This window comes from Meles meles, chromosome 14, assembly GCF_922984935.1.
Source record: "Meles meles chromosome 14, mMelMel3.1 paternal haplotype, whole genome shotgun sequence".
Classification (NCBI taxonomy): Eukaryota; Metazoa; Chordata; class Mammalia; order Carnivora; family Mustelidae; genus Meles; species Meles meles.
Window position 1 is genome coordinate 2,083,416 of NC_060079.1, and position 243,793 is coordinate 2,327,208.

The 243,793-nt window shown below is 44.0% G+C and overlaps 1 protein-coding gene and 2 non-coding genes across 3 annotated transcripts; all 3 read left to right on the plus strand.

Moving 5' to 3' along the window:
- Positions 1-91,176: 91,176 nt before the first annotated feature.
- Positions 91,177-243,373, plus strand: ATP12A (ATPase H+/K+ transporting non-gastric alpha2 subunit). Its single transcript, XM_045978493.1, has 32 exons — positions 91,177-91,279; positions 96,334-96,449; positions 97,181-97,353; positions 99,019-99,148; positions 104,662-104,799; positions 106,533-106,724; positions 215,216-215,299; positions 216,096-216,235; positions 216,552-216,734; positions 216,789-217,311; positions 217,589-217,744; positions 221,208-221,267; positions 223,909-224,112; positions 224,917-225,030; positions 225,987-226,121; positions 226,253-226,370; positions 226,599-226,867; positions 227,515-227,713; positions 227,876-227,985; positions 229,572-229,706; positions 232,808-233,000; positions 235,122-235,297; positions 235,970-236,106; positions 238,610-238,760; positions 239,300-239,468; positions 239,557-239,711; positions 241,030-241,153; positions 241,343-241,488; positions 241,964-242,097; positions 242,254-242,355; positions 242,774-242,865; positions 242,951-243,373. Exons 1-32 carry the CDS (start codon positions 91,177-91,179, stop codon positions 242,977-242,979), a joined length of 4,890 nt encoding a protein of 1,629 aa, XP_045834449.1. The 3' UTR covers positions 242,980-243,373.
- LOC123925402 lies at positions 136,018-136,141 on the plus strand. The gene has a single exon (XR_006814997.1). It is a non-coding gene; the product is annotated as a small nucleolar RNA SNORA40 (small nucleolar RNA).
- Positions 146,407-146,512, plus strand: LOC123925382. The gene has a single exon (XR_006814980.1). It is a non-coding gene; the product is annotated as a U6 spliceosomal RNA (small nuclear RNA).
- Positions 243,374-243,793: the final 420 nt, after the last annotated feature.

The window sequence follows — 243,793 nt, forward strand, 5'->3', positions numbered from 1 at the left end:
GTCCTGTTTGCATAGTAGGAAAAGGATGCATTCACCTGTAATGTTACCCTGGGCATGGGAACCTCCTGGGAGTCCACACAGAATGTTAGAGCAGAGCAAGATGAAGCTCCAGACATCTTGGTGTGAGAAGACTTACTTACAACTTCCCAAAGACTATTTTGAAGAGATTTTTAACTTAGCTTAGAGCTTGTTGGGGATGAAATTCCAAGCATTTTTTTTGTTCTTTAGATGTCTATTTTTTCTATTCCATCCATCTCCTTTGACTCTCATCTGCATAAGTGGAAACTAGCTTCTGCCCTGTGAATTTCAAGCCAAAAGGAGCAGAGGTCTTCATCACCTAGCCCTAATCCCATATATGTCCCAGGTTGGAACACAGAGTGAGTGAAATGACTTTTTCATAATAGCCCTTTATAGCCAGATGAGTTTTCTTTCTCCAAATATAAGATTTTTCCTTATCCACCCCTTATATAGAATTGTTATGAAATTACATGGGCTTTTTGACAAAATTTGCAGAATCGAGTTTAGTCAAATCTTGTTTTGAAAGAGTGCTTGCCTTTCCCCAAAAAACAATACTTTAAGTCAGTTCAATAATGCAGTACACAATTCCAAAACAGCTGAGTTCAAGGCTTACAACGTGGCATTGCAGAATGATTTGGATGGCATTTGTGATCTTCAATTTGAGCCATGTTTCAGGGTGAACTGTAGAACTTTAGAGCTCAGGTTCTAGAATTCTGACTCAAAAGGTCTGGGTATACCATGCAAATATCTATTTATCTATCCATTGATCCATTATCTATCTATGTATCTACCTATCTATCATCTATTTATCTATATGCTTAAGTGATTCTGTTGCACCATCAATATTGAAAAACACCGGACTAGAACTTTGGAAAAATTTATTGACCTGAAGAAGTGAATCAAAGTGAAACTGGATTACCATAAGTTACCATCAAAGAGAAAGCAAAGTAAATCTGAATAAAATTAATTAAAATAAGCCAACAACTAAATCATTCATTTCCCATTAAATTTCTTCTCCTGCTTCAGGAGTACTTGGCTGAGATGTGGACAGCAGGTATTCATTTATCTTTTCTACTTCCAAGGAAATTGCTTTCTCCCTCTTACAAATACACAAGAAAGGAGACTCCACAAGCTCCTGCATCAGTTCTCCTAAGATTCCCACCTTTATTGACAATGCCGCATTGTAATGGTATATGAGAATGACACTCCTTGGGGTTGGACACCAAAAACCTGCACACAAGAGCACAACAACACTGGAGCTCTATCTCACAGGATTGGTTTAGGAAAGCCACACAATGTCAGCTTTGAAGAATTTGTAAACAGCCCTCTGCATATATGTGTAGCACAAACTCTCAGCACAATTTTTACTTTTTATGTAGGAAAATTTTTTCTTAAAAAAGTCATTTCATAAGTCATTTGGAGAAAGACAACTATCATATGATCTCCCTGATATAAGGACGTGGAGATGCAACATGGGGGAGTTAAGGGGGTAGGAGAAGAATAAATGAAACAAGATGGGATTGGGAGGGAGACAAACCATAAGTGACTCTTAATCTCACAAAACAAACTGAGGGTTTACTCTACATATGCTGTCATTTCAATCTGCTTCTTCCAGTTCTATTCTCACTGGAATCTAGAGGTAGACACTGAGCATTGTCCTACATGCAGGACGCGATGTATCAACTGAAATGTGCCAAAACCTCCCCAGCCACCCTTAGCCTCTTGCTCCCAGACTCATTATGCCAGTTTTCAGAAATGTTTTCTTTGGTTCAGACCGTCTAAAAGAAATTTTAAATCTTGAGTTTCGGGGGCTGGGACTTGAAAAATAATGAGAATGTTTTAGAATATTTTATTTTTTTTTAAATATTTTATTTATTTATTTGACAGACAGAGATCACAAGTAGGCAGAGAGGCAGGCAGAGAGAGAGAGGAGGAAGCAGGCTCCCCGCTGAGCAGAGAGCCCGATGTGGGGCTCGATCCCAGGACCCTGAGATCATGACCTGAGTCGAAGGCAGAGGCTCAACCCACTGAGCCACCCAGGCGCCCCTAGAATATTTTAGCTCTTTAAAGTATCTAAGCACATTAATTCCTGGCTGGTGTTACTATTTCATTTTATTGTTGAGAAATCCAGGACTCAGAGAGGCTAGGCCATTTGCCTAGTGTCACACAGCTGGTGACCAACAATCCCAAGGCCTCAGCCCAGGCATTCCACCTCTAAAGTCAGCCTGCTTCCTCCACCCTACAAAGTCTGTCCCAGGCCAAGGATTTATGATTCCAAGCTTGTCATCAGCTGCCACAACTCTGGACCTCTGCAGAATTCAGCCAAGGTCTTTAGTCTCACATTGTGGAAACCAAAGGGCACTCCAATTCTCCTCTTCCAGAACTGAAGTCCTAGATGGGAGGCATGGAGGAAATCAAAAGGAATTACCTTGTAATTCTCTCACCAAATTAGTTCATCTTGGGTCTCAGCTTCAGGGACTATAAGGCCCTATGCCATCTGGCCTGAGTTCCCGCTATGATTTCAATTTATTTCTGCTCCTCCTTCCCTTTCTCTGTGCCAGCCACCCTGGATTCCTTGTGCCTAGAATACACCAGGCACATTCACACCCCATGGATTTTGCACTTGTTCTTCTCTCAGTCAGTGTACAGTTATTGTCAATACAGTGTTGATGACAAATCATTACAGAATTTAGCAGCTTAGAGTAATACACATTTATTATCTCACAGTTTCTTTGGGTGTAGAGCACAGCTTAATTTGGTCCTCTACTTCAGGATATCTCACAGCCTGCAATCAAGCTGTCAGCCAGGGCAAGACCCTATATGAAGGCCTGACTGGGAAAGGACCCACTTCCAAGTCACCTGGTTGTCAGTGAAACTCAGTTCCCTGTGGGTTGTTGGACTGAGGACCTTAGCTCCTAATTTCTTCAAAGCTTAAAAAAGAGTCTGCTAGGAAAACAAAGTTGAAATCTACTGTAATATTATCATAGAAAAAATATAATATCATGTTGATTAGAAGCAAATCACTCTATGCAGCCCCACACAGAAGGAGGAAACTACATAGGCCATGAATACCAGGTGGAGATCATTGGGGGCATTTCAGAGCCTGCTTGACATAGCCTAGAATGCTCTTTCCCCAGTTATCCTCAGGGCTCACTCCTTTGCTTCCTGCAGGTATTGGCTCTCTCTATGGAGTTGTCTTCCCTAAACACCCAATTTAACATTGCAGTCCTAGCTCACCACTCACTGTCTCCCAACCCTAGTCAATGTCCATCCATGCAGTTGTGTGCTGGGGCCTGAGTTTATCAGCACACAAGAAAGCTAATTGTTAAATCTTCAAGACAGTTGTGAACCTGTTTATGTCATATTAACGGCATGACATTGGCCACTATAGGAATATTTACACCACAGAAATTGTCAGACACTACAAATCTAGGCTTTTAAAAATGGGGAGTCAGGGGGCACCTGAGTGGCTCAGTGGGTTAAGCCTCTGCCTTCGGCTCAGGTCAATATCTCAGGATCCTGGGATCGAGCCCCACATCAGGCTCTCTGCTTAGCAGAGAGCCTGCTTCCCCCTCTCTCTGCCTGCTTCTCTGCCTACTTGTTAACTCTCTCTCTCTCTCTGTCAAATAAATAAATAAAAAATATTCAAAAAAAATGGGGAGTCAGTAATGTTAACCTTTACCAACCAATATACCACTGCTTCCATAGCACTCATCATCTTCTATCATGTAATAGTTTACATTTCATTTGGTCCATTGTCTGTCTCTCCTCACTGAAATGCAAGCTTTATGAAGACTCACAATTTTCTATGTCTTGTTCACCCTTAATACCAAGAGTAGTAGATGCCCAATAAATACTTGTTGAATGTCAATTAAATATTACCTCTCCAAATAGTACTTCTGCAGAAAAGGCTTTCCCTGACCAACTACCTATCTTGTAATCCAAATTAGATCTGTCCTATGATTCTCTCAGAACTCAGTTCTTTCCTTCTAAGCAGGCATCACAATTTCTGATTACAGAATTTTTTTTAACCTTTGTCGTCCATGTGTATCTCCCCAACTAGACTGTAAAAACATTTTGAGGGCAGATGCTGTGTCTGAGCTATATATGGTCATTGAAAGTAAAACCTTGAGCCTCTTTGGCAAAGTAAATGCTGTGCCCCTATTAGTGCCTTTAGGATTAATTTTCATGTGTCAAATCTCTTAAGATAATGCAGTGTATATTGCATTAAAAAGAGCCTGCATAAATTAGCACATTCTGTGGCATCTCTCAGAGTTAAGGGGTAACATCTACCTTTTCTATTTCCAAATTTAAAGGAAATGTATTTATTTTGGGGAGTTAATTTTTTTGTCCTTGAGCAGACCTGGGATGGAAGATATGGCCCCATGAAGTCTTTGTTTAAGACTGGGCCATCCTGCTACCCTAAACCTGAATGTCCTCTCTTTGCTCAGCGTACACCATGCACAGAGCACAGGATCATCCAGCAAGGCAGTGAGGTGTAGTGTTTATCAAACCCCATAGTCTACCTCTTCTGGGATGGACAGCTCCACAGTGAAGAGGAAAATGTCAACCTCTAACAGCATTGCTAAGAGATGGGCTACTACCCCAAGGGAGACATCTCAGTGTTACAAATTGAAAATGCACATAAAACATAAATGACAGTACCCTGCAAGAGTTCCAAGATGATATCAATGGTTGGAACATAAGCAATCTCTTCTCATCTGCCGATGATGCCTGTTAAGCTCTTGCATAAGGAAGTTGAAGGTCAAAGAGCTCTTCCATTTTGTTACCAGATCCCAACATTCACCCCACCTGGCTGAGGCACTGAGGATTGGCAAAGGCTCCTGTGCTTTCCTGCACAGCTGCTTTCTGGGGATAGAGCAGTAAGAGGGCTGTTGCTTCACTCTCCACAGCTCTTCATCCAGTTTTAGGCAGAAGTGGGTCGCCAGCTGGTGCTCATCTTATAGGAAACAGCCTTGCCAACTCTACCAGAAGCTCCCTTCCCAGGCAGATGGGCTGTGAATCTAGGTCACTTTAGAGTAAGATTTTTTATGAGAGGCTTTCTCTCACTAGACAAGTTCTCACATGATCTATGGCAGTTCTGAGAAGCTCTTGCAGCCCCCCAACTCTAGAGCAATTCATAAATTTTAATAACCTTGCCTTATTTCAGCTGAAAATTAGGTGTAAAGAAAGTGGCTTGGGATCAAGTTGTCATCCCCAGAAAAGACACAGAACTCAAGTGTGGATCAAGGCACGCACTTCTCTCTCCCCAGAGTTGCCCTGGCCAGGAATCCCTTTGGCAATCTCTGCTGAAACATCAGGGTTTAAAGGACTACACCCTAGAAAAGAACTTCACGGGTTCACAGTTGTTGGGTAGTGCTGTGTTCCTTTCATTACGCAAAATGCTTACTCTCCAGATCCTCATCATCCAGCACAGGTTGGGTCTCATCCGATCCAGCTCCTCCCTCCCCACTTTCAGAAGCACCCACAGCAGGCTTTTAAGCCCTCATCCCTCCTAATTCCCACTGAGTCCAAGGTAAGGATGAACTCTAAGTCATGGGGAAGACTATGGTCTCCTGAGAAATGCAAGAAACGTGACCTCTGACATCAGACTGATGCTGGGCCAACTTGGCAGGCCCAGCAATTCTGGCAGCTATTGTGTTTAATATAAAACAGGGCCCTATTTCCAGAAGCCTTCTCTGTCTCAGGAGAAAAGCAGAAGGAAACCCATTCCTATAAGCTGAAGTGAAATAAATATGTTGGAGGGCAGAGTATTTTAATAAAATCATGTTTACCATGTAACATATTCTGGAACTCAAATATTAGAAGCACTTCAGGGCAGCTGTCAGCCAACAGTGTACAGACTTCCTAGTGTCCGCCGTGTGCACAGGGCTTCTAGGAAATGAGGGTACAAGGAGGGGAGACAGGACAAAAGGATGTAGCCTGTAACTACCCCACCCCAAATCCTCTGCCAATGGCCTGGCCTTCCTGGATCCTACCTGGCCTTGTCAGGATAGGGAGAATCCTTGGGGGATATGGCCCATCCTCAATACCGCAAAGTGGTATCCTGATCAGAGCAAGGTACCCCTTTGCAGGAGAAGTATTCTCCAAATTGTTTCCAATCAACACATCTATCTGCATGATCTCTACCCCCAGCTGCCTCTGGTTGTGGTTCTTTGAAGCAGATTTGCCCCTTGGCAAATTCAAGTCAAGTTTGTTTTTACTGGGTGGGTGAGCACACTTGATTTTGTCTCTTCGATGCTGGAAGTAGCAAGACAGATGGGAATTACGAGTATGCCTATGATCAGGAATGTAACTGGACATGTGACTGCTGCCTGCATTGTCCCCCAAATTGGATATACAACGTTGGCTTCATGTGTATATGCTTTCGTGTCATTGCTGCTGTTTTCAAGAAAAAAAAATGGCCCATATTTCACTAAGGCTTAAGGTTAGCAGGTAACTCCAAAATTATTTCAAGTTACTGCATAAAAACAATGGAAAGAGGTCCACCTGGATACATATTCTTGTACCAGTCCACCACCCAGATGGGTTTCTGAGACAAAGACAAGGCAGAGATGTGGGATAGATCAAATACAATCCAGGAAGCCCACGTGAGTTGTTCTGGCCAGTAGGATATTAGCAAACATGAAATAAGCAGGAGCTTGAAAAATGCTTGTGAATTTGGCTTGCCTTCTTGTGTGCCGCTTGTCATGAGGTGAAGAGAGCCTAGTAGGCCCACTGTTCATGACAATGAGAAACACATGTGGAGCTGACTAGACCCAACTCAGCTGAGACGCAGATGTCCAGCCAAACCCAACTTATCAACAAAACCTTAGCTGCTCCACAAATATGTGAGAGAAATTAATGTGTATTACTATAGGCACTGAAATGTTATGATTATTATGGGGCAATGACTGACTGATATAGAGGGCCTGGTCATTTCCCCCAAAGTGTAAAAATGTTAAGTCCCTCCCAGGATATCTGTGCTTTTCCTTTCTCATAGCAGTTTCTCACCATGAATTGTGACTATGTGTTCATTTGGCTTTGTTTTTACCTAGATGCATATTCCTGAAGCATAAATGTGGTTTATTAAACATTTTTAGGACACAGCATCTACTCAGATAATAGCTGTGGGATGAAAGAAGAAATAAATAAACAAGCCACTGCAATATGGAGAGAAAAGGGCATCCAGGGTTCTCCATTTCCATCAAGGGCAAGAGAGAAAAAACATGGTTTAGACCCAAGATTTTTGGCAACACATTAAGGCTGGGTCTGGGCCCATAAAGTGGATGGTGATGAACAAGAAAAGGAGGGACACCTGCCCATCCTGTGCCAGTCACTGGTGAAATCAGTGCCTCTGTTGTTTTCTTACCATCAGTATCCAGGCTGAGACCCACAGGGTCCCTTGACACCCCAGAGCAGCCGTTCTTTAGAAAAGGAACCCTAGTGGTGGCCTCTGCTCCTGGTGTCTCTGTGAGTGCTTAGGTCAGGTGATGACTCATAAGCATGCACAAGAATTTACTGAGATTCTGCAGCATGGTGAGCTCTGGCTTGGGCCCAGTACTCAGAGTCACTAAAGAACACTGGTCAGTGGAGGGCAGCCCTGCACAAAACCGGGGCCAGTGGGGGGCATGGTGTAGGGACAGAGGATCTTCTGAAAGCCTACCTACTCCAAAATATCTCACACTCAACTTCCACCTACCTCATCTTCTGTCATGTGGCCTTCAGCCCTAGTGTGGCCACACATGTTTACTGCCTGATAGATACCTTGGCAGATATTGTATGCTGAATGCCATGGCAAGGGAGTGAAGAAGTAGTTTGGGAGATAGGAAAAGAGGCCCATGATGTTTCAGAGAATCTGGTAATCACTCTGGAAGAAACAGGAATTCAAGCCTGAGGTGGTGAGAAGACAGGAGATCCAGCCTCTCATGTTGAGAGCCAACTTCTCCAGGGAGTGGGGCTGGATTTAGGGCTCATGGAGCACAAGAAGGACATGGGTCCTTACTGGCTTAGAACCCAGGGCACAGGGCTGAGAGAATGGGATGACCTCAACTCTGGCCTCTTAGAGGAACTGGTGTGGTCAACATGGCAGCCTTCTGCTGCCACAGAAGCCAGTTAGCTGCCCCATTGCAGCATTCCTGCCAAAGGCCATACCCGTCCCAGGCCGCTCCCAGGCCACACCCAGCCCTTTCTAACTGAGTACTCAAGGGTACTAGACCAGGCTGATTTTTTTTTAATTTAAATTGAATTAGCCACCATATAACGCATCATTAGTTTCAGAGTAGTGTTCAATAATTCATTGGTTGCATATGACACTCAGTGCTCATCCCATCACGTGCCCTCCTTAATGCCCATCATCCAATTACCCCACCCCCTTACCCACTTCTCCTCCACTAACCCTAAGTTTGTTTCCTATAATTAAGGGTCTCTTATGGTTTTTCCTCCCTCTCTGATAACTTGTCATTCAGTTTTCCCTCCCTTACCCTACAGTCCTCTGCCCTGTTTCTTATATTCCACATATGAGTGAAACCATATGATAATTGTCTTTCTCTGATTGACTTATTTCTCTCAGCAGAATACCTTCCAGTCCATCCCCATTGATGTAAATGGTAAGTATTCTTTCTGACAGCTGAGTAATATTCCAGTGTGTGTGTGTGTGTGTGTGTGTGTGTGTGTGTGTGTGTGTGTGTGTGTTTGTGTGTGTTTTCATAGTTTGGCTGTTGTGGACATTGCTGCTATGAACATTGGGGTGCATGTGCCCCTCTGGATCACTGTATTTTTATCTTTGGGGTAAATATCCAGTAGTGCATTTGATAGACCATAAGGTAGCTCTTTTTAAAAATTTTTGAGGAACATCCATACTGTTTTCCAGAGTGGCTGTACCAGCTAGTATTCCCACCAACAGTGTAAGAGGGCTCCCCTTTCTCTACACCCTTGCCAACATTTGTTGTTTCCTGTATTGTTAATTTCAGTCATTCTGACTGGTGTGATGTGTTATCCCATTGTGGTTTTGATTTGTATTTCTCTGATGACTAGTGATGCTGAGCACTTTTTCATGTGTCTGTTGGCCATTTGGATGTCTTCTTTGCAGAAATTTCTGTTCATGTCTTCCTCGCATTTCTCGACCAATTGTTTTTTGAGTGTTGAGTTTGAGAAGTTCTTTTTCGATCTTGGATATTAGCCCTTTATCTGATATGTCATTTGCAAATACCTTCTCTCATTCTGTGGATAGCCTTTTAGTTTTGTTTGTTGTTTCATTTCAAGTGCAAAGGCTTTTATCTTGAATAAATCTCAACAATTCATTTTTGCTTTTGTTTCCCTTTCCTTTGGAAATGTGTCTAGTGAGAAGTTGCTGTGGCTGAGGTGAAAGAAGTTACTGCCTGTGTTCTCCTCTAGGATTTTGATGGATTCCTATAACACAGTTAGATCTTTCATCCATTTTGAGTTTATTTTGGGGTATGGTGTAAGAAAATGGTCTGGTTTCATTCTTTTACATGTGGCTGTCCAATTTTCCCAATACAATTTATTGAAGAGATTGTCCTTTTTTCATTGTACATTCTTTGTTGTTTTGGCAGAGTAATCTCTTGACAATAGAGCTGAGGGTCCATTTCTGGGCTCTCTATTCTGTTCCACTGATCTATGTGTCCGTTTTTGTGCTACTGTGATACTGTCTTGATGATCATGGCTTTTAATACAGCTTGAAGTCAGGTATTGTGATGCCCCCAGCTTTGGTTTCCTTTTTCAACATTTCCCTGGCTATTCAGGGTCTTTTCTTGTGCCATACAAATTTTGGTATTATTTGTTCCAGCTCTGTGAAAAACGTTAATGATATTTTGATAAGGTTTACATTGAATGTGTAGATTGCTCTGGCAGCATAGACATTTTAACAGCATTTAACAATGTTTATTCGTCCAATCCATGAACATGGAATATTTTTCCATTTCTTTACGTCTTCTTCAGTTTCTTTCATAAGTGTTCAGTAGTTTTCTGAGTACAGATTTATTGCCTCTTTGATTAGATTTATTCCTAGGTATCTTGTGGTTTTTTGGTGCAAGTGTAAATGGGATCAATTCCCTAATTTCCCTTTCTTCTGTCTCATTGTCAGTGTATAGAAATGCAACTGATTTCTGTGCATTGATTTTATAACCTGCCACATTGCTGAATTGCTGTATGAGTTCAAGCAATTTTGAGGTGGAGCCTTTTGGGTTTTCCATACAAAGTATCATGTCATCTATGAAGAGTGAGAGTTTGACTACTTCTTTTAAGCTAGGTTGATTCTTGCCTGATGGGACTCTCTAACTGGTAGTCTGTGCCCCAGGGCTTCCCATCTAGAAAAGCTCCACAGTAAAAAGTTCTTCTAATCCATCCCCACTCTGGGTTTCTTTTCTTTATCAGCACTTTCTGTCCCCCATATTCTTTAGGCCCTGCCATTTCAGTGCATATCTTCCAGCTGCCAATGTCAGTCCCAAAGGCAGTATCAATGAGTTGGAATTAGCACCCTTGGACCATCTCTTCACTAATGACTAGTTGGATCTAGTGTATTAATACTCAGCTCCCTGTCCACTCAGTGGAGCATTCTGAAGCATGTATTTTATGCTCTTTCTCAGAATAAAAATATTTGTCTTGTTATTTATTTTCTTGCACTAATGAATTATAGTATTTTAAAGTCTTTGTCTCTTATATCAATATTTAGATATCCCACTGGCCTATTTGTAACTTTCCCTTCTTTCCCTCAACCCAACCATTTGTTTTTGTTCTCTGGCATGTGTACTGGTTTTGACTAAATTTGTGATGTAACTGATAATGGAGTGTAATTACATAATTACCTCAACAAGTGCCTCTTAGAATCTGCTCAGCACAAAGAGGCTTGAAACTGCGTTACCCCTTTAGTATCATATAAGCTATGGGAATTTTGTCATAAGAATGAATTGAGTCCCAAGGATGTTGAATATTGAATATTTTGAAGTTGAGTTGAATATTTTTTTTTTCATTTTGAATGGGAAATAGTGGTTTATGTGTTTCCCCTCCAAGGTAAGATTTGCCTGTTTTTTTTTCTTGTTTGTTCCAGGAGTAGAATTTAGTGATTCATATAATTTAGTGATTTAGTGTAACATGTAACACCCACTGCTCATCATTCAAGTACCCCCCTTAATGCCCATCACCCATTTAGCTCATCCCCCATTCATCATCCATCCAGCGACCCTGTTTGCTCTCTATAGTTAAAAGTCACTTATGGTTTGCCTCCCTGTTTTGATATTATTTTATTTTTTTTCATCCCTTCCCCTGTGTTCATCTATTTTTTCCTTAAATTCCACAGATAGTGAAATCATATATTTGTCTTTCTCTAATTGACTTATTCCAATTCACACAATACACTCTAGTTCCATCCATGTTGTTACAAATGGCAAGATTTCATTTTTGATGACTGAGTAATATTCCTGTGTGTGTGTGTGTGTGTGTGTGTGTGTGTGTGTGTGTGTGTGTGTATAGCACATCTTCTTTACCCATTTATCAGTCAATGTACATTTGGGCTCTTTCCAAATTTTGGCTATTGTGGACATTGCTGCTATAAATGTTGGGGTGTTTTCCCCTTCAAATTGACATTTTTGTATCCTTTGGATAAATACCAAGTAGTGCAATTGCTGGGTCATAGGTTAGCTCTATAAAACTTTTGAGGAAAACAATACTGTTTTCCAGAGTGGTTGCACTAGTTTGCATTCCTACCAACGGAGCAAAAGGTTTCCTCTTCTCCCCATCTTCACTATATCTGTTGTTTCCTGAGTTGTTAATTTTAGACATTCTGACTGGTGTGAGGTGGTATCTCATTGTGGTTTTGATTTGTATTTCCTTAATAAAAAGTGAGATTGAGCATTTTTTTCATGTATCTATTAGCCATTTGTATTTCTTCTTTGGAGAAATGTCTGTTCATGATTTCTGTCCATTTCTGAACTGGATTATTAATTTTGGGGGTATTAATTTTGATGAGTTATTTATAGATTCTTGATACTAACCCTTTATCTAATATGTCATTAGAAATATCTTCTCCCATTCTGTAGGCTGCTTTTTAGTCTTTTATTTCCTTCACTGTGCAGAAGGTTTTTATCTTGATAATGTCCCAATAGTACAGTTTTCTTTTGTTTGCCTTGCCTCCATAAATGTGTCCAGTAAGAAGTTTCTGTGGCCAAGGTCAAAAGGTTGCTGCCTGTATTATCCTCTAAGATTTTGATGGTTTCCTGCCTCATATTTACATCTTTCATCCATTTTGAGCTTATCTTTTGGTATGTGTAAGAGAGTGGTCTAGTTTAATTTGTATGTTGTCCGGTTTTTCCAATACTATTTGTTGAAGAGACTGTCTTTTTCCATTGGATGTTCTTTCCTGCTTTGTCAGAGATTAATTGATCATAGAGTTGAGGGTCCATTTCTGGGCTCTCTATTCTATTCCATTGATCTATGTGTCTGTTTTCATGCCAGTACCATACTGTCTTGATGATCACAACTTTGTAATACAGGTTGAAGTCTGGCGTTGTGATGCCTCCCATTTTGCTTTTCTTTTTCAACATTATTTTGGCTATTGGGGGTCTTTTCTGGTTCTATACAGATTTTAGAATTGTTTGATATAGTTGTGCAAAAAATATCAATGGTGTTTTGATAGAGATTGCATTGAATGTGTAGATTACTTTGGATAGTATAGACATTTTAACAATGTTTCTTCTTCCATCCATGAACAAGGAATATTTTTTCATTTCTTTGTGTCTTCTTCAATTTCTTTCATAAGTATTCTATAGTTTTCAGAGTACAGCTCTTTGATTAGGTTTATTCCTAGGTATCTTATGGTTTTGGGTGCTACTATAAATGGGATCAATTCCTTGATTTCTTTTTCTACTGCTTCATTATTGGTGTATAGAAATGCAACAGATTTCTGTACATCGATTTTATATCCTATAACTTCACTGAATTCATGTATTAGTTCTAACGAATTTTTGGTGGAGACAAAGTTTTTGAAAAAGAATATCATGTCATCTGTGAAGAATGAAAGTTTGACCTCTTCTTTGACAATTTAGATGTCTTTCATTTCTTTTTGTTGTCTGATTGCTGAGGCTAGGACTCCAGGACTATATTGAACAATGGTGGTGAGAGTAGACATCTCTGTCATGTTCCTGACCTTAGGGGAAAATCTGTTTTTCTCTATTGAGGATGATATTAGCTGTGATTCTTTTGTATGTGGCCTTTATGATGTTGAAATATGTTCCTTCTATCTCTACTTTTTGAGGATTTTTTTTATCAAGAAAGGATGCTATATTCTGTCCAATGTTTTTTTCTGCATCTATTGAGAGGATAATATGGTTCTTACCCTTTCTTTTATTAATTTGGTGTATCATCCTAACTAATTAGTGGATATTGAACCACCTCTGCAGCCTAGGAATAAATCCCACTTGATTATGGTGAATAATTCTTTTAATGTACTATTGGAATTTGATTAACTAGTGTCTTGTTGAGAATTTCTACATCCATGTTCATCAGGGTTATTGAGCTATAATTCTCCTTTTTAGGAGGGTCTTTCTCTGGTTTTGGAATCAAGGTAATGCTGGCCTCATAGAATGAGTTTAGAAGTTTTCCTTCCATTTCTATTTTTTGGAACAGCTTCAGAAAAATAGGTATTGATTCTTCTTTAAATGTTCGGTAGAATTACCCTGGAAAACCATCTGGCTTTGGATCCTTATTTACTGGGAGATTTTTGATTACTGATTCAGTTTCTTTGCTGGTTATGGGTCTGTGCAGGTTTTCTATGTCTTCCTGTTTCAGTTTTGGTAGTTTATATGTTTCTGGGAATTTATCCATTTCTTCTAGATTGCCCAATTTATTGGTATATAATTGTTCATAATATGTTCTTATAATTGTATTTCTGTGGTGTTTGTTGGGATCTGTTTTCTTTCATTGTGATTTTATTTATTTTGGTCCTTTCTCTTTTCATTTTGGTAAGTCTGGCTAGGGGTTATCAATTTTTTAAGTTCTTTCAAAGAACCAGCTCCTAGTTTAATTCATCTGTTCTACTGGGTTGTTTGTTTGTTTGTTTGTTTGAAAACATTTATTTCTGTTCTGATCTTAACTATTTCCTTTCTTCTGCTGGTTTAAAGTTTTATATGCTGTTCTTTCTCCAGCTCCTTTTGTTGTGAGGTTAGGTTGTATATTTGAGCCTTTTTTTGTTTCTTGAGTAAGTCCTGTATTGCTATATACTTTCTTCTTATGACTGCCTTTCTGCATCCCAAAGGTGTTGGACTGTCATGTTTTCATATTCATTTTCTTCCATGTACTTTTTAATTTCTTCTTTAACTTCCTGGTTAACCCATGCCTTCTTTAGTAGCATGCTCTTTAACTTCAATGTACTTGTGGTCCTTCCAAATTTTTTCTTGTGTTTGACTTCAAGTTCCATAGTGGTGTTGTCTGAAAATATGCATGGTATGATCTCAATCTTTCTGTACTTGTTGAGGACTGATTTGTGATGTAATCTAGTCTGGAGAATGTTCCATGTGCACTCTAAAAGAATGTGTATTCTGCTGTGTTAGGATGAAATGTTCTGAATATATCTGTTAAGTCTCTCTGGTCTGGTGTATCCTTCAAAGCCCTTGTTTCCTTGTTGATCTTCTGCTTAGATGATTTGTTCATTGCTGTGAATGGGGTGTTAATGTCCTCTACTATTATTGTATTATTACCAATGAATTTCTTTAAGTTTGTTATAACTGTTTTATATATCTGGCTGCTCCCAAGTTAGGGGCATAAATATTTACAATTGTTAGGTCTTCTTGTCGGATAGAACCTTTTATTCTGATATAATGTCCTTCATCTCTTATTACAGTCTTTGGTTTAAATTCCTGTTTGTATGATATAAGGATGCCTACTCCACCCTTCTTTTGATATCCATTAGCACAACAGATTGTTCTTCACCCTCTCATTTTCAATCTGGAGGTATCTTTGGGACTAAAATGAGTCTCTTGTAAACACCACATTGATGAGTTCTTTTTTTTTAAGATTTTATTCATTTATTTAACACAGAGAGAGAGAGAGAGAGCACAAGCAGGCAGAGTGGCAGAGAGAAGGAGGGAGAGAAGCAGACTCCCCACTGAGCAAGGAGCCCAATGAGGGACGCGATCCCAGGATGCTGGGATCATGACCTGAGTCAAAGGCAGCTGCTTAACTGATTGAGCACCCAGGCTCCTGATGAGTCTTTTTTAATCTCTTCTGATACCCTATGTTTTTTGATTGGGACATTTAATTGATTTACATTCAGAGTCAGTATTGATAGATATTAATTTAGTGCCATTTTATTACCTGTAAATTCATTGTTTCTTTTCCTTTCTAGTCAATGTTTGCTTTGGTCTTTCTTTCCCCTCAAAGTGTTCCCTTTAATATTTCTTGCAGGGCTGGTTTAGTGGTCATGAATTCCTTCAGGTTTTCTTGTCTTGGAAACTCTTTATGTCTCCTTCTATTCTGAATGACACCCTTGCTGGATGTAGTATATTTGGCTTCATATTTTCCCATTTAGCATGTTGAATATATCCTGCCACTTTCTTCTGGCCTGCCAAGTTTCTGCGGACAGATCTGCTGCTTGCCTTAAGTGTCTACCCTCATTGGTTAAGGACTTTTGTCCCTAGCTGCTTTCAGAATTCTCTTTATCTTTGTATTTTGCAAGTTTCAATAAGATATGCCTTCGTGTTGATCTGTTTTTGCTGATTTTGAGGGGAGTTCTCTGTGACTCTTGGACTTGAATGCCTGTTTCCTTGCCCAGATTAGGGGAGTTCTCAGCTATAATTTGTTCAAATAAATCCTCTGCTCCTTTTTTCTGTTTTCTTTCTGGGACAACTGTGATATGGATATTATTGCTCTTTGTGGAATTGCTGAGTTTCCTAAGGCTATATATTCCTGATATAATAGTTTTCTTTCCCTCTTCTTTTCAGTTTCATTATTTTCCATAATTTTATCTTCTCTATCACCTATTTGTTACTCTGCTTCTTCCATTCTCATTGTGATTACGTATGGTCATTACATCTGACATTTTCCATGTCAGTTATACTATTTTTTTTATTTCAGCCTGATTAGTTTTTAGGTCTTTCATCTCTGCAGCAAGGGTTTCTCTGGTGTCTTCTATGCTTCTTTCAAGCCTAAGACTGTTGTTCTAAACTCTTGTTCAGATATATTTCTTATACCTGTTTTGGGCAAATCCCTGGATGTGATTTCTTCTTGATATTTCTTTTGGGGAGAATTCCTCCATCTTGTCATTATGTCTAGATTGCTGTCTTTTGTATATTATGAAAGTTTGTTATATTTCCTGCTCCTGAGATTAATACTATTTTCTGAAGGGGGTCATACACTGTTCAGAGTCTGGTACTTCAGGAAGTGTTTTTGGTGTGTGCTGTGCATTACTCTGCTCTTGTGTTTTGGCTGCTCTTTCCCAGAAAACAGACCTCTGCAGAGTTCCTCCTTGCTTGAGGTAGAGAGTGTTTAACTTTTAACTAGGTGTGGTTTGATTTGTTTGTTAAGATAAGCCTGATTAAAAATAATAATTAAAAAAACCTGATCCAAGAAAAGAGAAACAGAAAAGGAACAAAAAAGCCAACAAACAAACAAAAAACTATAAGCCTGATTCCAAAAACTAAGAAAGAAAGAAGGAAAAAGAAAAGAAAAGAGAGAGAGAACCCTAATCCATAAAGCAATAAAAGGAAATAAACAAACCAATCAACAAATGAACCAAAAACTATAAGCCTCGTTGCAAAGAAAAAAAGAAAAAATTAATTTAAACTAATTTAATTTAAAAAGTAAAAAATAATAATAATTTTTTTTTAAAAAAGGAAGCCTGGTCCTATTTCTACAAAACTGAAGCTAACACTTTGGAGCACTCTGTGATCTATAGACTTGGTACATGCAAGGGGCTCATGTTCATCTTCTAGGAAGAAGTCTGCTGCACTGACTCACAGTCAAACTTGCCCTAGTAAAGACGTCCCTGCCAGGTGCATGAGGGACAGGGTTTGCTGTAAGTGACTCTAGTCTCCACTGGAGGTAGAGTCTTCCTCTGAAGTCTGACCTTCATGGTAGATTGGGAAGGATGGTGGTGGATGATGGCCTTACCCCACCCTCCCATTACCAGGGAAGGGAACTTGCAACTGCCACTGTTCAGGGGGACCTCACAGGAGATCCTGTGTCCCCTCCTGTGTCCCAGGCCCTCATCAGATCCCTGCCCTCAACCTGTCTGTGCCTGGGGACCCTGGGCCAACCCAATGCCACAGTTTTCCTGTGTTTTATCTCTTGTCAGTGGCTGTGATTCAAAATTCCAAATATTAAAGGACCCAACAAGGCATGGACCTGTTCTCCAGCCCTGGAAGAGAGTCTTGCAGCACTACACCTAACACTGTTCTGTTCCAGGAAAGCAGTCACATGGCCACAGAGATGCCTGAAGTCTATCATGAAGCACAGCAAAAAGCTGTAGCCAAGTTATATGCCCCTGCTGTTGAATGGCCACTCAGTGGTACCTGGTAGGTCCTTTCTCTTTGGAAAGGAAATACACCCTCTTCCAAGTATACTCCAGGAAGGGGAACATTCATTTTTTCCTAGTACAACCAAGGGATCTTCATACCACAGTAGCTTGCAAGAGCCCTACATATTGCTCTCTCTCCTGCTTTCTCCCTGACTTCTCTCTGCAGAAAGGGCTCCCTCCCCTCTGCCACACCTGGCTTTTCTCTTCTCCATTTTACATTCCCAAATGTTACATCTGCCACATTCTCTCCCATCAATTGTGCAGATTATTTTCTTAATCCTCAGATGGATTTCCTAGTTATTCGAAATGACTTGATATTGATCTAGCTGTGTTTGAGGCACGAGGCAAGCCAGCACCCTCCTACTGCTCCACCATCTTAACTCTTCCCTCTCCTAAGGTGGGACATCTTACCAGCCCAGTGGGATGAGGCTGAACCAAAAATTAGGGTGATTTAATGAAGTAAAATATGCCAAATTTTTCTTACCTGAGTACATGGTTCATACCTGTTAACTTATTTTAGTGGCAGCACCTTATATGTGCTGGCTCAACACCACCCTTTTTTCATAGAACACCTTGAAATTATCTCAGCTGATTTGTCATTGATTGCAAAGATACAGGCCTGAATCTTTGCCTGAAGCTTACTTGAGGTTCACAGGGTAGTGTGCTGGTAAAAAAAAAAAAATGCTCTCCAACACACACACACACACACACACACACATTCATTATAAACTTTACTGCCACATAATTTACTAATAATAAGCTATACAGTACTAAATTCCATATAGCCAATTGATTTTCAAAGAATGTTTTTGTTAGTTTTTGACCAACTCTTGTTTCTGTAGCCAAACTGTAGTTATAATCGATGAATGAATATAGTTCCTATATAAATGTCTGTTGATATTTTCTTTCACATTAAAGAATAGACAAAAGAAAAACAATAAAAGACTGAGGCACTCCACATTTTGGTCTCTTAATAGAAGAATAATTTTGGGAAATAACTTAGTCTGTTATAACTTCAATTTCCTTATCTATTAAATGAAGTTATTAATAACAGATACTTCACAAATATTGGTGAAGCAGATGAAATGGTGTTCATACAATGTATGCAAAAATATCAAGTCCCCAAGAAATAGTTAGCAGCCACATCACCACTACTACCACCACCATCATCATCATCATCACCACCTTCACCATCACCATTACCACCATTATCAGCACCATAACCATTACCACCACATTGCCACCCTCAACACCATTCCCACCACCACCACCATCATCATCACCATCACTACCATCACCATCACCACCACCACCACCATCACCATAACCACCACACTGTCACCCTCATCACCATTCCGACCACCACAATCATCATCACCGTGACCATCACCATCATCATTCTCATCACTATCACCACCATCACCAGCACCATCACCATTACTATCAGGTAATTATCACTGTCATCATCATGACACTGTGACCTGAAACAGTCAAGGTCCTTTTCTTATCTTCACTGTCCCTTCTGGCATCAGGGCCCACCCATCAGGAGTGCAGAAAGAAGCTGGCCTGCTGCTTCCTAGGTCCACCAAGTTTAGAAGTTCTTCAGTCAATAAAGTAGTTACCATAACAAAAAGTCATCCATCCTAGAAAATCTGCCTGAAGTTCACTACTTTTCTCCCTATGTGAGGAGTGGGAGCCAGATAGATTTCTTTAGATGAAGCCAGCAACTAAGAAAGACTAAAAGGGAATTTGAAGATGTAGTTATCTGGCTGCCCCAGCCCCAGCTACCTTTCTCTGGAATCTGAGAGAGGCCTGAGTGAAAGGCCAAGTCTAAGTTTCAGAAACAGGAGCCTGGAAAGCTCCCTAGCTTGGAGGTTTTGATGGGAAAGCTGGTTGGGTTTTCTTGTTCTCTTGGAGCCTTGCTCTTTGGTGAGCTACCCCTGAACACCCCCCCACACACACACACACGCCCCCCAGGTGTTCACACCTTGGCAGATGTGACTTGGCTTCCTTTTGCACTATGCTGACTTTTAAGTGGCAATTCTTCTCTTTAATAAAAGAAGAATACACAAGTTCCCAGGAATTTTTCACAAAGTAGAAAAATTTACTTTTCCTTTGGGAAAAGTAAACTTGGCAAAGCACAGCAGACAGGGCCACACTGATCACCCAGGCAGAGATTGGGCCTTCTGGGGGGCCCTGTAAACTTATTCTTCACATAGGATGACTTTTAGAGAACATTCCTGAAGAAGACTGGGATTGGGGCTTATCTCTGGCTTCTATCTGAGAACTGGGGTGGGTATGGATACAACAGATCCAAAGGTAGCCCCAGACCAGATAGTTCATTTAAGATGAATGTGGGTTTGTGATTAAGGGCAGTAGAAAGAACCTTGGGTCAAGATCAGGGGCATCAGCTTCCTTCTATGCCTGCACCTCACTAAATGAACTTGGGTCCATTTTCTCATTTCTCTGTGCCCTTGTCCTGCAGAAAATGAGGAATTTGAACCAGATTAGTAGTTCTTAAACTGTGCTCTTTGTGCTCTTCAATTTGTACAGGGAGCCCCAGGGGCTGCCTGTGGGGCAAGCTGGAGATAAAAAGGCCCCAGGATCCCCATCACCACCACTTGGTCAACCAGAGCTGCTCCACTCTGATCCACTTTGTTTGCTGGACATGTCTAAGATTGAAAAATAAACTTCTGTAGTTAACAGAGATGCTAAGTGGGGGCACCTCTCACTCCTTCACCCCTTCTCATGGACTTAAAAAGTACCCACCACATGTCAGGGACTGTGCTGGGCACTGGGACCACAGAGGAGGAGACCAAACAAGTCCCTGCTCTTATAGCCTTAGAGTCCGCTGAAGAGAGACCAACAATCTGTGAAAAACAAAATAAGATAAATACCAATGGTACTAAGTGCAAGTCAGAGAATCAAAATAGGGCAGTATGAGGGGCTCTGGAGCGGCTCAGTTGTTAAGTATCCTACTCTTGATTTCAGTTCAGATCATGATCTCAAGGTCATGACATTAAGCCCCACATCAGGCTCCATGCTGAGCATGAGCTTATCTCTTGAGATTATCTCTCTCCCTCTTCCTCTGTCTCTCCCACTCGTGCTCTAAATAAATAAATACATAAAATCTTAAAAAAAAACAGGACAGGAGAGTGATCAGATAGACAGGGAGGAGGTAACATTTAGGCAGAAATCTGAAATGGTCCTTAAGTATGTGAGGAACAGAAAGATGGCCTTGTAACTGGGCACAGGGATAAGAGAGAGTCATACAACAGAAGTGGGAGAAGTGGGCACGTCTAAGATATGGAGGGGTCTGAGTCCCTCTAAAATCTGATGCTTTTTACAATTAGCAATTATAGTCAACCTCACACCCACCAACATCACTGACTTCGTAACACTTTAGACCTGAGAAGCATCCTCCAAGAGCAAAACCACACCACTCTGCCACTGGTGTCCCAGCCCCTTGGAGGGGCCAGCTCTGAGTAAATAAAGGGTCATTATCATCCATGTCCAGATGATCCCCTGGGGCCATGGGAACCACAAACTTTACTTGGGAAGAGGACTGAGTTGGCATGGGCTTTGGCCCACACAGACCAACTTCGGCACCCAGTGGACCCCCTCAAGCAAGTCACTGTTCCCACTACACACATAAAGATTCCATCTCTCTCAGAGCTCCTGAGAAAAGTAAATGAAATCTGGCCCATGATAGGGCCACAGAGCACTAACTGGCTTATGATGATTGTGTTTAGAATTGCTACGTGGCTAATCTCATAGCCTTTAAACTAAGCCCTGAGGACATGAGCCAGGATTTTCCCTCCTCTGCCCTTTGTATGCTACCAGAAAACCTATGAGTGCTCAATAAATGATCAGCAAATTACAACATGAATTAAGAATAATGTTGAGCATGTGTGTGCAGGCATTGCTCTGAGGATGCCTGAAACTCCTCTAGCTCTCCCACAATCCCAGGTGGTATGTACTCCTGCCAGCTCAGTTTTAAAGATGAGGAAATAGAGACAGAAAAAGACTAAGTTATTTGTAGGTTCCCACAGCTGCCAAGGGCACCAGAGTCTGACAGTCCAGCTCTTCTCAGCTGTCATCCAGAAGGACTGGAGAGCTGAACAAAGAAAACATCCTGTCTGTCTTCCTCTGATGCTCTCAGAGAGGCCACATTTCCCAGGGGACTGTGGTGGGGGATGTACTGGGTCTGGTCCAAGGCAGCTGCAGAGGGCCAGGTTACAGCAATGTAGGTCACATGTTCCAGCCTGGACAGGCCAAGGATCTGGCACGTTCTCTGGCCCCAGGCTTTCCCTGTCACTGCTCCAGCATGCTGCAGCCTGGGCTCTGGATGACACTGGTCCCTCTGCTAGGCACCCTCAGTGCAGGTGAGTCAATAGCAAGATCGGTGAAATAATGCCCATTACATCTGGACTCATGCTATGTGATGGGACCTGGCCTCCTACCTGTATTCTCTGTTAGACCTCTTGTCGACTCTGTATATATAAGACTAACACTAACTTTTCAGATGAGAATACTGGGGTTCAGGGAGAGTAAACCACTTGGCCAAGGGCACACTGTAGGTAAGCGTCAGGCCCAGGTATGAACCCAGCCCATGGCCTTCATCATTGTGGGTCAGTGCCTTAAAGGAAGGATGGAGGGCATACACCACTAGTCTTCCTTCTGGGTTTCTCCAACTTGCACTCGTGTGTGTGTGTGTGTGTGTGTGTGTGTGCATTTGTGTATGTGCGCATGTGTGTATCCCCTCCCTCCATCTCCATGCTTTTGCTCTCTCCCTTACCCAAGTAAGGTTGCCTTTTACACACAGCCTTTCCCTCCCTAGGTTCTCAGGGATCACCCCTCTCTGGTCCCCTCATCCTACGCTGTCCCTTCTCTTGAGCCCTGGAATTACATGCAGCCGGAATAGTTTTGTAATGCCTTAATGGAATAGTTTTGTATGCCTTAATTTTTCTTTGTGAGATGTCTGCCTCTCTGGCCTCATGTGAAGCAAGTAGTTGTAGTTGGCTTTATCAAATGCAATATATATACATCTTATATAATCTTATAGCACATGCAAATATATATAAATATATAGATATTTAATATATAAATCATATATATCAAATATATATGTATACATATTAAATCAATACATAATCTTTTCATTTATTGTTCACAATTCTCTGAGGCAGGCTTCATGTCTCAGTATAACATGATAAAATCAAGGTGGACAGAAGTTGCTAATAGGTAGTGGGTGGAAGAGCTGGGGTCATAGCCAGGTCTGTCTGTTCCCAAAGCCTGTGGCTTCCCTTAAAGAACCTGGGGCTTCCTAAGGTTTCCCACAAGAATTTGCTGAACAATCCTGAGGCAAAGCTCAGGCAGCTCTTCCTTGCTCTTCAGGGCAGCAGTTTTCAGGTGTGGGGTGTGGCCATAAGAGCACAAAGAAGGGCTCATGAACTGCAAGGGAGGTCCAGACAGGAGCCTTGCCATATCATCCCCCCACTCACGCCACTCGTCCCACCAAGACCTCCAGGTGGCTCTGGCCAGTCATATGACCTGAATCCCCATCTTTCCACATGTAAAATGAGAGGGTTGACCAGATGAAATGTCAGCTCTATTATTCTGTGATGCTGGTCGCAGGGCACACAAGCACCTGAAATTCTAGCAGGTGAGGGTAACAACAAAGCCATGAGTCTTCCTCACAGTGTCAGGTTTCTGGGGCCTTAGCTGGGAGGCTCTAAGCCAATCTGTGGTCCAGCTACATCTGTGCTTTCCCCTTCCATGTCTCAGGCTGGCCGTTTCTAAAAGAACCATCATCCTCAGCACCAGTCATGGTGCCCCATGACCCAGTGAAGACCCATTTTTTATGACAGTTTATCAATTATTGCAGGCTTTGGCTGAGGTAACACCATCACAGCAGAAGGTCCAGAGCAGAGGGGCTCTCTAGAGACAAAAGGGGAACAGTGTCCCCACGCCAAGCCTGCTGCTCCTCTCCTTCACTCTTCACAGGGACAGCCGCCCTCTGTCTCCATGGTGGGGCCCAGTGCCACCTCGTGTGCCTCATCGCCTGCCTGCCAGGCCAGCACTCCATGGCTGGGAGCTTCCTGCAGGGCTTTCAGTAAGGAGGAGGCAACTTTGTGCCCTAGGAAGAGATGAGGGAAAGGGCAGGAAGGGCAATGCCACAGGGCAAAGGGTTTGGGGAGGTGGGGGCTGCCTGCTCTCTGGAAGAAAGAGGTCTTGTACAGGTCTTTTCCATAGTGGCCCTGGGTGTGATGAGCTCCCAGGGGCATTAGCCCAGGAGCCTGGGTGGTTGACCCCCCAAAGCCCCCCAGGACACTGTCCCTGGACTTTTGACCTCAACCTCAGCCCAACTGGAGTGTGGATGCCAGATCTGGGCTCTAGATAGTCAATTCTTCTCATCTGTCCTGTGACCTGGCAAGTCCTCACCTGGGAATCAGAGCTGGCCATCTTCCCACTCTCACATTATCAGCTCCTCCTTAACTCAGATGGTAACACACCTGAATGGATCTGCATCCCAGGCCTGCAGGACCTCTCCTCAGTTACTCAGCTTCCTTTGACTTTTGCAGCTGCCTCAGTGGCATGACAGCTCAGTAGCCATGCCCCACTGGAATCTGCGGTGCCCCCCCAGGAGTCACAGAAAGCAAGGACTGCCAGATGATCCTGGGGGAAGAGCATCCCCTTTTCAACTGTTTCTGTGGGAGGGGCCATGGCAATTATCAAGAAGTCCCCAGAAGAAGTTAAATTCCTCAGGGTCTGGAGCAAGTATGCAAAAAGTAAGGTGATGATGCTCCCCTTGGGGAAGCAACCAACACTCCCTGCTGACTTCTTTTTTTTTTTTAATTAAAGATTTTTATTTATTTATTTGACAGACAGAGATCACAAGTAGGCAGAGAGGCAGGCAGAGAGAGAGGAAGGGAAGCAGGTTGCCTGCCGAGCAGAGAGTCCGATGTGGGGCTCAATCCCAGGACCCTGGGATCATGACCTGAGCCGAAGGCAGAGGCTTTAACCCACTGAGCCACCCAGACACCCCTCCCTGCTGACTTCTGACCCAGTGCCCGGGAACTTGCCCAACGAGTTCAATGCAGAAACAAGTAGAACCTACCCTTCCTGTGGGGATCAAAAGAGGTGATATCTGTGAAGTGTGGGGAGGTTTAGAGTTACTATTCCCACGTGACATGCAGTTAAGATAGAAACTATGGTGCTATGGTGCAAATGCCCACAGCCCCCACCTCATGACCCAGTCATTCACTTAGTAGGTGTCACCAGGCACCTACTGTGTGCAGCACTGGGTAGAGGATAAGGATCAGGCAGACCTATGTCCCCTCAGAGCTTGCCATCCTTCAGAGCTGTGCCCCAGCAACAGCTACAGCTCAACTAACTACAGTTAGTGCTGGAGCTGCATCCACCAAAAGTCAGACAAGAAGTGGGTGAGAATCTCCCCCTTAACCATGAAGCTCTATGGAATCACAAGAATTCCACCTCACCATGACAAATGGAGGCAGTGTTGGTGGTGATTTTCCTTACAGAGGAATTTGGAGGGGAAGAAAGGTGAGGAGATCTGCAAAGACACTTGCAAAAGTAAGCACCTGAGCCAAGACTCCCAATTCTCAGCAGCCTCCAGGTAGAGATGTTAGGAAGGACCTATCTGCCCTCTCACCTTGTGTTTCCCTGTTGTCTCTCAGTGTTAACCTGTTCAGGCAGGAGCCAAGCATGAAGCATGCTGCCTGTGTCTTCTGCCCTCTGGACTACTTCTTCCTAGACAGAGTCCTCAACTGCCAGCCCTGCCCTACAGGTAGGTGAGAATAGACTAGGACATGATGACATTGAGGAAGGACCAACATAGGGTAGGCTAGGAGAGTCCTCTGATTGGCCTGCACCCTCTGGAAATCCAAGGGTCTCTGAGAGGACACCTACCCTTGGGCCCCAGACACACCCACATGGCTTGTGGAGAGTGAAATGGAGGTAACAGAGAAGGAAAGAAGTATGCGGAGTGTTAAGGCACATAAGCATCAGAAGATGGTTCAAGTACCAGCTCTCTTCCTTGTATGATGTCTTCCCTGTATGATCTCTTCCTTCCTTATCTTGGCAAAGTTTTACAGTTCTTAGTGTACAAGAGCTGCACATTTTGTTAAACTTACCCCAAGTAATTCATGTTTTTGGATGCTATTATAAATGAAACTGTATTCTTTATTTCTATTTCCAAGTGTTGGTAGCTAGTTTTTTTTTTTTCACTTTGCTTTTTATCATGTTTTTTTAATTAAATTTTTCTTTTTTAATTTAAATTTTACTTAGTTAACATGCAGTACATTATTGGTTTCTGGAGTCAAATTGAATGATTCATCACTTATATACAATACCCAGTGTTCATCACAAGCACCCTCTTTAATACCCATTGCCCATCCCCCACCCCCCTCTTTCCATCAACTTTCAGTTTTTTCTCTATCATTAAGAGTCACTTATGGCTTGTTTCCCTCTCCCCCCCCCGTCCCCGCATTTCTCACATATGAGTGAGATATGGTTGTCTTTCTCTGACTGACTCATTTCCCTTAGCATAATACACTCTAGCTCCATCTATGTCATTGCAAATGGCAAGATTTCAAGTAATATTCCGTGTGTGTGTGTGTGTGTGTGTGTGTGTGTGTGTGTACATATGTATACATACCACATCTTTATCCATTCATCAGTCAATGGATATCTGGGCTCTCTCCATAGTTTGGCTATTGTTGATAATGCTGCTATAAACATTGGGGTTCATGGACCCATTGAATCTGTATTTTTGTATCCTTTGGCTAAATACATAGTACTATAATTGCTGGGTCATAAGGTAGTTCCATTTTTAACTTTTTGAGGAAACTCCATACTGTTTTCCAGAGTCGCTGCATCAGTTTGCATTCCCATCAACAGTGCAAGAGGGTTTCCCTTTCTCCATATTCTCACCAACACCTGTTGTTTCCAGAGTTGTTAATTTTAGCCATTCTGACTGGTGTGAAGTGGTATCTCATCGTGGTGAAATACACATAACAAAACTTAACATCTTAACCATTTTAAGTATACAACTTAGTTGTTTTATAATGAATGAATTAAATACATTCATAATGTTGTCCAACTATCACCATCATCTATCTGCATAGCTCTTTTCATTTTGTAAAATTGAAGCTCTATACTCATGAAACAATAATCTCTATTCTCCTGTACCCCTAGCCCTTGGCAACCACCATTCTACTTTCTGTCTCTATGATTTTAACTACTCTAAGTATCAGGTAAGTAGAATCATACAGTATTTGGGTATTTTTGTGACTGGTTTATTTCACTTAACATAATATTCTCAAAGTTCATCCATGGTATACCATATGCCAGAATCTCCTTCTTTTTAAAGGCTGTATAATATTCCATTGTGCATATAAATCACATTTTGATTTTTCATTCATCTGTTGAACATTTGAGTTGCTTCCACATTTTATCTACTGTGAATAATGTTATGAACATGAGTATACCAATACATCTTTGACCCTGACTTTTTTATATTGACCTTGCATCCCTCAATCTTACCTGCTTTGTTTATTTGTTACAGTAACTTTTGTGTGTAGATTTCATAGTATTTTCTTTTTGTGCAATATTTATCTGTGAATAAAGACTTTTTAACTTCTATTTTTTCAGTCCAACCAGTTCGCTGTTAGGCTGTCTATGGATTCTAGTACTAGTTTTCAATAGAATTGGACATCCTTGCTTTATTTTAGATCTTAAGGGAAAGTTTTCAGACTTTTGCCATTACATATGATATTAGCTCTAATTTTTTTTCTAATTTTTTTATAAATGCTTTTATTTGGGTTGAGGAAATTCTCTTCTATTTCTAGCTTGCTGAGAGTTGTTATCATAGATGGGTATATAATTTTCTCCTTTTTCAGCATTGATTGAGATGAGCATATTGTTTTCTTCTTTGTTCTGATAAAATGATAAGTATCATTGTTTTTTGGATGTTAAATCAATCTTGCATTCCTGCGATAAACTCCACATGGTTGTGCTATTTTATCCTTTCTCCATATCATTGAATTTGATTTGCTAGTATTTTTGTAACAATTTTTACATCTATGTCCATGAAAGATATTAGTTTATAGTTTTCTGATTTTTTATCTGGTTTTGATATCAAAGTAATACTGGTCCCACAAAATTAATTAGAAAGTAGTCCCCATGCCTCAATTTTATGAAAGATTTTATGTAGATTTGGTATGAGTTATTTTATAAGAGTTGTACAGAAGCCAGTAAAGTCACAGGCCTAGAGTTTCCTTGGTGGAAAGGTCTTTAAATACAAATTCAAAAATTTAATAAATTTAAGGCTATTCAGAATTTTGTTTCTTCTTGTGACGATTTGGTAATTTAAGTCTTCCAAGGAATTTATCTGTTTAAGTTGTAAAACTTATTGTTATAGAGTTGCTCTTACTATCCTTTTGGCATATCATCTGTGGTGATTCTGTTTCATCCATGATATTGGTACTTTGTGTTCTTTCTTTTTTTCTGGACTGGTCTAGTTAGAGTTTTATCAATTTTATTTATTTTTCCAAATAACTAGCTTTTGTTTTTATTGATTTTCTTTATTTTTCTATTTCACTGAGTACAGCTATTATCATATCCTTCCTTTTACTTGCTTCCTAAGATGAAAACACGTCATTGATTTTACACCTTTCTTGTTTTCTAATATAAGCATTTAGTATATAGGCATTTAAAACTAAAAATCTAAATCTATGCATTGCTTTAGCTATAGCTCACAAATTTTATGATGTGGGGTTTTTATTACCATTAAAGTTAAAAAGTTTTCTAATTCCCTTCTGATACTTTTTGAATAGTGAATTATTTAGAAGTGTGATGTTTAATTTCCAAATATTTGGGGCTTTTCTAGATGTCTTACTGATTTCTATTTTAACTCCATTGTGGTCAGAACATTTATTTAAATTTTCCTTAAACCTCTCTTTCCTGATTTCTAAAATGGAGTTGATAATAATCATGACAAATATACCTACTAAGTAAAGTCATATGTAAAAAGTTCAAATGGTACCTGCTATAGTCAGAACCAAGTTGTTCCTCACATGAAAGCTGGGAACTCTGTGACTAAAAGAGTGGATAACAGGCCATTAGGTGCCTCATCTCAGAGACAAGAGCTCTCTCAGCATGCTGAGAGGAACCTTCTCTGGCTTGGCACAGGCACAAGCAGTCCCCTGTTCTTCCTTCTTCCCCAGCTTCTGAGTGTTCCATAAGCCCCATTACTGCCCATGTTCTTAGAAGTGGGAGCAAAAAGACAGAGAGAAACAGGCTGGGAAGGGACCTGGGTAGAGCCATACTTCATTCCAGAACACATAAATGTCAGGTGGAAAGAGATAGAGAGGTCCTCTTGCCAGCTACCCACCCTCCGCACTGCTATGAGTCCTGCAATCCTGTCTTATGTCCACAAAGACCCTCAGGTTTGAAGTGAGTACTCTCAAGAGAGGATGTTCAGGGAATCCTATCCCACTCAGGTGTGCACAGATGATGCCATCACTGTGCAAAGATGGTTTAAAGTGACAGAGAACTTTCTTCAGGGGCCCTGAAGAAAAGAAGGTAATGTGAAATAAGGGAAATCAGAGAATGCCAAGGTCCTAACAACCAGGTCTCCTCAGGGTGGGTTTGCCAGAACAGAGGAAACCAGGAGTTGAATCCAAGGTGCCCTCTACTCCCATAAGCAACATGGGGTTCTGAAGACCAGGAAAGGAGCATCTCAAAGCATTCATCATTTTTATTTTTTTTTTTTTGGATTTTCATTTTATTTATTTTTTCAGTGTAACAGTATTCATTCTTTTTGCACAACACCCAGTGCTCCATGCAAAACGTGCCCTCCCCATTACCCACCACCTGTTCCCCCAACCTCCCACCCCTGACCCTTCAAAACCCTCAGGTTGCCCCAACCTCCCACCCCTGACCCTTCAAAACCCTCAGGTTGTTTTTCAGAGTCCATAGTCTCTTATGGTTCGATTTTTATATTTTTGTTAACTTTAAGATTATGTAAAAAAAAATTCTTTTTCAGCAGTAAAGTGTTCCTTCCTTAATTTTGTTTGAGTGGAAAATGAAGTGTGTCCACATTGCCAGGATACTGGCCAAAGGGCAGCAGTGGAAGAGGAATGGAGGGAGAGGCCCCACACCAGAAGGCAGTGGGGAGGCAGAGCGGACACTATGGTTGATGACATCTGCATGAGCAGGAGTGGCTTCTTGTCTCCATCCCTTCTCTTCTGCAAGGATATTGTCCCCACCTCAAAGTCACCCATCCTCTCCCATCCATGGTTTGATTTATATTGTGGGACAGGATCAGAGCTGTGGGGAAGCCTACGGTATGCACAAGAGACTTAGGCAACAGAGCTCCTCCCAGGGAGCAGAGATGGCTTTGCCCTTTAGCCTTAATCTCCTCTGAGCTCCTCTGAGCTGACCCAAGTGGCTTGGGTCACATAGTGTGAGGTTACAGTGCAAACTCACATTTGTCTCATTACTCTGTACCAACCCCAAATGCCCCTAAGTCCACATGGATAGATGTTAGACAGGTTTTGAGCAGTGAAGCACCCTGGGGCAGTACTTGGCAGGACCAGAGGCAGTCAAGGACCTTGGTGAAGTGTCTGACTGCCTTGGAAGGGGACCAAAGGTTGCACTGCAGTGACAAGAAGGCTAGCGGGGTGGCAGTGGGAAGAGGAGCAAGGCCAACATGGAGGTCCCAGCAGCCCTCTACACAACCATGTTCTGCTTCACACACTCTTCTTGAGCACCTACACATGCCAGCCACTGGCCAGTGCCCAGGCCCCTGGAGCTCACTTTTAGGAGAGAGACAGACACAGGAACCCCCTAAAGTGTAACGTGGACAGTACTGAATCAAAGTCAGGACAGGCTGTTGAAGCTCAGAGAGAAGCACCACCGGCAGTCTGCTTGGCAATGGGTCCGGGAGCCTTCTTGGAGGAGTAGACATGGGGTCAGGCCCAGAAGGAGAAGGGGTTCAGTCAGTCAGTCAAGGAGGGCAGGGAGAAACATTTAAGCAAAGGAAGCAGCTTTTTAGAAAAGCGGAGAGTAGAGAGTTTGCTGATCTGATCTTCTCCCTGGCAATGATGCTACCCCATGGGTCTGGGCTGCAGCCCCCCCAGAGCCTGCCCTCTCTCAGCTTGCTCTACCTCTGAGGCCTTCCCTTACAGGCCACATCTGCCAAGATGGTGCTGTAGCCATTCCATGCCCAGCTGGGAGCTTCAAACGCAAGAGAGAGACATCCCATCCCAATACCAGCTTCTGCTCAGAAGGTCAGTTCTGAATTCTGTCTGCTATTTGCTCAATGGGAAAAGTGATTTGCTGACTTTGCTAATTAGGTGCTCATCCAAAGGCTAAAAGATACTGACTCCATGATGCAGACTATAGCTGGTAGCATATCCAGGCCCTGATGGGGGTGAACATCAGGAAAGCCACACTCAGAGGCCCCATTAGGCCCCCAGGTTTGGGTGTCTGTGCTTAGCTGGGAAAACCAGGACCTGTGCAGGAAGTTCAAAGGCAGCCCACATTGTTCAACATAAAGTGTAAAGGACCTGCGGCTCATAATCCCCTCTGAGCTTCAGAGGTCACCTAAGTGGCTTGGGTCACCTAGCGTGAGGTCCCAAACTCACATTTGTCTCATTACTCTGTACCACCCCAAAATGCCCTGAAGTCCACGTGGATGGATGTTGTACAAGTTTTAGAAGCAAGAGAAAGAAAAAAAAAGAAGAAGAAGAAGAAGAAGAAGCAAGAGAAAGAAACACCAGGGCCAAACTCCTCACAGCCTCCATTTTGCCCAGTTCTGAGGCTGTTAACCAGAGACAGGACTGGGTCCTTGGTAAACGGTTTGAGGAAACAGATTTCTGTGACAGAGTCTCTCAGCTACTTTTCTATAATGTTCTGAAGCCACCAACTCCCTGGGCCATTCCTCAGAGCCATACAGAAAGCACGTTCCCCACTCAGTGCTGATGCTCCCTCTGCAGGCCAGGCCAGGCCAAGGCCAGCACCCATTGGAGGCCAGCCTCTGGAGGACAGGGCCATGCTGGGCACTCAGGGGAGACAGCTGGGTAGGAAGGACCCATTTCCTCCACAAGTCCCAGGAGATGGAGAGCAAGGGGCAAAAGTGTCGGCCGCACCACCCGTGGTTAGACACTAACTCCCCTACCTACTGCCTAAGTTCCTACTGGAGGGCAGAGTAAGGGCAGCCGTCGTCCCACGCTGGGACAGAGCCACAGCCATGGCAGGGAACACATGGCAGCCTCCAAGAATAATCAGTGTAGGTCTGATGTGAGTCAGAGCAGCCTGAAACTTTCATTTCTCCCAGGGGTGTTGAACCTGTGATGCTGTGACGTTGAAAGAAGGACTCACGGAGAACTGCCATGTGCCCAGTGCTGTGCCGGGCTCTGTCACATTGTACACTGCTGTCACAGAAAGCTTGGGAAGCTGTGGGGTTGTGATTTCACTCTACAGAAAGGAAGATGGGAGATAGAGAAATGGGGAGGCTCCCTATCACAGCCGTCCATGGGCTGTGCCACTGAGGCAGTGGGGGCTCCATGGAACCAGCAGCACTGAGAGCAAGGCCACTAGCGCTGGCACAGAGGAGAAAGGAGCCCCCACTCAGCACCTCGGTAAATGGGGATGACAGCCCCACTCCCTGCACTCCCAGGCCCATGGGATGATTAGGTCCACAAGGGCCTGGCAAGTATTCACTGCTTTTCTTTTGAAGCCAGCAGCCCGGGTCCTTCAGAGAGAACTAGAGTGACGAGGGCTGTTCTGTCCCCAGTTCTCAGCCAGTGTCTGCAGTGCCCAGCAGGATACTTCTGTCCCACCGGAGCCACCCACCCCATCCCATGCCAGCCAGGCACATTTAGCCCAAATCCAGGCCAGCATGAAGCCACAGACTGCATTCCATGCCCAGCAGGCAGGGCTTGTACCCAAGCTGGACTGACTCAGCCAGATGCAACCTGCACACCGGGGTAAGGATCTATGACTCCTATGACTTCTCAATGATAGAGGTGACTGTGTTGGAGCTCAGGGTGCTACCACCATTCAAGAGTCAGACCCTCAGGTGCAGGCGAGGCTTCAGCAAACATCCACCCCCCTCCGTGTCCTGGGAGGGCCCCTGCCTCCAGATCAGGGCTTGGTGTCACACCAGCCTAGGGCTCCTGGACCCTCCCCAGGAATACTGGGGCCTGAGCATGAGCAGGAAGCATCTGGGTAACTCCTGGCTTTTGCATGGGAAGAAAGGAGCATGGGGAGATTACTGTGCCAAAGTCGCAGGCCAGCAGGCACACATTTGATTGTCCAGTCTATTGGGCTCTGTCCAGTGGGTACTCCCTGCTTGTCACAGGTATGCGTGCCCCGTGGGCTCCTCCAGCCCCCATGCTCCCACCCACGCCTGCCCGCCTGGGACATTCAGCAGCCGCAACAACCTCTCCGACCTGTCACAGTGTGAGATCTGCCCTTCAGGACTAGCTTGTCCGAGAGGTGAGTGAAATGGGGAAAGGCAACCCTGCTACATGTTGGACCCTGCCTTTGGGTGAAAAACCATCTCTGCTCCAAGTCAGGAAAGTCAGGAAAATAGACCCTGACTCACAGCCGCTTGTTTGCCCACAAAGATCATGGTTCACCTTACCTTAGGGATGGGACTACAAAGATCACTCTGAGTTCCCACCCTGTTGCTTCGAGTAGCTTCTGGGCCCCTGCTAACCTAGATGCCCTTTTTCCCAGGGCTCGGGCTTAGCCCACACCCCTGCCACCTGCCAGAGGGAGGTAGCTGTGGGGGCTGCTGTTCCTCCAGGTCTAGTTCAGGATTGTGTTTACAGGAACTGGGAGTCTGAACTGGCCCCCCATCCCCTGCCCAGTTGGCCATTATTGTCCTCTGGGCACCAAACAGCCGACCCAGTTCCAGTGTCCCCCAGGCACCTGGAGTAGCCAGACGGGACTGACAGCTGTTGAGGAGTGTGCGCCCTGTCCCCGGGGCTGGTTCTGTAGCGGTGGCGCCCAGCTGCCCTCGGGGACGTGCAAAGCTGGGCATTACTGCCCTCAAGGTGAGTGGGGCCTGGGTCTTCCCTGCAAGGGCACAAGTTAGTGCCAGGAAAGGCATGGGCCAGCCCAAGGTTAGATTTCAGAAGAACCTTCCTGAGAGGAGGACCAGGACTGGTGAGATGCTGAGCATACACACTGTGGATTCACAGAGTGTCTCAGCCCAGACAAGCCTGATCCTGGGTGAGTGGTATCCCCTGCTCCCTGCCCCTTCCCTTGTGGCCTCTATTGGAGAACTACCTGCAGGGAGTAGGTGAGAAGCTTCAGTGCCTTGGTAATGCAGCTCTGACCTCCCTCTTTCCTCCTGAGACCCCTTTCCTTCTCTCTGAAACAGGTACAGTGTGGGGCACTCAGTTCCCTTGCCCAGCAGGCACCTACAGCTCTCAAGCAGGCAATGTCCAGGTGGAAGACTGTCTGCTCTGTCCACCAGGAGCCTTCTGCCCCAGTGGTGCCCCCAAGCCCATGCTCTGCCCACGGTAAGGAAGGCTGAGGGGTATGGCTGCTCTTGAAGTTCCCACATGTTTATTAAGTACAGGCTGTCCCAGGCACTCAGGGGTTTATAAAGAGACATGAGGGCCTAGCCTGCCTCAGGACCTGGCAGCTTTATTGGGACAGGGCGTAGGATCAGCATAGGCAAGGGCCAGGGCTCAGGGATACAGCGTGGAGAGTTGGAATGGGGCCCACTCCCACTCCTCAGGGCCCTAGATACTGCAAGAGAGACAACTGACTTGGATGGACTCAGTGAGGAAGTGCCCACACCCCAGTGGAGAAGCTGCTTCAGAACAGCACACCACAAGGGCCAAACATTCTGGAATTTAGTCCCAGCTGAAGTCTGAGTAGTATCAGTTGGCCCAGGCTCTGGGGTCCTCTGTTGATTTGACTGCTTTATCAAGATATGCCCTTAATTACTCTGGTCAAAAAGTAAAACTTAAAAGCATTTTTCTCATTTAAAAAAGTAATATAAATTCTCTGTGAAAAAAATGTGAAACTAGCAGTAATCAAAATAAGCAGATTTCAGGTCAAATACAGATTTCAATGTAAAAAATTATAAAGTTAAGGAACAAAATATAAATGGGCATTTATAAAATCTGAGAAAATGGAAAATCTAAGCATGACGTGAAAGGCAGAACTAATTGAGGAAAAGACCACAGTATATGAAGGCAGTTATTTCAAGCTTCTGTTCTTCATCAGCATCATGGACAAAGTTAAAAGATAAACAATAAAGCAGGGAGATAGTTTCAGTATGAATGTCAGGCCCAACATCCATCTACTTACTACCTTATTATATAAGGGCCATTAACAAATCAGTTCAAATAAGACAGAAAGAGAGAGAGATAAATCAAGAGACACAACAGAACACACCAGCAAAAAAACATAAGCGAAGTAGAGGAAGAGAAAACTTTTTGTTTGTGTTTAAGTTTTTAATTAAATCCAATTAGCTAACATATTGTGTAATATTAGTTTCAGGTGTACAATATAGTGATTCAACTCTTCCTTACAACACCCTGTGCTCATCACAAGTGCCCTCCTTAATCCCCATCACTTGTTTAACCCGTCCCCTCTCCCACCTTCCCTCTGGTACCCATCATTGTCTTCTCTATAGTTAAGAGTGTCTTTCTTGGTTTGCATCTCTGTCTTCTTTTTTCTCCTCTGCTCATGTTTTGTTTTTTTTTTAAATTCCACATATGAGTGAGATCTTATGGTATTTGTCTTTCTCTGACTGATTTATTTTGCGTAACATAATACTCTCTAGCTCTATTCATGTCATTGCAAATGATAAGATTCCATTTTTTATGGCCAAGTAATACTAATATTCCATCATATATATAGATATATATGAGATAGATATAGATATATAGATATATATATCACATCTTCTTTATCAATCAAAGGACACTTGGACTGTTCCTACAATTTGGCTATTACAGATACTGTTCATAACATTGGGGTTCATGTATCTCTTTGAATCGCTATTTTTGTCTCCTTTGGACAAATATCTAGTAGTACAATTGCTGGTCATTGGGCAGTTCTATTTTTAACTTTTTGAAGAAACTCCATGCTGTTTTCCGAAGTGGCTACACCAATTTGCATCCCTGCCAACAGTGCAAGAGTGTTCCTTTTTCTCCACATCCTCACCAACACCTATTGTTTCTTATGTTGACTTTAGCCATTCTGACAGGTGTGAGGTGGTATCTCATTGTGATTTTTGATTTGTATGGCCCTGGTGATCAGTGATGTTCAGCATCTTTTCATGTGTCTGTTGGCATCTGTATGTCTTCTTCAGAAAAATATCTATTCATGTCTTCTGCCCATTTTCAATTGAATTATTTGGGTTTTGGTGTGTTGAGTTTTAGAAGTTCTTTATATATTTTGGATACTAGCCCTTTATCAGATATGTAATTTGCAAACTTGTAATGAAGCACAGTTAGTGCATAAGCCTGGTGTTAAAATATCTCTCAATGCACTGCCCCATCTAGGCCACATTTAGGGCCACACCAGCCATATCTTTGGCATGATTCTGGGGCTTACAGCCGGGATGGGTCTTGGTCCTTAAATCCTGAGGGTAAGCCTAGGGGCAGGAGAGGTCTCCTGCCTTCCACCAGTGGTGACCCCAGGAAAGCTGTGGGCACCCACACTCCTCACTTTCTGCTTCTCCTCCAGGGGAACCTCCCGCCAGAGTCCAGGTGCAAGGCTGGCTGTGGCCTGTGTCCTATGCCCTATAGGTCACCACTGCCCTGAGCCAGGCACTGCCATTCCACTGCCGTGTGGTGCTGGCAGCTTCTCTGTAAGTGTTCCCAGAACAGACTCCATCCCTTGGAGGGCCCAGAAGTGGGAGGACCCTAAGGTCAGGGAGGTGGGAAGATGGCTGGGGAAGATGGCCAGTGCAGCCTCTGTCCCTGGTTCCCTTCCTCCAGGCACTGATGACCTGGAGACTGAGGCAGATGCTCAGAGAGCACCTCCATCTTACTGGCATCTTCCTGGCTCTGAACGCCTCCCGTGCCCTGACCTCCTCAGAAAGAGAGGCACACACAGAGCCTGGAGTCCCAGGCAGCAGCAGTCCCAATTCAATTCTACATGTATTCTGAGTGCCTGCTCTGTTGCCAGGCCTGGCCCAAGGGTTAGAGGCATGGAAAGAAACCAACCTTATTGCCTATTGCCAATTCTCCTTGCAGGGTCCAGGCCGTCTCTGGTGCCAGGAGTGTCCAGAAGGAAAGCTATGCAACCAGACAAAGCTGGCCAGTCCCACAGCATGTCCACCTGGGCACTACTGCCCAGCTGGGGGCCTGCTGTCCATCCCCTGTCCCATGGTGAGAAGCTCCCCTCAACCCTCCTGGCATCTCTTCACTTTTGCCTGCCAGGCTCTGGAGCCATCAGCCCTGTACCCCAGCCCTGCCTGGTTGGGATGGAGGACACTCCTTCACTGTGACATGCCCATATGTCACCCCTGTGCCTCCTGCCCCATGCAAATGAGGAGCACTGGACTACTCCCTTTCTTGAGGCTGGGTTCTGATAGTGGTACTAGACCAGAGGTCACACAGGACAAAGCAACCCAGGCTTGTTTGGGGGATGGGGTACAACACAGGAAGAAGTAGGGAGAAGCTGCAGAGCTAGGAAACTGAGGCTCAGGTAGAGCTCCCAGCAGGGGTGGGGGTGGGGGGGGGAGACAGCATTTGCTCTCCAGCCTCCAGCCTCCAATTACCCCACTCCCTACTGCAGCCATGGCTTCCTCTCCCCAAGATACACACACCTCTTCAAAGGACCTGGTGTCCTCTATTTTCTCTTCCTGCCTATCAAAATTTGCTGGGAATTTCCAACATTCTTCCCTGGGTGGATGTCTTGCCATCAAACACTTTGGTCTATCAAAAACTAAATCCCACTCATTCTTAAGAGTGTCTCAGAGGCTCAGTTCTTTAAGTAGGCCATCTCCTTCAGGCTCTTGACCTCAGTAGCATCCTTCTCTCTGCCCAGGGCACTTTCCGAGAGGCCCCAGGGGCGGTCCGTGTGGAAGACTGCCAGCTATGCCCCCCTGGGACCTTCTGTGGTCAAACAGGCCTGGCCAAGCCCCAGGGGCTCTGCAGTCCTGGGCATCACTGTGGGCCTGGTTCCAACACCTCCTCTCCGGTGAGTGCAGACCCTCCTGGGCCTCACAGAGGCAAGACTGGCCTAAGCTCAAAGGCCTGGGCCAGAGTCGGGGGACACCAGCATCTACCTTTAGGGCCTACTGCCTAGTGGGGTGACAGTACCCTCAGGAAGATGGGTGACAGTACCCTCAGGAACCACTGCAGAAACAAAGTTGGAAGAACCACAACCACTAACACAGCCTATAAAATTAGAAAGGGCAAAAGTATGTAATGTCATTTTTGGCTTCCACCTCAAAAGGCACCAAATACAAGTAAGTCATGAGCTAGGGAAAGGCACAGCAGGGCTGATAATTAAAACACACGAAGCAAAGCCATTTCTGTACAATGTGTATCTGTTAGTCATCAAAAGTCAACACACCTGCCCTAAAAAGGCACTGTTACAGGATAGAGTCCACTTCCGTGGGCTGCACCTGGGGCCAGGCTGCTGGGCAACTATCGCAAGGCATGTAACAAGGGTCTCAAGGCAGTTCACGACCTTTGACCCCACAGCCTCCACATGGGAAAGAACCTGAAAGGAAAAAAGCGTCATGTATTTAACAATGTTAGAGATGTGTAAAACACCACACATTTTAATAGCAAAAACAAAACACAGAGGAAATACCTGAGCACAGACATGGCACAGCAGCCCCACGGGATACCAGGTAACCACGAACAAGGACAAGTAGGTACGCTGCGGACACACCGAGGACTGAGAGATGATAGAGCCAGAAGACAGACAAGGCAAGCTGTGTAGCAGCACTTTCCCCGCAAACAAGCAGAGAAGTGGGATGATTGAGGCTATTTAACATTAAAATTTGTTTCGTTTTTCTGAAAGCACTTCCTGGAGGGAGGGGTAAGTGCAGGTTGCTGTATGCAACTGAGTGGAGTGGCCGGCTGAGCGAGGAGGCTTCCTCGGAGAGGGGTTCAGAAGCACTAGGAGGGAGCCCAGGGGAGAGGACCCCCTTGTTCTCAACTTTAAAGCTACAACGGGACCCTCTTCCTCCAGGAGGGCCTCCCCTTTGGTGACCTCTGCCCTGCTGGCCATTTCTGCCCCCTTGGCACCAAGGACGCCAGGCAGAGGCCCTGCCCAGTTGGCACCTGGAATGTAGAGAGAGGGGCACAGGACCTGAGCTGGTGTCTTCCCTGCCCGCCTGGGCTCTTCTGTGCTGCAGCAGGCCAGGCTGTCCCCACGGGCCCATGTGCACCAGGTGAGGGTGTTCACCTCTCCCTCAGTGGCCTGGAAGGAGGAGAACCAAGCAGAGGGTAGTCAGGCCTGCCACCTGGGCTCTGGCCCTAGGGCCCTTGGCTCCTGAGGCAGAGACATGTTAGAGAGAGCCTAGGGGAAGTGTGTCCAGGTCATTGAGGCTGGGATTGGCCAAAATAGGAGGGAGGCAGGCTGGAAGCTACTAAGTGGGGCTTCCAAATGTGGTGGGAATGCACAAGACTTTTAGATTGTCCCAGCCCCTGAGGCCTAGATGAGGGGGAAGGAGAAAGAGAAGAAGGGTCATGTCTGAGGGAGGGCAGTAATATTCCAGAGGCTAAGGAAGAGACTCCTGCCCGATTAGCCAAGAAAGGCCTGGAGATAGTCATTAAGAAGGCCTATCGCCTCTGTGATATGACTTCCCCCCAAGGGCCTCCAGGTTGTGGGGCTCCATGTACAACAGAATGTCCATGGGCTCACTGGGGAGTAAAGTTTAGGCCCAGACAGATGAGAGGTAGGCACTCTGCTCTGCTATCTTGCCACCTACCTCAGCTGTTCATTCAAAGAGACCTAAATTCATAGCTCATCAGGGACATCCACAGGGCCTGATCCCATCAAAGCCATTGTTAGTCGGGCAGGACCCTCATGGATGCGAAGGCAAGAAGCTGGGTTCCAGCACTGTAAAAGAGACCAGACTGTGTGCTTTCTCTGCTTCCAGGATATTACTGCCCAGGAAGGGCATGGATGCCAAGACCTCTCAGTGGCCCATGGGGAGACCTTGGCCCTGTGGGCCACATCTGCCCTGAAGGCTCCCTGGAGGCCTCACCTCAGCCGGATGGGCAGCACAGCAACAGATCAGGTATTTGGTTGGCTCAGGAACCATCTATGGCATAGGCAGGCAGGGCCACAAGATAACACAGTGACTTTAATTTCCAGGCCAAGAGTACCACCAGGAGAGGACCTGCTCCCCTGGTCCTTACTGACCAGGGCATTGGCCACTTCCCCTTGCCCTGCCCCCAGGTCATGCCCAGTCCATGGCAGGACTGGCCATGTTTTTTGTAGGTGAGGAGACAGAAGGGGGCAGTTGGGGTGTCTCCTGGTGAGACAGGTAAAAGCTGTGTTTTGGGGCCTGAGGAGCAACACGTCACTGGAAATCTCTCCCTTGTGGCCTGCAGTACAGGAGGCCCTGTGAATAGTGGTCACGAACAGGGACTTTGGGCTGTGCAGCCCAGTGCACCACTCCTTGCTGTGGGTGGGAAATCACTTAACTCAGGTTCTTCGTGTGCCTGATAGGAGTACGGAGTGTAGAAATTTGTAAGACTGAGGTAAAAATTAAATAAGACAGAGCATGGGAAGGACAGTAAATGAATGTTTACCTTGACTGAGGCTAAGAAGTGGCCAGAACCCAGGAGAGCAGATTCTATGAAGGAGACAAGGGGCTTAGCATGGCCTGGGTAAGTGAGGACGTACAGTCGGTAACACTCATGTCTTTGGCACAGAAGCGACAGGATGGGACTGGGCATCCTGCAGGGCAGGCAGAGCAGGGCCTCCATCTGACACCCTCTTCAGAGGGTGGGGTATTGCAGTGTCTGCGGTGCACAGTCTCTGGCTATATTCATGTCCCGGGGGCAGAATCAGGAGACCTTCTGGGCAGGGTGAATTAAGTGTGGAGCTAAAGAAGGACAACCATAAATCACAAGTCATGGAACCTCCAGGCTGGAGGAGCCTCAGGGAACAGGACTCCCTCCATGTCCTTCTTCCAATGATGAGATTGGGCCTGGCTGGTGGAGTGACCCATCCAAGGCCTGCTGCAGCCTGATGTCTCCCAAGGCTCTGTCATCATGACGGTGGCATCACCTGCGAGGGTTCTCCAGGCCATGGCGGCGCTCTAGGACTGCGCTGTGGGACGAGCACCAGCCTAGCACCTCTACCGCACCTGTGGATCCAGGGGTGACCCAGGGATGAGATCACGGGGTCCAGAGGCTGACAGAACCACCCAGCCCCAGCGCTCCTTTGTCCCAAGAAGGCCCATCAAAGTACACTGTTCATCCTCCCCTTGTTACATCAGTATCCTTAGGGTTGTGGAGACAACTCTCACGCAAGCTCTAAGAACGCGGACGTTTAAAACTCCTACACTGCCTTTCTCCCCACCGGAGGCTACCTGTTTCGGAAGTATGACATGAAGCTGTGCAGCACTCCACGCTCCCTGCGCTCACACCCACGTACACAGGCACAAACACACACGTTTCCTTAGGCAAATCTGCCCGTTTACAGGCAGTTACAAAAATGGGATCACACACTATAATTTCTTTTCTCTTCTCCTCCTGCACGAGAGCCCTCTTCTTCTTAGAGTTTATCTTTAGCATTTTATGTGCTCTGTGAGCTAACCTTAAGGGGACATAATGGTACAAATAGAAGTGACAAACTAGACCAAGCTGGGAACAGGTTTCCAAAACAAATGTGACAGAGGCCTGTGTTCAATGACCTAGGCTCTCCTTCTCAAGCTAGATATGAAGCCCCCAGTTTTCTCATTCTGTCCTGTGCCCACCTTTTTCCAGGATAGACAAATGCTGGCACCCCTGTACTTTCTCTCCAACTTGGGGTCCGCCTAGATAACTTCCGATTCATTTGGAAGGAGTCACATCTCAGGATCCCAGCCCCACACCTGAGACTCCACCCACTGCCCCAGCAGGGAGCCAGGACTGGACAGAACCCTGGCCTTGAGCTGCCTGAGCAGTCAGGGGTGATGACACTCTAGCTTTTAATCTCTACGGCTTTATTTCAGGAACTGTTCTCTTCAGAGGGTGGGCAACGTGGGGACCGCTGAGTGAGTGGCTTTGGGCTGGGGAGGAGCTGCTTTGTGATCTCGCCCACTTCTGACTTTGGGCAGGGGACGAAATCACCCGCCGGGAGAGATGCATCCACGCCATAGCAGGGGGGCCCTGTCCTCCAGGCCACTTCTGTCCAGTGGGCACAGGGGTGCCCCTGCCCTGCCCTGTGGGCACCTTCTCAGATCGGTGAGTGCCACTGTCTCTAAGCCCATGGGGTGAGCACAGAGCTGTCTTCCTCCTGGTCTTCCTTCTACACTGACCATCTCCCTAGCAGCATCTCTCCACCACATAGGAGCATAAGGCCTTACAGAGCAGGACTCCCACCTGGCCTGTGACCAGCAGAGGAGGGACAGAGACGTTGCTGGCCAGAATGAGGGCAGGTAACATGGGCTGCTGGGAGCTTGAGAACATTCATGCCTAAGAAAGCAAAGCTATTGAGAATCCTGTGCACCTGGCTGAGTCTCATTTGAGAGTAGAGCCCCACCTCCCCACCTTTAGGAACCTCCCAGCCCCCAAGAGAAGGTACCCTGAGCAAGGGGACAGCTGTGGGGCCGGTGACTGAAGGGCTATTGGATGTTCTGCCTATTGTTGCCAGACCAAAAGTCTGTGGCCCAGGACAGCCTGAGTTTGAATTGGGATTAAGATGGGAAAGGACGGGGCACCTGGGTGGCTCAGCTGATTAAGCATTTGACTTCGGCTCAGGTAATGATCTCAGAATCCTGAGATCGAGGCCCTTGGGTTCCCTTCTCAGCAGGGAGTCTCCTTCTCTCTCTCCCTCTGCCCCTCCCCCCGCTTGTGCTCTCTTTATCTCACTTGCTCTCTCTCTCTAAAAAATCAAAGCTTTTAAAAAAAAAAAAAGATGGAAAAGGACAACTGTACCCAGGTGCCTATGTTGGGGAGTGGCAGGGGAAGAAAGAGAGAGACCTGTCACACTCTCCTTTAGGCATCTGTCAGACTGTGCCGTGGAGGCAGGGAGAATCCCAGGGAACCTGAAGAAGGAGATGCAAAGCAGCCCCAGAAATCCATGTCCCTTGCCAGCATGCTCCTCCAGGTCCCACTGATGCCCAGGTTTCTCTCTGTCCTCCCAGGATGCTTCTCTCCATGGCATCAGAGTGCCTGTCCTGCCCCCCTGGCCATTTCTGTGGTGCATCTGGACTCACTGCTCCCTCTGGACCCTGTTCCCCTGGCTACTTCTGTCTGGAAAGAGCCTCCTCCCCAATCCCAGCAGGTACGGAGTCTCTCAGGACGGACATGGGCCCTGCACTGGCCCGATGCCAGAGGTAGATGGGCACTCTGATTATGAGAAATGACTGGTTGTGGGGCAGTTTAAGGTCAGAGGGGGAGGGTGTGAGCAAACAGGGCCTGGAAACGATCCTCTGCCAGAGTGTTTCAAGGTCTGACCACTATTCCTGGACATGCTGGCTTCCTGTCCTTGTGCCTGCAGTGGCATTTCCCACAGTTGGCTCACTACCTCTGACTGTGGCCATGGGGCTTTTGTCTGTGTTTCCAAGCCCACCTCAGTCCCACACACCCTCCTCAGTCAGAACCCCACTGACCCAAAGATGGAAACGTCATAGATTTTCAGGGATGTGAGCAGGGAAACCTGGGGGCTTCTGGAGACCAGCCAGCAGGTTCCAGTATCGTAGCCTGTGGGGCACCAAGAGGTGAGCTGAGTGTGGTCCTCATCTCTCATGGGGGCTGGAGACAACACCTTGTGGGGAGGGTACAAGATGAGCTCCCAGGGAAGACTCTCTCCACCCATGTTCTCAGAGGATGCTCTCTATTCCCTGGGGACATCTGAAGGGGGAGGGCAGCATGCACACTGCACTGAGCTGCAGCTTTGGTAAGGGCCATTGCACCTGAGCCAGGGCCCTTAAACTCCCTCTTCTCAAGAACTTCCATCTGAGGCAAAAATCCAGCTCCTGGATGGAGGGTTAGGTTCAGGGGAGTTGGGTGGGCAGTAAGAGAGCAGGGACTTGGCGGGGATTATAGGAGGCACAGGGGCTGCTCAGCCAGGATAATTCACTAAAAAGAGAACCAACCATCCTGGTTTATTACAACTACACATGAAATCAATGCTTTCTAAATCCATTTTATTAGAAAATAAACAATCGCATTGTGTATCCTCAAAAGAAAAAAACAAAAGATTTTTGTCCAAAAATGGGCAAAGCACAGAGAGATGTCAGTCACACACAGCAATCACCATGCTAGGACACCATCCCCAGTAAAACCGGATCATTAGTCCTGCGCACCTATGAAAGAGGGATTTTCGAGGCTCCAGTAATATAACATATGTATTAACTGCATGCTCTTCAATATGGAAGATGCTGTACAAGTATTATTTCTCAACGTTCTTTCTTTCTAAAACCCTGGAACCTCTGCCCCAAGCCCAAGTCCACGTTTGGCCCCAGAGGCAGTGCCCAAGTCGCCCCAGGCTCCAGTACTCAGTAGTGACCAGGCCTGCACTCCTCACTCAGCTTCCTTCCTTTTCTCAGGTCATTCACATCTGGGGGGGGCCCTGTCCCCGAGGCCACTTCTGCCCCAGTGGAACTGGCCACCCTCAGCCTTGCCCTGCTGGCTCCTATAGCAACCTGACCGGCCAAGCCTCCTGCTTCCCCTGTCCTGCCGGCTACTACTGCCCTGAGAACATCACCACCTACAGCGGGCACCCCTGCCCCGCCGGCTTCTACTGCCCCAGAGGTGAGTGCCTGGGCCACAGCTCGAAGAGGCAAGGCCAGTAGCAGGGGGCTGGTACAGGTGCCCAGGGCTGAGACAGGGCTTGGGTCTTGCTGCTCGGGGAAACAACAGCAACTAAGGATCACACATATGTAATCACTCTGCTTCTGAGACATTCCCACGATCTGTCCCAAAGGCCCAGGGAAGGACTGGATCCTTCACTGTGGCTGAGCCCAAAGCAGCTGGTCTTGAGCAGCAAATTTCATGTCTTTAGCTTTACCTTTAAAATTATGAGAGTTTTACTTTCTGTTCCATAACATAATCTGTTGGCTAAAAAATAAAGATTTAAAATTACTGATCCTACAAATTTGGGGCCACATGCTTTTCAATAGAGTTGACCATCAAGAAGAAGCGTCCTGCATAGTCTATGGCTTTGTGGACCCTGGGCCTGGGAACACACAGCCTGGGAAGCCTGATATAAGCAGCTGGTGAGGGAGGGGCTCCTGTGGCTCAGGCCAGGAGTTTGCCAAAACAGGCCCTGCTAAGGAGCCCCAGGAGCGTCAAGCAGTAGGGCCTCCCTCCCCAGTCTTGGGACAGTTGGACTCCCTCCTCTGAACTTTGCTTTTTAGGCACCAAATACGCCACACAGTTCCCCTGCCCTCGGGGCTACTACAACCCAGACCCACTGACCCAGAGCCTGGACAGCTGTCTGCCTTGTCCCCCAGGCCACTACTGTGGGCAAGAGAACATGACCAAGGCCTCTGGGCCCTGTGATGCAGGTGCGTTTCCCAAAACACCCTAAGAAGCTCCCACCTACCCTTGTGCTTCCTACTTCTGAACCTGGACCTGGGGTGACCCAGACTATCTCCTGGAACAGCTACTGGGAGGGATAGGCCTGCAGTCTGGGTGAGTTCAGCCTTTGAAACCCACCCCTACCCTGCCAGCCTGGTCACTATGAACCCTCCTACCCCGCAGCCTACCCTTTCTGTGCTTGTCTCCACCCCAGGCTGGTTCTGCGTGTCAGCAGCCTGGACCTCCCGCCCCTTCGACTTAGACAACTACACCAGCACCAATTGCCTGTGCCCAGCCACGGCTACAGGGGGGAAGTGCCCATCTGGATCCTTCTGCCCCGAGGGTACCCCAGAACCCATACCCTGCCCACCGGGCTCTTTCTGTGCCACCTCTGGTAAGAATCCTGGAGACCTCTCTGGCCGCTGCACTATGACCCAGGCTTGGAGATGGTGAGAGAACTGGTGGGAACCCCAACCCTCTCCCCAGCCTTGTGAGTGCAGACATGAACCCCTCTATCCCTCTGTAAATGAGAACAGATGCCTGCACCTGCCTAATGGGATGGTGGGCTTGGCATGCTCACAGGCCAGTCTGTACTGACATAAACTTGCTGCTGTCATGGCTGAGGGAGCACAGGTGGGTCATCGCAGAATAGCATGGGAAGGACAGGTCTCTCTTCAGAAGGAGGGGCGTGGTGGCCCCTCGCTCGTGCCCTTTCACTGGTCTCCATGTCTGAGTGGCTTCCTGAGCACCTACTGTGACTCAGTGCTATTGGTCACTGGGGACCCAGATGTGAACCAGACTCTTCCCGCCCCAGCTTTCAACCCCCCTCAGATGGTAGAACACAGTGAGGCCAAGACCCCAGCCTATGCACAGATCTCAGCTTTGCTACTATTGGTAACGCCTCGGGCCCTCTGTGGGCTGAGAGTAGTACCTGTACCATGAGGCTGGGTAGAGAAGGGAAGGAGATGGAGCACTCCACATAGGCTCAGCCACTGCTGTGACTCTCAGTCCTCTGGGCCTCACACTGCACGAGGAACCTCGTCTGTCTGCATGACGAGTCTACTCAGCCCCAGCCCAGCACCCCCTCTTACCTCCAGGACTGTCCACTCCCAGCGGGCCCTGCCAGGCTGGCTACTTCTGTGCTGAAGGAGCAGTGTCCCCAGCTCCAGAGGACGGGCTGACAGGGGCCCCCTGCTCCCCAGGAACCTTCTGCCGTGAGTGTCTCCAGGGGCCCCACTCTCAGCCTGAGCCCCGCCCAGAGGTCTGCTAAGAGATCACACTGATCACATTCCTCAGTTTTCATCTGGACCCTGGGGCACTTGGGAAGAGGCCAGAGGGAAAAGATGTGCCATGCATGGTCCAGCCCACAGCCAAGGGGTACTGCAGAGGGGCACGGTTAACACGCACTTGGGGTGTTTGCTGGGGTTCGAATTGTTTGGTATGAACAGAAGTCGGTGGCCATATCACACCAGGATTCTCATGAGCTGTCGGTGGTATGTATGGAGCCCTGATGAGGTAATTCCGGCTACAAGTGAAGGGCAGGTTCCCTGTGTGCCATTGAGGGGCAAGGGAGCGGGGCTTCGGGGATCTGGCAGAGGCAGATCTTACAGTCAACACCACGGTGGGCCCTGCCCCATCTAGGAGGCTGGGCCCACACCTGCGGCCTTGAGATCCTACTCCCTGGACCTGTGGTGTCCCTTAGCCAGGCCATGCTGCCTCCCTGTGTCCTCAGCCGCAGCATCACACAGGCCAACACCATGTCCTGCGGGCACCTTCTCCAGCCTTCCAGAGCAGACCATGCCCTCTGCGTGCCAGGTCTGCCCACGAAGCTTCTACTGCAAGGAGGCTGGTCTCCAGGCCCCCAGCGGGCAGTGCCCAGCAGGTGAGAGGCAGTAAAGATGTTCAGGTGCCAGCAAAGGGGACAAGGCCAGGAGGGAGAGCTCCACAAGGGCAGCTGTCTGGGTTCTGAGCTTCACGGCACGGTCCTTGAGGCAGGAGACCTGCTATGACCAACTGCCTCCATGGAGGGATTAGTTCTCCTGAGTGTCCCTCACTCCTGGCCAGGTTATTACTGCGACTCGAGTGCTGGGCCCATCCAAGACTTCAGCCTGTATCCTTGTCCTCAAGGCTATTTTTGTCCCCTGGGCACAGCCGTGGCCACACTCCACAGGTGCCCAGTGGGTACTTATGGCCCTCGGAGGGGACTAAGAAGCATCACTGAATGCCAGCTGTGTCCCGCTGGGAAATTCTGTGCGCTGGCAGGGCTCATGGCACCAACAGGTATGTCCTGGAGGGCAGAAAACGTCAGGCGGTGGGTGGGCCTGACTGGCGGGTCAGAGCAGGCTGAGGAGGAGATGCACTGGGGAGAAACTACATGGACCTGAATCACAGGTAAAAATGGGGACAGAGCAGCAGGATTTGTTGGACAAAGATTCCCTTACCTTCCCAAGACCCCTTCCATCAGGAACACTTTGTTCCCCCACCCCACCCCAGAAAGTCAGGAGGTGCGAGATGGGGCCTCGGTGTCTAGTTTTAAAGAGCTTTCCAGGTGATCTGACATCACCACGAATTGGGAGTCCCTTCATCAAGGTACGCATGTCTCAAAGTAGAACCATGCCCCAGCTGCCCATGTCAGCACTGAGTCCCCACCAACACCGTGGGCAGGGGCCCTTGTACAGGGTCTTTAGCATCTCTGCCCCCAACTCCCCACCCCCTGTTAGCTGATTTGGGTAGGGAGAAAAAGGAGGGTGTCACTTTCTTGGGTGTTGGGTGGCTTCCCTGTGAAATGGCTGGAAATGTTTGATCCATAAGGAAAATCCAGGCCTGGCGGTTGGCAGTCTCTGAGTGGGGCAAACCTCGGACTTGCCCAGATCTCACAGCCTCTTTGACCTGGAAACTTGGTACTAACTACACCTGGAGGAGATTCAGGATCCTGCTTGTCCCAGGACCCGGGCTGCTCAGGCTGGTTTTGGGTCAGGAACTCCTGCAGTCTATGGCCATAGTGGGACAGGGTGTGGGGACAGGGTGTGGGGACAGCTTGAGCAGCCCTGTGCCTTGTGCTGTGTTCTCCCCAAGGGATGCAGTGGACAGGGCTGACAAGGTGTCCTCTCTCCTAGGAGACTGTGCTGCAGGACACTGGTGTAAGGCAGGAGCCACCAGCAAGGACCCCACTGATGGGGCACAAGGTCTCCTCTGCCCTGCTGGGCACTACTGCCTTGAGGGTACTTCACTGCCTCTGGGACCACTCCAACCATGACAGGGCAGAAGGACATCAAGTCCCTTCCAGCTCTCTACTGTCAAAGGCTGGTCTCTACGGGTTTTAAGCCATTCTCCCAGCACACAAGCCATAGCCCTAAATGGAGGACAGTGCTAAGTTGTGCAGGGCCGAGCACAGGACCCTTCTCCCCACATGCCCTCCCCACTCTGTTCAATAGTCTCTTCCCCTCCCAAGAACCCTCCCCCAAGCTGGAACTCAGGAAGCCTCACTTGAAGTACTGACCTTCCTCCTTTGCCCTGAGGATGCTTTCAGGGCCTTGTTATTCCTCCTCCACTTGGGTACTCCCTTGCAGAATGGCAAGTGTCCTCCTTTCATTCAGTGAAGTTGATTCCAGGACTCCAAGCTGAATTGTCCCTGGCCTCTGGATGCTGAGAGGGGGAAGCATTTCCGTGGTCTGCCCAGAGGGAAAAATCCAACGGATGGGAGCCTGATTCAGTTCAATGTCTCCCCCTGGAGCCTCTTTCCTCTGTTGCTTTGACTTCTGCAGGAGCTCCTGTCCCCACCCAATGCCCACCTGGTACCTGGTCTGAGGAAGGGAACAGAACCCCAGAAGGATGTCAAGATTGCTCTGGAGGGAGACTCTGCTCTGGTGGCCCCATGCCAGTCTGGCCGGCACCCTGCTACCCAGGGTGGGCAAACACAGCCACATGGAGTTGAGGGAACAGTGTCTACAGAGTGAGGATTTGGTTCCATTCCAGGATCCAGACCAATCCAGAGAACAAGGGGAAGAAATACCAAAATCAGGAAGGGGCGACCCCCACTGACCTGCAGGGCCTGTGGGCCACTTGCAGACTTGTGGAGGTTAAGTCATGCCAGGATTCAGGAAGGAGCGGGCTCGGAATTGTCCAAGGACTATGCTTAAGGACCATTCACTGCCTGTGGCTGTATGCCTCTCGGCAACTCCCCTTGACCGAGGCCCCCTTTTGTTTGGCCCCGTTTTTCCAGCATTTCCTGCACTAGTGGAACTGCCGCTACCACCCCCAAGGAGGGGCTCTCCGGGAGATCCTGTCCCTCTGGGCACTTCTGTCCTCTGGAAATGGCTGACCCCTCTCCGTGTCCTCCTGGCTCCTATGCCTCTGGCACCCACACAGCAAAATGTTACATCTGTCCCAGAGGCCACTACTGTGTTCCGGGGTTGAGGCCACAGCTGTGCCCAAGAGGTCAGTTTCCTGCCAAAAGCATGGCTCACTAAGCAAAGGGTCCAAAGCAAAAGGGAGGAGTGGACAGAGCAGTTATCATGCCTGTTATCTTAAGGCCCGAGCTAACTATTCTGATAATAAGGTGGTAACTTCTGGATTCACAGAGCATTTCTACTTCCTGGGCAGGAGCCCCACAGCAGAGATGGCAGGCCTCCATGCTGGACTCTAACCCAGCGCCCAGAGCCTGCCCTCTGCCACTTTTCTCCCCAACCCCTGCTTCCTCAGACTCTAATCTCAGCCCTGATCCCTGCACAGGTTTCTACTGCCCTGAAGGGACAGGGTTTGACTGGCAGCCTTGCCCTCCAGGCACCTATGGCCCCGTGCTGGGACTGAGTAGCCTGCCAGGATGTCAAGCCTGTGACGGAGGCAGGTTCTGCCCCAGGGCCAATGCTACAGAAGCCGGCGGACAGTGCTGGGAAGGTTTCTTCTGCTCCAGAGGGTCCACCCGGCCCAATCCAGAGGCCGGCACTGAAGGTACCAGGCCCTCCCTGCTGGACACTGATCCCCTGTTTCCTTTCCTAAGCCCACCAGCCAGGAGGTCGGGGACAGATTCAGATCCCTCCATCCACTCTGTCAACCAGAGAGACCAATGAGTCTATTCTGTCCAAGAGAATTGGGGTACCCAACCTGGGCCATCTGTGTTCCTGGGCTCTCATTCATGCGAGAGCAGGACACTGGTCCCCAGCATGCACAGTACTTTGGCATTTATCTCCAGTACCTACTATTCCTCCACGGCAGGACAGCCCAAGAACTCCTGTGTCCCGCACAGGCCAGACTGAGGGCCAACACCAAAGCAGACCTGAGAAAGCTCACCTTAGGGGTCATTGAAAAGTCCTCTTCAGCTGAGCCATGCTTTTTAGTTACCTGGCACATACTGACTGATATGGGGGTGGTGGGAGGGCCAGGCCACCAGATCAGAGTGTCGAGGGGGAGGCTCAGCCCAGGTATGGTCAATATGTTAGCTCTCCCAAATGGTTCTCATTGTATAGCTGAGGGTTCATTCCAGTGGTTTTTATCTTCTGGGGCTCAAGTCGTTTTGGAATCCAGGGACCACAGGGCATGATCTAGTACAATGCTTGTTTCTATCAGAAGGGAAACTGAGGCTCAGGAAGAGAGTGTGCTTTGCCTAAGGACACGCAGTCAGTAGCTAATTTGAGCGCCCAGGCCCACTGACCCCAGTTCAGCTCTCTGCCACTCTGCAGCTGCCCTCAGGCCCTGAGAGTCATACCGTCCTCTGGGAGGCCCAGACACTGGGGAGGTCACTGTCTAATGCACAGCTCATCCCTCCAGCTCATGGCCTGCCAGCTACTATAGCCTCCTCTACAATAGCCCAGATTTGGCTGGTTCCCATCTTCAGACACCAAGCAGCCCTGGTGGCAGGCCTCTTGGAACAGGGCCCGTGTAGGTGGAGGGAGAGGAGAGAAGGCATAGCTAGGCATCTCCAGAAACTAGAAAAAATGTTAAAATACTGGGGCGCCTGGATGGCTCAGTGGGTTAAAGCCTCTGCCTTCGGCTTGGGTCATGATCTCAGGGTCCTGCGATCGAGCCCCCTCATTGGGCTCTCTGCTTGGTGGGCAGACTGCTTCCTCCTCTCTACCTCTCTGCCTGCCTCTCTGCCTACTTGTGATTTCTGTCTGTCAAATAAATAAATAAAATCTTTTAAAAATAAAATAAAATACCAACCAGCATGGGAAGATCTACAAAGGCTTCTACAGAAAGAGCTGGGATGGTGATAGAAACCTTGCCTCAGTCTCAAACGCTCTCTGCCCATCCCCTAGACCTTGGCACTTGAGACTTCCAGAGAGGCCCTGCCTCCCTCAGGTGCCCTGCCTCCCTTCCAGATGCCACCACCCCATGCCATGAACAGTTTCCCCTATCTCTTCCCTTCTGTAACAGCAACACAGGGCTCTGCTGGAATAGCCAGGTGCAGAGGGTGTGACCTGCAAAAGAGACTCATAGCCCAATTCCGGGGCCCAGAGACTGTATCAGGGATATGGAGGGAGTTCTTCAGAATACCCGCTACTCACCATACATTTCTTGGTTCCAGAGGAGGCTGGCCCATGTCCTCAAGGACACTACTGTCCCAGGGGTTCAGCCGTGCCCCAGCCCTGTCCACCTGGCACCTTCAGCATACACACCAAGCTCAGCTCAGAGGTAGGGAGACCCCAGCCCAGGAGGAGGCTGGGTATGGGCCCTGTCTGGATCTAGCCAAGCCATACTGCCCTTGAGGTCAAACGGGGATTGGAGAACAGGGTCACCTGGCTAGCTTCTCCTTCCTGGGGGACTGTAGTCACTTTCCCAGGGAGATCTTCCTTGGCCCTCCTTAGCACATATCATAGTCTACTATAGCATTTTTTTACTGGCCTTGTTTATTTTCTGTATTCCCCACTAAAATATAAGCACTAGTTTTGTCTTTTGTTCCCTACTCTGTGTCAGAATAGTGCCCGGCACATAGCCGCTCCCAGTACCTGCCTGTGGACTATGCGTATGACTGCACACGCTGACTTTGGAAACAAAGGAAGCAGCAACTGCCTCCCCCACCCCGTGTGGCCTGTGCATGTTGGGGGTTGCCGGGAGCACAAGGAGGGTGCTCAGGGAGGATGGGCTGGAGGGAGGTTGGAGAGAGAGGGAGGAGCCAGCCATGCAGCACCTTGGGCTCCCCTTGAGGACCTGAGTAAGATAGAGGCCAAAGCAGGGTTTGAGCAAAGGAATGACCTGAGACATTACTTTATAATACACATTAATATATGATTCATAAAGGGCCGCCAGAGGATGCACAAAATTCTATTTGAATTGCCAGATTCTAAAAGCAACTTTAATATCTGGTTCTATTCACAAGCACCTCCAAATCACGGTTGGCAGTTCACTATTCAGAGGCCCTCCTATTGTGAAAGAATATTCCTGACTTGTCATAAGCCCCAAAAACCCCAGCGCTCTGAAGTGCTTGGTCCTCCACACTCAAATGAGCAGAAAGGGCTTCGCTGGAGGTAGATCGAAGGATAGGCTTCCCCTGGTGTGACTGGTCAAACTATGAAAGGACACGGAGCTAGAGAGGAAAAACAGAAAACAAGCAGAACAAGCTGCTGATGGAGTACTTTGGAGCATTAAGCATTTGTGCCCCACCCCCCAAGAGAATGTGCAAGGAGAGGGGAGCGAGTGGCCATCAGGGGTGCTGTGGATGTAGGAAGGTGAACCAGGACAAGCTGTTCTGGGACCTGAGGTCCCTTTCAGGTCTCCTGATGCAGTCGCTGCTTCCCTGCCCCGGATAGAGCTGGGGGTTGGCGTCTTAATGGGGGCATCTCCTGCAGGCTGCCTGCTCCCCGTGCCCGCCTGGCCACTACTGCAGCTCAGCAGGTCTCACCAGCCCTTCTGGGCCCTGCAGCACAGGCTTCTTCTGCCGCCACGGGGCCCTCGTTCCCAACGGCTCCCTAGGAGAAGGGACCAGTGGCCCTTGCCCTGCAGGTACCTCTGGGGGCTGGTCTGAGGAGGAGCCTGAGAAGGTGGGAAGGGAGCGAGCCCCAAGGCCACCACTCAGACTGGACTCCAGGGTCCCCTGGCCCTATAGGAACAGGGTTTAGGCTGGGAGCACTCTGAGAACCAGGAAGTGGTGTTTCCTGTGGACCTGACCTGTCGGACCTTCTTCCCTTTCAGGGCACTTTTGTCCCCCAGGCACTGCTACCCCCAGGCCTTGCCCAGCCGGCACCTACAACAGGCTGGCCGCCCAGGGCCACTGTGAGTCTTGTCCTGAGGGGTGAGTGCTGAGAGGCCATCCTGGGGGCTCACGTGTCCGGCCGTGCAGGGTGTGCTTTCCTGCTACAGGATGTGCCTGGACCAGATGCTCGTGAAGACCCCTTTCAACCTGATTTTGCTGTGACTTTTAAAAAAGTTCTCTGTAGAACTGCCCACATCTTCTAGCCATGCTTCTTGATTTCTTTATTGGCTATCATTCCTAATTTCAAACCTGAGTCTCTTTTGCTCAAATTCAAGCCATTTAAGTACCCCCACCTCCCCCCACCTCCACCCACCCCGGGGCCTTGAGCTGTAGCAGAGCTATGTCCCCAGCAGATCAATAACTCCTGAGGCCAATGATAAAAGGTGAAGCTGGGCAGCCATCTCTGCCCCGCTCCATGCTGGTGGGGCCACAGAGCCCTGTGAACCCCCCCTCCCCACTTGTCTTTTCTGTAGTTTCTTCTGCCCGTCAAACACCTCCTCCGTGGTGGGGAATGAGTGTCCTGCAGGCCATTACTGCCCAGCCTCCACATCCTTTGCTTCTCAGTTCCCCTGCCCCCGAGGCACCTACAGGCCACAGAGAGGGGGTGTCCAGCAGTCAGACTGCACTCTCTGTGATCCAGGTAAGGGGATAGGGACAGACCTCCACCCCAGCCATAATAGGCACCAACATCCCTGACCAGGGAGGGCAGGTGACCACAGACAGCAATGTACATCTGCTGGCTGGGGTGGGAAGTGCTGCAATCTCTCCCCTCCCCATGACTGGGGATCCTGTCTTTCCCTCTCTCCTACAGGCTCCTACTGCCTCCTGCCTGGGCTGGTGGCCGTATCTGGGCCTTGCAGGGCAGGGTTCCACTGCATTCAAGCAGCGGCTGTCCCCAACCCCACTGATGGAATCACAGGAGACCTCTGTCCTCCAGGCCACTTTTGTCCCAAAGGCAGTCCCAGACCCACTCCATGCCCTCCAGGTAAGTTGCCGATGTGGGGTGGGGGGCACCAGCAGGGCCAGGGTGTGCTCTGGGCCCTTGAGAAGAGAAAGGAGTAGAGGTCCAGCCTTGGGAAGATATCTTAGGAAGGGCAGAGAAGAAACCCCCAAACTGTACTTAAAGAGCAATGTCCATCCTGCATCCACATCACTTGGGGCTTGGGGGTAGGATGATGAATGAGGTGACACAGAGCTTGGGCCCAGGCTCTCTGGGGAGAGGGGGTGCTCGAACATGGAGGGCGTGCATGGCAGAGGCACTGCAAGAAATGAGTGAGGCCTTGCAGCCAAGATGGGGGTGAGACGCACGGCAGCTTGGTCAGGTCCCAGACCACCACGTGGTGAGGCAGCCCAGGAGGCTGAGGAGCCCTTCAGTCCCTGCTCTGTGAGGCTAAGCAGGCAGAGCAGGGCCACGGCTCTCCAGTATGAGAGGCATCACCTTGGGTTTCCATCTGGGAGTAGCTATGGAGTGTGTATCTGCAGGCTCTCTCCTGCCCATCCCGGGGGCCACATCTCAGGAGGACTGCCAGCCATGCCCAGGAGGCTGGTTCTGCTCCAGGGCTGGCCTGAGCTTCCCAGAGGCCCCATGCAAAGGAGGCTGGTTCTGCCCCAGGGCCTCTGTCTCTGGGCACAGTCCAGGTAAGAGCGGACATCCTTGACATTTGGGTAGGGGTAGGTTACTATGGGAGTCCCAGTGGGCCGGCCTGGAAAGAAGACATGTTTGTGGGCTCTCCCTCTGTATTCAGTCCCCTGAGGCCCAGCTGCAGTGATGCGGGCCCTTTTGACCTGGAACCTGCCGTGGAAGGGACTGAAAACACCAAGCGTTAGCAAAGCTCCTCATGAGCCCAAAGCACATAAAGGGAGATGGGAGATGCATGGGATGAGTGGTGAGAAAAGGAAAAAACAAGAAGCATTTTTAAAAATCAGTCAAAACGGAGAATCCCGTCCTTGGAGGGAAAGCTGTATAAGAAACTATAATAAGGGGGCAGGAAGGGTTTTCCCCATCATGTGCTACCCGGGGTCCAGCAGAGAATGGGTAGAAATTCGGACTCCAAAGACAAGGGTGCATTAGAAATCCACTTGGCAGAGGGGGCAACTTCTGTCTTCTGGGGTCTCTGTTCTCAGCTGAGAACCAAGAACGGTTGGTTTTAGAGTTTTTAATTATACATCAGTTTTGAGATACATGTAATTATACTAGAAGTTTAAAGCAGATTCCTTTTTTTATTTTTTATCAGAATGTATTGAAAGTTGGCTCTATCACTACATTACTCAGTTGCATTCTGACATTCTTTCCTGCAACAAAGAAAAGCACGGGAAGTCACCCCTGGTTCCTAGGAACCGTGCCCAGCCCTGAGAACCTTTAACAAGTGTGCTGTGCAAGGGAAGGTCAGCCACTGAATAGAAAAAAAGGATCTGGCCAGGACACAATCTTTGCAGATGCACACAAATTGTCACCAGAATACCAATTAGAGAGATTTGGAAGGACATGAAAGAACCCCTCCTAGGAGTAGCGATCACACCTGCAGGGCCCAGGCCAGCCGTGAATGCAAATGCATGAAGAGACCACAGTGCACATCAGGGCTCAAGGAAAGCTGCAAATCCAGGCAACTAAGTTTAAAAGATTATAATTCTGTGCAAGCCAAGCAAAGCTCCACTGCAGGTGGATCCAGCCTGCAGACCACTTGGCCTATGATCTCCATTCTAAGACAGTCTTCTAACCAGCAGTCACTGAGACCGGTGTGTCAGGCACTGTCTGTAGAGAGCCAAGAGATTCCAGTGCCCTGCTCTCACCAAGCCTACAACCTGATAGCATTTCAGTGGGAAGGGGCTCCTCACCAAACAGGGAGGCTCCCTCTCATACTGCAGCTCTTAGAAGGGATACCCCCACATCGTCCTCCCTGGGAGATCTGGCCTTAGCGTGGACAAAGCCCCAACCCAGAGTATAACCTATTTAGGACCACATCTCCAAAAAATGCATCAACTATCCCCAGAAGTTTAAAAAGTCCATACATAGGGGCACCTGGGTGGCTCAGTGGGTTAAAGCCTCTGCCTTCAGCTCAGGTCATGATCCCAGGGTCCTGGGATAGAGCCCCACATTGGGCTCTCTGCGCCGCGGGGAGCCTGCTTCCTCCTCTCTCTCTGCCTGCCTCTCTGCCTAGTTGTGATTTCTCTCTGTCAAATAAATGAAAAAAAAAAAAAAAGTCCATACATAAAAGAATAAAAAGAGTTTCAACTCTTCATCCTAAAGAGTACAGGTTTCTGATCCTGTTCCATCTCTTCCTGTGGTCTCTCTTCTAAACTAGCTCCCTTGCAACCTGCATCTCACGCCTTCATGAATCCAAGGCCAGTGGAAAACTGAGATCATGAACATGGACAGGTTTCCTAATGTTTGCTAGTGCTCTGTATGATGAAGAGCACAGGTTGTCTCCAGGGGACTTAGTTGACATAGCCTTTCCCAAACTTACATGCCCAAAGAGGCTACAATTTGAAGAAGAATATTTCATAGGACTAAAACCCCTGGGAACATCGTTGGTGACAGATGTTCTCACCTGGGAGCCTGAGGCTGCCTCGGGTAACTTGTAAGGTTCCCAGTTTCAACACCCAATTTGTGGAGAGCACTGTCCCTCACCCCACTCAGCCCTGTCACTACAGATCTCTCTTCTTCCCACAAGAGACCACCAGGAGATCCCTACATGGACCTTCCACACAGAGCTGGATTTCAGCTGGAGTGTCCCTCTAGGTGTTGGTGGGGCTGAAGTATATGGGGCCAGAGCTAGGAGAGTCACACATCAGAAGCACCATGAATCACATTACCCCATCCCCTCAACCACACTCACCTAGAGGGAGTAAGAATTGTTGTGGGCTCTGGCTGGAAGGAGATGGGGAGTCTCCCAAGAGGAAATAATTACCTCTGGTGGCTTTTCTAGGTACTCTCTGCCCCGTTGGGCACTCGTGCCCCCCAGGCAGCCGGGAGCCCCAGCTCTGCCCCCCAGGGCAGTATCAGGATGAACCTGGACAGAGTCTCTGCAAGATATGCCCGGCTGGAAAGTGAGGAGCTGTTGCTGGGCCTGGGATTCCTTCTTTATCTGGGTGACACCTGACCTTTCCTGCCCTCTCTGAAGCTAGAGGGACTCAGCCATGTGGCAGGGACCAGTGACCACAGGCCCTCCAGAAACCCTTGCCCTTCAGAGCCCAATGTAATTAAAACCCTAATGCCAATGCAGGGGCCTAAAAGAGCTGTAGGCTTCAAGTACAAGACCCATGAGGAAAGAGGCTATTGTCCATCTTGATGTCCATTTCCTCTGAACTCAGATGGTCTGGTGGGTGGTTCGCTTCTGCCCAAATCCTCTGTGCTCTGGGAGCTTCCTTCCCCTAGAGGACCCTCACTGTCTAGAAAACCTAGGAATACAGAAGGCCCTAGCTCTCATTGCTGACCACCTACTGGCTATTTCCACAGGTTCTGTTCCTTCAGGATCCCGAGACCAGGCGCGAGGCCTACTTGGCCAGTGAACTGTCCTCCTGGCTACTACTGCTCTTTGGGTACCTGGAGCCCCACTCTGCACCCATGTCCCAGGGGCACCTTCCAAGAATGGCCTGGCGCATACAGTGCTAAGGATTGTAGGCCTTGTCCTGCAGGACAGTTCTGTTCAGATTCAGGAGACAAGAGCCATGTCTCTGGGAGTTTGCTGGGTCCTTAACTGATCTGTTTATCCCAGAGGCATTCAGCCTGCATACGGGTAACATGATAGTTTCCTTCCCATCACATATGACCTGCAGCTCTATATAGGGGACGTTGCCTGAGGCCTGAACACGGGGATGGATAGAGAAGGCAAAGGTGACCTGACCCTGACCCCTGAGAAATGACAGCGGGGAAGGGGATAGAAAAAGACAACCAAGAACATGAATATCCCAGCACAAGCACACTGATTTCTGTCAGACAAGACACTCCAGCTGTCCTGGAGTTGGGGGGACATTGATCCCACAGGGGTTGAGGCTTCATGGAGCCCTTGCAGGCTTTGAAGTTAATGGCCTTATTCAGGAAGCAGGGGCTTCTGTCCAGAATGGCAGGGGACAGGACTTCAGGGAGACCCTGCCAGAGCTGAGACTAAGAGTGAGAGGGTAGACATGGCAGTACCACAGTGGAAAGAGAAGGAGGCCAAAGTATGATGTGTCTTTGTCCCTTGTAGTTGTCTACCGCATGCAGGTACAGCTCACCTAGAACCAGCTATGGCTGGGCAGTAAACAGGCCGGTGACAGTGCTGGGAAGCAGAAGGGAGGTGTGAATTCCCACAAATGGTCCCCTGGGAACCCCCTAGGAGCATGTGTCTGCGTCACACCATAAAAAGGCTGAGGATGTGAGGCTTTGGCCCATCACCTGCCGCCGGGGCAGGAGAGCCCTGCACACCTCCAACAACCACAACAGAGCCTCTACTTCTAGGTGCCTAAGTCAGCACTCTCTCACTCTGGCTCCACATGATCCCACGGGATGTGACCAGACAGGCCTTTTAACTCACTTATCCTCAGAATAAGGCTGGTATTTTGCAGATGAAAAACCCAAGTTGAGAAAGGCCTCCTGCACAGCCGCACAGGGAGAGAGCCCCGAGCATAACGGACGTGGGGTCTGGCTACAAAGTCTGGCACCTTGAGCCTCAGGGCACACTGCCCTTCCAAGCTTAGGCACAGCTCCAGACATACTTCCAGGTCCCTTTTCTCCTTTTCCATCTCATTGGCAGCCAGGCCCACCATCGTGGACTCAGCTTGCCTCCACCCCTTTTCCACAGGGTCCGGAAAACCCTTCCCAGATGGGCCATGCTCACCAGGTTATTATTGTCCTCCTGGCCAGACTTCAGCCACCCCTACATCTTTCCGGTGCCCCCGTGGCTTCTACTGTCCAGAGGGATCTCCCCAGCCAAGGGCCTGCGAGGACGGAACATTCCAGCCCCAGGAGGCCAAGGGGTCTTGTGAGCCCTGCCCTGCAGGATTCTACTGTGAAGCCTCAGGCACAGGTAGGCTCACTGGGGCTGAACACAAGGCCCCCACGTGCTGGTAGTTCGGGCCCCTGCAGAAGTGATGCCTACTTGATAAGGAAGAGCTCACCTCCCTTCTAAAAGGCGGGGGTGGGGGGGAGGGACGAACAGTGAATTGGTTCAGTGCAAAAGGAGACCCCTGGTATCTCCCTTATATCTTCCTTTAGATCTGGCTTTAGAAGTTACCTCAGGAATTCTTGTGTCAGAAGCTTGGCTGTCATCGTCATAGTATCACGATCCACATGCACCCCTTGACAACTGACAGTAGAGTGGAGGGAAGGGGCCCCCGAAGCCAGCCAGGTACAAGGAAGGGCATGTCAGGAAGAGGCCATGCATGACGGCTCATGCCCTTGCATACCCTGTGCCAAGCTCAGGACAATAGGCACCAGATGCAGGAGGACAGTCTGAGGTCTCGGACCCTAGGATCTAGGTTGGCTGTGGCCTGACTCAGGTTTCCCCAGGTACATTCTGCACACTTGAGGTCATGACGGGCCTTGGTTGTGTTTGGAGATTCATGGTGGCTACTGGCCTGGCAGAGAGGCCGGAGCAAAGCAGTGGTGTCTGCAGACCAGCGTGTCCAGCAGGGCGAGTGCCGCCTGCTGGAGAAAGGGAGCTTACGCTCGACAGTCAGCCTCAAGGCTGGAGATTTCTGGAGCCACAGAGGTCTCCTGCGTAGCCATTGAGGGTCCCCTCCAAACCAACATGCCCAGAAATTGGACAAAGAATCAAGAACATTGACTGAGGACCTGGGCCAGGCCACCTGCAGAGCCTGGGGTCCCGTCTCTGACCAGGATGCTCAGAAGGTAAGGATCCCCCTGCAAGCTCAGGCTAACTCTGCCATTGCCCTCTAGGTCCCACGGCTGGTGGCCCCAACCTGTGCCTCCAGGGCTACTTCTGTCCCCCCGGCTCCCATTCAGCCACGGCCAACCCATGCCCTCAGGGAACGTTTGGGCCCAGGCGAGGGGCCAGTTCAGAGCTGGACTGTGAGTTGTGCCCAGCAGGTTGGTCTACTCTGGGTCACGGGCCCTTGGGAAGCCTCCACTAAAGGGCTGAGAAGAGAATGAAGAGAAGTAGAAGAAGGGCAATCAAACAAGTCCATGTGGGAACGTGCCTTGGCCCCCTGGACCTATACTGTCATGGCGGCCCCTCTCAAGTCTAACAGCTGGGGCAAGGAAAACAAAGTCATGTCCAAATATGGGCCGGGGCCTCACTGACTTACAGGCCCACAGCTCCCACCATCTTTTGGATTCTCCAGGCCTCCTCATACCCTGTGGCCCACCCCACCCCACATGTAGCTCTAGGGCTCAGGCAAGACCAGCCCCATGTTTTCTTTAGAGACCAGGGGTTGCTGGAGAGAAATTACTGCCTGGTCAGGGCAGATCCATGTCTCTCTAGCTCCTTCTGTCCCTTACTCCCTGTATTCTGCCTGGCCATCCTGCCAACACCCTGTGCTAGTCTCAAAGCCGAGGGAGGGAGTGGCAGGTCAGGCCCAGCCCAAGAGAGACAGGGCTGGTGCCAGAGCCAGTGGGTCCGCTTCTTCTAGGGATGTTCTGCTCGTCAGAAGGGCTGTCCCAGCCATCAGGGCTCTGCCACGCGGCCCACTACTGCACAGGAGGAGCAGTGTCTCCCAAGCCCCTCAGACACAAGGTATGTAACGCTGGGCACAGCCCCCCAGATGTGGATCTGAGCCCACCTGCAACACCCCCGGGGTACTGGACCACAGAACTGGCCGGTGGCTCCTACTAGGCTGAGGGTTGAGTGACCTGAGGGCAGGACCATTCACACCTCTGTGTCACCAGGGCCTAGTGGAGGACCCACCCTGTGACAGCTTATTCCAGTGATTCTAAGATGCGCATCTTTTTCACATTTAACATCTCTAAAATCAGCAGTGTCTTCTAATCCATGGCATCTGGAAGCCACGGTGGCAGTGACCTTTTTTTTTTAAGTCATTCGCCTTCCAGTGTGTGACTCCTGGGGTTTGATGGCGTGTAACAGTAAGAGCAGTAACATACACGGAGGCTTTATTCGGTGCTGGCCAACATGCTGTGCTGTGTCCATTACGACCCGGCGGTCCTCAGTGGGGAGCCCTGTGGCCGTCCTACGTTCGGTGCAGACACAGGAAGTATGTGGGGTTCTCAAGGCCACGTGGTGCGACAGAAACAGTCAATATGTAGGATCATTGTACTGTAGAGCAGGGTAGTGGAGAGTCAGTTGGGTAGATGGACATCCAGACCCACGTTGCATACATGGCGTGATGTTGGTGTGATAGTTGATTGTCTCTGATTCTCATTTTGTTACTGACTTGCTGTGTGACCTTGGACATACCTTCCCTTTGCCCTCTCTGGACCCCAACTTCTCTTTTAGAAACTGCCCCTCTGGAAGCCCCCAGTTCCACACTGACACTACAGAGAAAGGAGGCCCTGGGATGAAGAAGAGAGGGGAGGGAAGCCACTGAGTCCACACTATGATTTAGGAAGTAAGAGGCTCCTCCTGGACCTCCTCACTCCTCCTCCTTAGTCTCTGACTGCCACAGACGGAAGCATGTAGTAACGGGACGATTTTTCATGTAACATTCTTATTTGCGCCCTCCAGGGGCCAGCAGGTGCAGGCAGCGTTGGGCACAACCTGATACCACAGCTCTGATGTAAAGGCCTTTCTTCCTTCTTTCTGACTACACAGGTGGAGGCCCCAGGACTTTCTGGGAATGACATCTGCCCGCCTGGCTTCTTCTGTCCCAGGGGAACAGGCTTCCCAGTGCCATGCCTGCCTGGGTTTTACTCCTCTGCTCCAGGCCTAGCCAGCGAGGACCAGTGTCTGCCGTGCCCCCCAGGGCGCTACTGCAGCCGTCCGGGGCTGTCCCATGTCATGGAGGCAGAGCTCTGCGATGCAGGGTAGGGGACCCTGACCCTGGAGTCCTCAGTGCGAAGAGGGAGGAGTATCCCTAAGTCATGTCTGACATGACCCCCAAGTCCCAGATTAATCCCAGATCCTACGGTCTCTCCTCAGCCCCGTGAGGATCCTGGGCTGTGGTGACTGTGCCCCAGGATGGGAGCCTCTGACGTGTCATCCCTTAGATACAAGGCTGAACTAATCACAGCCTCTAGGGTCCTCCTAGCACTGACTTTCCAAGATCTAGGAGTGCTGAGGTGCTGGGCCAGCCCCATGTCCCACTCAGCCCCAGGGCAGCCTCCACACCCTCTGTCGCCCCTGCCAGGCCCTGGTCTTTATCCCCTTTGCCAATAGCCTCTGCCGACAGGTGTCTGAGATTCCTAACAGAGCATTTTCCCCTTATTTTTGAAAGGGCTAGAGACTGGCCACAGCCACCAGTAAGCTCCGTTTGGGTCCTATGTGAAGGAAGGCCTGCCCCATCTGTTTAGGGCCCCGAGGACAGAGAAATTCTGGAGAGGGGAGCCATGCTTGTTCTAGGAAATGTCTAGCCCTTCCCAGTACCCTTCTTGAGCCCCTACTGCATAGTTTCCTGTCAAAGGGGCATAGACATTTTAGAGTTGAGGACCTCCTTCCATCTGAGAGATGGCCCTTGACTGTGGCCCCTCTAGCCTTATCCTCAGCACAACTCTGATGACCTAAGGCTCCAAAGGCCACTGTTTTCTCCCACCTTCTACCTGTCCAGGACCCCATGGTCATGCTATAGGAGGTTCAGCCACGGTTCTCCATTTCCTCAGGTACATCTGCCTAGGAGGCAGTGCTGTGCCCTCACCTTCCAACGGAACCCATGGCTACAGATGTCCCCCTGGCTTCCGCTGTCCCCCAGGGGCTCACAGCGAACAGCCCTGTGAGCCTGGCACCTTCAGCCCATTGCCTGGGGCTGATGCCTGCCTGCCCTGTCCAGGGGGCACCTACTGCCAAAAGGCTGCTACTGTGAAGCCCGCCACCTGCCCCAAAGGTAATGAATGCCCTCGGGCCAGTCTCTGCCCTCACTCTCAAGGGTAGAGGGACACTGGGACATGACTGCAATGGACAGTGCACCTCAGGGCTCAGTGCAGCTGGGAACTCTGGCCCCCGAAGCTCAGCTCTGTCCCAGACCTCAACACTTGATAGCAAAACCTCAGCCTCCTCTGGTAGCCAATGACCCGCCTATAAAATGGGGCTAATCGTACTGCAGAGGGAGGACACAGGGTGAAGGTTGTTGTGGGAGGCTCACCCACCTGGGGATGCTGCCGCTACCTTCCTTTACACGGTCTGGGAGCAGCCGCACGTGTGGAACCCCTAGCTTCCCAGTAGGTGCCCAGGAAGTGAGTGTGCATATGTTACAGAGGAAGGAACACAGGTCTGAGAGGCAGGACGTTCTGGTCGGTCCCACCCTGATCCTAAGGTGCCGCTGTCCTTGGACAGCCACAACCTGTCTCTAAAGCATAACCAGAGGACCCACGAGAACCCCACCCCAGGGGAGCCGCCTCCCTCAGTAAACTCCCCACAGAGAAGACTACAGCTCATCTTGTGTGAGACTCTTCAGCGAGCTGTTGGCCAGGCCGCCCTAACAGGTGGTCTTAGGGCAGCTATTCCTTGAGGGGGCTACTGGGGACTTGTGTAAAGTGCACATGACTTCACTTTCTCCAGGACAAGAAACTCTCCCTCCTGGCCTATGGAGCCAGGCTGCACCTGTCACTTACTCTCACTAAGTAATGACCCCAGAAACCTCCATGCTGATGTACCACACACAGGGGCAAGCACACACACATGCACACAGGCACACCTCGGCTGTCTGCACATACGCCCACCACGAAGTTCCCACTCCACTCAGCCGGCTTCTACCCCTCCCCACCTTCTCCCACCACTGGGGCCAGTGTCCTCTTCCACATCCTTCCACTGGGCTCTCCGCATCCCCTCAAGTCTGCCCTCATTTCTTTGCCGTGAACGGTAGGAGGCTGTAGGGCCCAGGGAACCACTGTGGGGTTGGGATGTGTGGTGCTCAGGGACACTGGCCTTGCCCACAGGTCACTATTGCCCAGGAGGGACATCCTCTGCTCTTCCCTGCCCCGAGGGAACCCTGAACCCGCGGGAAGGTGCTCTCTCCCCTAGGGCCTGCCAGCCCTGTCCTGCAGGGAGGTATTGCCCTGGGGAGGGCAATGGGCAGACTGAGGGTGAGTACCGGCGACCCAGTGGAGCTAAGTCCCGGCTCCACTGTGTGGCTTCCCCCAGCACTCTCCTTGGCTGGGCCACAGCACGGGTCTGGGTCTGACCGCCTGCCTCAGCGGCTACTTCCTCCCTTGAACCCTGCTCCACCTTCCCTCCCCTAAAAGTTCTCAGGCTTGTGGCCAAGCATAGGTTCTCATTCTAGCTCTGAACTTAGTGCGGGTGTGACCTCGGACAGGTCACTTCATCTCTTGGACCTCAGTCTCCTCCCCTGTAAAGTGGGGATGATCACAGTATGCCCCCTCCCACGGTTGCTGTGGAGAGTGTAGTCATTACAAACGGGAGCTTAGAACAGTGCCTGGTATACAGCAAGTGCCCACACCTGGTACCTCTAGAGCTACCCCTCCCCCTGGATTCCGTGGGGAAGCTACCAGCTAAGGGTCAAGGACTCTCTTCCTTCTTTCTGCTTTAATTTCCATGATTCTTTGGGGTTAGGTACAGCAGGCAGGGAGGGACCAGGGAGGAGGCAAGATATAGCATAGGCAGCTGGTAAGATTTCCATTGCTGCTCTAAAATTCTAGTCTTTCTATATCCAAGGACGCTGCTCAGCTGGTTACTACTGTGAGGGGGGAGCTGCCAGCCCCACTCCCCAGAGAACATCTGCCTTTCCCCTAAACGGACCTTGCCCCCAAGGCCACTACTGCCCCCAGGGGACTCTGTACCCTGTGCCCTGCCCCTTGGGGACAACAAGGAGCAGCCCAGGTGAGCATCTGCCCTGTGTTTCCCATCCCCTCCCAGCTATGGGCCCCTCCTCCTTCAAACTCCCAACTTTAACACCCTAGACACAAACAGCACAATGGGAACATCTGTTTGTGAGGGTCTTTGGGGTTCCCACTGGGGTGGATTTGAGTCTGGGGGAAGGCCTATGCCTGAGAGTTGATGTTAGGGCTTCTTGTCCCCGGGACACGGCCCATTCCTCCACTCCTTAACCTATGCCCAAAGCTGGGCTCTGCCCATGAAACGCCAGGCTGTGCCACTGGCCAACCCGAAGAAGAGATGCCCTATGGGAGGCTCTGGCCAGGGGCTGCTTCATTCAACACATACAGTGCCAGGCTCCATTCTAGCAAGCAGGAAAAGGTCTCAACCTCAGGGGTTGATATTCCCACCCGGGCACACACAGAGTCCGTGAACCGTGACCTCCCTATCTAAGGTGGCACCTCTGAGGGAAGCTGTGGACCCTGCCCAGCTGGATCCTTCTGCCCCGGCCTGGGCCTAAGCTCTCCTATCAGTGCCTGTGTGGCTGGCTCCAAATGCTCCTGGAACCTCAGGACCTCCAGCCCCATGGCTTTCCTCTGCCCTCAGGTACCTCCCCAGGAAATACAGGAGGGAGCCTGGTCTCCTAGGCTTGGGGAAGCCAGGGATCCCCACCCAGGATTCAAGCCAGAGCCCTCCAACTGGGGACCTCAGGCGATTTTCTGGTGCCTCCTATGAGGCACCTCAACACTCCCATCTCCAGGCCCCAGTTCTTTCTCCAGTGCCCCCACCCAGCCTCTGGTCTCCTGTACTCCAGTCACCATGGCCTGAACTAGCTGGAAGGAAGGACAATGCACTGCCGTTCCTGAGCACACAACCACACCCAGCCTGGCTCTCAGAGGGACCACTTTGTGTCCAATGCCCAGGGTCACTTCTGCCAACCAGGGTCTGCTTGGCCTGCCCCATGCCACCAAGGGGAGTACCAGCCCTCCCTAGGCTCAGACACCTGCCTCTCGTGTCCACCTGGCTTTCACTGTCCTCATCCCGGCACCAGAATGCCCAGGCTCTGCCCAGCACACGTCTACTGCCCAACAGGTAAGCTCTCAAGTCTCCATGCATCCCAGGCCCTCATCTTTCTCCCCAATATCTTCACGTATTTTCCTTTCTTCTTTCTTTCTTTCTTTCTTTCTTTTTCTCTTTTTTCTTTCCTCATTTAAACTCCATGGAGAACCTACCGCATGCCAGGCACAATATTCGCACTAGGAATGCCAATGGTGAAGACCATCCGCATAGATTTCATCCTCCCCTCATCTCTGCCCCAAGCCCATCCCACCCCACTCTGTTCCCTTTCTTTTCTTCAGCTGTTGACTCACCCATGCACAATGTCCTGTCCCTTCCTTATACTCAGCCTGGGGGTCCAGGGGAGCGCCTGGACCAGGATGATGGCAAACAGATGTCATCACCTGTGCTGGTCTGGGTCAACCATCTGGGAGCAGCTTCCTGAACATCACATAGAGAAGGGCTCCTCAGTGGTGTTGGGCCGCTGGAAGTGGAACCCAAAGTTCAGAAGATGGTGCCCCAGTGACCACAAGGGTGCTTTCCTCAAGTCTGAGTCCAGTCATGCTGAACACACTGTACATGAGCCCACCCTCACACCATACACACACCCTCACAGAACACACACACATATGCACAAGTGTACTCACAGTGGACAGACACAAACTCACACGTGTGCACACGCAGTGTATACGGGCACACACACATATCTATGCTGTTTCCAGGCAGCCTGGCAAACAAACAGGTATCCACAAAAGTTAACAGTCTCTTCCATGTCTTACATCAATTTAGGCAAATCTTCCTGCCAATTTTAGGAGTTGTAACTACTTATACTTTGCAAGTGTTTGATTCACAGGTGATGCATACATTTGTTTTCCCTGTGACTAAGGTGTGAAAGGTCTATATGCCACGTTAAAATGAGTGACCTCTTACCCCAGAATATTTACATTTCAAGTCCAAAGAACTTGGCCTGTTGTCCCCATGACTACTCATTGTATTAGTCACACACACACACACACACAGAGGACAGCTGGTCTCTGGGGAAGCACAGTTCTGCCTTCCTGTCCCCATCACCCAGACCCTCAACCCACTCTTGATGAAGGTGCTGACTCTTATTTAACCTCCCCTAACTAAAGCCACACCTTTCCGTTTCTTACTCCCCATCCTGGTCAGAAATTTTTTTTTCAGCAGATGCAGCTGCTCCCTTTAACTTTTTTCCCTGTCCGGGGACTTCTCTCATTTCCCATTCCAGATGTGTACACTGGGGTGCCCCTGGCACACACAACACAGGTCACAAGAAAATGCTGAGGTTGGCAAAGCCAGAGAAAGGCCCCCAGGACAAGAGCCACCAATGCAAGGGGGCTGTGGGGCAACCCGTGTTGGAGAGGAGGGAACCACACAGGCATATCCCACCAGCCAGGCCGGGCAGCAGGGCACTGTGGAAGGAGTGGCTGGGAGAAGGCAGCTCCCAAGAGAGATGTGTTTAGTATGGATGGACTAGTTCCAGCTCAGTCCCAGAGAACCCAGTGTCTGGCGCCCAGAAGGCAGCGCACTGAGCCTATTGGCTAGACTAAAGCCCCTCGCCCCTAAATAGCTTCACTGCTACCCGGAAATCCTTCCCTAGGGAGTTACCTTTCTGTAAGGGGACAATAATCCTAGGGAGGAGACTAAAGTCATGGCCATTTCAGCTCTTCGAAAGCTCTGAGAAAGCAAGAAGGAAAAGCTCAGCACCATGGGGGCAGCAAGAGGCTGATGGGTAGGGGGGCCTGGTCACTAATTGATCCAGGCATGGAGCAGGTGGGTTCACAGGGATCAATGTGACCTGAGCCCTTAGCTGCCCATCTTCACTGCCTAACCCCCCTCTCCAGGAACGTGGTCCCCTCCTCCGTGTCCTCCAGGGACCTTCACACCCCAAGATGCGTCAGGCCTCCGGGAAGAGGGTGACTGCTCCATCTGTCACCCTGGTAGCTACTGCAGGTCAGTAACAGCCCAGAGTCCCACACTGACATCGAAGTGTGCCCTCTCGGCAAAGAGACCCAACAGGCCCTGGGCCTGCCCTGAGCCCACCCCCTCTGTTAGTGGGGCAGCTAAGGTGCGAGGGGCCAGGGCCCACTACAGGAGGGCAGCCCCACCTGGCCACACAGGCCTGAACAGGGAAGGAAACCTGACAATTAGGTGAAGAGAGTTAGGACAATGGGCGCAGACCCAGGACTTTTTTTAAAATAATAATAAATACATTCAAACTGAGGAAGGGTCAATATGAAATAAAAATAGCTCGGCTTAGTCCCTGCCTAAAAACATGGGAAAGTTCCTTAGAGGCAAAATTCTTTGTGCCTCCAGTTAATACCATAGTTCTGCACATAAACCCGGGGAAAAAGAGAGACAATCCTTCCTTCTATCTCCTCTTCTGAATCTTCTACAGTGTGAACAGCTTTTGTAATTATTGGAACTAGAAGGACGATGAATGTTACCTATAAACAGAATAATCAGTGAGCAGGGCTCAAGACAGCCAAATTCTACCTGAAATGTCCTACACCTACTTGGTATGGTGAAGACATGTATTTATACAACGGGGACATTCTCACTGTAGCCGTAGAAGCCACCGGAAGAACGCTGTGCTTGAGATTCAGACACTCACAGGCTCTAGGGCTGCATGGGATGGGGGTTCCCCAGGCTCCCAAAAGACCGTGGGGACAGGCACAGCCCTCAAATTAGCCCTCGGCCTAACTCCCCAGAGTAACCAGACAAAAAGAAAGCATATTGAGGGTCTCTGGTCCAGAGAAAGCTCCCAACATTTGCTGAAAACACATACCTCCGATTTTCTGGGACTGGGAAGAGGGATCCTCAAAAGAAGAGTTGCTCTATTTCATGCAGAGGCAAACTTGCTTGAAAGCAGATGATTTTCTACTTAAAAGGTGATCGTGGAGGTTTCCTCAGATACTCTTTCTGGAGGATTGTCTCCCTGTGCTCAGGAAGTTCTTCCTGAGATCTAGCCTGCTTTCTGCTGCAGAGTGGGAGATAAGACTAGTGGCCAGACTAGTCTTCTAGAGAGCCCAGGCCCAGGGACCTGGCAGGCCATCAGCACGCCTGGGAGTAATGCAGAGAGTGGGTAGGCTAGCTGCCAGCCCCTTCCTCCTCACCTCACAGTGAGTGCCGCAGGACCACCAAGTTCCTCCAGGAGAGGATCATCCTGCTACTGGCAGTCCTGAGTCCTGCCCTTTATTCGCTGAGCTCCACAGTCAGTGGAGTAGACATCCAGAATTCTGTCTTTTCCGGAAGGATGCACAAGGGTGGAGCTCCCAGTGCTGGACTGGGCCCAGCACCCCTGGGTCCAAGCCTCACGCCCCGTTTTATTGCTGGGTCTTGTTTCTATCCTATACATGGATAGATCCATGTGTTCTCCTGGGAGAGAGGTCAAAAGCATTTCACACTGTGGGTCACAATAAAACTATCTGAAACGAGGGCCTGGATCCCCTCTGGTGCTGAGGCAGTGTCTCAGATCAGCCCCTGCACCCTGATCTCACTCGTCTCCCCTCTCTGTGCTGTTAGAGGTGGACAGGTGTGGGGGAAATGCCCTGCTGGTTATTTCTGTCCAGCTGGGACCTCCGAACTGACGACACAAGGTCCCAGGGAGTCTCAGCCCTCGTGCCCCCAGGGACAGCTGTGTGCCAAGCAGTGCCCACCAGGTAATGACCCCTGTTTCTTGGTTTCTTGCCCTTAGAGTGTGAAAGAGGCAGAGAGCAAGGCTGCTTGGCTGCCACCACAGCACCCACCCGGGCAAAGGATTTCTTGTTTGGGTCAAAAACAGACCCTGAAAATAGCTGACTCCCATACCTGACTGGCTCAGTAGAACCCGTGATTCTTGTCAAATCAGTAACCTTCTGAATTTCATTAGAAGGTTTGATCCCCATGTTGGTCATAGAAATTCCTTAAGGAAACCATCAAAAATAGTTGAGACCCAGCGTTGTGCAACTAACATGTATCGGCGTGTGCGTGTGTATGTAATTACATACATCAAACGTATGCGATATGAATAGACACCTAGTGCAATTCAGAAGGTGACTAATTTTACAAACATAAAAGCAAGTGAAGCCAGGACTGGCATCCAGACCACTCAACTCCTGGGACAACAGAACCCCCCAGGCCACGCCTGGATTCATGCTGTTCCTGATCTGCCACAGCTGAGCAGTCTACCTACCTTCCACAAGACCCAGTGTGACCCCTTATGCTTCAGGCTTTTACTGCCCAGAGGGCAGTGGAGAACCCACCTTATGTCCACCTCACACTGTGGCGGCTGCCCCTGGAGCCAAGCAGCAGGATGAGTGTAGGCCTTGCCCTGCTGGCCGCTGGTGCAAAGCCGGTAAGTTAACTGCACTGCAGCCAGGGGGGCACTGGACCCAAGAATGGCCGAGGGAGGCCCTCTGGGCAGGGAGAGAGGATGGAAAGTGAGCACAACCTTTGCTCTCCAGGAGACCCGACCACTCACCCCTGCCCTGCTGGCCACTACTGCCCTGGAGGGAATAAGACCAGTCCAGGAACCCCCCAGGCCTGCCCTGAACACACCTATCTGGCTGCAGAAGGAGGCCAGAGTCTGGCAGAGTGTCTCCCCTGCCCTCCTGGGTACCACTGCCTGTCTCCAGGTGAGAGGTTGACCCTAAGCTGGATGCTGAGAGCCTCTATGGAGGAGAGTAAGAGGTTTTCAGAGGTCGCATGGCCCTGCCTGTTATTTTTGCCTCCAGGTCTCTCTTCCTTCAAAAGCCACCCATGTCCTCCAGGCTACTGGTGTCCAGGTGATCAGGGTGCCTTTCTCTGTCCACCTGGCACCTTTCAGACAAAGCCAGGGGCATCATCCCAAGAAGACTGTGAGCTCTGTCCCCCCGGCCACTACTGCCCCCAGGCTGAGCTTCAGGATCATGCAGATGTGTTCGTGATCCCCTGCAGAGCTGGAGCTGAGTGCCCTGCAGGTGAGACTGCCTTGCCTGTCTGTCCCTTCCCAGCCCATGCCCCTAACCCTGTGCCCACACCCCTGAGGCTTAAGCCAGGTGCTCAGGCAGGCCTCACCAGCACAGGGCACATTATGCAGTCGTGGTACGGCCACCTGCTTGCCCTAGCAATCCATATGCCCAGTCCCCCAGGACCCACTCAGTCTTGGTTGCATCTGCACCACCTGGAGTCCCCCTAAGACCCAGGTGCCTTGGTCCATTCTGTCTCTTTCAGGTTCTGTGGCTGAGGTCACATGCAGGGCTGGCTCCTACTGTGGGCCCCAGACAGGGGTCCCCCCACCTTGCCCGGGGGGCTATGCCTGCCCTGCTGGCTCCTCTACCTACACTGGCCCGGGGCAGCTGTGAGTACCCCCCTGTCTGTGTATCTGGGGCTCCCCCTGTGTCTCAGCCTCTGGGCTCTCCAGAGTGGAGCCAACCCCCTGAGTCCCAAAGGATGCAGGCCAAAATAGCAGGGCCCAGAGGCAAGTACTGTGTAACCCATTGCTTGGGCTTCCCAGCTAGGGTGTTCTGGTGCCCCAGTCCTGCCTCTGTCCCTGGGAAGGGTGGGTGAGGAAGCAAATCCCACTGAAATGCCCTTCTTAGTTTCCAAGGTCATTCCCTGTGGGGCGGCCAGATTTAGCAAATAAAAATACAAGAGAATCCAGTTAATTAAAAAAGGAAAGGAAGGAAGGAAGGACAGAAGGAAGGAATGAAGATAGAAAGAAAACCCAGTTAAGTATGAATTTTGGGTAAACATTAAATAATTTTTTAATGTAAGTACGGCCTATGCAATAGGCGGTAGTACTTCTTGTTTATTCATTGTTAATTGCTCATTGTTTATCTGAAATTCAAATATGACTGGGTGCAGTGTATTTCACCTGGCAGCCTCAATCCCGTGTCCAGGACCCACATTCCCAGCATTCCCAGCTGTGTCCCCCAACCCGGAGATGATCAGATGTGGCCCACATATTCTGTTGCCCAGGGTGAGGTGGGTAGGAAACACAGGCTTGGACACTGTCCAGTGGCCTGGCCACCTAGACGAGGCTCAGCCTCCTCCAGGAAGACACCTTGACCTATTTAGGCCTCATCAGACAATAGACCACCTCAGAGCCCCTTATCTGGGACGAATTCAGGCCCCCCCCTCCCCCAGCCAGCTTAAGGCCCGAGTGTGGAGAATGTGGCGGCGGGTGGGGACCCAGCCAGTGAGCTGAGCGCAACAGCACACACGGACCCTCTCAACATGAAACTAGAGTCGGGGGTCTGTCTCTGTGCAGCTGTGTGTTTCCCTTTTACTGCCCCGTGGGCAGTGCCCATCCACGTGCGTGCCCTGGGGGCTCTGAGGCCCTGAATGGGACTGGCCTTAGGGTCTCCAAGGAGACTTTCTGCCGCCTCTGTGAAGCAGGCACCTACCGCAGCCAGGCCCTGGATTCCCAGACCTGTCAGCCCTGTCCCCCTGGATTCACCTGCCACCAGGGTGAGTTCAGGAAGCCTGGGTATGAGCAGGAGAGGGGGGCTGGGGCCTTAGAATTGGGCAGAGCCCAGTGAGGAGGATGGAGGTGGCAAGTAGGGAGGACCCACAGAGCCGCTAGGAGCATGCAGGGGACAGGCCTGTAGTTTTTCTCAGCTAGGCCAGCCACCTGATTGGGAAAAACCTGACAGTATGGCGGGGGTGGGGGGGTAGGGCGGGAGGAAACACAGGTGCCACACCTGTCTTGGTGTTAGGTTTAAAAGACCGAAAGATTATTGAGTGTGCATCGTATCATACAATGAGCATGTTGGAGCCTGTCCTGGGAAAGAGGACAAACTACAGCCTGGTGTAAGAGCAAGGCTGGATATGCAGCTCTGTCTACTGAGAACGATGGAAGTGTGTTGTGCAGCGCCCAAAAGGCCAAGGGTATTGTTACTGGGGGGTGGGAGGGTAAATACAAGAAAGCACAGAGACTCTACTATCTCACTTACAATCTAGATTCTTCCCTGATCGGTATTTGCTTTGCTATCTCCCCTTCCACTCCCTTCCCTACCTGATTCCTACCGGCAAGCTCATTCTTCCCTCCGACTCTGCCATTTCTCAGTCTGGATCTCAGCTAGAGTCCACAGCTCAGAATTTCCCCCTCTATATCCCTCCAGGATCAGAGAGCTACCACAGCCACCCCTGCCCAGTGGGGCACTACTGTCCCGCCGGGACTCACAGCCCCAGGCCCTGCCCATTGGGAACGTTTAGAAACAGCAGCCAGGCGGGGGCAGCTGGAGAGTGCCTGCCATGCCCTGCAGGCACCTACAGTGCCCAGCCTGGCCAGGCTGGCTGCCTCCCCTGCGGGAGTTCTGCTTTCTCTCCACCCGGTGAGTCTCCATTTACGCTCTCCCCCGCAAACTGGTTAATCACCCTTGTCTCCAGATATGGCCTCCAAATATACCATTTCTCCTGTCCTCTAAAGTTTTGAGGATCAAGAGTGTAAGGTTTCAGAAAACCTCACTGCCACCAAATTTAATTGTTTTATGAAAGCTGCAGTATGTGAGAGAATGGGTGACCCCATGACTCCCAGACCACAGGCGTAGTGTGTGTGCGTGGATAAAGTGAGTTTGTGCCTTGACTTCAACAAGCAAATGAGTGAATGTGAGGAAACAAGCTCAGAGATGTCCAACAACTTGCCCCAGATGACTCGACTAACGGAGGAGCCAGAACCTTGCACTGAGACAGTGGGAGAGGTTCTGATGCTGCAGCAAGCGCTTAAACGTGGCAGCAGCCACACCCGGTTCTCTCACACCCACCCCTGGCTCAGAACCTGTGTAGCAGGACCAGGCACAGAGACGTAAACCCAGGACTCAGCTGGGGCCACTGGTTCCTTGTTGATCCCCTTCACCTCGCTTCATTTCAGAGGTGGTCTCCTCGTGGTTTTTGCTGTGCGAACCACTTGTGCGTGGTCCACAGCGCAAGCAGGAAAAGCAACCAGCAGCAGGTGATTTAAGTTGTTCGAATCATAGGTATGTAGCCTCAGTGGGGACTCCCTCCAGTCCTGCTCCCTGATGAGGGCTGACCCCCGATCTCCAGTGATAAGAGCACCCACTGTGTACGCCCTCTACTGCTGCAAGAGCCGTCTCATATCCATCCTCGTGATCCACCAATTCCCTGAAATCGTCACAGTTGCTATCATCCTTGCTTTATAAACACACCCACTAAAGTTACAGAGAGTTTAAACAACTTGTCCATGGTCAGAGACTTAGTGGCAGAACAAGGATTTGAACCCAGTCTAGCTGACTTCAGCATTCCTGCTCTTAACCACCATGCCATGCCACCTTCAAATGGTGTGACTTGAGGTTTGCAGGGATTCTATCATCATTTCTTGTCTCTGCTTAAGGCATTCTATCTCTTAGGTGACAAAGCTCTGAATCCAGTGACCAACCCTCACCCCAGAACTTGGAGATCGGGAGCTGAATGAAGCAGGTCCCAATGGTTGTGTTATCTAAATTGCATTTCACTGGCTTGAACATGACAACCTAGTACAGCCAGTTGCTTTAGTTATTGAGAAATACATTTTAACTGTTTTATCTTGGAACGATCATGAGAGAATTAGAGCTATACCTTCTATGGGCACGTGATAATAATTTTTGTGGTGAGATGACCTTTAAATCACACTAATTAAATTTTTTTCAGGCTGAAATTATTGCACATAGAACCTTGGGGCTTTATTAGTCTTCTTGGGCTGCATGACAAAAATACACAAACTTGATGGCTTAAACAATAAAATTCTATTTTCTCATAATTTTAGAGACCAGAAGTCCAACATTAAGGAGTTGGCGGATTTGGCTTCTTTTGAGATCACTCTCCTTTGCTTTCCGATGACTGCCCTCTTTCTGCCCTCATAAGGGCTTTCCTCTGTGTGCAGGCATCCCTGGTATCTCTCTCATGTGTCCAAATTTTCTCTTACAAATACACCAGTCAGATTGGATTGGGGCCATCCTAATAGCCTCATTTTAATTTAATCACATTTTTTAAGGCCTCATCCCCAAATACAGTCGCATTCTGAAGTAGTGGGAGTTCAGACTTCAACATAAGAATTTAGGGGAATAAACATGAAGCCATAACATAGGCCTTGATCACCTCTAGGTCAAATTTTGAAATGAGCCAACATTTTCTTCAGGCTTGTGTTTGGATTAGCCTTCTCAACTTCTACAAGAAGTCTCACTCCAGTTAATATAGTCTCCTATTTTATTTTCTAAAAGTTTTGCTGATTTATTGCATAAGGTATGAGTTAAGTGTCAAAATTCATTTTTCCCAAACAGATATCCAGTCAGCATGGCACCTTTATTGAAAGATCACTCATGTTTGTCATTAATCAAACATCTCATTGAATCTCTATGTTTATTTTTTTATTTTTATTTTTTTTTAATATTTTATTTATTTGACAGAGAGAAATCACAACTAGGCAAAGAGGCAGGCAGAGAGAAAGGAGGAAGCAGGCTCCCCGCTGAGCAGAGAGCCCGATGTGGGGCTCGATCCCAGGACCCTGGGATCCTGACCTGAGCCGAAGGCAGAGGCTTTAACCCACTGAGCCACCCAGGTGCCCCGAATCTCTATGTTTATGAATCTCTATTCTGTCCATTGAATTTTTTTCCTATCCTTGTAGTCATCATTGTCCTAATCACCGTAGTTTTAAAATAACCTTAATATCAATAGTCTATGTCTTCCAATTTTGTTTTTTTTAAGATTGTCTTAGCTCGTGTGGTCCTTGATTTCTATGCAATCAGATAATATCTTGCTGGAATTTTCTTTGGATTACTTAGAAACAACAAACCTTTTTGGAGAGAAAAGGCGTCTTTATTATATTGAATCTTCTAGTCCTTAAACATGGCATAACTTTCCTTTTATTTATATCTTCTTTACTCTTACAAGATTTTTGTCTTATTTTTATTTCTGGGTAGAGCCCTTATATACATCTTGTTAGCTTTATTACTAGGTACAGGCATACCTTGTTTTATCGTGTTTCTCTTTACTGAGTTTCATGGATACCACATTTTTTACAAATTGAAGGTTGTAGCAACCCTGCATAGAGCAAGACTAATGGCGCCGTATTTCCAACAGCACTTGCTTGCTTCATGTCTCTGGATCAAGTTTTGGCAATTCTCTCAATATTTCAAACTTCTTCTTTAACACTATATTTGTCATGATCTGTGATCAGTTTTTATGACCTGCTGAAAGCTCGGATTTGATTAGCATCTTATAGCAATGAAGTATTTTTAATTAAGGCATATACATTGTTTTTTTGGACATAATGCTATTAACACTTAATAGACTACAGTATAGTATAAACATAAATGTTATATGTACTGGGAAACCAAAATATCCATTTAAATTTCTTTATTTATGTTTTTACATTGCTTTATTGCAATCTTTGTTTTATTGCAGTGGTCTAGAATCGAACCCACAAAATCTCTAAGATACCCTCAAGTTTTAGTATTTTTTTGAAGTTATTGCAAATTCTGTTAGGTTTTTAAAATTTCATCATCCAAAGTTTTGTTTTTCTAAAATTTCCTTTTCCAGCTTATCCTTGAAACATATTTTAGCAAAGCAGAGAATTCTAGCTTGATAGTTGTTTTCTTTTAGAATTTCAAATATATACTTCCATGGCCTCTGCTTTTTGTTATTTTTGTTGAGAAGTGTTACATAAGTCTTATATTTGCTCTTAGGAGGTAAATATCATTTTCCCCTGGTACTTTTAAGATTTCCTCATTGTCTTCAGTTTTGGGGACTATAACTATAGTTCTCTTCCTATAGTTTTCCTTTTTTTTAAATCTTCTTTGAGTTTCTTTAGCATTTCATTAAGTCGGTGAAATTCTCAGCCATTATTTTTTTTTAATTTTTCTGCTCTACTCCCTTCTTTCCTCTTGACTCTTCAATTACGTGTTATCTCTTTTTACCATACACATGTCTCTTGCATTATTTTCTGCATTTTTCATTTTCTTTTCTCTTTCTGAGGTTCAATCTGGATAGTTTTTTCAGACCTATTTTCTTCAGCTCCATACAATCTGCTATTAAATACATCTATCAATATTTGGTGTTTTGCTATTGAATCCTTCAGGCCTGGAATTTATTAGTCTAATTTTTTATTAGTCTTTTTATAATCCCCTGTTGAAAATTGATCTTGTCCTTTGATTTATCAAAGATACTAATCACAGTTTAAAGTACATGGCATGTCTTAAAAACTACAATATTTGGATCTCATATGAGCCTCTAACTAGTGTGTGGGGTTTTGGTTGTTGTTGTTTTCTTTCTCCTTTGATTTCTTAAAAATTCTTGCTTTTTTTTGGCATGCCTGGTTTTTGGTTTATTTATTTTGTTTGTTTTGTTTTGTTTTTATTGAACACGACACATTGTGAGTGAAAACTGTGGAGAAATTCTGGATGTTGTTACCTTCCTCCATAAAAGAATTACTTTCTTTCTGGAAAACATTTGCAGTAGGAATAAATCACCTCAGTTCATCAGGGATTCAGAAAATCAGTGCTAGGTTCCAGGTTTTGAGAAATTTCGTTTCCTTACAGCCAGTCCATACTAGGTTGCAGCCCTTCAGTTGTCCAACCTAAAACTTGTGATGTTTACCAGAGACAATGATTCTTGGTGGGCCCAATTTTTGTCCCCTTTGCCATATAAGACATCCTGAAGCTATGCTTCAGCCTTTCAATGGCACCTTTGAAGAGGGAAATGCCTTTCAGGAAAATGTGGTGCCAAATGTGGGGCTCACCCCTCTGAATTTCCATTGTCTCCAAGATTTTTTCACTGTAAGTCTTCAGTTAAGTTCTTCATGCCTTCAAACAGATGTTTTTTTTATATTTTCCTGGTCTTTCTAGTTATATGTCATAGGAAGATCGACCTAAAGTAAGGTATTCTGCTATTGCCAAAGGTAGAAAAACTTATACACACTTTTATAAATTGCCTCTTTCCCTTTTGGGATGAGATGGGGAGATTTTTAGTTTATTTATTTTAGAGGTTAGCTCACAAACACTAAACCTCCAACTATTGTTGTTAGTGCCACAAAGACACTATGAAAGATATGAAGACAAGTGCAATAGGAAGAAAGAAAAGAATATATAACAAATTGGCAGAAGCATCACATGCCACAAGAAAAAAAAAAAAAAACAAAGAAGTCTGGATGGTTCAATATAGGAAGAAATTGAAGGCTTAGGGAGACTTATGGGAAGGTTGTAAATTTTTTTGAGGCTTGATGCATGTTTATTTAAAACAAACAATGGAAAGTTTATCATGCCATTTGCAGCAACCCAAGAAATATTTTCTAGCCATTACAAAACATATTAAAACAAAATTTCTAGATTGCCTTTGACTTTTATGCCTCTTTCTGAAAAGCTAATTTCACGAATGTGCTTGGTTTCTCTAATACAATAGGGGCAACTCACATCAGAGAACAGAAACAGTAAACTGTGAGCTGAGTTGAGGGGAATTTCCTGAGGTTGAAAGAGCAGATGTGCATAAATGTAGAAATGAAAACCATTGTTAGGAAAGACATCTCCTTTGTCAATTTTGGAAAAGTAAAGTGAGGAAAGGAACTAATGCCTTCTATTGCCTTCAGGTACTTCCAGTGGTAGGCTAGATGCTTGAAATGGATGATTCCACCTTATCCAGAGTCTCAAAAAAAAAGCCCTGTGAAGTAGATACATCATATACATTTTTGTTTGTTTGCTTCAAGTTTTTACTAAATTCTACTTAGTTAACATATGGTATAATATTGGTTTCAGGAGTAGAATTTAGTGATTCCTCGCTGACATACAATTGCCCTCCTTAGTACCCATCACCCATTTAGTAATCTACCCACCTCCCCTCTATCAACCCTCAGTTTGCTCTCTTTAGTTAAGAGTCTCTTACGGTTTGCCTCTCTCTCTTTTATTTTCCTCCTTCCCTGTGTTCATCTGTTTCCTTTCTTAAATTCCACATATGAGTGAAATCATATGGTATTTATCTTTCTCTGACTTATTTTGCTTAGCATAATACACTCTAGCTCCATTCACATCATTGCAAACGGCAAGATTTCGTTCTTTTTGATGGCTGAGTAATATTCCTGGGAAAGTTTTTATTTATTTTATTTTTTTATAATTTTATACACATTTTATTTTATTTTATTATGTTCAGTTAGCTGATATATAAAAAGGTTGTATTTAAACAGGAACTTGAAGATAAGTAAAATCTTGTTGGGTTGAGATGTTTGGGGGAAGATATTAAACAATGATTCTTTTAATATAGATCTGTGATTATTTCTACAGTCATGTGTGCCAGACCAAGAGTTCAGGCCTTTGTTCAAAGTATTCTTTAGCAACACAATACTTTTTAAAAATATTTCACATTTAGGAAATTAATGTGAAAAAATGTAAAAGCAGAGTGGTACAGATCAAACAAAGGTTGAGCTCTAAAATCTCCAAGGCTCCCCTGTGTAACCACAGGCTCCACAAAACCAAGTGGAAGACCAGTGCTTTGGACAATGAGATATGGAAGACTCCCAGGGTCTCAGCAGAGACCTGGTCTAGATGAGCCAAAGAATTTATTGGAGTTCAGGATATTAGAGAGGGCTTCACCATCTAGAACCTGGCTCATGAAAGTTCTCTGTGTCATTTCAGTATTGAGTAATTATCTTTCTTCTCCACAGTAGAAATAATTCTTCTTCTTGTTAATGGTCCCTAAATTCATTTGGGGAAAGAATATGACCATATTAGCAAAGGATGTCAACTCTCAATCCATTCAACAAGCTCCTGCTGAGTTCTTTTGTTTACTATGCACCATACACGTAAGTGATTATCTGCAGGAGCAGACAAGGGCTAAACTTTAAATGACTTTTTTATTCTCCCTGAGCAGATGACAGTTCCAACAGGGGCAAACAAACTGGAATTGCAGTGCATCCTAGACAACTACAAGGTCCCAATATCTACCTCTCCCCCAGCTGGCTCTCCTAGAAGAACAATCACCTAGACTCTGTTAGTCTCCCAAGTAAAATCTGAACCTTTCCCACTCATCACCTCCTTCTCTGCTGAGAATCCCTGTTCTCCTGGCTCTGCCATCCAGTCCAGACCATCCTTCAAGCTCCTTGAGAGGCCTTAATCTCTGCAGCTCTCTCTATTTTCTAGAGATGGAGGCCTGTGCCAGTCCTTCAGAAATGGTCCCCCATGGCTTTGTGGGATGGAGAATAGGAACAACACTTTCCATCCCATAAGGTGTCAAGTGCTTTCAACTATATCCATAATTCTCAGCCACAGCTACACATTAAAACCCTCGAGGGACTTAAAAAGTAGGTGTTCTGGCTTCACCTCAGAGGTTTCTATATAGTTTACCTAGAGAGTACTTGAACATCAACATTTTTTTAAAGCTTCTCAGATGAATCTAATGCAAAGTCAGGGTTGAGAATCATTGACTCAAAAGATCTCATTCAGTCCCCACAAAGACTTCTAAGGTCAGTATTTTGGTAAATGTGAGTGTCTGGTCTCCCCATCTAGATCACAAACTCCCTTTGGACAGGGACAGAGAGTTTACCCATGTCTCTGGCTCACTATTAGGTGTGTGTGATGGGCTATGGGACTCCTCTATCCCCAGGTGCCTCCCACTGCACGTGTCGGGGCCTGAACAGGGTCTTCCAGAAGTCGGATGGTTCCTGCATCTGCCAGGCAGGACATGAATCCTATAGCAGAAGGGGCCTGGAAAGCGAGGAGAGCAACGGTGATGAAGATTGTCAGCCCCAGGTAACACCTTGGCCTCAAGAAAGGAAGGCTTGAAGACCAAGGAGAGATAGCATGGCAGCCACTTTTTATTGGCTGTCTGGTTAATGTTCAGTCCATTGTGCTGGGTAGATTACCTCCTATACAAATGAGAAGACCTCAGAAGGATCATACGGCAAGACACATTTCTCCTTATCAGAGACCAACAGATCTTCAGCATTCAACATAAAGGATCCAGTATCCCCAAAACTAAACCTCCCAAACATCTCCCTTAGTCAGCAAACTTGTTTTCTATTACTTATGTGGGTCCCCTCTATCCTCAAGCCGAATCCCAGTCTTAGGACACTAAGTGACCTCGCAGAAGAGACTGTTTCTCCAGAGGCCCCACTGTGTCTCTGAAACTTTCTTTGATGCAGAGAGTGCCCCAATCCTTGGCCTACAGGGGGTACCAGAGCCAGGACTCTTCTCTTACACCCTCCCACAGGTGGCAGAGAGATGCTGGGCTGGAGAAGTTCGCCTGGCTGCCACCCGCAAGTGTGTGACCCCACAACTGCATGACTGCTCCTCCTTTTGTCACCCAGTGGGTGGAGAGCTCAGTGCTGAACTGGGCATGTGAGTAATGAAAAGCTGCTGAAAACAAAATGAATCCACCATCACCTGAAAGGTCCTGACTGTCCCCAGAGAGCCCTTCTGGAAAAGTTGGGCAGGACCCAGTCCTGATGGGAGACTGAGCCAAATACAAGCTCCTTCCAGAAGCTGCCCTGTTAGCATTTCCCAAGATGGAGAGCTAGGTCAACAACAGCCAGGTCAAGCAGCCCAGAGCTGAGGAGGTGCTGGCAGAAAAGCAGAGTGAGCTCAACACCCCAGGTCCCCGAGCCAACTTCTAGGAGTGCCCCTGATTAGATACCAAGCCAAGAAGGATTCCAATTTTATCTGACATTCCAGTCTTCCACCTGACTTGTGGACCAGAGTTCCCCAGCACGCAGAGCTGGGGAGCCACTGTGCTGGGAGGCCCACCGAATAGAGTATTTCATGCTGAACAGCATTCTCTCGCTTCACTCTGGTCTCAGCAGGGCACCCAAAACAAAAATTCTGAGCCTGTCAACTAAGATTTGTCCCAGACATTGATCCCATTTTGGGAGATGCCTAGGCTGGTACAGAAGCAGGGGCTAGGAGAGTGCATTTTAATGGGTCATCATGGACCTCCATTCAAATTATAGTCACTGCTTAGGAAGCATAGACACCTCATGTCCTTCTGAAGGGGCCTGTACTAGCATAAAGGTATCAGGGGTGTGCAGCTGCTCCACACCCATCAGGCAGACCTCCCATCTTCTCCTCTCCCACAGCTGCCAGTGCCAGGAGTATGTCTCAGCCGAAGAGCTCTGTGATGCCCAGTGTCTGGCCAGGGCCCCCCAGCTTGCCCTGGCCTGGGGTTCCAGCAGACAGCTGATCCTCAGTGTGAAGAGTGAGACAGGAGACAGCGACCAGAGTGTAAGTCCAGCTCAGAGAGGGCTGGGATGGAAAGGCAGCCTCTACCTGCTAAGGACAAGGGAGAAAGAGCCACCCAGGCACCCTGGCTGCAGAAACCAGGCAGCAGAAGGGAAAGTTCATTTGCTAACCAGTTTTTCCTAGTCTGTTGCTATCTGTATGAATTGCCATTCTGTAGGCTGGAGGGAAAGGCAGAAAGGAAGTAATAGTGGTATTTCTTTTGTTGGTACAATAATGTCAACCATCTGGTTTGAATGCCAGAAGAGAGCTGAGAAAGCATCAGCTTGGCTTTACATAAGTGTGAAGTGAGGCCCAGGGACATGAAAGCATTCACCATGGTCACAAAAATGGTGTGAGCCCTGCTGGAACCAAGCCTGGGCCTCTCATCCCAGCCCAGACTTCTGGTCAGAGAGCAGAGCCTTCTCTTGGCCGCCATCATGTTGTCCGTGACTGTCTTCAGGGCCTCAATGCTTCGTCGGGATTGGAGGGGCAGAGGATCACGGCCCAGACACAGTGCAGGTCTGGCTCACCCTGGACATTTGCCTACCACAAAGTTCTAGGTGGCTGTGTCTGTTTGCCACTGAAAGAAGAAGGATCACTGCTGTGGTACTGGAGAACAGATGTGGGATGATGGGAAGATAAGTGTTCTGAAGAGGTTGTTCTGTTAGTAGGAATTTGGAAGTAGAGAGAAAAGGAGCAAACAATGACCTGGCACAAGGACCAGAGTTGAGTCAGGGGTGTTTTCTGGAGATAAGGAGGAGCCCAGGGCACAGGAGGCCACGTGAGCAAGTTTCCCTGAGGAAGGAGACTTGTCCTGATGGAGGCGATAGTGGGCATCCTTGAACCCAGCATCACCAGGGGCTGTGCTAAAGGGCTCAGTCTGGGTTTCTGGCCATCCATCACTGCAAGCCTCTCTGCACCTCCTGTCCTCTCCAGGTGTATAATGCTGTGTTACATGTTCTCAGGAAATAGTGAGCACTCTGGGTCCGGACCAGTTCTTCCAAGGGAACACCAGGGTCCATCTGATCCAATGTGGCCCCCATGGTATCTTTGGCTTTGTCATCTCCAGAGTGGACATGCTTGGTTCCTTCCTCCTTGGTAAGTGGAGGAGGGTACCAAGCCCAGGCTTTCTCAGAGGGTGGGAGGAGTGAGGGGCATGGCTGCATTCTTCCACTAAGAAATGGGAAGCTGAGTCCCCCACCTATGGCCCCTGGGAAACCTCACAGAACAAGACGGAGTTTTCCTCCATGAGACAGCCTTTACTGATAGGTCTCATCCCCTCTGGGCTCAGTGCCACCTTCCACGCATTGAGAACAGTTTGGGCCCTTGGTAGACCTCAATTTTCTCCATTTCCGCTGCCGGGTACTTCCCGAAGGTGCTGCTGTGGAGTGGATGGGCATTCCGCACACACTCAGCCCACCTACTCACACACCTGGGTCCCCCACCTATGGCCCTGTGTTGGTGTTCAGGAGATGAGAGTCTGGCAGGGACCACAGAAGACCTTGTCCTTGGGGAGGTAAGGGCTCCAGAAGGGCTGAAACTCCTAAAAGGGAATGAAGACAGGATAGGGTCAATAGGTGAGTATGTGTACATCCCCAGACAAGGACAGGTCCCACAGCTTTCCTTCTCCAAATTCTCCCAGGACTACCTGTATCCCAGCCCTGGCTGCAAAGGCATCATCGGACTACAGGACCGGAACACTCTGTCCCTCATGACCCCCACATCCATCCCCATATTCCAAATCCAGTGGTCTGCCTGGCAGAGGGGGATGTGATTCTTTTCCAGCTTCATATTCTTCCCCACAGTAAGTTCCCTACTTCAGTACATTGGACCCTTCCTCTGGCCTGACTCTCTCATCCTTCCCCTGCCTGGCTGTCCTGTGACTTCACATAGAGACCACATCTTGGAAGTGGCAAGTCACAGGCCCGTGCTGTGCCCCTGTTCTCAACCTGATTGGTCACCTCACTGTGGGCCTCCATGCACTTTCTCACAGCAGATGTTCCAGTCCAACATTCTGCAGCTCCTCCCTGCAGCCCATGAGGGTCAGACTTCTGTGCCTTGGGTGGAGGCAGGGACTCACTTAGGGGACCTCTTGTTTGAGCCAGTCCTCCTGCATGTCCACTCTGTGCCACACAGTCATCCATCCAGGGCGGGAAGCCCACCAGAGGCAGATTCCTCAACCCCTCCTGGCAACCCCTACATCTTCAGATTCCTTGGTTTATAAGGATTGTCTTCCTTGCAATGAGCAGAAACCTGTCTCCTGGGACTCCCATCCCTGGGAACCTCACAGAACAAGACGGAGTTTTCCTCCATGAGACAGCCTTTACTGATAGGTCTCATCCCCTCTGGGCTCAGTGCCACCTTCCACGCATTGAGCACAGTTTGGGCCCTTGGTAGACCTCAATTTTCTCCATTTCCGCTGCCGGGTACTTCCCGAAGGTGCTGCTGTGGAGTGGATGGGCATTCCGCACACACTCAGCCCACCTACTCACACACAGAGGGCAGATGTACAGAGCTGTCCCACTCAGATGCCCCAGGACACCAAATGGCTGGGCTGAGACAGGGACAGTTCTGCAGCTCTAAAGACATGAGAGAGGCAAGAGAGAAGCCAGCCCTGGGCTGGCTCTTTTTATCTTCTCCAACAGATTTCTTTTTTAAAGGAATGGATCTTGAGGAGAAAAAAACAAGGGGCAGAGAGGTATGGAATAGAAAATAAAGGCAAATATAAACTGTTCTGCTAATTGTTTTATAACCACAACAAATTAGTACAGATAATGCTTTGTACAAACAACACAATAAAGGTTCAAAGATTAAGGTGCTCCCTCAGGCAATGCTGAAAATAGTGGTCTCTGGTATTTGGAATTATGCTTCACTGGGTGTGAGGCATAGCCACACTTTCAACCTGATTTAAACAGAAGAATGGCCTCTTGGCCCAGGTAGAAATAGTTGAAGAGTTTGGCTTCATGGGTCACGTAACTACTGAAGTTCCTCCCCACAGAGCAGTGCTAAGGCGATGAGCATCCAAGGGGAAAACACATCCTGGAAATGAACTCTAAACATTTGTGCCCTAGTTTCCAGACCAGGTGTCCTGTAAACCCACTGGGACCTGGGTCCCTCCATCCTCTCTGAGCCTTGGTATTTACATGTGTGGAGTCAACCCGGTTGCATTCCCCCTTCTCCACACAGTGGGGAGGTGAGATCAGAGCCCCATCTTTTGGGAGGAATGGGAGTGCTCAGAAGAACTGACGCCTGTGCATGGGAAAGACCTCCTGTGCTGAAGGAATGGTCTGGCTGGACCTGTCTGTATTTCTGCCAGACTCCCCGTCCATTCCCTTAGCTGCTCCTTCGCTCAGTCATTGCACACAGCATGTACTGAGTGCCTGTTGAGTGCACACTGTCTGTCAGGGGTACAGAGTTGAATGGGTCTCACCTCTGAGAGTGCCAGGGCCTCCAGCTGTGCTCTTGCACAGAGGGCATGGGGGCGTGGGAGCCCCTGTTCACTGTGTTTCAACAATGTGTTGGTGCGCTCATTTCTCAGGCCAGGGGGAGAAAGGGTCTTGCCCTGACACCAAGATTTATTTTTTTTTAAGATTTTATTTGACAGACAGAGATCACAAGTAGGCAGAGAGGCAGGCAGAGAGAGAGAGAAGCAAACTCCCTACCGAGCAGAGAGCCCGATGCAGAGCACCGTCCCAGGACCCTCAGATCATGACCTGAGCAGAAGGCAGAGGCTTTAACCCACTGAGCCACCCAGGTGCCCCAACACCAAGATTATTTAATGATGATTATTATATACATGAAAGGGTGAAACATGCCATTTCATTGAAAACATGTCTTCTCAGTTTGCTCACTCTCTCACGGACAGACGCTGAGCTGTCAGGATGTGAGCTGCCCAGGCCTGGGACTGAGGAGGCCCCTGGAACCCAGCCCCACCCTTGCTCTTTCTCCAGATCGCTCAGCCAGCCACTATCCTGTGTACCAGGTGCAGCATCTGTTTAACAGCAACCCCCACTGGGACTTTGGGGCCTTCAGGAGACTCAGGCACTTGGTACAAGAGACTCACTTCAACTTCTCAAGGTAATCTCAGCTAAGCTGTCTGGGAACTTGGAGGGGCCATGGTTCCTCATGTGTAAGACACAGCTGGGGAGGCACTAGGAGGACCAGAGGAGGATGGGAAGCCACCAACCATGTGGGAGGTAAGGCCAGAAGAGACCAATGGCAGGTGAGTCCTCCTGAGTACATGGAGGGGAGGGCTTTGGGAGTCATGGACAGCTTCCTTGGGCCACATTATTCCTGTGTGTGGGAAGGGGTCCTGCCACAGGTCAAGGTCACTCACATTTAGCCTGGCATGAACAACCCAGCAAAGCTGACTATCCCCATATTCTGACCCTTCATCCCCCAGGTTTGCCCACCAGTTCCTAGATCCAGGTACATATGTGTTTCGAGACAATGGGCTGCCTGAAAGCTTCATGGTGGTGCTGGTGAAGAAGAAAGGAGTGGCCTGCAGTCCCGGTCTATCCCCTGTACAGCCCTCCTCCCCATATCAGCTTACCAGGCACGGGGTCCTCAGGCAGAGGCTGCCAAACCTGGGCCCAGACTGGGCAGTGATCTCAGGTACTGACCTTGGACCAGAGTAGCCAAGATCCAGAGGGGGCATGGGAGAAGCCATTCACAGCAGGACCCTAAAGTGTATGTCCAGTCCTATCTGTTCCTCTGGCCATAGTCCCAAGACTTCAGATGGGCACAGGAACAAACTTGTCCCTGAACTAGGGCTTCATTTGCCAGGTAAAGAAAATTGAATTTCCTTCTTGGGGTCCCCTTTCTCCCCGCTTCCCAAGCCGCTCAGTTTTGGGACCTGTCCTTATGAACAGGGTGTCATGGTAAACGAGGCCACTGAGCAGAGTCATAGGCTCACAGAGACGCCTATTCTAACCTCCTCTGTAGGTTTTCCATCCATCTTCTTTCCTGCTTATTTTTAAGCAATCTCACTGAGCTTTCCATGCTGAGCCTCAGACAGTGGTTCTGTCATGGCCCCTGCCCAGGAGGGCAGAGAGAGGCCCAACAACCTCTCAGCCCAGCAGTGCCTGAGGCATAAAGCCTACAGATGCTCTTAGTGGTCATCACATGGCCCCTGCCCCTCTCCCCTGCCCTTGCAGGAGTGCTGCTAGCTATTGGCTTAGCGACCATGCTGCTGACAGGCCTCAGCCTCATACTGAGACCCCCGCTGGCCCAGGCCTGCCCTGTGAGGACTTGGAGGCCCCAGTGGAGGGGACTTGGAGAGCCTCATGTGCCCACTGAGTATGTGCTCCTCAGGGACAGGTGAGTCCCCTTCTACCCTTCACTCCTTTCCCAGCCTAGGAGCCATGGCTGGTCTGGCCACTCCCCACCCTGGCCCTGCCCACACTCATGACCCCAGGGCTGACCCTGGAGACTCGGGAAAGAATGCCTTCCCAAGCTGACCTGTGATGTTCATAGCTGGCCCTCCTGGTCCACGTGAGCCCTGTGCCAACTGCATGTGGGTGCTTCCTTCCAGCTTTCTATCCTATGAAGATCTTTGTCCTCGGGATTCTGAGGAAGAAGCTGATTCCAAGAAGACAGCCATTACCTGGGGCACAGGTACCACACTTGTGTGGAACAACTCTACTTCTCTCTTCCTGCCTTCTACCCCAAACTGCACCCCAGATACACACTCTGGATAACATCTTATATTTCTATAGCACTGATGATTTATAAGACACTTCATGCTGTCCATCTGATCATCACAATGCTAGCTAGAAGTATGTGTTTTCAGGTGTTTTCCATCCCCATTTTATAGACAAAGAGACTGAGGCTCAAGGAAATGTGAGTGGCTTCCCTCAGATCCCCAAGTGGCAATTTTTAGATAGTAGGTGATGTGGGTCTTGAAGCGAGAGCTCTCTACTCCTTACTGTGCTGCTCAGGAGTTCGTAAGAACCCAAGGGCAATTCTCCAGCTCATGGCTAACTTGTTGTAGTTCACTGCAGGGGCAGAAATGAAGCCCTTCTACGGAATCCCTTTACAGGATCACTCACCTGCCTCCATCAGCTTCTCCTCTCACCTGGAGAATTGGGTATTGCCTCCATTTTCAGGAGGACATACAGGGGCCACATGATTGTCCCCATCCCCACTGGGCCCCCCGTGAGGAGGAAGTGTATACAGAAGTGCATGAAGAAGAAGCTCTGCCAAGATCCTTCCTCTGCTTGGAAATAACAACTGGATTACCTCACTTAGGATGTCAGACAAAGAGACAGAGGAAGGCCCTATAAGTTCTCACTGATGTGGGTTCACACAGCTTCAAGTTTGTCTCCATTTTGTCCTTAAGTGCCATGTTGCAGAAACCCCAGGAAGCAAGCTGAGTGCCAGGGACCTGGAGGAAGCAGTGAAGTGAGTAGTTAGAAGGCACAGCCATGGGACCAAACCAGCACCAGAGTCTTGCTGCTGTGTGAACTTGAACACAGGCCTCCTCATACCATCCACACATCCACACAGACAAATGCACATATCCACATGCATCCACACACATACACATTGCATATACACCCACACACAGATACACACAGACACATACAGACACACACACACACACACACACACCCCATCCAAGGCAGGCCTGCCTCTGTGCTGTCACTGACTATGACTTTGCATGGGCGTCAGAGGCTGCTCGTCTCTTTCCTGGTGATAGCTCTGGATAGTGAGGAGAGCAGGCAGAGAGAACTGACTGAATCCAGGACGAATCTATCCCTCCCACCCTAAGTTGCCCCTTGAGGGGTGAGCAGCAAACCCAACTGTGCAGAACAGGTGCAGCATGGACACCAGGAAGGGTACACAGAATCAGGGGTCAATGCCAGCACTTTAATCTTCAAAGGAAGCCTCCATTCAGGGTCAGGGCTGGGGGCTGGGAGCTCATTGCAGGGATCTCCCACAGGGGGAGATGCTGGCACAGGGTTCTTTTGGTTAAAGGACTGGCCTGTAGGGGAGGGTGAATTGCCCCTATACAATGGGGCATGTGACAGGGCACATAGAGAGAAGATCTTGATGGTGAAGGGGGTCTGAAAAGCTGCTTTCCCCCACTTCCCACCTGAACAGCTGGTAGCTTGGGGAACAGACCCCACCTGGGCTACGGAGAAAGAAAAGGAAGGCAAAGCTGGCTGTGCAGGGGTCTGACCCATATTTGTTACCGAAAACAAGAACTCCTGCATCCCTATGCCAGCATGAATGGGACTACTCTTCTCCCCTGTTGCACCATGAGGTCTGGGAAAGAGTAGTGTAGGGCTGGCAGTGGACACACTCAGCTTCATATTCACACCCCTGCAGGCCACTTTCTGAACAAGGGCTAGGCCGACATGAGCCCTCGCACCACCTTCTTTCTTCTTTCTTCCTTCGAGACTCAGCTCCACCAGGAAAGGCAGTTGGAAGGGGAGCCCCTTCACTCACATGTGTCCTAGCAGAGCAGAATGGGTTTGAGGGAGAAGAAGGTCAAGGGGTTTAAGACCCTCAACCAAGGGACGCTCCTGCAGGGAGTGCCAGAACCCCACCAGGGCCCAACAGCCTAGGGGAGTTGCTCGATTTACGCCCTTGGGGTCTGTCTTGGTCACACTCCAGCCTGAAGCCTAGAGGAGACCCCTCAGCCAGACAAGTACTTAGTGAGCCTCTACTGTCTGCCAGGCGCGGTAGGATACCCGAGGCTGAGCAGGAGTCCACAGAGCAGTGGAGACAGGTGGGGCAAGAGCTGTTGAAGGGGAGCACAGAGTGGTTATGGGGACATGAGGACAGTGAGATGAACTCAGGCAGAGGGAAGGGGCAGCCAGATGTGGCCTGCAAGACCCTGTAAACAGCCTCCTCAGGAGGCTGCCATCTTGTCCAGCCCAGGGAGGCCCACCCTCAGCAAAGCAGGGAGGCAGTGCCCACCACCCAACTCTGATGTGCCACCAGGCACAAGGGACAGAGGCTGTAAGGATCCTTGTTGGTCACACCCACACAGAAGAGATTCTCTCCACAGCCACTGCTACCTGCCTCTAGGAAGGCTTCCCACCTCTTCCAGCTCCCATCAAGCCTAGCCCCTGTCTTTCCTGCCAGCACTAACCCTCCGCCTACACATGCTTCTTCTGCTCTCCTCTTTCCTTGCATACCTGCCTGCCAAACCCCCGCGGGAAGGAGAGAAGCTGCAGAGTCAGCACCCACGGGCCCAGATTCTGCTTCCAGCTCCCGCTCCATCCCACAGTCTCACTCCATGCCTTCCTCCTGCAGGAGAGCCACTCCCTGTGAAGACCCTAGAGGACTTCAGCATCCGTACTCTCTACGACAAGCTCGAGGACCAGAGCCTGCACATGGCGGCCCAACTGAGCAAGCACCGGAGCGATGCCCTGGCCTTCTACAGGGGCGCCAGCCAGCAGCTCCAGTGCCTCAAGGTCAAGTGCAATTCCCAGACAACCAAGCCACTGTCACCCCCACCATCCCAGGGAACAGAGGCCCCCCCACCCACTTCTGGAAATTGCCTGAACCAAGAACACTCGTAACTGAGAGAGTGACACAGCCATGGTTTTTCCAGGACATTCTGCAGCACTTCAGCACAACTGAGCAGCATGTTCTGGGGAGGGGCGGAGACCCAGAGATGGAGGTCACGGCTGCTACCAGGACAGCCACTGGGCTGAGCAAGGAATCTTGGGGCCGCCAAACTGCAGCTTCACCCAGGGAGCCCTGGCAGCGTCCTCTAGGTGAGAGACAGGTGCCCAGGGGTGGGATTATGATGTCATAATATTAACTCTAACTTTGTATAGCACCTAACTTTGTACATCTCATATTTATCATATCACTTGGTGCTCAGAACCCCTGTGTCATAACTGGAAAGCATCAACCCTGATCACAGAAGATGGTCCTGGACCTGGAGAGGGATGTGATTTGCCAGAAGGGGAGGGAGACTCGGATAAAACATAGCAGAGCGATGTTTGCCTCAGCTCTCTTGCTGGCCACATCCACCATTGTGCTTTAAGGGCCATCCTTATGTAGGAAATCAGGGTGACACGGGCCTTAAGGCTCTTGAGATTCTCCTTAGTTTATACTTTTAGTTTTGTTTTCTAAAGGGCAAAAACAATACATGCTCCTTTGAAAAGTTTCATCAATACAAAAGAGTAAATAATGGAAAGCTAAAGTCCACTTGACCCCAAATCCTATCAACCTTATAGGTCTGTAGATGAATGTTTATTGGCTCTTTTTTGGACCCTGTGGAAGCTCCTCCCACAACAGCCTATACTCTGAAATACTCCTGCCATCTGGTAGAGTCCAACATTTCCAGGTTATAAAGTCTGCTTCTCCTACAACCTGGCTGTTGAGGTTCACTGTAAAGAAGCATGTGTTAGACAAGGCTTATGATGGAATAGGGATAAGGTGTGGAGGGGCATCCCTGGGTCCTCCTGCATCGTCTGACTTACGGTCACACTCAGGTATTAGAGCCCCAAACAGCATCGTCCTGGGTGAGTCTGACAGATGGCAGCTCTGGGTGTGCGGTCTCCAAGCTACCCCGGATGGCCCCAGCATCCCTGTGTTTAGGCCACTGAATAAAGCACGGCTCTAGCTGCCATGGTAGAGAATCCCGCTTCCGTGTTGTAAGTGGTGAGGATTGTCATCCGCTTTTCTCCTGGCCCCTCTCCCTCCCTGTGAGTGTCCAGTGGACACCAGTTTGTGGTGAGAAGGGGGCCACCAAGCTGTTCTTTGCAAAACTGTGTCCCCTGGGAGGCAAACTGATGCAGCAACTCATCCAACAGGCTTACCCACAGCTCTCACTGGCCTAGCTGCATGCTTCTAGAGAGTATGCAAGCTTTCTCCTCCACTCTAGAGACAGCGTGGGTGTTCACTCCCATGCCAGGAGCATGGACACTCGAGGAGGCTGTGTGCTTCCTGGAACAAGCACTCCTGGGCTCAGCAAAGACTTCTCAGCCCCAAAGCATGTTCTGTGATGGCCCAACCTCAAGGCAGGAAAACCTAAGCTTGTTGCTTAAGTCATCCGTGTCTGAATCCAGACCTCAGCATAAAACCAGCTGATTTTTTCTTTTATTTAAATTTTGATAGTTAACATACAGTGCCATATAGGTTTCTGGAGTAGAATTCAGTGATTCCTCACTTACATACTCATCACAAGGCCCTCTTTAAAACTCATCCCACTACTAGTCTTTCCCCTGCCCTCCTCCCCCCCATCAACTCTCTGTTTCTAGCATTAAGTGTCACTTATGGCTTGTTTCCCTGTCTCCTTTTTTTTTTTTTTTTTTTGTTTCCTCCTTTCCATATGTTCATTTTTTCTCTTTCTTAAATTCTACATATGAATGACATCATATGGTATTTGCCTTTCTCTGACTGACTTACTTCACTTAGCATAATACACTCTAGCTCTATCCACATCATTGTAAATGGCAAGATTCCATTCTTTTTGATGGCTGAATAATATTCCTGTGTGTGTGTGTGTGTGTGTGTGTGTACCACATCTTCTTTATTCATTCATCAGTTAATTTAACATTTGGACTCTCTCCATAATTTGGCTATTGTTGATAATGCTACTATAAATGTCAGGTCCATGTAACCCTTTGAATCTGTATTTTTGTAACCTTTGGATAAATACCTAGTAGTGCAATTGGCAGATTCATTTTTAACTTTTTGAGGAACCTCCAAACTGTTCTTCAGAGTGACTGCAACAGTTCGCATTCCCACCAACAGTACAAGAGAGTTCCCCTTTCTTTGCATCCCTACCAACCCCTATTGTTTCTTGGGTATTTAATTTTAGCCATCCTGACAGGTGTGAGTTGGTATCTCATTGAAAATCAGCTGACTTTTCATCTCTTTTTTTTTTAAGTCTTCTATTTCTTCTTTCTTTTTTTTTTTAAATATTTTATTTATTTATTTATTTGACAGAGAGAGAGGTCACAAGTAGGCAGAGAGGCAGGCAGAGAGAGAGGGAGAAACAGGCTCCCCACTGAGCAGAGAGCCCGATGCGGGGCTCGATCCCAGGACCCTGAGATCATGACCTGAGCCGAAGGCAGAGGCTTAAACCGCTGAGCCACCCAGGCGCCCCCTGACTTTCCATCTCTTGAAGCAGTTTACCAAACTGCAGATTGTAGCTTACTATAAATCAGTTTAATAAGTTGCAACAAGCATTAAAAAAAAAACCTAGAAAGGAATAAAATCAAAACTACCAGAAGCCACACTTTTATAAAAAGTGATATGGCTTCATACAATTCTCCTTGTAGTATTATACATACATGTATGGAGGAGCACGCGAACAATGAATTTCTTAGTGTGCACTGTGATTCTTAAGTATAGAAGCCACTGCCTACAAGGAATCTAGTAGTAGGATTTGCCCCCAGAAGCTCCCCTTAAATCAGAATCCCACTGGCCTCAGGCCCACCTGGTCAGCAAGAGCCTTGGGGGAGAAGTTCAGAGAATTTGTGTTTGCCTCCTCACAAGAGAAGAAATCTCAAATCCAAGAAGGAAGGGTCTCCGGTTCTGGCCTAACATAACCATTTTTAAGATAAACCTGCAGAATTTACATTATATCCCTCAGGACAATATCAAGTCATAGTAATGAGAATAAACTTGATGGATTACTTGTTTATTCCCACAGGTTCTGAGGGGCATACCCCTTGTTCTTCATCCCTAGGGTGTGTTGTAAGGAAGGTAGGGAGAAGACAGCCACTTTAGAGGGGAAACACATAATTCCTAAGTCTGGTAGACAATTTTTTCCTGGCTTAATGTTTCCTTAAATTTCTTCATGTTAAAGGACTTATTTAGAGGAAGAAAACTTTTTTTAGTCTCTAATTTGGGAAGGAAAAAGAATTAAAATAGCCCACAATATGGCAGCATCCCATCAGATGGCTATCTATTCTGTCTACTCAGTCCAATCAGAAAATAAGCCCCTCCCTTAACTCAGCATTTAGAACACTTGATGGACGCTCCTTATAGGATGGCCCCCAGAGGCCTATCTCAGCTGTTGGACATCAGGCCAGGATGCTGTTTTGTCAGCATCAAGAGGGGGATCAAGGAACATCCCCAGGAGAAAATCTGGACACATGGGTCATCTGGCCAAGGAAGGGAGTATGCCCCACTCCTCCTATGCACAGCTGTCTGGGACTCTGTGGGCTCCCACCCACCTGTGCACAGCTGTCTGGGGCTCTGGGGGCTCTGGGGGCTCTGGGTGCTCTGGGATCTCAGCTTCTCCAAGCATTCTCCTCCACAGCCCTGAGGGCTGTTGTAAACACTGAGCAAGGACTATCTCAATTAACCCATTCAATTCTCACAGGAAATCTATGAGTGACATTACCATAATTTTATAGATGAAGGAACAGTGTCTTAAAGAGGCTAAAAAGTCAGTTCCACCAAAGTTACATGGAAAGTGACAGAGCAGGGCTAGCCAGAAGCCCAGTCTCCACCATGCAGCCCTTAAACATCTCTGCCACCTCTGGCTGAAAGGGCATGAAGGAATGTACCTCATTTGAACCCAAGGGCCCACCACTCAGTCACCAGGCTCCCCTTCCAAGAGCCCAGACACAGTCCTTTCCACTGAGCTTCCTGGCCCTGTTGGGGAGACAGGCTGGCTAGGCTGGTCTAGGGTCTCACCCCTTGTTCCTTAGTATAGATCACTCTACAGAAAGGAGTGGGTCACTGGAAGAATGTGTTTGAGGCTGAGATCCAAGCACTTATTTTTTCCATGATGATGGCCATGTGTCCTCAAAAGCCCTAGTCGAGAGGGGAAGCAGGTCAGACAGATGCCAGAAACCTTGCCTGGCACATTGTGTGTATGTGTGTGTACTTGTGTGCATGTGTGGTCTGTGAAACTATAGAGATGGAGCAATGTTATTAAAAGCTTTCTGTGACCTCTCAATACCACTTCCTCCTCTTAAACTTCTTATCCATACACATCTGGGCTGGAACACCTGGCCAAGTGATCATGAGAAGAAGAACAAAAAAGGATACCTTCCTCTGAAATTGGTCTGGGACTAAGCTGTAAAAACTTCATGTCCTAAAAATCCTCTCCATGGGCAGTGACAGGAGCTGAATGCAGAAGACTAATGAAGCCTACTCCTTGCCTAGCTAACTGAAGGTAGAGCCTTCCATTATTTCTTGATGGGGAGCACTTTTTTCCAAAAAATTATGTAATGAAGGTTAGAAAATTAAAAAGAAGAAAGCAATTAAACAATATTTTGCCAAAACTACCCTGCAGCTTATCAGATTCCCTCTGAGTAGGTATTTCAGCAAGTCACAGTGCAGTTCTTGGAGACTGCTTGGTGTGAATCCCAGCACAGCCTTGGTCTTGGCAGCAGGTATCCTAAGTTGGCCTGGCAGTTGGGGGGAGTAGAGGGTAGGGCACACAAACTAAATGCAGCACTCAAAAATGCTCAAGCAGTCAGAAGTAACAGATTATGTATGGAGATAAAAGATCTTTAAACGTTTCTGAGTTAAAAAAAAAAAAAAGAAGAAGAAGAAAACAGAAGGAGTTGTATAAGAAGGGAAGAGATTATGTATAAAAATGTTACTCACACATAAAAAACGATGATGTAGTCGTCAAGGTTCAATCCACATATATTTAGCACATTGGAAAGACTGCCTGAAGGAAGGAGAGAGATGGGAGTGGATTCTGAGAGGGAGGTGGAAGTGGAATATAAAGGCAAAAGGCTCACAACCAAGCTTCAAAAATGGGAAAAAGTCAAGTAAACGTAAGGTGGGTCCTCTGCGGTCGGATGAGATGACTGTGTCTGAGACTGGTCTCTGTGTCCTCTTTCCCCAGGCCGCACCACCAGTGTCTCACCCCCGGGCTTGCAGCCAGAGCTTGACGGAGTGATTGTGGCCCTGGCGTCAGCACTTTCTCGTGCATGTGGGCCGCCAACTGGGGCCAGCAGAAAGGTGAAAACCCCCCAGGGTGATAAAGTGTACCTGTGTTTCCAGACAGCTTCACTATCATCCCAACCTTGTGGAGACTCATTTGGTGTACACTCAGGCACACACACACACACACACACACACACACACACACACGTGCACACATTCATGCACGCTTCCATGCATGTACACACCACACACATGTGCACATTCACACACACAGAACACCAAACTCATGCATACATACACATGTGTACACACCACACACACATACACACTTGGGCCTGACACTCTTCTGGTGGCCCTGAACTCTATTCAGAAATCTAGGGTGCACTGCCCGTGCTCATAGGTTAACCCCTGTTTTTAGCTCTTTATCTTCTCTAAGATGTGTGCCAGAGACAATCTCCCCAGTCCCCTTGATAATCTGGCCTCTTACACAGAGCTCAGAAAGGAAGGATCCAAGAACAGCATGTCAAAGGGAAGAAAGACTCAGAGGGCCTCTGTTCAGGAGTCCCTGCCTGGTACATCCCCAGTGCAATTGGGCGGAATCCATCACAGTCACATTTGTTCCCGAAGTGCCTGTGGGGGCAAGAAAAGGAAGACCATAACACATATCATGGCTACTGACCAGGCACTTGGGGCCCCCAGGAGAACTAGGCAGTCAGTGGTCTGGCCACACCAAGATATGGAATCCCATGCTCAAATCAGTGCAGGTGCCCATGGTGGTTCAGCAATGATGCCCCTGTCTATCACAGTTCTTTTTGGGCCCAAAACTGAAGGAAAGTTGTAAGACTGTCTGTTCTTCCAAGGCCTCTCATCAGGTTGGTGAACAGCCTCTCCCTACCTATCAACAAGACTCTCACCTGGCAAGTAATATGACCCTGAAGCTGCAGCCTCTACGCTTGGATGAGGAGCACCAAAGTACAAGGTGGGGACAGGTATCAGCATCAAGCCTTGCACACAGCTGCTGTATTCTTTGGTTGTGGTCCTTAGTAAAGATGACATAGGAAAGAACTTTAGGGTTCGAAGCCTATGGCCAAGAAAGAATTCTTGAGATATCTTTGGTACAAAAGGTGATTTTATTAAAGCACAGGGACAGGTCCCATGAGCAGAAAGATCTGCTACAACAGGGTGGTGAAGGGTAGCTACTTACATACTTGGGAGTTGGGAGAGGTAAAGAAAAAGGAAGGTTTTGAAAGAACTTTCATATGCTAAGGAGGACCTACAAGATAATGGCCCTCTGCTACAGCATTAACATTAAGTTACTTGGGAGATTCTGGAAAAATACCACATATGTTTCATCCAGGAGTAGAGGGTGGTAGGGAGGTTGTAGAGTGTGAGCTTATCCTGTCTTCAGGCAGCCTTTTGTTCCGTCATCACTAAGAATCGTATTTTTCATAATCAGAACCAGATTTAAATCCTTAACCCACTCATATCTAGCTGAAGGCTCTGAGATGCTCTTCCCATAGTAATTCACCCATTGTCCTGGCTGCCTTGGTTTACCAAGGGATTCGCTGGTTTGAGTAACTCATCAGAACTCATGTCATTTACTGGGTTTATTCCCACCCATGGGAACAAGGCCACATTCACTCTGGCTGACTCTGAACTTCACCAGACACCACCTATCTCCCTCCAACTTTCCTTCCTCTGACACATGGTCTCCTCCACAATGTAGCCTCATGGTTGACTTGTTCTCTCTCCAAGTCAACCAAGAGGCTAAGATGGATCTGTTAACTTGATTTCTCTCCATGCATTTAGATGCATGGTCTATTTCTCTGTTCATCTGTCTTTAATGACAATAAGTGGTAATAGTCATAGTGACTGTATGTACTGGACCTGAGGCAAATTCTTATCTGCTCTCTAAGTTAATCCTCACAATAACCCTATAAAGTAGACACTTTATAGGCACATACACATGAAAGCACTCAGTGAAATGTAAAGGTAGGGTCCTTAGAACTGGGGCTTACACAGCATCTTAACAGAAGAACAGTAAATTTTAACAGAGGTGAAAAAACAAAAGAAAAAAAAAAGAAAAGGTCTTTAAGTTTCTAGGGCATCAAACTGTGAGAAGGTAAATATATGGGAGAACTAGTGGAGAAAAAGGGCCAGTTTTAGCAAGGTTTTTCTGTAAATTCCTCTGGTGCCATCTCCAGGCTGATAAGCATCTAGAGTTATCTCAATGATTAACTCCTGTCCTTCCAAGAGAATGTTGGAGGGCACCTTTAAAATGTATGTCCTACTTTCAGGGTGAGGACAGAGCACTTGTCTTATATCTGTTTCTTCTCAATTGCCTTCAGCTGAAAATAATCAATATGCCAAGTTGGCATATTTGGCATATTTCTGGATGGCATATGCTGTACCCATTACTGAGAAGTCATTCACCGGCTGAGACAGGAATAGCTTTGTGGGTGCAGTTTCAGGGAATCTATGTGTGTCTGTCAGTTTCTCTGTCATGTTAATAATCTCATCCTTCTCTAATCCCAGACATCTCGGGGAGGAGTTAAAAGTGGCCAATATGTTCTTTTTCTGGTTGGGGAGATGTACTACTGGGTAGCAAAGGCCTGAAAGTATATCTCTCATTCCCTTTTCCTAGATCCCAGCAGGACCTGGAACCTGGACAGCTCCCTCAGTGTGCCACCAAAGGAGGAGATAAAATGAGCCCAAGTTCTATGTTGTGGATCCTCACAGCCAGACACAGGCACAGAGCATTTCCTGAGCTGCAGGTAGGAGTCTGACTCTGTGACCAATGTCTTCTTCACCTCAGGGAGTGCTATGGGCCTCTGCCTCCTCCAAGGATTCTGAGCTGTTTGGCTGTCCCATCTTTCAGCCTTCCTTGTTACCTACACACTGTATGTGACTCTGGGGCTCAGAAATCAAACACAGGGGTGGAGAAAACATGACTGGGAGGGATATTTTATGGAAAAAGAAATTAGGATAAAATTAGGACTGGAGAATATTGTTCAATCCAATCCAATTAGGATTAGAGAATATTGGTCAAGAAAATCACTCATTAAGTGTTCACTGATTGTCTATATAGGGGAGGAAATCATTTTTCTATGTCCTTCAAGGTTCTTCTAGCTAGACTAAGAACTAAATTGACATGAGAGAAATTAACAGGAGAAAATCAAATTTAATTTCATACATATGGAGAATCCATACAGACATGAGATCCTAAAATCAGACAAAAGAAGGTATATCCTGAACTAAAGCTTGGGATAGGGAATTCAAAGGAAGAAATGCAATTCACAGGAAGATGACAAAGAGTAAATGTTTGGTCAACAAATGCTTGTTGGATCATTCAGAAACAATAGGACATAGAGAGGGCTTTGATGCAACAGGCCTTGCTCCATTCCTCTCTGTCCACCACACCTAGTTCATATTACAGTGTAGTTTTCTATGGTGACCACTCTCTTCCTCTATCTAAATTATTTTAGATGGTTGTGGGGGAAGTTCAAGTCTTTCTGGCCTTGATTGTTTTAAACTTGGCATGGTCTTTATGCCAAGGTGGTTGGTCTTGGTGGGTGACAGCCCCTGCCCCCTACATCTATAACATTCATAAAGGCAAGAGGTGGGAGCCTGTGAAGGTTTAAAAGAATCCCAAAGAAAGGCAACAATAGGTATGATCATATAGTAATATAAAACAGGATTCTCTAGGTCAAAATTTGCCATCAACAGATACTTTTGTTCTATGAGAAAAAAAAAATATGTAAATGGCCCTAAGAGAAAGGAAATACCAACAGATAAATTTATATGAAAAATATTCAAAGAATCAAAGAAATTTTAATTAAATATTAATTAAACTAGATGCCCTTTTATATCTACATAAATTTTTTTTATTGTTTGTGAGGATGATAGAGATAGACGTACTCACATCCCACTGATTGAGGGTAGAGTTAAAACCTTGCTGGAAAGCAATCTGGCACTTTGTGTCAAAAGCCTCTAAAATATTCAGTCCTCTCAGTATCTCTAATCCTAAGAATCCGTCTAAGGGGAAAAAATTTAAATACAGACAAATATGAGGAAACAAGGGCATTGAAATTTTTTATATTATAATAATGGAGATGATCTAAATTTCTGATAATATAAAGGTTTACCTAAATTACGGTAGAGCTCTATTATGAGATATTAATGCCTTTATGAAAAACAAGGTTATAGAGAATTTTCAACATTATTAAGGTAAAAGATGAAAATAGAGAATTGCACATGTGGAATGATTTCACATGTGGGTGTATATATTCTTAAAAAGATACATGGGAAAAACAGAAAGAGAGGGCCAACAAAGCAGTAGTGAGACTAGTTTGAGGGAAGAGAGAGAGAGAAAAACTGAAATGAGAAGACCCAAAAATGTAAGAATGATTACTGAGTATCAGTTAACTTTTGCTGCAGGACTAACAACACAAATTCTCAGCAGCAAAGAACAATAAGCATTTATTGCTCCTATGTCTGGGGGTTCAGCTAATTTGGTCTGGGCCTGCCCCACAGTTCCAGATCTCACAGGGTATCTGCATTTCACCTGGGCCCCAGATCCAGGCTGGGCTTGCCTGAGACACTGTTTCAGGGCAACTGTGCTTCAGGGGTCTCTCCTCCTCCTCCCAGGGCCAGCAGTCTAGCCTGGACATGTCCTTCTTACAGTATTTATTGGCAGAATCACAAAAGACCACTTCAGGCCTGGGCTCAAAACTGGCACCAGGTGACTTCTGCCTATATTAATCCCAAAGGAAGTCAGATGGTGGAGTTCAGCTTCAAGCTATGAGAAAAAAGCCCACACACAGTAGTAGAGCACTACAGAAGAACATGGTGAAGGCCATAGGTCTAGAGAGGGCAAAGAAGTGGGACCCTCAGTGCAGATCTCCTCAGTAGGTTATCATGATATTAATGTACTCATTTATACATTTAAATATTATATTTACTAATATTCTGCACTGAACCAGGGTTACCTTTTATGATAAGAAAAATGTAAGTTGGGAGATTCTTTTGTTCTGGCATACTTTTGTTTTTCATTTCTTTTTAATCAAAAGATACTTGAGCAGATTCAATAGTAAAGGGAATGGAAATGGGAAAGAAGCCTATGAAACATAATGTTGTATCCATAAGGCATCCTCAGAGATTACAGTTTCTCCTCACTAACTTAAAACAAGTGGCAACACCTACAGATGTCACTGACACTGTTCCTTCACACAACCCAGGATGGTCAAAGATTGGGAAATCCTTTCTATGGGAAGAACATTTTCCCCCTTTCCTTCTTTATGAAAGTAAAATAGCAGATACTGTAACAGTCCATGACATAATGGAGTTACATGACATGGAAGGTCAATGGTACCCAAAATGGATGGTAATGATTTTAACTATCATCCCCACACACTAAGCCATGATTAATTTTCTCTCTGCCAAATACACAGAGAGTCACATCAGTGACCAAAAAGGGCAGAAAGAAAAGGTGTTATTTGTTGAGAGCCTCCTATGAGCCAGGACTGTGCTGATTGCTTTCACAGAGAACACCCATGTGAACCTCACAAAAACCCTCTGAGACAGACCCACTGACTCTTCAGCTGTGGAAGCTGAACATCAGAGAGGGAGGTAAACTTGCCCAAGAGAGTTTTAAGTCCCATTCTATCCACATCAGAAACTTCTGCTTTTTCTTCTGTATCATGCTGCCTGATCTCATTCACACACACAAATGAGGAAGGGGACAGAGATCTTACCCTGATCCTGATCTTTTTCAATCAGCTTTTACAGAAGAAGGGCTGAGTGTGAGGGAGCTAGGGATCTAAAGATAGGTCAAATCCATTTCCTTAGCTCAAAGAACTGATAGGAAGGCATCTTGGTGTCCAATAAGATGGCAAAATGAACACACAATATGGACATGTATAAAATTGCATATGCAAAAAACACCATCTATTAATGAATGCTGCTAGACAACATTTAAAATTTCTACCTCTGTATTTCTTCACTTCTCCATTATGTTTCCCATCTATTTGCCTCTGGGTTCCATATCCCAGTTGATTTCCTCACAAGTTTCTACAAACCCACTACAGTTGGGTCTATATGTAGGCCATTGTTTTTCTCTTCATGTGTTTTCATTTCTAGATTTATTTTCTCCATAATGTTGCTATGCTTGCCTTATGAATTCTATTCCTTCTTTTTGTCTTCCTTCACACATTTTAAAAAATATTTATTTATTTGTTTTAGAAAGAGAAAGAAAGTCAGAGTATGTGCACATGTTGGGGAAGGGGGAGAGATAAGGGAGAAAGAGAATCTCAAGAAGACTCCCTGCCAAGCAAGAAGCCCTATGTGGGGCTCAATCGCATGACCATGAGATCACAAGCTGAGCTGAAATCCAGAGGCAGATGCTTAACTGACTGAGCCACCCAGGCGCCCCTCTTCCTTCACACTTTAAACATGCTTTTGTGATAGTCATGCTCAGATTTTACTGTTATCTCTAGTTTCTTAAGGGTATTTTCATCAAATTTGCTCACTTTTATGCCATTGGGTTTCCTTGCATATTTTGTGTTTTCATCCACAAGTCATCTTCAGGGGGATTATCCTCTGTGCATACTTCCCTGTGGGGCAACTATCATTGTCTCCACTTGCACACTATGAAGTTTGTTGCTTCCAGTTCTCTTGGGAGGTTAGTTTCCACATCCCTCATCTCTCTCTCTCATCTGGCCTCTTACAGTGTGCTCAACTTCATGGTTCCAATTTCTCACATCGAATCTGTTCCAGACTCAGCCCTGAGCAACAAGCTTGCTCAGCAATGGGCCATGTACTCAGGCTAGAAGGAGTTTTTAATTCAAGTTCAGAGAAGTTCCTGAGTCCAGACTTAGGCAGCCACAGGCCAGTTCCCACCATAAATAGCCTCAAGGTGGCAGTTAACACCTCAGCCTTTAAGAAAAAATACCTACATGCCATGTGCCTTCAGCTTCCTCCTACCACTGACTTGTCTCTTCATCTCTGGAGTGGAGAGAGTTCCCATTGAAATGTGGTTCTGCATTTGTATTTATATTTTATCTGGCGTTTCATGTGTGGAGCAAGGGGTGAACTATCCATGACAGCCAAGTTGGCCAGGCAACAGGATGTTGTATTAACTGAGGGTATGCCCACAAATAGCTTAAAGGTAACATGTTCAAAAGTGAACCCATCAGCATCTAGGATCTACAAAGTCTAGTATCGTTCTTTCTGCTTCATAACCCTTAGCACATGACTTTCATCTTCATGGTCCTTGTGGTCACAGGATGGCTGCTGGAAAGGTGAGAAGGTAAAAGGGCACAGGCTGACTGAGTCAGCTCTCTTTTTAAAGAGGTTTTCTAAAATCCATCCATTCAACAATTTTCTTTTACATCTCATTGGCCAAGACTTACAGTAACCTCAATCTAGAAGAGTCTGAAATATGCAGTTTTTTAGCTGAGCACACAACACTCCCCACAAATTGAATTCTATTAATAAGAAATTCTTTGCCATAGTAGCCAAGACTAATGCACAAGACCCTTTGTGGCCTACTGTCTCCAGCCCCCTCATCACCTCCGTTTCTCCAGTACCATCTCCTTCTACTTTTCCAAACAAATTCCTTGCTACCACCAAACTGAAGCTGGACTACTTCCTGTAGCAACCTTCCCACAGCAATCCACAGGTAACATTGGTCACTCATAATTCCTTGTTTTAGGTCTGCCATTCTTTTTTTTTTTTTTTTTTTTTATTTGACAGAGAGAAATCACAACTAGGCAGAGAGAGAGGAGGAAGCAGGCTCCCTGCAGAGCAGAGAGCCCGATGCGGGGCTCAATCCCAGGACCCTGGGATCATGACCTGAGCTGAAGGCAGAGACTTTAACCCACTGAGCCACCCAGGCGCCCAGGTCTGCCATTCTTGATAAACTGTAAACCCCATGGAAGTTCACAAATGGAATTTCAGAACTAATCACTGGCTTGACATATACTGGGTGCTCAATAAATCTTTCTTTATGAGTGGATGGACAGATAGATGGAGTGGTAGATGGATGAGTGTTCTCTTTCTCTCTTATATCTCTATGTTTTCATATATGCTGTTCCCTTTGCCTAGCATGCCCTTCTTCCATTGTCCACCCAGCTAATTCCTGTTTATCATGAAAATTCAACTGAGATGTGCCCCATACAAGAAAGTTCTCCCTGGTCACACCTACCTGGATTTGGTGTCTTGCTATTTGCTCTTGTGGTCCCTGTGCCTCCCTCCACAGCAGCCTTTACCATGTGTCCCTTGTTTTTAGAGAAAGATTTGGCAGGTGGAAGATACTTTGGATGAGATGAACGAAGAGTTCTTCTGGCTCACTGCTCAAGCCTTGGAGCTCCAGAAAGAAAAAGACAAACCAGGACAACCGCTCCCAAGTGAAGGCAATGCATTTGTGGTAAGCCCAGCAGACCACTGCCTCAGCTCCTGGGGTGCCCACAGACAGCTGGGTCTCACAGTCTGCCATAGAAGGGGTTGAGACCAGAACAACCAGTTCTGATCAGAAAGCCCACCAGCCATAGTTTGGTTTTGCCTGTTTGCTTTGGCAAGTACTTCTAGAGACAGGGAAGCCCACTCAATCAGCTTGGGTTTGCAGCTGGGGTCTCTAAGTAAACTTATGGCCTGGAAAGATTGAGGAAGAGCATGAAAAGGGAGCAATGAAAATAGCAGTTCAGATGCAGCCTAACCAGTAGCACATGGTTCTGGAATGGTGACTTTTTCACAAGATGCATCTGTCATCTATATTGCTCCCCCATCCTAACTTGGATCTTTGGAAGTATCAACCAGGGAAGGTTGGAGTGAACAAAGACAAGAGACAGAAGGGATGGTTTAGTTGTACCTGCCCTGAGCTCAATAAAACTCTATCCACTAAAGCAGGCAGCCAGCTTGTGGGCCTTAGTTTTCCACTTGGTGATTTTTAATACTCCATTAAAATACCATTTTTCTTGACCTGAGTTTTTTTGCATACTCTTAACTTTTGCACCCAAGCCCATTCCTCCATCATCTCACCCTACTCCCTGCCTTGCTAAGTCGCTAAACACGGGCAATGCTCTGAGTGGCGGAGGAGCGTGCATCGACACCTCCTCTCGCCAGGCATCCAAGAACGGGCGTCTGTGCCACCAAGGAATCCCCTCTTCAGCTAAGAAGGGCCCTGGAAGTGAGGACCCAGGAGGAGCAGCATCGGGGCACTGCAATGCTCCATAAATACAGAGAGTTCCATGAGAATGTTGTATGTGCTTGGGCCTTAATGTTGGGAGATCTGGAAAATCTGTTCTTGGTCAAACTGACCTCCTTCTTCAGACAAAAACAACAAGAAAGGTTACCTGTGCTCCCAAATGAATAAAGGAAAATTTATCTTGTGTACAAACAAAGGCACAACAGAGGCTGTGTAACAGCCATGAAATGCACAGATGCACTTCCAGCAGGGCTGAAGGAACAGTCTCCTGAGGCCCAAAAGGTTCCCTGAACCCCCAAGGTGGGTCTTCCTTATGAAACCCAAATGCAGATGCCAACTTCCCATTGTATTCTTTCTTCAGTGTGTTTATTGTTCCTTCCCTGAGCTTCATCTAGACTTTTCCCAAAAAAGTCCCACTAAGCTGTGGGGTCTCTAGACAGCCACCCTCCAGTCAGATAGACAGCGATGACGTCAGTTCCACTGCAGAGGAATCTAGCACAAGGATCTATCATCGACTGTATCGAGGAGCTCAGATGGTTTGGTGAGGATACAATAACAGGGATACTTCAAGATTAAAGAGACACTATATAAATATCTCTAGTATTAAGGAAGAAAAAAAGCAGGATGAGCTGAGGGGCTATAAAATGCAGCAAGATTTAATTATTCAATAATTATTCCAGATTATTAACCATGATAATTATGTAATGATATAATTAGTTGTTGTGCATTACTGTAGCAACATAAACTCAGGGAACACTATGTCTTTATTAGTTAATTGTGAGGTCAGTCCCTGGAGGTAACTTGTTGGCATCTGCCCAAGTATTTGGAAGGGTGGTAATGCCTAGAGGCTGTCAGAGTGGCAAGCGTCTTGCCAATGTTACATGGTGGATTCAGGAAAGAGTGAGTTTACAATTCTCAGGAGCCACATCTCCTTTTTCTATTTGTGTCCTTTTCAGGAGGTTCCCAGCATCTTCCCTTGTGTGTGGCAAGAAGAAAGACCCTACTCAGTGGAAGCAAGTGACCCAGATGGAGACAATCTGGGGACCTGGGCCCTGAAGAGTGAGCAGACCCTGATGCTGGGAGTTAGAAGAGCCCACCTGGCTCAGAGGATTGAAGACCTGGAGTGGGAGCTGTCCCTGCTCCTCCAGGTGACAGATGGCAGTGTGTGTGTCGGAGGGAGCTGGCCCAGCCTGGGGAGACACTGAGTCACACAGGATGCTGCGGTGGCCATCTGTAGGAGTGCCTTCTCCACAGACAACATAACCTGGTTAATCGGCTCACTCCTGATAGGAAGGAGTGGGTGTCTAAGGGGCCACAAGCCTAAAGCATGTTCTCAGTTTTATGACATGCTTCTTTCGGGTAATACCCAAATTTCTTTCAGAGCCTAAACCTTGGCTTGTGCAAATTTCTGTCTGCCATCTTTGGGGTAAGGGAAAATAAAGTTATACAGGTTGAGAAAATTGACATGTATTCCCATCACTGAGTCTAGTCTATCCCCCATTCTCTCTTCAGGGTGCTGGTCATTGGGTGCTCTAGTCCAGACCAAATGCTCCCAACAGCTTGACTGAGGAGCCTGGCTTCAGGAGTGAGAAGTGTTTGAGATGGGGACCATGAGGACTTAGGTACAGCCATAGCACAGAGCTTCCACACCCATCTTCCAGCACTTCTGAGTCCTCAGGGGATCCTGTAAGCCACATTCCTTGCCTGGTTTCAGTGATCTCCTGGAGCACAGAAAGGCTGGCCATTCCAAGCTGGAAAGCCCAAGCCTCCTGTGCCACACTGAAGGCCTCAGCCCCAGAGGGGACTCTGCTTCCCCAGAACAGCCTGAACTTTCTGCCCTCTGTGCCTTTGCACAAGCAGCTCGCTTCCCAGAAGGTCTCTCCTTTCTCTGTTCGCTTATGTCAGCTAAAGCTCTTTGTACCCTCAAAGACCTAGCCCTAGCCCAGGCTCCCTGCAGCAATTCTCAACCTTCTTTGCAATCTTTCTCTCCTTTGAATCCTCCTGTTCCCTTGTCTCTACTATTCATCATATTCCCACTTTAGCCATTTGTGCCATGCTTTATCCTTTCTTCTAGACTTTAAGTTCCTTAAAAGCAGAGTGTGTCACATACACACACACACACCCCACATCCCACAGCACACTGCTTTACACGTACGGGGTACCATACTTCATGAGTGTAACTGACTGTACAGACAAAGCCACTAACCCTGACGTCACATAGTCATGTTGGAATGACCAACACATGGGAAACTGAACACCACTAAGAAAGAGAGAGGCATTCAGAGGCAAAGAAGCAGAGCTCCAAAGTTGGAGCCCTGGGACAAGTTCAAGGAGGTGTCAGGATCTGAACAAAGCCTTCAAGAGTGTGAAACATGGGTTGTGGGTAAGGGGCCCAGAAAAGGGAGAGAGCACTTCTGGCTGGTTAAGTAGCTGGTAAAAGAGAGACATGAAAGAGAAGAGCATGCAAGGAATTAACCAAAAGGAATCAGGACAGAATCCATTTAGGAAGAGGAAACCACAAGAAGAAATAGGGGTGGAAAGAGTATCCTGAGTCCCAGAAATCCCTGACTCCTGGGGCTCCCCTACCCATTCTCAGTTAGTGCTCTTCGGCCCATAGCCATGCTGTGACTGAGGCTGCCAGGCTAGGTCATGCCACAGAACTGCGTCCAGCCATTTCTGACAACCAGTGTCAGGCTGTGGACCTTGGTCCTCTTAGCAGCTAGGTGGGGGCATACGTGGACTCTGATAACTTGTCACTTTGATCATACATGTGCAGGTCTGTCTCACCATGGACCTGAACCTGGGAGTCTCGAGCAGATATTCACGTAGGTCCTGGAGGAGAAGACCTCCCCTTGCTATATTCACTGGGTCTGTCATGGTGGCCACCCACTGTCGTGCCTCAGACACTTCAGGAGGGAGCTTTCTCACATGACTCCCCCCCGGCCAGGAGCTATCACTACCATAGGGGGTGTAGGTCTCCAAGTCTCTTCTGCCTGTGAGATCCTACAGTTTAGAGCTCCAGGCCACTAAAGAAAAACAAGCTGTTACAGGGGCCAAAGTCGCCCATCAAGCCCTAGGGTATGGGATGAGAGGAGATGCTCTGCTGACTGTCAGCTGGCTTTTCCTTCTCTGGCTGGTCTGAAACATTCATCGTCATTCTCTACGGAGATGAATGACTGCTGCCTCTTTTAGTAGCAGCAAGTCTCTGGGCTAGGACAGAAGAAAGGTCACTCCCCATTTAGGCTAAAAAGGAAAAAGCACCAAGGATGCTGTGTTTCTACTGCTACCTGGGCCTCCAGGCAACTGTCCATATATTCAAACTGCTTCCTAATGTGGTCTCTAGGATTGACATGGCTGACCCTGAGAGACCTAGAAATCCTATTTCTGCCACCATCAAACACTAAATCACAACCCAAAGGTGTGTCTGTCTGACAATATTCATTGACAGATACATGGTTCAGAGTAGACCAAGGCCTAGAACTGAGCTGTGAGCAAGAGGCCTGGGGGAGCTCACTAGACATGTCTCTATGGGACGATTTATGCCTGTGGGTCTGGAGATCAGCCAGGAAGGAGTCCACATGGGGGCTCAGATCTGACCCCATGGCCACCTCTCATGGATCCTAAATCAACCATCAGAACGGCCAGACATGTAGCAAACTCAGAAACTACCTTCATTCATGGAAAGGGATCCGAAAGGGTGAGAGGCAGCTCCAGGATTTCATAGTGCTGGGCTCAGTGCATCTCAAACCGCACATGCAGGAAAATTGCCAGGGGTCTTGTTAAAAAGCAGCTTCCTATTCTAGAGGTCCAGAGTGTCTGTGTTTCTAACAAGCTCCAGGAGAGACACCTGGGCTGCTGGTCTGTGGGCCTCACTTTGAGTCCAAGTTCACAGGCCTTTGGTGAGGAAAGTCAATATGGAGAATAATATGATCTGGAGGTACACAGCACTGGGAGGTCATTGGGTCCTCCCAAAATTCTGTTTGTTCCTGAATTTGAGATGCTACTAGACACCCAAGTCTGCTACAAGCTGTACATCTGATCCTGGAGCTCGGTGACATGGGAACTGGATACAGAGGAGCCTCCAAAGGACACTGAAATCCTAAAGACCGCACAGCCCTCAGCAACCTGCATTAGCACTCAGCCCTTGGCAGCCCTACCCAAAGTAGCTGCTCCCACTCCCCCTTGGACAGTACTTTCTAAACGCCAAAGCCTGGTCTAAGAGCTTTAAATACATAATCTCATTTCATTTTCACAGGAATCCTATTGCTTAGGTGGCACCATTTTCAGTCCACATATGAGGAAATGGAGGACAAAGAAACAGTGATCTTAGGAACTGCATGGCAAGTTTCATATTCAGACCTTGCTCTATCTAACAAAACCCATGTTCTAACCATCATGTTACAGTGCTGACTACCCAGTGAACATTCTGAAATCTCCAGGTAGTTAGAAATGAACATCCCAGCACATACTCACAGACTCTCAAATGAAGGCCATCTTTGACTTGCCTGGACCAGTGGCATTGAATGCAAGCTCCTCTGAGTCCTACAGATCTTCCAGTATCAGAGAGTTCTACAAGGATTTACTTCAGTTTTTAAAGTCTAATTTAACCATTCTAAAACTAAAATATATTCAAAGATATAACGGCCAACACACAAATCATTGGAAAACACCCAAGTCTCAAACTGCCAGGTTAGTGTGTTTTAACATGGACTCCAAAAATTGATCTCCTGCCGTCTTAATTTTAAAATATCCTGAAATTGCAAAGCAAGATGTTTTTAAACTTTCAGAATTTAAATAGTTGATCTGTATGAATCCAGATTTTTCTCAATAATGCGTAACAAAATAACATAAGTAAGTGAGATGTATGTCAGCCAAAGCCATCCATACCTCCCGTTAAATGTTTGCATTTGTCAGAAGAGCTTCATTGCTTTTGTTGGCCAGTTTACAATAATTTGTTCAATTTGAATTTATAAAACAACTTATACTATTAGAAGGTGGTCTCCTTTTTTTTTTTTTTCCAACTTTGTTTACTGCCTTCTCATAAGATTTTGTTGGCAGTAAGATTCCCTTACTAAAGAGAGCTTCTGCCTGCCTGTGGGTCCCATCTGAGCCCTGAGGCTCTGGGGCTGGGTTCTGACAGAATGACTTGCCCTGCCCCTCAGGGGAATGCCCTGGGCGTTGGCAATCTTTGTTTAAAAGCCTTGTCATTTCCCTGGTGTGGGCAGCATCTCTGGGGAAAATACTGCTGCATTTCCGTGTTTGATGGTGCGACCAGCCCTGGCCTGGCCCTACCACAGAAAAGGGACTGCCCCCAGAACTCTGTAGGCCGGCCCCATCCCGCCCTGCGTCCTTCTTTCTGCTGTTGACAATGGTAATGCTTGGCACTGACACACCAAGGACAATCCAGCCTCACAGCTTGTTCCCACTTTCCCAAGCACTGCTAGGGCATCAGGAAGGTCAGAGAACAGCCACAACAACTTGCTCTCCACCACCTTCTTAATCGCTGCAAACCACTCTCAGCTCAAGAAGAAGGGGTGGCTCACCCTTACAGCTCCTGTGTTTGGCTTTACCCTCAGGGAGATGATCTGCTAGAGTGGAGAAGCTTGGAGGGTCTGTGCTGCACAAGGCAATGATGCTCCAACATGGACAATGCTGAGAGAAGTATCAGCAGTCACACAGGTGGAGCTGGAAGCAAATGAAAACTCCTGTCATCTGAGAACTGTAGATTCCTCCTCTGCAGGAAAGAGTTGCTGTCGGAGACAGTGCCTGGCTTATGGCCAGCTCTGACACCTCCTGGTAAAGCAACAGTGAGCAAACTCCTTAAAAACTCTGTGCTTCAGGTTCCCTGTCAATAAAACAAAGGTGATCGGCACCTGCTTGGCAGGGTGGCTGCTGGAATTAGAAATACTATGCATTAAGTTTTTGATGAGGGACTGGCATTCTAGAAATGGCAAGCTGGTTTTTTATTTTTTCACTCTGAAAAGATTGGGAGATTGTGCTTTAAGGGCCAAGGGTGAGTTGCCCCAAAATGTGCCACTTTGAATGCAGGTTATTTCAAGCTGAGAACAATCAGGTCTTGAAAGATTCAGGAAGAAACTTTGACATTCCTCCCTAAATGCCTGAAAGAACTTAGGAAAACTTTTCCTCATCAACTGTAGAAAGTGAGGGATCTTTTCCCCTGATGTGAAAGTTGGGGCCACGCAGCCAGGGAGAGAGATAGGAGGAACTTGGGTTTAGGTGACAAGTCCTCCCAGGGTTTTCATAGAGGCTTCTGAGTGTCCACCACCCATTCACATTCGTGTCTCTGGGGTCTGGAAAAGCCTCAGCAAGACACTGGCCTTGCCTCAAAGGCCCAGCTCTGCACACATGAACTGTTCAACTTTGATGTTGTCAAGGCGGAAGAATTTCCTCTGCCTCCAAATGTCTTTCTAGCTAGACTAAAAATCAGATGACATGAGACAGATTAACAGGGGGAAATTAAATTTCATTTCATGCGTACAGGAAATCCACAAAGACATGGAAATTCCAAAGACAATCAGACAAAATGAGGTGTATGTGTCATTCTGAACTAAAGAGAAGGGGATAGGGAATTTAAAGGAAGAAGTGTAATTCACAGGAAGATGAAAAAGAGTAAATGTTTGACCAATAAATTTTTTTGGACCATCTAGAAAAAATAGGACACAGAGAGACTTTGTTCAAACAGGCCTTGTTCCATTTCTCCCTGCCCACCATACCTCATTCATATTACAATGTTTCCATGGTGACAGCTCTCTTCCTAGAGCAGGTCCTCTATCTAAATTCTTTTAGGCATTTATCCATTTCTCGCGGATGGTCTAATTTGTTGGCATATAATTGCTTATAATACTTTCTTATAATTGTTTGTATTTCTGTGGTGTTGGTTGTGATCTCTCCTCTTTCATTCATGATTTTATTTATTTGGGTCCTTTTGCTTCTCTTTTTGATAAGACTAGCCAGGGGTTTATCAATTCTTTTAATTCTTTAAAAGAACTAGTTCCCTGGTTTTTTGAAAGAATCAATAAGATCGATAAACCATTGGCCACACTAATCCAAAAGAAAAGAGAGAAAGCCCAAATTAATAAAATTATGAATGAAAAGGGAGAGATCACAACTAACACCAAGGAAATAGAAACAATCATCAGAAATTATTACCAACAGTTATATGCCAATAAGCTAAGCAACCTAGATGAAATGGATGCATTCCTGGAAAGCTACAAACTCCCAAAATTGAACCAGAAAGAAATTGACAACCTGAATAGACCAATATCTAGCAATGAGATTGAAGCAGTGATCAAAAACCTCCCAAAAAACAAGAGCCCAGGACCTGACAGATTCCCTGGGGAATTCTACCAAACTTTCAAAGAAGAAATAACACCAATTCTCCTGAAGCTGTTCCAAAAAATTGAAGCAGAAGGAAAACTTCCAGACTCTTTTTATGAAGCCAGCATTACCCTGATCCCCAAACCAGGCAAAGACCCTACCAAAAAAGAGAATTTCAGACCAATATCACTGATGAATATGGATGCAAAGATTCTCAACAAGATCCTAGCAAACAGGATCCAGCAGCACATTAAAATGATTATCCACCATGACCAGGTGGGATTCATCCCTGGGTTGCAAGGTTGGTTCAACATTCGCAAATCAATCAGTGTGATAGAACACATCAATAAGAGAAGAGAAAAGAACCACATGGTCCTCTCAATTGATGCAGAAAAAGCATTTGACAAAATCCAGCATCCGTTCCTGATGAAAACGCTTCAAAGTATAGGGATAGAGGGAACATTCCTGAACTTCATAAAATCTATCTATGAAAGACCCACAGCAAATATCATCCTCAATGGGAAAAAGCTTGCAGCCTTCCCGTTGAGATCGGGAACACGACAAGGATGCCCACTCTCACCACTCTTGTTCAACATAGTATTAGAAGTTCTAGCAACAGCAATCAGACAACAAAGAGAAATAAAAGGTATCCAAATTGGCAAGGAAGAAGTCAAACTCTCTCTCTTCGCCGATGACATGATTCTTTATATGGAAAACCCCAAAGACTCCACCCCCAAACTACTAGAACTCATACAGCAATTCAGTAACGTGGCAGGATACAAAGTCAATGTACAGAAATCAGTGGCTTTTTTATACACCAACAATGAAAATACAGAAAGGGAAATTAGAGAATCGATTCCATTTACTATAGCACCAAGAACCATAAGATACCTGGGCATAAACCTAACCAAAGAAGTAAAGGACCTATACTCGAGGAATTACAGAACACTCATGAAAGAAATTGAAGAAGACACAAAAAGATGGAAGACTGTTCCATGCTCTTGGATTGGAAGAATAAACATTGTTAAAATGTCTATACTGCCTAGAGCAATCTATACTTTTAATGCCATTCCGATCAAAATTCCACCGATATTTTTCAAAGAGCTGGAGCAAATAATCCTAAAATTTGTATGGAGCCAGAAGAGACCCCGAATTGCTAAGGAAAGGTTGAAAAACAAAAACAAAACTGGCGGCATCACATTACCCGATTTCAAGCTTTACTACAAAGCTGTGATCACCAAGACAGCATGGTACTGGCATAAAAACAGACACATAGACCAGTGGAACAGAGTGGAGAGCCCAGATATGGACCCTCAACTCTATGGTCAAATAATCTTCGACAAAACAGGAAAAAATATTCAATGGAAAAAAGACAGTCTCTTCAATAAATGGTGCTGGGAAAACTGGACAGTGATATGTAGAAGAATGAAACTCGACCATTCTCTTACACCGTACACAAAGATAAACTCGAAATGGATAAAAGACCTCAACGTGAGACAGGAATCTATCAGAATCCTAGAGGAGAACATAGGCAGTAACCTCTTCGATATCAGCCACAGCAACTTCTTTCAAGATATGTCTCCAAAGGCCAAGGAAACAAAAGCAAAAATGAACTTTTGGGACTTCCTCAAGATCAAAAGCTTCTGCACAGCAAAGGAAACAGTCAACAAAACAAAGAGGCAACCCACGGAATGGGAGAAGATATTTGCAAATGACAGTACAGACAAAAGGTTGATATCCAGGATCTATAAAGAACTTCTCAAACTCAACACACACAAAACAGATAATCATATCAAAAAATGGGCAGAAGATATGAACAGACACTTCTCCAACAAAGACATATAAATGGCTATCAGACACATGAAAAAATGTTCATCATCACTAGCCATCAGGGAGATTCAAATTAAAACCACATTGAGATACCACCTGACACCAGTTAGAATGGCCAAAATTAGCAAGACAGGAAACAACGTGTGTTGGAGAGGATGTGGAGAAAGAGAAACCCTCTTACACTGTTGGTGGGAATGCAAGTTAGTGCAGCCACTTTGGAGAACAGTGTGGAGATTCCTCAAGAAATTAAGAATAGAGCTTCCGTATGACCCTGCAATTGCACTGCTGGGTATTTACCCCAAAGATACAGATGTAGTGAAAAGAAGGGCCATCTGTACCCCAATGTTTATTGCAGCAATGGCTACGGTCGCCAAACTGTGGAAAGAACCAAGATGCCCTTCAACGGATGAATGGATAAGGAAGATGTGGTCCATATACACAATGGAGTATTATGCCTCCATCAGAAAGGACGAATACCCAACTTTTGTAGCAACATGGACGAGACTGGAAGAAATTATGCTGAGCGAAATAAGTCAAGCAGAGAGAGTCAAGTATCATATGGTCTCACTTATTTGTGGAGCATAACAAAGAACATGGAGGACATGGGGAGATGGAGAGGAGAGGGAGTTGAGGGAAACTGGAAGGGGAGATGAACCATGAGAGACTATGGACTCTGAAAAACAACTAGAGGGTTATGAAGGGGCGGCGGGGGGGTGGGGGGGTTGGGAGGTTGAGGGACCAGGTGGTGGGTAATGAGGAGGGCACGTACTGCATGGAGCACTGGGTGTGATGCCAAAACAATGAACACTGTTATGCTGTAAATAAACAAATAAAAAAAAAAAAAAAGAACTAGTTCCTAGTTTTGTTGATCTGTTCCACTATTGTTTTTTGGGTTTTTTTTGTTTTAATTTCCAGATCATTGATTTCTTCTCTAATAATTATTTCCCTTCTCCTGTTGGATTTAGGTTTTATTTGTTGTTCTTTTTCCAGATCCTCTAGATGTAAGATTAGGTTTTGTATTTGAGACTTTTCTTGCTTCTTTAGAAAGTCCTGTATTGCTCTATAATTCTTCACTCCTAGGACCACCTTTGTTGCGTGCCAAAGGTTTTGGAATGTTGTGTTTCATTTTCATTTGCTTCCATGTATTTTTTAAATTCTTCTTTAATTTTCCGGTGAACCCATTCATTCTTTAGTAGCATGTTCTTTAGCCTCCATGTATTTGTGTCTTTCCAAGTTTTTTCTTGTGGTTGACTTCAAGTTTCATAGCATTATGGTCTAGAAATACACATGGTTTTATTTCAGTCTTTTCTTGGCAATTGAGGCCTGATTTGTGACTCGGTATGTGACCTGTTCTGGAGAATGTTCCGTGTGCACTTGAAAAGAATGTGTATTCTGCTGCTTTAAGATGAAATGCTCTGACTGTATCTGTTAAGTCCATCTGAGACATTCTTTTTTTATTCTTTATTTGATTTTTCTAATTTTACTTATGTGAAGAGTGCTATGATGAATGTCTTTAAGTAGATGTTTTTTCTTTTCAATTATTTTATTGTTATGTGTTTTTCTAAAGTGGCATTAATAGGTCAAAGGGTTTGAGTGAGTTTTTGGCTTTGGTTCTATTGTCAGGCTGCTTTTCAATTCAATTCAAATTCAATTGTGCCTAATTATGTCTGACCCTTGAACCTACATTGGGTCCCCCACCGAGGCAGAATACAGCCAAGATGATGCTCCGAAGAGACCATGGTATGTAAATAATCCCTGCCAGCTGGGCCCTCTTTCTGTGAACTACCTCTGCACCAATCATCTGGCACTCAATGTGAGCTTGGTTTATTCTGTTTTTAGGCATGTGTCTTCTCATCCTAGTTCTTTGGTGAAAGGCAGAAAATAAAATTGATTAAGTGTCTATAATGTGAAAGACCCTGTTTCATTTTTACAAAAAAGGAGGTCATTCTCATCCCCATACCTGAAGATGAAAACATTGAAGTTCATGGATATTTCATAACTTGCCACAGGCCCCAGAAACAACAAAGGACTGGTTGGAAATCTGTTAGTCAAGCTAATCTGAATCCATTTCAACTCTCAGTTGTTCTAAAAAGGTCTGAAAAGAATAATAATCGTGCTGAAGGTGGTGACAAGGGAAGGAGAAGCAGTGGTGTTGGTGGTGTTGGACATCCTTAGAGGCTGGGAGAGTGAGATGTGTCTCCCAGTTAGGAATCACTAGCTTTAGCACTGATTTCCATACCCCTCACATTTTGCCTTGATGTTTGCTTCATCTCATGGGCCATGATAAACAGGGAAAATGTATGAAAGATGGGACATTCTGAACTGCCCTTTGGAACATCTCTGGAGGCAGGGATTTGCTAAAGTTGTTTATGGACTTCTAAAACCTTTTTATTTTTATTTTTTTAAAACCAGTTAAAAGCATCAGTAGATCAGTTTCCTATGAAAGACTGTAAATCTTGACTCTTCTAGTTCTACATGAATAAGTTTTAAGACTGGAGTTACAGTGATTGATTTAAGACACAAAGGCCATTAATAAAGTGTAAACAACTCATGTCAAAGTAAATCAGACATTGTATTCTCTCCCAACACCAACCCTGCCCTCCTCCTCTTTACCAAAAGTCATGGATTTCCCTGCTTTAGTTGTTATTCAAGTTATATATAAAGGTTATTCTTTTATTATTATTATTATTCAAGCTATTCTTGAAAAGGTTAGTGTGTACAGAGAATCTGTGGAAGAAACAAAGAAATGGAGAAGTTACAGAAAAACAAGCAGCTTGAGGGAGTTGCCAAGGGATAAAAATTCCCAGACAGACAGTGTGGCATTAACACAAAAATAGACACATAGATCAATGAAACAGAATTGTGAGTCCAGAAATAAACCCACAAGTATATGGTCAGTTATCTATGACAAAGGAGGCAAGAGTATCCAATGGGAAAATGACAGTCTCTTCAACAAATGGTGTTGGGAAAACTGGACAGGCACATGCAAAAGAATGAAAATGGACCACCTTCTTATACCATATACAAAAATAAACTCAAAATGGATTAAAAACCTAAATGTGAGATCTGAAACCATAAAATCCTAGAAAAGATCACAGACAGTAATTTTTCTGACATCAGCCATAGCAACACTATTTGAGATCTGTCTCTTGAGGCAAAGGAAACAAAAGCAAAAAGAAATTATTGGGGTGACATCAAAATAGCTTCCGCGCAGCGAAAGAAACAGCAAAACATGAAAGACAAACTACTGAATGGGAGGAATATATCAAATAACATAGCCAATAAGGGATTAGTATTCAAAATATGTAAAGAGCTTACGCAACTCAACACCCAAAAACCAAATAATCCGATATAAAAATTGGCAGAAGATGTGAACAGACATTTCTCCAAAGAAAAGATGCAGGTGATCAATAGACCCATGGAAAGATGCTCAACATCACTAGTCATCAAAGAAATGCAAATTAAAACCACAATAAGATGTGGCTAAATCAGAATGGCTAAAATCAAAAACACAAGAAACAACAAGTGTTGGAGAGGATGTAGAGAAAAAGGAACCCTCTTACACTGTTGGTGGGAATGCAAACTGGTGTCGCTATTGTGGAAGATAGTATGGAGATTCCTTAAAAAATTATAGAATTACCACATGATACAGTTATTCCACTAACAGGTGTTTACACAAAGAACCCAAAACACTAATTCAAAAATATATATACACTCCTATGTTTATTGTAGCATTAATTACAATAGCCAGAAATAGTCATAACCCAAATATCCCTCAATAGATGAATAGATAAGGGGACACACACACAGAGGAATATTACTCAACCATAAAAAAGAATGAAATCTTGCCATTTGCAACAATATGGATCAATCTAAAAGATATAATGCTAAGTGAAATCAGTCAGAAAAAGACAAATACCATATGATTTCATTCTTATGTGGAATTTAAGAAACAAAACAAGACAAAGAAAAAAAAGACAGAGAAACAAAACAAAACAAACAAAAAACCAGATTCAAATACAGAGAACAAACTTGAGGTTACCAGATGAGAGGTGGGTGAGGGGATGGGTGAAATAGGTAAAGGGGATTAAGAATATACTTATCATGTGGAGATTCCTAAAGAAATTAAAAATAGAGCTTCCCTATGACCCTGCAATTGCACTGCTGGGTATTTACCCCAAAGATACAGATGTAGTGAAAAGAAGGGCCATTTGTACCCCAATGTTTATTGCAGCAATGGCTATGGTCGCCAAACTGTGGAAAGAACCAAGATGCCCTTCAACGGATGAATGGATAAGGAAGATGTGGTCCATATACACAATGGAGTATTATGCCTCCATCAGAAAGGACGAATACCCAACTTTTGTAGCAACATGGACGAGACTGGAAGAAATTATGCTGAGCGAAATAAGTCAAGCAGAGAGAGTCAAGTATCATATGGTCTCACTTATTTGTGGAGCATAACAAATAACATGGAGGACATGGGGAGATGGAGAGGAGAGGGAGTCGAGGGAAACTGGAAGGGGAGATGAACCATGAGAGACTATGGACTCTGAAAAACAACCAGAGGGTTATGAAGGGGCGGCAGGGGGGTGGGGGAGGTGGGAGGTTGAGGAACCAGGTGGTGGGTAATAGGGAGGGCACGTACTGCATGGAGCACTGGGTGTGATGCCAAAACAATGAACACTGTTATGCTGTAAATAAACAAATAAAAATAAATAAATTTTAAAAAAAAGAGAAAAATAAAAGAATATACTTATCATGATGAGCACTGAGTAATGTATAGAATTGTTGAATACCTGAAATTAACATACTGTATGTTAATTGTACTGGAATTTTAAAAAGAAATTTAAAAAAAGAAAAATCCCAGACAGCAGTGGCCTGCCTTCAGAGACAGAGATAAAAAATTCTCAATAGATTTCTTATTTTTAATATCCAAACTATTTTAGAACACAGAGATATGGGCTCTGTTGAGGTTAAGACCTTTAAAGAGAAGAGCGAAGACAGAGGTCTGGCCCAAATGTCCCAGGCTTTCTGGTTGTAGGATAGACATGTTTGATCATCTCCGACACAAAGCAGGCCATGCTGAAGCAGCACAGAGAATAGGACCTGCAGTCCTGGAAACAGAGACTTCCCCACCCAGCAGCATTCCAACCACAGGCTGCAAACACCAGTGTTTGAACTGAAAAAGCATCTTCTTTTGTATTCGGAGGAACATTCACCAGGAGAAAATTTTGATCGCCCTGGAGGTACCCAGGAAGGTAGAAAAGTGAAGGGATTAAGTATAACCTATCCAGGGCCACAAGGGCAGCACTGCCCCAACATGCAAATGGCTCCTGGCTTTGTGCTTCTCCTGTTCTGGTCCTTGAAAAGATGAAGGCAAGGAAGGGAACCCCTTGGTGTCATCAAAGGCAAGAAGATGTGTAGGGACAGCAACAAAAAAAAAGCAGGAACTTTCTCTTCCCTTTCTTTCATACTGATAGCTCAAGAGAGATCAGCCTTCATTTTCAGGCTTGTTCTGGGCCAAGGACCAGAGTGAGTACCAGCCTTTAACAGGGTTGCTGCCTTTCCCTGCCCAAAGTAAGACCAGGAAAGTCAGAAGTTGTCTTTGCCCCAGTTCAGCTTCCTTCAGGAGTGGAGGTTTCTTTCTTGTAGAAGGAAATAAACATACAACTCTTAGAACTCAGGGACTTGTCCCTGCCTTACAAGGAAAGTAGTTCAAAACAAGCTCTACCCCTTACTAGCTGGGTAACCCTGGACACGTTTCTTATCCTCCCCAACTTTAGCTTTCTCATCTCCTAGATGTGGACAGTGACAAGACCCACCTCACAGGTTGGTGGTAGGGTTGGGTAGATGAACAAAGTTTTCAGAACAGCACTGGCACATGGAAAGTATTAACAAATATTAACTATTACTATTTTATTTGGTCCATAATAAGAATTCAATTAGATAAGCATTTTTACTATGATAAATAAGAAACCTGATGTTTATTGAGAATCTGGTGTATCTAAGGCATTTTTCTAGACCTACTGGGCTTGCCCTCTGTACACCATGAGGCTGACACTTGTGTAGTAAGTAGAACACTCAGCAGACTGTGGGGAATGCTCCTCTTTTAAGTACAGGAAAGGGCAATGCAAACACAAAGAAGAGTCTAGGAGGGATCTGGAAAACCTTTGTGGGCAACTTGACACTTAAGCTGGGCCTCAAAGTTGGGATTCTATAGGTGGAAATGGTGGAATTTTCCAGGCAGAGACAGCCTACAGGGCCTGGAGGCTGGGGAGGGAGTGCCTCATGCTTTGGTGAGGGATGCAAGCCCTGAGCAGATTCAGTGGGACATATGGAAGTGTACTGAACAAAGCAGGACCTGCTTCCAAGGAAGTTGATTTGAGAATGGGTTTTACTTCTTACTGGGACCTTAGGTGAATTATTTAGTATCTGATCTTCTGATATTCAGATGTAAAATGGGTGATACAACACCCACACTTCACCAGGTGATTGCAAAGACCAAATGCTTAGCTGTGTTTAAGAAGTGGTATGTAAACTGTAAAGCATTATGCAAACATTGATAATCTCTCTGTGTGGGCCCTCAGGAGTCTGAGCAAGGCAAGGCCAGGTGGCCTTCTGAGAATCCATTGCAACACTGGGGAGAGGAGAGAAACCAGCTAGGCAGACACAAGCTGTGAGCATTTCCAGCTTCTGTGGGATGCTTCTATTCACTGCCATTACCCGAAACTCTGGTGCTGGTCTATGAGACAAAGCTGTGATTAGCCTATCTTTGTAATCTGAATTTCCATGCTGGCTTAGAGTCCTCAGTATCAGTACATATACATATAGAAGACAGCGAAACTCTGGAAAAAACTCAGGTCAAGCACTTTGTACTCAAATGGATTTTAAGTTTGTTTTCTCCTTGTCCTTAGAATATATTTACTTTTTTTTAAAAAAAAAAGCTTCTAACAAAGGATATTACTTTAGAAGCACAAAAGTCTTTTTTTTTTTTTTTTTTACATCTCTTCTGCATATTTGATTTGATTTGCACAGGTTGCGGGGCTGGGACAGAGGAAGACTGATACTCTAGAAGTTTATGGCTTCAATAAAGTCAATCACAGATTTAGAATTGAAACCTAGGTCTATTATATAGTTTTCCTTCCTGATCCCTTAACCCGTACTTGCAAGGGTTCCAGTATTGAAATATCGATGATCTTTATAGAAAATCTACTTTACAGAAGAGTAGAATAATAGAAAAAAAGCATAGGATTTGAAGTCAGAAGACTTGAATTCAGAGCCCTGGTTCTCCAGGGAATTCACTAGTCTGCAACTTTGCTCCTAGTTGCTAAGAAGCCCTAGTTTTCTTCTAAAAATGAGGATGGGAATACCCAAGACACTGAGCTGTTGAAACTTCAATAAAATAAATACATGAATGCTCAATAGATAAAACGCTTGGTCAACGATGGATACTAAATAAATTTTGACAGCAGCAGGTTTTAATTTTAAGTAAGTAACCAGCATGTCTGTATCCATTGCTAAGCACTCAGGGAACACAAAGGAGGAATAACAGTCCCCTTCTCTGGCTGAAATGGATTCTTGACATTCCCTCAGAAAAGTCATCAACAAGGGGAAGAATTAGCTATCATTAGCCCTGGTTCACCCAAAAACTTCTGCGCTAAACCTGCAGTTACTGGTCTCTACAGCCAGATGGCATTCACTCCTAAATAGGACGATGCATGATTACCTTTCAGCTTTTCTGAAGGGAGGAAGGAGCAAAGTGTAGTTAAAAATGCAAAGTTGTGTACAATTGTAAATGGGATTGACTCCTTAATTTCTCTTTCTTCAGTCTTGTTGTTGGTGTACAGAAATGCAACTGATTTCTGTGCATTGATTTTATATCCTGACACTTTACTGAATTCCTGTACAAGTTCTAGCAGTTTTGGAGTGGAGTCTTTTGGGTTTTCCACATATAGTATCATATCATCTGCAAAGAGTGATAGTTTGACTTCTTCTTTACCAATTTGGATGCCTTTAATTTCTTTTTGTTGTCTGATTGCTGAGGCTAGGACTTCTAGTACTATGTTGAATAGCAGTGGTGATAATGGACATCTCTGCCGTGTTCCTGACCTTAACGGAAAAGCTTTCAGTTTTTCTCCATTGAGAATGATATTTGCGGTGGGTTTTTCATAGATGGCTTTGATAATATTGAGGTATGTGCCCTCTATCCCTACACTTTGAAGAGTTTTGATCAGGAAGGGATGCTGTTCTTTGTCAAATGCTTTTTCAGCATCTATTGAGAGTATCATATGGTTCTTGTTCTTTCTTTTATTAATGTGTTCTATCACATTGATTGATTTGCGGATGTTGAACCAACCCTGCAGCCCTGGAATAAATCCCACTTGATCGTGGTGAATAATCCTTTTAATGTACTGTTGAATCCTATTGGCTAGTATTTTGGCGAGAATTTTTGCGTCTGTGTTCATCAAGGATATTGGTCTGTAGTTCTCTTTTTTGGTGGGATCCTTGTCTGGTTTTGGGATCAAGGTGATGTTGGCCTCATCAAATGAGTTTGGAAGTTTTCCTTCCATTTCTATTTTTTGGAATAGTTTCAAGAGAATAGGAATTAGTTCTTCTTTAAATGTTTGGTAGAATTCCCCTGGGAAGCCGTCTGGCCCTGGGCTTTTGTTGGTTTGGAGATTTTTGATGACTGTTTCAATCTCCTTACTGGTTATGGGCTGAAAATGTCTATGCTACCTAAAGCAATCTACACATTTAATGCAATCCCTATCAAAATACCATCCATTTTTTTCAAAGAAATGGAACAAATAATCCTAAAATTTATATGGAACCAGAAAAGACCTCGAATAGCCAAAGGAATATTGAAGAACAAAGCCAAAGTTGGTGGCATCACAATTCCGGACTTCAAGCTCTATTACAAAGCTGTCATCATCAAGACAGCATGGTACTGGCACAAAAACAGACACATAGATCAGTGGAACAGAATAGAGAGCCCAGAAATCAATCCTCAACTCTATGGTCAACTAATCTTCGACAAAGCAGGAAAGAATGTCCAATGGAAAAAAGACAGCCTCTTCAATAAATGGTGCTGGGAAAATTGGACAGCCACATGCAGAAAAATGAAATTGGACCACTTCCTTACACCACACACGAAAATAGACTCCAAATGGATGAAGGACCTCAATGTGAGAAAGGAATCCATCAAAATCCTTGAGGAGAATGCAGGCAGCAACCTCTTCGACCTCAGCCGTAGCAACATCTTCCTAGGAACATCGCCAAAGGCAAGGGAAGCAAGGGCAAAAATGAACTATTGGGATTTCATCAAGATCAAAAGCTTTTGCACAGCAAAGGAAACAGTTAACTAAACCAAAAGACAACTGACAGAATGGGAGAAGATATTTGCAAATGACATATCAGATAAAGGGCTAATATCCAAAATCTATAAGGAACTTAGCAAACTCAACACCCAAAGAACAAACAATCCAATCAAGAAATGGGCAGAGGACATGAACAGACATTTCTGCAAAGAAGACATCCAGATGGCCAACAGACACATGAAAAAGTGCTCCACGTCACTCGGCATCAGGGAAATATAAATCAAAACCACAATGAGATATCACCTCACACCAGTCAGAATGGCTAAAATTAACAAGTCAGGAAATGACAGATGCTGGCGAGGATGTGGAGAAAGGGGAACCCTCCTCCACTGTTGGTGGGAATGCAAGCTGGTGCAACCACTCTGGAAAACAGCATGGAGGGTCCTCAAAATGTTGAAAATAGAACTACCCTATGACCCAGCAATTGCACTACTGGGTATTTACCCTAAAGATACAAACATAGTGATCCGAAGGGGCACGTGTACCCGAATGTTTATAGCAGCAATGTCTACAATAGCCAGACTATGGAAAGAACCTAGATGTCCATCAACAGATGAATGGATAAAGAAGATGTGGTATATATACACAATGGAATACTATGCAGCCATCAAAAGAAATGAAATCATGCCATTTGCGATGACGTGGATGGAACTAGAGCGTATCATGCTTAGTGAAATAAGTCAATCGGAGAAAGACAACTATCATATGATCTCCCTGATATGAGGACATGGAGAAGCAACATGGGGGGTTAGGGGGATAGGAGAAGAATAAATGAAACAAGATGGGATTGGGAGGGAGACAAACCATAAATGACTCTTAATCTCACAAATAAACTGGGGGTTGCTGGGGGGAGGTGGGATTGGGAGAGGGGGAGCGGGCTATGGACATTGGGTAGGGGAGGCGAACCATAAGAGACTATGGACTCTGAAAAACAACCTGAGGGTTTTGAAGGGTCAGGGGTGGGAGGTTGGGGCAACCTGAGGGTTTTGAAGGGTCAGGGGTGGGAGGTTGGGGGAACAGGTGGTGGGTAATGGGGAGGGCACGTTTTGCATGGAGCACTGGGTGTTGTGCAAAAAGAATGAATACTGTTACACTGAAAAAATAAATAAAATGGGAAAAAAAATGAAAAAAAATGCAAAGTTGTAAAATACAACAGCGGAGCACTGAGCAGTGAAAAGCAGGAGCTGCCTGTATCAGCCTTGTTCTTTCTGCTTCAGGAACATAGAACCTCACAAACGACACAGAAACAGCCATAAGACAGTGAGAGGGAAATGTGTTACACTGCAAGATTACCACTAACCAAATGGAGTATAAATCGTGTAAGTCTCTACCTATTGGAAGATTTTATACTGTGGGTGGAGCTTTGATGGGCCTTCAAGAACACTGAGTACAGAGTCAGCACAAGATAATGAATAAACACCTCACAGTGGGCAGGATTTATTCCCTGTTGAGGAACAAAGGAACACGTGAGATAAGCTTGGACAAGGGAGTAGGGGCCATATTTAATGAGTCTAAGGCAAAAGGCAAAGGAGTATATCTTTGGTGCAGCAACAGGAAGTCCTCTCGGGTTCTTGGCAAGATAGTGGCTGCTGAAAACTACATTTTGGGAAAATAACATGAGGCCTGAGCCAATACCCTTTAGGTTTCCAGCCTAGTTTGGAGAGGGTAGTGCATATTGGTTGATTTCCTTTCAGCCTGACCTTTCAGACTAACTTCTATATGTACGATCCCTGTAGAGCAGATTTTCCACGTAAGAACAGAAGAAAAGCAGTAGAGATGTGTGTGAATATGGGTGTGGTGGAGGTAAGAAGGGATGGAAGAGAATGGTGCGAGGAGGGAAAAGGTACAGAGGGAATGGTGAGGGGCACAGGAAGGAAGGGAAGGGAACATCCTCACTACCTACACTGTCAGCCCTTTGGGAGCACAATGCCATGCACACAGTAGAGAGGTGACAGAGATAGCTAGAGACAGCCACCAAAAAGCCATGCTCCCCTTCAGAATGAAGAGCTGTTGGTCAACCAGGTATCTCATTTCCCAAGCCTCTTGTAGCTAGGTGGAAACATGGAAGTGAGTCTGGGCCACCGAGAGTGAGCTGACATGAGTAGTCATGGCACCTTCCCAAGAAATCTTCCTGCTCTCTCTTCCTCCTTCCCCCAGTGGGTTGTTGACACACAGGGCAGGGCCACACGGCAGAGCTCCCTCACCCAGGTTCCGAAACTACTGTAAAGAAATCCCTTCCTTCCATCCTAACTCTTGCCTCCCACTCTGAATTTCATATGATAAATCAACTTCAATCATGCTAAACCATGGAAGTTTGGGGATTTAGCTTGGGGATTTAGATAAATCTGCTGAACTGAAGTGAATTTAACCAAATTCTTTGTGCCTATGGGATTTTATATGTATTTTTTATATGTATGTTTATATAGCTGTCCTTCTAGCTAGGTGTAGTTAGAAGGAGGGTTAAAGCATCAACCTTCCTGAGAGCTCAGCCTGTATATTAAAATAAAAAGTGAACTTGGAGGACTCCAGATTCTCAATCACCACCATGGGGATTGCCTAAGGTAGCCGGATTTGACGTCCTTAAATAATTTCTGAACAATTTCTTAAAGTATGATCTCACTTCTCTAAGATTTTTTACAAGATAGCAAGTCAGAGAAATTATGTGGCATAAGAGCTTGAATTGCCAAGCATACTTTAAAGCACTTATAGGCCAAAGGCGGTGTCCATGGATACCTCTCTGTCTGGCATTCTTCTGGAGAGAACAAGTCATCTAGGAATTCAAACTTTACATTAAGCCTTAAAGGTGATTATTGAGCAAGATACTTCCACACAGCAAAAAGTTTTCTGGGAAGTCATATAAAGAAACAGAAAAGATCATCTTTACCCCTTTTCACACAAAGAATCAAGGGTTCATGGCCTTGAGTTCCCCCAAATGGTTCAAATTAATGAGAAGTCAGAAAACCATCCCTCACCCTTTATAGAGAAAATCATTCATGCTCATTCTTTTCAATCCAAACTACCTGCCCAGCCTTTTTCTCTCCAGCTATTTACCAAAAATCAACATAGTAGAGCATTTTTGTGGGGTCCCATCCAAAGCAAATTATTCTTACTTGAGTTCTCTGGCACAGAAGGCACAGGCAGAAAACATTCTAGATACAAGGAGTAGAAAGATAAATCATAAAAATGATCATGCGTTTAAAAATACCAGAAATTAAAGGAAATTAGTGTGAGGACTAATAAATATCAGTAATTTTGGTTAGCACCCAGCACAACCCTGGTTCAAAATCAGCACTTAATAAATACTAGTACTCTGCATGGTTTCATGAGACTTTCACATGACGGTTTGTAAAGGTAAAGGGACACTGGAGATGGTCCACCAGAAATCTGCATTCTCCTAGAAATTGAGTCAGAAGAAACCTAGAAGCTGGAGCTGGAAGATACCCTAAAGTGACTTCCCTGAGGTCACATACTTTATTAGAGGAGGTGGAGAGCCTGGACCATAGGTCTCTTGACTGGGCTTTGCTGGACGACAAGGAATCAAGAGACAATGGACAAAGACATCTTTGGAACCATGTACTCCTACGTGCTGTGTCTCCTCCTTGGGCACATCCCTTAGTTTCTTTGACCCTCAGCTTCCCATCTGTAAAAATGGCATGTTACTACATATGGTGCAGAGACACTGGGAAGATGGGTAGGAACACAGAGCACCTGGCACACTTTGGTAAAGGGTGGCTGTTACCAGGAAGAGGAGGAAAACATTGAGGAGATGGTAGACAGATGTAAACACTGCAAAGCTGGGGAATCTGAGCAATTGATTGATGTTCCAATCAATCAGTTTTTATTTTTAGAGCTCTATTTTTACAGCTCCAAAACAATGTCCAAATGAGTGTGTCCTGGTTTTTATGTAAAAGTTTCTATCTACTGTTCAAATGAAACTCTAGAGCAACTTGAGAAGGAAGAATTGCTTTATCCTTCATGAGTCTCCCTTATTTCCCCCTCCTATTGAAATGAAAATGTCAGGCTCAAGATTCTTATGCAAAGTAAGAAGAGAATCACGTCAGCTTCCACACCCTTCGCTAGCTTCTCTGGCAGAAACAGAGTCCAGGCCTTCCCCACTACCAGCCCGAAGTGACTCAAACTTCCTCAGGGCCTCTCCACCCACTGCATGGCGGGCCTTGAGTGAAGGCTTTGGCACAGCTGCAGACGTCACCCTGTGCAGGACCTATTCTGGTCACCATGGAAAGATAGAAAAGATGGAGACAATGTCCCCATTCCCAGGTACACAAACACAGCAAAACTATTACTGCTAAAACAGAAACTCAGGCCCTGACTTCCTGTGGCCACATAGGGAGTCACTTCCTGCAGTTTGTACATACTGTTTCCTACCCTGCTATATCGGTGCCTCATTTCTCCTTCCTGGTTTCGTTCATTCCATTCGGTTCAGCCTTCCCTGAATGGTGCTGCAGGTGAGTCCCAGAATGCAGGAAGGAATGCATGGGGCCTGCCTACAGAAGGCTCACAGTCCCTATAGAAACCCCCATATACCATTCTGTGTGGGCATTTCCACATTTGTCCTACACAATCATGACATAAGTTGTTCATACCCCCATTTTTTTTTAAGATTTATTTATTTATTTTTAGAGAGTGTGCATAGAGGTTAGGGGCAGAGGGAGAGTCCTAAGCAGACTCCCCACTGAGCATGGAGCCCAACGTGGGTCTTCATCCCACAACCATGAGATTATACCCTGAGCCAAAATCAAGAGTTGTACACTTACCTGACTGAGCCACACAGGCGCCCCCATTCATATCCCCATTTTACAGCAAAGGAAAGTCCTGGAGAAGCTGTCACACATACCCATAGCCAACAAGCAGCAAAGCCAGATTTAGACCTAAGGCTCTTAACCTGAAGCCTGTGGCCTCCTCATTCTCCAACACTTACTCACCTTGGATGACTCAGATGACAAATAAAAAGGGGGAGAGTCAGAAAATTGGATTCTAAAACTAAGGTGTTGGTGCGCTAAGAAATGGTTTTACCACTGTTGTCAGTCTCAAGGGTGATAAAGGAGTAATGGCAAGAATACTTAGCATTTGTTGATGACAGTTACGATGTGCCAGGCCCTCTACCTTCTAAGTGTTCTGCATGTGGCATCTCATTTAATTCTTGCTGTGATCAGGTATGGCAGGTACTATTGTCCCAATTTTATTTCTGGGAAAACTGAAGTTCAGAAAACTATCAGCCTATTATCTTTATGCTCTCACAGAAAGATTAGTGACAGAGTTGGAACTGAAACTCAGATATAGAGAATGCCAAAGGTAATGCTCTGAACTACTATAACGTACCGCTCTTCTGTGGACAGTGCAGAAGCTGAGGGGAGGGTATCCCACTTCCACAAAGTTTGCTTATGCGTTGGCACCTACACCTGACTAAACAGATACAGAGAATCAGTATGTATAGGACAGGATGTGCAAAACATGATTTTAAAACACCAGCAGCTGGGTCTTCCCGCCCTGTCACTGCTGAAAAGCAGAAAGAATCCTACATCTTGACAGTTAATCTGATGTGATTGGTGATGCTTCCTATTTCTGACAATATGGCTGATATAAATTGTCTAAAATCCTTAAGATAACGAAAACAGAACAACTTTTTTTAAAGAATTTTTTTAAGGTTTTATTTATTCATTTAACAGAGAAGGAGATTACAAAGCAGGGAGAGCAGCAGGCAGAGTGGGAGGGAGAAGCAAGCTCTCTGCTGAGCCAGGAGCCAGATGTGGGACTCGATCCCAGGACCCTAGGATCATGACCTGAGCCGAAAGCAGCCGCTTAACAAACTGAGCCACCCAGGCGTCCCCAGAACAACTTTTTAATGCAAGGCTGATCTTTAAACAGAAGGAAGTGTGGAGCAGGGTGGGGAGGGGTAATTTCCAAGTGCCATAAACTAAAGGGAATGAAAAGTGGAGTGGTGAGTGCCTCAGCGGATGCTGTGGCTGCCCTCAGAGAAGGGTGTTCCCAGGCTCCTGGGAGCTTGAACAGAAGGCGTGACTGAATCCTCACAAGGAGATGGGTCATGGGACTGAGAACACAGTCTAAACACAATCCTTAGTTCACATGAGGGGTGGGTTAAGAGAAACTTACCCACAGGCACAGACTGTTGAAAGGAAGCTTATCTGTTGTAGGCCCTGGATGAAAAGAAAAGTTTCTCTGAGAATTTAGAACTCTAGGCTTTCTCTTCAAGTAGAGGTGGAGCTTGGCTACTTATATTACCACAGTAACCCCAAGCCACAATATTATAATAAATTGACTGCAAAACTGGTCTAGAAGGACTTTCACAAAGAAGCCAGAAGAGATTCTCATGGAGGAAACAAGGCCCACTAATCACAAACTCATAAGCTAAACTGACAAAACACGCAAGGAAGCAGCCAACAGTGAATGAAAGTCAGCGAACAGAAAAAAAGCAAAATTAGAGCTGTAAGTACTTGAGATAATAGAATGGCAATGTGAAAGAGTATGTAAAAAGTATACTCATTTCTTCCCATTCAGTTTTCCCTCCCTTCCCCTATGACCTTCTGCACTGTTCCTTATATTCCACATATGAGTGAAACCCTATGAGAGGGAGACAATCCATGAGAGGCTCTTGACTCTGGGAAACAAACTGAGCACAGCTGGAGGGGAGGTGAGTGGGGCGATGGGGTAACCGGGTGCCGGGCATTAAGGAGGGCAGTTGATGTAACGAGCACTAGCTGTCACACCAACTGATGAACCATCGAACTCTACCTCTGAAACTAATGATGTACTCTGTGTTGGCTAATTGAATTTAAATTAAAAAACAGTACGTTGAACTACTTAAAATTTTAAAAGAATGAGTCAAATTTCTTAAAAAAAAAATCTTATTTAAAAATCAGTGTGGGGGGTGGGGGAGCAAATTATGAAGAAATACCAGGTAGAACTTTCAGAAATGAAAAATATAGAGTATTTTAATTAAAAATTCAATGAATAGGTTAAATAACAGAACACAGACAGCTAGAGATTTACTAGAATTGAAAAGCACATCTAAGGAAACTACCCTGAATGCTGCAGAGAGAAAGAGAAAGATCAAAACTGTGCCCATAGTGTTACATGGAGACTAGAATGAAAAGAGTCCATCACACTAACAAGCATTGCAGAAGAAGGATATAGGCAAGGGGCCATATCCAAAGAGATATGGACAGAGAAATTCAAAAAGTTGAAGTCTCAAACAGTATCAATCATTAAAAACACACACGTAGACATACACACGCACATACACATGAAATATTACATGACAACACAGACAGGCCTATGGGGTATCCTGCTAAGGGAAATAAATCAGACTGAGAACGACAAATACCATATGATTTCACTCATATGTGGAATCTTTAAAAAACAAAACGAAACAAAACAAAAACAAGTGAATAAACAAAAAGAATCAGACCTATAAATACAGAGAACAGACTGATGCTTGCCAGCAGGGAGGGGCTAGGGGCAAGGACGAAATGGGTGAAGGGGAGTAGTAGTTACAGGCTTCCAGTTCTGGAATGAAATAAGCTACTGGGATGAAAGGTGCACCATAGGGAACACCATCAGTGATATTGTAATAGTGCTGTCTGGTGACAGATGGGACCTACACTTGCGATGAGCATAGCATAATGTACAGAATTCGTGAATCACTGTGCTGTACACCTGAAACTAATGTAACATTGTGTCACTCTTACTCAAATTAAAAACAAACAAACAAAAAAAAAACTTTCTTAAACAGTATAAATTGAAATGCAAAGGTTTCAGTGGACTGGGATACATGGGTGGCTCAGTCAGTAAGCATCTGCCTTCAGCTCAGGTCATGATTCCAGAGTCTTGGGATTGAGTCCTGCATTGGGCTCCCTGCTCACTAGGGAGCTTGCTTCTCCAACTGCCTGCTCTGCCTGCCCCTTCCCCTGCTTGTGCTCTCTTCTCTGGCAAATAAATAAACAAAATCTTTAAAAGATATATATATATTTTTAATGGACTAAAAAGTGAAAAAGAGGAAGCACTTTTTTTTTATTTTATGTATTTATTTCAGAAAGAGAGCACGTGGAGGGGAGGGGCAGAGGGAGAAGAGAATCCCAAGTAGACTCCCCACTGAGTGCAGAGCCAAAGGCAGTCTCCACATGGGGCTCCATCCCAGGACCCTGAGAACATGACCTGAGCTGAACCCAAGAGTTGGTCACTCAACCAACTGCACCAGCCAGACACCCCAGAGGAAGCACATTTTAACTACAACAGGCACACTTCAAAACTGCAATCAGTTGCTTCATTGACCAGATATATTTCTGTTACCATACACTAAAGATGAATTTCCTTTTTTGTCATCAGCCGGACATACTTTAAGTGTAGTAGAACTGGCAAGGAGTAAGAAATTTGAGTAGAGGGAAGTTCTACGGAAGCAGAGCAGGATGGCAGGAGGAAGGTAGAAAAGGAAAAGTGGGGACAGTGAGGCCTTGGAGGGGAAAGTATTAGAAGAAGACAGCCTGAGGCATTTCTGAGCAGAGGGAGGGGCTTTCTCTGAAGGTGTTGCTGAGACTAGGTATAGGAAAGAAGAAAGCAGTGTATAGGGGAGGATAGGTGAGGGAATAAGAGGATAGTTTAATAAAAATAAATCACACATTTTCATTAGTACTTACCAAATATTTATTACTGGGAAGGAGGCTTTCCTCTTTGCCATACGTACTGCGTTTCCATTATGATTATTAACAGTCTTTATTCCTACATGTCCATAGGCAAAGTACGGGTAATATTGCTGCTGACTAGTTTTAAGACAACTTGATTCCCCCTCAGCTTGCACCCCTACTTCAACACTGGAGAAAGTGTAGCTGTTTTCACTCAAGCATTGTTATCAGCAAAATGAACCAGTGCAGTTTCCCACAAAAAAGGCCTGTAGGCACAACTATTTGTCATCATAATGTCATTTTTTCCTGTTCAGGCCATGAACAGACAATTGTGGTTAGTACTCACATTCAAAACTATCCACAAATTCTCTCCCCCCAAGTTCTTCCCAGTTCCCCCTCCCAAAAAAAGTTTTCTGATTTTAGAATAACTATTTGGTTAAGAAGTGGTTTGCACTGGAAATTAATATAGAGTAATATTTTTGGAATAAAATATTTAAAAGTGATACTCAAATTTCCCCCTCTTTATTCTCTCATAGGAGCATAAGCGGAGATGTAACTGTCCCTCAGAACACTGTATTACTTATTACTTAAAATAGAACTTATAAGAAATTGTACTAGCCATCAAGCATGGAAAAACACATACTGGCAACAGGCCTCTGGGGGAGAGGACAATATAGGTCCTTGAAGCTGAGCAGCTGGGGATGCCGGGCTGGCTCAGGGCAGAACGCCACCTGCTTCATGGAAGTTGAGCCTTGGGGAACACTGCCTGTTTCTTTTTTCTGTTATCTCCCCTACTCCAGAGACCCCCATGGCTAATTAGATGATTCCTTTGAATGTGCTTGCTCAACTGTAAATTTTATACTGTTTGACCAGACATGTCCTGCTTTTCTTTTTGCTTTTCTGTAAGACTTATAATTAATGTATAACTCCTATTTCCTCTTGTTTATCTACAAGGCATGTGATTAATGTATAGCCTTCTTCAACTCCTTTGTTGATAACTATTATCTAATACATACAGGACTGAGGAGTAGTTCTGGGAGACAGTCTTTTCTACTGTCTTACCCTGCTCCCTTTCTCTTGCAGCTGACTTGTTTGTGCCTCATTCTTCTCCCGTGGGTGGTCGTCAGGAAGTGGCAAGTAGCACTGGAACAGGGATCTGAAATGCAACAGGATTAGAAGTCCCAATGTGTTTGCCTGCAGGGCCGTGCCTTTTTCCCTGCTGGTGAGTTATGGTACTTTTCACAGGGTATGGGTAATATAAAGACGCACCAACAAATATCGCCCTTAAGTATGTTTATTGAGATGGCTCCTAAAGGCTGGAGGAGCAAAACTCAGTGAGTCTTTAAAGCTTTTGGAGTTTTTAAAGTTTTTGGAGCTTTTAAAAGTAATTAAAGAACATTGCTGCTGGTTGCCGACATTAGGGACTTCAGATTTACAGACATGGAAAAAAGTAGGTCATAAGTTAAAACTTTCACATGCTAAAGAAAAACCAATTCTAATTACTATATGGTCCACTTGGACCCTTATTCACTCTGTTTTGGAGCCTTTACAAACCTCTGATTCAGATAGTGATAATCAATGTTCAGGAGAAACTAAAAAAGAGGAACCTGAACATGCCATCCTGGAGGGAAAAAAATTACTAAAGTCATCATAAAGAAATATATAAAGGAGGAGTCTTCTCCCCTCCCCAACAATAACAAAACAAAAGGAGAGAACAATTGCTATGTGCCGTGGCACCATCGCCATCAGCTCCGCCATCCTAGGAGAAGGCACCATTTAGCATAAAGGATGAAAAATCCATGCTACCAGCCATTCAAAAGGGCCTCCTTGAAACAAAGTGAGCAGGAGACCCAGATGCCTTTTAATTCCCAGTTACTATTAGAGAACATGTCACTCCAGGACATGATCTTAACAACCCTAATGGTATTTATGAGGCCATACATGAGCCATTTCCCTTCAAATAATTGAAGGAATTAAAACAAACAGTATGAAACGATAGAGTTAATTCTCCATTTACAATGGGAATCATTCAAGGCATTGCAGAAGGCAATCGACTTATTCCAATTGATTGGTCTTGCTAGCAAAAACAGTTCTATCTTCACATAAGTTTTTGCAATTTAAAACATGGTGGCAAGATCATGCAGAAACAGCAGCTGCCCATAACAGAGCTAATAATGTTCCTATTTCCAGGGAGCAGCTCACGGGCATTGGGCCGTGGGCCTGGGTGCAAGATCAGGTACAAATGAATGATCAAGCTCTTGGGCAGCTCCGGCATTGTTGTTTGAGAGCCTGGGAGAGAACAGAATCCCAAGGAGAGAATTGCTCTCCTTTTCAAAAAGTGGTACAGGGTCCAAAAGAACCCTATACTGACTTTATTGCAAGATTACAAAAGCTGTTAAAAGATAAATAATCTCTTCAGCAGTTGGCTTATGAAAATGCCAATGCTAACTTTAAGAAACTGATTACACCCTTTAAAGGCAAGGGAACATTGACAGATTATATTAAGCTATGCCAAGGAGTAGAAACAGAGACTTGTAAGGCTGATTTGTTAGCTCAAGCAGCGGGTGCTCTGACCACAGGAAAATTAAAAGGAGAATGTTTCAGCTGTGGGCAGACAGAGTATACTAAAACTCAGTGTAGGTAAAAAGGAAAATTCCCTCCACGAAATGCAAGAAATAAGTCACCAGATCTTTGACCTGAATGTAAAAAAGGAAAACACTGCGCAAATCAGTGTCATTCTAAATTTCACAAGGATGGATCGGATCCCCCCTTCAGGGAAACTTATTTTGGGGCAAGCCCTCAGCCCTGAAAAACAAGGGGACCAATTCTCCCTTAATACCCAGCTTTCAGACAAATGTACCACTTTAAATTTATTACACGCTATGCCTGGTAGTGCTAGACCACTTTAAATTTATTACACGCTATGCCTGGTAGTGCTAGACTAGATATCCCCCTTCCCAAAAATCATCTTTTAATGCCTGCCAAGCTTCCCACTAAAATTCCAATTAATATTTTTGGCCCTTTACTGAAGGGAACCACTGGGCTACTTTGGGGGAGATCCAGCCTTACTTCAAAGGGAATACTAGCTCACAGCAGTGTATTGATTCAGACTATGCCAGTGAAATTACAGTGATGGTAACTACTGTGGTTCCATACCATTTTCAAAAAGGAGATTCCATTGCCAGGTTGCTACTTTTACCCTATCTCCAGGGTCAATTTAAAAACAAACAAAGAATTGCACTTGTGCTATTTTTGTTTAGTTTGTGAACAAAGACAGACAAAGTGCAAAAAATAAATCCTCTTTTGCAACTTAGAACTCATGGCTTAGTATGAGTTTTGATACAGATAAGAAGGAGCAAGATCCTGGGTGCCTGGGTGGCTCAGTGGGTTAAGCCTCTGCCTTCAGTCAGGGTCCTGGGATTGAGCCCCGCATAGGGCTTTCTGCTCAGCAGGGAGCCTGCTTTCCCCTCTCTGCCTGCCTCTCTGCCTACTTGTGATCTATCTGTCAAATAAATAAATAAAATAAAATAAAACAAACAAAGAAACTAATGGGTTTGGAAGCACTGGAAAAACTGGGGCATATTTGACTGAGAAAATTTATCAAGATAAACCAGTTTATCACATTAAAATACAAGGAATGGAATTTTCAGGTCTAATTGATACTGGAGCCGATGTCTCTATCATAAGCTCATTATATTGGCCTAAAAAATGGCCAAGTAATTTGTCTTCTGTTACTATTAAGGGATTAGGACAAGCTAGCATTATGCATCAGAGCTCCAATATTCTTTTCTGTGAAGGACTCGAGGGTCAAAAAGACAATATGCAGCCATATATTGTAGACTTGCCCATTAAACTTTGGGGACGAGATTTACTAAATCAATGAGGAACCTCTCTGGTTATACCTTTCCCTAAGGAGGATTCCCAAATTTTTCACTCAGCAACACTGCTCCTGAACCCATTAAGTTAAATTGGAAGAGTGACAAACCTATTTGGGTGGAGCAGTGGCCTTTAACAGAAGAGAAACCACTTACTTTACAAGCCCTAGTTGAGGAACAGATAAGAAAACGCACATTGAAGAATCTCATAGTCTTTGGAATTTGCCCGTCTTTGCTATTAGGAAAAAATCAGGAAAGTGGAGACTTTTCACAGACCTGCGTTTGGTTAATTCTGTTAATCCAACCCATGGGGTCTCTCCAACCAGGATTGCCTTTGCCTAATCTATTCCATGAGAATGGCCAGTAATTACCATATATTTACAAGGTAGCTTTTATACTTTACCACTTGCTAAGGAAGACTGTCCCGTTTTGCTTTCACAATTCCCAGTGTAAATTTAAAAGAACCAGCCAAACCTATCAATGGAGAGTTTTACCACAGGGAATGTTAAATAGCCCCACTATCTGTCAGGAGTATGTGGCAAAAGTTATACAGCCAGTCAGAGATCAATTTCCACAAATTTATCTTATCTATTATATAGATGATATATTACGTGCAGCCTCTGATATAGTACAATTGCAGGAGCATTTAAAATATTTCAATTACAATTTGAAAAATACAACTAATTATAGCTCCAGAAAAAAATACAAACCATGACACCTTCCTCATATTTGGGATTCATTATGGACAAGACCTCAATTAAACCACAGAAAGTTCAGGGCACCTGGGTGGCTCAGTGGGTTGAAGCCTCTGCCTTCGGCTCAGGTCATGATCCTGGGGTCCTGGGATCGAACCCCGCATTGGGCTCTCTGCTCAGCGGGGACCCTGCTTCCCCCGCCCTCTCTCTCTCTGCCTGCCTCTCTGCCTACTTGTGATCTCTGTCTGTCAAATAAATAAATAAAATCTTTTAAAAAAATGAAAACCACAGAAAGTTCAAATCTGTAGAGACAAAATTATGACTTGAAGGATTTGCAAAAATTATTGGGAGATATTAATTGGATAAGACCTAAAATTAGAATTCCCACTTGCGCTTTGCAGCATCTATTTGCCTCTTTAAAGGGAGATCCTAATTTAAATAGCCCTAGGACCCTATCAAAAGAGGCCTTAAAAGAATCACAATTTGTTGAAAACCAGATTCAATCAATGCAAACGGATAGAGTCCAGCCTGAGATACCATTAGACCTTATTTTTTATACCCCACATATACCCACTAGATTAATTATACAGGAAGGACTAATCATTGAATGGATTTTTCTTCCAAATAATACTGTTAAAATACTCACTACCTATATAGGCCATATTGGCAGCATTATTCAATTATGAAGAAAAAGAACTTGCCAAATATAGGGATATGATCCAAAGGTTATTGTTCTGCCTTTAAGTAAGGTGCAAATTGAAACAGCATTCCAAAATAATTTAAATTGGCAAATTGCCCTCAGTGGCTTTACTGGAAACACTTCTCATTATCCCTCTTTACCTGTTGTTTCCTTTTTAAAACATACTGCTTTTGTCCTTCCTAAAATTACTTCTAAAAATCCAGTAACAGATGCCCCTATTTAACTCTTTTGATGGCTCTGTCAAAGGCAAAGCCTGTTATTATGGTCCTACCTCAAATATTATATCTATTACTGGTCTCTCAGCACAGAAATCAGAATTAATGGCTGTTATTACATTGTTTCAAGATGTTTCTCCTGCATTTAATCTGTTATCTGATTCTTCTTTATATACAGTGTATGTTTTATAGCATATCGAAACTGCTACATCTGTTGTCTCCCTCCACTCATTTTCATCATTTACAATCCCTCGTTCATCAACATTCTGCCCCTTTCTATGCTGCACACATCTGAAGTCACACTGCCTTCCTGGGCCATTAACCAAAGGTAATGAAATAGGTGACTCTCTTGTTTTTTCAGCTTTTCAGGAAGCATCCGATTTTCAATCTCTTACACATGTAAACCAAAAAAGACTTCAACACAAATTTCCTATTACTAAGGAACAAGGAACAAGCAAATTCTATTGTCCACTCCTGCCCTTCTTGTGCTGCCATCAGTCTGCCTACACAGCCAGCGAGCATCAACTCACAAGGCATAACAGCCAATGAAATATGGCAGATGGATGTTACTCACATCCCTTCATTTGGGAAAAAAATATTTTGTTCATGTCACTATAGATACACCTTCTCACTTTATATGGGTTTATTAGACATCTCCACTCTGCCTTTGCAGTCATAGAAATTCCCAAAGCTATAAAAACTGATAATGCACCCGCTTATGTTTCCAATAAGCTACAATCCTTCTTTAATTTGTGGAACATTAAACATTCCACTGGCATCCCATATAATCCTCAAAGACAAAAAATTATAGAGCAGGCTAATCAAATATTAAAATTACAACTTCAAAAAAAAATAAAATAAAATAAAATTACAACTTCATAAAGGGAAAATACAAGGTCCTCCTCAAGAAATATTAGCACAACTTATATTTACTCTTAATTTTTTTGAATCATAATGATAAAAACACTGCAGCAGTAGAAAGACATTTTAGTAAACAAAAACAAGACAAATGTATATCCTCTGATCTGGTGGAAAAATATTACTTCTAATCAATGGCTCCCTGGTAACTTAATTACCTGGGGAAAAGGATATGCATGTGTATTACCTGATGAGGCCATCGAGCCCATATGGGTGCCCTTTCATTTCATAAAGTTTGGGATGCACAAGAGGAAAAGATTCAGATTTGAACCAGTCCCACCAATCATCAGCTTCTAGGGTCTCACACTGAAAAGCGCCAAATCACAATGTCTGGGACAGACCGAGCAAAGATTCCAACATGGGGTCAGATAAAGAAGCTGACCAAGAAAGCAGAAGAAGTTCTGGAGAATGAGCAGCGTTCTTTCACCCCTAACAATGTGGTGAAAACTATGATGGCCCTCATCATGGTAGCCGTAAGTTTTCCTGGATGTTATACACAAATAGATAACTTCACTTATTGGTCTTATATACCCAATCCTTCCCTGCTCTGTCCAGTAGAGTGGGGAAAAGATGTAATACCAATTTATTTAAATGCCTTTAAATGGGCACCTAAAGGTTTGGATCTTAAGTTGCCACTATTGCCCCAAGAGGAGGGCACAAGCATTAATCTTACCTTGGGATATCCAAATTGACCAATACATATCAAATCATTCCAGGTGCCTTATCCCTGATGATCAAAGATGGTTGGTAGCCTCACCTACTAATAATAATTTGACTAAAGTTCAGTTATATTTATTCTCCACTAAAGGATTCTTAGCCAATAAATATTGGGGTCCTAGCTATAGCACAGCAGCACCCCCTATTCCCAAATGCAAACTGACACAGCTGTGGTCTGATGAGGGAATCTGCCCTTTATGAGAGGATTGTCGAGCTTCTCACCCCAGTGTCATTATTAATGATTCCTATCGAAGTGTATGGGACTGGTCCCCTAAGGAAATGGCAGTCACAATTACACTGGGAGACCCTGCTCCTCTCATCGAAATTTATGATGGCAAGCTTTTAATCACCTCATCTTACCACAAACCTTAACTTGGGGAGCTGTGCCTCTGGTCTGGCATGGACGAGGACTTTCAGCACCATCCCCTTTGGTTAATTTTCATAAAAGATGAAAGAATTTATGGAAAGTCGCCACCGCTTTAAATCACCTTAGAATTTGGAATGGCTCTTTCATTTATCAGTCTGATAACTATGCATTCTCCTTTTCCCTAATGAGAGAAGAATGGGTAAGAGTGTGTTTTAGAGATCCCTATGTTTTTGTTATTGGAAAAATGATTTCTGATCATAAAAAAAGAGAAATATACTGTCCCAAATGTTAAATGTTTACCTGCATGACTGAGAATGTTTACACACACAATTCCATTATTCTCATAGCTAGAAGAATAGGAACCTGGTTACCGGTGAAACATCACCATGTTTGGGAAAGTTCTCCAGATATGCCTGAACTTTTAACAGTTTTGAAAGACTGAGTCTGTAGATCACAAAGATTTCTTGGGCTGCTTATAGCAGCCATTTTAGGAATTATAGCCATGACTGCTATGGCTACCACTGCAGGAATAATTTTATATCAGACTGTACAAACCACACAATTTGTATAAAAGTGGCACAAAAATGCTAGCAAATCTTGTAATCAACAAACAATCATAGATCAAAAATTAGATAAAAGAATCTCTGATTTAGAATCACCCATAATATATATAGGAGATGATCTTCAAAATATAAAACTTAGGGGGGCGCCTGGGTGGCTCAGTGGATTAAGCCGCTGCCTCCGGCTCAGGTCATGATCTCAGGGTCCTGGGATCCAGCCCCGCATCGGGCTCTCTGCTCCGCAGGGAGCCTGCTTCCCTTCCTCTCTCTCTGCCTGCCTCTCTGCCTACTTGTGATCTCTCTCTCTCTGTCAAATGAATAAATAAAATCTTTAAAATATATATATATATATATATAAAACTTTGGCTCCAACTTTTATGTGATTGAAATTTTTCTTCCTTCTGTGTTACTCCCCATGCCTATAATGAATCAAAAATATTGTGGAACAAGATTTGCTATCATATTACCAATCATTATGGCAATAATTTAACTTCAGTTATTAAATAGCTTCAAAATGCTATTCAAGACATCACTCACTCATCATTACAATCAGTTCCAGGAATGAGTTTTGCACAAAGGATTAAGGATATTCTGTCTGATCTAAACCCTTTTACTTGGATCAAACAAACTGGTCTTGGCATTATAAGTAGAATGATTATTCTTTTTATTCCTATCATCTTTTTATGCTTAGTCCTCAGATGCATGCAAAACTCCTAATAACTAAAGTATTGAGAAGTTGCAAAATCAACTTTCCTACTTCTGCACAAACAAAAAAGGGGAAATGTAACTGTCCTTCAGAACAATGTATTACTTAAAATATAACTTATAAGAAATTGTACTAGCCATCAAGCATGTTTAGATATAGCCTTAAAAAAAAAAAAAAAAAAAAAAAACCTGTACTGGCAATAAGCCTCTGGGGGGGAGGATGATATACATCCTTGAACCCAAGCAGCCGGGAACACCCCTCCACTCAGGATAGAACACGGTCTGCTTCTTTTTTTGTTATCTCCCCTACTCCAGAGACCACCTGTGGCTAATTAGATGATCCCTTTGAATGTGCTTGCTCAACTATAAATTTTATACTGCTTGACCAGGCACATCCTGCTTTTCTTCTTGCTTATCTGCAAGACTTATAATCAATGTATTCCTTCCTGTCTGCCTACAAGGCGGATGGTTAGTGTATAGCCTTCTTCAACTCCTTTGTTGATTACTGTCTAATACCTAATAAATACAGGATCGAGGGGTTGTTCGGGGTGACAGTCTTCTACTGTCAACCCCTGCTCCCTTTCTCTTGCAGCTGACTTGTTTGTGCCTCATTCTTCTCCTGTGCACCATCAGGAAGTGGCACATAGACAAATTTTAGAGCTGTTATACAATCACCCAGCAAGTACAGAGATCCTGGTTTTATTCTCTTTAAAATTCCCTAGGACAGATCATCTATAAGAATCACTTTAATAACCCTTTTGACATTTTCAAATATCAAATATGCCCCCATTTTATGACAGTGGAAATGCTGTACTTTAAAATCAAGAGTTCAATAAAATGAATCAAAGAAATGGTCTCATTACTCAGGCTTTGGTTTTACATATTCTATTCCAATATTGACTTTTGTTCATTTAACAAAAATAATAAGCATATATCTCAAAGTATATCTAGCTTTTGTCCTATCATAAAAAAGCAACCCTTGTCCCCAAATGGCCTCTATAGAGTTCTTTAATCATGTTTAAATGACTGCATATAAATGTATTTCCATTTATATCACAAGGATTTAAGAGAAAGCATTTCTTTCTGAAATCAATTTATAAGTTGATCTGATCACTTTCATATGTAAAATCACTGCTGCTATTTTGAAACACAGATTTTTCTGAGATGTACATAATACCAATCATGACACTTTTGCATCCCATATTAAGGGACATTTAGGTTTCTCTTCTACAAAAGACTCAATAATAGCTACATTGACAAGTGCTTACTACCTCCCAAATCCTGTGCTGATGCATTCCTAGGAGGTGAGTATGTTGGCCCCATTCTACAGATGAGGAAATAAAGGTTGCAAAAGGGTTCCCGTGCAGGCAGCTCTGAGCCTCCACTGAATACTGCCTCTTCATAAAGCATGACAAACATGGTTCCAATTTCTGTATATTTCTGTATCTCAACCTTTTAGACTAGGAAGAAATTATGTACAGCAAAATACAAAGAATCCAGAGAAGTACTTGAAGCTCTTTCCCATCACACTGCAGACTGTTTAATGGAGATGAGTATCATATGCACAAGATATCTCACTGTTTCTGTGTAATAACCAAAGTCCCAATACACAGTCCAGTAACTCTTGGCCATTTCTCTTGTACACCTGAGTTCTGTATTAGTCTAGGGGTTTGAACCAATAAGGATGATGTGAAGCCTGGCAGAACTGTCTGCTGCAGAGCCTGCAGGAAGAAAACGCTAAAAATAGGAGATCGCGATTACTTAAGTTAAGCCTAAGACAAGTGAGCCAGGAAGTGTTGTAGCCCCTATGGGGAAAACCCACTGGTTCTCTAAGGTTCGCTCAACAAAGGATCATTACACAGCTATCAAACTGTCTTAAACTGCAGCCCAGGACAGTATTTCTACACAATATCCTCCTCTGCAGGGAACATTATATAGCAATCTAGGTCAACTCAGATATCAGGATAGGCTGAATCATAAATTAGCGTTCTATTCCCTGGCCATTCCTTGGGTTTGAAAGTTGTTGTTTTTTTTTAAAGTTGAGCATAGAGCAACTGACAAAAGAATATTTTCTACTGCAGATTTAAGGGGCTAAGAAATGGAGAGGAAAAACCACTGTCCGTAAATAATCATTCTTAAAAACTATGCAAATGTTTCACTTGTGAACCCTTAAGTGGGGTGGAACGGGGAAGCAATGTGTGAATGTCATCTAGAGGTGAGGTGCTGAAAGAAGCCTGACAGCGGGAAGAGGGAGGAGGGACACCTGATAAATGCTTCTGTGGTTTGTGCTTACGTGTGCACCTGGACGTGGCTGCAGGCGTGCCCACCAGTAGGTTCCAGGAGGCATTTCTCTGTGGGTGGTTTGTTGACACAGACTCTCCCTATGCCTAAACTATAGAGTTCTTAACTCTTAGGGTCACCACTTAATGGTTTGGAACTAATAGATAGAGCACGCTACAGTCAGTCTCTTTGCAACACATGCCTTTGGCTACCATAAGGCTAGGGAGGGGTGAGTAGAAGGCTGAATCCCCCAGGGCTGTTACCAGATGGAACTTACTGCTGGCCTGGCACACTGGTCCCAGTTATGGGGTTGGTTGGCACCCCTTCTGCAATGCTACATGTTTTTAATATTAACCCTGACCCCATTGTCCCCACTGAGGGGAAGGTGGGTCCACACTGGCACCACTCCCAACTGATACTAAGGCTCATCATTGCCTCTGATGGTTAGGGAGCACCCTCCCCTGCCCATGAGTCTTTCTTTCTGACTCTTCACAGAGCATCCCCGCATCTTATGCTGTTGCTCAACTCTTCTGTCCTCACCCTCCTGCATCTTATTCCCGAGAACCTTCTGCCTACGCCAGATTGACAATTATTGTTCCTTCCAGGATATCCATCCTGCCTTTGACAGCAAGTCCCAGACTCTTCCTCAGCTTGGCTTGATACACTCATGTCCTTCGCACTTCAGGTGGACAAACAGAGCAGACTTCTTTCAACATACTCATGACAACCACAAATGATAATAACAGTTTCAAATCCACTGAGGCTACCATTATACACATTTTGCCATCTCTTCCTACTAATGTATAATAGAACACTATGTCCAGGTATGTTCCAGGTCCTCCAACTCAATCAAGGAAACCAAAGTCTTATTCTGATTTAACTTTACACCAGTCTTTGCTCTTTTGCTTAATAGCATTGTTTCTATTTCCTCAAAACACAATTTAAAGACAGCTCTTTAATAATGTATTCTAGACTTCTACAGGGAATGACCATCTCCCAGAATCTAGCCTTTCTTCCCTTTTGAATTTGGACATTTGCTCTTCTTTGCCCCATCCTGTGGAGTCTCCTTCCCACACAAAAGCCCCACTGCTCTCCTGCCTTTCTAAGGTGGCAGTTGGCTCCCAGACTCAAAGGAGACCCTCCATGCCTTCCCTGTCTTGGGAAGTTAGTCCCTCTGACTGACCCTGCCTCAAACTATCCACCACCAAAACAGTACCATGCCTATCTATTCAGTAAAAACTGCATTGAACAAAAGGGTTTTCAGATGGTCTGCTAAGAACTGAGGAGGATACAAAAAATTCTGTCCCTCAAATAACTAACAGATAGTATCTCGGGCCTTGAAGGTGACAGGTTAATATTTCTGACAAACTCACACTCAAAACTAAGGACTGAATGTGTTACCCTCCCAGAGACATTTGCATCTTAAAAGACTTAGTTTGACATACTTGACAAATGGCTTAAAAAGTTTCTAGTGATACTCCTGAATTGTAATGCTAGTAATGTGAATGGAAGCTAACAAAAAGAAAATGAAGAAGCTGACAATTCTACTTTGAGTGCAAGCTTTCTATAAAGTTGCACTATGAAGTAAAAACAATGAGTTTGAACCCCACATCGGGTGTAAAATTTACTTCAAAAAAGAAAGAAAGAAAAAAACAAGGAATGCCTACCTGGCTCAGTCAGTAGAGCATTCAGCTCTTAATCTCAGAGTCATGAATTCAAGTCCCACACAGAGCTTACTTAAGAAAAATAATAATAATTTAAAAGCAAATCAAAAGAATCTTGAAGAAAAAAAAAAACCACAAGGATAATTCTACACTTGGTCTTAGCCTAAAGGCCAAGAACCACTCAACACAATGTTAATTCTAATGAGGTTAGCCAAGAAGTAACATGCAAAAAATGTGACTATTCTAAGAAAACCATTTCAAATCTGGCTTTATATAGACTATCCTTAATAATGAATTGCATGCTATGTGTTGCCTTGATTTATTAACTAATAAATCCATGACGATATCATTACTGATATCATTTAGAATGCAAAGTTACTTTATCTTTAATTTATTTCATTTAACTCATGCGTTTATAACATACCTCATGTATTAGCACTATAGTATCTGTACACCATAGTTAATTAATACACATACATTGTGGTCTGTTGCAAAAACTTTTTTACTGGTAACTGTGTGAGATCACAGGGCATTAGGAGAACACAGGTTGGGACTATGGGGAGTCTATTTGGTTCATACTCTTGAAGATGCAAATTGTCACTTCTCCTGACATTGACCTATGCTTATGCTTAGTGGGCCTTCAAAATTTGTACCAGAATGCTTCTGTCAGCATCAAAATAATTAAAAAGAGCTTCTGAAGGACGCTTCTGAAGGATCAAAGTCCAGTTCTAAACACCAGAAAACAAAACTGTGTGCTCACCTCTCCTCTTCTTGACTTACATTTAAATAACCTGCTAAGCCTACCGGGTGAGTTACCTGCATACCTGTTAGGCTTCCTTTTCTGTTCAAACCAGGAACAAACTAAACTGGATCTGTTGGCCTGTCCCTGAGAAGAGCATGATACCCGGTGAACTAAAACAGAAGTCCATGATGTTCACTTTCACAGCACAGCACATAATTGGAACAACATGGATAAGACTGGCATGGCCCTAGCACAAGGATGACACAAAATTTCATGAAGCATTCCATGTTAAAAAAAAAAAAAATAGAAGTGCATGTATTGAGCAAAGTTTCCCCAAGTTTAACAGATACAGCTAAATAATTCCGTTCAACAGTTTAAACAACTTGGGGTTAAACAATTATATTGTTTACAGCTGTAGAATAAGACCCTAAATAAAATCACATCTACCTCAAGGGCCAGGTTTTGATGTGATAATGGTTAAGGGTAAATTGATCACATTTGCTCTGATATTTACAGACTAACATGGATTCTTTCATGTTAACAGCACAGAACACTAGAATCTGGGTCAAATATTTAATGAAGATCTTCAACAGATTGGAAACCTTATTGGAAAAAACCTGACCCTCTCCATTGGCACTCTGATAATGGGCTTCTGTTTAAGCTAAAAGATAACTTCAGTTCTTGAATTTACAAAACAGAATGTTTATTCCAATGTCTATAATTTGGAATCTAACACATGTGAACATTAACAACTGATGATAATAGTATTTCAAAGACTTAGTTTATCAAAAGTTTAAGAGAAGTTAAGAAACTATTTTGCTTTTGCACCCAACCTTAGTAGCCAGGGAACGTTCCCTTGCATCAGTCCATAATTTTTCCTAATATTACATACTAAGCAATAATATAAACAGCACTAGGACTCACGGAACACGCTCTGGTAAATTCATGCTCCTGACAAAACTGTTCACTGCTTTTACCTGAACTGTGTAACCTGATTGTTTCCTTTTGTTTTGACTTCCAGATCCTTAATGCTATTTCTTTTAAACTCTCAATAAGTCATTTATTTGAGGTGTCTTGTACATATGTCTCTTTATTCTTGCTGATATCTTAGATATTTTTTCTGTTTGCAAAACTAATGCATATTTGTTGTAGAAAAGTTGGCTTAAAAGAATATAAAGAAAATATAAATCTTCCACAATTTTAGCAGAGACAATCACTATTAAAGTATTGTTATATTTATTTCCAATCTTGTTTTTTTTAAGATTTTATTTACTTATTTGACACACACACAGAGAGAGCACAAGCAAGGGGAACAGCAGACAGAGGGAAAGGGAGAAGCAGGCTCCCCACTGAGCAAGGAGCCCAGTGTGGGGCTCAATCTCAGGACTCTGGAGTCATGACCTGAGCCGAAGGCAGATGCTCAACTGACTGAGCCAACAAAGCACACCACCAATTTTCTTTTTATAGTACGCATATATTTTTTTGTTAGAAATAAATTTTATATAAACTTATAGATTGCTTTTTCCACTGATCATCAATATTGGCTATTTCCCTCATGACAACTAAATATATCTTCAAAACATGATCTCCACTAGCAGCCTAAGTCTATAATATGAACATACCTTCACTGATTTAATTGTTAGATACTTAATTTTTTCACTTTTAACTGTTATAAATTTTAATATAATAGGAATAATTTTTGAGAGAGAGAGAGAGAGAGAGACAGAGTGTGTGTACGTGACCAGGTTGGGGGGGGTAGGGAGCAAAGAGAAAGGGACAGAGAATTTTAAGCACACTCCATGCCCAGTGAGGGCTTGATCTCATGACCTTGAGCTCAGGAGCTGAGCAGAAATCAAGAATTGGATGTTTTACCAACTGAGCCAGCCAGGTGCTACTAGGTGTAAATTTTTTTAAGTCATTACCAAATTGCTTTCCAGAAATTTGTGCCAATCTATACTTCTACCAGCAATGGATGAGAATACCTATCTCCTCACACCTTCACCAGTATTGAATAATACAGGTTTTTGTTTTATTTTAACTTCACCAATTTAGTAGGTAAAAAGTAGCATCTCAGAAAAAAAAAGCATCTCATTTTACTTTGCTTACATTAGCTAGTTAAATGTTTGTTTGTTACTATCCAACTCTCCAATTTGAATTTCTTCTCTGTTCATTGTATTTCGCCTATATGAATCATTTCACTGATTTAAAAGTTATTTAAATAATAATTTTAATACTTTCTCTTTCAATACTGTACATGTATTTTTGTTTGTTTGATATTAGAAATTTGTAAATTTTTATAGGCAAATCTATTGATGTTTCCTTTTGTGGTTTCTTCCATTGCGTATACCATCATTCCCTACCCCAAGATTAGCTATACTTCCTGCGTATTTCTTTCTTTCTTTGTATATGGTAAGAAGAAGGAATCTAATTTAATTTTTATGCATGTCAATTCTCCACCAATTTGTAATACTTCTCCTATATTACATGTATTTGTTTTCTATTCCATCAGTCTATTTTGGATCTCTTCTATTTTCATTGATCTCTTTTGGTTCAGTCCCACTGTTTCATAGGAACTATAGCTTCACAATTTCTTTTTTTCTTTTTTTATTTTCAGCGTAACAGTATTCATTGTTTTTGCACCACACCCAGTGCTCCATGCAATACGTGCCCTCCATAATACCAAGCACCTGGTTCCCCCAACCTCCCAAACCCCGCCCCTTCAAAACCCTCAGGTTGTTTTTCAAAGTCCACAGGCTCTCATGTTTCATCTCCCCTTCCAATTTCCCTCAACTCCCTTCTCCTCTCCATCTCCCCATGTCTTCCATGTTCTTTGTTATGCTCCACAAGTAAGTGAGACCATATGATACTTGACTCTCTCTGTTTGACTTATTTCGCTCAGCATAATCTCTTCCAGTCCCATCCATGTTGCTACAAAAGTTGGGTATTCATCCTTTCTGATGGAGGCATAATACTCCATCGTGTATATGGACCACATCTTCCTTATCCATTCATCCGTTGAAGGGCATCGTGGCTTTTTCCACAGTTTGGCGACCGAGGCCATTGCTGCAATAAACATTGGGGTACGGATGGCTCTTCTTTTCACTACATCTGTATCTTTGGGGTAAATACCCAGCAGTGCAATTTCAGGGTCATAGGGAAGCTCTATTCTTAATTTCTTGAGGAATCTCTACACTGTTCTCCAAAGTGGCTGCACCAACTTGCATTCCCACCAACAGTGGAAGAGGGTTCCCCTTTCCCCACATCCTCTCCAACACACGTTGTTTCCTGTCTTGCTAATTTTGGCCATTCTAACTGGTGTCAGGTGGTATCTCAATGTAGTTTTAATTTGAATCTCCCTGATGGCTAGTGATGATGAACATTTTTTCATGTGTCTGATAGCCATTTGTAGGTCTTCATTGGAAAAGTGTCTGTTCATATCTTCTGCCCATTTTTGGATATGATTATCTGTTTTGTGTGTGTTGAGTTTGAGGAGTTCTTTATAGATCCTGGATATCAACCTATTGTCTGTATTGTCATTTGCAAATATCTTCTCCCATTCCGTGGGTTGCCTCTTCATTTTGTTGACTGTTTCCTTTGCTGTGCAGAAGCTTTTGATCTTGATGAAGTCTCAAAAGTTCATTTTTGCTTTTCTTTCCTTGGCCTTTGGAGACATACCTTGAAAGAAGTTGCTCTGGCTGATATCGAAGAGGTTACTCCCTCTATGTTTTCCTCTATGATTCTGATGGATTCCTGTCTCACATTGAGGCCTTTTATCCATTTTGAGTTTATCTTTGTCTACAGTGTAAGAGAATGGCCGAGTTTCATTCTTCTACATATCGCTGTCCAGTTTTCCCAGCACCATTTATTGAAGAGACTGTCCTTTTTCCATTGTATATTTTTTCCTGTTTTGTCAAAGATTATTTGACCATACAGTTGAGAGTCCATATCTGGGCTCTCTACTGTGTTCCAATGGTCTATGTGTCTGTTTTTATGCCAGTACCATGCTGTCTTGGTGATAACAGCTTTGTAGTAAAGCTTGAAATCAGATAACATGATGCCACCAGTTTTGTTTTTGTTTTTCAACATTTCCTTAAGAATTCAGGGTCTCTTCTGATTCCATACAAATTTTAGGATTATTTGCTCCAGTTCTTTGAAAAATACCAGTGGAATTTTCATCGGAATGGCATTAAAAGTATAGATTGCTCTAGGCAGTATAGACATTTTAACAATGTTTATCCTTCTGATCCAAGAGCATAGAATGGTCTTCCATCTTTTTGTGTCTTCTTCAATTTCTTTCATGAGTGTTCTGTAGTTCCTCGAGTACACGTCCTTTACCTCTTTGGTTAGGTTTATTCCCAGGTATCTTATGGGTCTTGGTGCTATAGTAAATGGAATCGATTCTCTAACTTCCCTTTCTGTTAGTGTATAAGAAAGCCACTGATTTCTGTACATTGACTTTGTATCCTGCCATGTTACTGAATTGCTGTATGAGTTCTAGTAGTTTGGGGGTGGAGTCTTTGGGGTTTTCCATATAAAGAATCATGTCATCGGTGAAGAGAGAGAGTTTGACTTCTTCCTTGCCAATTTGGATACCTTTTATTTCTCTTTGTAGTCTGATTGCCATTGCTAGGACTTCTAATACTATGTTGAACAAGAGTGGTGAGAGTGGGCATCCTTGTCGTGTTCCTGATCTCAACGGGAAGGCTTCAAGTTTTTTCCCATTGAGGATGATATTTGCTGTGGGTCTTTCATAGATAGATTTTATGAAGTTCAGGAATGTTCCCTCTATCCCTATACTTTGAAGCGTTTTAATCAGGAACAGATGCTGGGTTTTGTCAAATGCTTTTTCTGCATCCATTGAGAGGACCATGTGGTTCTTCTCTCTTCTCTTATTGATGTGTTCTATCACACTGATTGATTTGCGAATGTTGAACCATTCTTGTAACCCAGGGATGAATCCCACCTGGTCATGGTGGATAATCATTTTAATGTGCTGCTGGATCCTGTTTGCTAGGATCTTGTTGAGAATCTTTGCATCCATATGCATCAGTGATATTGGTCTGAAATTCTCCTTTTTGGTAGGGTCTTTGCCTGGTTTGGGGATCAGGGTAATGCTGGCTTCATAAAAAGAGTCTGGAAGTTTTCCTTCTGCTTCAATTTTTTGGAACAGCTTCAGGAGAATAGGTGTTATTTCTTCTTTGAAAGTTTGGTCGAATTCCCCAGGGAATCCATCAGGTCCTGGGCTCTTGTTTTTTGGGAGGTTTTTGATCACTGCTTCAATCTCTTTACTAGATATCGGGCTATTCAGGTTGTCAGTTTCTTCCTGGTTCAATTTTGGGAGTTTATAATTTTCCAGGAATGCATCCATTTCATCTAGGTTGCGTAACTTATTGGCATATAAGTCTTGGTAATAATTTCTGATGATTGTTTCTATTTCCTTGGTGTTAGTTGTGATCTCTCCCTTTTCATTCATAATTTTATTAATTTGGGCTTTCTCTCTTTTCTCTTGGATAGTGTGGCCAAGTGTTTATCGATCTTATTGATTTTTTCAAAAAACCAGCTTCTAGTTTCATTGATACGTTCTATTGTATCTCTGGTTTCTACCTCATTGATCTCTGCTCTAATCTTGATTATTTCCCTTCTTATGTGTGGAGTTGGTTTGATTTGTTGTTGATTCTCCAGTTCTTTAAGGTGTAGAGACAGCTGGTGTATTCTGGATTTTTCAATGTTTTTGAGGGAGGCTTGGATGGCTATGTATTTCCCCCTTAGAACCGCCTTTGCTGTATCCCATAGGTTTTGGACCGAAGTGTCTTCATTCTCATTGGTTTCCATGAATTGTTTAAGTTCTTCTTTGATCTCCTGGTTGATCCAAGCATTCTGAAGCAAGGTGGTCTTTAGCTTCCAGGTGTTTGAGTTCTTTCTGAACTTTTCCTAGTGATTGAGCTCCAGTTTCAAAGCATTATGATCTGAGAATATGCAGGGAATAATGTCAGTCTTTTGGTATTGGTTGAGTCCTGATTTGTGACCCATAATGTGGTCTCTTCTGGAGAAGGTTCCATGTGCACTTGAGAAGAATGAGTTTTCTTTTGTTTTAGTGTGGAATGTTTTGTATATGTCTATGAGGTCCATCTGGTCCAATGTTTCATTCAATGCTCTTATTTCTTTATTAATTTTCTGCTTCGACGATCTGTCTATTTCTGAGAGAGGTGTATTAAGATCTCCTACTATTAATTTATTCCTATCAATATGACTCTTTATCTTGATTAATAGTTTTCTTATGTAATTGGCTGCTCCCATATTGAGGCGTAGATATTTACAATTGTTAGATCATCCTGGTGGATAGTCCCTTTAAGAATTATGTAGTGTCCTTCTGTATCTCTGACTACAGTCTTTAGTTTAAAATCTAATTTATCTGATATGAGAATCGTTACCCTGGCCTTCTTTTGAGGCCCATTGGCATGAAAGATGCTTCTCCATCCCTTCACTTTCAGTCTGGGTGTATCCTTAGGTTCAAAATGGGTCTCTTAGGACAAAGTTCATCTATCAAGGAGAAAGTAGGTTCAATTCCTAAGACAGCAGAGCAATTCCAGAGGAGGAGAAAGCAAAGCACGAAACTCATGGCTTTCTCCCCATGATTCTTTAGTCTTGCGGCTACTTCAATTTTTTTTTTCTCTTTTTTCAATTTTTTTTCTTTTTTCTTTTTTCTTCTTCTGCTAAATTTTTTAAAACTTTTACCCTTTTCTTTTTTAACGTTTTTTGACTAGTTCATCTAAATCTATATATTATTTCTTTCTTTTTAATATTTTTTTGTTTTATTTTTTAAATTTTTTTCTTTTTTTTTCCTTTTTTTTTCTTTTTTTTTTTTTTTCAGAACCTGTTTTTATCCCCTTTCTCCCCCCCATAATTTGGGGTCTCTTCTGATTTGGTTACAGAGCATTTTTCTGGGGTCTTTGCCACCCTTTTAGTAGTTTATTTGCTCCTTCATATCCTCCTATCTGGACAAAATGACAAGGCGGAAAAAATCACCACAAACAAAAGAACAAGAGACAGTACCGAAGGCTAGGGACCTAATCAACACAGACATTGGTAATATGTCAGATCAAGAGTTCAGAATGACGATTCTGAACATTCTAGCCGGGCTCGAAAAAGGCATGGAAGATATTAGAGAAACCCTCTCTGGAGATATAAAAGCCCTTTCTGGAGAAATTAAAGAACTAAAATCTAACCAAGTTGAAATCAAAAAAGCTATTAATGAGGTGCAATCAAAAATGGAGGCTCTCACTGCTAGGATCAATGAGGCAGAAGAAAGAATTAGTGATATAGAAGACCAAATGACAGAGAATAAGGAAGCCGAGCAAAAGAGGGACAAACAGCTACTGGACCATGAGGGGAGAATTCGAGAGATAAGTGACACCATAAGATGAAAAAACATTAGAATAATTGGGATTCCAGAAGAAGAAGAAACAGAGAGGGGAGCAGAAGGTCTATTGGAGAGAATCATTGGAGAGAATTTCCCTAATATGGCAAAGGGAACAAGCATCAAAATCCAGGAGATGCAGAGAACCCCCCTCAAAGTCAACAAGAATAGGGCCACACCCCGTCACCTAATAGTAAAATTTACAAGTCTTAGTGACAAAGAGAAAATCCTGAAAGCAGCCCAAGAAAAGAAGTCTGTAACATACAATGGTAAAAATATTTGATTGGCGGCAGACTTATCCACAGAGACCTTGCAGGCCAGAAAGAGCTGGCATGATATATTCAGAGCACTCAACGAGAAAAACATGCAGCCAAGAATACTCTATCCAGCTAGGCTATCATTGAAAATAGAAGGAGAGATCAAAAGCTTCCAGGACAAACAAAAACTGAAAGAATTTGCAAACACCAAACCAGCTCTCCAGGAAATATTGAAAGGGGTCCTCTAAGCAAAGAGAGAGCCTAAAAGTAGTAGATCAGAAAGGTACAGAGACAATATACAGTAACAGTCACCTTACAGGCTAATAATGGCACTAAATTCATATCTCTCAATAGTTACCCTGAATGTTAATGGGCTAAATGCCCCAATCAAAAGACACAGGGTATCAGAATGGATAAAAAAACAAAACCCATCTATATGTTGCCTACAAGAAACTCATTTTAGACGCGAAGACACCTCCAGATTTAAAGTGAGGGGGTGGAAAACAATTTACCATGCTAATGGGCATCAGAAGAAAGCTGGGGTGGCAATCCTTATATCAGGTCAATTAGATTTTAAGCCAAAGACTATAATAAGAGATGAGGAAGGCACTATATCCTACTCAAAGGGTCTGTCCAACAAGAAGATCTAACCATTTTAAATATCTATGCCCCTAACGTGGGAGCAGCCAACTATATCAACCAATTAATAACAAAATCAAAGAAACACATCAATAATAATACAATAATAGTAGGGGACTTGAACACTCCCCTCACTGAAATGGACAGATCATCCAAGCAAAAGATCAACAAGAAAATAAAGGCCTTAAATGACACACTGGACCCGATGGACATCACAGATATATTCAGAACATTTCATCCCAAAGCAACAGAATACACATTCTTCTCTAGTGCACATGGAACCTTCTCCAGAATAGATCACATCCTGGGTCACAAATCAGGTCTCAACCGGTATCAAAAGATTAGGATTATTCCCTGCATATTTTCAGACCACAATGCTCTGAAGCTAGAACTCAATCACAAGAGGAAAGCTGGAAAGAACCCAAATACATGGAGACTAAACAGCATCTTTCTAAAGAATGAATGGGTTAACCAGGAAATTAAAGAAGAATTGAAAAAATTCATGGAAACAAATGATAATGAAAACACAACAGTTCAAAATCTGTGGGACACAGCAAAGGCAGTCCTGAGAGGAAAATATATAGCGGTACAAGCCTTTCTCAAGAAACAAGAAAGGTCTCAAGTACACAACCTCACCCAACACGTAAAGGAGCTGGAGAAAGAACAAGAAAGACACCCTAAACCCAGCAGGTGAAGAGAAATCATAAAGATCAGAGCAGAAATCAATGAAATAGAAACCAAAAAAAAAAAAACAATAGAAAAAATCAATGAAACTAGGAGCTGGTTCTTTGAAAGAATCAATAAGATTGATAAACCTCTGGCCAGACTCATCAAAAAGAAAAGAGAAAGGACCCAAATCAATAAAATCATGAATGAAAGAGGAGAGATCACAACTAACACCAAAGAAATACAGACAATTATAAGAACATACTATGAGCAACTCTACGCCAACAAATTGGACAATCTGGAAGAAATGGATGCATTCCTAGAGACATATAAACTACCACAATTGAACCAGGAAGAAATAGAAAACCTGAACAGGCCCATAACCAGTAAGGAGATTGAAACAGTCATCAAAAATCTCCAAACCAACAAAAGCCCAGGGCCAGACGGCTTCCCAGGGGAATTCTACCAAACATTTAAAGAAGAACTAATTCCTATTCTCCTGAAACTGTTCCAAAAAATAGAAATGGAAGGAAAACTTCCAAACTCATTTTATGAGGCCAGCATCACCTTGATCCCAAAACCAGACAAGGATCCCACCAAAAAAGAGAACTACAGACCAATATCCTTGATGAACACAGACGCAAAAATTCTCGCCAAAATACTAGCCAATAGGATTCAACAGTACATTAAAAGGATTATTCACCACGATCAAGTGGGATTTATTCCAGGGCTGCAAGGTTGGTTCAACATCTGCAAATCAATCAATGTGATAGAACACATTAATAAAAGAAAGAACAAGAACCATATGATACTCTCAATAGATGCTGAAAAAGCATTTGACAAAGTACAACATCCCTTCCTGATCAAAACTCTTCAAAGTGTAGGGATAGAGGGCACATACCTCAATATTATCAAAGCCATCTATGAAAAACCCACCGCAAATATCATTCTCAATGGAGAAAAACTGAAAGCTTTTCCGTTAAGGTCAGGAACACGGCAGGGATGTCCATTATCACCACTGCTATTCAACATAGTACTAGAAGTCCTAGCCTCAGCAATCAGACAAGAAAAAGAAATTAAAGGCATCCAAACTGGTAAAGAAGAAGTCAAACTATCACTCTTCGCAGATGATATGATACTATATGTGGAAAACCCAAAAGACTCCACTCCAAAACTGCTAGAACTTGTACAGGAATTCAGTAAAGTGTCAGGATATAAAATCAATGCACAGAAATCAGTTGCATTTCTGTACACCGACAACAAGACTGAAGAAAGAGAAATTAAGGAGTCAATCCCATTTACAATTGTACCCAAAACTATAAGGTACCTAGGAATAAACCTAACCAAAGAGACTAAGAATCTATACACAGAAAATTATAAAGTACTCATGAAAGAAATTGAGGAAGACACAAAAAAATGGAAAAATGTTCCATGCTCCTGGATTGGAAGAATAAATATTGTGAAAATGTCCATGCTACCTAAAGCAATCTACACATTTAATGCAATCCCTATCAAAATCCCATCCATTTTTTTCAAAGAAATGGAACAAATAATCCTAAAATTTATATGGAACCAGAAAAGACCTCGAATAGCCAAAGGAATATTGAAAAAGAAAGCCAAAGTGGGTGGCATCACAATTCCGGACTTCAAGCTCTATGACAAAGCTGTCATCATCAAGACAGCATGGTACTGGCACAAAAACAGACACATAGATCAGTGGAACAGAATAGAGAGCCCAGAAATCGACCCTCAACTCTATGGTCAACTAATCTTCGACAAAGCAGGAAAGAATGTCCAATGGAAAAAAGACAGCCTCTTCAATAAATGGTGCTGGGAAAATTGGACAGCCACATGCAGAAAAATGAAATTGGACCACTTCCTTACTCCACACACGAAAATAGACTCCAAATGGATGAAGGACCTCAATGTGAGAAAGGAATCCATCAAAATCCTTGAGGAGAATGCAGGCAGCAACCTCTTCGACCTCAGCCGTAGCAACATCTTCCTAGGAACAACGGCAAAGGCAAGGGAAGCCAGGGCAAAAATGAACTATTGGGATTTCATCAAGATCAAAAGCGTTTGCACAGCAAAGGAAACAGTTAACAAAACCAAAAGACAACTGACAGAATGGGAGAAGATATTTGCAAACGACATATCAGAGAAAGGGCTAGTATCCAAAATCTATAAGGAACTTAGCAAACTCAACACCCAAAGAACAAACAATCCAATCAAGAAATGGGCAGAGGACATGAACAGACATTTCTGCAAAGAAGACATCCAGATGGCCAACAGACACATGAAAAAGTGCTCCACGTCACTCAGCATCAGGGAAATACAAATCAAAACCACAATGAGATATCACCTCACACCAGTCAGAATGGCTAAAATTAACAAGTCAGGAAATGACAGATGCTGGCAAAGATGCGGAGAAAGGGGAACCCTCCTCCACTGTTGGTGGGAATGCAAGCTGGTGCAACCACTCTGGAAAACAGCATGGAGGTTCCTCAAAATGTTGAAAATAGAACTACCCTATGACCCAGCAATTGCACTACTGGATATTTACCCTAAAGATACAAACATAGTGATCCGAAGGGGCATGTGTACCCGAATGTTTATAGCAGCAATGTCTACAATAGCCAAACTATGGAAAGAACCTAGATGTCCATCAACAGATGAATGGATAAAGAAGAGGTGGTATATATACACAATGGAATACTATGCAGCCATCAAAAGAAATGAAATCATGCCTTTTGCGACGACATGGATGGAACTAGAGCGTATCATGCTTAGTGAAATAAGTCAATCGGAGAAAGACAACTATCATATGATCTCCCTGATTTGAGGACTTGGAGAAGCAACATGGTGGGGTAGGGGGATAGGAGAAGAATAAATGAAACAAAATGGGATTGGGAGGGAGACAAACCATAAATGACTCTTAATCTCACAAAACAAACTGGGGGTTGCTGGGGGGAGGTGGGATTGGGAGAGGGGGAGGGGGCTATGGACATTGGGGAGGGTAAGTGCTATCATGAGTGCTGTGAAGTGTGTAAACCTGGCGATTCACAGACCTGTACCCCTGGGGATAAAAATACATTATATGTTTATTAAAAAAAAAAATTTGGAAGGGGAGGCGAACCATAAGAGACTATGGACTCTGAAAAACAACCTGAGGGTTTTGAAGGGTCAGGGGTGGGAGGTTGGGGGAACAGGTGGTGGGTAATGGGGAGGGCACGTTTTGCATGGAGCACTGGGTGTTGTGCAAAAAGAATGAATACTGTTACGCTGAAAAAATAAATAAAATGGAAAAAAAAAGTATATGACAAGAGAAATATATATATATATATATATATGCAAAAATGAAGAACCTCATCAAAAAGAACTCCAAGTATAAGATTTGTATACTATCAGGACAACCACAAATACACAGAAACACTGGCAGAAGGAAAAGATGGGAGAGTGGTTATAAATTCTCAGTGTGGGTGAGGAAGGTTATTTTGATTCTTCCTTGATGTATCTTGATGTCTTTGTTAAGGACTCAACTTTCCTAAGATAAAGGGGGATTAAAAATTGGTTTGCCTATAGGGGTAGCATTGATTGGGGAAAGAGGATTACCTTGAAGTTTAACTCTATATGTTTATTAGAAAATAAAAATTAAAAAAGAATAAACTAGACTAAATTAAGTTAAAATTTAAAAAAAATTATAAAATAGAAAAGCAAAAGAAAAACACGGGTGTATGTATCAAAAAGTTCAGGCTAGAAGGTTATTAAGGAATTTGATGTACTGGACATCTCACTGTGATGGTAAATAGGTTAAAAAATTATCTATATGTATAAAAAAATGAACCAGAATAGTGGTAAAGAGTTAAAAATAAAAGTTGTATTTATGAGGTAGTGGTGGTTCTTCTCTTGTCATCTTCTTTTTTTTTTTCTTCCTTCCTGGTTGGTTTTCTTGGGGAGGGTCCTGCCACGTAGGTTTTCAGTCAATGATGTTCCCTGAGTTATGTCCTCCCGCCCCTCTCAAGGGGGTGGGCTCTGAGGAAACCGGTTTTTTTCAGGCTTTTTTTCTCTGGAGGTTTTTATGTTCTTTCATCTGTTTTCTCTCGCCTTGACAGCTTTTGATGGTTTTTGGAGGTTTAGAGAAGAGCAAACTGCACCCAGACCTCCCTCTCAGAGAGAAGCTTCAGAATGCTCTGCAGAGCTGCTGGCAGAGTCGGTTCTGAGTCACGGTCCCTGGGGATGCAGGATCTCCTCCTGTACCCAATACCATGGCAGCGGCGGCTGTCTGGGCAGCTCCAGACCGCAAGAGAGGTTCCAAGCAGCGATCGCACACTGAGGTTTTCCTGCTGGCCCAGGCTGGGAATGCCTGGTTTTTCTGGATGCCAGAGCTCCCAGCTAGCACCTGTGAGCACCTCTCCCAGGGGAGGGTGTGGGACACACGCATTTTAGGAATGCCGTCTGGCCAGGCTCCCAACCCCTCACGGGAGCCAGACCCCACTCATTCTCGGGCGTGCTGGTGGCTCAGGCGGGCTGGTGGCTCTGTCTGGCTCAGCACCAGGGGAGGCTGTCCTGGGTCCGGGGACTTAAGCCCCTGTCCCTAACCGCCCTGATTCCAGACTCCAAGCTAATGCTGGTCCCAGACGCAGGGCACTCTTGTATTGGGGTATTACTTTCCAATTGGTCACCTCTGGTCGCTCCCTCCCCCTTTTGTTTATCTTCCATTATCAGTCCAACTTTCCCACTCCGCTTTACCTGCCCACTGGTGTCTTCTTCTCCTGTAGAGATCCAGACATGTATAATTCTGCTCCCAGGCTGATTTCATGGGTGATCAGAGTTCTTTGGTAGGTAATCAGCTCACTTTAGGGTACAGGTTGAAACAGCGCCTCCTCTTACTTCCCCGCCATCTTGACTCCCCTAGCTTCACAATTTCTTACACTCAATAGTTTAAGTCCTTTTTCTTAATTTCTTTTTTCAGAAATATTTTAGCTATTCTTGGATCATTTACTCATTCATATGAATTTTAAGAACAGTTTGTGACAAGAAGGGCTCCAAGATGGCAGAGTAGGTGACCTAAATTTCATCTGGTCCCAGGAATTCAGCTAGATCAATATCAAGCCATTCTGAACACCTACAAACTCAACAGGTTATTGAAGAAAAGAACAGCAACAACTCTATAAACAGAAAAACTACTACTTTCTGGAGAGTAAGGCATATGGCAAAGTGAAACTGAAGTGAGATACAGGAAGATAGACTGTGGGGGGAGGGAGCCTCCTGGCAAGCTATAGAGCACAAAATCAGAACTTTTGGAAGTTTGCGCTGGTGAGGGACATTGCTTTGATGGCTAAGCGGGGGGTAGAACGCTCACTGGAACAGTGTAGTCTCAGGACCTTCAGAGTCACAGAAAGACCAGGGGTTCCTGAGTGTGGTTGAACTCCCAGGTTTCAAAGCAGGGAAGCCAGCTGCAAAGACTGAGCCAAGGAGTGGGCTCTCATCTCAGGGTTGCCATAAACCATGATCTGTGGCACAGTTGGGCCACAACTCTTAGCAGGGACCCAACAAGTGGCAGATCCAGGAAGATTCCTCTTCCTCCCCTGGGAGGAGAAGAACAGAAGCACACCACAGGAATCTGCTGGGTTTGGAGATGGCAAATTGGGTCATGTGCCAGAGATAAAAACTCTCAGTCACAAGCCAGGTGAGCACGGAGTGTGACCAAAAACCAGGGATATAGGAGTGATTGACTGCTCTTCTCTGAGGGCACAGTAAGGAATGGAGCCCTGAGGCTCCTCTCCTCAGCTTCTCCAGGGGTCAGAGAGTGGGAGGCTGCCATGTTCATTCCTGTAGAAGGCCATCCAGAAAAAAAAGCTACAGAGAGCAAACCCAGCATTTACTTAGCCTGGCCCCTGACAAATGCAATGCAATTCTGCCTCAGACAGAGACATTTGAGAAACAATACTATAGGCCTCTCCCAGCCAAGCCTGAGTTTACCAATCAATGAGAACAGCAAAGCTCCAGCACTAGGGGAATACAGCACATAGAATTCATGGCTTTTTCCCTATGATTACTTAATCTTTCAAAGTTAATTTTTAAAATTTTGGTTTTTTTCTTTTTCTATTTTTAAAATTTTTTCTTCTTTCCTTTTCCAACCACCTTCTTATCAATTCCATTTTTAAAATATTTTTATTTTTGTTTTTTAGAGTCATATTCTATCCCTTCAATGTATTTAACTGATGTTTTTGCAGATTCTTCTAACAGACCAAAACGTACTTTAAACCTCTGTATGACTTTGTTCTATTCACCTGCTTGATCATAGTCTCTCCTTTTTTTTAAAAGTTTTTCTTCATTTTTTTCAACCAACTTCTTATCTTATCAAATCCTTTTTTAAAATCTTTTTTAATTTTCATTTTCCAGTCATATCCCATCCCTTCTTGTATTTACCCTTATTTCTGTATTCATATAAGTTTTTCTTTCTTTAAAATTTTGGGAGGCAATTTCTTCCAAAAGACCAAAATACACCCAAAATCTAGTGTGTGACTGTGTTCTATTCACCAGCCTGATCATAGACTTCTTTTTTTTCTTCCTTCCTTCCTTCCCCTCTCTCCCCTCCCCCCAGTTTTGGGTCTCTTCTGATTTGTTTAGTGTATATTTTTATGTGGTCATTGTTACCCTTGTAGCATTTTGTTCTCTTGTTCAACTATTCTTCTCTGGACAAAATGACAAAATGGAAAAACTCGCTTCAAAAAATAAAAGAACAAGAGGCAATACCAACTGCCAAGGAACTAATCAACATGGACATTAGTAAGATGTCAGAACTAGATTTCAGAATGATCATTAAAAAGACACTAGCTGGGCTTGAAAAAAAGCATGGGCGATGATCCCTTTCTGGAGAAATATATCTAACCAAGTCAAAATCAAAAAGGCTATTAATGAGGTGCAATAAAAAATGGACTCTCTAACTGCTAGGACAAATGAGACAGAAAAGAGAACTGGTGATATAGAAGAGGAAATGATGGAGAACAAAGAAGCTGAGAAAAAGAGAGATAAACAATTATTGGATCATGAGGAGAGAATTTGAAAGATAAGTGATACCAGCAAGAAGACCCATATTAGAATAATTGAGATCCCAGCAAAAGAAGAAAGAGAGAGGGGGGCAGAAGGTATGTTGGAGCAAATTACAGCAGATAACTTCCCTAATTTGCAGAAGGAAATAGTTATCAAAATCCAGGAGGCAGAGAGAATCCACCTCAAAATCAATAAAAAAAAAAAAAATAGGTTAACAACCTGACATCTATTAGTAAAACTTAGCAATCTCAGAGACAAAGAGAAAATCCTGAAAGCAGCTCAAGACAAGAGGTCTGTAACCTACAATGGTAGAAACATTAGATTGGGAGCAGACCTATTCACAGAGACCTGGCAGGCCAGAAAGGATGGGAATGATATATTCAGGGTACTGAATGAGAAAAATATGCAGCCAAGAATACTATATCCAGCTAGGCTGTCACTGACAACAGATGGAGAGACTAAAAAGCTTCCAGGACAAACAAACTAAAAGAACCTGAGGTCACCAAACCAGTCCTAAAAGAAATATTAAAAGGGGTCTTCTAAGCCAAGAGAGAGTCTAAAAGTAACATAGACCAGGAAGGAACAGACAGTGCACATAACAGTCACCTTATAGGCAATACAATGGTTCTAAATTCATATCTTTCAATAGTTGGCCTGAATGTAAATAGGCTAAATGCTCCAATCAAAAGACACAGGATATCAGATTGTATTAAAAAATAAAAAAGACTTATTGAAATGCTGTCTGCAAGAGACTCATTTTAGTCCTTATTTAAAGTGAGGTGGTGGAAAACAATTAACCATGCTGATGGCCATCAGAAGAAAGCTGGTATAGAAATCCTTATATCAGAAAAATTGGATTTTAAACTAAAGACTGTAATAAAAGATGAAAAAGGACACTATATCATATTTAAAGGGTCTATCCCATGAGAAGAACTAATATTTGTAAATCATTATGCCCCTAACATGGGAGCAGCCAATTATATAAGCCAATTAATAACAAAAATCAAAGAACACATTGACAATAATAAAATAATAGTAGGTGACTTTAACACCCCCCTCACTGAAATGGGCATATTATCTAAGCAAAGGATCAACAAGGAAATAAAGGCCTTAAATGACACACTGGACCTGATGGACATAACAGGTATATTCAGGACATTCCATCCCAGAACAACAGAATACACATTCTTCTCTAATGTACATGGAACATTGTCCAGAATAGATCACATACTGCATTGCAAATCAGGTCTCAACTGAAAAAAAGATTGGGATTATTCCCTGCATATTCTGAGACAACAAAGATTTAAAAGTTGAACTCAATCACAAGACAAAATTTGGAAGGAACACAAATATATGGACGTAAAGAACATCCTGCTAAACAATGAATGGGTTAATAAGAAAATTAAAGAAGAATTTAAAAAATACATGGAAACAATTGAAAATGAAACACAGCTGTTCAAAACCGTTGGGATGCAGAGAGAAGTATATAGCAATACAAACCTTTCTCAAGAAACAAGAAAAGTCTCAAATACACAACCTGGAGAAAGAACAGCAAATAAAGCCCAGACCCAGCAGGAGAAGAGAAATAATAAAGATCAGAGCAGAAATCAATGAAATGGAAACCAAAAGAACAGTAGAACAGATCGATGAAACTAGGAGCTGATTCTTTGAAAGAATTAATAAGATTGATAACCCCCTGGCCAGACTTACCAAAAAGAAAAGAAAGGACCCAAATTAATAAAATCATGAATGAAAAAGGAGAGATCACAACCAAGACCAAGGAAATACAATTATAAGAACATGTTATGAGCAATTATATGCCAACAAATTAGACAATCTGGAAGCAATGGATGCATTCCTAGAAACATAAACTACCAAAGCTGAACCAGGAAGAAATAGAAAACCTGAACAGACCCGTAACCAGCAAGGACACTGAAGCAGTAATCAAAAATCTCCCAAGAGCCCAGGGCCAGATGACTTTCCAGGGGAATTCTGCCAAACATTTAAAGAAGAATTAATACCTATTCTTCTGAAACTGTTCCAAAAAATAGAAATGGAAGGAAAACTTCTAAACTCATTTTCTGAGGCCAGCATTACTTTGATCCCAATACCAAGCAAAGACCCCCACCAAAAGGGAGAATTACAGACCAATAACTCTGATGAACATGGATGCAAAAATTCTCACCAAAATACTAGCTAATAGGATCCAACGGCACATTAAAAGGGTTATCCACCACAACCAAATGGGATTTATTCCTGGGCTGCAAGGGTGGTTCAACATCTGCAAATCAATCAACATCATACACTACATTAATAAAAGAAAAGACAAGTACAATATGATCCTGTGACTAGATGCAGGAAAAGCATTTGACAAAATATACCACCCTCTCTTGATGAAAACTCTCCATAGTGTAAGGATAGAGGGAACATACCTCAAAATCATAAAAGCCATGTACAAAAAGCCCACAGCGAATATCATTCTCAATGGAGAAAAACTGAGAGCTTTTCCCCTAAGGTCAGGAACCTGCCAGAGATGTTCACTCTCACCACTATTGTTCAACATAGCACTAAAATTCCTAGCCTCAGCAATCAGACAACAAGAAGAAATAAAAGCATCCAAATAGGCAAAGAAGAAGTCAAACTCTCACTCTTTGCAGATGACAAGATACTATAAATGGAAAACCCAGAAGACTCACCCCAAAATTGCTAGTTCTCATACAGAAATCCAGCAAAGTGGTAGGACATAAAATCAATGCACAGCAATCAGTTGCATTTCTACACACCAACAACAAGATAGAAGAAAGAGAAATTAAGGAGTTGATCCTATTTACAATGGCACCCAAAACCATAAGATACCTAGGAACAAATCTAAACAAAGAGACAAAGAATCTGTACTCGGGAAACTAGAGAATACTCATGAAAAAACTTGAGAAAGACACAAAGAAATGGACAAAGGTTTCATGCTCATGGATCGGAAGAACAAATACTGTGAAAATGTCTATGCTACCTAGAGCGATCTACACATTTAATGCAATCCCTATGAAAATGCCATCAACCTTTTTTTCAAAGAAATGGAACAGATAATTCTAAAATTTGTATGGAACCAGAAAAGACCCCAAATAGTCAATGGAATGATGAAAGAGGAAACTAAAGTTGTAGGCATCACGGTTCCGAACTTCATGTTGTATTACAAAGCTCTAATCATCAAGACAATACGGTACTGGCACAAAAACAGACACGTAAATCAATGGAACAGAACAGAGAACCCAGAAATGGACCCTCAAGTCTATAGTCAACTAATCTTGGACAAAGCAGGAAAGAATGTCCAATGGAAAAAAGACAGTCTTCAACAAATGGTGTTGGGGGAAAATTGGACAGCCACATGCAGAAGAATGAAACTGGACCATTTCCTTATACCTCACAAAAAATAGACTCAAAATGGATGAAAGACCTGAATGTGAGACAGGGATCCATCAAAATCCTTGAGGAGAACACAGGCAGCAAGCTCTTCCACCTCCGTCACAGCAACGTCTTCCTAAAAACACCACCAAAGGCAAGGAAATCAAGGACAAAAATGAACTATTAGGACTTCGTCAAGATCAAAAGCTTTTGCACAATAAGTGAAACAATCAACAAAACCAAAAGACAACTGACAGAATGGAAGAAGGTAACTGTAGCTGTCTTATCAGATAAAGGGTTAGTATCCAAAATCTATGAAGAACTTATCAAACTCAATGCCCAAAACACAAGCAATCCAGTCAAGAAATGAGCAGAAGACATAAACAGACATTTCTCCAATGAAGACATACAAATGGTGAATGGACACATGAAAAAGTGCTCAATATCACTGGACATCAGGGAAATACAAATCAAAACCTCAGTGAGATACCACCTCACACCAGTCAGAATGGCTAAAATTAACAAGTCAGGAATTAACATACGTTTGGGAGGATGTGGAGAAAGGAGAATCCTCTTACACTGTTGGTGGGAATGGAAGCTGGTGCAGCCACTCTGGAAAACAGTATGGAGGTTCCTCAAAAAGTTGAAAATAGGGGCGCCTGGGTGGCTCAGTGGTTTAGGCCACTGCCTTCGGCTCAGGTCATGATCTCAGGGTCCTGGGATCGAGTCCCGCATCGGGCTCTCTGCTCGGCAGGGAGCCTGCTTCCCTCTCACTCTCTCTGCTTGCCTCTCTGCCTACTTGTGATCTCTCTCTGTCAAATAAATAAATAAAATCTTAAAAAAAAAAAGTTGAAAATAGAGCTACTATGACCCAACAATTGCACTACTGGCTATTTACCCCAAAAATACAAATGTAGTGATCCAAAGGGGCATGAGCATCTGAATGTTTACAGCAGCAATGTCCACAATAGCCAAACTATGGAAGGAGCCTAGATGTCCATTGGCAGATGAATGAGTAAAGAAGATGTCGTATATACATATATAATGGAATATTATGCAGCCAACAAAAAATAAAATCTTGTCATTTACAATGACGTGGATGGAACTAGAGGTATTACACTGAGTGAAATAAGTCAATCAGAGAAAGACAATTATCATATGATCTCACTGATATGTGAAACTTGAGAAACAAAGCAGAGGATCATGGGGGAAGAGAGGAAAAAATGAAATGGGACCAAATCATAGAGGGAGACAAACCATAAGAGACTCTTAATCTCAGGAAACAAACTGAAGGTTGCTGGAGGGGAGGGGGTGAAGGATGGGATGGCTGGGTGATGGACATTGGGGAGGTTATGTGCTATGGTGAGTGCTGTGAATTGTGTAAGACTGATGAATCACAGACCTGTACCCCTGAAACAAATAATACATTATATGTTAATTTAAAAAAATAGTTTGTGACATCCCACCAAAGATTTTTTGGGAATTTTTATTCGAATTGCATTGTATCTAGATATCAGTTTATGTGGAATTTGCATCTCTTTAGTATTGATCTCTACATTCATGAAACTTGGTTTATTTCTCTCTTTTTTTTTCCCTTCTTTTTTCTTTTTGGATCTTCCATGTCTTTCAACATTTTTTTTTCCTTTAGAGAGGGAGAGAGATGGGGGAAGGAAGAGAGAGAGAGAGAGAGATAATTTATTTTTTAAAAAAGATTTTATTCATTTATTTGACAGAGAGAGAGGGCATAAGAAGGGGGAGTGGCAAGCGGAGGGAGAGGGAGAAGCAGACTCCTTGCTGAGCAAGAAACCTGATGCAGGTCTTGATCCCAGGACTCAGGGACCATGACCTGAGCTAAAGGCAAATACTTAGTTGACTAGCCACCCAGACACCCATGAGGGAACATGAGAATCTTAAGCAGGCTCCATGCCCAGTTTGTAGTCTGACTCAGGGTTCAATCTCACAACCCCAAGATCATGGCCTGATCTAAAATCAAGAGTCTGACACCCAAATGACTGAGCCACCAAGGTGTCCCCCATGTCTTTAATTATTTATAACTGATTCCATAAATTTCTTGCACATTTTTGTTCATTTTAATTTGAAGTATCCTGTAGTTTGTTGATATCATCTTTTTACTACATTTTCTAATTGGTTATTGCATAAAAATGTTATTAATTTTTTAAAACCAATTTTATTAAAGTGTAACTTACATAAAATAAAATGCACACACTTTAAGTGTACAGTTAGATGAGTTTTGAGAATCCTACACAGTCAGTAACCAACACCTCAGTCATGATACAGAATGCTTCCATTACCCAATATGGTTCCCATTTTCTATCCCCAACCCCAAGCACCATGAACTCACTGATGAGCTTTGTAGCACTATAGATCAGATTTGTGTTTCCTGAAATTTTGTACAAATGGAATAATAACAGCATGTATTCTTTTCTATCTGGCTTCCTTTTCTCAGCATCATGTTTTTAAAAACCATCCAGATTGTGTGTATCAGTAATTAATTTCTTTACATTGCTTCCACTGTTTAGATGTACCATAGATTTTATATTCATTCACACCACCCCCCCCCCCCAGACATTTGGTTTGTTTTCATTTGGGGTTATTTTAGATAAAGCTGCCATGAACATTCAAGTACAAGTCTTTTGTGAACATTCATTTTCATTTCTCTTGACTAAATAATGCCAAACTGTTTTCCAAAACAGTAGTGCTATTTTTATATCTCCATCTGTAATGCATTCAGTTGCCCCACATCTCTGCTAACAGTTGGTGTTCTGAATCTTTAGTAATTGGTAATCTGAATCTTTCAGCAAACTCAAGTTTTTAAAATTATTGAATTTTAATATCTATTATTCTTTAATGTCTCTAGGATCATACAGATATTCTCTTTTATTTTGCTTTCTTGATAGTCTAGCTAGATTTATTCACTTATTTTTTTAAAAAGTTTTATGTTGTAATTTTTGTAGTGCTTAACTGTTTTGTAGCTCATTGATTTCTATTCCTGTCTTGATTTTTGCATTCCTACTTTGTGTTTAACTTATTCTTCTAGTACCTTAAGTTGGCAGCTTTGTTGATTTTAGACCTTTTCTTCCTAATGTAAACATTAAAAGCTACAGTGCTACTTTCATGCTGCATCTCACAAATGTATTTTTAGTTTCATTTTTATTCAGTTCAAAATATTTTCCAATTTCCTAATGTGGCTTCTTTTACCCATGGGTTATTTAAAAATATTGTTGCTAGGAGTGCCTAATTGGTTCCGTCAGTAGGGTATCTGACTCTTGATCCCAGGGTTGTAAGTTCAAACCTCATATTGTGCATGGAGCCTATGAAAAAAAGAAAGAAAGAAAAAGAAAGAAAGAAAGAAAGAAGAAATATTTTTGCTTAATTTCAAAATATTTGAGAATTTTCCAAATATCTTTCTGTTAGTGAATTTATAAATGATTTATCCAATAAGTTGTGCTCACTTATCAGTAGTTTATAGCTCATAACCAAATTTTCTTGGCTTTTCCCTATCAGCAATTATTTCTATAACAATACAAATTTTACACTGGCTAAAACATCCAGTGTAATATTAAATTGTGAGGTGATAACAGGGATATTGCTTGTCTCTTTTTTTTTATAGGAAATATTCTTTTTTTTTAAAGATTCTATTTATTTATTTGACAGAGAGAGATCACAAGTAGACAGAGAGGCAGGCAGAGAGAGAGAGAGAGAAGCGGGCTCCCTGCTGAGCAGAGAGCTCGATGCAGGACTCGATCCCAGGACCCTGAGATCATGACCCGAACCGAAGGCAGCGGCTTAACCCACTGAGCCACCCAGGCACCCCTGCTTGTCTCATTTTAATGAAACTCTTTTAGCATTTCACCTTTCAATATGATATTTGCTATGGATTTTGAGGCAAAACACTTTAACAAATTAAAGATTATTTATATGAGCAAAAATCAGACATTTGAGTGCATTTTCTACGTGATATTTTTCTCTTTTAATTTGGTCAAAGTGATGAATTACATTGAAGATTTTTCTAACATTGCATCATCTTTGCAATCCTGGGATAAAACTTATTGTTCTTTTTTTTTTTTTTTTTGAATACAGTTTTGGGGGCGAATGGGTGGCTCAGTGGATTAATGCTCTGCCTTCAACTTGGGTCAAGATCTCAGGGTCCTGGGCTCCAGCCCCACTCAGCAGGGAGCTGCTCAGCAGGAAGACTGCTTCCTCCTCTCTCTGCCTGCCTCTCTGCCTACTTGTGGTCTCTCTCTGTCAAATAAGTAAATAAAACCTTAAAAAATAATTTAAAAAAATACAATACAATATAATTTTGGATTCATTTTTGCTTGCTTTGTTATATTTTGATAGTGACTTTAATATATCTGAAATTTGTTTGGCAATATAATGTGAGGTGAGAACCAAAATATAGTTTATTCTATAGGTAAATTTTCCTCTATCATTTGTTGAATAATATGTGTATTTCCTATTGGTGAGTAAGCAAAATAAGTTTTGGCCTTTCTTTTTAAATATTTTAATTGTTCTGTGGTTTTAATTAATGTATTTTAATGTTATTGGCCATTTCAGATTTTTCTTGAAAGTAACCAGGGTATAAAAAATTGTTTTGCTTTGTTTTACTCCAGTAAATGATGTCTCATTCAAGAAAACTTAAGAATATCACACTCAAAAGGGTGTCTCTGTCTTGGCCAGAAATACTTTTACTCAGTGAAAAATAATTTTAGATAAAAGAGACCTCTGCTTATCTTTGCAAGAGGATTATACTACCCTCTATTACCATAAATGCATTTCAATTGATGGGAAAGTAAGCAAGTCCACCTAGAGGATAACCAAGGTGTTTGAACTGGGCCTGGGGAAAGAAGCAGCTTGGGTGACAAATAATCTAGTTAGACTCCATTCTCTTCAAAAACTCTCCAAGGACAAGGCTGTGGACAGCAGGAAGGATTGTGACCAGTCCCAAGCCCTTTGCCTAGAGGTAGCCACTGTTACCAGATTCAGATACATCTGTGTGTGTTTATATATATGTGCATTCAGGAATTTGGAGTTTACAGACATGGATGTGTGCTGCTTTATACAATTGGTATTACATATCCTTGATGTTTTTACTCAACAGTGCCTGAATTTCCCTGATAACTAATGATGATGAACATTTTTTCATATGACTGTTAGCCATTTGTATGTTTTCTTTGGAGAAGTGTCTGTTCATGTCTTCTGCCCATTTTTTGATGTGATTATCTGTTTTTTGGGTATTGAGTTTGAGGAGTTCTCTATAAATCTTGGATATCAGCCCTTTGTAGTGTCATTTGCAAATATCTTCTCCCATTCTGTAGGCGGCCTCTTTGTTTTGTTGACTGTTCCATTGCTGTGCAGAAGCTTTTGATCTTGATGAAGTCCCCCAAATTCATTTTTGCTTTTGTTTCCTTTGCCTTTGGAGGCATATCTTGAAAGAAGTTACTGTGGCTGATATCGAAGAGGTTATTGCCTATGTTATCCTCTAGGATTCTGATGGATTCTTGCCACATTGAGGTCTTTATCCATTTAGTTTATCTTTGTGTATGGTGTAAGAGAATGATCAAGTTTCATTTTTCTACATATAGCTGTTCAATTTTCCCAGCACCAGTTACTGAAGAGAATGTCTTTTTTCCACTGTATATTTTTTCCTGCTTTGTTTAAGACTATTTGACCATAGAGTTGAGAGTCCATATCTGGGCTCTCTACTCTGTTCCACTGGTCTATGTGTCTGTTTTTGTGCCAGTACCATGCTGTCTTGGTGATCACAGCTTTGTAATAAAGCTTGAAGTCAGGCAACTTGATGCCCCCAGCTTTGTTTTTCTTTTTCAACACTTCCTTAGCAATTTGGGATCTTTTCTGGTTCCATACAAATTTTAGAATTGTTTGTTCCAGCACTTTGAAAAATACCGGTGGAATTTTGATCGATATGGCATTGAAAGTATAGATTTTCTGGGCAGTAAAGACATTTTAACGATGCTTATTTTTCCAATTAATGAGCATGGAATGCTTTTCCATCATCATTAGCCATCAGGGAAATTTAAATCAAAACCACATTGAGATACCACCTTATACCAGTTAGGATGGCAAAAATTAACAACACAGTAAACAACAAGTGTTGGAGAGGATGTGGAGAAAGGGGAACCCTCCTACACTGTTGGTGGGAATGCAAGTTGGTGAAGCCCCTTGGGAAAACAGTGTGAAGATTCCTTAATAAATTAAAAATAGAGCTACCCTATGACCTTGCAATTGCACTACTGGGTATTTATGCCAATGATACAGATGCAGTGAAAAGAAGGGCCATATGTTCATAGCAGCAATGGCCAGAATTGCCAAACTGTGGAAAGATGAATGGATAAAGAAGATATGGTTCATATATACAATGGAATATTATGCCTCCATCAGCAAGGATGAATACCCAACTTTTGCATCAACATGGATGGGTCTGGAGGAGATTATGCTGAGTGAAATAAGTCAAGCAGAGGGGCGTCTGGGTGGCTCAGTGGGTTAAAGCCTCTGCCTTTGGCTCAGGTCATGATCCCAGGGTCCTGGGATCGAGCCCTGCATAGGGCTCTCTGCTCCACGGGGAGCCTGCTTTCTCTTCTCTCTCTGCCTGCCTCTCTGCCTAGTTGTGATTTCTCTCTGTCAAATAAATAAAACATTAAAAAAAAGAAATAAGTCAAGGAGAGAAAGTCCATTATCATAGGGTTTCACTTACTTGTGGAGCATAAGGAATAACATGGAAGACATTAGGAGAAGGAAAGGGAAATTGAATTGGGGGAAATTGGAGGAGAAGATGAACCATGAGAGACTGTGGACTCTGAGAAACAAACTGAAGGTTTTGCGGGTGGATGGGTGAGCCTGGTGTTGGGTATTAAGGTGGGCATGTAGTGTATGGAGCACTGGGTGTGGTGCATAAACAATGAATCTTGGAACACTGCAGAAATAAATAGAATTTTTTTTAAAAAGTAAGGAAAAAAAAGCAGTGCCTTGGAGATCTTTCCATGTGAGTAATTACAAAATGACATGCCATAGATTGGCAGCATCGTAACTTATTTATCTATTTTCTCATTGATAAGCATCAAGGTGGTTGGCAATTTTTCACCATTACATTGTAACAGCACTCTTTCAAGATAAAATTTAAAGACATTCAATGGCATTTGAGGTTCTCTACAATGTGTCCTCCATCGATCTCTGAAGTCCCACCTCTGACTTATGTACCCTCCCCAAATAGTACACTTTAGTCAAACTAGACTACCAGGATTTTCTGGCCTTTTTTTTTTTTTTTAAGATTTATTTGTTTATTTGAGAGGTGGGTGCAGAGTCGGGGAACAGGAGCAGAGGGAGAGAGAGAAACTCAAGTAGACACCGCACTGGGCACGAAGCCCAATTTGGGGCTCAATCTCATGACCCACGAGATCACGACCTGAGCCAAAACCAGGTCAGACGCTGCCCAGCTGTGCTACCTAGGCGTCCCAAGATTTTCTGACCTTAAAATCTTTGAGAACATCTGTCCTTCCACCCAGAAGGCCCTCTCCTCCCATCTTTCTAAATTTGACCTATGTTAGAAGGCCATCTCATATGCCCATTCTTCTGTGAAGACTTTACTCTTGCCTGGTCTTCCAGCCTATCATAATCTCCCTTTTTCCAAATATTTATTTTATTCTGTAGTACATTCAATATTTGTTTATTCTTTGGAATTATATTTCATGAGACTAATAATCCTGATGTCTCCAACCAGAAGCTAAGTACTTAAAGTCAGAGAAATGCTCTTGCATTTTAACTGAACTTCCTGGCTCTGTTTTCTTTCCTCTCCAGAAATTCTTCCCTCTAAATTCAAACATAGTTGTCCAAGTTATTCCTCTTTTCACAAATGGGTGGTGGTGATGACATCATCCTTAACAGCTCCCTCATGATTCGCACCACCAGTTTCCTCATTAAGTAGTCAGAACAAGGAGTGTCTTATGAGGTGATTCCTGACTGAGGCCTACAAACCCCTCCCTTTTCCATTCCTCCACTCCCAATAACTATTGCCTGTGAGCCTGTATTAGTCAGGACAAGTGAGGGAATAAGTGGTATAATACAACAGAGGATTTTCTCAACACGTAACATTTATCCATGGGTCAGAGTGGTCTCCTTCGCTCCTACTTTAGCACTTCTGCCATCCTGCTGTCCTCACATGTAATCACTAGGGTGAAAGAGTGTGTGCTGAAGACAACTAGCCTAGCCAGAAGTGACCTACAACTCTTTCACTCATAGCCCAATAAACTGTTTGTGTCACAGGGCCCAACACAACTGGAAGACTAGGCAGTATAGGGGCCCTCAAAGAATATTTGAGGAGTCTCTGTTGTAATAAACTTAGGGCTTAAGAAATGGATGCAGCAAGTCACCATAAAACGCAAAAACAGAAACTTGAAAAACTCTTCAGGGGAAAGGATTCCACATAACCCTGGATGGAGTCTCTGACAAAAATATCTACCAAAAATATCTGAAAATCTTGACTAGGTTCCTCTGCCTAAAATTCTACCAATGGGGTGCCTGGGTGGCTCAGTGGGTTAAAGCCTCTGCCTTTTGCTCAGGTCATGATCCCAGGGTCCTGGGATCGAGCCCCGCATCGAGCTCTCTGCTTGGCAGGGAGCCTGCTTCCTCCTCTCTCTCTCTCTCTGCCTGCCTCTCTCCCTACTTGTGATCTCTATCTGTCAAATAAATAAATAAAATCTTAAAAAAAATTCTACCAACAACAGAGTCATTTGACTAAACAAATTTCTTCTTGAAAACTGCAGGTACTCAGAAGTCTAAGTGGTTGTATTCTCTTTCTTTCTCTCTCTATCTGAATTAATTCAAATAAGAGTTTCCCCACAATCCATAGTGAGGTCAGTGAGAGAAAAGGCACTTTGTTGGAGGAATATAAAGAGGTGATTTTGGAGCAGGGATTACTTTAGAAAGTGGGCATGCCTGGGGAAGATGCCAGCTACCATAAAGAGTTTAAGGTAATGGGAGAGAGGAAGAGCAGCAAAATGGAAGGATAGAGGAAGGCCCTATTTCCACATTTTTACTTTATTCACCTCTGGAAAGGGAGCAGATACTCTTCCTATTTTGCTTTCTTTTCACTTCCTCAGTCCTACTTTATCCTCCTTCTCCTAGAATGCAGATTTCAGGCTGGTTTCATAGTGAGATGTAAATCCCTTTGAGAAGCATAGCAGAGTTCATAATTAATTAGATTGGCCTTATATTTTCAACTACTTTGTGGGCTATATAGGATTTTATCATCTCACCTGGGGATCAAAACAGCCCTTTTAACTGTTTGTATAGAAAAAAATTATAATGTTCTCTAAGTTCCAAACACCTGGATTACATCTTTCAAAATAAGATGTACTATTTTCTTCTGATTATAAAAGTAATACATATAATAATCAACTTTGAAAAGTATAGAAAAATATAAAGAAGCTAATCTAAATCATCCACAGTTTTGTGTTAGAAACACAACCCATTCTTTAACTGGGGCAGGACACAGTGCCAAATACCAGCCAAAATTTATGTTTTTGCCTCCCTGGATACAAGGCTAACACCCATTTCCTCTATTGCTGTCAGATATGACTATGTAACCAAATCCTAGCCAATGAATGTAAATAGAAGTTACATTTCTGGGGCACCTGGGTGGCTCAGTGGGTTAAAGCCTCTGCCTTCAGCTCAGGACGTGATCCCCGGGTCCTGGGATTGAGCCCCGCATTGGGCTCTCTGCTCAGCAGGGGAGCCTGCTTCCTCCACTCTGTCTGCTTGCCTCTCTGCCTACTTGTGATCTCTGTCTGTCAAATAAATAGATAAAATCTTAAAAAAAAGTTACATTTCTGGGCATGGCCCATAAAAAAAAAAGTTACATTTCTGGGCATGGCCCATAAAAAAAAAGCTCCCACATCTGACTTCAATACTTCCTTCCTTTCCAGCTAGCTGGAATGAAGATGGTCTCCAAGGCAACTTGGAAGCCATGCATTCAAGATAGAAGTATCTCTATCAGCCTCTGTCCTGCAATAGATTTACAGAGGAGCGGCCTATGGCAATCTGTACATCCACCCAGTAATGCTAAGGAAAAAAAATGCAATCTTCTCTTGTATAGTCTTCATACTTTTTGGTCTACCCCTTCTTACATTTAACCTGTCCTATTAATAAAGCTAAGGATTGCCTAGATTTCCCCAGTAGTCTATAAACTATCTACCATGAGCCTCTCATAAAGCATAGGCCCTCAACAAATATTTTTTGTTTGATTATATATCAATCAGTTGACAGAACATATACCTTTTTAATGAAATGATTCTTACAGAATCCCTTTCTTTCTACAGCTGCAAAATTTTCACTACTGGAGTTGAGGACTTGCTATCCAAGAGCCCCATGGCCAGCCTCACTGGGACACTTTTGGTGGGCCATGGAATTTCCCATTTTCTCATTTCCTCCACTGGGATACAAGACCATAAATATCTCAAACCACAGTGAGGTCTAACAAAGAAAGAGTTTAATATCTATTTTACAAGTCCAGATTGTCCAGAGGAATATCCTATCACACATCTAAATTCTAACTAGTGGGGCGCCTGGCTGGCTCAGTTGGTTAAAGCCTCTGCCTTCATCTCAGGTCATGATCCCGGGGTCCCGAGATTGAGCTCCGCATCAGGCTCTCTTCTCAGCAGTGGGCCTACTTCCCTCTCTTTCTCTGCCTACTTGGGATCTTTGTCAAATAAATAAATAAAATATTAAAAAAAATAAAATAAGTGCTAACTAGTATCTTTTGGTGGGAGTTTCAGCACAATAAGCATGCATTAATAAATCAATCTAAATACAATTCTCCGTGCCTAAAGTACATGTTGGTTCCAAGCATGTAGACAGATGACGTTTAGAACATCCACAATAAGCAAATGTCCCCCCAAGTAAAGAAAAAGAATAAGGGGAAAGTGAAATTAGATGACTGAAAATTAGAAAATTAGAGCAAGAAATTAAAAGAAAATTAGAGCAAGAAAATAAAAGAAAGAAAATGCTCAAACTGAAAAGATTTAGAAACGGACAAATGTATGTTAAAGAAAAATGAAAAGATGAGACAAAAAGGTGAAAAGAAATCTGGGGATCCAGGTAAGAGTCCTGAGATTTTTCAGCTTCTTTGTTGCCACTGGCTTGGTGACCTGGATGGAGTCTGATTCAGATTAGCAGGGAGTGACCTTCCCACAGCAGCTAGATTTAATGGGTGTCCCAAGACCTTCTATCCACTTTCCCCTCAATAAACATATCTCAGTGTGGAATTATGCTAATTACTCTGGAATTGCCTCTTCAAACCAGTTTAACAACTTGCTTGTGCCAGAGTGATGCAGTGCTGAGATGCATGGAAATCAGAAATGGTGCAGATTATCACTCCTGTTTGTTACACCTCTGTCACTGAACAGACATAAAGGGCGTCTTCCAAGGGGACTTGGTGCCCCAAATCCACACTTCTTTCCTGCACGTCAGACCCTGACAAAGGCCACTGCTTGTCCAGGTGGGACACTAATGACTATGTCAATGAAAACTGCTTGGCTGGTGGTATCAAGCTGGTCTTAGCAGTCACCATCAAACACATCTTCTTGAAACACTAGAAGGACATATGTCAGTATCTAAGTAAAGAGATAGCAATCTTGAGAAAGAAGAACAAAGATGAAGGTATCATAATCCCAGATTTCAAGATATACTACAAAGCCATAGTAAACAAAACAGTATGGTACTGACGTAAAAATAGACACATATACCAATAGAAAAGGACAGAGATCTCGGAAATAAACCCACAATTATATTGTCAATTAACCTATGACAAAGGAGGAAAGAATATACAATAGTAAAAAGACAGTCTTTTCAATAAATGGTATTGGGAAACCGGGACAGCTCAAGCAAAAGAATGAAACTAGACTACTTTCTTACACCAACACAAAAATAAACTCAAAAAGAATTAAAGAACTTAAATGTGAGACCTAAAACCATAAAAGCCCCTGGAAGAAAACATAGGCAGTGATCTCTTGCACGTTGTCCTTAGCAACATATTTAGAAGCATGTCTATTCAGGCAATGGAAACAACATAAAAATAAACTATTGGGACTACATCAAAATTAAAAGTTTTTGCACAGCAAAGAAAATCACTAGCAAAACCAAAAGGCAACCTACTGAATGATGAAAGGTATTTGCAAACAGCATATCCAATAAGGGGTTAAGTCTCCAAAATAAATAAGGAACATACACAACTCAACACCAAAAACACAAACAATCCAAGTAAAAATGGGCATAGGGTCTGAATAGATATTTTTCCAAAGAAGACATATAGATGACCAACAGACACATGAAAATATGTTCAATATCCCTCATTATCAGGGAAACACAAATCAAAACTACAGTGGGATATCACCTCACACCAGTCAGAATGGCTAGTATCAAAAAGATAACAAGACAAGATAACAGGTGTTGGGGAGGATGTTGAAAAGACAACCCTCATGCTCTATTGGTGAGAATGTAAATTGGTACATTGATGGAAATGCAAATTGGTATGGAGATTCCTCAAAAAATTAAAAATATGACCCAGTAATTCCACTATAAGATATGATCCAAAAATTCTACTATTGGGTGTTTACCCAAAGGAAACAGAAACACTAGATTTAGGGGTATCTGGTGGCTCAGTCAGCTAAGTGTCTACCTTCAGCTCTGGTGTGATCCCAGAGTTGTGGAATCAAGCATGGGACTCCCTGTTCAGCAGAGGGTCTGCTTGTTCCCCTGCCTCTTTCTGTGCCCCCAGCTCATGTTCAATCTCTTTGTCTCAAACAAATAAAGAAAATCTTTTTTAAAAAAGCCACTAGATTTATATTCAAAAATACATTCACCATTATGCTTATTGCAGCCTTATTTACAATAGTAAAGATATGGAAGAAACCATATATATACACACACAAACACACACACACATATATATGAAAAATCATACTGAATATATATATATATATATATATGTATATATATGGTATGGAATATTAGTCATTATACCATATGATTGCACTTATATGTGAAACCTAAAAAACAAAACAAATAACAAACAAACAAACAAAAAACCAAACAGACTCTTAAATACAGAGAACAGACTCATGATTGCCAGATGGAAAGTGGGTGGGTAGATGAGTGAAACAGATAAAGGGTAAGATTAAGAGGTACAAACTTCCAGTTATAAAATAAGTAAGTCACTGAAATGAAAAGAGTAGCATAGGGAATATAATAACAATACTGTAATAACGGTGCATGTGACAGTGACTACACTTATCATGGTGAGCATAATGTATTACTGAATCAATATGTTGTATACCTAAAACTCATATAACATTATATGTTAATTATACTTCAGTATTTTAAAAAGGCAAAAAAAAAAAAAACCCTGATATTCATAAACCAGGATATCTAATCACAATTTCTTGAAATTAGAAATCAATAATAAATACGGTTTTTTAAAAACACATATATCTGGAAATATAAAAGTGTACTTCAAATATCATTTGCTCAAGAGAAAAGTATCATGAAAGCTTTGAAATATTTCTAACTTAACAGAAAAACGAATTGTAAAAACTTGTGGAAAACCCTTAATGCAGGATGTAAAGGGAATTTACACCTTATACGCATTTAGGTAAAAACATGAAAGATTTAAAAATAAGCACATTAAACTATGAAAGGACAAGAGAACAAAGGCAAAGAAAGTAGTAGGAAGAAAGTAATATAGAAAAGGGTAAAAAGTAATGAAATAAATAATTTAAAAACCATAGACAACCAACCCAAGAAAAGGTGGTTCTACAAGAGGACTATAAAATCCTTGTGAGCTTGATAAGAAAAAAGAAAAACAAGTTACAAAAAAGCAACTTTAGGGGCACCTGGGTGGCTCAGTCGGTTAAGCGTCTGCCTTCGGCTCAGATCATGATCCCAGGGTCCTGGGATTGAGTCCCACATCGGGTTCCCTGCTCAGTGGGGAGCCTGCTTTCCCCCTCCCTCTGCCTGCAACTTTAGAATGAAAAGTATGACATACCTACATATTCAGTAAAGTTTTTAAAATCATAGGAGAATACTACAAATTTTATATCAATAAATCTGGAAAGAAACGTCAGTGAAATACATAATTCTTAGTCAGGTGTAACTCACCAAAATTGACCAATGAATGAATAGAAAGAATGGGAAAAAAATAGAAAGAAATTAATTCGGTACTTAAAAATAGTCTACCTAATAATGATATCAAGGAATAAATGAATAAATGAGGAAAATAGATAAATTTCCCATACAGACGCCTTTCAAATAATTTATGTAGCTACTCCATCCTCAGGAAAGTGAAGTATAACTCCTCTCTCCTTAAGTGCAGACTGCACATCGTAATTTTCTTTCAAATAGTACAAAATGGATTGCTGGGAGTGTGAGTGGAGAGAGTAGCCTTGTAGAGGACAAATCAAATAAGCACTACCTAAGCCAGGTGATAAAGGTCAATATCATCAGTGAAAAATCATACTGAATGTATGTACCTTTGATTTGATATGATGAGAACAACAATTCATGTTTATGGTCATCTTCCCCAAAACCCATAACCCCAATATAATAATAGGAAAAATATCAAAGGAAACCTTTATACACTGTTGGTGGATATGCAAACTGGTGCAACCTCTGTGGGAAACAGTATGGAAGGTTCTCAAAAAACTAGCAATTCCACTTCTGGGTATTTATCAAAATATATGAAAACACTAACTCAAAAAGGTATCGCAGCCCCATGTTCATAGCAGCATTATTTACAATAGTCAAGAAATGGAAACAGCCTAAATGTTCATTGATGGATGAATGAATAAAGAAAATGTGGTACACACACAGTGGAAAATTATTTGAAATTATTTGACCATAAAAAGAATAAAATCCTGCCATTTATGACAATATGGATGGACCTTGAGGTCATTATCCTAAGAGAAGTAAGTCAGAGAAAGACAAATACCATATGACCTTCACTTATGTGTAGAATCAAAAAACAAAAATAAAAACAAAACAAAACAAAAAACCCCAAACTCATAGATACAAAGAACAGATTGGTAGTTGCCAGAGGCAGGTGTTGGGAGGTGAGTAAAATGAATGAAAGAGGACAAAATGTACACATTTTCAATTAAAAAATAAGTCCTGAGGATATACTGTTCAGCATGGTGACTGCAGTTATTAAGACTGTATTATATATTTAAAAACTGCTGAGAGAGTAGTTCTTAAAAGTGCACATGATAAGAAAATATTTTTTTAGCTATGAGTAGTGGTGGATGTTAACTACTCATTATGGTGCTCATTTCAAAATATATACATATAAAAACCACTATATTATACACCTGAAACTAATATAATGATATATGTTAATTGTATCTCAATTTTTTAGATAAATAAATCAGTAAATATTTTTTAAAAGGAAAAAAAAATCAGATGAATTCCAACTGAGGGACATTCTACAAAATACCTAACCAGTGTGTCTCAAAACTGCCAAGGTCTTTAAAAATAAGAAAATTCTGAGAAAGTGTCACAGCCAAGAGGAGTCGAAAGAGACTGGGTAGTTACTAATGTGGTTTCCTGGGAAGGAACCCTGAAACAGTGAAAAGACATTAGTAAAAAGCTAAGGAAATTCAAATAAAGTATGGACTTTAGTCAACTATGATGTATCAATATTGGTTCATTAATTCTAGCAAACATACCATACTAATGTAGATATTAATAATAGATCAAAGTGAATGTCAGTGGGGAAGTTGTGGGCAGAGGTAGAGGGAGAAAAATCCTCAAGCAGACTCCCTACTGAGCAGGGATTCCCAGCACGGGGCTCAATCTCCAGATCCCCAAGATCATGACCTGATCCAAAACCAAGAGTCGGTCCTTAACCAACTGAGCCACCCCAACACCTCCTATCTGCTCAATTTTTCCTTAAGCCTAACGCTTCTAAAAAAAAAAAATTGTCCTTCAACGGATGAATGGATAAGGAAGATGTGGTCCATATACACAATGGAGTATTATGCCTCCATCAGAAAGGATGAATACCCAACTTTTGTAGCAACATGGACGGGGCTGGAAGAGATTATGCTGAGCGAAATAAGTCAAGCAGAGAGGGTCAAGTATCATATGGTCTCACTTATTTGTGGAGCATAACAAAGAACACGGTGGACATGGGGAGATGGAGAGGAGAGGGAGTTGAGGGAAACTGGAAGGGGAGATGAACCATGAGAGACTATGGACTCTGAAAAACAACCGGAGGGTTTTGAAGGGGCCAGGGGGTGGGGGGTGGGAGGTTGAGGAACCAGGTGGTGGGTAATAGGGAGGGCACGTACTGCATGGAGCACTGGGTGTGGTGCAAAAACAATGAACACTGTTATGCTGAAAATAAAGAAACAATAAAAAAAAAATTCCACACACACAAAAAAGAACTGTTATCAAAATGACACTCAGAAGAAAATAGCTTTTCATAATAAATTAAAATTTTAATTAGCTTATCAAAAAAAATTGTCGGGGCGCCTGGGTGGCTCAGTGGGTTAAGCTGCTGCCTTCGGTTCGGGTCATGATCTCAGGGTCCTGGGATCGAGTCCCGCATCGGGCTCTCTGCTCAGCAGCGAGCCTGCTTCCCTCTCTCTCTCTGCCTGCCTCTCTGTCTACTTGTGATCTCTCTCTGTCAAATAAATAAATAAAATCTTTAAAAAAAAATTGCTACTAACAAAAAATCAGAAAAATAATTAAAATTCAACAATTGTTCATTATTTGTTAGCTTCTGCTTGCAGATATATTATTAAATAAATAAATAAATAATTTTTAAAAAGTTCTTGGCAAATGTGGAATGAACAATAATTTCCTTAATCTGATAAAGGACATCTACTAAAAACATCAAACTTTACTGTACAACATTAGAAGTAGTCCATTTAAACTCAGAGGCAAGACAAAGGTCCCTACTCTCACCAATCTTTTCAACATTATCCTGGAGGATAACTCAATGCAGTAAGAAAAGAAGCAAAAGATGTTAGAATTGGAAATAAGTGGGAGGAAAAATCATTATTTGCAAATGATAAATTTTATCAAATATATGGAATCCACAGAGCAGCTCTTAGAGCCCCACTCCATAACATGCCTCTGAATAAGGAGAGAGTCTGGGAAGTGGCCTCAAAGGAAATGGAGGCTGTTGGTCAGGTTCTTCTCTCCAGTTTATAGATTTCTCAAACCATTTCCCCCTACTGTTCCCAACAGGATCCTCTGTGCAGTTGTCCACTGTGAGACAAGAGGAGAATTTAACAGATTTGTTCCACAGCTGGAGGAACAAGTCAAACTTTACAGTGTAGAGCATGAAGTAAGCCAGTAGTGCAGCCTTGTACTCCCCAGATACTTCCCCACCAAGCCCCTCATGCCTAACATTTCATAGTTAGGGTTTCCTGTCTGCTACATCAAACCAATAGCAGTTTTGTTCCCTCTGGGAGATCAAAAACTCCAGGGACAGAGGGTCTCTCTCCAAACACCTTGAACTATATAAGCCCTCTGTACCACACAGACCCAATACTCAGGGCAGCTGGGGTGACCTCCATTATTACCAATACTGACTTTATACCACCTTGCAAATGGATTCTGAAATAGAAATTAAACTTAGTTATACAAAAACAAAGTTCTATTTCTCATACTCTCAAATTTGTGAACTGAGTCTCATTCCCTCTACTTGAACATTATTGAAGCTTGGAAATTTTTAGGAGTCATGACTCAATTTAAAGCACATGTGCTGAAGCTTGGGTGATCTTGATAAATGACAGAAACTATCTTCCCCAGCAAGCTGTTAAGGTAATGATTTCTGAGAACAAATATGGAGGGAAGGCAGCATGGAGTCTTTCATGTTTCCATTATATAGTGCTATTTTATTTTTATAATTAAAAAAGAACTTCTAATCAATTATATCTCAATTTTAAGAAAAGAAAAAATGAAATATGTTTATACTATACCTAGTACATAGTAAGCACTCAATAAATGATAGCTACCAGTGAGCAGATCAATGTAAAACAATTCTTGGAAGCCCACTGTCCACAATCCATGAAATTATGTCCTTTCTCGTGAGGATTTGTCCTTATTACTGTGTTTATTCTGCCCAATCTTTATCTATTTTTTAAAGACTTTTATTTATTTATTTGAGAGAGGGAGTGAACACAAGCAGGTACAGGGTCAGAGGGAAAGGGAAAAACAGACTCGCTTCTGAGCAGGGAGGCCAATGTGAGGCTCGATTCCAGGACCCTTGAATCATAACCTGAGCCAAAGGCAGATGCTTAACCAACTGAACAACCCAGGAGCCCCACTGCCCAATCCTTAAATGAATATTTTGACTCACTGATCAAGCATTTAACCAAATGAATTACTGTAAATATAAAAAAAATTCTAAACAACAGAATATAGTACATAACTTCAAATAAAATCTGATATTTAATCAGGCATTCCCCCAAATTATGCAAGTATGTCTTACTTTATGGAAAAGCTAATTTTTAATAACATGATCTCTAAGATTATTCCCTAATTTTCTACTGTTTTCTATTTTAAAAGGGGAGGAGTAGATGAAATAATATACCAGTCTGAAATTTATTGTCTAAGGCCATTAAAATGCTGATAATTAATTAAAATCAAACAATTGAACATTAACTGATGATTCTGGTCACCTGTTACTTCACATTTCCCATACAGGAACAACCTGAGCCTCTTTTGTCTGCTATCAGTTGCCCACTTCCTTCTGAACCACAAAATATCCCATAATCCCTAGCTTTATACCCACTGCCTCTATCGTCATGATTTTGCCTTCCTTTGTTACCTTGTAAGGCTGGACATTACTTTCACTTCTCCAGTCCAACAGACGGCATTTTACTTTTGAGGATGGGGAATACATAAAATGAGTTATAAATGAGTTATAAAATGTTTTATTAGGCTTAGCACATTGTATGCAGTGTTTACTTAAAAAGAGGATTACTCACACTATATGTAACATCCAAAGATGTTATATAAAGGTCTTTATTGGATTCATAGAGCTTTCCTTATATAGCCAAGATCATCATAAGGTGTATTTGTGAAGTGTAAATGGACGAACACTTCCTATATCTAGTCAGTGCTGTCCCCAATCTCTGTCAGGGAACAAGAACAACAGAAAAATTCTGCATTAAACACACACACACACACACACACACACACACACACACACACATCAGTATTCCTCATTAGAAAATAATTCTTTCTTCATCAGTGATTGATACTACCAAAATGATTAGTTAAGAGCCATGGATTTTTTTCAGCTTTTGCATTTTAGTGAATGGATCAGATAGCTTAATTTAAAAGGTTATCTCACTAACTACCTGAGTCCCCCAAAGTTATGAAAATAGTTCAGATTCAATCACGTTCATATACTTGCTGAGATAAAGAGCCACGCTCACCATAAAACTAAATTCTTCTTCTTTAATTTAATTTAATTTAATTTATTTGACAGAGAGACACAGTAAGAGAGAGAGGGAACATAAGCAGGGGGAGAGGGAGAACCAGGCCTCCTGCTGAGCAGGGAGCCCTACATGGGGCTTGATCCCAGGACCATGACCCAAGCTGAAGGCAGATGCTTAACAACCGAGCCACTCAGGCGCCCCTAAATTCTTCTTTTTTTAAAGGGAGAATGATGATGCTCGTCACCAAATTATAAAACTAACTAAAGTATTTTGAAAGTATCTAAATAAGTCCTTCAAGACCATTTAGAAAAGGAGCACTATTTAAACAGTTGTTCAGTTGTGTTTTATTTACGTTACATCAGAGGCCGTCTATATTGGCTTGCGCAGGATTCCTTTCTACTCTCAATAAAACAAAAGCAGCTCAGCTTCTGCTGCTACTATAAGTGGTACTTCAATCAATCAATCAATCAATCAATCAATATATAAATATCTACCCTTCCATCCTTCTTGATCCCTTGCTTCCCAAATGAGGGGATTACTGAGGAAACTGAATCCTTTGCTCCAATCACACATCTGGCCTTGAAGACCTAATTTCCACCCAACATTAGGATCTATATTTACACAGCCTTTATGAGAACACACATGAGAATTCTATTTTTAGAAACAATAAACTCATAAGGAAACTACAAAGTTTATTCCAAGTAAATATATTTGGGGAGTGTTCTCTCTCTACTTAAGCACAGAGATTTTTCTAGTTTGGGAGGAGCTATCCTCTGCCCTCAAGGATGAATTTTGTACCTCATTACATACAAACTCATTTTTCCTGGAAGGAATTTTTAAGACTTCCTTGTGTATCTCCCTGTCTCTTGAATAAATGAAAATTTTCAGGCTTCCAAGAAAAAAATGCTACATATTGTCCATGAGAAAGTATTCTATACTCCTCCTTCCCCTTGTCCTTGGGTCTGCTGGCTGCCATCTTCAATCCAGTGAAGTACTTAAACTCTGGGTACCAAAATTCCTGTGTGCCCATGAGATGTGAAAGGAGTTCACTCAGCTGCAATGGCTGGGTCACCTTAGAATCCCTTTTTGCCACCCCTTCTTGAAACACTGCCTGTCAAGTCCCCAAGACCCCTCAGGGAGGCTACTTGTGTCTGCCTTCAGCACTTTGAAAGTGAGCAGAAAATGAGCTGAAAAATGGATCCATATGCCGGGAAGTTCTAGATAAGCCTGTGCTATTCTTAGAGTGTGAAGAAGGGAGAGGGCTAGCCAAATAGTTTCTCACATTTCAAAGAAATTTTCCTGTTTCTATCAATTCTCAAAAACTTTACAGAAAACATTCAATAAATTCTCCCTTCCCTTTTGCCCAGAGTCAAAAAAATGAAGAGACTACATAGCAGAAATAACTCCAGGTTGCAGTCCTGGATCTGGTCCTTGTGTTGTCACTCAGTTGACTGTGATATTGTGAAAGCCTCTTACCCCAAGGAATTTCCACCTGCCCACCTACAAAGTGCGTGTAGCAAATGTATCAATCTGAGTTCCACCAGAGGAAAAAAAAACCTGTAGGAGATAGATAGTGAGAAACTGATTACAAAGAATTGGCTCACACAATTCTTGGGGCTGGTGAGGCAGGTCTAAAGGCTATCAGGAAGTGGGGCTGGACCTCTGGATGAGAGCTGAAGCTTTTGGAATTTCATGTTCAGGGAAGCCTCAGCTCTACTCTTAAGGCCTTCACCTTTTTGGATTGTGTCCACACAGGTTCTAGCACAATCTTCCTTGTTTAAAGTCAACTGATTAGAGACTCCCATCTTCAAAATACCCCACAATATCTAGATGAGCATCTGATTGAATAACTAGGGACTGTAGCCTCACCAAGTACACGCATCAAACTGACCTTCACATGAATGTTTGTCCTTGCCAAGACCCATGCCTGTGAAACAATGACCCACATTTCACATACCTGGGAGGTTTTAAACTTGCTCTCTCTCTTTTTAAATTAAATTAAATTAAATTAAATTAAATTAAATTGATTTAATTTCACAGATAGTGTACTATTAGTTACAGAGGTAGAGTTTAGGAATTCATCAGTTGCATGTAACACCTACTGCTCATCATATTACATGCTGTCCTTAATGCCCAAACGTTCTACCCACATCCCCTCCAGCAACCCTCAGTTTGTTTCCTATAGTTAAGAGTCTCTTATGGTTTGTCTCTTTCTCTGATTCATCTTATTTTATTTTCCCTCCCTTTTCCTATGATCCTGTTTTGTTTCTTAAATACAATATTTGACTAAAACATATGATGATTGTCTATCTCTGATTGACTTATTTCAATTAGCATAATACCCTCTAGTTCCATCCATGTCATTGCAAATGGTAAGATTTCTTTTTTCGATATCTGAGTAATATTCATATATATATGTGTGTGTGTGTGTGTGTGTGTGTGTGTGTGTGTGTGTGTATATATATATATATATATATATATATATATATATATATATATATATCACATCTTCTTTACCCATTCATCTGTCAATGGACATCTGGTTCTTTTCATAGTTTAGCTATTGTGGACATGTTGCTAATAAACAAGGTACCCCTTCAGATTGCTACCTTTGTATCTTTGGGGTAAATACCTAATACTGCAATTGCTGGGTCATAGGGTAGCTCTATTTTCAACTTTTTGAGGAACCTCCATACTGTTTTCCAGAGTGGCTGCACCAGCTTCCATTCCCACCAACAGTGTAAGAGGATTCTCCTTTCTCCACATCCTCCCAAACGTATGTTAATTCCTGACTTGTTAATTTTAGCCATTCTGACTGGTGTGAGGTGGTATCTCACTGAGGTTTTGATTTGTATTTCCCTGATGTCCAGTGATATTGAGCACTTTTTCATGTGTCCATTCACCATTTGTATGTCTTCATTGGAGAAATGTCTGTTTATGTCTTCTGCTCATTTCTTGACTGGATTGCTTGTGTTTTGGGCATTGAGTTTGATAAGTTCTTCATAGATTTTGGATACTAACCCTTTATCTGATAAGACAGCTACAGTTACCTTCTTCCATTCTGTCAGTTGTCTTTTGGTTTTGTTGATTGTTTCACTTATTGTGCAAAAGTTTTTGATCTTGACGAAGTCCTAATAGTTCATTTTTGTCCTTGATTTCCTTGCCTTTGGTGGTGTTTTTAGGAAGACGTTGCTGTGACGGAGGTGGAAGAGCTTGCTGCCTGTGTTCTCCTCAAGGATTTTGATGGATCCCTGTCTCACATTCAGGTCTTTCATCCATTTTGAGTCTATTTTTTGTGAGGTATAAGGAAATGGTCCAGTTTCATTCTTCTGCATGTGGCTGTCCAATTTTCCCCCAACACCATTTGTTGAAGACTGTCTTTTTTCCATTGGACATTCTTTCCTGCTTTGTCCAAGATTAGTTGACTATAGACTTGAGGGTCCATTTCTGGGTTCTCTGTTCTGTTCCATTGATTTACGTGTCTGTTTTTGTGCCAGTACCGTATTGTCTTGATGATTAGAGCTTTGTAATACAACATGAAGTTCGGAACCGTGATGCCTACAACTTTAGTTTCCTCTTTCATCATTCCATTGACTATTTGGGGTCTTTTCTGGTTCCATACAAATTTTAGAATTATCTGTTCCATTTCTTTGAAAAAAAGGTTGATGGCATTTTCATAGGGATTGCATTAAATGTGTAGATCGCTCTAGGTAGCATAGACATTTTCACAGTATTTGTTCTTCCGATCCATGAGCATGAAACCTTTGTCCATTTCTTTGTGTCTTTCTCAAGTTTTTTCATGAGTATTCTCTAGTTTTCCGAGTACAGATTCTTTGTCTCTTTGTTTAGATTTGTTCCTAGGTATCTTATGGTTTTGGGTGCCATTGTAAATAGGATCAACTCCTTAATTTCTCTTTCTTCTATCTTGTTGTTGGTGTGTAGAAATGCAACTGATTGCTGTGCATTGATTTTATGTCCTACCACTTTGCTGGATTTCTGTATGAGAACTAGCAATTTTGGGGTGAGTCTTCTGGGTTTTCCATTTATAGTATCTTGTCATCTGCAAAGAGTGAGAGTTTGACTTCTTCTTTGCCTATTTGGATGCTTTTATTTCTTCTTGTTGTCTGATTGCTGAGGCTAGGAATTTTAGTGCTATGTTGAACAATAGTGGTGAGAGTGAACATCTCTGGCAGGTTCCTGACCTTAGGGGAAAAGCTCTCAGTTTTTCCCCATTGAGAATGATATTCGCTGTGGGCTTTTTGTACATGGCTTTTATGATTTTGAGGTATGTTCCCTCTATCCTTACACTATGGAGAGTTTTCATCAAGAGAGGGTGGTATATTTTGTCAAATGCTTTTCCTGCATCTAGTCACAGGATCATATTGTACTTGTCTTTTCTTTTATTAATGTAGTGTATGATGTTGATTGATTTGCAGATGTTGAACCACCCTTGCAGCCCAGGAATAAATCCCATTTGGTTGTGGTGGATAACCCTTTTAATGTGCCGTTGGATCCTATTAGCTAGTATTTTGGTGAGAATTTTTGCATCCATGTTCATCAGAGTTATTGGTCTGTAATTCTCCCTTTTGGTGGGGGTCTTTGCTTGGTATTGGGATCAAAGTAATGCTGGCCTCAGAAAATGAGTTTAGAAGTTTTCCTTCCATTTCTATTTTTTGGAACAGTTTCAGAAGAATAGGTATTAATTCTTCTTTAAATGTTTGGCAGAATTCCCCTGGAAAGTCATCTGGCCCTGGGCTCTTGGGAGATTTTTGATTACTGCTTCAGTGTCCTTGCTGGTTACGGGTCTGTTCAGGTTTTCTATTTCTTCCTGGTTCAGCTTTGGTAGTTTATGTTTCTAGGAATGCATCCATTGCTTCCAGATTGTCTAATTTGTTGGCATATAATTGCTCATAACATGTTCTTATAATTGTATTTCCTTGGTCTTGGTTGTGATCTCTCCTTTTTCATTCATGATTTTATTAATTTGGGTCCTTTCTTTTCTTTTTGGTAAGTCTGGCCAGGGGGTTATCAATCTTATTAATTCTTTCAAAGAATCAGCTCCTAGTTTCATCGATCTGTTCTACTGTTCTTTTGGTTTCCATTTCATTGATTTCTGCTCTGATCTTTATTATTTCTCTTCTCCTGCTGGGTCTGGGCTTTATTTGCTGTTCTTTCTCCAGGTTGTGTATTTGAGACTTTTCTTGTTTCTTGAGAAAGGTTTGTATTGCTATATACTTCTCTCTGCATCCCAACGGTTTTGAACAGCTGTGTTTCATTTTCAATTGTTTCCATGTATTTTTTAAATTCTTCTTTAATTTTCTTATTAACCCATTCATTGTTTAGCAGGATGTTCTTTACGTCCATATATTTGTGTTCCTTCCAAATTTTGTCTTGTGATTGAGTTCAACTTTTAAATCTTTGTTGTCTCAGAATATGCAGGGAATAATCCCAATCTTTTTTTCAGTTGAGACCTGATTTGCAATGCAGTATGTGATCTATTCTGGACAATGTTCCATGTACATTAGAGAAGAATGTGTATTCTGTTGTTCTGGGATGGAATGTCCTGAATATACCTGTTATGTCCATCAGGTCCAGTGTGTCATTCAAGACCCTTGTTTCCTTTTTGATCTTCTGCCTAGATGATCTGTCCATTGCAGTGAGTGCAGTATTAAAGTCCCCTACTATCATTGTATTATTGTCCATGTGTTTCTTTAATTTTATTATTAATTGGTTTATATAATTGGCTGCTCCCAAGTTAGGCGTGCAAATATTTGCAATTGTTAGTTCTTCTTGTAGGATAGACCCTTTAAATATGATATAGTGTCCTTTTTCATCTCTTACTACAGTCTTTAGTTTAAAATCCAATTTATCTGATATAAGGATTGCTATACCAACTTTCCTTTGATGTCCATTAGTGTGATAAATGATTCTCTCCCACTTCACTTTAAATTTGTGTCTAAAATGAGTCTCAGGGAGCCTGGGTGGGTCAGTGGGTTAAGTCTCTGCCTTCAGCTGAGGTCATGATCTCACGGCCCTGGGATGGAGCCCTGCATCAGGCTCTGCTCAGCAGGGAGCCTGCTTCCCCCTCTCTGCCTGCCTATCTGCTTACTTGTGATCTCTCTCTCTCTCTGTCAAATAAATAAAAGAAATCTTTTTTAAAAAATAAAATAAAATAAGGGGCACCTGGGTGGCACAGCGAGTTAAAGCCTCTGTCTTCAGCTCAGGTCATAATCCCAGGGTCCTGGGATTGAGTCCTGCACTGGGCTCCCTGCTCTGCGGGGAGCCTGCTTCCCACCCCACCCCACCTTTCTGCCTACATGTGATCTCTGTATGTCAAATAAATAAATAAAATCTTTTTAAAAATAAAATAAAATGAAATGAGTCTCTTGTAGACAACATATCAGTGGGTATTGTTTGTTTGTTATCTAATCTGATACCTATGTCTTTTGGTTGGAGCATTTAGCCCATTTACATTCAGAGTAATTATTGAAAGATATGAATTTAGTGCCATTGTATTACCTGTAACAGTCGGTGTTTCTGTATATTGACTCTGTTCCTTTCTGGTCTATGTTACTTTTGGGCTCTCTCTTCGCTTAAAGGATCCCCTTTAATATTTCTTGCAGATCTCGTTTAGTGATCACAGATTCTTTCAGTTTCTGTTTCTCCTGAAAACTCTTTATCACACCTATTCTTTTTATTTTATTTTATTTATTTATTTGACAGAGAGAGAGAGATCACAAGTAGATGGAGAGGCAGGCAGAGAGAGAGAGAGAGGAGGAGGAAGCAGGCTCCCCACTGAGCAGAGAGCTCGATGCAGGTCTCGATCCCAGGACCCCGGGATGATGACCTGAGCCAAGGGCAGAGGCTTTAACCCACTGAGTCACCCAGGCACCCCTATCGCACCTACTATGAATGACAGCCTTGCTGGGAAAAGTATTCTGGGCTGCATATTTTTCTCATTTAGCATCCTGAATATATCATACCTGTCCTTTCTGGTCTGCCATGTCTTTGTGCATAGATCTGCTGCCAGTCTTGTTTCTACTCTTGTAGGGTAAGGACCATTTGTCCCAAGCTGCTTTCAGGATATTTTCTTTGTTTCTGAAATTTGCAAATTTTGCTATTCTATGTTAAGTTGTTGACCTATTTTTATTTTTTTGAGGAGGTTTGTCTGTGCCTCCGGGACTTGAATGCCTGTTTCTTCCCCAGATTAGGCAAGTTCTCAGCTATAATTTGCTCAAATAAGACTTCCTCCCTTCTCTCTCTCTTTCCTTTTCCTCCTGGACCCCAATTATTCTAACATTGTTTTGCATTATGGTATCACTGATCTCTCAAATCCTCCCCTCCTAATCCAGTAGTTGTTTATCTCTCTTTTTCTCAGTTTCTTTAATTTCCATCATTTTGTCTTCTGCATCACTGCCTCTCTCTTCTATCTTGTTTATCTTAGCAGTTAGAGTCTCCATTTTTTATTCATCTCAGTAATAATCTTTTTGATGCTGACCTGATTAAATTTTAGTTCTTTCACTTCTCTAGTAAGGGATTCTCTAGTGTCTTCTGTGCCTTTTTCAAACCTAGCTAGTATGTTTATTTCACCGTGCATAACACCTTCTAGGTTTATCCATGTTGTCACAAATGCCAAGATCTCATCCTTTTTTTATGCCACATAATATTCCTGTGTGTGTGTGTGTGTGTGTGTATGTGTGTGTGTGTGTGTGTGTGTGTGTGTGTGTATAATCTTTCTTATCCATTCACCAGTCAATGGACATTTGGTTTGCTTCCATATCTTGGCTTTTGTAAATAATGCTGCAATAAATATAGGGATGCCAATATCTTTTTAAATTGGTGTTGTCATTTCCTTAGGGCAAATACTCAGCAGCAGAATTATTGGATCTTAAGGTAGTTCTATTTTTAATTTTTTGAGTAACCTTCACATTGTTTCCACAGTGGCAGCCCCAGTTTGCATTCCCATCAACAATCCACAAAGTTTCCTTTTTCTCCACATCCTAGGCAGCACTTGTTATTTCTTGACTTTTTTATTTTAACCATTGTGACAAGTGTGAGGTGATATCTCCTTGTGGTTTTGATTTGAATTTCCCTTGAGTGATGTTGAGCATCTTTTCATGTGCTGTTGGCCATCTATATGTCCTCTTCAGAAAAACATCTATACAGTTTCCCTGCTCATTTTTTAAGTAAACTTGTTCTTTTAGAAATGTGAGCAGTTCTGTGAAAAAGAACCCAATGAATATTAAATTGTAAACTGCTAACCTCATTCAAATTCTCTCATATTTGCTAACTTACACACATTTAATTCCACTTGGTTGTAACTAGCATATATGTAACATTTTCTGGTATTTTCACCTAACTTTAGGTGTGTCCTGGTATTGACATTTTCTACATATTTGCCATTTTTTCCAATTAACTTATAGCAGTCATTCATGTTAAAATGCTATAGTTTTAAGTCATAACCCCCCCTTTTTTTAGGAGGGAAGAAACTACTATCTACTTCACTTAACATTTATTTACATAAACTGTAATACCTATGTATTCATTAATTTTTTTCATTTTATTTTATTTTATTTTATTTCTTTTCAGTGTTCCAGAATTCATTGTTTATGCACCACACCCAGTGCTCCACACAATATGTGCCCTGCATAAGACCCACCATCAGGCTTACCCAACCCTCCACCCCCTTCCCTCCAAAACCCTCAGTTTGTTTCTCAGCATCCACAGTCTCTCATGGTTTGTCTCCCCCTCCAATTTCCCCCAACTCACTTCTCCTCTCCATCTTCCAATGTCCTCCATATTATTTCTTATGTTCTATAAGTAAGTGAAACCATATAATACTTGACTTTCTCTGCTTGACTTATTTCACTCAGCATAATCTCTTCCAGTCCTATCCATGTTGATACAAAAGTTGGGTATTGGGGCTCCTGGGTGGCTCAGTGGGTTAAAGCCTCTGCCTTCCACTCAGGTCATGGTCCCAGGGTCTTGGGATCGAGCCCCACATCGGGCTCTCTGCTCTCTGTCTCTGCCTGCCTCTCCACCTACTTGTGATCTCTCTCTCTGTCAAATAAATAAAAATCTTTAAAAATATATTTTAAAAAGTTGGGTATTCATCCTTTCTGATGGAGGCATAATACTCCATTGTATATATGGACCACATCTTCCTTATCCATTCATCCGTTGAAAGGCATCTTTGTTCTTTCCACAGTTTGGCGACTGTGGCCATTGCTGTAAGTCATAGCCCCGTTTTAGCCATTTGCAAAATTCCAAGTGTTTGCCATTTGAAAAAGTGCTACTAGAACACATTTATACAAATAATTTTTAAATGTTTGAATAAAAAACATTCTTACTATTTCTTTTGTAGATGCTGCAATTACACACTTCCTACTCATCACCTGGCACAGGTGAAAGGAAGAGTATCACCTGTACTTTCATGTGTGTATGTAGTACTAGGTCTCCCAAAGAACTCCTCTGTCAAGCTGGATCTAAGGAGGGGTTTTCAGGCTTGGAAGTTGGAAGAAAGGAAGCATTTTACATTATGCTAGTTTAGTTCTGCATATGGTAATGGTGTATTTACTACTGTTAGCTGTACTTGGACTAATAATCATTACCTTGTGACTTAGCTTGGATTTATAAACTCAGTGATCTTCCAGAGCAAGTTTTCTCTCCCAGCAAATGCCCCTCTGTTGGTTCACCACCCTCTCAGGGGTTTCCCAGGTATAATCTGAAATAAAACACTTATATATGGAGGGCAGAGAGAGACCAAAGAGAGAGGAGGCCATTCCAGGTCAGTAGTTGGTAGTTTGAACAAACAAAAGGAACTTCTATATGAGGTTTGTCTTGGGTGGCAGCAAGATGAGTAGATCCCTGCCTTTGTCTTCCAAATCTTATAAAGTTAATAAAGAGGCCCTAACTAGGTTTAGTCATGTATACCATGTACGTGTTCTCAATATCACACCACAATCTCAAAACTAGGTCCTTGGAGTGGCCTCTAGGAGTGGGAAAGGAAAGTGAAACCCACATTCCAAGGAGAGGGTTGGTGAGGAGCCTCTGAATGTCCAGGTCAATCTCAAAGGTCAACTGGCAGTTATGTCTTTTTGATGACTTTCCCCATAATTCCACTCCTCATGACTGGCTCTTTATAATTTCATACACACCCCTCTTTCACAACAGGCCCTGAGCAGTTAGCAAGGGGTTTCACTAGCATAGAGGTGGCCCCTTTGGTGGTTATCTGGCTGTACTGGAGGCAGACGCTGCACCAACAAAGGCATATGTAAGAAAAGTCACAGATTAAGATAATAATTCCAAAATCACTAATAACTTTCCGTAAGAGCCTATCAAACCACTGATTCATCGAGTCCCCTAAGCTAGGAGTCAAATCACTCAGGGAGTTTACTATGTCTTCATGAAATTTAACAAGCATGATACATTAGTATATTCATCAAAGTAGGAACACACAACATTCTGTTTGGATAATGACATAGGTGCCTCCTTATAAGGCAGTAATAAGGTCTAAAGCCATCCTATTTTGGAGGATAACTTTTCTCATCAGAAACATTTCAGTGTTCAGTAAAAACAGGCTTTGTTGGCTATCATTTAAATCTTGCTGGGTGGATTTAGTAAGGATTTCTTTTGTGCTATAACATCCTCCAGGCCAATGAAGGGAACAAAGATGGTGGCCAAATGATCAAACCAGTAGAAACAGAATGCCCCTACATGGCCTTGAGGAGAGGGAGGTTGGAAGGTTTAGAAACTTAACCTGGTGGTATATACTATGCATGTTGGCAAGAGGAGACAGCGTTGTTAGGCATGAGGAGATGGACTAGGAGAGGGATGTGCTAGACCAAGACCCCCATCCTCTTCCCTTTTAATGGTGTATGTTACATTCCAGGTACAGTGTCTTTTAATGGGTCCAGCTTGGAGCAGGATAATAGGATCCTAGTGGAAATTGAGTAGCTCTCCCTCACCAAGGAATACAAAGTAACTATCCCAGCAAGAGGTCCCACTGCAATTTCTGGTAGATAATTCCTTTCTCAGGCGTGATGGGGCTTGGTGTTCTCAACAGGATAGCTTTGATCCACAATGAGGGTTGGGACAATGACTGGTTCCCACAACTTCTTCATGGTACTGGATGTTTCATCAGGGGTCCCCAATCTAGCACATGGAGCAATAGGCCCTACTGGATGGTCATTCAAAAGTATTAAAACCTGGGACAATACTTTAGTCCATCAGCCAAGGTGGTTTTACTTGTTAACAATTTAATTTGCTGCTCTGATATTCTATTTCTTCTTTCTACCAACCCTGCTGCTTATAGGTTATAGGGAAGATGGAACCTCTATTCAATGTTATGTTCCTTTTCCCACTCTTGCATGTCATGACTTTTGAAATGTAACCCCTAATGACCATCTAGTCAAGGAGGATATCTATATGTGGTACTTAGCTTCTCAATCTTCAATGATGGCAGCCTGGTTTGCATAGCAGCAGTGGAAAGTTTGGAGTTAGGCCAGACATAGTGTCCACACAAACCAAGGCATATTTAGGACCTCACTAGAGGGAGGGAACCAACATAATCAATTTGCCAATTCTTCATTGGTTGGGAACTTCAGTGAATGGCCCCAGATTCCTTTGACATCTTCTTTGGGCATTGTTTAAAATACATAGGACATGCTGTTATAAGTAGAATTTAAGAAACAAAACAGAGGAACATAGGGGAAGGGAAGGAAAAATAAGAAAAAACAGAGAGGAAGGCAACCCATAAGAGACTCTAAGAAACAAACTGAGGGTTGCTAGAAGTTGGTGGGTGGGAGAATGGGGTAACTGGGTGATGGACATTAAGGAGGGCACTTGATGTAATGAGCACTGGGTGTTATATGCAACTGATGAATCGTGAAATTCTAACCCCTGAAACTAATAGTACAGTATACTTTTAACTAAATTGAATTTAAATTTTTTTTGTTTTATTATTTATTATATAAATTTATACAGATTTTTTTTATTATTTTCCATTTTATTTATTTTTTCAGCGTAACAGTATTCATTCTTTTTGCACAACACCCACTGCTCCATGCAAAACGTGCCCTCCCCATTACCCACCACCTGTTCCCCCAACCTCCCACCCCTGACCCTTCAAAACCCTCAGGTTGTTTTTCAGAGTCCATAGTCTCTTATGGTTCGCCTCCCCTCCCCAATGTCCATAGCCCGCTCCCCCTCTCCCAATCCCACCTCCCCCCAGCAACCCCCAGTTTGTTTTGTGAGATTAAGAGTCATTTATGGTTTGTCTCCCTCCCAATCCCATCTTGTTTCATTTATTCTTCTCCTATCCCCCTACCCCCCCATGTTGCTTCTCCATGTCCTCATATCAGGGAGATCATATGATAGTTGTCTTTCTCCGATTGACTTATTTCACTAAGCATGATACGCTCTAGTTCCATCCACGTCGTCGCAAATGGCAAGATTTCATTTCTTTTGATGGCTGCATAGTATTCCATTGTGTATATATACCACATCTTCTTGATCCATTCATCTGTTGATGGACATCTAGGTACTTTCCATAGTCTGGCTATTGTAGACATTGCTGCTATAAACATTCGGGTACACGTGCCCCTTCGGATCACTATGTTTGTATCTTTAGGGTAAATACCCAGTAGTGCAATTGCTGGGTCATAGGGTAGTTCTATTTTCAACATTTTGAGGAACCTCCATGCTGTTTTCCAGAGTGGTTGCACCAGCTTGCATTCCCACCAACAGTGGAGGAGGGTTCCCCTTTCTCCACATCCTCTCCAGCATCTGTCATTTCCTGACTTGTTAATTTTAGCCATTCTGACTGGTGTGAGGTGATATCTCATTGTGGTTTTGATTTGTATTTCCCTGATGGCGAGTGACGTGGAGCACTTTTTCATGTGTCTGTTGGCCATCTGGATGTCTTCTTTGCAGAAATGTCTGTTCATGTCCTCTGCCCATTTTTTTAAGAGGCCTAACTGGGTTCAGTCACATATAGTGCAGGTACTCTCAGCACTACATCCCATCTCAATGTTTTATCTTTGGAGCAGCCTCTGGGATCAGGAAAGGCAAATGAACCCACATTCCAAGGATGGGGGAGGGGATGAGGAGTCTCTGAGTGCCCAGGTTCATCTCATAGGTAAACCAGCAGCCACTTCTTTTGAATGAACTTCCCTACCACCCTCTGAGGGAGGTTAATGGGGCCTTAGTACCTTCTGAGTGCTAATAGCATGGCAACTCTCCAGGGATGAGAAGATCTTATTATAAAACATTTTTTTAACGTATTTGTCCTTATGACCATGTTGCAGAACTAAGACACCATGGCAGACATTTGGGGAACTGCAAAGAAGAAAAATAGAATCCTTAGGAAATGATCTTTCTGTGTTTCTCTTTCTCATACATTAATAATCATAACTGGATAATCTGATTCTCTGTGGCTAAGACCAAAGAAGCCAAGAAAACAAGAGTATTTAGGCAACTATTTGGATCTTTCCAGTTCCCAGACCTCTAGGTGATCCTGTGAACTGCAGACCTGATGTCTAAGGCTATTCAAATCCACCAGAAAGTTGCTATGTGCCTTATTTCCTTTTATTTTGTAGAAATAGTTTACATGCTGCATTTTAAAACAGACCTTATAACCAGCATGAGATTTAGCAGAAATAGCTTTATTATTCTGAATTCCTAGGAAAACTAAAAATTCAAATCACTTCATTACAGCCTCTCAAATATTTCACAACCAGAGCCTCTGCTCCATGATTCTTTTACCTGAAGGTGATTGTTCATTGTCTGCCTCCTCACTGCTACACAGACACCCCAAGGTTAGTAAAATGGCTTTGGAACAAACCACAAGGAAATCTGGTTGTAATAGTACTTATGAAAATGGAGCAGTTGATGGTAATATCCAGTCATGAGAACATCATAGATTTTTTTATACATACCCCCAACCTAAAAGGTGGTTGCTCATACAGGTTTCCTTTAGGTTACAGACAAATGACAGAAAACTGCCTTTGAGGGGCTCCTGGGTGGCTCAGTGGGTTAAAGCCTCTGCCTTTGGCTTAAGTCATGGTCTCAGGGTCCTGGGATGGAGCCCCCAATCAGGCTCTCTGCTCGGCAGGGAGCCTGCTTCCCCCCTCTCTCATACCTGCCTCTCTGCCTACTTGTGATCTCTGTCTGTCAAATAAATAAATAAAATCTTTTAAAAAGAAAGAAAAAGAAAACTGCCTTTGGCATCTCATTTCTTTTCTATGCTAGAAGTTGTCTGTGTGGTTTGCTTGGGTGTTAAGATTAAAGAGCTTGCACTAGGGGGAGGAGTCAAGATGGTGGAGAAGTAGCAGCCTGAGACTACATCAGGTAACAGGAGATCAGCTCGATAGCTTATCTAAACATTGCAAACACCTACAAATCCAACGGGAGAGCGAAGAGAAGAAGAACAGCAACTCTAGAAACAGAAAATCAACCACTTTCTGAAAGGTAGGACTGGCGGAGAAGTGAATCTAAAACGACGGGAAGATAGACCGCGGGGGAGGGGCCGGCTCCCGGCAAGTGGCGGAGGAACGGAGCACAAAATCAGGACTTTTAAAAGTCTGTTCCACTGAGGGACATTGCTCCAGAGGCTAAACCAGGGTGAAGCCCACGCGGGGCCAGCGTGGCCCCAGGCCCCGCAGGGTCACAGAAGAATCGGGGGTGTCGGAGTGTCGGAGAGCTCGCAGGTATTAGAACGGAGAAGCCGGCTGCAGAGACAGAGCCGAAGACTAAACTCTCAGCTCGGGGTTACCTTGAACTGGTCGCGGGCTGGGTGAGCTCGGAGCGCGGCTAGAGGCTGGGGATACGGGAGTGATTGGGTGCTGTCCTCTGGGGGCGCACTGAGGAGTGGGGCCCCAGGCTCTCGGCTCCTCTGGGCCGGAGACTAGGGGCCGCCATTTTCATTCCCGTCCTCCGGAACTCTACGGAAAGCGTTCAGGGAACAGAAGCTCCCAAAAGCGAACCCGAGCCGATTACTTCGTCCGGCCGCCGGTAAGGGCGGTGCAATCCCGCCTCGGGCAAAGACACTTGAGAGTCACTACAACAGGCCCCTCCCCCAGAAGATCAACAAAATATCCAGCCAGGACGAAGTTCATCTATCAAGGAGAAAGCAGATTCAATTCCTAAGACAGCAGAGCAATTCCAGAGGAGGAGAAAGCAAAGCACGGAACTCATGGCTTTCTCCCCATGATTCTTTAGTCCTGCAGCTACTTCAATTTTTTTTTCTTTTTTCAATTTTTTTTTCTTTTTTCAATTTTTTTTTCTTTTTTCTTTTTTCTTCTTCTGCTAACTTTTTTAAAACTATTACCCTTTTCTTTTTTAATGTTTTTTGACTAGTTCATCTAAATATATATATTTTTTCTTTCTTTTTTATATTTTTTTATTTGTTTATTTTTTAAATTTTTTTCTTTTTTTTTTTTTTCTTTTTTTTCCAGAACCTGTTTTTTATCCCCTTTCTCCCCCCCACAATTTGGGGTCTCTTCTGATTTGGTTACAGCGCATTTTTCCGGGGTCTTTGCCACCCTTTTAGTAGTATATTTGCTCCTTCATATCCTCCTATCTGGACAAAATGACAAGGCGGAAAAAATCACCACAAACAAAAGAACAAGAGACAGTACCGAAGGCTAGGGACCTAATCAACACAGACATTGGTAATATGTCAGATCAAGAGTTCAGAATGACGATTCTGAACATTCTAGCCGGGCTCAAAAAAGGCATGGAAGATATTAGAGAAACCCTCTCTGGAGATATTAAAGCCCTTTCTGGAGAAATTAAAGAACTAAAATCTAAGCAAGTTGAAATCAAAAAAGCTATTAATGAGGTGCAATCAAAAATGGAGGCTCTCACTGCTAGGATCAATGAGGCAGAAGAAAGAATTAGTGATATAGAAGACCAAATGACAGAGAATAAGGAAGCCGAGCAAAAGAGGGACAAACAGCTACTGGACCATGAGGGGAGAATTCGAGAGATAAGTGACACCATAAGACGAAACAACATTAGAATAATTGGGATTCCAGAAGAAGAAGAAACAGAGAGGGGAGCAGAAGGTCTATTGGAGAGAATCATTGGAGAGAATTTCCCTAATATGGCAAAGGGAACAAGCATCAAAATCCAGGAGATGCAGAGAACCCCTCTCAAAGTCAACAAGAATAGGTCCACACCCCGTCACCTAATAGTAAAATTTACAAGTCTTAGTGACAAAGAGAAAATCCTGAAAGCAGCCCGAGAAAAGAAGTCTGTAACATACAATGGTAAAAATATTTGATTGGCGGCAGACTTATCCACAGAGACCTGGCAGGCCAGAAAGAGCTGGCATGATATATTCAGAGCACTCAACGAGAAAAACATGCAGCCAAGAATACTCTATCCAGCTAGGCTATCATTGAAAATAGAAGGAGAGATCAAAAGCTTCCAGGACAAACAAAAACTGAAAGAATTTGCAAACACCAAACCAGCTCTACAGGAAATATTGAAAGGGGTCCTCTAAGCAAAGAGAGAGCCTAAAAGTAGTAGATCAGAAAGGTACAGAGACAATATACAGTAACAGTCACCTTACAGGCTACTAATGGCACTAAATTCATATCTCTCAATAGTTACCCTGAATGTTAATGGGCTAAATGCCCCAATCAAAAGACACAGGGTATCAGAATGGATAAAAAAACAAAACCCATCAGTATGTTGCCTACAAGAAACTCATTTTAGACGCGAAGACACCCCCAGATTGAAAGTGAGGGGGTGGAAAACAATTTACCATGCTAATGGGCATCAGAAGAAAGCTGGGGTGGCAATCCTTATATCAGATCAATTAGATTTTAAGCCAAAGACTATAATAAGAGATGAGGAAGGACACTATATCCTACTCAAAGGGTCTGTCCAACAAGAAGATCTAACAATTTTAAATATCTATGCCCCTAACGTGGGAGCAGCCAACTATATCAACCAATTAATAACAAAATCAAAGAAACACATCAATAATAATACAATAATAGTAGGGGACTTGAACACTCCCCTCACTGAAATGGACAGATCATCCAAGCAAAAGATCAACAAGAAAATAAAGGCCTTAAATGACATACTGGACCAGATGGACATCACACATATATTCAGAACATTTCATCCCAAAGCAACAGAATACACATTCTTCTCTAGTGCACATGGAACCTTCTCCAGAATAGAGCACATCCTGGGTCACAAATCAGGTCCCAACTGGTATCAAAAGATTAGGATTATTCCCTGCATATTTTCAGACCACAATGCTCTGAAGCTAGAACTCAATCACAAGAGGAAAGCTGGAAAGAACCCAAATACATGGAGACTAAACAGCATCCTTCTAAAGAATGAATGGGTTAACCAGGAAATTAAAGAAGAATTGAAAAAATTCATGGAAACAAATGATAATGAAAACACAACAGTTCAAAATCTGTGGGACACAGCAAAGGCAGTCCTGAGAGGAAAATATATAGCGGTACAAGCCTTTCTCAAGAAACAAGAAAGGTCTCAAGTACACAACCTAACCCTACGCGTAAAGGAGCTGGAGAAAGAACAAGAAAGAAACCCTAAACCCAGCAGGAGAAGAGAAATCATAAAGATCAAAGCAGAAATCAATGAAATAGAAACCAAAAAAAAACAATAGAAAAAATCAATGAAACTAGGAGCTGGTTCTTTGAAAGAATCAATAGGATTGATAAACCCCTGGCCAGACTCATCAAAAAGAAAAGAGAAAGGACCCAAATCAATAAAATCATGAATAAAAGAGGAGAGATCACAACTAACACCAAAGAAATACAGACAATTATAAGAACATACTATGAGCAACTCTACGCCAACAAATTGGACAATCTGGAAGAAATGGATGCATTCCTAGAGACATATAAACTACCCAACTGAACCAGGAAGAAATAGAAAACCTGAACAGGCCCATAACCAGTAAGGAGATTGAAACAGTCATCAAAAATCTCCAAACCAACAAAAGCACAGGGCCAGACGGCTTCCCAGGGGAATTCTACCAAACATTTAAAGAAGAACTAATTCCTATTCTCCTGAAACTGTTCCAAAAAATAGAAATGGAAGGAAAACTTCCAAACTCATTTTATGAGGCCAGCATCACCTTGATCCCAAAACCAGACAAAGATCCCACCAAAAAAGAGAACTACAGACCAATATCCTTGATGAACACAGACGCAAAAATTCTCGCCAAAATACTAGCCAATAGGATTCAACAGTACATTAAAAGGATTATTCACCACGATCAAGTGGGATTTATTCCAGGGCTGCAGGGTTGGTTCAACATCCGCAAATCAATCAATGTGATAGAACACATTAATAAAAGAAAGAACAAGAACCATATGATACTCTCAATAGATGCTGAAAAAGCATTTGACAAAGTACAGCATCCCTTCCTGATCAAAACTCTTCAAAGTGTAGGGATAGAGGGCACATACCTCAATATTATCAAAGCCATCTATGAAAAACCCACCGCAAATATCATTCTCAATGGAGAAAAACTGAAAGCTTTTCCGTTAAGGTCAGGAACACGGCAGGGATGTCCATTATCACCACTGCTATTCAACATAGTATTAGAAGTCCTAGCCTCAGCAATCAGTCAACAAAAAGAAATTAAAGGCATCCAAATTGGTAAAGAAGAAGTCAAACTATCACTCTTCGCAGATGATATGATACTATATGTGGAAAACCCAAAAGACTCCACTCCAAAACTGCTAGAACTTGTACAGGAATTCAGTAAAGTGTCAGGATATAAAATCAATGCACAGAAATCAGTTGCATTTCTGTACACCAACAACAAGACTGAAGAAAGAGAAATTAAGGAGTCAATCCCATTTACAATTGCACCCAAAACTATAAGATACCTAGGAATAAACCTAACCAAAGAGACTAAGAATCTATACACAGAAAATTATAAAGTACTCATGAAAGAAATTGAGGAAGACACAAAGAAATGGAAAAATGTTCCATGCTCCTGGATTGGAAGAATAAATATTGTGAAAATGTCTATGCTACCTAAAGCAATCTACACATTTAATGCAATCCCTATCAAAATACCATCCATTTTTTTCAAAGAAATGGAACAAATAATCCTAAAATTTATATGGAACCAGAAAAGACCTCGAATAGCCAAAGGAATATTGAAGAACAAAGCCAAAGTTGGTGGCATCACAATTCCGGACTTCAAGCTCTATGACAAAGCTGTCATCATCAAGACAGCATGGTACTGGCACAAAAACAGACACATAGATCAGTGGAACAGAATAGAGAGCCCAGAAATCGACCCTCAACTCTATGGTCAACTAATCTTCGACAAAGCAGGAAAGAATGTCCAATGGAAAAAAGACAGCCTCTTCAATAAATGGTGCTGGGAAAATTGGACAGCCACATGCAGAAAAATGAAATTGGACCACTTTCTTACACCACACATGAAAATAGACTCAAAATGGATGAAGGACCTCAGTGTGAGAAAGGAATCCATCAAAATCCTTGAGGAGAATGCAGGCAGCAACCTCTTCGACCTCAGCCATAGCAACATCTTCCTAGGAACAACGGCAAAGGCAAGGGAAGCCAGGGCAAAAATGAACTATTGGGATTTCATCAAGATCAAAAGCTTTTGCACAGCAAAGGAAACAGTTCACTAAACCAAAAGACAACTGACAGAATGGGAGAAGATATTTGCAAACGACATATCAGATAAAGGGCTAGTGTCCAAAATCTATAAGGAACTTAGCAAACTCAACACCCAAAGAACAAACAATCCAATCAAGAAATGGGCAGAGGACATGAACAGACATTTCTGCAAAGAAGACATCCAGATGGCCAACAGACACATGAAAAAGTGCTCCACGTCACTCGGCATCAGGGAAATACAAATCAAAACCACAATGAGATATCACCTCACACCAGTCAGAATGGCTAAAATTAACAAGTCAGGAAATGACAGATGCTGGAGAGGATGTGGAGAAAGGGGAACCCTCCTCCACTGTTGGTGGGAATGCAAGCTGGTGCAACCACTCTGGAAAACAGCATGGAGGGTCCTCAAAATGTTGAAAATAGAACTACCCTATGACCCAGCAATTGCACTACTGGGTATTTACCCTAAAGATACAAACATAGTGATCCGAAGGGGCACGTGTACCCGAATGTTTATAGCAGCAATGTCTACAATAGCCAGACTATGGAAAGTACCTAGATGTCCATCAACAGATGAATGGATCAAGAAGATGTGGTATATATACACAATGGAATACTATGCAGCCATCAAAAGAAATGAAATCTTGCCATTTGCGACGACGTGGATGGAACTAGAGCGTATCATGCTTAGTGAAATAAGTCAATCGGAGAAAGACAACTATCATATGATCTCCCTGATATGAGGACATGGAGAAGCAACATGGGGGGGTAGGGGGATAGGAGAAGAATAAATGAAACAAGATGGGATTGGGAGGGAGACAAACCATAAATGACTCTTAATCTCACAAAACAAACTGGGGGTTGCTGGGGGGAGGTGGGATTGGGAGAGGGGGAGCGGGCTATGGACATTGGGGAGGCGAGGCGAACCATAAGAGACTATGGACTCTGAAAAACAACCTGAGGGTTTTGAAGGGTCAGGGGTGGGAGGTTGGGGCAACCTGAGGGTTTTGAAGGGTCAGGGGTGGGAGGTTGGGGGAACAGGTGGTGGGTAATGGGGAGGGCACTTTTTGCATGGAGCACTGGGTGTTGTGCAAAAAGAATGAATACTGTTACGCTGAAAAAATAAATAAAATGGAAAAAAAAAAAGAGCTTGCACTAGCTTGTATTAGCTCAGGATTCTCCAGAGATAGAGAACCCATAGGATGTTTAAATATAGAGAGATTTATTTTAATGAATTAGCTCACAGGCGAGGATGCAGAGAAAGGGGAACCCTCCTACACTGTTGGTGGAAATGCAAGCTGGTGCAACCACTCTGGAAAACAGCATGGAGGTTCTTCAAAATGTTGAAAATAGAACTACCCTATGACCCAGCAATTGCACTACTGGGTATTTACCCTAAAGATACAAATGTAGTGATCCAAAGGGGCACGTGCACCTGAATGTTTATAGCAGCAATGTCTACAATAGCCAAACTATGGAAAGAACCTAGATGTCCATCAACACTTGAATGGATAAAGAAGATGTGGTATATATACACAATGGAATACTATGCAGCCATCAAAAGAAATGAAATCTTGCCATTTGCGACGACGTGGATGGAACTAGAGGGTATCATGCTTAGCGAAATAAGTCAATCGGAGAAAGACAACTATCATATGATCTCCCTGATATGAGGAAGTGGAGATGCAACATGGGGGGGTTAAGGGGGTAGGAGAAGAATAAATGAAACAAGATGGGATTGGGAGGGAGACAAACCATAAATGACTCTTAATCTCACAAAATTGAGAGTTGCTGGGGGAAGGGGGGTTTGGAGAGGCGGGTGGGGTTATGGACATTGGGGAGGGTATGTGCTATGGTGAGTGCTGTGAAGTGTGTAAACCTGGCGATTCACAGACCTGTACCCCTGGGGATAAAAATACATTATATGTTTATTTAAAAAATTAAAAATAAAAGATAAGGGAAAAAAAAGAATTAGCTCACAAAGTTGTCAGTGTTGGCAAGTCCAAAATCTACAAAGCAGGCCAGCAGGCTAGAGACCCAAGGAAGACTTGATACTATAGCATGAGTCCAAAGAAGTCTGGAGGCAGAATTTCCTTGTCCTTGGGAAACCTCAGTCTGTTTGCTTTTAAGTCCTTCAACTGATTGGGTGAGGCTCATCTGCATTATGGAAGATAATCTATTTTACTCAAAGTCTATTGATTTAACTGTTAATCTCATCAAAAAAAAAATGCTTTCACAGAAACATCTAGACTGGTGTTTGACCAAAAACTGGCTAGCATGGCCTATCCAAGTTGACACATAGAGTCAACCATCAAAGACCTTTAGTCAGAATATTCTAAGAGCTCAAAGGTTGCATCAGAAGTAAGATGGAGTGATTGAACTGAGACCAGCTTTTTTTTTTTTTTTTTTTTTTTTGCTTCTGTGTGGCATGTCTTTCATTGCTTGCTAAAGTGGAGCTGAGGAATGCCCCTGGCAGAAGGTCTGGTTCACAATCCATGTCAGGCCCAGCTCCTTGAGAAAACAGAGGCTCCAGGACACAGCCCAGGATCTGACTACTCTAAACCCAACCCCAGCTCATCTTTCCTGGCCACATAGGGAGGGAAAGAAGTAGAAGAAAGGTGCTTCTAAGAGGTCACCTAGGTGCTGATAAGCTTCCATAGGCATTCTGAGAAGAGGTAGTCGGTATTAGAGATTCAAAGAGCCTATAATCTCCTAGACTAGTAGGATTTCCAGTCACTTGCTCACCACAGAAGCAATGCTATTCTTACTGCAGATGAGCCTTCTCTTACACACTCTTGATGATGGCATCAAGACCGAGTAACTCCTCACAGAGGAGTGGAGAACAATGGACAAAGCCTAGCATTTGCTGAACTGAACTAGAAAAATTTCCTGAAGAGATCACAGGTACTTGGGTCCCAGACTGGGTCTCTTGGAGTTAGAAACTGGCATTATGATGTAAACTGTGTTCTGTCAGCCCTCATTCCTCTCTGTTAATTCAGAACCCTGGAACCTACAGGCTTGGGATACAGGGAGAGGTCAAGTCACCCTCCTTCCCTACCTCTCCTCTAGCCCTGTCACACTCCACTGCTAACTCCCCATCCACCAGGCACCAAGGATCATCACCACTTCCTGCAAGTTCCTGCTGAACTTCAGTTTTTATGAAGCCTGGCCACTGTGAATACACAGAACTTATAGGTGTCAAACCCCAGAGTTTCAGAGGTGTGGGGAACAGACATCTGAGCTTTTGCTCTAGTCCTCTCTCCTCCTTTGTCCAGAGGTACATTCATGAGCTAGGTGGAGAGACAAATTAGAATGACAAAACATTGTACTGTCCTACCAGTGACTAAGGTTTTCCTACTGTACCAACCTTTGCATACCTTGCTCTTTCTTCCGTGTAAGGAGAAGCCTCCACCCAACCTCCTTCCTTTTGGCCTGCCCCACCAGTTAACCAGACATGCCTAGGCAGGTCCTACTGTTGGACACAATTTAGGCTCAATCTAAAAAGCCCTGTCACACTCCCAATGTGTTCATCAGTTACATTTAAAAATACAGAAATAATTAGAAATGTGGTTACTTTGAGGTCATCGCAATTCAATACATTATTTGTAGAATGAGTCTACATCCGTGTTCATGAAAAGCTCTACTTGGATGTCAATATTCACCCATTACTGGAAGCCAGCACATGGCTGGGACACTCATGGCTGTTGGTGAATGTACACTTATAGTATAACTGGCCTGTGCTTACTCATCCACAATCCCACATCCCCTTCTTTCTGGAAACAAGAGTGACCCTTTGTTAACGGGTGGCTATGAGACATTTGCCCTTTAGCCTACAGATCTGAGCCACAGTAGCAAGGCACCCATTTTAATTAAATGCAATAAAACTGCCATGTAAGTACTTATAAAGGCAAGGTTCTTAGACCATAAAGTGTTAGAGTCAGAAGGGATCTTAATGAACATCTAATTCAGGGCCCTTGACCTTGATTGCACAGGAGATGCACCTGGGGACACAGCTCACACTAGACCACTGAAGTCACTCTCTGGAGGTCCAGGCATGGATATGAGCAGGAAGGCCAGTGATCTGGTCCAATAGTTCTCAAGCCCACTTGTTCATTAAGTCTTGAGAAATTGAACATGATGCTTCCAAGTCCTATCCAGCCCTAGGAGTAGGGAAACATTCATCATTTGTTTTTTCTTATAATCTTTTTTCCTTTTTTTTTTTAAAGATTTTATTTATTTATTTATTTGACAAAGAGCGCACAAGGGGCAGGGGAGCAGTAGGTAGAGGGAGAGGAAAAAGCAGGCTTCCCACCAAGCGGGAAACCTGATGTGAGGCTCGATCCCAAGACCCTGGGATCATAACCTGAGCCAAAGGTAGACATTTAACCAACTGAGCCACCCAGGCACCCCTGTTTTTTCATATAGTCTTGTAGTTTGCTGTTTCTTTGCACTAATTATCATTGGAGTTTTTTATTGTTATTGTTACTTCTTTTCTTTTACTGGTAGTTTTTTTCCTGGTTTGTTTGGGGTTTGTGTTTTACCCAAATCGTCCTTTGCTCAGTCAGAAATTTGGCACACAGTTGCAAAGCCTGCGGGGATTCTAGAAATTCTTGGTGCCTGAGCATTGCCAGGTGGCCCTGAGCTTCATCCAGGTAGCCTGAGCCCAGTGTGTTGTTTTGGAATGTGCTCCCCCTGTTGGTCACCTTTAAAAGTGAAAATTAGTTTTGAGAACGCACTGAATTCCTGTAGTGCTCTTCTCAGACCCAAGAATGTGACTTCTGCATGGTTGTAAGAATTTTCTGGCTGAAAAGATACCTGATTTAAAAAGAAAAAAGAAACTTACTGCCACACTCATTCAAATTGCCTTAAAGCAAATCTGGTTCAGGTGGGCTCTTGGGAGGGACTGGCAAAAAGAGAAAATCTGAATCTGTTATTATTTTCATGTTTGCCCTCGTGATAAGACCAGTAGAGCCTAAGCCAGTGTTCCAAAATGTGCCAGCTGACAAGCAATAAAGGATTGATCCCCAGTGCATCTACAAGGAATAGGATTGCCAGAGTTGTAAATAACAATAGCCAGTTAAATTTGCATTTCAGCTAAACGAAAGCACGTATGTCCTATGCAATATTTAAGACATGCAAAAAATGATTTGTTGCTTACCTGAAATGGAACTCTAATGGGAGCCTTGTGTTTTATCTGGCAACTCTAAGCAGGAAGGAAAAGTGAGATGAGGAGAAACATCAGTCCAGAGTCAAAGAAATCTCTTCGATGGATACTGCCCAAATGTAGTAGTGGCTGAACCTTGGGACAGTTGAACCATTAGACCAGACCTACCAAGACCCCTTTTAAATAATTTTCTCTCCCTAGAGCTGGTGACAGTTAGGCCCTGCACCATTGCATCTGTCAATTAACAAAATGCAGTTTGTCCTGTTTTTCTGACTCTGCCTGTTTCTCAGGCTATCGTCATGTTGGTCTCATGTTAATTAACACATATTGCATTTCAGCAGCCAGTAGATTTATTTCCTAAGGGGATACTTTGGCAGCCACAGTAAGATGGCCTATAAATATACTAAGTATTTTCTCTTGCCTTTCTTGCTTCTGGTCTCCCCCAGTATCCAGATGCACTTTACAGAACAGAGCTGACCCTTTGTTGTCTCCCTGGAGTGATGGCAGACAAACTTCAGAACTTCCACTACCATCTCACCTCTTAGCAGAACTTCCCAGTAGAATTCGCAGGCAATCATCTGCCAGTTTTCTCCTAATTGTCCCTTGAAAGCAGTTTCTTATTCCTTTACTCACTTCATTTCCCATCATTTACATGCAAGATGCCTAAAGTCTCAAGCCCTGCTTTGGACTCTTCATTGGGTTGTGGCATGGTCCGCTCTTGTGCACCTTTCTGGGTCAGCAAGAGCTAAGTTGGCCTTGCTGTAAATGAGACCAGGGATTCAGGCTGTGTTCCTTTTTTTTTTCCCCCTGCTTTGTTTCTTCAGTAAATTTTTGTTATTTTGATATGCTGATCCCAGAACAGATATGAGCATAGAGCCAGACATGCTGACTTAAGACGTTGGGTTATCACAGAATTATATAAAGTACATCAAAGAGAAAGAGAGAGACAATCAAGTAAGAAAGTGATTATTATCTGTGCCTGGCTTATAGAGGACATGGACTCCACAAATAATTTTATGGTCATTTTCATGTACCCCAACACCAAACCTGTCACCTCACAAGGGACATATCAGACCTGAAAGCTGGGGGAGAGGAAAATAGCCGTGTTGACTTCACTGAAAAAACGGTCAACCTGTACTTTTTCTTTCTTTCTTTTTTTTTTTTTTTACAAACTTAGATCATCATAAAGAATGAAGCAGCTCATCATTATTACTAAATTGAAGCTGATCTCTGTGGATAAGACAGACTATGTCTCCTATGATGTCCTTTAATTCCATAGCTCCTCTTCCCCAGCTCTTTGAACAGCTCAGTTCACCCTGAAAACACAGGATAAATATAAATTTATTGGGGGATGGAGAGGGGAGAGTCCTATAAGCTTCCCTAATGTAGATTGTGTGATGACCATTTGCTCTCTCCCTGATTTCATTCCAAAGACTCTTGATAGAACAAATAAATTCTGCCTAAAATAACAGTTGCTTAGAGACTAGACGTGCTTAGGGTGTCAGGGTGCTAAAGCACATTTGCTAAAAGCAGCTTGACACCTTGTTTAGAACCTGCTCACTGACAGGGACCTAGAATAAAGAGAAAAAGGTTCAAGACTCATGCTGAGACAGTTGCAAACCCAGGAACTTCAGAGTCAGAAGGGCTCCCAGTTTTTGCTCTAAAACTGCTCATCTTTCCCAAAATATTGTTTCCATTAGATTACTCTCATCCTCAAGGGCTCCCTAAGGCATATTGATGAAATCCAACCCCTACAGAGTCCTACTTTGACAGCTGGACCTTCTGCTACTCCCTGAAAGAACCTGTCTGCTCCAGCTACCAGGCTCCTTTCTCTCCCTGGAATGCTGCCATTTTCATTCCCATCCCTTTGGTCATTGCAGGGGCCATTACCTTCCTCTTTCCTTCTCTCCTCATTCATCTCCCTACACCTCCCTAGTTGTCTCAGGTTACACAGCCTTCAAAATCCACTTGTATTTGTCCCTCTTCAAGAATCACCCATTGTTCACTATCTAGAGCTCACATCTTCCTTGGCTCCTCTGGAATTCTGGTGTTTGCCCACTGACTCAGTGCTGGACCAGGTATAGCTTTTTTTTTTTTTTTTTTTTTTTTTAAGATCTTATTTATTTATTTGTCAGGGAGAGAGAGGGCACAAGCAGGGGGGAGTGGCAGGCAGAGTGAAAAGCAGGCTCCCCACTGAGCAGGGAACCCGCTGTTGGACTCGATCCCAGCACCCTGGGATTGTGACCTGAGCTGAAGGCAGATGCTTAACTGACTGAGCCACCCAGGTGTCCCCTCAGGTATAGCATTGGACATGTCTTTATTTTTTTTTTAAAGATTTTATTTATTCATTTGACAGACAGAGATCACAGGTAGGCAGAGAGGCAGGCAGAGAGAGAGGAGGAAGCAGGCTCCCCGCTGAGCAGAGAGCCGATGCAGGGCTGGATCCCAGGACCCTGGGATCATGACCCAAGCTGAAGGCAGAGGCTTTAACCCACTGAGCCACCCAGGCACCCTTGGACATGTCTTTATATTAATTTTCTAATCCAGAGTGATGTATCTTACGTCCTCAACCAAATCGAAAGCTCTTTCAGGGGAGGGACCTACTATGGCCTTACACATTTTTCACAGGCCTCAGTAAATATTTCAGAATAAATAAATTTTGGAGTATCTGCTTTTGTCTCTCTAACTCTGAAGAATTTGGAAGCTGGTGACCAAGAGAGTACCATCTCACTCATGAGAAGAGGCAAATTTCTGCAAAGTTAACTGAGCATATTTGTATGAATAATATCCTTCATGTCAAATGTGTTATATGTCATATATATTACACATATATATGGTAAAACTTCCATGATAAAGATGAAGGTGATTCAAATGGGGAAAATCTGTTTCACCCTAAGATTCAAAAAAAATTAAGAACTTCAGAATGCAGTTAATTTTTTTTCAATCACCTATTAAAAGGAAAATAGTATTTTATTTTTTTAATTTTAAAGATTTTATTTATTTGACAGACAGAGGTCACAAGTAGGCAGAGAGGCAGGCAAAGAGAGAGAGAGGAGGAAGCAGGCTCCCTGCTGAGCAGAGAGCCCGATGTGGGGCTCAGTCCCAGGACCCTGAGATCATGACCTGAGCTGAAGGCAGAGGCTTTAACCCACTGAACCACCCAGGCACCCCGGAAAATAGTAATTTTTTGAGAAAGGATCTTAGTACCCAAAAATAAGTCAGAGAGAATAAGCATTGTAGTAACCTAACATTTTGGGGAGCTATATTCAGAAGGGAAGAAAACATCCCTGTGGCAGGGCCACACCTAAGCCCCATGCAGGCCTTTTATCTACTTCTGGAATCACCCCTATCCACTCTGGTCATGGTCTTTAACAGCTTCAGGCAGGACTATTATCATGGTATTGGTGCTTATTTCTGAAAGCAGGTTTCCCTTCTGCAGGTTGTTCATATGACCATTTCAGGGTTTCTTGTACATGACGAAATGAGGAAACAGCTTAGCGGTGTGCTTGGCTGAAGTTTTGTTTTGTTTTTGTTTTTGCATCGTGACTCCAATCCAGGCGCCCTTGTCTGTGGAGAAATGCAGCCTAGTCATAGCCTGGCATGATGAGGGAACACAGGTGTGTGGGGACTGCCCATGTGCGTGGGCCAGGAATCCAGGAGGAAGAAGACAGTGGGCAGCAGTAGCACCGGCTGATCCAGATGTAAGGCAGGAAGTGAACCTTCCTCTTCCTATTAGCGCCTGGATCCCCTTCTGCTGAATCTTCACGCTCACACTTGGGCCAGCTGGTGGACGTCCCTTTATCCAGGACTCTACAGCAGGAGGGGCACTTCAGGGCAGCAAGAATGATCCCTAACTCTACCACTCTTTCTCTCTCCCACCTCTCACAGAAAGTAGAAAGGGATAGGGAAAAAGATCTGAAAAATTAATTCTTTTTTTTTTTTTTAGATTTATTTATTTGACAGATAGAGATTACAAGTAGGCAGAGAGAGAGAGAGGAGGAAGCAGGCTCCCCGCTAAGCAGAGAGCCCGATGCGGGGCTTGATCCCAGGACCCTGGGATCATGACCTGAGCTGAAGGCAGAGGCTTTAACCCGCTGAGCCACCCAGGCGCCCCTGAAAAATTAATTCTAAGAAATAAAAATCTTGCCATCTCCTACATCTTTCCTTTAAACTTTTAAAACACTTAGAGCCTATACCATTTAGTGCTAAATTCTTTTCTCGCTTGGGTGATTTACTATTGTCTACTCATTAAATCTCCCTCTCCAACTCAAGTGTAGCTTTCTTGAGGGCAGAGAATGACACAATTTTAGTACTATTTCCCACCACCACCACCCATGTCTAGTACAGTTTCACATATATTGTGTGCATTTAATTGATTAAATGAGCTAGGAGTAGTTACATATATTATAACAACCTGTCACAAATATGTAATATTTACCAACGAGAACAGTCTTAGATGAGATTCTTGGCATGGATAGGCTCTTTTTGAAAGAGAGGAAAACCCTGCTTTAAGCAGAAGCTGCTACTCGAGCATTTGGGCTGAGACAGCGTCCCAAGTCATACCCTGGCCTTTATAGCCAGTTCAAGAGAGTCACAGAACTGGGAAAAATTCAGGGTACATTGCCCAGAACAGGACGGGTGATAGCTCCTGGGGCCAAAAAGAGGTGAGTGAGTCTGTTTCCAAGCGGAAATTCAGTCCATAGTTCTATCAGTTGAGGACTATTCCAGGTACCTGCCTCACAGATACCTAGAGGATGTTCTCCTCAAGAAATATTGGGATGTCTGGACTCTGGGGCAAGATGACCAGCAATAGCAAAGCAGTAACTGGAGTTAGGGTGGGTGTGTGTAGAGTGGCCCCATTTGTCCTCTGTGGTAGAAATCACAGTCCAGGAGACCTGATGGCATCAGAAGCTGCCATGTGGACCACAGCAGTAGTGGCCAAAGCTGGCCCCCGGCAGGAATCAGGAGCTCTGCAGGACCACAGAGGTGCTAGAGTATCTGACAATGTCACTTTTGTCCAATTTGGTAGTAAATAACACTTCTCCAAACTTGACACGGACAAGACTAAACAGCAATCCTTTCTAGGAGGAGTTGTTAGGCTCTGCTGATTTTCAAATCTGCTGTCATCTCTCCATTAGCCCATCCCTCTCCCTATTCCCCTAATTAAGTGTGAATCTGAGTTTGCTTTTGAAGCTTGAACTCCACATGAGTTCTCTAAGCCATCCTGCTTTTCTATTCTCTCTCTGTCCTAAAAGGTTGAGCAGGAGCTGGAAGAGGGGAAGGTGAGCAAGCAACCACTTGTACCTGCAAAATCCCTTCTCTTGGATTTCCAGCAGATGGTGGGAACATCAGTTGCATACAAATTTTCTTTCTCCTTAGCCCTGTCTTAGAATTTTTCCTTTGAAGAGCATTCTCCAGGAGAGAAGAAAAGGGGGAGAACACAACCCAGACTTAGCCAGGGCTCCGTTGTTGCTTGAGTTTGAACTAGAATTTAACGTGCCCTCCAACTCCAGAGAACCTGTGATCTGTATCTGCAAAACAGATGTCACTCGGAATTTTCCTGTCCCTTATCATTTATATGTTTTTTTTAAAGATTTTATTTATTTATTTGACAGAGAGAGAGCACAAGTAGGCAGAGAGACAGGCAGAGAGAGAGGAGGAAGCAGGCTCCCTGCTGAGCAGAGATCCCGATGCGGGACTCGATCCGAGGACCCTGAGATCGTGACCTGAGCTAAAGGCAGCGGCTTAACCCACTGAGCCACCCAGGCGCCCCTGTCCCTTATCATTTAATTAAGGAGTAACACATTGGTGTTGTCCAACCCCACAGTGGGGGTGTGTGTGTGTGTGTGGTGGGGGAGGGGGGCGCGGGGCGGGGTGGGGGAGGATCGTCTAACTTCAAATTCTCTCATTCTGGAAAGAAAAGAAGAAAGGAAGGGTGGAAGAAGGAAGGCAAGAAGAAAGGAAAGAAGGCGTTTATAGCCTTGGCAGGAGGAGATGTCCATCCCGTTTAGGGGATGAGCGTGTTTACCCGACCCCAGCCTACAGCTTTAGTTCTGCCCAGGAGGCAGCCTCATTTCGGAGTCCTCTGACCGCACAGTTTCTCCCATGTCTCCTCTCCACTCTCTCCCTCCACAGCTGTTTCAGAACTCCGATTTTCATCAGATCCTGCACGGTAATTCAGCTACTCCTCGGAGCTCTCTCAGTAATTCCCAAATTCACTCTGACACCACACCGGCCTGTGGAGATCCATTCTCCTTGGAAATCCACCTAATAAGGTGGCCTTTCATAGTCACGACACCCTAGAGAGCAGCTGGGCTAGAAGCAGCAATTCTTCCGCTCTGTTTAGGTATTTTTACGAATTCCTTTATTAGCAAGAAAAACAAAATTTTTTTTACGATTTTACTTGTTTATTTGACAGAGAGAGAGGAGGAAGCAGGCTCCCCGCTAAGCAGAGAGCCCGATGCGGGGCTCGATCCCAGGACCCTGACATCATGACCTGAGCCGAAGGCAGCGGCTTAATCCACTGAGCCACCCAGGCGCCCCATTAGCAAGAAAATTTTAAAAGCAAAGTGGGTGAGGGTCGCACCAAAGAGGGTATGAGGGCGTGCGGGCGTCGGAGGCGCTGCCCCTGGTACCCCACGCCCCTGGCCGAGGTCCGCGTCCCGCCCGGCTCCCTGGATGGAGCCGGGCCGCGGGGTTCCGCGCCCGGGTCCGCGCCTGCAGGACTCCCGCCTCCCGCGGCGTCCTGAGGCCGGGCAAGCTGCTCGCAGGCAGGTACGTGGGCGGGGCAGGCGGCATTTAAGGCGGACACCGCCTCCCCCGCGGCAGCGGCTGGCGTCCGGCCGCAGGAGGTGCGCGTGGGTCTCTCGCCACCGCCGCCCGACGGGACGCCCGCCCTGCGCGCGCCGCCACCGCCGGAGCCCGGACCCCAAGCCCGACCGCCGGCGGCGCCACCACCTTCGCCATGACTAAGGTGCGTGCAGGCCCCCGGCGCCGGCCCGAGACCCGTCTAGAGGGGGTGGAAGACGAGGGGAAAGAGGAAGGACTGGCCATCTTTATTCTGCGCTCCTGCCCGCTGCACGGCTCCTCTCCATGCCCGGAGCTGACCGGGGGGAAGACCCAAATCCATATGCTCAGGGAAGGGACCCCAGGGGTCCTTGGACGTCTCCGATGTGGCGGGTGTCGCCAGGCTGGGGGTTACACGGCTGCGCTGCGGTCTGTAAAGCCCGCCCTGCCCAGGACTGAGATTCAGTGGGCATCGCCCCACCCGAGAAGCGGGACACAGGCCGGTGTGCCCTGTTGGGAGCAAGTTACTAGGGAGATCCTGGGGGCTGGAGGGGTCTTATCTCGAGTTGGAGGAAGTAACTTCCCACCCTGAGTCACCCTGAGGAGATGCCGGCAGGGCTTTGCCATCTATCCTCTACACTGGAGAAGAAAGGAGAGAAAGGGCCTGGGAGTTTGAAGGTGCGGGAGAGAGAAACTCTCCACACCGTGCGCCTTACTCTCTCTAAAGGAGAGAGTGAAGGGGGCTCCCGTCCCTGTAGGTCCCTGACCCACAAAGAGAAGCGCTCGACACCTCTTCAGAAAACCCATCTTGGACCAATATTGTATTTCTGCTTTACTTTCAGAAAACACTAGAAATTTACTCTGTGGAGCTCAGTGGAACCAAAGACATCGAACAAACAGACAAGGCGAATGGCAAGGAGAAGTACAGAGGCTTGAAGAACTGCTTCGAACCCAGAAAGAATCACCATAAGGAGGAGCTTAGGAAAGAACTGGATCTGGTCAGTTGATTTGGTCCTTAAGCCAAAGGGGTCCACTGAGTTCTGCCCTTTCCCCTTGAGAACATGCCCCTATAGCCTACTTCTTAACAAAAGAAGGATCAGTTTCAAGGATTTGAAAATCTGCCTGAGATTTGTTTCCTTGTTTAAAATAAATGGTGTGATAATATCTGCCCTGGGGGTCAGGGCTTCTGCAGGATTCCTGCATTCTGGTGGTAGGCACTCCCAGCTAGAACTCTGAGGGAAGCGCCTTTGATTCCAGTCCCCACAGGCACAGCCCAGACCGCCCTCCTTCCTGGCTGCTTCATTGAGATAGCTGTAACCAACTGCCAGTTTTTAAGCTGATAAGGTAAAACTACCGGAGCTGGAACCCTGAAGGAGGAAAACAAAACTACTAACCTTGCTAGGTTTTTTATTACGTATGCCCCATGAAATAGAATAATTTCACTGGTAAAAGTATATTGCGCTTGGATTCAGAGAACCCTGGGCTCAGTTAAGTTCCACTTAAGCGATTGGTAACAGGGAGCAAACTACCTAGCTTTCGTAAAGCTCCATTTTCTTAATGTAAAATGGGAAAGAAACAATTTGCATGGGTGAGGGGAAAAAGTGAGAAAAGAGTAAGAATATTTTTAATTTATGCAATTCATAATTAAGTTATTATTTATAATCAGTAATTTTGTAATTTATGGAAGCGCAATGTTATTCCTGCGAAGGAAGAACTTTGGAGTTGTTAAAGCTGGCCACCATGGGCAAGATCTGCCTCAGAATTGAAATGTGACAGGTTACGTGTCAGGAATGTCAAGGGGGAAACTCCTACAGCAAGCCTGAAGTTTTACTAGATTGTTCCTTCAGTTCATCGCAGACTTGAAAACTTACTGTTGGCGCCAACAGTAGTGGTGTGAGTTGATGTGGGCCAGAAAGCCCATTGTTACATTTTCAGGTATTTGGCAAGTTGGTCGACATTGGGTTAGCATCTTTGAACTTGGTTATAGTGAAAAATCAGTAAATACAAGTCAGAGTTTTTTATTTATTATTCCTGGAGAGCTTGTTAAACATTTAGCAACACACCACTAGGTATTTGCCCATGCATGTTTTGACAGACATTTAAGAACACAGCCCTGAAATTGGACTCACCTGAATTCAGATCCCAGTTTGATTGACATTCACTTCCTATTTTGAAAAATAGGAATTAAAAAAAAAAAAAGTGCCTACCTGTTGGAGTTGTTAAAAAGGTTAAATGAAATAAAGAAGGAGAAAGTCTTAGCACAGCACCAGATAATAGTCATTCTTATTTCCTATGTGTCTCTAGCATTCAGGATTGAAGACATATGTAGTCTTCCATAAAATTGCCACTTATAACATGAATATATATCCATTCTATCGTATGCCTGTTTATTATGAAGAGAATCTCCCTTCTTTGAGCATTTTGTGAAGATGTATAATATAGAAAGATAATTTTTGTAGTGTTAACTAGTATTCCCCTGCTTCCAGGCCGAGAGAGGAAAATCTTTCCTTCTTATTTCCCAACATTCTCACAAGAATCTTATAATTTAATCTGTGACCATGTACTGGGATGCCCTCTGGCACATTAGATCCTTGACAAGAACGAAAGTATCCCTGGCTGCCAAATGAACAGGCGGGCAATGACCTGACAGAAGTCAGAGACACAGGATGATGCCCTGAGCTATTCTAGTGCTGGCCAGCAGAGTGCGCCACAGGCACCCACCCTGCCTCCCTCATGTGCTCGTCCCCAAAGCCAAGACTAAAGAAGGAAATATTCTGCCTTATTCTGCCTCACTGTACAGGCCCCTTAAACTATGAGATACATCCATGCAATCAGTGGCTCTAATCACCTGTTACTTGTATCTGCCCAGAATTTGGCACACAGTTTTGTAAACTGTGTCTTAGTCCTTTGAATCCTCAGCAATATCTTTCAATCAATATTGGTACAATGACTAAAAGAATAAAGCAAAATCTAGCGGAGGAAAGGACAAAATAATTTTTTAATTGGAAAATCCAATCTCTCTTTTTTTTTAAAGATTTTATTTATTCATTTGACAGAGATCACAAGTAGGCAGAGAGGCAGGCAGAGAGAGGAAGGGAAGCGGGCTCCCTGCTGAGCAGAGAGCCCAATGCAGGGCTCCATCCCAGGACCCTGGGATCATGACCTGAGCCGAAGGCAGAGGCTATAACCCACTGAGCCACCCAGGTGCCCCAGAAAATCCAATCTCTTAACAGGTAACCTTTTTTTCCATATACTTAAGAAAAGAGATAATTCTAGTATCCATCACAGTATAAATCTTTGTTTCAGATGATCAAAACTTAAAAGAATCTGGGCGCCTGGGTGGCTCAGTGGGTTAAGCCGCTGCCTTCAGCTCAGGTCATGATCCCAGGGTCCTGGGATTGAGTCCCGCATCGGGCTCTCTGCTCAGCAGGGAGCCTGCTTCCTCCTCTTGCTCTCTGCCTGCCTCTTTGCCTACTTATGATCTCTGTCTGTCAAATAAATAAATAAAATCTTAAAAAAAAAACAAAACTTAAAAGAATCCTGAGTGCTAGGTTGTCTAGGTGGGCTTAAGAAGGCTTACTTGCCCCTAGGTTTTCTGAGACAGGAAAAGGCTTCTAATCCTGTAGCCCAGTGGCTCTCAAGGGACAGGATAGGAGGAATTTGCCCCCCCATGAGACATTTAGTGAGGTCTGGAGACATTTCTGTTATCACTACTCCAGGGAAGGTGTGCTAGTAGGTGACATATAGTGGATGGAAGTCCCCCCCCCCCCAAATAGTTATTGGCCTAAATGTCAGTAATGCCAAAGTTGAAAAACTCTGTTTTAGTTTAATGATTCTATAACAAAATTAGCAAGTGTGGGTCATACTGGTGTTTATTTGGCAGATTTAAATCTGTAGGGCTTCTCTACCAAATAAACTCTGAGTCCCAAGTACTTGATTAAGAAAAGGCTTGCTGCTTCTACCAGAGACTACCTGCCCAATGAGGACTCCATGGGTAAGGAGTTATCAGATGGGTCTGCTCTGGTTTGGTATTGCTCGTCACTAATTGCTCAACTAATCCCAGAACTCAGGTACTGAACTAAGTACCCAGATTACCAGTACTCGGACAGCAGACAGGTATGCTAGGACTTGCATGTGCTGAAGATCAGACTGAGATGACATACTTTGTTCATAAAAACTAAAGACAGTTAATATGTGGTAAAGGACAAACTAAGTCTGAACTCAAGGGATAGCCAGAAAATCCCCTGGCCAGTGAATCAGAAGGCAAGCCTCTCCTGTATCCAGACTCTCTTTTCCCTCAATGCAATAACCACCTGGCACAGAGAGTTTTCTCATTCTCTCCCTCACTCCCTGGCTCCTCCTATCATCAGCACTTCTCAGTTTTCATGGGCTGGTCAAAGCTTAGGGTTTGAGTATTTTGGGATTATTAATGCACTCTCTTCTTCCTTTCATGGACTTCAGGATGACCACAAACTCAGCATTAAGGAACTGGAAAAGAAATATGGTACAAACATCATTACAGTAAGTCATCAAGGGATTAGGGGTTGGGAAGAAAAGCCCTGGGACTATGCAAAGGACTGTACTTTAAAGCCGTGTGCTTAAGGTGTATGGAAAAGTAGACGGCATCTTTAGGTTGAAGCAGCAACTTTAGGAATACCAGTCACGCACACGCCCAGCATGTAAAAGAGGGCTAGTTAACTTCAAGAGCTGGCGTGCCTGAACCAAAGCCCAGAGTCAAGCCCCTCTGCTGAGCTGGACTCCTGGCTATAAACATTTCTTTTGATTATAACTGCAGGAAAGCTGTGGTATCCCCAGAAAGGCTCGGACACTTCCTTATGGTCATGGTCAGAGGTTGCTTTTAATCCCCATGTCCAGGAAGTTTAAGGTCTTATCAAAGAATGGGGAAAAACAGTGTTAAAAAGCAACCATCCAGAGTGACAGGCTTACAGCCCTGCTTGTCCACCTCTTCCTCTGAGAAGGAACAATGACTCCAGGACAGACTGGTATCCTCTCAGGTGTCTGGCAAATTCCCCCACCACAGAAGGACTGCTTCCTTGTGTGAATTCAGACTCAAATTAGATGTCAAAAGTTTTGGTGTCTTGACATCAGGAGATTTGAATACATCTGTTCAAGTCAACAAAAAGCCCCACTATGTGCAGTACACAAGACCAGCAGTGAGAGGGCCAAAGAGGGATAGGTGATCCCAGTCTTAAGGACTGAGCAGTTCAGCAGGGGAGGCAGGTATATAAGAGAGTGATACTCTCTTATATACATCCAGTCTGTTCAACTTAGATGGTAAAGAGAAGTCTAAATGGTGTGCTGAGTGAGTGGCAGATTCTGACCAGAGGAACCAGAATGGGCTCCCTGGATGGTGCAGTGTTTGAATCAGGACATAGCAGGAAGATTTGGGTTTAAGTTAGTAGACTACCCAGGAGACCAGGGAGAACAGAGTATATCTGGAGAGCAATCTGGAGTTTCTGGGAGCTAATGTGTTTGGAAAGGGGAGAGAATGGGGTAGAAAATGAGACCGTGGAGAGGCAGTTTGGGTGAAACCATTAAGCACTTCCATGTTAAACTAAGGAATAAGGGCTTTATTAGTTACACACAATTTCTAAACAAGGAAGTGATTTAAATAAGATTGGCTTTCAAAAGGGAATTCTGGTAGAAGATATATACAGATACAGGTAGGTAGGTGGATAAACTTTTTTTTTTTTTAAGTGGGAGATGGAAGGTTCTAGAAGAATGAGACAATAACCCAGGAATATAAAATGAGGAACTGAAACGAGGCAGCAGCAGTAAGATGGGAAGGGAAGGGGACAGATTCCAGAGACTTTTCAGAGAAATAGCAGGTAGGACTTTGTTTCCCTGGGGTATTTGAACAAATCCCTGATCCCAGTTACCAAGGTAGAGAAGCAGAAGGAGGAGGAGATTTGGTCAGGTGGTCAAGAGAGCCATGGCAAGACATGGGGCTGAGAGAGTAGAGAAAAAGTAGGAAGGAGACAGTGATGACAGAGATGAGTTTTATTCTGACTACAAGTCAATGACTTCAAATCCAGTTATTCAGCAAATATTTGAGCCTCTATTATAGAACAATCAGGACACCGTATAAAGGACACAAAAATTAACAAGGATAGTGTCTTTTTTTTTTCTTTTTTTTTTTTTAAGATTTTATTTATTTGTCAGAGAGGGAGAGAGAGCACAAACAGGGGGACCGGCAGGCAGGGGAGAGGCAGGCTCCTCACTGAGCAAGGAGCCCAATGCTAGACTCTGTCCCAGGATCTTGGGATCATGACCTGAGCTAAAAGCAGCCGCTTAACCAACTGAGCCACCCAGGCGCCCCATGGATAGTCTTTAAGCTGTCCTTTAAGTAGCTTACAGCATGATTAGGAAGAAAAAGTAATGACAGTACTTTCTCCTTAAAGGAGAGTTTGTGGGGGAAAAAAAAACCTTATGAGTCACAATACAGGATTTAAGAGGGGTGGAGGGCCCTCTGTACACCTGTGGAAGGCTTACCAGGGAGGGCTTCTGGCAAGAAGTGACTACACATGTGGGCTTGAGTTTGGTAGAATTTATAACTCTTAAGGTGAGCAAGAACTTAGAACTTGGGGTGGATATAGAGAAAAGCAGAAAGACACCAGACTTAAGGATGAAAAATTAGCCAGTGCAATATGTAGAAGTTCAGAAAAGAGAATATTTTGTGGATAGTTACCACATTGCCCTTAACTTTAGTGATTAGCTTTTGTATTTCAAATCCTCCTTAGCCATGTTACTCTTGTCTCTGGATAAGTCTCCAAGAAACTGAAAGACCTTAGCAAAGTGTAATATGGTGGCTCTGGAGCCCATTTACTAGCCGGGTGACTTAACCTCCGTGTGCCTCAAATTCCACATCTGTAAAATGAGGATAATAATTGCACCTTCTTCAGCGGGTTATTGTGAAGGGTAAATAAGCAAATATACAGAGTACGTTGCCAGGCTGATATTAAGCATTAATATTAAATATTCTTTTTTAAAACAGTGAGAGTTTGGGAAGGGGAGGCATCATCCACTTTTCACAGGCCCTTCTTGGGCATGGTAACTCCTACCCACAACCTGCAGAAGAATGACATCCATCTGAGGGAAGAGAAATGTCTAATTCCTATTTGTTTTTGTCTGGCTTTCTCAGGGTCTCTCCAGCACCCAAGCTGCTGAACTCCTGGCTCGGAATGGACCCAATGCCCTCACTCCTCCCAAGGAAACACCAGAGATCATCAAGTTCCTTAAGCAGATGGTTGGGGGGTTCTCCATTCTTCTGTGGATAGGAGCCATCCTGTGCTGGATTGCTTATGGGATCCAGTATTCCATGAATACATCCGCATCCCTGGACAATGTAAGGGAAGGTCTCCTTCCGGGTTTGCTAAACTAGTAATGGAAAAACAACTCTAAAGTAAGGGCATTAGTGGGCAGAGCAGTGGGCTGCAGTCAGGAGTCCACACTGATACATCACTGTGCAGGTTTGGGAAAATCAGTAATTTTGCCAGCTGTAAAATACAAATTATAGCTGACTTTCTGCTGTCTCAGAGGCAGCATGAACATGAATTTTAAAGAGAGAGAGAGAGAGAGAGACACACACACACACACACACTGTAAGTTCCTAAGGGGGGGGGGGGGGGAGATCTACATCCATGTGAAATATTTTGGGTCTCTCTCTCCTCAAAGCTAATTGTATCCCTCTAACATGGGGAGCATCTATGCCTGCCATAACAACACCAAAACCAAAACACTGAATTGGCCTGCATGATGCTAAGAGAAAGAAGTCAGATGCAAAAGGTCACAAACTGTATGACCCCACTGATAGGAAATGTCCAGAATAGGCACATCCTAGAGACAGAAAGCAGATCATAGGTGGCGAAGGCTGGGTGTGGCAGTGGGGAATGACTGCCACTGGGCAGTAGTGGTCTTATTGGGATGATGGCTATGTCCTAAAATTGGATTGTGGTGATTGTTGCAAAATTGTGTAAATTCATCAAAAATCATTGAATTATACACTTTAAACAGGTAAATTTTGTGACCTGTAAATGACACCAGGATACCACTGCCATGTCTCTCACCTTTGCAAGGAGAGCTCTAGCTCTAGGACCTGGCTCATTCCTGAAGCCTGTTTTTCTGATTGATGCTGCTTCTTCTTACCCAGGTATACTTGGGCTGCGTGCTTGCCTTGGTCGTTATTTTAACAGGGATCTTCGCCTACTACCAAGAGGCAAAAAGCACGAACATCATGGCCACCTTCAATAAGATGATCCCGCAGGTGAGTGGCAGCCATCCCTCCCTGGTCTCCATGTGACTTCAGATGAGGAAGCATCAGATGAGGAGAGTGGAGCCTCTGAGGCAGAGGGTCAGCACTCTACCCTTTGCTGTCTGAGAAGTCTTGGGCAGTCTTTCTGAAGCCCCATTTTCGCACAGAGTTTTGAGATCATCAGGGAAGTAAGATACAGGAAAGCGCTTAGTCAAGAGCAAAATAAGACAGAAACATCAGTCATCACATGTCTTCTATTACTGTTCTTGAGCTTTGGTGAACTGTTCAAACAAAAGGAATTCAGGAGCTTCTAAGACCGAGTTGTAGAAGTTCAGGAGTATTCCCCGGTAGCCAAGGAGGTGAACCATTTCTGCACCCATTTTGGAGTCTCTGCAGGTTGCCCCAAACTGCTCTTGGTAAGGGAGGCCCCCTGCTCCTGTCTTCCCACAGGACCCCATGTTAGGAGTCCTCTAGGGAGATCGCACACCACTGTCAGCACAGTGGGAAAACCACACTGCCCCTGGCCCACAGAGCTGCCAGCTAGAGAAAGTTCTGCATGGACTCGTCCATGCTAAGAAGTGGGAGATCTGCCTTCTACCCCGTTCAAGTCTTCCTGATGCAACCAAGAGTATTAAATCCTTTGGCTCAGCCATTACGGTCCTTCCCAGACATCCTAGCCAAGATCATTCATCCTTAATTGTCCCTCTCTGTCATGCTTGGGCTGGTAGTTTGTTATATCTGCTCACAGCAGCATTTTCTGTTTCCAAGAATATGTCTAAGAGTTCCTCCTCAAGAAAAGATAGTTCTTAATGTCTTCATGCCCCAAGCAAAAGTTTTTTGTTGCATTTTTGCTATCCTGACAGCTGTGCCTTCCAGTGCCTCCATTCTGGAGAAGTGGAGAGAGGTGGATGGAGGAGAGTTGACATCATTCTAGGATCTGAAGTATCTGTCTCTGTTTTCTTTTGCAGCAAGCTCTTGTCATTCGAGACTCAGAGAAGAAGACAATCCCGGCAGAGCAGCTAGTGGTGGGGGACATAGTGGAGATTAGAGGAGGAGACCGGATCCCTGCAGACGTCAGGTTGTTGTCTGTTCAGGGCTGTAAGGTAAGCACCAGAGGGCACCCCAAAGATCACACTGATAACTAGTTGCCATTCTGTTGTCTTTCTAGATCTCAATGTTACTGGGGCAGGGAACAAGATGCCCAGTCTTGAACTTTTTTCAAAATTTCTTCTAGGTAGATAACTCATCTCTCACTGGAGAATCTGAACCCCAGCCCCGTTCCTCTGAGTTTACCCACGATAGTCCCCTGGAAACAAAGAACATTGCTTTCTATTCTACAACTTGTCTGGAAGGTAAGTCTGGCTGGTTCCCACGACTGCATGCCCCGCCCATATAACCTCTCCCCTACAGGCTTTATGCTCTTGTCTCTACCATATCTTACATGGAACTGAAGAGCCCAGAGAACTTTGTAATGTTGTGTGCTAATTGATCATGTAAACCAGCAAAGAGAGGACTGTAAGCAGGCTGTGGTTCCCTCGTAGTTGAGGATCCCCAGAATAAAATGTCTACTTCACCTGTAGGCACAGCGACTGGCATGGTCATCAGCACGGGTGACCGCACCATCATTGGTCAGATCGCCTCACTGGCTTCAGGAGTCGGAAATGAGAAGACACCCATTGCCATTGAGATCCAGCACTTTGTTCATATTGTGGCAGGAGTGGCCGTCTCCATTGGCATCCTTTTCTTCATCATCGCAGTGTCCCTGAAGTATCAGGTCCTGGACTCCATCATCTTCCTCATTGGCATCATTGTGGCCAATGTGCCCGAGGGTCTCCTGGCCACTGTCACTGTGAGTCCATGCTGCTAAGTGGCCTGTCCCCTGACCCTATTAACACACGGCATTCTGCTGTGCAGGGTGTGTGCCCACCATACACTGCGAGTCTCCTCCATCTTCAGAGTGACACACCCTGTAAGGGGACACCATGGGACATTCTGAATAGATTGTTTCTTAGACAAATGGAATTGTGATATTTTTAACATTTTTAACACTATCCTAGAAAACTTTATATTTTCGTTTTTAGGAGCACTATCTGCAAATTGCATATTATCTTTCTCCTTAAGAGCTAGATAAGATTAAAAAAAAAAAAAGATCTAGATAAGACAGAGGCAAACCACCACTTACAGATTTTCAGGAAGCCTGACACCTTCCCTACATTTTCACATTTCTTGAAAAGAAAAAAGACTCTTTGGCAATTTCTACAACTGAGGAACTTAAGCACATTGTTTACGTCCTACATTTAATAAAAGGAATATGGCGTACACATAGGACTTCATGTGGTTTATCAGCTACTTGGTCAGCTTTGCCACATCTGTAACAATACCTCCGTCCTGAAACCAGTTTGCTCCAGTTGCTTCCATGTTACAGAGATTGAGTTCGAAATGATGATTTTTCTCCAAACTTCTTCCTCTCAATCTCTCTCTCTCTCTCCTGTCTAGGTGACTCTGTCGCTGACAGCGAAACGGATGGCCAAGAAGAACTGCCTGGTGAAGAACCTGGAAGCAGTGGAGACCCTCGGCTCCACCTCTATCATTTGCTCAGACAAGACTGGGACTCTGACCCAGAACAGGATGACCGTGGCCCATCTGTGGTTCGACAATCAGATCTTCATAGCTGACACCAGTGAAGACCATTCAAGTAAGTCTTCTGGAACATTCAGTGTGGCCTGAAGCTGCGGACTCCAGCAGAGGGGGCTGAACAGAACACGGCAGCATCAGTGCGCAGACTCAGAGAATTGGTTGGTTGAATAGTACGGATATTAGGTCCAGCACCCACAGCATCCACTGTTCTATTTTCCAGACCAAGTCTTTGATCAAAGCTCTGGAACCTGGGCCTCCTTATCAAAGATAATAACATTGTGTAACAGAGCTGAGTTCAGTCCAGGACAAGAAAATGTCCCCATCATGAAGGTAAAGCTTCAGTATCACTCAGTCTTAAATCACAGCCCGTTTGAAGTCATTTTCTCTGTTTTGATTTGGCACTTGATTTAAATCTCTCCCACTGAGTAAAGTCTGTACTAGTAATAGCAAGTCTGACTCACAAGACCTGCAGAAAATTTTCTTTACCCTAATTTGCTTTGAGAAATCAGAGATGTATGAATGTCCTCAGAACATTGATTTAGGTCTATTGAAAATTCTCATTCCTGAAAATGAATGTACCTTTAAGTTACTTTCCTTTACAAACTAAGTAGATATAATCAAAGTTTCTTTATTACATAAATGCCATTCTCTGAAGTTTAAAATATAATTGGAAGGAAATAGAAGGATTGACCTTAGAACATATTCCTCCTGGCAGCAGATGCAATGCTAAAGGGCCCTGGACTGTTAGAATATACAAAGACAGACTTCTCTTCTTTCTCTCCCTTCCTCCTCCCCTTCTTCTCTCCTCTCCCCCTCCCCTTTCCTTCTGAGTCAGCCACTGAGTCTATCTTCTCCTGGATTTTCTATTTGCCATCTGTTTCTTCACTGACTCTTCCTTTTTCTTAGACTTTTTGTTTGGTTGGTTTTCTTTCTTTGTCAGCTCATCAGTTCTCTTCCTGGCCCATGATTTCTCTGTCCGTAGCTTTCAAATCCTTATCTCCAATTCTGATTTTTCACCCAGACTCCATAGATCTCCAGTTAGCTGTGTGTTTCCACTTGAAAGTTTTGCCATGTTAGGCTTTCAACAATTTATACATGCCACCTTCCACTTGCACCCCGCCTGGTTCTAAATTATTATTTTGTCCCTTTTCTATTTTTCTGTGGCATAACCATTTTAAGTTACTATCCAGTCCAAAACTTTTGGAAGTCATCTTTAACTTTCTTCATTCCTAATATCTAGTGAATCACCAGGTCCTATGATTCTTGCTTCAAATAAATATATAATTTTACTTTTCTGTTATTGCCAGTACTTCACCTCTAATTAATTATACCAACCTCTTGATTGGCCTTCATGATTGCAGTTTATCCCTCCCCCCAGTCTTCCTTGCATACCAGGAATTTTCCTTAAATACTTCTTTAGATGGACCGCTTCACTTCACTTTGCTCAAAAACTTTCCATGCATCTGTTTTCTGCAGCTTGAGCTTTGGACCTTGCCTGACTTTCAAGGCCCTCTCTATCTCTGCTCCCCCGTTTCCACCTGGATGTCCAGCACTTACAGTGGAACTCTTCCACTTCATGCCTTCGTTCATGGCATTCTGATTTCCAGAAGGCTTTCTTTTCCTTTCTGTCAGTTATCCATCCATCTTTCAAGACTAGTTCATAGCAGGTTCTTTCATGCAGCCCTCCAGGTCTCGCAGAGCTCAGACTGTTTCGAATTACCCTAACGCCAGTAAGCCCCGCCATCCAGTTTAACATCTCCAGCACGGTTCGGTCAGTGGCTCGTTGTGGTGCTGTCGTTTGTTAGATACTGAGCTTAGGCCATCTGCTGGCTCATTTAAAATTATCACAAAAGAACCAGATTATGTTAAAAAAAAAAATTATGTGCTACAAATATTTGTTATCTCTTGATTCTCAGAGAGTTGTGGTTGGGGATGCCTCCGAAACCGCTCTTTTGAAGTTCTCAGAGGTCATTTTAGGTGATGTGATGGAAATTAGAAAAAGAAACCACAAAGTAGCTGAAATCCCTTTTAACTCAACCAACAAATTTCAGGTGAGTTTTTTCTCACAACTGAATCTTTATTATCACAAGAATGGCATTTCTACCTGTAAGTGTCCTCTGGTTAGTGTGCATTTTGAATGATATTTGACTTCAAAAGTAGCCTTCAGGGATACAGGTCCTGGGAATCTGGTATGCCCAGAATAGGTTTCCCTTGCTGGCCTCTTTCCTTTGCCAGAAATAGGTAGAGAAAAAAGAAAAGTGAAGATCTTCTCAGGGCCTGGATGTTCCTGTGAATGATCGATCTACATTACATCCCTCCCACACTCCCACACACATGCCACCCCCGCCGCCACCAGGTACCGTTTGCACAGGTGAGGGGCAAAGGCCACAACCTAAAGGATAAATGAAAAGTGGGGGAATGGGGAGAACTAACCTTTAATGCTCCCTTAGTCTGTATCTGGCACGTTACATACATTCTCTCATTTAATCCTCACGATAAGTCTGAGGTGGGAGTAAATGATCTCAATTTCTAGGTGAGGAAACAGACCCTTAGAAAATGTTGATGTGAGCAGAGTTCCCAAGCATCTAAGTGGCATCACCAATTTTCACATGTCTTTTCAACTCCCAAGGCTATGCTTTGTCTACCACAACACAGAAGCAGACAGTCTAGCTTGGGCCTTGTGAGTAAACCTTGCCCTTTGTGAAGACCAAGAATAGTCTCTCAGATGACTGTTACCAGCCGTGCTGCTTTCCAGTTCTGCCCCATATGCAGTTGACAGGGACCTCCTTTCTACCCATTGCTCAGGAAGAAAATGGCTATCATTGCCTATCTGTGTTCACTCATTCCAGACTAGCCAATGGTCAGCTAGCTACATCCTCCTCAGAATGGGACAAATGACAGTTTGTAGCCTGGTTTACTGCTGCAGGTGGGACTTCCATAGACCAAAGCTGAGAGCAGGCCCTTGTGACTTGATCTTGACATAACAGGAAAGTATATAAATAAGATAAACATGTTTGTGTAAAAGTTTCTGGTGTTTACCCACACATTTTGTTTGGACGGCATTTAGGATTGGGAAATAACTGTGTTGCAAACATCTTTGTGGATAACCAGCCAAAGAAGAATTGTAGTTAGCCAAATAGACAACTAAAAAATGTATGAAGTAAAATATTAAAGCCAGTAAATCAGATCTCTTGTTCAAAACATAAAGGAAAATAGAATGAGTAATGATCCTAATATAACAATAGTAATGATAGTTATTATATGCTAATTTCTTCATGTATTCAATCTCTCAATTCTCTCAACTCCATAAGATTGGGAATGAGGAAACTGAGGTACAGAGCATTGTCGCACAGCTAATAAGGGCCAGAGCCATAATTGAATGGTCTTCTAATCAGGGATAAGACTCAGAATCATGCTGGGGCTCCATCTACTCTAGTAAAGAATTTTCTCATCATGTGAGAAATGAGAAAAAGCAGATTCCAAGAGGCCTCATGTACTAAATGTTGAAGGGGAAAGTAGGCTACCCAGAGTTAGGACTACTCTGATAGTCTGATAGATAGGAGGACCTCTATGGGTTCCTGCAGAAGAGGTCAAAGAGCCTTTTTGGAGGCCTTTAGTGCCATTTTATATCTACACATGAGCAACACTCAGAAAAGAGTCTTCTATGTTGTGACCTTAGAAGGTCTCTGGGGTATCATTCAACTAAAGGAAACAAAGTAGAAAATCTGTGTCTTACTGATTTTAGAATAGCAATTCTCCAAGCCCATAAAAACATTTCCAATAGTTTGTGGCAAACTGGAAAATTAGGACGGTGTTTTATGAAGTTTTATATAAGGATGAATGTATTTAATTTAAAAGATTATCCTTTATATGCTACTTGATTAAGATGGGGACTCTGGAGCCTGCTAGTCTGAATTCAAATCCCAGCTCAGCCATTTATTAGGGCATGACCTTTCTTGTGCCAGTTAACCCCTTGGTGCCTCAGTTTCCTTCCTTGTAAAAGGTGATGATAATAGTACTCACAGCCTTAGTTTCAAGAATTAAATGAGTCAATGTGTGAAGCACTTACAAAAGTACACACTATGAAAGTGTTTATTGTTTTATTTTTTAAATGTTAAAATATCCTATCTTTGAGGAAATGATAGTGATAATAGATGGGAGGTTTGGGTTTGGTTTGGTTAGATAGTAGAGGGTTTTTTTAATGGGTTTCCTTGGCTATTAAAAAATATATATACATTTGCCCTCTACTTTTTTATTTTTTATTGTGCTCTGCTCTGGTATCCAGAAGGCTAAGAACTAGAATTTAGAATCAACTGATAGACCCAAAATGGTAGATTTTTTTTTTTTTTAAGTAACTTACTGATTGTCTTTCAAACACTCCAGCTTTCTGAAATTCCTTTTGAAAGTTTAGACGAGTACCTGGTATATAACAACAGCTTCCATAAGACTAAGCCATTTTATATAAAGTTTTTAGGGGGTTTTTTTTCCAGATTTTTTTTCCAATTACTTTATTAGGATGCATCTAGAAGTAGAATCAGTAGGTGAGAGGATTTTGATATTAAAATTGTGTTACTTAATTGTTCTGAAAGCCTGTATGTGAGGGTGTCTCCTTCCTCCACCCCTATCATTTTCTTTCACTACCAGGCAGTAAAACTGGATTGATTGGGAGATAAAGAGGCAGAGGAACTCCTGCCCTCATGCTGGCCTGAGCTCAAAATAGCTTGCTACCCATGATAGGGAGGTAGAGACAAGAAGCAAGACAAAGTGGCTCATGGTCCCCTGACCCCCAGGGGCACCCCAGATCTGGTTCAATACATAAGACTTCGCAGCACAACAACCACATCCGGCCTCCCTAAAACAACGAGTTTCTGTTTGAAAGATGAGGTCTACTTACTTTGGATTCAAGTTCAGGCCGCCTAAACTGGATCAAGTTTAGATCTCCACATACTACTTGACCACAAAATAAAAAGGATAGAACATGCCTGTAGTGAACACTCCCTTTCATGTCAAGGATAAGTAGCCCATGAGAGAAAGGGATATCTTTAATCTTTGCTAATGAAGAGATTGTCCATTTCAGGCCCTTATGAGTAAGGATGGTGTCATCATCCAATGGCAGGGAATATGTTAACATGCTCAGTTCCTTCCCTCCCAGCTCTCCATACACAAAACCGATGACCCCAATGACCAGCGCTTCCTCCTGGTGATGAAAGGGGCTCCTGAGCGGATCTTAGAGAAGTGCAGCACCATCATGGTCAATGGCCAGGAGCAGCCTCTGGACAAGAACACAGCCGAGGCCTTCCACACAGCGTACATGGAGTTGGGAGGCCTGGGGGAGCGTGTGTTGGGTGAGCTCTTGGTGACAGAACCCTTACCTGTCACCTTTTGGGTGTGAGGCTCTATGCCAAGTCAGGGTATAAGAGGAGACAGGCTTATTATCTAGCTGAGCAGCTATGGCATCCACACGAATCATAGAAGAATATGATAAATATTAAATAGTAGTACTGAGGAGGGTGGGGTTCCTTCCAAATAGAGAATATCTGGGAAGATTTCATGGAAGGAGTTATATTTTAAACTGGGCCTTGCACAACAATTCTTGAAGGGAGGTGAGGGAAAATATTTGAAGTAGAGGGAACAACATGGGCCAAAACACAGAGTTAGAAATGGATGGGGTGTGTGCCCACATTGTGAGCGAGCCAGTCTGTGTGGAGTGTTGCAGGTAGATGAGATGACATAGTTCCTAGGAAATGGGCAGGAAACATAGATTGGAGGGCATGATATGGAGTGCCTTCTGTGGGTGAGGAACTAGGGTTTCATTCCACAGTCAGAGAGCCACAAAAGGCTTTGTGGTGAGTGAACCCAACAGACTTAGAGTTTAATTCTTGGCAGTAGCCGGGAGAGGAGAGGCATGGGTCTCAGGAGGAAGTGGCAGCCGTCATTGAGGTAAAAGAGGGTAGGAATTTGATGCAAGGCACTCATAATGTGACGGAAGGGTCAAACACGAGACTTCATGGAGACAAACAGGTAAGACTTAGCAACTAGTTAGAGGAGAAAAATGAGTTAAACATAATGTTGAAGTTTCTCACTTGCTTATTAGGGAGAAAATACGGCCAGTAATAGAGACAGGGGTTCTCGGAGGTGGAGGAGGGACCACAGAGATACAGCCACTGGTAGATGCCTGATTGTGGTGACGTAAGGGGTATGTTCTGTCAGGAGAATCTGGGTTGACAGAATGGCACCTGTGAACTACAGAATATGAATTCAAGGTAACAGAAGTTCACAGTTGATGATACGGCTCATTAAACATCATAAAAGTTCTTGCCCATAGAGATGGCATCTGTGGAATGTTTATTTCTAAAGGATATTTGGGCTTGTAAAGCATATGTGCTGCCGAAGCGAGCACTGGGCTTGTAAAGCAAATGAAATAATTAAATGAGGTGATAATGCTTTAAGCCTGCCTTAAATAGCCCACAGCAGCAGCTAGTGTTTTCAAGCAGGACTGATACCCATCTGACAAGAACCGCTCTAGGAGCCTTGTGTTGGCCCCCTCAGACTCTGGGCTTTACTGAAATGTGTAAGGCAGTGGGGCATGCTGAGAATAAATTTGATATAAAAGCTGATGAGAAAGTCACATGATCTTAGGGGGTCCCACCAGACACAGGAATCCCTTCTACCTTAACCTGTGAGAAGCAGATGCCTTCTGAGTAACAAAAGGTTCTCCATTCCTAATGGCCTTTCTCTCACACTTTCCTTGATTAAAGACCAAGCTTCATGCCCTTCCCTTGGTGTCTCAGATTCTTTCCCCAGTTCATATAGTAGCATGTGCTGTTTTCTCTGCCTCAGATGGCCTTCCCGTCCCTAACCTTCCCTTCTCCCTGAAAAACTTGTAACTTTTTTCTCAAGAGTCAACTCCCGTGTGACCTCCTCGGGGAAGTCTTTCCTGATTCCCCAGGTGACTGTACTCTGTGCTTTTTTATGCTTTACCTCTTTATGTCTCTGTCTGTACACTAAACTGAGACATCTTCCGAGGCAAAGGCCACCCCCTCTTAGTTTCTATATCCTTAGGATATACCAGAAAATCCAGTGGGCACATAGTAAATTACTTTTGAATGAAATATGTCCTTCCTAGGGGCTCCTGGGTGGCTCAGTGGGTTAAAGCCTCTGCTTTTGGCTCAGGTCATGATCCTGGGGTCCTGGGATGAAGCTCTGCATCGGGCTCTCTGGTCAGCAAGAAGTCTGCTTGCTTCCTCCCTCTCTGCCTACTTGTGATCTCTGTCTGTCAAGTAAATAAATAAAATCTTTAAAAAAATACATGTCCTTCCTAATTACAGCTTGCATTTTGGAATTGAAAGAATGAAACAACTCTAGTCTACTCTCAAGTATTAGTAAAATCGTAAAGGAGTGTGTGAAAATGTTCCTCCTTTTATTTCTTACCTAATTTCATTGACTCCCAAATTCGTGTGTTCTAGGTTTCTGTCATCTCTACCTGCCAGCAGACGAGTTTCCAGAAACTTACACATTTGATGTAGACACCATGAACTTTCCCACGTCCAACCTCTGTTTTGTGGGGCTCTTATCAATGATTGATCCCCCTCGGTCCACTGTACCTGATGCAGTCACCAAATGTCGAAGTGCGGGGATCAAGGTGGGAGTTATTTTCCTGAGTTAAGAAGTCCTCCTTTTATGTTATCTAAGGATATTTGTCATAGGAGATAGTATTTAAATCTCAGATAAATATCATAATCCCCCCCCTTTTTATCTCTACTTTGACTATACTAAGATTCTAGTAACTGTCCAATAAAGGCAAAATACTGTGTCTGTGTGGAACAAACCACAGTAGTAACTGCAGTGAGAACACCATGAGTTGACTTTATCTTGTCCTAGACTATGATAGACAATAAAAGGTTTTATTACTTAATCTTAAGGTTTGGCCTCCAAAACCCATTTGCCTTCATATTACCAAAGCCAAAATAATTAATTCAATTACCATGTTAATAGCAAGACTGTTGAAGCAACATGAAGCTGTCTCAAGTACACGTCCACTAGCCCTTTCACAAGTAAGGTAACATCCAAGGGAAAAGGCCTCCTCTAATGTCAGAAAAGGAAATTTAAGAAGCTCAGAAGCAAGGACAGAGCCAATGAGATCAGTGTGTTCTTCAGAGACAATTTTGTCTTTGATCTAAAGATCAAGAACTGCCCATAAGGGCAGACCACGATAATCACTAATACCCTACCAGGTCATGGTAGAGTCGATGATACTATCTGGCCAGCCAAGCTTCTCATTGTCCACACGCCTTTCTCATTGTTTGTGTTCTAGGTTATTATGGTTACAGGTGATCATCCAATCACAGCAAAAGCTATTGCCAAGAGTGTGGGTATCATTTCAGCCAACAGTGAGACAGTGGAAGACATTGCAAAACGCCTCCACGTTGCTGTGGAGCAAGTTAACAAGCGGTAAGCACAGAACCAGTGTAGCAGAAATGAAAGTTCTTATTCAATTCCTTATCCTTGTTGGCTCTAAAGAGCTGTGCTGTTTGGAGCAAATCCTCTATTTGCCCCACATTCTCTCAGGGTAATGCCAGGCTGGTACCATGGTACCACTGGTATCATGAAAATTACCTGTGATATATTCCTTATGTGAAATTTAAAAACCTAAAAACCCAATGGAGCAGATCCGAAAACTTAAGTGCCACATTTAGAGTGAGAAAAACAAACAAAATGTACATGACATTACCTTCCATTGATCCAGTTTTATAACCAGGAAAATTAAGAACCCTCTGTGTTTGGTGCCCTTAGTGCTTCTTTTAAGTATTTGTTCAGTTGCTTCATAATGTGTAGCTATATGAACATACAGTTTTCTTTTTTATTTGATAGTAAATAGAATGAAAGCTTCCTGAGGAAAGACTCAGTTTTTCCTTCTGTCTCCCAATTCTTGTAACCATGTCTGTCCTTTAGTCCATTTGTCCATCCATTCATTCATGTGTTACTTCTTTCAATAATTATTTTTTTCTTGTTGTTGTTGTTTTAAAGATTTCATTTATTTATTTATTTGAGAGAGAGAGGGAGAGCAAGCATAAGCAGAGGGACAGGAAGAAGCAGACTCCCTGCTAAGCGGGAAGCCCAAGGTGGGGCTCAATCCCAGGACCCTGGGCTCATGACCTGAGCTGAAGGCAGATGCTTAACCAACTAAGCCACCTCAGTGCCCCTCAGCAATTAATTTTTGAGTGCCTACAATATACCAGGAACTGTCTTGGACACTGGAATTGTAGTAGCAAACAGACCAGACACTACCTCTGCCCTTGGGGAGCTTTCCATCTAGGCAGAGGGACAGAAAAATAAAAGCTACTTCTGATGTGATAAGTACAGTGAAGGACACACAGAGGACAAGGGTTCAAGCAGTGGGAGGAGTCCAGAGTCACCTGGACTGTTGACAATTTAGACGATTAAAGACTCAAGTCTTAGTGAACCTCTTCTGGTTTACCCAAGCATTTATACTCTTCTGAATACAGACCTGTCAGTTAATAAATTATTACCAGGGCAACAAATTACCAATTAAGACGACCACACAGAATTCTAGCTTCTGGGCACAACAATACCTGAAAGTCTGAGAGTATTCCAGCACTCCTTTGTGTAAACAACATTCATTAACAAAAGCTTTTTGGAGCTTTTCTTAACTTGTTTTTTTTTTTAATTTATTTAAATTGAATTAGCCAACATACAGTACATCATTAGTTTTTGATGTAATGTTCAATGATTCGTTAGTGCTCATCACATCACGTGCCCTCCTTAATGCCAAAAATAATAGGATTACACATGCCATGCAACTCACCTCACTAAATGGGAGATGGGATAGATGACATGGACCTAAAAAAGCTCCAAACATGGGACCCCTGGGTGGCTCAGTTGGTTAAGCTGCTGCCTTCGGCTCAGGTCATGATCCCAGGGTCCCAGGATCGAGTCCTGCATCAGGCTCCTTGCTCAGCAGGGAGCCTGCTCTCTCTCCGCCTCTGCCTGCTGCTCTGCCTGCTTGTGTTCTCCCTCTCTCTCTCTCTGACAGATAAAATCTTCAAAAAAAAAAAAAAGCTCTAAACAAAAGAAAAAGGAGTGCAGTGTTTTGTGAGTAGAGTGTATAAGCTAAGATTTGAAAACGAAAATGTGGAGTGTTAGCCAAGGGAAGGTGAGGTGAGAGACACACATGACTGGCAAAAGGGGAAAGACCTTTGAAGGCCTGAGGGCAGTGGAGGGTGTGGGGCACTCAGGACTGGGAGTCCCACGGGCTGTAGGGGAGAGCCAAAGGGTGAGGCCCAACAGCAGCAGCTGCAGCTGGACTTGCAGACCACGTTAGGGACTCTGGGGTCTGCTCTAGGCACAGTGGAAAGCCTCTGAAATGGTTTAGCAGGGAACATCCCAGTCAGATCTGCATAATCAATAGTTTCTAGAACCTTACTTTCATCAGCAGCAGACAGTTTTCCCCAAAGAGGACCTCAATAGTTGTTCTACCTACACAGCTCATTGTGCTGTAGACACTATAAATCTGAAATAAGCAACAACGAAGAATGGTTACCATGTGTTTTGACATAAGCTGAAGTCTAGGACCCAAAACATGAACAGGAAGGTTTTTTACCCTCTTTTTACTCCTTAAGTCAAACATTGCCCCACAGGTGTTCCCACCCATTTCTACAAGCAAAAGGCTACTTGGCCTGTTCCGATTGTATATCAGAAAGTGACCTTCCTGTTTCGCCTTAGTTTACTGTCTTGAAATGGGGACCAAAATGTTCCCAGAACTCATCACCCCTATCTTCTCACTAAAGTATTAGTATTAGTACTAAAGTATTAGTGTCAAGGACACTGGGTTCCAGGTGAAGTCAAAGAGGCTTCAGCCTACTTCCTGCCCAGAGCAATGTTTCAGCCTAAGATCCAAGTTTTGGCCTCACTCAGTTCCTTCTGGCCCTTCTAGGGACGCTAAAGCTGCAGTGGTGACTGGCATGGAGCTGAAGGACATGAGCCCAGAACAGCTGGATGAGCTCTTAACCAACTACTCAGAGATCGTCTTTGCCCGGACGTCCCCCCAGCAGAAGTTGATCATTGTGGAGGGCTGTCAAAGGCAGGTAGGTGGTCAGCAGCACCCAGAAAACCTTTCAGGTCTGTCACTGTCCTGTGGGGAAACGCGGGGCTGAGATTTGGATCCCAGATCAGGGCGATGACACTTCTTAAACCTCACGAGAGACAATTCTTTGCCTATCTTTATAACCTTACATTTCTATCCTCTCAGGGTTGCCCCTCCACCCTCCTTTGAGAGCTTCCTGCATACAGGGCTTTCTGACAATGAAACATTTGGTCCTGTGGTGGGTGTGCATATAGAAAGATTTGAAAATATAAGATACAGAAGAAAAAATGTAAAGACACAATATATAAAAGATCCACTTTAGCCTGCCACATACAATGGTTTTAATTATGGAACACATCTTGTTTGGAGTTTGTTGTTCCTGCTTCTGGGATTTCCCGGCTTTATCTTTTCCCCAAAACAGGCCATTCATCTCAGTTCCAGTTGGCCCTACATCCTCCAGAGGAAAGGGAGACTATGTTGATCTTCTCTATCTGTGACCCCTTAATCTGCTGATTCCCATTTTCTCATGTGTCCCCATAGAATGCAGTTGTTGCTGTGACAGGAGATGGCGTTAATGACTCTCCAGCTCTGAAGAAGGCAGATATTGGGATTGCCATGGGGATAGCAGGTTCTGATGCAGCCAAAAATGCAGCTGACATGATCTTGTTGGATGACAACTTTGCATCCATAGTCACAGGGGTGGAGGAAGGTGAGTGCGGTCTCAAATGGTCTTAGGAAGACAAGGGTCACCTGGGGGGATCAAAAGCAAGTCCTGTGAAAGCAACATCTTTGCCTAGGTCGCCTGATCTTTGACAACCTAAAGAAGACTATCGCTTACACCCTGACCAAGAACATTGCTGAGCTGTGTCCCTTTCTGATCTACATCATTGTTGGGCTTCCCCTGCCCATTGGCACCATTACTATCTTGTTCATCGACTTGGGCACAGACATAGTAAGTAGCACTAAAGGGGACAGATTCTGAGGACTGACCCAGGAGGTGTAAACTTTGGGGCCATTACCTTCAAGGGTGAGGAGATGAACTAAATCAGTGCTACTCAAACTTCGATGTGATGGGGCCAGAAGTTCTGCATTTCTAACATGCTTTTAAGTGATGCCAATTCTCCTGGTCCACCAGCCAGACTTCAAAGCAAAGGACTAGAGAGATATGTCAAATGTTTGGAAGTTAAAACCACTTCACTTCCAATAAGAGCTTTTCAAGACATGAGTTCTTAAGCCTCCCGCCAGCACATGCCATTGGTCAGTTTCAGCTCACATGCCTCCCTTCCCCTTTGAGAAGATAGAGCTATCGCCAAATAGCCCCTGTAACACCAGGGGCCCAATGGCCTATGTGATAACCCACTTGACTTTGTCAAGTCAAAGAATCTGTGATCTGGAAGCCCCTCACCTACGTGCAGTTAGAAGTAGAAGGTATTAACATGTGATCAGGCCTCACACTGACCTACAGTAATATCACCTAAACCCTTCCCTCTTCTGGTATGTATCCATTTAAGAAAGTATCAGGACAGTTACCCACATGGTTCCAGTTTATGTAAGCAAAGGGGGGAAAAGGCAACAGTGAGCGAGCTGAATTCACAGTGAGGTCACTGCAAATGGCCACCTCCTACCCTCTTGTTTGATACAATACCCAGGCAATCAACACATTGCAGAGAGACAAAAGATATCTTTGGCTTAGAGGGGAACTGGGGTCCTCGTGGTTTACAGTCAGATCATTTTCCAGGCTCTTTCAATTCACTTCTTTTTCTCCACTGCAGTGCTTCTCACAGTGTGGTTCAGGCATCACCTGGGGAATTGTTAGAAACACAGATTCTCTGGCTCCGGCTCAGACCTTGGGAGAGACCCCAGGTGGGAGGTGGGGCCCAGTGATCTGACCTTTAACAAGCCTTCCAGGTGGGAGGACCTGTGAGAGAACCAGTGTGTTCCAGTGGCATGCCGAGGGAGGAGAGGATGGTAGGAAGAATCTGCCCAGTGGGGGAAACAACATGTTTCATAACTAGCTTCTTTAGAACGGCCAGCACATGGTGATAATAAAAAAGCAGATTGATTTTTAAAGCAAACTGTTTTTAAATTCTCTAAAAACAATGAACCCCCATTGCCTACACCCTGGATTGACCAGTTACATAACCCTACCACCACCACAGTCTACTGGCCCCACCTCCCACCCTGGGGCCCCATGGTTATGCCACTGCATTATCGCTCTGTTGGTACGGCAGTGTTTCAGGGCTAGGCCTCACGGACTGTCTCCCCTCCAGATCCCCTCCATTGCCTTGGCTTATGAGAAAGCTGAAAGTGACATTATGAACAGGAAGCCTCGCCACAAGAAGAAGGACAGACTGGTGAACCAGCAACTTGCCATATACTCTTACCTGCACATTGGTACGATGAAGCCATTGCTAACCTGTCAGATAAATGACCACCCCGAGAATTCATTCCAGTCACAGTCAGAAACTGTTTTTCCTTGGGGGCAGGGTTGGGATGGGATGGGAGGAACCAAAAGGAAAGTGAGCACAGGCGCGATTTTGAAGTCGTATAGAACCTCTGTCCTTATCTCTTTTGTGCTTTCAGGCCTCATGCAAGCTGTGGGAGCTTTTGTTGTATATTTCACTGTGTATGCACAGGAGGGCTTTAAACCCAGCATTCTCGTTAACGTCCGGGTGCAATGGGAAGATAGCAATGTGAATGACTTGGAAGACAGCTATGGACAACAGTGGGTAAGAGAAGGAGACTCTGCCTTCAAAGTCCTGCTACTCCCCTCCTCTCACTGCCTTGCCCAGACTGATGCAGAGCTTTCATTTCCCTGGACAGCCTTAATGAGACAGAGAAGGTGGAAGTTTTCTTAGTTAATAGGGCTTATGGGCCGCTTTGTTACATTGGTTTGGCCTTTGCCAGAACTCAGCCTCCTCTCTCGAATTAGATACCTTGAGCTCACTTTCTTACATTGGCTTTGCAGTTGGTATGGATGAGTGACAGGTCCAACAATACCCATAGTAGGGCCAAATCAATTAAGTTAGCGTCTTCACTACTCAACTGAATAAAGAAAAAAAAGTTTCTTTCCAAACACAAGGAGGTGATCCTCTGTCAATCTTGGTGAGGTGGGAAGAGAGTAAAACTTCACAGAACTACATTGAAATATTCCTGAAGTTTTCCCTCTGGGGTTTCACAGTCTTCCTTTTTGTCCATTGACAGACATGGTACCAGAGGAAATACTTAGAATGGATGGGCTATACGGCTTTCTTTGTTGGCATCATGGTCCAACAAATAGCAGATCTAATCATCAGGAAAACCAGGAGAAACTCCATCTTCCAGCAGGGTCTCTTCAGGTACTGCCCACACCCAACCTGGTAGTTCAGCCTTGGGAATTTGATGCAGTAATGATGAGGGTTGGGCCTATAATACATGAGGCCTTGACTCCCCTGCATGTGTGGTCCTGTGGCCATGTGAATTCAGAATCTGTTTGTCTTTTATGTTTCTTGTAGAAATAAAGTCATCTGGGTGGGGATTGCCTCACAGATTATCATCGCGTTAATCCTCTCCTATGGGCTTGGAAGTGTCACGGCCCTGAGTTTCACGATGCTCCGGTGAGTTCCCCTTAAATAGTAGACAGGAAAGAGCCAGCCCTGTCTGAGCTGTCACAGCCCAAGTAAATATTAGGATTCCAGTGGGTTCCCTCAGGCTTTCAAATGAGATAAAACCAAATCGGTTCTATTTTAGTCAGAGATTTTGACCTGTGAGTTTTCCCAGAAGAGCAATGGGTTTTCTAACACCATCCCATCTCTACCTACCTCCAGTAGGCCACTTCAGAGGCGTATATTGCTTCTACCAGTCACAGCCCAGTTTAAGTAAGAAGCTTGCCAGTTTTATGTTGTATGACCCAATGGATGTGTTGTTCTTTCCAGTAGGGCAGAAAAATAAACAAGAAGCCCTCTGCCCACTGACAGGGTGCTTGGCCCTTTCTTTGGATACATTCAGACTTACCTTCCTCCCTTCTGCTTCCAGGCCTCAGTATTGGTTTGTGGCTGTGCCATTTGCCATTCTGATTTGGGTGTATGATGAGGTGCGAAAACTTTTCATCAGACTCTACCCAGGAAGTAAGTAGTAATAGGATTTTTAAGGCTTTGCTTATCTACTTCAACAGACTCCCAATTTCTCATTAACTTTTTTCTACCTCTGCAGGCTGGTGGGATAAGAACATGTATTATTGAGACCACCCTACTTCCCAAGCCTCCCAGTGTTCTTCATCTTCTGGCTGCATCTGGAAGACCACTGCAGTAGCAACTTACCAAAATGCAGAAAGAGAAGGCAGAAAATAGTATGAAAGATACTTACTGAGGTTTTGTACTTTCAAACAGAGATTCAACTGTTTATATATGATTTGCCTCTCTATACCCATCTCCCTATTCAAATATAGGTGAACTTCAAGGGAAGAATGACATGTTGATATATATATAAAGTTCACTCACGTTAAATAGTCTGGGGTAATCCAGTCACCTGTTCAGATATTCCTGCTAGATAAGATTGCTTAAACCTCCATTCCATACCCAACTAAAAGTCCAGTGACCTCCCTAGATTCTCTGAATGGGACTTCATCAAGATCAAAAGCTTTTGCACAGCGAAAGAAACAGTTAACAAATTCCAGAGAGTTTTTAATTTCATAGTCAGCTTGCTTAAAAAAGATTAATTAGCTGAAGGTTTGCAAAAGGTGGAAGTGCTGGCAGATTTACATCACAGCAACATGGGCAACCTCAGTTTTGATTCCCAGACGTCCTTCTTAACTGTCCCAGTCACCCAGCTGCATCCCTGCTTATCCCACACCACCCCACACATTACACCTCACCAGTCCTTTGGGGCCCTCCCTCCTCCCAGCTGGCCTCCTCCCTCCTCCCAGCTGGACTCTTCCGTCTTCCCAGCTGGCTTCCTCCCTCCTCCCAGCTGGCTTCCTCCCTCCTCCCAGCTGGACTCTTCCCTCCTCCCAGCTGGACTCTTCCCTCCCACGTTGCCCTCCACCTCTACCACCAA

Bases quoted from the DNA above. Each gene is read 5' to 3' on its own strand.
- ATP12A (XM_045978493.1), top strand. From the start codon at position 91,177: ATGGAGGTCACGGCTGCTACCAGGACAGCCACTGGGCTGAGCAAGGAA. The intron at 227,986-229,571 runs GTAAAGCTTCAG...CTTGATTCTCAG, and splicing joins AAAATGTCCCCATCATGAAG to AGAGTTGTGGTTGGGGATGC. The intron at 235,298-235,969 runs GTGGGAGTTATT...TTTGTGTTCTAG, and splicing joins GTCGAAGTGCGGGGATCAAG to GTTATTATGGTTACAGGTGA.